A 288,358-nucleotide genomic window follows, 5' to 3' on the forward strand; every position below is an offset into this window, starting at 1 on the left:
AAACAAAAAAAAACCAACAAAAAAAAAACCCAAAAATAAAACAAACCAAAAAAAACCCCAGGTATTTTCTCCCCTGCCTCTAAGCAGTGTAAATGACCCAAAGATAGTAAGTGATACTTATACACAGCAAGTGATGCTTTTTCAGCTGGAACTCATGAACTGAGGAAGAACATCACCCCAGTAATCTATCTAAAATTGATGTGAATCTAAAACATGTTCTTGCTAGGACGGCTGTCACAAACAATGCTTGGAGAAAAGATAGCTGTACATTCCCAGAACTGGAAAACATTCAAATTAGTTAAAAAATTTATAGCATTTGCTAGGGGAATTTTTATTTTGCATACTAGCTAAATAGCTTAACTTGAAGAGGAATTTTGTACATGAATGCACAAAAAATACCTCTAAATATTTAGAAGAAAATGTGGTCACCACAATCAGGAGTTTCACAGAGACTGAGTGTAATGTTAAGTTAATGGTGATGACACTTGGTATATTGTAGTGTTCCACTTTATTTCCTCTCCATTGCTTTTCAATGGTTCAGTATGCTTTTATCATCACACAGTGCAGGGCTTCACTGCACCTCGCTGCCCTTCCCAACAGTTTGCTATTACTTGCAACAGAAACTTAAAACCAAAAAAACAGCTGATTCTTTTAAGCATCTATTGATAAATATCAACAATGAGGCAAAATTAACTCCTAAGAGAAGGAGGTTTCTAAATGGAGCAGTCTGTTCCTTCCCCTTTTAATATATGGAAATAGGAATAGGAAAACAGAATAAATGAAACAATGAACTTAGAAATTCACACTTCCTTTTGAATGCAGCTTCAGACAGCAGCATTGAGTACTTCTGTCTCTTAATTCCTTTTGCTTAAAGACCAGTTGTTTTCCTAAAAATGTCACCAGAGCAAACCCATGGTAACAATATAAAGGTACTTCAGAAAATGCCTTCAAAGAATACAGAAGCTGCACCTTTCAAACAATCCATAAGATGTCATTGAGAAAGCTCAATTTCTAAACAAAATGTTGCAGTGAGGCTTGGGCAACCTTGCTTGTCACACTGCTGCCTTCTGGGTCTAAGAAGTCCAAGCAATTTTCTAGTTAAGGAAGGATCTGCATCATGTGTCTTTGTTTCTTTTTGTGTCTCTTTTACTGTCACTCAATGGAAATACTACAAATATTTAGCATTTTCCAGAGGTGAAGACCAACAATTCTATAGGCAGGTAGTTTTATGTAATGTACCATGCAGGTTTTAGAAAGTGCAGAGAAGGATTATTTCCCTTATTCTAAGAGACATTCCAACACAGAACATTTTACTGAAAAGTTTGTGGGGCTTATGTTAGTTAAGCACACACCTTACTAAATCATAAAACGTGTTAAAACCACAATGAAAATAATAGTTATCATTTTCTTAGAGGCACTTAGGTTGATTGTAGCTCCAGGAAGATGGGAACTGATGCCTTGTGAAGGCTGACCTAAAACAGAGGCTGGACAGAGTTAAAGAATAAAGCAGGGATTTATTAGAAGCCCTCAATGGATGCACCTTGGGCAGCACAAGAGCCCAGCCAGGGCTGCACCCAAGATGAACCAAAATGGTCACAAAATGGACAGCAGGTCACGGGGTCTGTCACTTTTATAAGTTCTGCTCCATTTGCATATTGGAGTTAATTGTCCAATTACAGCTTTAGGTTGTGAAGTCCTATCCTTCTTGTTTTTCTCTCTTCAGTCCGTGTTGTTTATGCTCTTGGGCTTGAGATTTGGATCATTTGTCCTTGGTCCCCAGCTAGAGCAGGAATTGTTTTGTCTCCCTGCTCTGTGAAGAGAGCTCACCATCTCCTAATATGAAGCTCAGAACTGCACACTAAAGCAGCACAGAATCTGAAAAATATAAAAGCTAAACCTGAGGTATCAGTTGACTGCCCATGAAGGACAAAATTTATTTTATTGGTTTACAAAAGAACTAGGTATGAAGTAGCTGGTTTTGAGGTTAGCTGTAGTTTTCCAAAAGAGTTCATGTTAATCCACCTGGTACCCTGTAAGAGAAGAATCATATGATTTACTTTTAATGTGAGAAAATGTCAGAGTGAGAAAAAATTCCCTTCCACTTTGATTTCCAGCTAATATCTTTAAAGGCTTCCAGCCTGACTTGTCCAATCCATTTCATAAAGGGGTGACAGGAGATGGAGGTTTAGCAGCACTTCAAGTGTCAGTAAAACTTCAAATGGATTGTTGTTGTTTTGGCTGATGGCACACAGATGAAACAGACAGGAAGTTCTTTGGGCTTTAGTGCTTTTAGGTGAGACAAGGAATTGAAGAATGTGATTTCCTTGTCTGTCTCTGTCTTTTCGGGTCAATAATAATGAACTTCCATTGAACACCATTGCATGCTTGGTAGGTTTGTCATCATCTTGAGTAGATCCAGGGGGTTTTTGTTCCAAGTGTGTAGCCTGCCTTGCCCCTTAAAGGAAAGCCAATATAAGCCACTTCTATGAAACTCTTAAAAATGCAGGTTTGGAGTTTCATTTATGGCTGAAATTCCATGCATTGGTGTGAAAACCATAAATAGTTACCCTTTTTATTGACTGGGCTCCGTATCAAATGGGAAGTTTTCTGATAGTGTTCATGGAGAAAAATGTGGCTGCTTCTGTTATGGCTTTGAGAACATACATAATACAAACCCCATAACTTCTCACTCCATCACTCAGCTGAGAAAACCTAATGTTTTGCAGAGACTGAAAATATATTAGCTTTCTTGCAGCTGTCATCATGTATACTTCTGGGCTTTGTCTTTAATCTGTGGAATAATCTGTTCTTCCTTGCAGACTGTGGAAGTGTTTTTCCTTGAAATAAGACTGAAATCTTAATGATGCTTGGTAGTAAAATTCACCTCACAGCATCAGCTCAAAAAAATTGTTCTATGCTGATTTTTGAAATTTAAAAATTAACTTCTGATACAAGCAAGAAGTAACCAGTGCTAATAAACATACTGAGGGGGAGGGGAGAAATCAGTAAGGGAAGGTGGAAAATTTAAATACTGCAGTAATTGCTCATACTTTAATTTAGATTCACTTACTCCAGAAAGGTCAAATAACTATTTTAACTTCTTCTGTCAGTAAATTGCTTTGAAAATTATAACCTGAGAAATTCATTGGATAAAGCCATACCCAGAGCAGAGAGAACCATTTTACTTGAAATGTTTTCTAGTTTAGCTGGCTCCCTACGCTAGAATTTTTGTTTGTTCTTACACTAAAGTAAATATAGATTTTTGAAGTAAAGTTGACATGTTCCACATAATGAGGACATGAGATGGAATTACTGTGATTTTATGAGAACAATGGGATTATTTGAAATAGCTGCAATTTTTCCTAAATTATACAAAACCATAAATTATCTTTGATATTCTAGTACATTTTAAAGTATACTTACACAAAAGAAAGAAAACAAACCATACTGTTGTGAGAAGGAATCTAATAACTTTTAGAAGTAACAAGATAAGACATAAACCACATAGAACTGCAATCTTTACTACCTCAAGAAAGAATTTCAAGATTAAAAGTAGTGATTAAGATCCTACAATCTATTTTTAATCTATGCAGCAATTTTGTGATTTAGCAGATCAATTAATATGAAGTCAAGCTCTCCCTAGGCTTATCCAGAGCTATTAGTCTGTTCTCTAGAGATTTTAGACTATATTTTTTAAAAGGTAAACTGTACAAAGTAGGCATTACTCAAATAATTAAAATAACAGCCCAAACACTATTTTTCCTCTTAATTTAATTACCTCACCCAGACCTCCACAATTAACAGAGACAAGAATTCATGTCAATAAAATGCAAATGTTCTGAAAGACTGAAGTGTAGCTTCTTACTCCTAGAGCATACTTTTAACATCTCTGTCTAAGAATTCCATGAGATGATCACTGGAGAAATAGATATTTTTCACTTGTGTTTAATATTTTTTTCCAATTTTTTAAGCCCTTTTCTATTGTTTCAAACTTATTTTCATCCAAAGGTGGAAAATTTAGATGCATTTAGATTTATCTTTTTATTTAGGAAAGTTTGAAAGCAATACTGGGGGAGGTACTTGGATGCTACAGAGGTTGCCCACTTGCTGTGTCATGTTGCCTGTTGGCACTTTGCTCTCCTTTAAGGAAAAAAGGGGGAAAAACTCACCACAAAAGCAGTGCAAAGCTTATAGGAGAGACTAGAAGAATTGTGCCTAACCAGTCTTTGTGATTTTGATTTATTCCGTATGAGAACAACACTTCTTCCCCCCTCCTAGAGTGTTAGAATCAGGAGGCAGACCGGAATCTATGCCAATATTTTTGTTTTCCAAGGTAAGGATTACACAATCCTTTCCTGTGTGTATGTATGGATGTGTACATATAAAAAGGAATGTATATTTGTCTGCAGGCAGTGACACGAATTTAAAGCAGTTATTTTAACATGGACAGCACAGAGACACAATGTGTGTCCCAAGCTGCTCAGCTGAAAATAGTAATACAGACCAGCTAGGGTCATTCACCCAACCAGTATTTCATATTTTAGAAGTCATAAACTTAGACTTAGTGATGGGAGAGGTAGAAATAAAGACATCCAAACTATTTTTTGTTGGCCTCATTATGCTGCTGCGCCTTTCCTCTGTGTTCTTATGTTTTTTCTTTGCTTGTTTTTATTTATTCCTAGTTATACTTCAGTGGCCTACTAAATGTGTTATTTTCAAGAATATTTATCTTTCCTTGCTGCTTAATTCATCTAAATATTTAGACATTGCTATATTCTCAGTCAGTAGGCACTTGGCTAATCTATACAAATTCATCTCATTTATAAATTATTCCTTCCAGCTCACTGCCAGCTTACACGCAACAGAATGCAAAGCAAAAGTGCTTCAAACCTTATAAATCAGCAAACCAGGAACAACAACTCTTCTTATTAAAGTGTAGCAGCTTAAGCCAAAGGAATAGAAACTTTAATTTTTCATGAGGAACCCTGAGAGAATTTGGCAAAGCAAAGCAAGTGACCGTTCCTGCACTGAGCAGCCCTTTGGTGTGCTGGAGGTCACTGCTGCTTGTTTGTCCCTTTCCATTTCTGTTCCAGACCTGACCAGCAGTTTGGACCCGGTGCACACAGATGGTGACTGGGAGAATTTGAAGTAGAAGATGCCCCTGTGCCCACAGAAGAGCAGATGAAGGGCCCAAACCCTTAGATATTAGCAAATGTATGGTAGGGAGAGACACCAAATGTCCCTTTGTATGATATTAGAGAGATGGTGGCACTTTTCTGCCTGAGGGCAACCTGGTAGTTTTTCAATTATTGAGAGCCTTCCAATTTAAACAAAAAAAAAAACCCCATTGCAACATGAACACAATTACAGCATTCAAAAGCTTTTCAGCATATTTTATTTTCACACTTAGTTTTTTTTTTGATCCCTTAGCAGCAACAGCAAAATACTACTGTGAGACATTTTTGAGCTTTATGAAGAGTTTTCTTTACTGAAAAGCTTTAACATATATGCCTGGGTTTTAAGAGTTTGGAGGATTTTCCTCATTTAACAGACTTCCTGGAGGGAAAAATAGGTAAATAAATAGAAGAAATCCCTGATTTTTGCTTGCAAATATCCACTGCAGGAGAAGATAAATAGCAGTAAGATTCATGCTTCATTATTTAGTGACTATCAAGCTTACTTCTTGAGATTATCCCTTCTTAGAGTATTTGGGCTTGGTTTGTCTCAATATCAGTTTAACTGTGCTGTAAGTAAAGAAAACTTAAGGTCCTTCTTGATATTTAAGAGCAGTGGAGTAAAGTCAATGGTGTGGAAATAATATTGGTGGGCAAAATCCCTGGAATCAACAGGAATACTCCAAAAAGCATTTGTGGCTTTGGCTCAAAAGTGACTCTGTGAGTTTTGGAGGAAATTTGCATGCACATCGATTTGCTCATGCAGATGTCTGTTCCGTATTCAGAATCAACAATTGCACACATCAGCCACTGTTTTCACTTGCAAATGGTTACTGTGCATATGGATTTTATAGGAGCTTTATGGAAACAGGCCCTGTAATAACAGCCAACAGCATCTCCTGTTTCAGTGGTGTTATTCTACAATGATCATTGCTGCATTGTTGCCTGAGAGCTGTCACATTTTATTTCTGAAATTGCAGGTTTGTGCATTACTTTAGCAGTAATACACATCACAAACAGTGGTTCAGTGATGAACACGGGGTGTGAGCTTAAAAGCCTAATGTCTGCCTAGGTTTAATAATGCTTAGGTTTAGTCATCTGAAAAACATAAGATGGAACCTCAGATGTAACCCAGGCTCTCAAGTCAGCCAAACACATCAGGTACCAGCAGCAGGACTTCGTGGCCACTGCTGTGAGACAGGTCTCTGCCCTCCCAGTGGGTCATGATTCCCTTTAGGAGCAGCCTCTCTTCATCAGTTAGAGGAGTCAAGGGACATCAACTCTATCTTTTATCTGGGGATGAGCCTAATTATATTAATTTCCTCTAATATGCTTCTTTGTATAAAATGTTTTACTAAGAGCATCAGATATTTCTATAGGATCCTGAACTTCTCCTCTGCAAGAAGGTGGGAAGTAGAAAGGGCTAGACCAAGTAAGGAGGAGCAAAAGTGAAACTTTACCCTTTGTTTTCCTTCACTGCAATTTAGGAAGCTGAGCCTTGCAAAAATGATAGTCCTTTTTTTTGGCATTGCCACCTGGAAGACAAACTTTGCCATAGTGGTAGTGGGAGTCCTACACCACTGGCAGATCACTGCAATCACAGGGGAATCCTCCTGAACCAGTCTCCCCTCAGGTCCCCCCGGTCCTTCTGGGAATTTGGTGTTTGTGACAGCCAGCTCAGCTGGGATGCCCTTGCTGCCCCTGTGGGGCTGACTCAGCTGTGCTGAGGATGGGAGGAACTGTTTCCATGCAGATTGCATCTTGTGGCACCAGCCTGCCCTGAGTGAGCAGCCTGGCTTGCAGCACGAGGTGGGAGCCAAGCCACAATGGTACCCCAGTCATTTACAACACATTTAGCTTGGGTTCAACCCCACAAACATAAAATAAAGCTATTTTTTCTGAATCAGCTCACAGTGGCTGACTCTGCCCGACCAGCAGGCAGCCATCACATTTGTCTTTGTCTGTGCAATGCCTTCTATCCCCAGATCAGAACAAAGAGGGGCTTTATATATCATTGACTCCCTCTGCTAGCTGGGAGCACCAAGCCTGGGCTGCATTTGTCACCCAGGTTGACAGGAAGCACGTGGATATAGGTGCTCCTTGGTGCAGGCAGACATGTGCTGCTGACAGAACTGGAATAAAATCTAAGGGCTGCTCTGACTCCTCATCCTCTCTGAGTGTGGCATTTAATGACACAACTGGAGCAATTTGGTTTTATTATGTAGAATAGAGGAGGTTATTTAATTTCTGATATTTGGATTGGCTGTCTGTGTCTACTTAACATCTTGGGGACAGACTGGAAATCCTTTTGTTCATCAGGTCCAGCCTTCAACTTGCAGAAAGGTGGTGGTGCAGAAGCAATTGGAGGAGCTGCTTGGTTCCTTTTCCACAAAGTGCTCTGGAATGACATGGCCTGCCCCAGAAAGGCCTTGAGGTTTGCTGCTCTGAGTTCATCCAATGCATGCAGTCTTTGGCCCCCCATGGAAAGCAGCTCAATCTCCTGTGAGAAGGAGGCAGACAAGAGAGAAGGAGATAACTTCAAATAACATTATAACTGCCACGAGACAAATGCCTATGCAGCACAGGAGAGCTGCAGACGCTCATGAGGGAAAGAAAAGCTCTTGGCTTGCAGATTCTGCCTCCACTCCATAAAAGCTGCAGTGGCAGGGCACAGCAGCAGTGCCCTGATCCCTGCAGTTTGTGCTGGGAACATGGGGAGCACAGGGCTGGTGGCCACTGTGGCTCAAAGGCCACCTGCTCTGTGCTGTTAATGAGCCTTGTGATGGGCAATGAGGGCATCTCTGCTGCCCTCCATGGTTTTACTGGAATGGCTCTCATCCTTACTTTCAGCTTTGAAAATATCTGACAGATAGAAAGGTGTTGGGTTTTTCCTTTCGATTATCCACCTGTAATTTCATGTAAAATTGAAGATGAGTAAAAAAAACACAAAGAAACTGGATGCAGAAATTGCTGCAACAGCAAGGGTGCCTGATGAGTGAACAGGTATCACTGAGAGTGACCATGCATCCTGACAGAGTGAACAGGTATCCTGGTGGTGTTATTGACTTTAATAAGTGCTGTGTTAATCTATGGTCTTTCTTTGGGAATTTTTTTTATATTTCAGCTTTATTTTTTTGCTTGCAATAGCAATTACAAGAAAACCATAAGCGCCGAGGTCAGATAACTGCCTTTAATTCCAAAAACACTCAAACTCAGATGAAATTTTCAGTCAGATTGCACACTCAGTTCAGATAAATAGAGTGTCCCCTTATCAGTGCCTTCTAATATTTTTCATTCCCTAATGCATTAACAATTGAGTGTGAAAGACCTGTCACAGTAGTCTTAGTCTGAAAATACTTTACAGGGTGTTCTCATCTCTTTCAAGTACATATTGCTAATGGAAGCACTAAGGGGTAAAATATTTAAAAGAATGGGAAAACTCCTCAGCAATTCCATTTTGCCAGTAATTCAAAATTGCCAGTGGCTTGGATTTCCAAGATGTAGTCCTCTCTAAAACTAAGGATGGCACTAGACTACTCTAGACTGATCTTAATTACATTCTCAACCCTTCCTAACAGAAGTTTGAGCAAACTCATTTTCCCATAGGGAACACTGTGATCATAGCAGCAAACACCAAAGAGGTGCAAAGAGCACTTTTCCTCCACACCCTGCACATTATCTGTCCCTTTAGTAGAACAGAACAGAACATTTCTAGCCATGAAAACTGGAAAACAAACCTCGGATATACTTATTTGTGTTAGTGGCTCCTCTTGATGTAGGAAATCACATTAAGGACTGTCAGAGAGATAATTACCATGAAAAAGAACCTCTGCTGTCCTTCTACATCTCTGTTTCATTCAGTAGTGTTTGAATGAGGTTTCTTTCTCTCCAGTTGTCTGCAATTTTCCATTGTGAAATCTCTATATGGTCTGAATAAAAGAAGAAATTAAATTGTAAGAAAGCGTTGAGGTTACGTTGAAAGCCTTGTAATGTGAAAATTTCTATCACAAAACAAACGTGATATAAAAGCCCCAAGCATCTTTATGCCCCTTCAATCTACATTGTGTTTGCAGCCATTCACCTTATTTGTCCTTCAAAAGCATTCAAGAATTAAGCTCAAATCCTGCTTTGTCTCTCTTCCTCTTTTATTCTTTCCCCTATTGAACAGTGATTTTTTGCAGTGTTTCATATATTCTGAACAGCAGATATCATTCAAGTTCTGAAAATCTAGAGGTAAATATCTTCCCTTTATTCTTTCCATTCCCTGTCTTGGATATCTTCATTATCTTTAGACAGACACTTTACAACTCAGCTTGTTATTAATTGCAGTGCCATCTATAGGGGAATAATTTGAAGAGGTTTTTCTCCTGAGTTTGAGAATATCTATGAGATTTAAATATGAATTCCCAGGATTAATTTGAATAGTGCACTGGGTTGCCATACGTATTCAGTTTGTTTCCAGTATAAAATGCTACTTATTTTAAGGTGAAGTTTTTGGATTGGTTTCATTGTCTCAAGTAGTAGATATGGCAATATTATAGGAGTGTGTCTATATAATGACATAAAATTGCAAATCTTTACCTTCTTCTGACTTCAAGAAATAGTGAAGTATCTGTTTCTAATGCTTTTACTTGATACTTGGCAAAAGAAGTAATCTTAAATCATTGTTTTTCTCACGTAGGTGCTATTTTTTGTACAACTATAAGCTTTTAAAAAGTCTTTTTTACCACAAATGTAGTAGAAAAATGTTGGAATTGTCTGTGCTTTTGACAGTGATGTTTTCATATAACTGCAGTGTGAGTTGTCAGCCAGTTTTGTCCAAAACCCAGCGAGAGACAGAAATTATATTCTGTTATATGAAAAATAATTTTACCTACATCTGTAGTGATTTGTGACAGCTCAAGTTGGTATCTAAATCTTAGACACTTTGGTTCAGTTTTTTAAAAATCTTAAAAACAGAGAGGAACTCAGGATGTAAAATTATATTTCTTAAGCTTTTAGAGATTGTTTTCCTTTGTCTTCCAGTCTGTTTCCAGCTTAGTAAAACTTATGGGTGTGGTGGTGTTTAATATAATGTAATAAGGTAGGAATATAAAGTCACCTTTTTTTTTTTTTGGAGTCTTTGCCTTACAGGTGGCCACTGAGGACGATGTTCTTGGCTTCTGAACTTACTGATTTGTCCTTAAAATAAGTAAGAAACAAAAGGTGTAGGAGACACAGATTAGGTTAGAAGCTGAAATATTCATAAATAAGGCAGAGTATCATCCAAGAAGTTTGGACAACTTGCCTTGAGCTGGAGACATATTCAGTGTGGCTGAATGAATTTGTGTGATGCCAAAGAAAAACTCTGGAAATACTTAAGGGATAATTTGTATAAGGTGTGCTTTTTGTGTCCAGTCAAGGTCATTGGCTTCTTGGGACTAAAAAGCGTGGAAGCACCGAGCAAAAGGATCACAACCCACGGCCCAAAGAGCTCACAATTTAAATTTCTCCACGGGAATGGATTGCATTGGCTGTTGTGTAACAGACTGGGAAGGTGAAGCAGTGAAGTGAAGCAAAGCAGTGGCTCAGAGAACCATGTATTTTAATAGCCCTTCTCAACGAGTGCATATCGAAATGACAAAGGTTTCCTCTCAAGGCAAAGCTCTGAAATGTTCATTTGAAGTCTGTCTGCTCAGGCTTTGTCCCCCTTATGGGTTTTGCATAGCACTCAGAAGCAGAAGTAAATTAGGGTAGGGGATATAAATAGGAGATCTGTAGTTCAGTACTTATTAAAATATTCATTAATGTGTGAGAAAATCCTCCCTGTTTTAAATTTTCAACTGATGCTACAACAGAAGTCGGGGCTGTCTCTGTATAAACAGGGAACTAAATGCCTTTCAACAGGTACAATAACAAAAACGAGATTAACTTAATTATGCAAGGAAATGTACTTTGGATTCTACTATCACAAGATGTGCTGCATAAATTCATGTCTCGGGGGACAAGAACTGCAGTTCAACATTTGGAACTTACAGAAGAAGAAAAAAAAAAAAAAGTAGAAAGGCCTGGGAGTATTTTTGGTTTACTGTGGCTGTGACCCATACATTTGTCACTGCCAAGAGAAAACCAGTGCACTTTTCATATAGCAGGCATGGAGTTTTCTGGAATAATCCAAAAAAATCCTGTAAAAGCCATTGATATGCTCTCATTTTCAGCAGTGTTAACAGTCCCCTTGAAACTATATACATCTCTTTATTGGACTGGATAACAAAATCTGCTAAGAAGGAAAGTGTCTCTGTTAAAGACATGTTCAAATAGCTTTGCTAGGCTTGTTTAGATTATCAAAATTAAGTCAAGGAACTACAAGCATATCTTTCAATTACATCAGTGAAGAAAATATCAAGATAAGGCAATAAGTATTTGGGTTGAAACATAGGTACTGAAATAAATTTGTTCAATAAATTGAACTTGATTTTGTTAAAAAGCTTCTCACTGCCCAAAGAGAAAAAGTCTTTAAAAAATACATAAAAGAGTAGCCATGAGTCCTGCACAGACTCGTGAAGCTGGTAGTGGCTTTAGACCTGTGCTGCACGGGGTGTTTGTGTTGCAGATTGTGGTTTCATTTGCTGTGGTGCATCTCAGCCCTGGCTAGATGGTGCTGAGGACAGCAGAGTGGTTTATTACATTGCTGGGAGTTCCCTGGGCATGGCTTTGTGGCATTTTGGGCACAAAGCTTGCCCTGTGCCTGTGTGTGAGGCACGTAGCCCTCCCCAGGAGCAGGCACAGGGGACACAGCAAATCTTTCTGCTAGCTTGAACTCACATTTTTCTGCCCCTCTTTCCTTTGCCTTTAGCAGAGCCAATAGCCTGGGGCACAGCAGTTTCCCAGCAGGCTCTGGCTGCATTTGAAAATTGTGTGCCAAGTCCCATTTGGGTGAAGTGAAAGAATGCAAGATTACCTGAAGTTGTCCATAGTTACTTGTATTTTATTTGTCTCTGGAGATTCTATATGAAGAAGCAAAGCACAAACAGCCTGTTTGTAAAAATCCAGCTGTTTCTCCCAAATTTGCTGCTGTATTTAATTGCTAACATCTAGCTGGTTTTTCCTTATCATCCTTGGTGTTATCCCTATCATTGACAGGCATTTATACCAATTCGACTCAAATTATATGTATTTAGCAAATGGCTTGTGTTTTAGTGAAATGGGAAGACATAAAAGAACATGAGACTCACCTGCTTATTCAAAATGCTTTGGGTGTACTTTTTTCAGGAGAGTCCCACAGGTCTGTCTGTAATGGATTGACCTTCCTTTGACAGCCATGGTGCAGCTGCAACACCCTGCAGAAGAGCTGTGGAACCACATCAGGGATGTCATGAGTTGTGTCCTTCCTGGAAGGAGGAGTGAACTGGCCCTGGTGGGTGTAGGTGTATTTGCCAAGTCAAACATCATTTACCTGCCCCACACTGACACCACAGAACAGAGCTGGGGCTGCTTGCAGGCAATTTCATTTCCACAGAGCCATTAGACAGGAGAGCCTGATTCATCACAGGGAACAGAAAGTACCACAATTACACAATTATCTGGTGATTTAAAAATTAAGCTGTTTAAATGTGAAGGCATTATACCAATGAGATGCATTTAATCACACATGGAACCAGGCTCCCCCCGAGCCTCTAGCCCATGTTAGCAGCACTCACTGGAGCGTGGGCTTTGTTTTGTGACAGGGTCACATTTCTCTCACCCTTCCATTCAGAAAATGACTGTGCTTGCCCATGAATTGTTGTAATCAGCACCACTTAGAAATGAGATGATGTGCTTAAATGGTGCAGAAAGAATGATCAGCCCCCAAAGCTGAACTTTAGACTTATTTTGCACAAACACCTTTGAATAATCAAGCAGTGCCCATGCAGAGCACACTGTGCTGATGAAGCCTGCACAGGCTTGGCTCTTCCCTGTCATACAGGGATAACTTGTCTCATATTCACACCCAGAGGGGGTGGGATTTAAATGCTCAACCTGGAACAAAAATGCACAAGATCAAAATTGGAACTGGGGTTTGTTTTCAGAATTGGAACTGGGGTTTGTGTTCTACTTGGTACAAACACCACGGGTCTGGTTGCCTGCACTAGGCTAGCATCTTATTAGCATTGCTTTTATTAATATTATACATATTTTTAGAAATGTAATGATTAAACATTGTACAATTATATCTATAGAAATGTAATGACTGTTACTATTAATCACCATCAAATTTTATAGAAATGTAATGGTTTCTGTTTGTTGCTATTAATTATTACTAATTACTGTTACATTTAAGAGAAATGTAATAATTTTTGTTTGTTACTACTATATAGTCTTAATTACTATTGTACTATCATAGTTGTTACATTTTATAGAAATGTAATTGAATTTGTTACTATTCATTACCGTTACATTTTATGGAATTGCAATTGGGTTTTGTTTGTTGCTATTAATTCGTAATAACTACTTACATATTTATTAGAAAAAATACAATTTTAATACCACAGTTGTTATACTTTATGGAAATGCAATTACTGCTGTTTGCTATTAATCAGTACTAGAACGATCTTATTGGTAATAATCTCCTATGATTTTGATGTGTGTTCATTGAGGATTTAGGCAGTGCCCTCCCATCAGTTTCCCCTGATAAATCCAGTGGTACCTTCTCAGACACCTCAGCAAAGGTGACTTTGCTCTCAAAGTCCTTCCCAGCAGTGAAAGATGTGAGTTTGGTGTTGGTGTCCTCTCCAGAGGGGATGTTCCACCCCTCTGGAGAGGAATTGGTACTGAGCTGCTGGAATTCAGAAGGGCATAGTCCACATTGTCAGCAAGGAAGAAAAGGAAGGATTCTTTTCTTGGTGTATGAACCATGGCCTTGAAAGATTTCTTGCTCTATTGTGCTCAATTTCACTAAGAAAGCAAAACCAAAAATTTTCATAATGGCCAGAAAACTGAAGCTTTTATAGCTTGCTACTCACCAGAATTTTCTGGTAGCTGCCTTATGTCTTCTCTCACACTGATTTGTTTTAATCATTAAATAGAAGTGATATTTTCTTTGGAGCTGGGCATATTTTTCTTCTCTCTGTGAGACAGGTTTGTGAAGAGAGTTAATATCTTTTATTAAAGAAACTGATAAAGTTAGAACAAAAAGAAGAATTGACCTTTCAGGCATACAAGCTGGCAGCAGTAACATTTTTATTGCATGTGCTTTTGTGAAGAAGGCCTAAAAGTGAGAGAGAGCCTCTGGAAAGCACTATAAACATGGATAAGAATGCCTAATTCAAATAACATTTCTCATATCTAGGCTGCCACTCAAGAGTCTCCTTAGACTATGGATCCTTTTACAGGAAAGAAAACTGATTATCTCTTCACAATAGTTAGAAGTTCACTGCAAGACATAGTATTACACTGGTATTTAGTACAAAATTAACTTTTTTTTAATCTACTATTATTTTATCTAAAAATGCTGTTGTTACTAATGCTTTTATGCTCACAAATATCAACTACAGAACCAGACCAGTCTGTTCTACCTGACTGTAATCTCCCTCTTCCAGGGCTCCTCCTGTTTCAAAGCCCTGTGCATTTTGGGCTGTTTGATCCATTCACAGAGTGAGAGGATGGAAGCATCAAAGATCCTTTCTCATCTGAGAAGGCAAGAGGATGAAAAGGAGGAATGGCTGAGCAATAACAGCTCCTGAAAAAGTGTGATAAAGCTGTAAATGATTTAAAAATTTTAAGGCTGCCTTAGTGTAATAAAACTTAGAGCATCACTTGCTGTGGATAACACCATCATATTAATAATGCCTTGCTAGGAGCTGTCTCATTATCAGCATTATTGGTGAGTGATGTTAGAGGTGCTAACACCAGGTGTGGATTTGTACCCACCTTAGCACAAAGAGGGTGCTGTGTGAAGGACTGCATTGCTTTTGCAAAGGAGCCTTGGCTCTTTGTTGCCATGGAAAGAAAGACAAAAAACTGTTGAAAAGAAAGGGCTTGAATAAAGTCTACAAATGGCAAAAGAAAAATGGAAAAAAATATCCAGACTGTACATTTATTTACATTAAAGACAGAGTATTATGAATAAACTGACAGAGCAGGAGAAATACACAGTTTATAAGATAGCACTTCGCATCATTTCTCTTGTGCTGTGTTTGCTTTAAGTCTCAGCCACCTTCTCCTCCAAGCCAGCTCCCTTCCTTAGCTAGAATTGTATTGTGCACTATATATTCAGCTTTCTTTTTGTCTGAAAGTCACTTTAAACTGAACATTAGAGCAGAAGGTTTGTTTTTTTTTTCCCGACCCCCTACAATCATTACATTTGTTCCAGCCCACATTAGCACAAACCATTAAAACAAAAATGGCTAAAGAGGCACAGAGCAGACCCACCAGGGTATAAGATTGTGTCTTAGACTCTATTCAGGACCTGTGCTAGCCCTCAGCTATTTTCTTATTAATACCCTTTTTGTGTTCACCATTTAATTCCAGGTAATCCCAGGCAGAGCTTTCCTCCCGGGGCTTTGCTTTCTTTCTGTGTGCAGAGGACCTTGGCTGGGTTACACGAGATCATGTGGCCAGAGGAGAAATTACTGATTGCTTCTAAGCACACCTGCCTTGAGTTACAAGTAATAAAAGCAATTACAAGCTATGGACACAGAGAATTCCTAGCATAAATCAGACACTTTTACAACTACCACACCCAGCTACCCAAGAGACAAGGGTTTTCTGCTATGGTACTATCAAATATGCTTAGCTTTATGAAACAGTTAAATGGTCTCATTTTATACTTACTTGGGGTTTGCAGTACAAGGAGCTCTAATATGGGAGCAACCCTCAGGACTTACTCATCCTCTTCCTTCCAATTTTAAAGTCTTCATGGAGCTGATATCATTTGTAGATTACAAGTTACCCAATGTAAAGGCCTGGCATTAAAACTTTCAGGATGAGGTCTGTGTGCCGACATTCCTAAGGACACACCTGAAGAGGGGTCCAGCTTTCCACTGAGCTGCAAGGAGGAGCTGCAGGCCCTCCCTGTGTAAGCTCTGGTGTGTTCCCTGCTCTTCCCAGTGTCCCTGCTGCCTTTCAGACACAAGCCTCCTCCCAGAACACTAGTCCCATTACCCACACCCCACCTAAGGCTGCTTCCAGGAAACCAGCTCCACAGGGAATTTCACTAAGAGATATTCCCATGTGTGCTTTCTGTGGTGATTTATTCTCCAAGATGGGTCAGATTTCAGCTCAGTTCCCAAGGCATGACAAATGCTTTCTGGAGTTTGGATGTGTGGTAACTTGACCTTCAAAAGGTTTCTCTTCCTGCATTGGCAGCATTACTTGTGTGCTGCCAGAGCCATGTGCTTTGTTTTTTTCCTAAATGTACTTTAGGCATCGCCAGTTTGTTAGACAGAAAGAGAAGAGAAACAAGAAAGCAATGGCCTTACTTGAGGATGCTAAAGTTCACCAAAGCCAAAAGAAACAACTTTATTAACCTTGGCAGGATGCAGATCACACCCAGACTGATTAATGGATCATATAAGGCCCCACTAGAAATGTTTTCTAAAGATAATAATTGAAATCAAAATTTTCATGCCCTAATCTGTTTTCTACAAGCCCTCTTCCAAAACTCACCTGAACTCTGACCACCCAATGTGGCTTCCCAGTTTTGTGATTTAGGAAATTACTGACTCAACAAAAGGGGCACCAGCCCAGGCCATTCAGAGTTAGAAGAAAACAGTAAAGTGGCATCAAAAGCAGGCACTGTAACAAGACCTGAATGACCTGTAAAATTTGGATGCACGGTTATAAAATAATTTGAATCTTTTTTTTATTTTTGATTGTTAAAGGATTTTGACACTCCAGTCACGGTAATCAGAAACTTTTAAGCTTATCTAGGCACTTCTCCTTTCTGCTAAATAGCATGAGAGTGATAACAATGCACAACTTCTCCTGGGCTATGGTCACAGATCAGCAGGAAAAAAAACCAAGGAATAAAAAAAAGTAAATGATTCTATACTGAAATGATTCAAAAATGATTCAATAGCACTGAAAAGGTAAATGGCACATGCTTATTTTTGTCTTAGGAAGACACTATAGATGAAAATGATAACCATTTTATCTGCAATAATGCTGAGAACAGGAGTAACACCCACAGAGATAAATGGCTGCAGCAATCTCCCCCAATTACAGGCCAGCTGTTCTCTTCAGCACAGCTCCACAGAAGATTAAAACCACTGGCTGCAAGGTAGAAGCAAGAAACCAGATTTTAAATCTCAAAATTGCATCACTGACCAGTCTCACCAGCCTGAGTTTTGAAGCAGTACCTGGCAAATCCGAGTCTCCTGCAGCACAGATGGATTTGGGATTTAATGCTTTGTTTCAAAGGGGTATGTATGAGCCCTTATGGGGGGGCTGACAGTTCATCTTTGTTTAGAAATATAAGTACATCACAAAAAAACATGAGAGAAGTTCAAGCCATAGAACAATTCCTAGGCACAGAAGCTTTTTCTTTAACACCTTGTTCTTTGCTGACCAAGCTCCCCCCATCCACAGGAGCTGGCTTTGCCTTTCAGAATTCCCACCAGGACAGCAGTACTTACAGAGCCAGTGGTTCATCTGGAGGACACTGAGTAGCTCCAGTCATGACATTGTTCCACTTGTGGCATTTTACAGGCACTGAGTAGTTCCAAGCTGTAAACCACAAGCACAGACCACCCAGTCAGTCAGAGAATTCCCATCTCCTAAATGACCACAGGAAAGGGACACGCTCCTGGACATGAGTATGAGTGATTTCTATACTCAGTAACAGGGGCAGCACAGAAAAAATTCCCTTGGCTGAGTGTTAAAGCTGGGGGGTTTGTTTGAACACCTTCCTCCAGCTCCCCACATGGGCTTCCCCTGCAGCCCAGCAGGGCCATGGGGTGGGAAGGAGGGCAGGAATGCTTTTAGAGGAAACCTATAGGTAAAATGAGAAGCAGGATAATCCCAGGCCTCATTCTCACTGTAAATCAATGCCACATTCACAGCCTCTCCTGGGAACAGCAGTGAAAATGACTTAAGAAAAATCAAGTGGCACATGATGCCTGTCCATTAATTTCAGTTTAAACAGCCTTGTTACATTTTAGCAACGGCACCAGTTTCTAAGATAGTAATATCATTCATTAACACTCCTCTGGTATGTGTTTGTACACTTCAAGAATCTCATTTTGATATCTCAAGGTTTAGCTTTTCTATTTTTCAGATTCTGTGCTGCTTTGGTGTGCAGTTCTGAGCTTCATATTAGGGGATGGTGAGCTCTCTGCACAGAGCAGGGAGACAAAACAATTCCTTCTCTAGCTGGGGACCAAGGACAACTGATCCAAATTGCAGGACCAAGAGCATAAACAATGTGGACCGAAGAGAGAAAAACAAGAAGGATGGGACTTCATGGGCTGGAGCTGTAATTGGACAATTAACTCCAATATGCAAATGGACCAGAACTTATAAAAGTGAGAGACCCCGTGACCTGCTGTCCATTTTGTGACCATTTTGGTTCATCTTGGGTGTAGCCCTGGCTGGGCTCTTGTGCTGCCCAAGGTGGATCCATGGAGGCCTTTTAATAAATCCCTGCTTTGTTCTTTAACTCTGTCCAGCCTCTGTTCTAGGTCAGCCTTCACAAGGCATCAATTTAACTTCAGTCCTGGCTAAAAGGAATGTGTTTTAGTTAGATGGAATTTTACTAGACTTCATATTTATAGCAAAAATTTATTCTACAAAAAAAAAAATATATTTTTCTACAATTTTTTTTTTTTTTTGGTGACCACAAAATCTATCCTCAATTTCATCTCCTAAGATTCATTCAAGTCTCTCAGGAAAAAAAAGATGTGTGTAGGATTATGGATCTCTGAAGGCAGCAGTGAATTCCCAGACACATGGATACTCTCCTACCATCAGCTATAGACACTGACCAGCTCCCAGTGTTTGTCACAGGGGAACTACTGTGCACTTCCAGGAATTTCTAAGGCTGGGGAAGTTCAGCAGAAAATGTATCCCCAAAATGTAAATTCTCTGCTACATGAGAATCTCAAAAGCAACTGTGACAATTCAAAGCAGCGAGTTTTAACCATGAATTTCTTTCTTTACTATGTGGATGGACATAAGAATTCCAGCCACAGCAAAAGCACCAGGTCTGATTTCAGTGGTTTTCACAGGGATGAACAAAGTTGTTTATACAAGTCCTCAAAATATTGGAGCAGAGAGAGCCATGGACCAATACCCCACAAATTGGAGACATTCATGTCAAGGTTCACAGCTCCTGGTTCCCTGCCAGTGAATCAGCAAAGGCAGAGCCCAGTAAATAAATAAACCCCAAGCAAAATGATCTTCTGACTCCCTTTCAAAATAATTTTGCCTGGCTGCAGTTCTCTCTCCGTGCTAGACTTCCACCACAGATCAGAGCTTTGTCATTTTGTCACCATTTGAAGCACTGTCATTTTAAATTATATGATAGTCACGAGGAAAGTACCTGATGTGTCCAAATGATGAACCACCATCTCCTGCCAAAAACAATAAAGTGGCAATGCTTATTTTCTGCTGGGTAAACCTCTTCATTTCTGTATTACACAAGACTTCTTTCAAAGCTGAAAAATGGCATGTTAGCAGCCCCAGAACATTTGCAATCTTGAGATCCTCCCCTTTCTGTGCTCAGCCAGGTCTAAAAATCTGATGGGAGTGGAACTGCTGAAAGTTTGAATGTCAGTATTTTTTCCAGCACTGCTTCCAAGTCATTCATGGCTATTTAGCACATACCTCACAGAACTGTGCAGGGCACCATCTGCAAACGTGCTACAGATTATACAGACTGCAAATAAACAGGTGTTTGTCTCATCATCCCACTGACCATTTGAGAGATGCCTGGAACAGCAGCAGCCCATCATCTGTGGGAGAAAATAACCCCACACTGCAAGCAGGCTTGGTCCCAGGGACTCTTCAAAGTGAGGAACGTGCTCCAAGTGTGGGCAAAAGGCGTGATTTTATCCCAGAGCATAAGATTTTAAAAGCATGCTACTGGGTCAGGCTGAAGCAAACACACAAAACCACTGAAATATTCAAGTGCTCATTAGGATAAATGCAGACTGGAGTGAAACACTTCAAAAGCTGATAGTGCCAGGGGGTTTTACAGGCCTTACTACAAGATTTTGTTTCATCCAAGCTTTTCTTTTATCATTATTATCTGAACATGCAACATGTCCTTGAGTTATTTCTCTTTTTTTGAAAAAAATGATGTTAAAATGCTTTTGCTTAACATGCACTTATAAATGCTTAGACACCAAACAACCAGAGCTTTATTCCATGTGTTGCAGGAGGTTATTTATGCCAAATTCCCCTGCAGCTTGTGTGGCTGCACGTGAGTGTGGTGGAAGCAGCCACTGGGAAGGCAGGATGCCCAGATCCTGTGCCAGGATCCACACTGAACCTGGAAAACACAAATACAAACTGCCTCTGTGACTAGTTACTCTTAGGCCATGTTGGCTCCTGGCCCCTTGTCACAGGGCAGAGTTGGGTCTTCCCTGGGGAAAATGACCACGAGCTCCCTTCTGTCCCGGAAGATGTAAATTCAGATTTTTGGGTGGGTAATTTTGTGAATGGCCCTTCCAGCTAAAACTGTTGAGCAAAAGGAATGATTATCTTTCCTTTCTCTCTTCAATCAAGTGCACGTGAATTAGTTCAGTTACAAGAGATCACTTCAGACAAAATTCTGAATTTTTCAATTAAAAAAAAAATAAAGCAAACCACTTTGCAAAATTGTAGGCATTTGTCAATTGTAGTATACAGTTTGGTTCCAAAGAAAAATCAAGGAGATCTACCCTGAAAAGATTTGCACAATTTATAATCTCTCAAGTGGTCATTTCTTGTGATTATTTGTGGGGACTTTTGGAAGGAATTTGAGATGGGCCTTTTGAGTCGATTTTTGATGAGGTAGTTTATTTTTCTTATCTTCTACATAGGTAGGAAGGGTAAGTGTGGCTCACATTGTTACAGTATGGTTCAGAAGGTCACTTAGACTCTTAGCTACAAGACTTTTTAAGGAGTTCTTGACTAATAAAACACTGCCAACAAGGATATTTATGTTTTTGACTTAATCTTTAAATATTTTATCTTATGAAGTTATGTTGCAGTGTAAGCTTTCTTAGTTAATCATATTATGACACAAACTTATAGCACTCTATTTTAATCTCTTTGTTTACTTGTGTATTTTTTTATTTTAAACTCTAAAATTTTAAACTTTCTTTTACTTAGCTGAATGTGTCTCTGCTTTAAACTATAAATCCACATTCTCGCTTCTATTACTTAAGTTTGGAAGCTTTTTTTTAAGGTTTTATGTTGAATCCTGTGTTTAATTTCAAGCTTTGGCTTACAGCCCTAAAATTCTGGGACTTATTTGCATTTAGGATTCCAACAACTTCTAAAAAATACCTTTTTTAATTCTTCCCCTCTTCCCCTCTGCAAAGGGGCTCGTTTTGGAAAGGTGAATGTAGCATTTCAGCCGTCACCAGATGAGCAAGGTGACAGACAACACTCGCAGTCCCTGACAGAGCTGCCCCTGCAGATGTTGTTCCACCACCTCACCAGCTGCAGGGATTTTCTCTTTTCAAGGCCTTCAGCATCTAAGCTGCAAAAATAAATAAATTCAAAAGTTAAGGCATCATGAAGGGGCTGGATGAAGTGGGTTGTGCCACGCTCTGGGCCATCGTGTTACAAATGGCTGCTTACAAACAATGCTGGTCTTGTCTGCCAGGCCACAGTGAAAACAAAACTGAGGCACGATCCTGACTCAATTCAAGGTTTCCAGACGTCATTTATGATCATTTCTAATTTCCCACACTAATTTCCCGAGCCATTTTGGAGTTGTTGTTTTTTGGTTGTTTCTTTATCTCAACTTGCAGAAGTAATTCCTTTAAGAGGCATTAAAGCAGGACACTGAGTTTTTTACCCAGCATTACTGTCACCATGGCTTTCACTAGAGTAAACATGAAACCTTCTGCAGTTTGGTGGAGCCTTTCAGCATTAGCAGTTAAGTAATATACATTAAAAGAAATATGGTTTAAGGTGTACAGCAGTGGTGAAGCAAGCTGTATTTTTCCTGTTTCCAGTTCATTCAGCTGAAGAACCAAAAGAAAATAAAGCCCCAAACAACATAACTTACTGGAATTGAGTCAGGAAACAGAAAATAATTTCTTCCTCCATTCCCAGCTCAGAATCAGTTTATTGGAAATTTAAAGATGCTTTAGGAACAACAACAACAAAAAATTTTTAAAAATTGAGTAACAAGTTTTGAACAAGTTTTGACTTGCATTCCCTTTAAAGTGGGTGTTTTTTTTATACCTAGTCAGGAAAGCAGAAAGTAATGACAATTTCATGACTTCACTAGAGCATCTTCAAACAGTAATTTTCCAATTGACAATTTTTTTCTCATTTTTTAAATCAAATCCTAATCCAGCTAAAAGCATGTTTCCTTGAAATGCATACAGCTCCTTTACTAAAGAAACATGCAATAATGTAATCCAAATACAGCCTGCCAGAACATCACATCACATCAAACAGTAAAACCTCCAAAGAAACAATCCTCAAACCCCTACAAACCCTTTAAAACTTGATGCTGCACTGTATTAGTCACTGGACATTTCTGAATGAGGTCACAAGCTCCCAAATCATTACAGAACCAGCCTCCAAAACACTTTCTGAAGTTTAGAACCAACTCAAAAGAACAATTTGGGTATCCTGAGGTTTATCCTTGGGGAACAGAGGGTGTTTACCGTGCTGGGAAGCACGCACTCCGTGAGCATCCTCAGAACAGCTGGGGGAAGGGTTATTGATAGAGAGCCACAAGGTTAACTTGTGGAATCAGGGGATAAGAGAGGTGAAAAGAAGAACCCCCACTTGGGTGGAATGCTCTAGTGAAACCTCAGCTTCTCCATAGGAAAAACTGTTGATATTAATACCTTTTTTAATTAGACCATAGTCCAAGCAGAGTCTAAGGGCACACACACAAAGCAGAAGGTGCAAATACAATTCTGAATAATTGTATTTGCACCTTCTTCTTGCAATGGCTTACTGATCAGAAAACTAAAAAAGCTCCTTCTAGGAAGGGAACCAGGAAAGCCATAGTATGAACTGGTTAAAGGGGGTTTTTTAATGAAATTTTAACAGTTATCAGCAATTTAATTTTGCCTCAAGCAGAATGTATAAAAAGGCTTTCCCTCTAAGAGGTTTCCATATATGTAAATAGTGACCTAAATGTAAGCATATTCATGACTTTCTAAAGTTTGAATGAATTACCAAGCTTTATCTTTACATTTTTCATTTTGAAGCTATAAAAAGATATTCTGTAGTTTTTCACACTATCTCTATGCCTGAAGATGTCTGCACAGATCTCTCTGCACAGAAGCCAAATTTGAGAGATCTGGGATGAGTTTTAGACAGTTCTCCAATACTGAGATTCTTTTGCATTCACACACAAATAGTGTGACACTTCAAATGCCACCAGAACTGACTGGAACAGAGCAAGAAGAAACAAGAAATTCAAATGCAATAACTTTGGGTTTTTAATTTTTTTTTCTTTTTACTTTGACATCATATGAAGCTTAGTACACATTTCAGATAATAAAAAAAAAAAGCACTTCTAGCCCAGAACCCCAAGCTTATGTGTTCATTTTCACTTTTTAAAAGGTAAAGAATCCCTAGTCAAATATATCAAAGAGTAATAAAGAATTTAAATAAAGAATTTAACCCTCTATTGCAAGAATTTTCACTTTCAATATCCTTCTGCATTGTTTCCAGAAGTTTGATATGATAAGATAAAGGAACATTAAACTTGCCTTTTGTCTCTTTGGACTGCTCTGCTCATTTCATCACTCTTGAAAGATTATGGATTTCAGCATGGTATGTCATTAGAATTTGTCCATAAATCAGAATATGTCATGCTCTTCCCTGAAAAATTAGAGGCCTTTTCACCATCCCTCCTTTTAGCTAACGATAAACTATTCACATAACAGCAATCAAATCCCCTCTCAGCTGTCACCTTGATAAATTAAACAACTTGACTTACTTCAGCTTATCGGTAAAAAGAGCTTTCTGTGGCTTTGAACATGTCCATGTGCTTTTTTTCTTCCTGTTCTTGGATTTTTTATTTCCAAAACGGGGATATCAAAGCAAGTCTGAGCATGTCAGCAGCAGAGTATTAAGAAACACATTGATTTTTGATTTTGCCATCCCTGTTAGATAGCACAGAGGATGAATACTGCAGCAGGTCTGGAAGCAAAATTCTCAGGCTGATAAATATTAAGAAGCACAAAATCTTGTGCAGTGTTACAAATTCAAGGACCACTGGAATTTACTGTATTTTAGTGTCCTTTACCTACCTTTCTCACTTATCACCTTAGTTTCTCTATCTGTGTATGAACCACTTGGTCTGGTTTACCAGAGAATTTATGTGAGTCACTCTTGAGAGGAAATAATAAAAAGCAAAAATGATGAGTATAGTAAAATATAAGTTTGAAATTGCAATTCAAGTCGTGCTTGCCAGATAGTCCATTAACATTTTCTAAGCTGACAAGGTACTGCTGCTTTTACAAAGCACTAGGATTGATTTAAAACTCTGCTGACTGAGCTGGTATTCACTACTCACTCAAACCCACTCTGGAGATATAACTGGCATGTCAGATTTAGGATCCTCAGATAAAAACAGAGAGCAAATGGTTTTATTGTTGGTATAACCATCACACCACTGACATTTTTCATTACAACATTACAAATTTAGCCGAGGAGAAGAATTGACGGAGAATAATGACTGAATTCTTTCTTCCAACTGAGTACCTTTGCCTTTAAAGTGTTAATTCATCTCTGTTTAAAAAGATAAAAAATTCATGGGGAAAGGTCCCCAGTTTTGGTATTTAGAATGCCTTTGGAGCCAGAATGCCAGGGATATTAAAAGGCTTGGGGTTGGACAGTCACTGCTGGAGGGTCAGCACAACAGCACAAAATGTCCTTCCACTCCCTTTTTAAACTGCAGGACAAGTCCTCTCTTGCTGTAAGTTATCTCGAGGTGTTTACCAGCCATTAACCTAAAAGTGGCTGTAATTTCCCAGCCTGTAATTAGCAGTGGTGACTAAACCTGATCAGGCACCATCCTGTCAGCTGTCTGGGATTACAGATGCAAGGCACCTCTCCCTCTCTCCAGTCATGACAATCCATTAGTTCTGCTGTTTGAGAGCAGCTGTACCACTCGCAAGGTAATTTATTCAGATTCCCTCCGAATTATTGCTGAAATGTGAGAAGATGAGGGATTTGATGAGGCTGTGTATTTACTGTCAGATAGCACAGGTTGGATCTGTGGTCAGAAGTGATGGGAGATTATGTTTCATGGGGAAAAACACACCCTTTTTAAGGCTAAAAGTTTAATAAATCCCATGAGGCAAAGGACAAAATACTTTAACATGTCAGTCTGTCTCACAATGCTATGCACAAAACACCCCTAAAATCGTACACATGAAGTTCTTTAAAATTTTCCCTTTCTGTCACAGCTTATTGAAGCATTCTTCTAAAAAGCCCCTGATTTAGTCAAAGCTGATCAAAGTATGAGAACACACAAAATGCTCTGCTTGAATAGTGAGCAGGGTGGGACAAGTAAAATTCAACAGACTCAATTGCCAAGCTAAAATGGAGGAATTCAGAATTTTGGAATCTAAGTTGTGCTCAGAGAAATGACATCAATATGTGTTTTCTGAAAAGACCTGGCAAAAACCTACAACACTTGGAAAACTCAGTGTAAGGCTTGTGTCTCTCCTCTAGCCCCAGTGATAACACCACCCCTGCACATGGCAAAGCCTGGGGAGGAACACCCTTGGGGAGGAACTTTCCTTTTATTTGCCATTAATAATACACCAGCAGGCCAGTCACACCAAGCTGGAGCCAAAGTCAATCTGTAACTTCAATAAAACATCTCACTTTTGTTTCACTGGAATAATATTTGCCATATTTCTTTCATACATACATTGGTGTAACCACGGCCCCACAACTGAATGGCACTGAGGATGCTCAGCTGCTTATGATGCCAAATTTTCCTGTGGATTTGACTTAGCCTTTCACCCAGCTTTAGAATTCAAATATATCCACACGTTGAGTACACTGATATGTTCCCAGCAATGAAATGTCAAAAACACTGACAATCTCTTCATGGTCTTAAATCCAATATCCTGTGGCCTCACTGACTTCTGGATTTTAATTTGCTATCCCAGTGCACAGTAATTTCTGGTTATCTCTGTCACAGTCTTAAGCACATCTCAAGATGAAATTTTGGCAGGTTGTCATGTTTGTTAAGAACAGGTGCTCTGACTTTTTGCAGCTGGTTTGGTTTTTTTTTTTCCCCTATCTGTTCTTTGAAACTGGGCTCTGTGTGTGTGAATCATCTCTGACCATCTGAATATGTAGATCTTTTAATCCCCACTTTCATACATACATGCACAGACATTAATTTTAATCAGGGAAAGCTAAGATGAAATACCAATAAAAGAGGAGTTGTTAGGCATGACATTTCATTTATGGATGTAGCTGGGAAGATTAATGTCTGAGCCAGCAGCCTGTCCATTACCACCTTCCACTGCTGAGGAGAAACATCATGTGTAACAACTGAGCACAAGAAATTCTCACTTGCCAGATCATTCTCTTGCCCTCAATTTGTCTGTGCAATACTATTAATTAAACCATGAAGACCAGATAATTTTCAGCGAGGAATTCTGCATGATCCCTTTTCAGGGCACATCAGTTTGTGCACATTTGTGTATTTTCTCTTGATTAATATTTTAAATTTCTTTAATGTGTGACTTACCTGAAGGAAGGTCAGCTCCCCAGGACTCTGCTCACTTGAAAGAAAAATTCAAAGCAAAGGAATGCACCTGTAAGCTGGATTCAACTGAAAGATTGAACTAATTCCCTTTGAGCACTTTATGTGGCAAGGGGTTGTTTTAAAGTATGGTCCCATTTTATAATGGAGTGTTCCCCTGATAATACAGAAAGCTATTTTTGGCTGGATACACTGAGAAAAACTATGAACTTGTTCTTACCACTAGCTCACCTGGCCCAGTAACAAGAACAGAATTGAGAAACAAATGCTAAGAGTGAAAACTAAAGTGAATTTTATGGAAAATACTGCATGGATACCTTACATAATAAATGCATTTACAAATAATTACCCATCATCTAGAAAGAATGTGGAATAACACAGCAAAAGCTTTGAATGGAATCAGTTATGGCTGAAACACCTTCCTTCAAAGCAGCTCTCCTCGTCTGAAACCTCTCTGTAAATTCCATAAGGATGGCTGTAGCCAGAGAGCCCAGCAGTTCTGATTAAAAACCAGCATGGCAATGAGGAAATGTGTTAGCAGGAGCTCCATCTCTTCTTGTAAGACCTATACAGGCCTTAACATGTGTACAGGTTGGAAAAAAACAAACCAAATCAGCAGACTGGGTAGAGAACTCTATTGCTCCCCACCCCTCCACATCCAGGCACCTAAAAACAAATCTATTTAAGTAGCAGGGGAAGAGAAAGAGAAAAATTAGAGGAATCACACAGAATCTTAGAATACTTTGATTTGAAAGGACCTTAAAGCTCATCCAATTCCAATATCCTGCCATGGGCAGAGAGACCTTCCACTAGACCAAGCTACTCAAATTTCTATTCAGGTTTGCCTTGAACACTTGCAAGAACCCACAACTTCTCTGGGCAACCTGTGCCAGTGCCTCACCACCCTCTGAATAAAGAATTTCTTCCTAATATCTAATCTGAACCTGCCTTTTCTCATTTTAAAGCCATTACTCCTTGTAGGACAAGGGAGAATATTGGTGAAAGTATAAGCAGATTTGTTTCCAGACATCATTTCCAGAATGATTATTCTACAACTGAGTTAGGAGCTGATCCTTAGTGACTTGTGACCCTTTTATTCTCCAACCTCTCTATTAACATTGCTAAATTAATTTCTTCCTTCTAATATGAAATGAGAAGACACACTTTTTAGGGGAAAAATAATTATATATCAAGTACAACACTTGGAAATGAAAAAAAAAAAACACCTCCATTTTATTTTAATGTCTTTTAAACAGGGTGATATATTTGAATTTTACCTCAGGTGAGCAATTTTTTTTTCTTTTAAATCTGTTAAAAAGCATTGCCTAAATTGCCTAGCACATAGGGATATCCCTAGGAAAAGTATTTATTTCCACATCAGATTAGAGGGAAAACAAAGGCTAAGCAGATTATGACGTGACACCTGTGGGTGTAAAAAAAGGGTCTATTAAAAGAAAATTGTATTTTTTCCCCATGAATACAAATATATTCATAGGAATAGCTTTGGTGCTGTCTTATGTTTAAAAAACTAATCCTGCTGTAAGTGCAGAGATCAAGGGTATTTTTAACTCCTCAGAGAAGGAATTCCTTGCATGTCCTAGGTGATCCCCAGAAGAGTGACCATGTACCACGCAGGAAGTGTTATCCCAGCAATCTGAGCTTCACATGTATTGTATACAACAAGATTGGCAGGAAAAACCCAACCCTTATTAACTCAAATGCATGATTTGCTTCATTTATGAAACCTCTGAAATTCAGAGGTGTGAGATATGTTCAGTCACTGTCAAGGACTTCATCCCTTGCCTGTGGATACTCTTCAAAAGACTGAGAAAATCCACTGTGCTCAAAATACAGCAGATTTGTTTGCACTACTCAGCAAGGAGTAAAAAGGCCACCCCTGCTTTCATCAAATACTGCCTTTATTTCCAGCAATGTTTTGTGTATTTGAAGCACCTAAGTACTTCACTAAACACTTTTCTGCCATCTATCATGGACCAATATCACAAAACTTCTTGACACCCTTTCCATTTTTCAGAAGGGGAAACTTCCCACTGGACTAGCTTGACTTGGGAAAGTGTTACTACAGAAAATCACTGGAGAATTATTTTGTTGGCAGTGAAAAATGGATTTCCTGAGCTTCTCTCTTCGAGGAAATGCACTGGGTGCCACCAGCAGGTATTTCAGCACACAGCTTCACCCCTCCTCACAGCCACATGCTTTCTGCAGCTCCAAAATGTCACACGCTGGGCAGACACCTTAACATCTGCCTCATTTCTTGTTACTGGAATTGTCTCTGGTAACAAAAAAGAAACTCAAAGCTAATTTTTCCACCAGGAGTATCTGTCATCACCTGGGACTTCACATGCAATGCACTTGGAAAATGCAGGGTAAGGTGTCTGACATGAGGGTTGCTTCACCATAAAAATCTCCTCTTTTTTTCTGCCATGCCTATTGTGCTGAACAGAAAATGAGGTGTTTGTGCTGAAATAGAATGTGCTTGCTTGTGGATAGGAGTCAACATGTTAAACAGCTCCCTGGAGCATTAAACAGAGAAGAAAGGGAAGACAGGGAAAACATAAAGCAACACCCGAAGAACCTTACCTCAATATTTTTTTATAAATTGATGCTCTACTAGAATTAAGGAGACTGAGGAAATCTCTGCTGCCCACCTCACACCTGCACACGAGGATGAGCTGCTCAGATGTGGGGTGACCACGCTGGGACTGTGCTGGCAGCCTTCTGACCACAAACAAAAACCATATCCAACATTAAATTTCCTACTATTCAAGTAATGTGGCAGAAGCAAAGATGCAGTGACTCTCATTAAAATCCAATTTTCATAGAAAGGGAATATTCATTACTTTTAACAAATCATGGTATAGACAGATCAGCACAATTACAGAAGTCAGACTACCAACAGCATCTGGTACTGGCTATCAGAATTGTCCTTTAAAAGAAATACCTGCAGATTAAATGCTAAAATCCAGCCCAGAAGAGTTTATGAAGTATAACCAAAACTCAGAGTGTGTGTGACTGATCCCCCTGCAAAACAAATGTACCTACATCCACCCCTGAGACAAGTTACCTTGGTGCCTTTAGAGGATTCATTCTATTAATATTTTTAAAGAAATCTAAAGTTCCAGAACTGGAATCTCACTCTTGTTTAAAAACATTGCATCAAGAGCCCTCACCACAACCAAGTCCACAGCTTTTTACAGTTTTCTGTACCTGCTGCCCCGTTGCAGAGGCCAACACACCTGCAGCTCTGAGCCACTCCTGGTGTCACCCTGCAGCCACCTCTGGGCTCTGATATCCCTTCAGGAGAAGGCTCACTCCAAGTGTTATCCCTCAGCCAAGCCAGGATGCTTTTAAAGTTACCTAATTGTCACCCTGTTCTTCTAAGTTCTTCTAAGCCTTCTGAAGTTGACATTCTTGTAACAAAGTTTCTCACGCACCTTTATGTAAATAATTATTGGTTTACACTCTTTTCTCGAGGAGGAGGAATTTGATGGACTGTTGTCTTGGCCAGTGTCATTGGAGAGGTGGCACTTCATCCTCCAATCCATTGTCGCTTTTGTAAGTCTATAAATATTGGAGTCAGAAAATAAACTTCCCTTCTTTTTCTTCTTCTGACCTCGGAGTCCAGTGTCTGCCTCGTTTTATTTTGTGTCCTATTGCGACACCTAATTATGACCATTATTATTTCTACAGCTTTTTCATGTATGAATTACAAAGTACTCCAACAAACAATTCCAGTTAATAAAAAAAAGGGAAATTTAGTAGGTTTTTTTTTTTTTGCTAATCAAGCCATCAGGTTCTCTTAAGATGCAGGTGTCATTCTCATTCCTGCTGTAGGCTTCCTAAGTGATTGTGAGGAAATTATTTGTGTTCCCTGTGCTTTAGCTCTCTATTCATTAAACTCAGATAACAGCACTTCCTTTCTCTGACCTTTTGTACGTTTTCTCTGAAGCCTATTGTAAATTTTACTGGGCATGTACTGTGTCTTATTATGTGCAAATTCAGTATCTATTAAAACCTTCATTTCAGCTGGAACCTCAAACAACAGCTAGAGAAGAAATAATAACACATAGGCATTTCAGGTGGAATAAATGCGTAACTTGTTAATGTTCTTTTAAAATACAACGTGCTTCAGCTGGGAAGATTTAAGATGAATGACAGTATAAAATAGATATTTTAATTCTGTGCTTTGTAATGCCACATCCTCTTACAGGCACCAATATTAATGTGGAAATCGCTCTCAGAATATAAGATATTACTTCTAGCAACCAAAGTAGCATTGATTACCCCATGTATCCTTTTTAAGCCCTTCATTTTATAGACTGAAAGTTATTTTTGAGACACAATCTTGAAGAAAGGGATCTTTGATACAGCAGAAACCCTCAAAACAAAGGCAGAAGACAATGAATATTTAATGGGTGAGCAACTATTGTCTCAGGACTGATCTGCTAAAACCCTCCAAAAAGTAAAAAAACCTCCAAATCTCCCAAACCACCCCTATAAATCAAAGCAAACAAAAGCAGAATCAAAACCAAAGAATCCTGACTGTGGTTAGAGATGCACAGCACCACTTCTGAGACTAAATTTTCTCAAGGAGAGGCCAGCAGAGGTTTCCTGACACCTTCCCTCTCAGGTGGCTGAATCCCAATGCCAAGTGTCAGCATTCCTGGGATCAGGTGGAATTTTCCCTTCACTGACAGGTTTTGACCACAGAACAATGTTTAATACACACCAAGAAATGGGCAAGGGTGATGGCAAGCCCCAGGCTGACCCCTGTCTTTAAGCACTTTATTTTGCTGTATTTCAGACCTAGTGGCACACAGAAGGCCACTGGAAAGCTGCACCTTCAGGATCACGAACCTGATGGATAAAATATTCTTTGGCACTGACTTGTACTACAGAAGAAATAAAAATGCTCTGAGTAAAACTAAGTCAGGAGGATGAAAAGTCATTTTTTTCTGAAAATAGTCCTGTCCTACCCTGCTAAACTTAATAAGGAAAATCTCTTTTTTTTCCCCCACCTCTCCTCTCAGAAAATAGAGTCATCATTTGCTTTTGCTTTGTTGCTCTTGTTTTCACCTTTGCCTGGAGTCAATCTTTGGATATTAAAGGCTTTTCAGATGCATCCACAGAAGTCAGCAGTGTTACACTACATAGTAGAAAACCAGCTGCAGTAAATTGATTTCAGTGTTATCCCTTATTTCTATTGTTTAATTAAAAAAATATTTGACCACTTTTCTTAAGGATAAAGGACAGGGATAAAGAGCAAGGGGATGGACAGGCTGTCTGCAATGCTGCCTTCAAGTGCTGGGCTCCAGATTCCTGGTTATTTAAAACTGAACTTTAAACTTATTTCTTCTAAAAGATGAAGTCACACTGAAAAAGGTTACCATTTCTGTTGCCAGCAGGCACAATTTTCAGAAGAAATAAAAGAGATCTGAATTCCTGAAGAACTTCTACTGCTTTGTGAGGTAGTACTTTTGCCTCTTATTTTGTGTGGAAAATTGCCTGATTATTTTTTTTTAAGATCTGTTTCAATTACAAGTTGTCTGCAATCACCTTCTAGTTTAGAAGTACATTATAAAGACATGCTAAAAAGTCATTTAATACTTTACTATAATAAATCCTAGAAGCACAGAATGGTTTGGGTGGGAAGCGACTAAAGACCTTCTAGCTCCAACCCAGTAATGTTCATTAATGCCAGTAAAGTTCATTAATGTAACAGCAGCAGGGCTAATGTAGCTTTATACCACTGGCTGGTGTCTTCAGTGAGGATCTCTTGGAGCCTGCAAACTGCACAGCACTGAAATTCATAAACTGGAAAGATCTGCAAATACTTAAGCAGAAAAATAATCAATAACGATCCGATGGGCTTGAAAATAGAGGAATAATATAAGGTTCTCTGGGCAGAAAAAGTGTCAATGATATGCAGATGGAAAAGCATTATTCAAAGACCAGACACTTGGGAAATAAATCTGTTTACATCTTTACGTGCCTGTTATTCTGCTACAAAAATAATTGCAATTTATATTGTCTCTAGGTGCCTCACAGTCAGGAAAACATAAAGATCACACTAAAATTAGAAACTACTACTAGTAATGAATCCATTGTCTTTGTCACCAAAGCTGAAGTCACAAAACCACCTCCAGCTCCACATATCCCACCCTGCCTGGCCTCCTCTCCCCTTCCTGAGGAAACACTTCATGCTTCATGTCTAACCAGCTTCTAGGAGGTAAAACCAAAAAACCACCAGGTACATCACTCATTTCCCATCACTCATTTATATTTTAACAATGAGAAATGTCCTTCAACCCAAACCAAGAAGGAGACAGCAAATACCTGAAGTCTTTTGGTTCTTCTTTTTTTTTTTTTTTTTTTTTGTTGGTTTTGTTTTGTTTTTTTGTGGGTTTTTTGTTTTGTTTTGTTTAATGTGGCTGCTGTCCTAAATAAAATCTCAGAGCTGCACAATGAGAGGTGGAAGAGGTCTCAGTCAAAAAAAGTGGAAGAACTTTCAGATACAAAACTCTTTATGTATTAGAAAAAGTGTAAAAAACACCCAAACAAGCAACTGAACAGGTAAAATAGTTAACTAATAACCAAATAAAGGAGTGAACCCCCCAGTTAGCACACTGGGAATGCCTGAGAGAGGAGATCTACTGGAAACAGTATTTTGGAAAAAGGAAAATGTTCTGGAAGTGTGCAAGACAGGGCCCAAGGCTGAGAACTGACAGCTAATTAGTTATAAACTTGTAAATGAATATGACAGCAAAGAATGTTATTGTGATTTTTACACCCTATTAATAAAGACTTTATTCTGTGGACAACGCAGCTAATTAAATGTGTTCTATTGACAACTTCCATCAAACCCAAATTTACCATATTGCACCTGATGCAACCCAGACAGACACAGAAAAACTGAAGGGAGTTCTGGGCAGAGAAAAAAAAAAAAAAGCATTGCCAACTCCATGTGAAGGAACATTTCAAAAACTTTAATTAGGGGGTTGAACAAGATGTGCCTTCAGCCTCAGTCTGTTATTCTGCAATTCTCAATTGTTCAGACAGCTCGAGAGACACAAATAACAGACAGGAAACGCAGAGCACAGACAGAAGGTACATTTCACACACTAAAACTGTACTTTGGGATAGGGAAACTGCCTGAAAAGACAAAGTTTGTGCGGGTGAATGCAACACTGAGACAGGGCACTGTCAGTCAGGAGAGTCCTGCACCCAACTGAGACTTGTGTGAGGTCTGTGTCAAAATTCAATTTATGGATGTGTTCTCATTGGAACCTCTTGGGGAAAATTCAGAAGCTTTTCTATAACTCACTCTCAGTTGGGAGAGGGTCAATATTTCTTTACCAGGATCAAGGGGCAGGAAATATACATTTTCCTCACATCTAAACTCAGTTCATAACCAACTCCTATAATCACAGTGGTCTGATCCCCATGCAAACTATTTTAAATCAGAAATATCTATTTCAAGAATTGTCACAAGCACACCACTGGGAATTCCACAGAATTGTCATGGCAAGTTTAATAATTACTTTGCCTTCCTTCCATATCCTGCCCTTGTTTCTCTACATTGGGTGGGGAAGGGAAATAATCTGATCAGGTACCACTGCATGCACTCAAGGAAATAGAAATCAATCCTGCACAGAATCCCAGTTTGTTGCTAAGCCAGCCAGGGAAAGAATATCCCCATATTTTTTTGCATAATGAAGAAAAGACAGATAAAGCAGAAAAAAAACCCAAAAACTTACTAGCTATTTAGGCATTTGTCATGTAAAATATTTGTCCTTCAGGGGATATTCCCGAATGGCTTGTCTTGGCAATAGTCTGGAATGTAAGGGGACTTAGCTACTCTGTAGTTTTCATATTTCTTTCTCAATTTTGCATTTAATTTCAGTCCTAATTTTTTCCCTGTAAAATCACAAAAACTAATCTTGCATTCTAAAAAAAAAGTAATAATAAGCTCAGTATACTTAAATATATATATGAACATATATATATATGTGTGTGTGTGTCTTGTATTTGCTGGGTTCCCAGACAAAGGAAGGAATGATGAATCTGACTCCATGTTCTTAGAAGGCTAACTTATTATTTTATGATATTATATTAAAGAATGCTATACTAAACTATACAAGAAAGAATGCTATACTAAAATATACTATAAAGAATACAGAAAGGATACGGAGAGAAGGCTAAAAGAATGCTAATGAAAAACTCGTGACTCTCTCACCAGAGCCTTGACACAGCTGGCCATAATTGTCCAATAAGTAAAAACAATTCACCTGTTGGATAAACAATCTCCAAACACATTCCAAAGCAGCAAAACACAGGAGAAGCAAATAAGATAATATTGTTTTCCTTTTTCTCTGAGGCCTCTCAGCTTCCCAGGAGAGAAATCCTGGGCAAAGGGATTTTTCCAGAAAATATGACAGTGACATGTGTGTGTACAGACCTACAAAAATTCACTTAGCAGTCAAACAAGTCCTCAACATCCTTGCATTGGCTTAAGGAAAGAAATTATAAAAGCAACAATTGCAACTTCAAATGGAGGACACACAGCCAATTTAGCTCATTACCAACAGAGTCATCTGTAGAAAGGTTTTTAGGCATCACAGGTAGCAGTAGTGCAAACATCTACTTTCCTTCAAGAAGGCCTTGTAATGAATATTAACCCATTTCATACAGATCTGTTTAGATTTTGCTGGACTGTGAGGAAATTTTCATGCTCCACTCAGACATAAGAAATCCATATGTAAAACTGAAGTGATATCAGCTGACAATCTTATTTATAATGAAGGTTGCAGTATCATGTCAATATTAAGAAACTAATTTCTCACTCTATTTCCCCCCTGCAATTTTTTGAGATTTAACTGATCATTCCTGAGCTTTAATTTTGAGCTCCGCTGAACTGTTGTTGATGTTCCATTTCAAAAAGGAACAAAAAAAAAAGAAAAAAGAACATGTGTGAACTGGAGTCTTTCTCCTGCAGCCAAGTGGTGCAACTGATTCAGACTTCCAACCTTCCAAGCAGCCCTCAAATGGTGACTTACAAGTTTTGCTGGATAAGGCAAAGAGAGCAACACTAACCCTGATTTTTCTTGACTAAAAAAGCCACCATCGTGAATGGAAAGACCAAGTCTGTGTCCATGTAAGTATTTCTTTGCACTTATATTTTACACACATTTGGAGTATATGCAAGAAATGTATTTTGGCTATTTACCCCTCAAAGCACACTCTTGGGAGAATGTGATTAAGAAGTTAGAGTTTGGAGAAGAAATAACATCCAGTTTTATCTGCTATATCTGCTTTGCAGTCTTAGAAAGATGCTTATTCTTCTGTCTGCTTTTCTTAAAAGGTGGACTAAGGCATGCTTAAGGTTTTTGATAGACTCTTCAAAGTAGGGAGCTACAAAAATCCCAGCCACATCACAAACCACTGTTGATTACTGGTTATTGTATCTCAGTAAAACTGAGTTTACATGCAGAATGAATTTTTGTGGGCAGGATGTCATCAGAATCAACTCATACAAAATTATTCATTTAAAAAATACCACTGGAGAGGGATAAGGTTATGGTTAGAAGAAATAAAATTGTTCTGCAATGGCAATCAACCTGGTTTTGTTCTAGACCCCAAATTCTCATATACCCATATAGATAAAATAATAAATCTCTTTAGCCTTATTGTAAGACTGATTGAATATTGCCTTATAAAGATCCTTATGAAGCATTTCTATGATTATCAGAATAATTTTAAAGCTGTATTTTTTATGTACTTGTAGCAGAACTTTACTAATCCCATTAAGAGCATCCCGTTTCTGCAGTGCCAGCGATTTGAGCTCTGCTAATGAAATGAGTCAGCTCTTCAGCTCTGAGGCCCTTTTCATCCCACAAGATCAAAAGTTTACTACAAGAATTAAGCAGCTGGAGAAGGAAGAGACTTCCACATTTCCCTGCTTTACGATGTAGAGGTTTGGATACCACAAAGTCTTTCCAAAGCTGCAGACAAAGCTTGTTCCTAAGCAGGAAGACCCCAAGTATGAATACATGGAATCTGTCAAGCACTGTTTCCAACAATGTGGATTTCTAGCCCAACACCACAGAATTAAAACAAAGGCAGTGTGACAGTAGAGGGTACATTAGAATAATAGAAATAGAATGGCAGGCTTGCAGAAGGGTGAGGAATATTTAACTAAGATGTAGAAAAGATTATGTTGGAGCAGCACATACTTTAGTTCCCCTGTGGAGCTGTAATAATTTCCAGTGTATAGTTTTGTTTCTTTCCCCACAAAGTTATAGGTTGTTTTTCAAGGTCGGGTATTTTTCCTCCTTAAAATGCAATCAAAATGCCTACATTGTTTATAGTTAATGGCTTCTGGAAGACTAGCAATATTTTAAGCTTACATGACATGTTCCCCTTGCTCTCAGCCAAAGGCCTATCACCTTTTCCATTCCTTCAACATTACAATTTAATTACTGTGGAAACTACATATGCAAGCTGCATTTATTAATAAATACAAATCAAAATGTCTAAAGTAAATTATTGATACGCTATATTATCTCAGCTTTTCTGTGGAAGTCCTCATAAAAATAACTTTAGTTTTGACAGTCTGACTTCCAGGATTTTATATTATAGCTCTCGGTAGGACACAATTGTTCATATATATGTTAACCTTTAAATAAATTCTCTTTAAGCAAATGTAATGTCTCCAACACCAATCCATGAACATCCATATTCTGAAGGTTATATTTTAAATTGCAATAGTTTTGTGTATTTATTTGCATTGAAAAGATTTAGATATTTAGAGATATTCTGGAAGGAAACTACAGAAGATAGATATAATTTTAAATTATATCTAAAGTATATAATTTATATATATAAATTATATATATACAATTATAATTTTATATAGTTTTAATTATTTTTATATATGACTGCTGCCAGCACACCGCAGCTGGCAATATCCTGAACTTCATATACACCCCACAGCAATGCTGTGTGCATGTGAGCTTCCACATCCCCCTCACATTCCTGCCACTTCCCTGTACAGCTTCATGCCCCTAAAGACACCAGGACCATTGCCCCGAAAATAATTAGATGCCTGACGTAAATATGCCAGTGATTTTTTTTATCTTTTTAAACAACCTTTTCAAGTAATTACAGCATCTCCCTGAACAGTCCCCATGCAGGATTAAGCCAGCTAACCATATCTGTCAAAGGAATTTATGTGTCACCAGCAGTGCCCCGTCACCACAGAGAAACGATTGCTGGAAAGAATCTAAATCACTGTTAGAGCAATCTCAAAGTACAATGTTGTAATTACAATTTGAATTTCAAATAGAGAATACAGGGAACGATACATCCTCTTTGGGACAACTTCTGCTAGCCTTGCTGCCTTCAATTTTTGTGAGCTTTTTTATTAGAAAATAGTATTTTCCATTATTTTTATAACACATTGACACGCTGCAAACGCATTTCTACAGGCAGAATACACAATACTATGAATACATTTACATTTACTCTGAATATTTAAAGAGGAAAGACCTGGATATAATCACAGAAGAGTTATTTCTAAGCTGTTATATTTTTGCATTTTATCTGTGCATTCCACTGGAGCTGAAAATCAGTGGGGAAATAAATCACCAGCACTTTCTGACTACACCTTCAGGCTCTGTCAATTTGCTTGAAATATATCATATGATCCTGACTGGTAAGAAATAATACACCTGCTCTAACAGAAGATCTAATCCTCCTGTCCCTGCTCCCACTCTCCTGACAAGGCTGGGAGCAGGAGCCTGGCTCTCCATCCTTCCCCACGTGTCCCCTCCTTCCATTTCAGCCAAGTTTAGTTTTGTCTGCACTTCTTCTAGAAGCCCAACACACAAACTTCATTCCTCATGCACTGAAGGCCACTCAGAACTGTGGATCTTTACCTTGATATAGCAGAACAAATATTAAGGACATCAGTTGCTGCCCTCTCCTGAAAATATCTGAACTTCTGTGTTGCCCAGCTGCAATGCCATTGACTCAAATGAGAGATTAGCAGCTGCCATTAATTGGAGCAAAATTAACGAGGGTTTGATGAAGTCCAGAGAAATAATTTCCTCGTGCTCTTCCCTCCAGACTGCAGTGTTTAATGTGCTGAAGGTAAAATCATCCTTCTCTGCCTGGATATGTAAGAAGTCCTGTGGAATTGTTCTTTACACAGGCTGATGGCGGATGAGCTATTTATCCTCCAGCAATCTAAGAACTAGAGCAAGTATTTCTAAAGAACAAAAGAAAGGGATTGGGGGCTTCGCTGTTCTACCATCAACCCTCGATTTTGCTGATTTTGTTAAATTAAAGAGTTTTCTATCTAGGATCTTTGCCAAGATCATGTTTCACCCTAGCTCTTAAGACTTAAACCTTAGCCAAAATGATTCTTAGCCCTTGAAAGACTGGCGGTGTTTCCTCTCAAATTGGAATTTGTTCGAAGTAGAAAGTATTTGTGGCCAGGAATATTTAATGCCCAGCCATAACAAATAATGCTTCTTTAAAGAATAAAGTGCTTTTCAGGGCACTTGATTATCTGCTTTTTCCCAGCTGTTACACAGAAGCATCAAATGCAGTGGCTACTGTGGTGACCAAAACATTCCTCTGGAATCTCACTTTTGAGCAGAAATATTTATCTAGGAAAAGTGAATGGTAATCCTCATGACAGGTTTATTATTCACATTTCAAATTCCTCATAGCAACATACCAGCCTTCCTAATTAACAAAGAAGCAATTCAGTTTCTCCAGTTAAAAACACAGATGTTACCAAGATCTGCTGGGAGATTTCCAGGCATGCTTTGTTCTGCCAGTTTTGCCAAGTCCATTCCCTAACTTTAAAGGCTTTCAGTTCTTCTCATTGTTTGGTGGTCTGGTGTTGGTTTTGCTGCTGGCTTTGTTTATTCATTTGGGGGGTTTGTGATTTTCTGTTTGTTTCTACACAGTATCAGTTGCCTGTGCTCTGTCTGTCTATACTTACTCTTCTTTCCCTTACCCAAGAAATTCAAGACAATCTGTAGTTTTTTCTCCCTGTGAATAAACAGATACTCTCTGTCATATGTCTGATTTCTCATTAATCAATCTCAGGGGACCCTCCATGGTGCTATCCTCCCATGCCTTTTCCTTACCACACCCGTGCAGTTAATACTGGACATGCTAGCAATCTCCAGAATTCATTAACCAGCTTTAGCACCTTTTAATTATAATTACAGAGTAACTAACTATACTGCTAACGCTTTTTATTATTCCAAATACCTTCTCCAAATCGAGTTCCACGTGCAAATGTGGTGAAGGGAACACAGCAGCTCCACTGTCATTAACACCCAGAGCAGCACACACGTTCCTGCACACTGCTAGTAACCCAGCCAGGGCTTCAACAGGGAGCCAGTAATTGTGTGATGTATGGATGTTAAACCCTGCGCCTGTCTGACCTTTTACAACTGCTCTGTAGTCAAACCACACCTGCAGCAGCTCTGAAGCATTTGATACAGGCTGTTCATACTTTGCACAGCCAAAATCTGTGTGTGTGAAGCCCAGGATACACAATACACAGTGCAGCAGGTGTGTGCCTTCAGAGTTGTCTGACACGCGCTGCACATCTGGTTTCCTTCTGGCATGCCCTTGTTACACCTGCAATTTACACCAGTACAGTATCAGATGTACTTATTCCAATGAATTTTGGACCAGAAAATATGGATGCAACAGGAAGGAGTGGCCTATGTTATTGAGTTTGCAGTTTTATGATAAGGAAGCACGTGCTGCATAGCTGAGATGCTAATGGGGTAACCACTCAAGGCTCACACACTCTTAAATACACACTTATGGTAGATAATGAACTAGTAACACAAAAACCCAAAACTTAAATCAGGAACTGCTTTTGATCCTGAACTAATCAATACTTGCAGCACTTACACTCAGCATCCTCCAGAACTGGTATATTCCCTAGAAAGAACTAATGGAAAACCAGTGGAAAACACTAAACCATCTACTATTTATGGCTAATCTCCAAAAGCCCAGCTACAACATGATCTCTTTTAGAACACCCTCTGTACTGGAGACAGATAAATAGATTATATAGATAGATAGCTTGATTTTTTAGCCTATCTTACAAGGTAGCTGCACATTCCTGAACATCTTGCCCTAACCCTTCAGTAGTTAAAGACACAAGCAGGGAAGTCACAAGAGGAATTTTGCAACAAAAGCTCAGCATGTGAGTAATGAACATTTTGACAGCTAGAGAATATGAAAGAAAGTAAAAAAGCCCACACAACTTGTGAGGTTGGCTTGTTCCCTTCCTTTAATTAACAAGGGTGAAAGATGTGCCACTTAATTGGGAAATTGCGTGACACATGACCCCCCCACCCCTGCACACACTGGCATGAATGGGAGCAAGACAGTCTGGGCTCACTGGACAGAGAGTCAACAAGGCAGAACATCTAACTCATTAATACCCACTGAGCACAAGCAAAGCATGGTATAAAAATTGCATTATTTCCATTTTAGCTGCACTAAAGTGGGTTTGGAATGACAACAGGGAAGCATTTGCCAGGCAGATATAACCTGTGGCTGCATTTCTCTTCACAGAGAAAAGTAAGGCACAACTTCTTAAAGATATTTTCTGGGAGTTGCAGCGAGGAGCTTTGGAAAAAGAAAAAACAGTTCTTAGCTCAACTGCTGCGCTTGTGTTTGTGCACAAGTGGAATACATTGTGGAAGATTGTTTACCTGAAGGAAATTAGTAATGGGATTCTGGTGTGAGTGGTTTTTTTTTTAAACCAATTTCTGCCAGCTGTATCTTGTTGGTCAGGAGACAGTCACGAGATCAATTGAGTGCTTGTGTAGTTTCAGTTTAGAAGTAGTGTAATATAGTATAGAATAATATAGTATAATAAATAATTAATCTTCTGATATCAATGGAGTCAGATGCATCATTCCTCCCTGTGACAGGGGTCGCCTTAAATCCTATAATAACCCTCTTTAAATTAAAGCAGTAATAAAACTTTGATGTTTGTCACAAATAAGATCACAACCACAAAAGAGGGATCAATGTTCTAAGTCTGCCAAGATACCAGCTGGGCACAATTATTTTTCTGCTTTTATTACCAACCCATTTAATATGCAGCACACCCTATTACCACCATACAATTCAAGAGCAACCTGGCCCAGAAAAACTTAGACAGTACCTTAAACCCCAAGAGCTCTGAAATATGTTTTCTCACATGGAATAGTATATCTCAATCCCAAACTTGATTCTATTCTAAATGATTCAGTAGCACATTACTTCACCTAAGGCACCAAAGTGTCTATCCCATTCTTGCACAGAAACTCTTTAAACACCAAACATCCCAGCCATATATTGAATATGTATTACATGCAAAGTTTTGTGAGGACTAAAACTATCTTGAGAAACTATCAAGAAAAAAATGCATCCAAGAAAAATATGCTTTTACATTTGCTTATAAAGATCCCTTAACAGTTATTTTGTACATCTATTATATTTATGGCACTTGAAGGTAATGTCCCAAAAAATAAATTTGTACTTTTCACTGAAAGTCATTACTTTTGCTGCAAGAAGAATTTGTTTAAAAACATCAGAAAGATACTAAATTTCTTATTTAAATATCCATTATCAGATAAAAAAACATATGGAAATAGATCCCAGATCTTTTTTATTTTTCTGCTTTTATTACCAACCCATTTAATATGCAGCACACCCTATTACCACCATACAATTCAAGAGCAACCTGGCCCAGAAAAACTTAGACAGTACCTTAAACCCCAAGAGCTCTGAAATATGTTTTCTCACATGGAATAGTATATCTCAATCCCAAACTTGATTCTATTCTAAATGATTCAGTAGCACATTACTTCACCTAAGGCACCAAAGTGTCTATCCCATTCTTGCACAGAAACTCTTTAAACACCAAACATCCCAGCCATATATTGAATATGTATTACATGCAAAGTTTTGTGAGGACTAAAACTATCTTGAGAAACTATCAAGAAAAAAATGTATCCAAGAAAAATATGCTTTTACATTTGCTTATAAAGATCCCTTAACAGTTATTTTGTACATCTATTATATTTATGGCACTTGAAGGTAATGTCCCAAAAAATAAATTTGTACTTTTCACTGAAAGTCATTACTTTTGCTGCAAGAAGAATTTGTTTAAAAACATCAGAAAGATACTAAATTTCTTATTTAAATATCCATTATCAGATAAAAAAACATATGGAAATCCCACTAGATCCCAGAATTTGTACAAGAGGGGTTTTGGAAAGTTTGAGTCACTTAAATACACACTCATGAAATCTCTCATGGAAGTGTTTCTTAATCTTGAAGAAGATACAAGACTTTCCAGATGGGTGCAATTGATGCTGGGATCTGGCCATTGTGACCTTAACTCACTCATTTCTGAACACCCCCCATTGTTCCCACGTTTCCTGTTATTTGCTCATTCCACCAATATCCCATTAAAGTAGCATAATTTTCTGAAATTATCATTTTTAGATGAAAAAGCTCTGTCACATGGGAGAAATCCCACCCAGCCCACTCGAGGTCATCTCTCAGTGTTTGTCAGCAGGTGGATAGAAAAGCGTGAGTGTGGAGCCTCAACTTGCTTAGAAAGTTCAATTGAAAACATCTTCCAGTCCAAATTGAAAATCCATCCAGTCCAAAAGGAGAATTTTGTTGTATTAGTCACAGCCTATGGAACAAGCTACTAGAGAACAACATGCCACTCTCACCCCTCCCAAATCCTACTGTCTTACAACATTTCCCTTATAGTTTTCTCCCTCTCCAGCAACAGGGGTGATTCTGGTCAGGATCCATCCATCCATCCATGTATTGAAACACCAAAAATAAAGAAATCTGGTGTAATGTCCCTTAAGTTTACAAGGCAAGGCTCTTAAACACCCCTGCAGATTTAACCAGTTTCATTGCAATTCTGGACAGAACTGTGTTGTCACAGTGGTGACAGTTTGGGGATATGTGTCCAAGTTTAAGTTTCATCTGGTGTTTACAGAACCAGATTTACAGCTAGTGTAAATATAGCTGTCACTGTGCCTTACATCATGGCATAACAGGCAGCTCAAATGTCAAAAAAAGCTACATCTCAAAAACACACCAGACTAATCAAAGGACCATCAATACAGCTCCTTGCAAGTGGATCTTTTCCACGTGGGATCTTTGTATGAACTATTTTTTTTACAGTAAACCACTGAAGTATACCAATGCAAGTCCAATGGCTGTGTAGGACAGTGGGACTTTTTTTCCTGAGGGAAAGCCAGCCTGGTTAGAAAGGAACTTTGTTCAAATCACAGGAAACTTGGGCTCTGTGAAGAGTAAATTGCCTTCAGCAGAAAGAAGTAGGCATTTACAGACAGCTCTTCTCTCACTATCAGCTAGGATCAAATTTTGGGCCTGACAAAAGAAGCCAGAAAATAACATGCAAGGATTGTCCCTAGAAACCTGCTTTCTAAACTGGTATTTTAAAGAGGTTTTTTCATATGTGTGCATCTTCTCAGAATCTCACTGCCAGCACTGAGTGCCCCTTTGCTCACAAGCAATAGCTGAGCAGGTGCAGCTGTGAGGGCTGAAATATTAACTCCCTTGTAGAGAGGGCTGTAAGGCAAAACTCCACATTGCTGCTGTCCTGCCACCTCCCAGCGCTCAGTTTCACAGCAGACACAAGTTATGATCTGGAAATATGAGCAGCAATTCAGTTTTCAAGCCAAAAGCTAGGCAGGGTGTGACAGCACAGCCTGGGAATTTAAAAAGTCTCTCTGAAGACTCTTCCCCTCCCTAGGAAAAACAGTGCATGCCCCACTCATTCAGAAGTAAGGGAATTGCAGCCTTCTGACAGTTTGCACTCATACAGCTCTCAGAAGAGCAAGCTCAGTGACTTTCCTACCAAATCTGATTCATTTAAGTAGGTGGTGAATTGAATCTGCACATGCCAGGCTTAAAACTGTTTCAGAAGAAAAAACACTGTGTACGGTACTAACTAGATCGTTTGACTTTCCCATACACAAAAAAATTATCTTGAAATGCTAAGCCATTACACCTTGCATAGTAATGTATTACTTGACCACACTTCATCTGAATCCACTACAAACCCTCAGATTATTTGTATTTCACTGAAGACTGACAGCGATGCTGTAGCACTTGCTGAAGTGCCACCAACCAACTGTTACCTGTAAGCCTGCTAAATTCCAGGCAGAGGTTTAAAATCTAAGCACTCTGAAAGAGGCAATATGCATTTGTCCTGCCCTGTGTTTCAGAAAATCAGTTTATATTAAGCCACTCCATTGCTCTGTACTTAAAACTAAAGGCACTGACCTCACAGGTGGGGCTCCTGATCCAGGATGATGGCAGCAACAAAACCCATCCAGTGATCCTCAGCCAAGTCAGTCCAGGAAATCCAAACAAAAACTCAGCAAAGGACAGGGAACAGATATTCTTAAACCAGTTCTACCCAAACCTGAGCCTTCAGCTTAAAAAACCTTCTGGATTCTGGGGCTGATGGGCTGCAGCTCTAGGGGGAAGGCCAGCTGAAGCTAGTAAGGTTAATTCCAGCCTGCTCTCACCCAGATCTGCCTGAGAAAACCCAACAACCTTCTGACCTTGATGATCCTGTCCCAATTAAGCACCTGTTTGTGGCCAGCAACAGGGGCCCTTACGAGGCAGGACAGGCTGCTGTGGTGTGTGGCTCTTCCCCAGGGCAGTGATTTTCTTTTTGTAGCCCTGTTTGCATTTTCCCTGCTTCCATTCAGGCAGAGAAAGGCACACCTGCCCAGGTGGGATTGATGCCCCACATTTATGACTTCAGCTTTCCTGGTGGTGCCCTTGAAAGCACAACTTGAGCAAAAGTATTAGAGCCAATGTCCTTCAACTCAGAATCCAGAGAGAAACCTGAACTTCACAGTCACTCCCTGGCACAGCTGGGCAAACTGATGTTCCACAGCAAAATTCAAAATTCACTTACTGAAGCTCAATTATATCTCTTCTGTAGCATCTAGTAAAAAGAAGTGCAGTACCAGATTCAGCTCTTGAAACCAGAAGGATAAAATGCAATTATATTGCATGTAATGAAACAAATAACTTGGATATTTTGACTGACACAGATTGTTTTTCTGCCACACACCTGGGAATTATTAATAAAGGTTTTCATATACACATGTTCACTCTCCTGCAGAAAAGCAAAAATTACCATACAAATAATTAAGCCATTATATTCCTTCTACTCCACCTCAAATTAGTCTAAACAGGAAAAAATTAATTTGTTCCTTTTTCTTTAAAAAAAAAAAATAGAGAAAGAAACTCCATACCTCAAAAAGAAAATAAGCTTTTTACAAGGGTTTCTTTCCAGTGTTCATTTTAAAAGTCTCATTTTAAGCAGACGGTATTTCAGAGGAGAGAAGATGTATCATCATTTCCTTTTGTTGTTATACATGAATATATTCTCCAGCCTGTCAAACATCTAAAGGGTAAGCTGAGATTCCCAAAACCCTACAAGGCTTACTTATTTGAAAATTTCTTACAGATTTTTTTTTTCCTGAAGATATGAAGATGGTGAAAACAGACATCAGAGAAGAGGGATCAGTCAGTTTTCCAAATTAAATAGTGACAAACCATGGGAGCAAAGGGATGAAATAGTATCAAATTTCACTATGGCAATGTTGAGATTCCCATGTCCTTTAAATTTGGCAGAATTGGGGACATCTTCCAGGCCCCACACTTGAGCCTGTCACATTTGAAGAATAGAAAATAATTCTAGGAAAAATAGATAAATAACAACAGTGTTGCTACTAGCATTTTAAATTTAGGATGTGTGTTTTTCAGCATGTTTTTATTTCCAGAATTGCTTCATTCAAATATTCAGCTTTAATAACATGCCTGCACTTGTTCTAGGGAACTGAAGATCAGGTTCTTTACTTACCAGAAAAGTCCAACACAAATGGAATGGAGGTGCTCTGCTCATCTAGGGAAGGGTTTCCCATGGGTGCCTGAATGACAGGCAAAAAAAACCCCAACAAACCATTAAAATAAACCATCATTTAAAACAGATACAATCCTTGCCAAGAACATTACCTACAAAACTGACTTCACTTCCCTTAAAATTATTTAAAGGATGTAATCCCAATATTTTAGTGAGTTATTTCATCTCCCATGAAGAAAATAGCACATTTTTTTCAGAAAGGCCCCTTTATACCAGCAACCTACACCTTCTAAGGGGCTTTAGGTGCTGCTGCATATCCTGTGAGCACTGCTAACATTTCTAAAAGCTGCATGTGCTGTAGATCAAGCTACAGCCAAGTCTACTCGGATACTGCTTTATGAAGCACCCCACATATATGAATTAATTTTATTTTCTTAAATTGAAGTAAGAGCTGCCAGATCAAATGCTGGTATAGCCACGTGTTTTTCTGTCCATCCTTTGTAGCTGTGGATACAGAAAACATGTCTGGAAATATGGTCTGTGTTGGGCTTCCCCCCGGCACAGCACAATGGGAACCATGCTGGGTACTTCAGAAGCAACATTTGTTTATATCATGGAATCATAGAGAGATCTGGGCTAGAAAGGACCTCAAAACTCATCTCATTCCACCTCCTTGCCATGGGCAAGGACATCCTCCCCTATCTCAGGTTGCTCCAAGCCCTGTCCAACCTAGCCTTGGATATTTTCAGGGGTGGGACAGCCACAGCTGCTTTGGGCAGCCTGTGCCAGGGCCTCAGCACCCTCACAGAGAAGAAGAATATATCATTTCTTTGCATTTTCCAAAGAAATATGCCATAGAAATATTCATATAATTAATCAGCGTTACCCAGACATCCCCAGAGGCAGTGACACAGCCCTCAAATCCTGCCTTGCTGTGCAGCACCCTTAAAACATTGGACTCGGACTAAAGCTCTTACCTTGTGTGGGTTCTGAACCAGCTCTCAAGTTTGGGATGGTATTTCCCTCATCTGTTCATCAGCTGAGACAAACTAGATGATTTCTTGAGTGCTCCTGCTCTATTTCCATAGAAACAGAAAACAGTAAGTTTGATTCATTGCTGAAATTTTCAAGGGAGTGCCAGGGTAAATCATGACTTGGGAAGTCTGATAAGTTTTCGGAAGCCACTCCAACAGTGGTTTGGGCTATGCTTGGTGTGATATGTTATCACTAAACTGTGTAAGGAAGGCTTTTTGTTTGCCTCAATGACTGAATTAAAAATGGAGCTGTCTGAAAGGAGAGAGAGTTGAACTGCTGTGGCTTTCTCTTCTCTGAGGAAATAATAAAAATTTTGTTCACTTCCTGCAGTGGGATCGATAGCAAAGTTCTTGGTTCTCAGGCTTATGGAAGAAAATTATCCAAGGGCAGCAAGTGGATTGTAACCTCACCTTGAGCTCTACTTCCCTGCTACATTAAACTGGATATCCCACTTTGTACATGTTGCATAAAAAGTCATGGAGGACAAGGAGACCACCTGTGCAGTACAGAATCTAGCACAAGCTTCTTGGATGGGTCACTCTGAAACTTCCAGAGAGACTGAGGTGAGGCTGACTGGCTGGGAGTTTTCCAGATCCTCTTTCCTTCCCTTTTTAAACGTCTGGGTGTTTTAGTTGATGCCTCTGGGTTTAGCTTTTATATTTTTCAGATTCTGTGCTGCTTTAGTGTGCAGTTCTGAGCTTCATATTAGGGCATGGTGAGCCCTCTGCACAGAGTAGGGAGACAAAACAATTCCTTCTCTAGCTGGGGACCAAGGACAAATGATCCAAATTGAAGGACCAAGAGCATAAACAATGTGGACTGAAGAGAGAAAAACAAGAAGGATGGGACTTCAGAACATAAAGCTATAATTGGGCAATTAGCTCCAATATGCAAATGGAGCAGAACTTACCAAAGTGAGAGACCCCGTGACCTGCTGTCCATTTTGTGACCATTTTGGTTCATCTTGGGTGCAGCCCTGGCTGGGCTCTTGTGCTGTCCAAGGTGGATCAATTGAGGATATCCTTTTAATAAATCCCTGCTTTATTCTTTAACCCTGCCTCGTCTCTGTTCTGGGTCAGCCTTGACAAGGCACCACAGCCACTGGGGAGCACCTGCAGCAGCTGAGACCCTTCCAATGCTGGGGAGCAGCTTTGAGGTCTCTGTCCAGTTTTAAATTATGGAGGGCCACATTAGGCAATAGGAATGCTTTCTCAGAGCCTCATGGAACATGTTGGGCATTATGGATTCCAAGCTTTACCCTTTCCCACACAGATATTAACACCCACTGCGGTAATTTCTGAGTATGGAGTCTCATGTCTGAGGTTCTGAATCATCAGGTAAGGATGAGTCAGAGAAATATTGCTGCTTTAATAGACACAATCAACAAGGGGGTGAGGGGCTGAAGAGGAAACCTCTTATTGCTAAAAGTAACAACATCTTTCTTCATAACTACTGAGATTTAATTGGGGGGAAAAAAATCAGCAATTTATGGGTAGCTATGGTAACTTTCACGAGTATGAAAAGGAAAAATGGATCGAGCAGAAAAATAGATTTGCAGGGAGATTTGGAATAAATAAAATTGAAATTTTCCAAAATCAAGTGCACTTCCATTTAAAAAATGATCCTTTCAAGAGGAAATTAAAGCTCTCCCAAGAACCAGTTTTTTTAAGCGTACAATCAATTTTTATAACTGAAAACCTGTCAAGGGAAAATGAGCCCCTTTTCCACAGCAAAGGAGAGAAAGAAGAGCTTCAACAAGAGATTTTTAACTGCTTACAAAACCAGGCTTTTGCTTCAGATTTAATCCTATAATCACACACAGTATTTACTTGTAGTTGAATTGACTGAGGAAAGTGTTACTGTTAGGCACTTGCCTTATCTAAAGAAGCATTAAATCTGCTGGATGTGATGAAATCTGTTCCGAAGCATTTATCAAACACTGTGAAAATCGGCAAGATTAGTGACACGGCAATGTCATCGTTTGTCTAGCCAAGGGTAAAGGGTTCTTGGAAATGGGAGAAGTACAGAGTGTTTGCTTCAACAAGTAACCTCAGAAAATTTTGACAGTTCACGCTGGAAAAGGCCGAAATAATATATGCAATAATTCTTTGGAATGCACAATCAAACCCTTTGCAGGGCCTCCAGGGCACTCTGGCCACTGTCCCAACGGAGCAGCCATTCCCAGGGCTTGGGCACTGCTGCCCTGGATACAGGCTGTCCCTCACCATGGCAAATGCCAGCTAAGGGGAGAGAGAGCACCTTCTCACCTGAACCCCTGCTGACAGGGAGAGCAGGGATGGAGCATTCTCCTCCAGCCCCGCGTGCAGGAAGAGCCGAAAGCCACCTTGCCACCACCAGCAGACAGTGGCACACGGCACTTTGTCACCATGGAGAAGCTGGGCAGGCTCTTCACCTGCATCCTTGTATGTCACAGCTGAGCCAGAGAAACCTGGAGGTCCAACCTCTCCATTAGCACCACTCAGGCAAACCCTGCTGTCCCCCAGCATGGCTGGGTTTGCTGCACAGAGCCTGCTCTGCAGCTCAGTCTCGTGTCCAGGTAGAGGCAGATCACTTGGGAGTTGGTCCTAGAAACCTGCTCTGTGTTTTATAACTCCAAAGCAATTTTATCAAAGCAGAAATTAAAAAATCAGCTTTTTCTTACTTCTTTGGGAGATGGTGGTGGCATTATTCAGTCACCAGCATGCTTGTTTTAAAAATCAGGGATATAGGAGATTAAGTAAATTATTAAAAAAGAAAAAATTGACAGGTAGACACGTTTAAAAAAAATACAGGAGTAAAGACAGTTACATGCCAGAAGAAACTGGGCTTCTCAGGGAAAAAAGACAGATAACAACAGATCTTTGACAGAAAGACTGAATGTAATACTTTAAAACAAGGAAGGATGGAGCAGCGTGTACAATTTTCTCTAGTTAAAAGGAAAAAAAAGATAGTCTTTTTTTTTCACAGTTTAAAACACAGTCTTTTGGCCAAGGGTTGGATCTGTATCCAAAATCACCTAAAATGTCTCCTCCTGGGGGCCTTGTAAAAGCATGTTACATCTGTTCTTACAAAGGCAGCAAGATGGGTCTCCAGAAATCTGTGGGGTTAGACATTAACCTTAAAACCTTCTAATACTATACACAATCATTCCCCAACAACACAAATAAGAACAGCTGTCATACAATGACTGCACTTCTGGTGTATCTGCACTGTTTCTTCATTTAGGTACAAAATTACTGCATTTCTTTTCTGAAAAACTTTTTAGGAAAAATAAAAAAAAAATGTTAAGCAAAGTAAGAATCAGAATTAATATATTGAAGACCTAGTGAAATAATCAGCACTGGCTGCTTTTTTCCTAAAGTGAAGTAATTTTGTTGTTAAGTGTCCAGCAAAACTGTAAGTAAGCCGTACAGCACACAAATAAAATTCCTTACAGCTGCACTGCCTCCCAGCTATGCAAATTTCTCCACTTCTGTGGCACAGTTACATTTTATTTTATTTTTTTAAAAAGAGTGCTCTGTCCATATTCAATAACCATGTAATTAGGTATTCTGACTGACTTCTCCCATTCTGGAATTGATTGAGCAATTTTATGCCATAAATTCCAGCTGATTCAGTGGGTGGTGAAAAGGCAGTGATTTTTCCTATTCATCTAGAAATCTCAGGAGATGGCTCTCCTAAGGACATTTGGATTGTCCCACACTATTTTAAGTTTGAGGTGCCCATTGCCCTGCATTTTGGCAGGTTCAAAGTCCCTCAAAATCCGTTTTATTTGTCTCTGCTCCTCTGCTTTGACACACGAGTATCACCACATGCCAGCAAACCAAGGACGCCTGCGATGCTGCTGCAGTCATGCAGAATGAGGGCTCCTAATAAAATCTGCAGTGTGTGTTGAGATACACAGCCTGCTCTTTTCAAGCTACTGCTGCTTGGCACCCATGAAGTCCTAGTGAACCACTCCAACCAACCCCAGAGCAGGAATTCACCATCCAAACAGATGGCTGCAACTGCAGGCAGCCAAGAGACCACGTTTCTTTTTCTCATGACGTGTGGGTGTTGACAGCATTTCCAGACATAATTCCAAATGGCTGTCAGTTCTGAGCTTCTTGTCTAAAGGGGATGTGTCAGTGCTAATCTACCTCTGAGACAGATTACCCTTCACAATGGAAAAGCTTCCCCTTATTATAATTGCTTTACTCTTAACACTTGCAGATCTTGCCTTTCCCGAGCTGTTGGCTGCCTTTAACTGCACTTCCCCTCCTGAAGTAGACAGATCTCAGGAATCAAAGATTAATTTGTGCACAGTTTGGGGGTTTGATGTTTAGTCCCATATGTAGGGCTAACTACAAGCTAGCAGAGGTAAGGGTATTAATTTTTTTTTGCCTTTATGTTTGTTTATACAACAAATAAAACACGGGCACATGCTTGTCTTGTGTTTACAGACATGATTTCACCTTTGGTGCACCATTGTCACACACTCTCAAAGCTGTGTAAGGTGTGACCAGGAGGATTCCTCACTCCCAACCATCTCACAGTCGAATTGCTACACTGGCTTTTCAAGGACAATGCTGATGTAAGTTATATGAGCACATGACCTGCCACGATTTAGTGACAATCTCTTAAAATCAGCTACATAAGGCTTAAGGCATAGCTAGTCTACACAGAGCAGGTGGAAGCTTTCCAATAACCCTTAATTAAATAGAGTGGTGAACCACGTTTTAAAAAAAGCTGATTTCAGCTAAATCCACATACTGATACCTGCCCTGGCATTGCTCAATGCAAATAGAAGCATTAAGAAAATTAAAAAACGCTTGCAGAGAACAGTAGAGGATTACCCCCAGTCTGCCTCATACACTTAGATGGTGCTTGCAATAAATCAGGGACAGAATGTTTCCATAAGGTTTAGTTTGCACGTACTCCTTTATTAGCTCACATCAGCCCTGAAACAGCCATTGTTTATGCATTACATCCTGCAGCACAGCAAATTGTCACAGCCTGCTGTATCTCAGACCTCAAACTCCCAACAAGGCAGGGTCATGCCAGAGGAACAGTATCACTTCAGCGCTAATGAGAGAAATGCGCATGGAAACCCTCAGTGCAGTTGGCTTCATCAGAAATGAGCTTTCTTTGACCCACAAACCAACAGCACCCACAACAAAGCATGTAATATAAGGTTATATATCCTCACCTCTAAGATCAATTAGAGATGGGGATAAAAATCTATACATTGCATTCTAATATCCTTTCCAACAAAGGGAATTGATCTGAGAAGGCCGAAAGTGCTTTCATCCCTTTTGTCCATGTCCCTTTCCAGATCCACGTGCCACTGTAGCATATGATGTTCCAAGGAGACGGGCAGATAAAAAGCTTTCTAAAAATCCACATTGTTTTTCTTCCTTGGCTCCATGCCCTGTTACTGAAGCTTTTCACACCTCCTGGGGATGACAAAAGACTGAGATACTTTAGCTTGAGGCACCAGTGAAGCATGGGGAGGGTGCTTTGGTATGTTCATTCCCAGGTGAGCTCATGAACACAAATAATTCCCATATTTTCCTCTGGAGTTATCACTGTTTATTTGCCATGTTATCAGAATACTTAGAAAGCTTTATGAGTGTATTTACTGAGAAGACAACCATTAATAAGGGGCCTCCAGGGCTCTCCCTTGGAAAACAAGTCACCAAGAACTCAGCAAATGTTTCTGCCTGTCAGAGGGACAAGGATTTTATGGACTCAGTTCATCATCTCCAGGAGCCCACCCAAGAGCCAGGCTCGTGGCAAACAAATCCCTAACCTGCCTAGAGACACCACAGCTTGAAGTGCCATATTGCTCTCATAAACTTGCCATGGACAAGTGTATTTCTGCCTGTGGATCCTGAAAGCAATGTCTGTGGGCTGAGAATTCAGCGTGAAGACAGGAGTGTCTCACACAGATCATCAGCAGCTGCACAGGAGGCACTCTCTTGAAATTTCCCCATAATTGTAAAAGGCCCCATGAGAAGAACAAATAAGCCCTGCCATGTTTCCTAATCTTGCTACAGTAGTTATACAGAGAAATTTTCACTCCTAATGATGACACACAAGCTGCTGTAAAGCTTTTCTGCAGCAACGCCGCTGCTTGTATCAGCTATTATCCAGTTATTCCATCCTAACAGCAAAGAATCATTTTTGTGCTTTTCATTCTTCCTCCCAGAGGGCAACAGATGTAATAACTTATTCCCTGTCTGGCACATTAGGGCTTGAAAAATTAATGCAGCGCTGCTGAGATTTCCACTTTCTGCTTTACTTAGAGTGCCAAAGCTTTGAATTTTGGTGAAAAAAATATTAAGTAATAAAAAGCTTACTTTAAGTTTGTTAATGTACTTGTCTGCTTTAATGCCTTTCCAAAGTTGCCACAAAATAAGTATTCCACTGACTAAACTTCCCAAATTTGTTTTGCCCCTAAGCTATTACCACACAGAACTACTTAGATTGGAAATGACCTCCAACATCATCAAGTCCAGCCTTTGACCATCACCACCTTGTCAACCAGACCATGGCACTAAGTGGATGTCCAGACATTTCTAGAACATGTAATTATGCTACCATATAATTGAGACCTCTCCTGTTTCACAATTATGACACAGCAACTAAAATTTAAACACCATTATCAAGTGTACTGAGTTAAACCCCAATCCATTAAGAACACCAATCAGTCAAGTGTTGCTCTGTACATCTAGTGTATGCTTTATGCCTATCCACTCCTTCAAAAATATTCTCCTGTTACAGGAATTCTGTAAAAGAGAGTAGCAGTTCAAACCAAATTGCACTTGTTTGTTATTGCTTCTGCTCAAACTGTTCCTTCAGAAGCAGAATGAGTGCTAGAATCTGAAATGCAGGCAGCTCTCAGAACTTTGGGGCTGTAAGCCAAAGCTTAGAATTAAATACAGGATTTGATCTGAGACCTTGGAAAAGGCTTCCAAACTTAGGTGCCAGAAGTGAGAATGTGGATTTATAGTTTGAAGCAGAGACACATTAAGTAGAAGAAAGTTTAGAGTTTTGGAGTACTGTAGGTTTGTGTGCCATAACATGATTGGCTAAGAAAGCTTACACTATAACACGGGTCCATAAGACAAAATATTTAAGGATTGGGCCAAAAACATAAATATCCTTGTTGGCAGTGTTTTATTGGCCAATAAATCCTTAAAAGGTCTTGTAACTAGGAGTCCTGTGACCTTCTGAACCACGCGGTGTACCAAACTCACCCTTCATGTCTACGTAGAAGATAAGAAAAATAAATTGCATCATCTAAAAAATCAGAGGTCCCATCTCTAACTTATTCAAAGTTCCTTCACAATTCCTCACTCATGAGCAGTGAACACTGCAGTTACTGTGCAAAGCTTGCCTGGGGTTTGGATAACTGCACCACAAGCTTGCAGCTCTAAACCAGAGCCCATCCAGTTGAAGATTTCACCACAGAAGATCCAGATAAACTCACTGAGATAAATGTACCATACTCCTCTGTAGAAGTATGGGTTTATGCATGTAAATGTGTTTCCCTGTAAATTAGCAGCATCTAATCATTTAGGTCACACACCTTCAGCAGGCACACCTACAAACTAGCTACCTCTGTAAGCATTAACCAGATCAGAGTCAGGCTATTATAGTGAAAGAAAAAAGGCAAAGACAACCAGGATGTGAGCTGAAGAACAAAATCAGAGCTGGGAACTACTCCTCCAAAAATAATGCAGTGTTTTTTCTGCCCTCTCACAGATTTTCACAGTAAGATATTTAAGAGATTAAACAATCCCGTGACTTGAACTTCATCTGTGCAGAAGACAGTTCTTAGTGTCAGAATTCTTACCCAAAAGAACAGGTGGAAAGTCAAACTAAATATACAGGTTCAACATGCATTAGGAGTTAAAGAAAGTCCCAGGCAATTTTTCCTATCACTGTAGAGCATTTGCTAATGCTGCTGCTTTGTGTATTCCAAGCCTGCAAGCATGGGAACAGGCATTAACCACACATCATATCAGGCTGTCCTTGCACTCCTACACACAGTCACTTAGGGCTCTTTTCCTCCTTGGATGGAAATCCTCAAGTAATTTCTCCTCTGTCCTCCAGGCTGCTGGCTGGGCCCCAGAGAGTGCTGAGCTTTAAAGAGCACAGACTTCATATTGCCAGTCTCTGGCAGCACTTGTTTCTTTATTCCACAGAGGAATCTCTGTTTCCTTAAAAGCTGGCTTTGCTGATTCAGGCTTCCTCATCTCAGCAGATTTCAGTGCAGAGTTTGATCTATCAGCATCAAAGACATCCCTCTGCTCAGAGCATGCCTCAGTGCTCAGACAATAAGCAGCAGAATAGCTTCAAACGGGGCTAGTGGTTCCCCTGGAGACCAAAGGCAATTAATAACATGTTTTTCTGCAAGGAGCAGAGCTAATGAAGCCTGATTTCCTGCACATCTGAGACATCCATCTTCTACGCTGTCTGTAAACTGTTAACCCAGTTGTTACTGCAAATCGAGCTCCTTTGCCTCCAATCTCACCTGCTGATCCCACTTTTCCCAGCACCTCCTCTATCATGACAAACATCCACTTCCCTCTTTTTCCTAGCAGGACCCCCAGATGGTCCTCAGCTTCTTCTGCGCACCTTTACTTGTTCCCTCACTTGCCAGACAAACACAATGTGCCCGGAGCAGTGTGGCTACTCAGACTGCTGGCAGGCAGAACAAGGAATGTTTCCACCTTCACCAAAGGCATGCACTGCTGGCAGGCAGAACAAGGAATGTTCAGCAAAGACACATTACAGCACATGCCAAAACAGTGATTTTAATGAAAACCATTGGCACTTTACAGCTATGGGACCCCAGCTCAGACAGAGCTGCCAACTTTGCTTGAAACAGGCCAATAAATACAGAAGTTATCAAGAAATGTTAGATGAGTGGGACAGGAGAAAGAAGAAAAAGTGTGAGTGCAAAAATTTTTCTCTGAAAATCAGGCAACCAAAAGAACAAAGAAGGCTTTCAACAACTCAGCTGTGACCCTGACTCAGGATGTGATATGTACTATTGCAGTTGTGCAAATGACCATCTCTATATTTTCAGATAAAGAAGTAAATACTAATTTTATTGTATGTAGATCACAGTGGTTGAGTCCCACTTAAATAAACAATGTTAAGCTACACGATGAACCTAAGTTGATCAGACTAACAACAAAGAGACTCTAATTGAAGTAATTTCCTCTCCCTCAAGCATATGATTAAACTGGATTATTCCCTACCAAATGATCTAGAAGTGCACTTAGTCCAAGGAAGGCTCGGGCACAGCAGTGCAGCTGCCCAAGGGACGTGTCCTCTGGGCTCCTCGGGTGTTATGTCTGAACATACCACTCAGCCCTAGTGGCAGGAATGTAAATGGGAAGTTATTTTCACTTAGAGCTGCAAACCAAAACTTTTAAACCAAATTCTGACCCAAACTACAAACCACTGTTAGCTGGGATTTAGAACAAGCCATACAGACTGAAGTGCCCCGTGCCCATGGGAGTGCTTAATGACATTCCTAACCTCTATCCACAGGACTAACAGGACTGCACCCTGCCTTCAGTTGTGAGCTCCTGTGAGCAGTTTCGAGTGGGAGCTGAGGAGACCTTGCAAAACAAGCCTTCAACAAAAGAGTTTTCATTTAGCAAGTGGCAACTCAAATGATGAGATGCTGCCTACCTTCCAGACAGCAGCTTTCCTACAGGTCAGGGCACACCGGGATTGCTGCTGCTTGCAGTCATGACTGCATGAACTCCTTGCAGTTTTCTTTCTTTTTGTTTTGAAATCCAACTCCATAGCTAAAAAAATATCAAAGGAGCATAACATCACTAAGAGCATGGTGGGAGTAACTTAGACTTGAGATTCAGAGGAGTTCAACACTGGTTCTTCTTCCCTCACCCCTCAGTAGATAGAAATTGTCATAAGGATTTAAAACAGCTGTACCAATTCTATGTGGAAACAAACAGAATGAATGCCCTTGTTTTCTGCAACACTTTCAGACACACAGCATTTATATAAACAGGACAGAGACTACCCTGTCAAATGCTGCTTTATGTGATCAATTGAAATTATGGAAATAGATGTTGCCATTCTGATCAGATCACTTACACTTTTGTATTTTACGCTCTAAGCACAAGGGATTTCTGAATTTTCTGAGGGGGGAAAACTTCTGGATTTTTAGTTTACTTTGGTCATGTTCTAGGTTGACCTCTATCTAGTGCAAAATTGTGCTACCTTATACTCATTGGCTAGCAGCTCTTGTATTTGTAGAAAATAAATGTTTATAAGAGGAAAGAGATTATTTCATTTTCAAGACAGAGAGTTCCTGCAAAGGAATTTGTTAATACACCTGCAAAGCCAAGGAGAAATATGTCACAGCGGCACTGATGGAAAAGCTCTGACTGAGGATTTACAAACCAAGTGTGAAACTATTTCAGACAGTTCTTAATCACTAGCTTAAAAATCAGCAAGTTCTCTGAATGTCACTGGTATCAAGGTGAATGTCACATACTGCAGAGGATTTTTTTTTTTAATTGGCAATGCTTGAAACGGGTAGGACAGGTTTTTTAGGCTATCAGAAAGGCGCAGAAAATACAGAACTGATAGAGTGTCATGCTGCACTCACTGCAGAGGTACCCTGTCACAAAACATTTATTGAAACCTCAGAAAATGTGCAGAAAGTTTTGCTTTGACTTGGAGAAGGAGGGATATAAATGTCTCTTTGGATCACCCTGGGACTACGTGTTGTGCCTTCACTGCCATCCACACGGGAGAGCAGAAAAAGCTGAAAGAAGAGGGGGAAACTGCTGTTGCCTTACCCTTTATTTTCCTTCCTTCTCCTTACAAAATTTAACTCAATACAGAAACCCCATCATCTTTGATGATGTCCCTGTTATTACAAAGCAAGACATGAAAATGTTCCCTTGAACACCAAAATGGGCACGATTCCTACTAAATTGTTTCAGAGGATACCAGATCAGTCTTTGGAAAGAGTAACTAGCTGTGCACACAATCATCTGCAGCACGCAGAGAATTAGGATATAATTTATGTTTATTAGTCTTTGTGGGGTGCAATAAATCATTGTTTTCATTTGTAGTGCATTATTACAGGAGTGATTTAACTGAGGAGATTCTTGCTCGTGGCCTACAGGAGTGAAAGGTTAATGGCATAATGAATTCCTATAAAACAAATAGTAGACTTTGGCCATCCTTCAGCCAGCGGGTGGTAAATTAGCAGGTAATAAAGTGTGTTTGCAATCTGCATTCGCAGGCCAATAAATAATATGCAGGGGCTGGTTCTACCTGCTTTAGTTGACAGTGCATTACTGGGACTATATAGCTTTAGAGCATCTGAAGGAAGGTACAGAGAGCAAGAGGGAGCTGATTTTGCAGTATCCTGACTTTTAGCACTGATATATATCAGATATTACCAGAGAGGCATATCTAGAATATTATAGCAATGCTCATAAATTCCACATTGCGCTGTAATAAAGCACAGCTTCTACATGTGGCAAATACACATTCCTGTGGTCCCTTCAGCTTGTGACATTTACTCTGCCATCCTATTAACTGGTGGCATTTCATTCTGGTAATGGAATAGCTGAGGGAAATAAAACCTCAATATACAGCACCACTCTGAAGGCCAAAAAAACCCCCCATCCTAAAATAATATGCTGGCTCTCACTATGCAAGCTAAACATATTATCAATATATTTCTATGAATGGGCATTAATTGCCATTCAGTCAGCAAGGCTAATGCAGTGTGTTGGTGCTCTCCTGCTACCATAAACACTGATACATTGCAATGCATTTAAATCAAAGTATTATTAAAACAGGAGAGGGTTTTTTTAGCTGGAATTGTATTCTTTGCCCTAACTGGTCTCAGCTTTCCCTTTTCTTGCCAGTATTAGAGGAAAACAGATCCCCAGTCAGTTCCTTGCTGTTGTTATTGATGGTTCAGTACTACACAAGATGCAGGACCTGTGTAAAGGGTATTGCAGTGAATCCCAAAGCTGAAAGTAAATGCAGCAGCTTTGTTAAAGTTTGGTTTTGTTCTGTATTTCCCAAGGAAAGTATTTTCTGACAGGTAACCAGAGGTTTGGGATAATATTTGAAATCCCTTTGCCCTGAAGAGAAAAAAAAAAAAAAGCCAAGTGTCTGAGGGTATTAGGATGTTGATCTCTGCTGCCTGAACAGATCATATGGGGATTTTTGAAAACCTCATTCCAAGCCCTGTGTACCTGCAATGCAATCCACCCCGGAGTCTTGCCTACAGTGCAAAACGAAACTGCTGAATTAAGCCAAGTGACACCAACCAAACAGGATCCAAGGTTCCTCAGGGCCCCACTGATCCCAAATTACAATTACTGTTTGCATTTGATGTTTTTTTCCTGAAAACTACCTACAGGGACCTGCACATATTGCTTTTCTAGCATATGGAAGAGACAGAGGCGGCAGGGACAGTGCTGGGGACACACATGCCACATGCCCACACATGGGACACCCCAAATTGCTCCCCAGAGTTTTCAGCACAGACTGACACCAGGTCAACAGTACGTTATAAAAATTGCAAAGCCTCCTCTTAAGCCTATATATTTATACTTAATTTTACTAATTTTAATAACTAACTTTATTACTGTCAGGGCAGTTACTTCTGCGTTATATAACTTTATGGATGTAAAGTCTCCTGTCTCCTGCTGAGAGAGAAAAAATTCATATTTAATCTCTTTGCATCATCCCAAATGACACTGTCGTTTGGGAGCTGATTAAAATAAACAAAACACCAAACAAAACAGATAAAAAAACTGCACCAGTCAGGCCCCAAGTATTTCTATCCTTCAAGAAAACTTCGTAGAGCAAAACTTGGAAAAAAAACAATGGTTATCCTACCTACTTTGGTACTTGAGTGAGGGTATGAAAAATGACCTCTCTTGAAGTGACAAAGGATCACAAAACAAATGATGCCACCACAGTGATATTAATGCTGTTAAATTGTTTTGATGAGAATAACAACTGCCCTGTGTGGCAACTACAGACAGATCAAGGAATATCATGAGTCACTCTATACCTTGTTTGCTTTTATTTGATTTTAATTTGCTGTTCCTGTCACTCCAGCCTCGATGTTAAGTTTATTCTTACAGCAGTTCAAGAAGATAAAATGGCTTTATCCAGGACATGCAATACCTCTAGGATGACTGTGCTTTTTGTAAAGCAATATCTACCCAACGAAGTTTGGAAGAATTCTTCTCTTGCACTCACTGGTCTCATTGTTGAAGGGGTGTCTCATTGCTTGCATACCCACATCAGTGGAATCAATAGTGGTGTTTTATTCCTAGTGTATTCATCACTTTTAAATAGACAATATGTGACTCAGAATTTGGACAAAAGGGGGACACTCAGGAGCCCTGCTGGATCACAGGTGTAGCAACCAGCTCCACAAAATGCTCTACTGCTGTTCTGCCCCAAAAACATACCACTGTAGTGACTGGGGTAAAAAAAAAAGAAAAAAAAAACCAAAAAAACCAACAAAAAACAACAACAACAACAACAAAAAAAAAACCCCAGGTAATTATAGATTGCAACATTGTTTTAATTTTGAATATTGCCTTTTACACCAGTGCCACAAACAAACTCAGGTGAACGTATTTGTTTCTATTTTGAAATGGTTGTAACAACCCTTGCATTTAGCCTGTAATTTTTTTGCCACCTGTGCGAGGCAGTTTCTAACTTTCTTTAGGTAACCTGCTGTGGAGAATATGCTACAAAATATTAACCACAGCATACTGCTTATGGTATCACACAAGTATTAAGATCATTATCCTGTGAGTCTGTTGGTTACAATTCTCAGGCCATGCTGCCTAAGTTCACCATTCAGGCCGAAATAATTTTGTCAAGAGCAATAGAACCAACAGCACATTTTGAAACTGGGACTGACATCTTAAAATCTATCACCGAGCCATTCAAACTGGAGCTGGGAGCCGAGGACAGGGAGCCATTCTGAGGCTGCTGGCTGGAAACCCTGCCCTCAGACACACGCACATCGTGGTTGGACAAGGTTTCCCGAGTGCTCCCCTCCCTCAGCCCCATCTGCTGCCGTGGCACGGCGCCTGCTCGCCCAGGATGGAGCCAGCGTGCCCAGTGCCAAGCAAAATGAGTTTAGATGGGCAGTTTGCGAGCTGTGCCTCTTCCACACGAAGTCCCTCCTCTTAAGGGCACTGGTACACGGGTGCCAAATGGCACTTTGCACTTGATGGCATCTGCTGGTGCCCACATGCCAAGAGCATAGCACCTAAATGGAGACGGTAACAAAGAGGGGAATCTACGCTTAGGGCTGCCAGAGGCTGCCTGTGCTCAAACAAGAAGCCATCAGGACAACACAGGGTATCAAAAAATGGTAAACTCAATCATAGCCTCAGAACAGCCGGCTAAAGGATAAATCACAACTGAGGATGAGATCAGGAAACAAGAAACCCGTGCAGGGGAAAAGGTCCAAAACATGGTTTTGCACCTACCAAAAGGACAATAAAGCACCTGAAACTTCCTTACCCTTGTGTACATGCTCTCCAGTACATTTACAGAGGGAGAAGTAAAAGTGTTCTGCTAAAACCCATTCAAATGCAAAGGCACAAATAAAAGCAAACACCAACCAACCAAAGTCTCACTAGAAATGCCTTAGCTTCTCTTCCATTTGCCTGCATAGAGGTTTATGCTCTGCTTACCCTCTTAATGGCCCAACATGTTCAATAGGTGTATATTCCAGACCTCATAAGCAGAAACAGATCACTTTGCTTTCCTTCTGAGGCAGAAGATTACAAATTTTGAGGAGACTCTCCTCAAAAGACAATAAGAGATAACTGATAGCTTTTCCTGCAGCTTCCTTCCCTTACCAATAAGCTTCTGGCACTCTTTTTTCCCCCCCTCAGAGGCTATAAATCATAATGGGATATAATTAAATGTTATTTCTTTGTATGGCTTCTGCATCAAAAAGATGTTTCTGTTACATTAGGAACTGTACACACACAGATGCTGAAAAACAGTTTCTCCCATAAAAAGCAAACAGTCCTGTCTAGACAGAGGTGTCCCAGGTGCTGCTCATCAGCTCCTTCCTCCTAAGAGGGGAAAGAAGACTAAATGAGAAAAAGCTGTTGCCTGTAGCTTGCCACTTACTAAAGAGGTCGTGAATCCCGGGAATTCTCATGCTTGCACAAAGAGCAACACACAGAACTTTAATTATTACTCTCTAGACCAGCTAATGTTATTCTAGTGCTTGGACTGGAATAAGCAAACTCTCCCCTGTTCTTCTCCCTCCCTGTCCCCTTTTTGTCAATTTGTCCATACCATATGATGCAGACAATGAGGATGGCCACGCTGAGCCATGACAAAGGCTCACCCAGCCCCTGCCTGTCTGCTCTGGCAATGACACACAAGGTCGGGTTGAGTAAAAACAGATCAAGGGGTTTCCTGCAGGGATTTTAAATATAAAACTTTGTAAAGGAAACTTCCCAGTCTGACCACTCAGGAGGCACTCTGGCAGTCACACTCTCAACAACAGAGCCCCTTCACAGCAGTGGCCCAGGGACCCAACAGGGGCCCCACTCAACTTGCTGCACACCCCACTCACAAGCCAGACCAGGTGTCCTTTAGCACAGTCCCAGACACCCCAATCTTTAAAATAACTAAATCTTAGTGCAATAACTACATAACTAAATAACAGCCTGAGCTGCAGCCTCTGAGGAGGGACCCAGAGCAAAGCACCCACTGGGCTTTTATTCCCTCACAGTCCAGGCAGGCACAAGTCTTGCTCTTCCCCCCAGGCTCCTGCTGTGTCCCTCACCTGGCTGAGCTACAGGTGTCTGTGCCCCTTTTTTTTGGGCAGAGGGTGAGAAGTTCTCAGCCTCTTGCCTCAGGGTCCCACATGGAGCTTGACCTGCAGCTGCACCCCAAGCCCCCTGCACCCAATGTACGCCCCAACAACATCCAGAGCTTCAGCTCTTATGCTTCTTTCTGTTGTTGCTGTTAGGCTTTTCACTCTAATTTGTCTTTAGCTGAGGTTTTCACAAGTGCTTTTTCTCAGCAACGTTTCTTTTTTAATAGAAGTGCGCTATTTTGGTAACACCTTGTATTTCAAAACGAAATCTTAATGAAATCTCCTCTACTCTAGCTGTCTGCAATATATTTAAAGTGTTTGCACCTTGTCTGAACGAAGTGTTACCCCATTCATAGAGCACACAGAGCCAGCCAAAGCACATTACTCACCACTTTCCCACCTAAGCTGTCCATGAAAGCAGCACCTCAAGCAAGAGGAATCCATCTCGTGGTGTCACTGCCAGGACACAGCAGGAGCACCCTGGGCTGAACTCAAACAGCCTCCCTGGCAGGGGTGGGGGATCCCAGGTGGGGCTTGTCAGGGTCATTTGGGTGCAGCAGTGCCCCTCCTGCCCTGCTGCTACTCACCTGCACTAGTCATGCATTCGGCTGAAATGTTTGTGTCACTCACCCAGACTTCTCTAACTTCACTGCCCTGGGCAAGAATTGTCCCAGGTGTTTTCCTTGTGCTGCAAATGATTCAATGGATAAACACCTTTTGCATATTCAAGTCATATCCTCTGGCTCCCCACACAGCTCTCTTTCCACTCTGTAATTAGAGGATTTTTATCCTCCTAACCTCACATACCCTACGCTATATCTCCAAACCAGCTTTGATTAAGCCAGTTTTAGACTTCCACAACCACACCTCAGCTGAGGCAGCCGCTATTCAATTCAATGGGAATATTAAGCAAGGCCTGAGTGGTTTTACCAAGACCTGGATCAAAAGTATGATCTCGTAACTGCTGAAACTCCTGCTGCAACTAGCAAATGTGTCACCTCATGGCAGCCCAGCCATATTTAAAGAACACTTAAATATCAGTATTATTTACTTCTAAGCAAGGTGTAGCGATCCTATTGCTTTCAGAACGACTTTAGCACACACTGAAATTTAAGGACAAGATGAAATATTTTCCTGAGGCAGTAATATATATTTTAACTGCCTTTAATTGCAAGAATTGGCAAATCTTTCACACTCTACTCTCTGTCACGTATGTTGGACTGCCAATAGCTACTAGCATTTTTCCACTTTCAGTATGCTGCCATTTCAGCAGCACAGACCGTGCTGTTGTTTTTATTCTCCAAAACAGCCTGACTTTATGATTCTGTTCATTTCACACCTGGCAACACAGAAAATGCAGAGGTAATAGAGGGGAAATCCTTTAGCAATCAGGAAAATGACTAGAACTGCAGAGGAGATGTGTGTTATTTTCTCAAGCAGCAATAAAACGCGTGTGAATTTTCAAGGGAGCTACAAGTCATTGTTTGCTACAGTGACATGCCAGCAAATGCTCATGTTATCCTTTAATAATATGGAAGATAGCGCTCATCATAGCCCTCCCAGAGCAAAATACCAGGGAGGCAGGTGTTGCAATACAAAGCAGCTCAATGTGAAATATGTGTAACGCACTGTTGATGCTAGAAACAGATTTTCTGTAGCTGAATATAAACACAAAAGCTCACAAACATACACAGGCACACAAATGCATGCTCCCCTATTGCTTAGAACAGTGAAAAGGAATGGAATGCTCTTTTACTTGAAGCATGATGGAAAGCTTAGGTTCTGAAAAACAAGTCCAATTTCCTGTCTGTGGTTTCAGGATGTTTTTTGATCACAGTGTCTTCTAGCTTAGTCTGCTCTGGGGCTGGCAGGTTTCTTGCTGAGGCTGGAAAGATCACCTGCATGATTTCCAATAGGTATCGGTAGGAAAGAGCCTACTGAACATTCAACATAGTCTTAATCTAAAGAGTGGTTTACGCAGTCATTTTAAATTAGCAACAGTAAAACAATCTACAGAGGGAATCACTTAGTTGTTATCATGAATCCAGACACAACCCATGATCCCCACGTGTGGATGGCAAAGGTGAGGAAACAGAGCTTGGGTCAAATTCAAGTTCCCTGGGCTGAATTTCTGCAAGTTATCCAGAAAACACATCTAAAAAATGCAGTGAGAGAGAGGCCAGGTCTAGGTAAACCCAGAAGTCCTTGTTTTAGTCAGCTAGGCAAAGGAAAGAAGGAAAAAATTCCCCAAGATGGAAGATACAGAATAAAAGAACAGAACCTCAACAGGGATTAGATCCAAGTCCCATGATGGACAAAGCAAAGGAAACTTTCCTTAACAACTATTTCACATATTCCTAACTTACCTCAAACTCATTTTCTGAATTCTTTCCAAATAAATTCCTCTGCATGTTGCACCACAAAAATATATTTTAAAAAATCCCTAGTGATTTTATGTAATTTGTAGATGTTTTTCATTTTAGTTATGCAAGCTAACTTTCTCTCCCAGTGTTTCATTTAATGCTCCAATAAATATTGAGATTGCAATGAACTAGCTCTTCCAGCCCACTATATGCTGAAAAACTGTTTCACAGTACAGAAAGCGTCCCTGTAAAACATATAAAGGGATTCAAATGTAGATTAATTGCTTAGTAAAGCATAAAATAATGAGCAAAAAAGATTAATAAAATTAAGCAGTAAACTGATTATACTTACATGAATATTTAATTTCTTTAATACACATTTATCATATAAATTTGGTGACATTGAAGAAATGCATTCCTAAAAGCTCCAAAATGGCCACATAATTGACATATGAAAGAATGTAAAACTTCTGAGAGAAAAACTATTATTTTGGTATTATTTTAGAAGAATGCATTATTTATTTTGTAGGGAATTATTATCCCATTGTTTCTAGTAAAGGCTTTTGCTTTAATAACATACCCTTCCAAAAATATAATGTGAAAAAAAAAAAAGAGGCACGTATTCTAATGACTTTTTGCCTTATTTTTTCAGTGAAGGGCAAAGCCTGTAGGGGCCTTAGGGAAGGCAGGCAACAAATGTCATCTTTCTTTTCATATAATTGTATACCCATGTGCTTTATGTAATCAAAATGAATACTTCAATTTGTTACATATTTCGCTGCAGGAACAGAAGGCATATGGAAAAAAAAAGCCCCAGGGGCAAATGATCTCACTCACCTGGAAAACAATGTGCGTGTTAATAGAGTAATCTGTTAATTAAAGATTCTAAGACGTCCACCAAAGCCATTCATTTCTGAATTACCGCTTCCCAGAGTTAAACAAGATCCCCGGTAAAACGTAATTAGGAGCTCTATTTTTCCCGTGCCACGGCCGTGGCTGAGTGCAATCAATCTGACAAGTGTCCCGAGCGCTCCCTCGGCGGCGGCAGACGGTCCGCGCGCCAGCCCGGAGAGCGCCGCGCACCGCCAGCCGGAGAGATAAAACAATTTCACGCCTGCCGCGGCAGCTCCGACACACGGCGCTCTGTTGAATTATCCTCAAGTTAAGCTCCTTACTGGCAGAGGAACACAAAACAGGGATGACTGCAGAAGACAAATAAATACTCGTTTGTAAGACTTAGAGCGCGGTCAATGGTTTTTGGGTTTTTTTTCAGGGTTGCTCGAAACGTGAGTAGTGGTGCTTCAGCTCACAGTAGCAATAGAACTTGGCTGTGGCATTTGCACTCTCTGGAAAAATCCCTTCGCCCAGGATTTTTCTCCTGGGAAGCTGAGAAGGCTCAGAGAAAAGGAAAACAACAATTATCTCATTTGTTTCTCCTGTGTTTTGCTCCTTTGGAATGTGGTTGGAGATTGTTTACCCACAGGTGATTGTTTCACTGGATTCTGGTGTGAGTTGTTTTGACTCAATGGCCGATCAGTGCCAAGCTGTGTCAAGACTTTGGAAAGAGTAATGAGTTTTCATTATTATCTTTTTAGCTTTGAGTAAGTATCTTTCCTGTATTCTTTTGTGTAGTATAGTATAGTATTCTTCAATATAATATAGTATCATAAAATAATAAATTAGCCTTCTGAGAACTTTGAGTCAGATTCATCACTCCTCCCTGCCATGGGGACCCCTGCAAATACAATACTTGGCCCATAAAGATACCTGGGAATACCTTCAATTTCAACTTTGCAGCATCACCTTACAAAACCTAACTAGGCTTTTTTTTTAATTGGTTGGGATTTTGAAAACTTAAGAGTTGGGGTTTTAGAATATAGCAATATATATGAATCAAGATGGAAGTTTTAGGGCGGAGGCAGGTTGTTCTTCTTTACCTTCTTCCTTCTTCTCCATGGGTTTGGGTGGTATTTTGTAACATAGATAAGAAAATATAAACATCTAAGCCTGAACACAAACTATCATCTCAAGTGCCTTCAATCCCAACCTCGACAGAGGTAGAAAAAAGAAGCCAAAACCAGCACCCAAATAACTCCAGTTTTGTTTTAAAAAGAAACAAACAGAAGTGACTACCTTGCATTTACAATATCAAACACAAGGTAAATAACCCACAGGTGTGTGTCATTAAGGAAAGCCCTGATTCCAAGGCTTTCCAGGGGGCTTTTTAGGCTCCTGTGGCAGGAAGAGAGAAGAATTGTTCCGGTTGGAATCGCAGTGTTTGGCTGTCATTCCTGCTCCTGCTGTTGGCTGTGCTCCCAGATTTTTCCCCATGTGTGAAACTGGGTTCTCCATCCTTCCTGAGGCAGGAAACCAAAAGGATGAAAGAAACTTTTATTGAGGAATGGCATTGGAACTAAGGGTTATTTTTAAAAGTGCACTTCCAGGTGTGAAATGTAGTGGGAAGGCAGAGCTAATAGCTCAATGAGACACTGGGGAACTGCAAGGTACAGTTGCTTCTGTTTTTAATGGAGGAATTTGGCCAAAGCCGTGGGCAGATCATATTTGAATTACAAGTAATCACAGCAGAGCTTCGTCTTGGCAAGTTGAAAAGAAACACTTAAGATTCCAAAAGCTCCATTGTCTGGTTCCCCAGAAAAACTGGGAAATTCTGTACCAAAGACAACTCATAGTTTGTATTGCAATGAATCTTGGGGGTTTCTCAAACAAAAGCATCAATGCAGAGCTATTCTTATTTATGGCTCATCTTAGGTATAAGCATGGCTTATCACATGTGCACCCTCTTAGAGTATGGGCTGGCCTGTGCTTCTTCACCAAACTGTTTATAAAGGATTGTCCCTTTAAGTAAGCTTATAAATTTACTGTTATAAAATATACAGTTGATATTAAGAGCAAGTTGTTCTTTTTGCATTAATATAAGATTTCCCACATATAAAGTTATAATTATAAAAGCATATCTGTCTTTAGTGATTAAATCATAAAATACTCATTTCTAGACATAAAAGCCCTAAATCTGGCATTTTAAATGTTTGAATCAAATGCATGTTATGCACCAGTCAGAGAATGTACTGTGAATATGGATACTCCTAAACACTAATCCACTGCAAAGTCATTTTGCTGTAGTAAGCATTTAAAAGCAGAGTAATTAAAGTTGACATGACAGTAACATAGCAGGAAGGCTGGTACACTAAACCCAGCAAGGAAGAGAAGATAGCCCATGGCATATAGAATATGAATATAGAATACCATTATTGATATTCTATATGCCAGATGGCATATAGAATGGTATTCTATATGCCAGATAATCAGTGCTTCTGGAAAAAGTGACAAAAGGCCCAGCACTGCAGTAGCAAAATGCCTGATAAGAGGAGTTGATAGTTTATATCCTGGCTATTACCAGTAGAGAGGTTTTATCCTTCTCTGTCTGCCACGTGTCTTGAGAGCTCAGTGATTCTGATATTTCTCCTCTCTTTCTGCACTTGCATGTACTTTTGGCACTTGCCTTGATTTCAGCCATTGGGAACTTTCAATATTGGCTCACTTTGCAGCTCTGAGAAGTGTGTTTCCTTACAGTGAAGAGGTTTCTTTTCCCTAAGCTTCCTGGGTGCTTTGTCATATCTTGCTTGACTTTAAAGAAAAAACCCAATACTCTGTGAACACAACCACAACTCATTTTTCTACTCCAACAGTCAGATGTGGAAGTGAGCCTGGAGTCCCCCAAACCCACCACCTTCTCAATATGAAAACTGACAGATATATTTTCCTTTCTTCTCTGCATCCTGCCTCAGCAGCTTCCCTTATGTCCATTTTGCTTCAGGCTGTGGCTGAGCACAAACCCTTCACCTGTCCATCTCACAATCTCTTTCAACTTGGACAGTTTTCCTTAAGTCTGCAATGGCCAGAGAGAATGTATTTAGAGCATAACTGACACATAAAAATAACATGCTGAAGGCTTCCAAGTTTCATTCCACAAGGCAGATCAACACGCAAGGAGGAAATTCCTTATTTTAACACCTTTTCCTGAATCATGAAATCACTGAGGTTGGAAAGGACCTCTAAGATGATTTTGTGCTCAGCACAAAACTATGTCCACACCCTGGTTTTGGGCACTTGCAAGTGAAGTGGGGAGAGTGGAAGCCTGGAGATGCTGCCCCATGTTCACACAGACACTCTGTCACTTCACTAGGAGAGGAACAAAGGGAAAGCTGCTCTAGGAAACAGAGGGGAGACAGAGTTAATGGATTATCCAGTAACCTGCTCATTTCCCTGATGAGGAACTGTGGGGCCTCTTGCTGCAGAGAATCCCACTGCAAACTGCCCGCTCAGCAATTCTGTCTCACACATCTGTGCTGCACAGAAATATTTGCAACTTCAGGCAAAAGTCTAAGCATGTTAGTTTTGCAGTAAAATGAAAAGCCTGCATACAATTACCTCTTCTAGAAATCTGATGAAAAAAAAAAAAAAAAAAAAAAAACAAACCAAAAAACCAAACCGAAACAAAAACACCAAAACACATTACTGGGCTAAGACGAATCTGTTAATTCCAATTTCTTTGCCTAAGCTGTTCATCAGTGGGAAATGCAACTAACATTAAGTACATTTTTTTTGTTTCTACATAGAAACACTTTTAAAGAGAAATCTGACTGAAAGCCATGAAGCCTACTCCTCAACTTAATCTGTGAGCAGTGTTTGGGAATATTTTTTGAAGGCTACAAACAAACTGTGTTCTTATGGCTGCTGGTAGAGCAGCCAGTAAATCAATGCCTGGCAAATCAATAAGATGATCTAATGGGACCAGGAGAACAACTTGAAATTTGAGATGTTGAACCAAAGTGAGAACAATTCTGCCACTGTAACTGAACTGCATCTTAAATTACTTGGATGAATAAAAGGGTTTTGAAAACCTTTGACCATTTGATTTGATAGAATAAAATTTAACTGTAAAATAATCAATAAAACTAATAATTCCCCAAACATCTCAAAGTGAAAAGGTTTCACTTGATGTAGTGAATAAATATATAGCATAATTGTGTTTTTTTTAAAAAACAAATCAACCCTTGATGAAATCCAGTAAGATTAGAAAATGTCAGTTGTCAAAAATGAATTTAAACTATTAAAAGCAAAGCATAAATAAAAATATGTTCTACCCCAACAGCGCACCCAAGGAAAACAGGATTAATTTACTGGTAATTACCCAAAGAATGAAAATTCTCACATTTTATGCCTTGCCATGTGTCTTTAGACACAGCCACCTGTCCTTCCCCCATTTCAGAATTTCACAAGTGATTTTTGTACCAGTGACAAAAAAGTGAAGGAAAATACACACAGAGTTGGTTAAAACCTTTCTTAATTTGGAAAATAATCTGGGATTTGAATGCCATTGACCAAACCTGGATTTTAATTATGATTTTTTTGTCAGTTGGCAGGCACAGGGCTTAATGGAGACGCTGATTTATCCCTGCTCCACGGAGAAGATTCAGCTGTCCCTTGTGATCCCACTTCTGTTTGGGTTGATTTTTAGCAGTGTACCTCTAATGAAATCACCAGGATCAATGGTCTTCCATGCAACTTGGCAGGTCAGCCATGGCTCTGTCCACCTGAATCCTGAAAACCTCTAAGGATGGATATTCTAGCACCACTCTGAGTAATCTTCCTCATTACCACATGAATGAAAAAAAAGCCCCACACACCCATCCCCCTGCCATAAAACCCCTAAGGCAAACCAAAACCAAAACCCAAAAAATCCCTCCCATGCTTCTATGTAGAGCTTTAAGCTTCAGCAGAAATTTTCATTTAAATTCTATCAATATATTTTTATCACTAAGATTAAAATTAATAGCAAATGTACTAAATAAAATATATATTTTAAATGACATAACATTTCAAAAATGGATTTAATCTTCCCTCATGCATGTTTAATTAAGGCTTTAAATTATGCCACCCTGCACTGTTGAGCAATGTTTCTTTACATCACTGAGAAATGGTTTCACATCACACCAAAGGCAAAAGCAACACCAGGGCAGTGTGGCTTTTCTCACAAGTTTTGGAATGTTTGTGTTGATTCATTGATATCCATATCATTCTTAATTATTTCATATATATATATAAATATAATGTGATAAATATTTACCAATGTTTCTAACATTGGCAATTCCTAACAGTGGCAATTTTCTAACACTCCCAAACTCACCAGAACTATTTCATCAACGACAAACAGTTTATACTGAACCAATATTAGCCACAGTACATCACAATTCACATCACCATGTATTTTATGATCTGGCTTTTCAACCATCAAAAAAAGGTTTTGTCTAAATTGTTAATGGCAAGACTCTCTTGTCAAAAAATGTAGGATAAGGTGGGACATAAGAATAAGTGCCTGAAATCAGTCATCCTGGTTAATTCTGTTATTCTTCATAATTGGAAAATACAGCATTATACCACCTGGATGCTGTTATAGTAAGAAACAAGTCAGGCATGCGTGTGCAATTTGCTTTATAGAATTTTTTTAATATATGTATATATAAACACACACACACATATATATATAGTACATATTATATATATACATATATATACAATATACAGGCATATATATAGTGTGTGTGTATATATATAGGCATATATATAGTGCTGATTTTAGGTCTAAGTATTTGCAAATTGGTTTTTTTTAAAGATGATTCACTGACTGAAAGCGATGTGAAAATGTGTATCTAAATACAAACCCACACATGTATTTTATCCTCTTTAACATTCCATTATCACGACAAAATTCAAAGAGTAGATAGAGCCCTGTCATACAGGTGACCAGATATGTAGACAGAAGTGTCAGTGTAATGTGATATACACACAATAAGCCATTTACTACAGACACCCATCACTGGCTGCACTGACAGTGAACAGCACCAAAATTCAAAAGCAGCTTCGTTAAATTCATGAGACAATTTAAAGTAAGCAGCTACTTTGATAAGGCAGAATATTTACAACATAAACCCAAATACCTAGGAGGAAACACAAGAAAAATTACACAAAATGTTCTTTACTCATATGTAAAGTGCACTTACCTGAGCTAGCTCAGTGAAGAGCTTTGTTAGACTGCAGCCATCCACAGGTCTTTGGCACTGAGTGAATGCAATTTCTGGGCATTATTTCAGCTGGGAGTTTTCATCTTTTTTCTACTGCTGGTATTGTCTCTGTACTCTGAATTTCACAATGAGAAGGTGAATTTAAGTGAAGTTGTTTTAATGAAGTTATGCTCCTGGCTATGTGTTCTTTCAAGGGATGGGATTTCTCCTCATACGTTGCCATAATCAGCAGCTGCTTCCCTGGAGGTTCCCTCATGCCATTGCCAGGATGTAGGCACAAAAGAATTGCACCCTACTGTAAAGTTGAGGGTGGAAGAACAGAAATAAACATCAACAGTTCAAACAACAACAAAGAGCAGCAAATTACTGTAGAAATAAACCTCTGTGGTACACAAAACTTGAACATAGGGAAGAAGAAAGGAGGACAGAAATGAGACTGTCTACTCCATTCATAGCCCAAATGCCACTTCATGGCAAGGCACTAAAGAGAATGTGGCCACCTAAGCTGCTTTTTTAAATCTGTACTCATCAATTAGTTAAAGATATTCACAAATAGAATGCTTTTTTGTAGATATCACATCCTTTATTTCCAGAGCTCACAATTTCAACCGTGAATGCCTGAAAAATAGGCAGTGTGAGTGACTAATAGGGGCAGGATCTACCCTGTGGTAAGGAACGTTTCCAACTACTGTGTTCTCCATTTGTAATTGAAAACCATTGATTTAAGCGTCCGAAATGAAAACGTTTGCTTACAGCGCAGTCTCCTTGCAGATCGGAATTAAATTCATAACAGCTGCCATTATGATCACTCTTCTAACCCTCAAAAAACAATTAAGGTTGCTGCAAGGGAGCACATTCATCACGACAGAGCAGAACTGATGAGGAGTAGAAGGCAACGGGCACGAAAAGCCTTGCTCAGATCCCATCAACTCCGTAGCACGCACTCGCTGACAGGAATTGTATCTACCTTGTAAGAGCAGGTTCCAGCAAAGAGATAAAAACACTCATCCCCCCTGAGCTGCACATTTACACACAGCTGGAAACACACTTGCCTTTCCTCCAGGTGTTTTCTCAGGGTTTTGTAACTTTGCTGGGCAAAGCGTATTTCCAAATATCTGCCTTTTAAATGTTCTAGGTGAAAGGAATGAGGCAGTGACCAAAAGATGTTTAGTTAGATAAACTGCTTTCTATTTAGAAAGCATTTATTGCATTCCTATGGCAACCAGGCATACTCCATCCTGTCACACAACACCCACCTGGGACAGAAGGAGAAAGGGAAATCATATATTGCATAATTGAACAGACTTTCACTTTTTTTTTTTCAATGTGACCTGGTCCAAATGCATTTACAGTTTTGGTTGTCATTTTTCAGTCTGGAAGAAATCTGTACACAGAAGTGACCTATGGTACACATGAAGAAAATAACTGGTCATCATGGTCACTATAACAAGAAATATTTCTTCCAAAATCTGCAATTTATTCAATTACTATCTTTTTTTTGCACTGAACAACAATTTGAGAAAGTTGTGGGACGTATCAAAATTGAGCAAATGATCCTTTATAAGATCCAAAATATTGTCTGTTTGTCGGCAAAATCCAACATAGTATCTCTGAAAATCTGTTGTCAGCCTGTCCTTCCCTACACAGCACCTACAAAAACACACACTGAAAATGAGCTGTGGGTTAGACTTCAAGCAGCCACAACCTTACCCAAAAAGTAATTAATTCATTATATCCCAGAGAAAGAAACCACTCTGCCTATGAATTCTGCCAGTAACAGTAAGGGTCTCTCTTGTTTTGTTTTTTTTTTTTTAATTGTCTTGCTAATTGGTATTTGGCATGAATGGAAAAATTGGCATATTTTGTAATTTCAACAAAACAAGCACAGAGGCAAATTAAGATCTGGATTTTAAATGTTTAACTTTTCATTAAAATATGCCTTTCCATCATATGTGAATAGGGATCTACTGTTGTTTGATTTCACTGTTTTTTCCAGGTTGTTTTCCCACATCAGGATTTTTTGCTCTATGTAAAAAAAACTGACCTGACTGCAAGATGTGGTGATATATCCATATCCAGAAAAGTGAGTTATTTATGGTCATTGAGAGTAGAACAGGCTCTTACTTTAAGAAACTGTAAAAGAATGGTCTTAAAAGTCTTCAGAATGTATTAGATCAAAATCAAGCACCTTTCATAATAAGTGCAGGGCCAAAATGATGGCTGAATCATTTAAACACTAACTGAAACACTAGAGAAATATATAGTCCTGGATTGTTCTTCAAGTCCTGTGAAATGAGCAGCACTTTCTCATGTGCATCATCTCCCCTGAATGCACTTTATTACTCAGACTGAGAGGAGAATAGGACCCGGGTTCTGAAAAATTGATTTAAAGCTGGATTAGTGGCACTGGTGAACAAAATCACTTCAAACCTCTGCAGTGTTTATGGGCCTTGGCCAGCCTTGATGGTCTCATCAGAACCTGGGACCAAAGGGAGCTGCTGCAGAATGCTTCCCTGTTGCTTGAACTCAAGAGTTTTTCTTTCAGAAATTATTTCAATTCATTTAAAAAACGTATTGAGGATTTGCACAGCAATTTCTTCTGAAATGATTCCTGAAAAAATTCCGAGTGAATTCGTTAGTATTAAAAACATTGTCTGTCTTTTCCTAGCTGAAAATTTCATGAAAAAAAAGTTAATATATGTCATCTACTTATTAACTGTATAAGGTAAGTGTCTCCACTACATCAGAAAGCAAATGGAACAGCTCCAGTCTCCTGAAGGAAGCAGAGAGAAATTATTTCTGTCCTGAGTCACACTCCCTGTTTGTGTCTGAGATAAAAATCAAACCCATGACCCTTCATTTCTGTACATTCTGTTCCTCACAAAATAAAAACCATTTCAGGATCTTGAATCTGTTCTAGTGTGAATATCCAGGGCTGACAGCACCCAAAATTGCTTCCTAACCCCAAAACACAACCAGAATGGCACACGCAGCTGGCCTCAGATGTATGCCAGCAGTAAGCAGGAAAGGTTTCCTTTCTCTTCCGCTGCATTTTGCAATGCAAAATGAATCCCTCAAATGAAAGGTGTGGTTTTAATCTTCCTTTTTGACAGCTCAGGTACCAATTGACAACTTTAAAACACATTAATCTGACAAGGAGCATCACAAGACAGAGAGTTGAGAGGAGACTAGAATTCATGTTTAAACTCTCAAAGAAGCAAAGAGGCTTTTCTTTTTCCCCGAAAAAATATCCATTGGGATAAACAGTCATTTTCTTATTGTATAACAGAGCAAGTACATTAAAATTTCTGGATGATTTGAAAGAAAAAAAGTATTATTGAATAAAATATCAGTTCCCTTTGACAAGCATCAAGAAAAAGCCAGTTCTCAAAATCTCTCCTGCTTGTGAAAGGAGAATGAATGTGCAAATCACTGCACAGACTTTAAAAGAAAAATAACATAGCCAGCATTTTTTAAATTACCAAATTCAATTACTCCAGGATGGTATGGTGAGATCTTCTGGGAAAACAATTGGCTGAGATCCCATTTACGGATTGGGATATGATATGCTTGGGACGTTAAACCTTCGGAGTCTGTGAGGCTGATGATCACTGTGCAGGGTTGTGGTGAGAGAACATTCAAAACTGTTCTTAGCAGTCTCAGAAAGAGTCTTCAGAGCCATTTAACGGCTCCAGAATTCCAATCAGACCCCAAAAGCTGTCAAATCTAGGCCTACTTGAATATCCTGAATTCAAAATCCAGACTGGCTTGAGATTTCTTAGCTAAACCTTCATAGCATCAAAAATTTACTGAGAGAGAAGAGTTATAAATACATATTCAGAGCAGCTGGATCAGATACAGATGTTGCAGATGAGGATATGCAGGTTTCAAGTTAAACCAACGCAAATTTATTACTATTTTAATAGAACATTGACCAGGAAAGGGCCCCTCTCCCAGGATGACACTGTTGTTGTCACAGCATAAGGGGACACACATCACCTAGAGGAACACCTAATTCAGCCCCAGGGAAAGATGCATGTGACCATTCTGTGAAACAGAGCAACCATTTAATAGATCAAGCAAAAAATTATTTGAAGCTGAACTATCACAGAGCGAACACAAATATTTATAACAGAATCACCACGAAAAATTCCCAGTCTGACACAAAACCCAACTGAAATGGTCCACATGGATTGTAGATCCATGAAACTGCAGGGAAGATGGAAGATATATAAAACATGAGCACTTTGGGTCACCTGGTATGTTTGTTTCTGATGGCCAGGAGCAATCCACTGCAGAGGAGCACTCCCAGGGAAAACACCAGCAGGACAGGACAGAACCCAGCTGAGTGAGCTCTCACCATCATAAGGAATATTTCAGTTGCTGGGATTAGAAAAACAAAAAGTCAGACACTACTGAATCTCCTGTTAGTACCCATTTCTGAGCAAGAAATAGATCCCACTTTTTGTTTTGTTTTAAAACACATGAAAACACGGTGTTTAAATTAGCCAACAATCAAAGGGTGCAGACAATTGGAAAATTTCTCTGCAAGACTGCTGCAATTTGAGCCTATAAGGTCCTGTTCCCCCTCCTCACCTTCCTTCCCACCTCTGCAGTGCACCACTGGCATCTCCAAACCCTGCTTTTCCTCAGTGAGGTTCTGCAGATCCTGTCCTTTGCTCTCAAATCCCAGAAGCCACTACCCTGCATCACGCCTCCTAAACCTACAGAGTGACCCAGCACCAAACTGAGCATTCCCAGACTCTTTTCCATCTAACACCCAGGCTTAGCCAACTACCACCACAAAACTGAATTTTGCCTCCCTGTAAATTTAGGCCACGATGATAATATTAAAATTCCAGCTTATTGTTTAGCTGCACTTAAGGCCAGCCCTGAAGGCTTTCAAGAATTCCTGAGAATGTGAGTACTTGGTATTATGGCTTTAGGATAAAATACGGCTCTATTTCACATATTATTTAAATTACCTTACTTTTTTATTTCCACTGTTATTAAACTGTAATGAATTTATTTGTTTATGGAAGTGTGCACTGCATGTCTAGTACTGCTCCATAATGGCTGGATTTAGAGCCAGCCTCTGATTTCTATCCTAGACATCATTAAACAATTTATTTTCTGTGATAGGGGAATGTGCTCTTGGGCAAGAGCTCTCCATTAATATGAATTATTAACAATATGTATATACATGCATTATGGATTTAAAAGATGAAAAGAAAGCTTGCCAGTTATTCTATGGAGCTTTCTCCATCTACACAAGGCCACTGAATTTCAGACAGCTGTCTGCTGAATGGTCACAGACAGGGAATCCCTGGTGACCACTAGGGTTTTGCTTTCCTGTTGCTAGAATTCTAGCAGTATTCTAGCAATTCTAGCACTGTTCTGCAGTGCTTCAGAACAAAACTCTCTGGCTGGCAATATCTGCTCCGCCCTGCACTGCTCCTCCCCATTGCAAGGTGGAGATATAAAGCAGCCAACAGCTCCCCAGACATCCACAGTCCCTGGAAAGGGCTCTCAGCACTGCCATCAAAAGGCATGTAGCTTTATTAAAAAACATCTTGCAAAGAGGGATGTTTGGGCAACTGCAGCATTTGAAGAAAACAGTGTCACATTTAGCTGCTCCTGCATCTCTCAGCCCCGCTAAGCCTCAAAAGCCTGCGTGACAATGAACAACCAAGGGGAGAGGCAGCTTTGCTGTGGCAGCGTGACACAGCAGCACACAGAGCCTGACACACTCCCACCTCGAGTCAAACCTCTCAGCCACGCACTGCACTGGCCTCCACTCGTGTTTCCCTGCAACTGAAAAACACTCTAAGTATCTGTTTGTGTCTTTAACCTCTCCAGGTAATTAGTCCCCGAGATACTGCAGGATTCCTGTCTGCCACAGAGCTGTGGCAGGAAAACCCAGCCCTCACCATCCTGGGGTTAAAAGTGGAAGTACCCCCCCAGGATAATTGAATAAAAAGGAGGCAGGGGGGTTCTAGAGATTAATTATCACTAATTTCTGCAGGCTTCAGTAGAGTTTATGGAAACTATCTTTAAGAACTCTTGCAGCAGTGCCTCCCCTCCACCCAGCCTCATTTTTATCTCTTTGCTCCACCATCCAGCTCCTGAATATTGGCAGGTCTGACTCCCCTCATCCTGCCTTTCCTTTCCCTCCAAAAGTAAAACCACTTTCTATTGTCCTTCAAGAGTTCTTCAGAGTAGCAATTCCTGCTCCCCCTGTGCATACTGTCCCATACAACCCTGCTGCCTTCAACAACCTGCTGCCCAAAATTCAGCTCCCAGTACTTGACTGGCGACTCCAGACTGCTTTTTTTTGCACAGATGTTGTCTGTGTAAGGGCATTTTCCATTTTATGTAAAATATTATTACTATTGCTCTTTTTCTTCATTATCAATTTCTTACCTTTGACAACTCCCTCATGAAACCTTCTGTGATCAACACCATGTATCTCACCCCAACACTTAGCTTCTATTTAATCTGCTTTTTACAACCTTAATAGCATTTTACCTTTTATATTAACCAGTAACACACTCAATGGCCCACATCACTTTATGGAAAATAAACCACAGAACACCCCCCATCCCAGACTGGGTTTCCTCTTATGGCTTCAAGAACAGAGTCCTGACTGACCTCTGCCATGAGCAGGCAACTGCACCGACATCCAACAGAGCTGAGGAAACCCAGCTGGAGGCCTGAGTCTTCTTCAGCCGGTGGCACTGCAAGAAAATAACTTCCTTTTCATTTCTTCTGCTCCTGGAGAATGACAAGTTGAAAAAAGGTGAGCAAACACGCAGCTGTAGGCAGTGGCAGGGAGAGCAACGGGCTTATTTTGCACACTGAGGGTTCGTTCCATGAATAATTTTTCCAGAGAGTAAAGGGACTTTACTAAGAGCAAATTGTATGCAGATTTTCTCCTGCTAACCTGACTTTTTTTTTTTTTTTTGACACTGATGGATTGACAGACCAGCTGAGGCAAACAGCACTGCTAATTTCAGTGGTAAAAAGATACAAAGCAGAAACACCCAATAAAAAGCAAGTGAAATAACTTTATGCAACTTCCCTCCACCCTCAAGAGGAAAAGATGGGTTCATTATATTATACCCGCTTTTTTCCTTATTATTCTGTGTCAATATTCCTCCCTTCAACGATTTCTTCCCTTCTGCTATGCACATTTCAAATAAGATATTCATACCACTACTTAAATATGCCTAGAAAAAAAAAGAATCCTAAACCAGTAAGCTGGTACACGTGCACAAACACACGCACACCTGGAGATGCATAAACACCAAAAAATGCAAGTAAGGTTCCATTTTCACTAACAATCCCACAAGGAAAAAGTATGATTCAGGCATTGTCCAACTCAGGTTTCCTCCTTCCAGCATCTCCTACAGTGATTGCTTCAGCAGGCATTATTGACACGGGAGGAGAGATTGCACTGGATTGCACTGTCATTCTTTGCAGCACTCCAGTGACAAAAAGCCATTTATAGAAGAGTCTGTCACATGCAAGAATGTTTGGGGTCAAATTACTTAGGCTGTTAAATCTGAGCTGCATTGCAACAACAAATTTGGACCTGAACTGGGCTTCAATTTCTCTGTATTCACAGTAGTGCAAAGATATTCATTTAAATGAATCTCCTATTTCTTCCTGCAGGTTTCATTGGATTAAATCAAGGTAAGACTGCACTAGAAGTGTAAAATTGTTCCTTTTGTAAATGTAAAATTTTTCCTTATGTCATGTAGGATTTTGAATGTCCAATACTTACTTGCTGTTTCGCATCCATGAGAAAGGTACACAGGTTTTATCCAGCTGATTTAAAAAAAAAGTATTTTCAAAATTATTTCCCTGTTTGCTGCTTCTTTTGAGGAAAAAAAATTTCTCTTTTAAATTGTAATTCATAGCAAACAAACACCACTTCTGATTTAAGAGCAACCATCTTTAATTCTCATAAATAATACTGTATTCATCGTGGATTCACATTTGAAGCTTACTAATGCTTTTCTCTACATGGATTTGCACATTTTGATCTTATCCCAGCAAAAATAAAGACTACCAATGCAGTATATTACCTGCCTATTGTATTAATGTAGCCCTACTTATTAAAATTTCAAAGTGAGCCTGTACAGGTAGAGAAATCAATTTTCTAATAAACAATTTTTCTCTTTGGTATTAGACTAGAAGGTGCATGTACATGTTTCAAAACACTGATGATACAGAACAGAAATTTTAAAGATATAACTTTATGGTCATTAATTATATAAACAACTTGACAACAAAGGAGGTGGAAGACTGATTAAAAATGGATTCATTTTCCTTCACTGGACTGGGCTCCTCATCACACCTTATGACATTATTATTGAACTGAAAGCAGAAAGTATTAGGCAGTTTTAATAAATAAAGAGTCCTAATGCTCCAGGTCAAAATAAATCCCCAGTAACACTAATGGCAAAGCTTCCATGGACTCCACTGGCTTCAGAAATCCACAAACAGGTCAACATTTAGACTCAGGGTAGAAATTCTCCCAACCTTTTACAATATCCATAAAATAAAACAGAAGCTTGAAGCAAAAATAAGATATCTTATAATCTGTAAAGTTGGTACACTAATTATTGCAGATGAAAGTAATAAAATAGCCTGGTTCATTTTCATAAATAGGCAAATTCCCATAAACTCTGATAATCTTAGTCACTGAGAAAACCAGAAAACTTTATAATGTTCCATAAGTAAAGAGGAGAAGGGAGGACATAATGTACAAAACCATGCCTGCTGCAAATACTAAATCAAAGTGATCTATGAAATAACATACACATTTAGATAGTCAGTCATGTTAATTTAAAAATATCCAATGATCTTTATACAGTAAAAATGTCTTTACTTTCAATAAAGAGAGTTAATATAGAGCTGTAATATTTTACAACTGGTAGGCACATTGCATAAATGTGTGCACTGCTACACATACACAAGCCTCTAGGCAATGTACAGTAATTGGAGAGCAGAAAATGAATGTATGGAGTTTAGAACATGAAGACTCTGAGCACCACAGCAAAACACCATCAGATTAAGATTTACCACCTTACTTACAAACAAGGAACTGTCATCAAAATACATTCACGTGGTCATAATGTATTGCCTTAATCTGGGGGAGTTAACAAAACCCTTGGCATTGCAGCATGAGTGATTTTTGGTGGTTGCAAACCAAAGCCAGAAGCTGTACATAAATTTACACCAAGGAAGAATCTGAACAAATATATTTAAAGCTGTATTTTAACTGCAGCATATCAAGTAAATATTATCATAATGGAAAACAGTTGAGGGAAAAGCACAGTTGCAGAAAATAAACTTGTCAGAAAAATTATAGCCATATGACCTGTTGTATTAGCAGCACATCATCATGTACAACAGTAAAGAGAATTGGATGTTCCCTTTGCCTTTTAAAGCTTTAATTCAATACCATACCCAAAAGACCCTCTTACAAGGGCAAAAAGTTGACAGGCTAATAAAAAGTTAACATGTCAGGTAAAGAAGACATTGCTTCATGACCATTTGATTGCTGTTTGATTAAACTGAAAGGTAAAAACAGTCTCACTCAATGATCCTCCACACAAAGTGTTTCTTTTACCAGTGCCTGTGACCTGCAGTTTCTCCGTGGGCCACAACCCATCATTCACTCGTGCAGAATCTGAAACTTGGTGATTTCTCCCCAGCAAATAACAGCTCGTGCAGCTTCTAGATTGTGAAGGAAATCAAATTAACAACCCCATTCACTGCATATATTGGCAACATTTTAAAAATTCTGCGTACTTACAGACACAAGAGACACAAAACAAGAGCCCAGTTACTCCAAAGTGTCCCTCACAGCATTCCTTAATGCCCAAGAGCTCCTCTGGACCATTATTTCATGGCTCACGTTACCTGAGAAATGGGACGTCCTCAGGAAGGTCAGTCTGGGCAGGCTGCAATTTTCTAAGGATCAAAATAAAGATTTTCTTCTCATCTCAAAGGAACAGAGTGCCTTTTCAGGTACCTCTCTGCAGAGCTGGTCTGGGAAATCACAAATTCTCTAACCTCACACAGGGCTCGATCCCAAGGTCTAATTCTTGCCCTTTGGGAGCAACACTTTTAGTGCTTGCACTAGGAAGAAATCCCAGTAAATTCTAATTTGGAAAAGTGGCCAGGAGCATAAACACACTAGATCTGTGCAAATTTGTAAATTCAGAAGTAAATTACTTAGATTTAAGGAATTGGGTAGAATTTATTTAGAATTATAAAAATTCAATTATTTAGCACTTGCAATAGGTTTTGTTTATAAGTTAGACTACCAATTTATGGAATAAAAATACACATTTAATCTAAAATACCAGATAAAAGATACAAAGGAAGAACTACCCTTACATAACTTACTAGGAATTATGTATTTAATAATAAACCAGAAACTCAAAAGAATATTTCATTAGGTAATTTAATTTAGTGTGTTCAATTTGAAACTTAACTTATGATTTATTTTTATACTGCTTTTGCTTTTACATATGAAGTCACATATACAAACAGTTCTAGCATTAAAGGCAATACCATCTTAGAAAATTATTACATTTTATGGTTATTAGTCTTATATTTTAAATAGTTTATACACTATTCAACAGCAATTACAGGAGATAATAAAGAATTGTGCAATGTCTTAAAACTGTTTAACAACCTAAAATAATTTAAATTGTAAGGAAAAAGAAGAATTCAAAGGCGTTGGAGCATTTTGGTGAAAAAATGTGGACTTCCAAGTTCATAGATGGGATTTTTCAATGAACATTGCAACTGAAAATTTTAAATTGGCTACTTTTACTCTGCCAGAACGTGCAACCGTATTAGTCCTATGTGGATTTCTTTTTTCTTTTTTTCTTAATGTACTGCTGTACGATGAGATGGATTTTGTCTTTGATGGGAGATCAGAACGCAGGGCACTGTGTGTGCTGCCTCCCACAGAGGAGGGCAGAAGGGCAAAGCCAGGACACGTCACCCAAGGGACCCGAGTCACCCAGGACAACCCTCCCGCTTCCAACGGAGATTCCCGTGCTCGGCCACGGGAGGTGGTGGAGACAAACACCTTATGCAGGCAGACTCTTGAAATAAAGCAGTATAAAGTCACTCAGTCCTGTATTTTTCAGGTACCACATGAATAGAAATGGGCATCCACCTGATGTCAGAGCTAGAGAAAATATGCCTTCCCTCTGGCATTGCAGGGGTGGGTGCACCCCACTCCCTCTCCCTGCTGCAGCCTCACGTGGGGGATCCGGGCACTCTCCAGAACCTGGCTGCTCATCTGCTCTTCCTTATCAACTTTTTGCTTTTTAACACAGATTAGCCCTTTGCGACCACACACCGTGGGAGGCTCCCGCCCCTGGAGCAGATGACTCTGTAATCACAGTGGCAAGATATTGTTTGCCACAGTTTTGATGTGATATTATACTAAAACTTGCAATATCTATACAGGTAAGTATGCTAATGCTATCAATGCAGAAAATAAGATCCAGATATATATGTTCTAGGATATAGCATTACTTTGCAAATGGTTAATGCTTGTAGCTATTAGTATGCAGTGTATATTCATAATACTTAAAATTCACTATTCTTCTTCAGTTCAACTTTATATGATTTTATTATAGTATATAAAAAGATGAAAAGAAGTAATCAATTGGGAGAGCTTACCTACCTTTCCTTATGGAGGGCCTACTTCTAGCACTAACCTTCATGCTGCAAACCCTTGGCTTCACTCACATGACAACACTTCATTTTAACTCAAAGGGATGGCTCTTTCTCAGAATGACTTCTGCTTTTATTCTGGATGGTCACAGGCATGGCTCTGATATACCTCATGCTAGAGCAAATGAGGAGATTTCACCAGCTAAAGCTGGGTGAGGTCTGACAGCAATGAAAAGGCTGCAGAGGTAGGGAGAAGTCTCTGAAAAACACTTAGAAACAATGGCAGTATATTATTACTTCAATTAATCTCTACTCTGTGTTATTCTATTTATTTAATGAAATGCTGGAGGAAGTAGGGGGGTGAATGAGGTAAGAATTTTTATCAAACCCTGGTGGGCTTCCTGACGTCCCCTTCACGCTGCTGTGTTCTTGCTGCCTCCACACACTGCCCAGCAGCAAGGACCTCTCTCCGACAGACCCGTGGGCCATCCGAGAAACTGCTCGGTGGAACCAAGGCTCTACCCTTCCGCTACAAGCAGTACTCCCTCGAAGCCAAACTGCTGTCAATATTGGCCTTTCTTCCCTTTCCATCACCAGCATTACATTTGTTGCATTGCCTTTCTGTGGTTTAGAATGAAAGGGATCAGGTCCACCAGTCAGCAGCGTGTGCACATAGTACGAGTGGGCAAAATTTGTCAGGGTGACATCAAGCTGCTAACACAAACACATCCATTACCCTTTCTCTCTGGCTTGGTGAGACAGCTGCCCTCGAGGTACTGGCCTCTGAGCCTCCCTGATAAATCACTGACGTGTAGGAAACCTGGTTATCCCAACACAGCGGGGGCAGAGGATGCTATTCAGCTGCAGAAGGACATGGAAGAACAACATCCATGAGGCTTATAATGAAAGATTTTTGATATACTTAAGTAGTTAACAAAAATTTATTGCAAGAGATAGTTTGTCACTAGATTTACAGTTTCAGAGAACATAGTACAAAACATAGTGCATCAGCTTTGTCTAAACATTAAATAGGTGCAAATACACAAAGATAAAAAAACAAAAAGTGAATACTTTACAACATAAGTTATAGAACTATAAATATATTTTATATACATTATACATATTCTAAGACATGATTTTCACATATATATATATATAGTTCATAATTAGTATCAGACTATTCAGTGCTTTAGTAATAGTATAGGTCTGAACGTTTGTTGCATCATTATACTTACAGTAAATGCTTCCCGTGGGAACAAGGAATTTTAACCACTTTAGTTCTGGGGGCTTTGCAAAGCTTGGTCCGGGGGGTGGGGGACTGTAGAAACAGCAGTTTAGCTGAAGGCTTTTTCTTCCCCCGTTCGAGTCCTAGAAGAGCGGCTGCAGGGGGATGACAGCCGGGTGCGGGGCCAGCAGGGACGGGAAGACGGAGTGCGGCAGCGGGGGGAAGGCCAGCGGCGCGGGCGGCAGCACCGACGGCGGCAGCAGCGGCAGCGGCGGCGGCGGCGCCACGAAGGCGGCGTGTCCCGCCGGGCAGAGCCGCGGGCCCACGGCCAGCTGAGGTAAAGGCGCTCTGGAAAGAGCCGGCACCTGCGACAGGAACTGCTGGTGGGGCTGCAGGACCTTGATGGCGCCGGCGTGCTGCTGCAGGATGGTGTGGTGGATGGTGGTCACCGAGGTAGAGCACAGCGGCGGCGGCGGCAGCGGCGGCCCCGGGGCCTGCAGGGCCGGCGGGGCCAAGGCGAACTTCACTTTGCCGGACAGCACGTTCTGCGGCACCAGCTGCTGATAGGCCTCCGAGGGGAGCTCCTTGAACTTCTCGGCGCTGTCGGGGGGGAACAGCAGGGCCTGCTCGGGCAGGGGGAAGGGGGCTATTAGCTGCTCGGCTGTTAGGAAGGTGTGGCTGTTTACGTGTGCTTGTTTGAAGGGCAAGGGCGGGGGGCTGCTGAATATGCCGGGATTGCACTGCACCCATTCACCGGCCACCTCGCCCATCTTCTCGTGCGGTAGAGACTCGGCCAACTCGTAATGGCAAAGATAGGATTTGGGAGGAGTTTGTTCCAAGTGTCTGTTGGGGACGGGGACTTTGTAACGAGCTTGATTTTCACGACAGTTGACATTTTCCTTTTTCTTTCCCTCTTGGGGAACACCCTGTTTGGCAGCAGCTGCTGGAGCGCCGTGCTCGGGGGCAGCAGGAGCAGCAGAACTCGGGATGATGCCGTCAGGAAGCATGGCCGGTGCGCTCTCCATCGCTGCGCACGCCGTGGGTTTATCCTCTCCCAGCACCTGCGGGCCACCGCTTTCCAGAGGTGACTTGCTCTCCTCCAGCTCCATTGTTTCATCCCTGTCTTTTGCGTCGTCATCTCTGGCAGCTGCATTAGTTTCCTCTAGATTGTCTTGAGTCACTAAGTCCCCCAGAATATTTAACGCGGAATTGGCGGAATTTTCTTTGGAAGATTCAGAGGTCTCGCTTTTTGCGTTCCTGTCAACAAAAACATGATGGATCCTTGTCTTCCTTTTCCTGCGTTTCCCTTTTGCCTTGTGATAGGCACCTAAAGCATGTCCTTGCCTTAGATATTCCTCTGCTGATAATGCCTGTCCACATGAGCTTTCATCCGAGGAAGAGGAATAGGTGTGCTGCCTCCGCTTGCGGTGGGGTTTCTCGGGCTCTTCTGTCACAACGCTGTAACCTCTCTTTGCGGGCTGGCTTTGGCTCGGCCCCTTCTCCTCGCTGCATTGCCCTAAACATTTATGCTCTGGACTACAGCTTGACCTCCTGATTTTCCAGCTACAGCGCGTTTTAGAGTGCCTTAGGCTGTGCCTCCTGGAGCTCAGCTGCTTCGCCTGCCTCCGGGAGCTGGCTTTGCTCTTTCTGTGAGGTCCCTTACAGCCATGGTGATGGCCACTGTTTTTGGCGCTCCAAAAGTCACACCAGCCTCTGTCCCAGTGTATGTGATCTGATGCAGACATGACTCTCTTAGGACCATTCTCAATGCCGAATTTTGGCTGCAGCTGCTGCACCTCACCTGCAGTTAACCAGATATTTCCTGCATCATGCCTGCACTTCTCTGCGTTATTTTGGAGGTGCTGATATTTATTTTCATCTCTGTAAGTAACTTCTTTTTCAGTTACCGGAGACATCTCCATTTCTGCTACTGTTGTGTCTCCACAGTGATGATAATGACAATGACATAGTTTTCTTCTCCTTTTCCGTTTTCTGCTTTTGTGAAGCCATTTTTCATGGCCTTCTTTGATCCAGACTTTGTTGTATTTCTCATCTATCACAGTGTTTTGTCGTAAGGGGTTATGAGATATGTGATACTTTTCTATTTTTCTAATCCTGAATGACTCATCCAAGGACACTTTGTTTTGATTTTTTGCAAGCTTACAATTTCTGAAGAGGGAAACATCACTTAACAGGGGTATTGTATAGTTGCACACATTTTTATTCACTTCTACTTCATAATCACCACACTCTGAAGTAGGTATTTTTGTAAAATCTGAGACTAAGATATGATCAGGTTCAGTTTTGTGGTGCAAATGAGGTATGTTTGGTTGATGCTTGGGCTTTTCTTGGCTTTCACTTGCTCTTGATGACTTAAAATCAAAATATAAAGGATTACAGCTATAAGAAATTGATGGGTCTGTACTTGTATAAATCAACATTTCTGATGGCCACTGAAGAATATTTGATCCATATTTGCTAAGAACAGGAACAAAGGGCTGACAGGGTCTCTTGTATGCATCTGGTTTGCTTTTTGGGCCTCCACTACCTTCTTCAGATGGTGATGGAGTTGCTGCATCAGCCCCCAGATTTTTTATTTCCGTTTCAGTTGCAGGTGGATCCCTGCTCCCATCATTACAGTTTTCCTCCGCAGCATCCTGCAGAGAGGAACAGTCCTCCACAAGTTCCTGCACAGGAGCTCTGTTTGCCTGCAGCTCGTGCCCGCTGCCGTCCAGGGGCAGGACCTGGGCACTGTCTGCCACCAGGGCTGGCCTTTGGTCCCCTAATTCTGCCACGCTCACATCCACACCGTGGCCATCCGTGTCCGAGGACAGCGGCTGCTTCGAGTGGGACATGGCAGGAGGCAAAGCTGGGCTCTCCAGCACCCTGCTCCCTTCACTGGACAGCTCCTTTGACTCCTGAGCTTCAGGAGCTTCTGCTGTGTCTATGCATTTTTCCACCAGTGGGTGAGAACAGTTGTGTTTCTCCTCAGGGCACACAACTATTTCTGCTGCTGAAGGAGACTGAAGGTTACACGTTCCCGGAACAAACCTACTCCTTCTGCTAAATCCATGCTCCATGGAAGTTTCCTCATTAAACTCATAGAAAACAGCAGCTGAAGACTCCAGTTTGACTGCTGCTTTCTTAGGAAAAGCAAAGGAGAACCCAACTCTGTGTCCTTGAGTTCCTTGAAGCTGATCTCCGCATTTGTTAGGGTCGGATTGGCGACTACCTGCATCTCCAGGAGTGGAAGAAATAACAGAAGCAATGTCTTTGCAGTTCTGTGCATCGTGCATTGGTGTACAGCTGAAATCCTGGCTCTTGGCAGAATCTACGGCAGCACTTTTGGGGATATCATTGCAATCATCTCGCACAGTCACTGTAGTGGATTTGAACATAGGGCCGCTTCCAGGAGCACTAGGAAGGAAAATAAAACTTTGAGTCAAAACCATTCAGAGAACTGCTGACAGAAACACAGTATTACTTTGGTATTTAAGGGAGCTTTTTAAGGAAAGAGGAAGACTCTGTGGATATGCACATTGAGACTATGAAAAAATGCCATCTTTTATAAGAAAGACCAGTTGACTAGTTCTAAAAAATAGGATGAGTATATATTATGCTCCCAGCTCCTTCATGTGAAGTTATCAGCTGAAAGACTAATATTCCTACAAAGTAGTTAACTTTTCCTAGACAAACTGTCTGTCTCCACAAAAATCTTGCTTCTCCCTGCAGACCACCATGGTTACAACACTATTACTACAGATTGCAGTTTTACATTCCTTCATGCTACAAAATAAAACAGAGGGTGCTTCATAGAGCACTTCCCACGTAGTCGTCATTCCAGTGACTGCTGCTCTGCCCACAGGCAATCCCCCAGCAGCTCCCATCCTATTTGCGTGCACAGACCAAACCATGGCCATCTCAGCAATTTCTTTCATGGAGAAATAAAACTGGGGAGAGGATTTCAGCTGGCAGAAGTAAAGTAAGTGATTCATCCCTCTTGAGAAAAAATTTATCACTGTCTGCTTCTGTTCTTCATTTCATGTCCTCTTCCCATCTGTTCTATTCGACTTAATAGGAAGCAGAGAGAAGAGGAAAAAGTGTTTAAGCTGACAATTTTCCAGGATCCACAGAAGCTGCTCAGCACTAGGAGTAATGGACCTATGTTAAAACCATTTGTTTGTTTGTTTTAGCCAAATCACTCTGTGTTACACTGCAGAGCAATACTCACTGATGAGTCACTGGTATAACTTTCAAGAGTCATTTAGGACCCCGAGAAGTGCTGAGATGAAGAATAATGTCTTTACCCTATCAGGTCTAGAAATTAAGGTAGAGGTTTTATGAGAAAAGAATTCCTCATGAGAATTCCTGCCTTGCCCAGTTCTTTATAAATTTGAAATATATATTAAACCCACACACAAATCCTTTCTTTCACAGAATAAAATGGTGACTTCTACAAAACCAGCCTAGAAAATGCCAATTTAAAAAAATCCTATGTTTCTGTCTATGTCACACCTCTAAGGATGCAAAGTGGTAGTAAATAGCAATTATGAGACAGATAAATTAGGCTCAGATAGAAATTCTCCTTCAGGAACTAGCAAAAGGATATTTTTAAAAACCTCAAATTCCAGAAACAACAAAGGCTTGCAAAATCTGTGCTTCACCAGCATGGAAAAAGGAAAACACTAAGCTCCTCTTTCCTCTTTCTCATGCATTATGCAAAATTCAGGTTTTGGAGCATGTTTAGGGAAAATGATATCTAATGTACTCAAGTATAAAATATGAAGAGTTAAAACATTCATGGAAGAGAAAGAGTCTCCACATGAGTTATCATAGGAAGATTAAAAAGTGAGGTGTTGTGTCTCTCCTGTCAAACAGACCCCACAACATTCATGTCCCATCCACCTGCTCATTCAGACTTTGTTTCAGGGCACTGCCCACCATCCAAACTAGGGACAAAGAGACTATTTCTGAGCAGGAGCTGCAGCTTGGTTGGACTTCTCTGTTAATTCATCTTGGGGCGGTGAAGGCTGAATAAAGAGAAAACATTTGTACATGAGCATCTACATTTTTTCTTTCTTTTTTTTTCTCCAGAGATTACACTGTGACAAGTACATATATTTTCAGTGGCTTATCAGTGTCAGAACTGTGTCATATTTTGAGAATTCAGTCACAACAAGCAAGCTCAATATTAATTTCAACAGCTTGCCTAGATACAATACTAAAAACGTACAAGTAGCAAGGTGTCATTTTTGCAGAGGGAGGTAAACACTCTGCTGAGCAGGGGAAAAGAAGCATTTACCTTTTTATATTAAAAAATCTGGCTATTGAGATCTAAAGCTAGGTTTCTGGATGCTTTCCCAGGCGAGCATTTTGAAAACTAAATCGCAGAGATCTGTTACATCCTAGAGAGACAGACTGTGTTCCTCACCTCATCAATGAAGTAGTGTCAGCCTGCAAATGCATGACCTAGTTCACTCAGCTTTCAACCAAAGTGCCTGGTTTTATGAAATATATATGAAACACATCTTTTTTTAAACTAAAAATATGTGTCATTTTAGCTCAGCTGAAAAAGCAGTGTTAAGCATTCATTCCTGCACACAGTGTGAATCAAATACTGTGCACAGAATGCTTCCAAAACGCCCTAAAAACACGTGTGTGGCTACAGCCAAGGGTCTCCTGTGTCCCACAGCATCAGCAAACAGTGGAGGGCTTATTTAAAAGTATTTTTGCTATTTGAGCAGCTACGGACTTACCAGGTTCTCTCTTTCCTTAGCTCAGCTAGCTTGTGCAAACGTTGAAGGGCTTTCTCCTGTTTTCTTTCATCTTTTCGTGACTTAGATGCTACATTTCGAGCAAACTCCCTCTGTTTCAGTTCCTTCAGCCTCTGCAAGAAACAGCCACATAATGCACATAAAAACCCCTGGGATGAGAAACATTTTAATGACTCTTACTTGCTGGTAAGTGCCCACAGCACGAATTATTCTGAACCTAACCATTCAACAAATTTTAGGATTTCAAGGGAATAACCAAGATACCTAGAGATAGGTTAGCCAGGATAGAGACAACCTAGCAAATTGTACTCTAGCTTTTGTGATGACATAGACCAGCCTCAGTAGGATAAGGCAAAGTTCACCCAGAATTTTGTTCATGATTTCTCCCCAAAACATTCCCCACAGCATAACTGCTTTTTAGGGTATCAATAAAAAATGAGACCAGCCCAGGTATTTTTCTGCAAAGCCTCTCAAAAGCCTATTAACCCCCAGATGATATTAAATCTGGAATTTTTCTGTCCAAGATGCTGGGTATGGCACTTGTCACTGCTGCTCTGTGGAAGGTCCCTGTCTTCAGGGACCTTCAAGCTCTTCCATTCTTCAGGAACCTTCAAGCTCTTCAGCTCACCTTCACTGTCCCTCTGGGACTGCCTGCCATGTTATCAGCGTGTCAACATCTGCAAAGCTCCTGAGAGCTCCTGTCCTGCCATCCCAGGCATTATTAGAGCTGTTAAAGGCTCCTGACCCAGCAGGGATCTCCAGGGGATGTAATGGACAGAGAAGTGTTGTGTTCTGAAATGGGGAGATGGTCCCTTTGAAGGAGCCTGTGTTTCTTGCTCTCACTGGTGTCTGACCCAGCAGTTACACAGATTCCAAGGTGCAACCCAGGATCTCATGGGATTTTATCTCCAGCCTGCTTCTTTGGAGGAAAATGGAAGTGCTCAGCTCTGATTCTCCATAGAAAAAAGGGAATCTCATTTTCTTTACATCACAGAAGAACAATATGCAGGGGCCTCCCTGTTCTTCATGTCAGCAAAATGTACTCCAGGAGTTCCCAAACCCCACTGGCCCTCAGTGTGCCCTGATTATGGCTCACAGTCTGATGACATCTTACAAAACCATCACCTCACAATTCTGGGAAGAATCCAGTAACCTGCCACCCCCTTTTAGTGTCCAGAGCTAATGACTGCCTGTGAACAGTGGCCACAGTGATTTGTAGAAGCAAAAACTCTAACTTCAAATTGTTTGAGGGGCATTAAGAGCTTTTGTTACCACTGCTGGCACACATAATAGATGCACAGAATAGAGTTTGCAAAACACTTTCAGCAGTGTCCTCCTGCTCCTTCTCAATTCTTTTCACCCCTTTTGTGAATTTTTATTTCTTCTATTCACAGGAAAATACCTCACAGATACCAGCTGGCTCTTGGTGACACATGGCTTAGTTTTAGGTGGTCCTGCAAGAGGCAGGCAGTTGGACTCCATCATCCTTATGGGTCCAACCCAGCTTCAGATATTCCAAGAGTCAGTCACACACTGAATTATACTTTGCCATTTTGGGTGATGGTAACACTACTTGGGCAGTCCATTCAGTGCCAAGAAATAAATATGGTGAAACATGCAGAGAAAACAAACTTGAAGGAAAATGAGTGCCACTATATTTCCAAGTTTTGCATTCCTTTTCAAATGCCTGGACATCGTTGATAGAGAAAAATTATCTGAAATGTAATCACATCTTCCACCATTTATATTTGATAAATGTCAAAATTTTCTACTGATAAGAAATTTGTTTTATTGAGCTAATACAGTGTAAGGTTATAAGTACACTCAAAACTAGATATATGATATCTGTTTTTCCCAGAAAAAGGATACTTGAAGCATGGAGCATCTTTGTTGAATATATCTTACCCTTGTGCACCCCTGTTTTCCTAGACAGCATGATAATAACCCTGCCTCCCACCAGCCACTCATGAAACCTCAAGTACTTCATTTCATAGGCAACTTCTGAGTACTCAAAACACAAGAGAAGAGATGAAATTTGCTCCTTCCCCTCCTCACTTCCAGCCCTTGGCACTTAAAGAGAGGATTTAATTGCATTTTTTGGAGCTCAATATTTTTTCAGGGGTTTTTTTCCTCTCCAACGCTAAGGAAAGAAGTAAGTGAGAAGAAAGGGAACAAAAGGAAGATAACAGGGTGCTGTCTCACACGGTTAAAAATGAGTAGCTGAGGTGTATACAAATCCATAATCACCTCCCAGCTGCAGCACTTTTCTGCAATTACTGGGATGATTATAATTACTGATTTGAGTCTGACCAGATTCTGAACTCTTCAGTCTTACTGCTAAGTTAGCAGCACTCCATGCCTCCTCTCAGTTTTTAAGTAATTAAATTGTTCTCCTTGGATGGCTACAAGTAGGTGTAGCACAAGTTTTGTGTGCTCAGCCTTTGCCTGCTCTTCTCTTCTGGAGAACCCAGAGCTCCCCTTCTGCCAGACCTCCTGGTAGGTACACCCTCCCTTTCCTGGACAGAAAACTGGTCTTTGGGCTTTGTTTCTTTTTTTCTACAACTGCTATCTCAGTCTTTCATGGAGTGCTTTAACAATCTGCAAAGATTATACCATGGCAACTCCTGAGGTCTTGATTCTGCAAATTCATGTTGAAGTGGAATTCCTCCTAGTTCTAAACCACAAGACATGCACCTGGTGTTTCAAAAAGAAATGCTATTTTCTTTAAATAAAAGATCACCTAAATGAGTAACTGTGTTCCCTCCTTTTTTTTTTTTTTTTTTTTTTTTTTTTGATACTGTAGCTATTTTCTACTTTGGTTTTTTTAGCCATGTGATGAACTATCATCACCTGCATTCCCTTACTGCACTCAGTCATGCTCAGGATTGCTGGCACTGCATTTAGGCTGCCCTTAGTTGGGCAAAATCGTTGGTTTCACTTGAATTATGCAAATGAAAATGAGATATTACCCAATCACACCATTAGTCCATGGATTCTTATCATCAGAAGGACCTCCCTAAAGATGTTACAAGTAAATAGCAGCAATAGAAAAACAAGTGTGACTTGTTCCTATAAACCATCTTTTCCTTATCATTTTTCTGCCTTTGCATGTGGCAGAGCTGTTCACTCATGCTAACTTCAATAGCTAGTTTAATGCCTGGTATGTTTGGTTTTTTCCATGGATCAGTAGGCCAATAATTAACAGGCAGGGATACTGTATTGAATTCCCTCCTGCATTTTCCTCTGCTTACAAAGCAGCTCAAAAACGTGTGTGCCCCAGCCAGCAGAGTTCAACCAGCAGTTCACAATGAATAATTAAATGACATTTCTCCAAGAGACCTAAATGCCTTCATCATTATCCTGATACTCTGTATTGCCACGTTGGAGGTGCAGAGCACGGAGCCCTGGGTTTGCAAATGACTTTGCCCAGCCTGAAGGGATGGGAAGCCTGACCTTGATTCTCCAGCCTTGTAATGTGATCCTGCAGCTGGGCTGCTTCCCCTGGGGCAGCAGCTGGATTATTTTAACAAATCTAACTGTAACACAGGGCCTGAAGCAGGAATATTCCCGCTATTTCTAAAAAGCTCATTCAGGTATCTTAGTGCACACCCGGTACGTTGTGCTGAGCTGAGGCTCGTCAGTCCAGATGAAAAGCAAGAATTTTACAAAATCCTGTGTACCTGTGCATGGATGGAACTATGCATGAGATGGCCAGAGGAGCTCCAAACTCAGATGTGGCTGCACTTCTCTCACAGACACAGAGCTTTGGTGTTCCCAGACTTGCTGAGGAAGACAAGTGTAAGAAAAATCAAGGGAATCCTAAGAGGATTTCCAAGTGATCAGGACCCCATTCCTGGTTTCTTCACTTCACCCTTGTCTTCCCCTTTTACCAGACCAGACAGTTCATTTCAGCACGCTGCTTTTCAAAAAGTTTCCTAATTATGAGCTATGGATTTCCTAATTCTGAGTTTCCTAATTCTCCCCTGAATTTTATAATAGAGAAGCCACAAGCCAAGATTCTGCTGCCAAAGCCAGGTGCCTGAAATCCCCCCACTAGATCAAATCCTCTAAAAACCCAAGATGCATTATGACATTAAATGCACTTCTTACATCATTATTACAAGCCTTTTGCCACCCTGAAAAGTGGCTGTTGGCTTTTTTTTAACTCAAGATTTAAACACTTGTAGCAGTAGCCCCTTAAACGAATGAACCTTCAAAACATATTAATTAATAAATAGACTCAGGACAACAAAAGCAGGCAAAGGCTGAATAGTGAAACCCAATGAATACTAGGGCATTAAGGTGATAAAATGAAGGGGGGGGGGGGGGGGGAAAAACCCTGACTTAAATAATTTTATAACTTTGAACACATATCTTAATGTTGTCAGAACCAACTCTGAAGAAAAACAGTGAGATTTTTAACAAAGTTTATGAGACTGAAGGAGAAGTCATAACAAGCATCAGATTGATACAAACTCTCTCTGTGGTGCTAATATCTCACAGAAAAAACAGTCATCCCAGCAGCACAAAGGCATCATCTAAGGACTGCTTATTCAAACAGGCTCTCATAAACTACCCTTGCAAAGCTTATCTAGGAACAACTTTAACAGGGTTAAGAACCAATGGGAACAGTTTTTATAACAGCAGGAGTCAGAAAGATGTCTGTCAGGGGATTTTAGGGCAGTGCAGTTCAGATATTATTATGCTAATTCACTTTTGACCTTAGATTAACAATTAAATTATGTGGACTTTTACAATGCTGAAAATACATAGCCATAAATTCATTTTCTGATCAATGGAAGTATAAAATTACAGAATTTAACAGCCATGACATCAAATTTTGATGCTTTACTGCCTTCTCATTTTATCAGGAAAAATGACTGTATTCCCAGTAGTCACTAAATCATTAATTTATGTGGTTTTAGCTTTTAAAAATAACTCATCAAAATAAAAGGCCAAGCTCACTCCTTCTCCACCTGCTCAACCAGCGACAGGCTGGGATCATGAAGACAGGGGATATTCAGTGCTGCATGTGCATCCTAAGTCCAGCAGGAGCTTCCCCAGGTCGTGTCCTTCCTATAACTCCATCTGCACCCTGACAGGAGCTGGAACTCCACTGCAGCTCCTTCCTGCCCTTCAAGCATTTCCTAGTTACCTAAACATGGGCAACATGGGTTGGTAGATCAGCAGTGGTGGAAGTGAGACAAAACTGGCATTTGGATTTATTTAAAAAAAATCTCTTCCCTCTCAATCTGTACATGATACAAAACATTTTTTTAATAAAGCTGTCTTTTTGCTTGTGTTCAATTTGTTTTTTTTTTTTAACTCTATGATATATAATGAGTATTAATATGAATGTTGCTTAGCTTCCAATGATGATTCTAGAAGCTGTGCATATTCCCCTGTCTCTGAGTGCTGCAGTAACTCCCTGTTAGCTGAGATGGGATACTGCTGATTTATGTGAATTATGGTGTGGCAAACAGAGTGATAAGAACTCATCAGATGAACACTTGTCACACCAAACCAGATTAGTGTCTTTCACAAAGAGGATCGAGCTTAATCAATTATAAATAATAACTGACTAGAACACAGCTCCTGTAACACCTGTAAACGCTCAAATGGGGAATGAAATATGCCATTTAAAGCAGAAAACATTGCTTACTAAGATGTAAAATGCACATCTTTTTCTTCTGTCTTCAGTGGGTTGTGAGAGCATATAGATAGATAGGTAGATAGGTAGATAGATAGACAGATAGATAGGTAGATAGATATTTTACTTTTATTGTTCTGCTGATGGAGACTCCTTCACATAGCACATCTCCTCCCTTGTGCTCTGGTCTTCAATTCTACATACTTTTCATAACAATATTATTATTAATTCTCCTGTTGTAAAGATTAGAGGAAACAATTAAAGCTCCAAGAAAACAACATATAATACCCAAAGAATTTAACCTGTTAGTGCTGCAGGCCTTCCCTACACAAGGCACATTATTTCCACAGAAAGGAGAAATTAAAAATAAGAAGTAAGCTAAGAAAGAAATAGATTTTTTTTCCTTCTTTTTTATGCTGCCGCCATGGAATTTATTGCTCTGACTGGTTTCTGAAAGAGACCAGCAACAAGGGGGTATTTTTAACAGCACTCCATGGGGAGCTGCTGACAAGAGTAAGGGAAAGCTTCCTGCCAGGGATGTGGCACCAGGACCTGTCACCACGAGGGGCTGGGGCATCTCCAGCCCTGCAGAAATTCCAGAATTTAATGTGAAAAGCATCATTTACCTGATCTTGTCTCAACTGCTTCCCAAACACCATGTGTAGGATTTGCAGGAGTCACCTCCTCAGTCACATCATCAGCTTATGGACCACACTGGCCACTCACTTTGCTTCTAAGAGGCCTTTAAAAAATAACATGAATCTATCACTGGCTTAGCAACAACTTTCAGTTTGTTCCAAGTTAGGAGCTGCTTCTGCCTGCCTCTGTCTCTGCCTGTTTGCATCCCATGTTGAGCAGCAAAATTTAAACCTTTTCTTAAGTACCAAGAACTCCACAACTTGGCAACAGAGCCATATTGTAAATTATGAGATAATAAGCCCTCCAGATGACAACAAATAACACACAGGCTGTGAATAATCCTTTACCCCTCATATTTCTACCACAGATTGCAGCCATTCCCTCCTGATGGTCTTTTAATATTAGACGAAATCTAACACACCCTTCTGGTGCCTGTGCATTTAAACATAGGAGGTCCTTGGAGCCCATAATATTCCTGAAAAGGTTGATTCAGTAGATGTGAAACTGCTCTTTTTCTAGCCCTGTCATGAGGATCATCCCAGACTGGGAAGGAAGTGGGGATGAATTAGGAGGAAAGGAAGGTTGGTATTGCTTTGCTCATCCATCATGGGCCTGATGAGAAAATGAGATTCTTCATGACTCAGAAGATTTTTCACTAACTTCAAATGAACTGATGTGATGCAAATTTTCTCAAACTACTCTAAGCTTCTCATGAGCACACTTGTACAATACACAGTAGTACACTTTGTTGGGTAGTCTGCAAAAGAGAACTGTTGAGACAGCTCTTACATTTATAGCCTACCAATATATATATAAAATACATGTGTTATGTTATACAACTGAAAATGCATATTGGTTCTTTCTATTTTTCTAATATAAAGACTGAAATAAATTTTTCATGAAACATAGTTTTTGAGACTACATACTTGGGTTGAAGCATCTTGTAGAGTGTCTCAAGTTAGATTTTCCTACCTAACTTTATGGAGAAAAAAATAAATTACTCTTGAGCTTAAAATGAAAAGCAAAACCTAATGAAAACATTACTGCTTCAGAACCATGAAGAAAATCAGAACATTAAATATTTTTCACACTTGCACCTGTAAGATACATGAAAGCCAGTTATCCTTGATGAATATCTCACTAATTACCCTTGATTATGTAACTGCAAAAGATGTACAAGGGAGCAATAGAAGGGAAAAGAATTTTCTTAGCTCTTATTCTTTTCTTTCTCAAATTATCTGCCAGAAACAAACACATACTTCATTATGGGATGATGAATGCTCTTCCCAGCACAAGAAGCCTCACTTGATTTGACACCCTTCTGGTGCCTGTGCGTTTCTGCTCCTCTCCAGCATCCCCTGCTGCAGGACACAGATAGCTGAACAAGGCTCCAGGACTCTGACAAATAACAGGTTATGAAGCATAAATTAACACTTCTGTTGCTTTTGTTTTAAGATAACTGTGCTTTCTGAAGTCGACTTAATGGCTGCAATGTTGCCATTGTGCAAAAACATTGTTTTAAGCCTGCAGAACTGCTGAGCGTTGCACACTGAATATTTCACTGTGATAGCTACTAACCACGTGTGTAACAACAGCCCGGGCTTATTGCAAGCTGCAGGGTATTTTTTGTTAGCTTCAGCAGAAATCAGCTGAATATTCCATAAATATTAAGGACACACAAAGGAAACAGCACAGAAGTACAGAATTAGCATCTCACCTATCAAAATAATTCTACCAGATAATGAAAGGAGCATGAAGCTGACACAGGCTTCTACATCTGGAAAGTGGTTACAGAGTCTGTGGTTTTAATAATTCTAGGCTTGATAATACTTCTCTTGAAGTCAATGGGAAAATTCCTGCTGAGCTCATGGGGAGACGAGGTTTCAAATTCATCATGAAAGTTTTCAGCAACAATTAAAAAAGCTTCCTTAGTCACAAAGATTAAAGACAAGATTGGTACACATCATTTCTTTAAGGGTCACTTCCCAGTTACCTCCCCCTCTCCTGCCATTTAGGATTCTAATGAAAAAAAAACCCAAAAAACAAGCCAAAACCACGTGCAATGTTGTAAATCCTGACAAGAAACATTTATTCCTAGCACTGTTAGAGAAAAGGGCTTAACTCCACTCCTCCCCAGGTGTCTGCAAGTGTGGGGTGCCCTGAACAGCCACAGCTCCTCTTCCCAGCTCTGGAGAGGATCATTCCAGACACCAGGTGCCATTCCCTGGTCCCACAGCATGATCCACCACTATTCCTTTCACTCCAGCAGTGAAGTTTATGCATCCAGAATAATCTTTCTGAGCATTGCATATTCAATATTTTCTAATTTGACTTTACTGCAACCAAAATATTGATTCAAGGAGACACTGCTTCCTGTTATTTTCAGGTGGGCACCAGTCACTGAATGAGAAATAATGATTTGTGCTTTATTTTCTGGCCAGTTACAATTTTCTATGCATAAATACTGACAGCTCCACAACATTTCTTCTCAAGTCTATCCAGAGAGCTCTAAACTAATAGAAAAACCCTTGTCTGATCAGTATTCATATTCCATAAACCATTTCACAGGAGCAACCACTTCTTCACCAAGAAGTCCTCTCAGAGGAAGGTCACCTCTACACCTCTTTGGAGAGGGAAAATTGGATTTCCCCTTAGAATGGCTCTGCAGTGGGATTAGGTTACAAAATAGATACACCCATCATCACACGAGATTGGATGGCTCAGCTGTTGAAGCTGCTTTTTGCTCATTTTGGAGACCACTTTGCTGTTTTCTACATGAATACTGCACTTGGCACCTCGGAGTTCTTTGAGACTCCATCCAACAGCTCTTCACTGCAGTGCCCTCCAGCACCTAGCAGTGTCCACTGGCATTTATCAGCTTTCCACCGTGGTCACAGTGCCTGCAGCACTGAAATCCTCTGTAGGATCCTGCTGCTGTTCTGACTCTTACTCCATCCTGGCTGCAGGAGAACACAATACCCTTTCTACAAGCAAATTAAAAATTGATAGCAGACATTTTTAGTCTGTGTTGTCTAGTTTCAGCCTCTTTGGTCACTGACATTTTAGGAAAGTCTGCCACAGAGACTGAAATGAACCCACCAAAATCTTAAATCTTTCTAATCTCTACAATGTGCACAGTGACCAAAAATGAGGAATTAATATTTACAGTTAGGTCTTCTAAAGGTTATTTCTCATAACCCTTGAAGGATACACTAATAACTGATGGGCTGAAGGAGACATATGAATTCCCCCAAAGTGAGCTCTTTATTTTAGTTCTTTATGTCAGAGCTAAATCACAATCCCTTTCTCATACCAGTTTTATGTTGGATCACTGAGCCGTTCAAAGCCTCTGCTCACAAATTGCTTCTCAGCAGCAGGATCTGGTCCTTGCCACCATTATCCCAGGACCATGACAAGCTTCTTCAAAGAACGTAAATTTGACCAATGAAAACGGAGACAAGAATGGGCCTTTGCAAATTTTGACACATCTCAGCCACAGTAAAGTGGCACAGACAAAATCTTTGTTATCCTTAAGCCAACCTACAATACTACACACACAAAGGCCTTGGAGGGAAACACCAGATTACAGAAAAAAATCTTAAATATAAAAGCTGTATCTTGCAAGGCAAGATCAGTTAATGTCAGGACTTGATATATGTTTTCAGTTTCAGTGATGCAGATGAAGCGTGTTGGAGAGTAACTCTGGAAAAACACCACTGACATTAGCATGAAAAAAAAAAAGAATAAAAAAAAGATGTTGGGCCAGCAAGTCACTATTTATGTGTATCTTTTACTGCCCCACTGCTTCTGCAGAGTGAAATGTTAGCAACTGCAGAGCAGGGATGTGTGTACCACCATGCTACGTTAATAAAGTGTTCCTTTAATTATCAGTAAACCACAGCTTGGAGGCTGCTGTGGGAAACCAGGACTGCAACAGACTGTGACAGAGACTCCCAAAAGGACAAGCACAAGTTCACAGCAGGGGCCTTGAATGTGGGAGGAATGGGACGGCAGCAGGGTCCCAGAGCTGTAAACAACTCACTAATGCTACATTACTGCTTGCTAGAGGAATGCAACTTTAAAATATGGATAAAAGTGAGTTCAGGGATAAAAAAGAAATGAAGCCATGGTGAGGCTACATGCAGAGTGCTCTGTCCATTTCTGGGCTCCTCAGACAAGACAGACATGGAGCTCTTGGAGCAGGTCCAGTGGAGGGTGACAAAGATGATGAAGGGACTGGAGCATCTCTTTTGAGGTGAGGCTGAGGGAGATGGGGCTGCTCAGCCTTTAGAGGAGATGAGGAGCAGCCTCATCCCTGTCTGTCGGTGTCTGCAGGGATGTGTGAGAGGACGGACCAGGCTCTGCTCCGTGGTGCCCAGCAACAGGACACGAGGAGTGGGCACAAAGTGATGCACAGAGAGTTCCACATGAACGTGAGGAGAACTTCTGTCCTGTGCAGTGACCAAGCACTGAGCAGATTTCCCAGAGAGGCTGTGGAGTCTCCCTCACTGTAGATATTCCAGACCTGTGCCACATGGTCTGGGATGACCCTGCATGAGCAGGGAGGTTGGACCAGATGACCCACTGTGGTCCTTTCCAACCTGACCCAATCTGGGATTCTGTGAGAAAGCCTCCAACATAAGTAAAAATTATTATATATAGCAAATTTGAATTTTTGACAATTATCATGAAGCACGGGATAAATAGCAACTAAGTGAAGCATGTATTTATGCTGGTAAACACATAAAAATGTCCCCAAATAGACCTGAGTGAGGAGAAAGAAACCACCAACATTAGCTTGACCTTCTTCCTGGCACAGAGGAGACCAGCATCATACTCCCGCACATGAAGAACTCGCATTGCTGACAGCTTGTAATGACACCTCGCTTTTCTTCTTCAGGAGGACCATTAACACCAGAAAAGAATCAGACACTAGAAAGCTGATTATATCTGTATCATTATCAGGAACGAGCTCTTATAATTAGATGATCTGGGCTGTAAGTGCCTGTATGATCATAATTGCCCTAATAATAATTCTTTCTGTTAGGCTGTTAGGACTTTTGTTCAAGCTAAACTAACAAATTCCTGGCTTTGCATGCTGGGTGTGTTTCTTTCACCCCCATAAGTGCAGGTATTTGGCTGGGCACCCCAGCCTTAAGGAACACACGACAGAGCTGATGATGGCTACAGCAGGACCAGCTTTCTGTTTCAATACAACCCAGAAGGAATTCACTGCAATATTTCTTTACCTCAGTCAGCTATGAACCTATCAGGAGATAATTTGCCCTTGATTAAGAATCACCAGGAAATTAAGAAAAACAATAATTAACTAATAACGTAAAGCTCATTACCGAATCGGAAACGTGCCCAAATCTCAGTCCTAAAGGCAGAAAGCAATTCCTAAGGAAAACTGACATTAATCTGTTGTACCTTTTCTTTGCAATATTGACAGCAAGGATAGAAATCCCTCCACTTGCATGATACAGGGTCCCATTTGCAAGGAAGATAGCACAGAGCACCACCTACAGCACTGAACTCTGAAATCTGAACTGCCATCAGCTCAAGGTTTAATGAAAAGAGAAAAAAACAGCCCATAAAAAGCCATCTATCTGGCACATAAATAACAGGGGCAATTAACTAGGTGGACCTCCTGTATATCACAGCAGAAGACAGATTTAAAATGTCTATACTCCACGTGAAGGTATTTCTGGATAAAGCATTGCCACAGAAAATGGAAAATAAGAGCAGAAACTTTATCATCTCAAGGTCAACGTAACTGTATGTCTACAAAAGTTTAAAAAGTGCCTCCCTCTCTTTCCCTGCAGCAAACTCGAAGAAACAAGGTACTCAGCAACTAAGAGCCTTCGATGAGAGCTGTGAAACCCTTGCCTGCTCTTCCCACTAAGACAAGGAAAGAAAAAGAAAGAATGTTATTGTAAGAACTCCCAGCCCTGCAAACAAACCTCTCACCATCCTCAAGCACCACACAAGCACTGCTAGAGCACTCCACAATTAATAAGTATTTACAGAACAAGATTCTCTGCTTTTGCACAAGATTTACACTATTGAATTGAAACTATTGGTGTCTTTGCTGGTCTTTAATTTAGCAGGAGCACCCTGTGAGTGAGCTCCTTATTTTCCTGGCTGATTCACCAAAGTAGCTGCATTTTTATTTTTATCAACTGCACAATCTTTTTCTTTCTTGAAAGCCTTATGGGCCTTTTTAGTGAAGAGCAGAGGAAAATCTTTTCACAAATTTGGGTTAAAATTTCTCTATGTACTTCATTTCCTATGAATGGCTGTAGAAATACAGAGGCAAATCATGACATTTCCTTCTATCCTACCAAACCTTTTGCTTTTTTCTCCACAGGTTAGCTATCTCCCATGGAAATGTACGTGTTTTAGATACCTGTTCCCAGTCTTCAAAACACCCCTTAAAGTAGGCTGGGTGCAAATTGTTACTTCTACTTTAACATTCCCACATTCCTGCTTCAAGATTTTTTATCAAAATGCTGCAGTGCCTCTGGGCTGGGATAGGGGAAAAAAAAAAAAAAACAACTACTAACAAAAAAGCAGGAAGACACTTTTTTTTCTTCCACATATTCTCCTTTTTTTTTTTTTTTTTTTTTTTTTTTGCAAAATTGCCACAAAAGATGCTTAGGAAAGGTTTACAAAGGCAGCACTTTTTTCTCTCCACACACTTTGGATTTATTGTTGGACTTCTCTCTCTCTCTCAATGCCATCAAAGTGACTCATCCTTTATGAAAGTCTTGAATCCATTCATCAAAATGTCATCCCCCAAAACTGTGTCTTGCCTGCTTGTGCAGGATGCAACTGCATAGTCACAGAGAGACTCAAAAAGGCTCAGGGAATTCATCAAGTTCCAAAGCTTAGACAGCTCCTGAACAGAACTTATAGACTACCTCTAACACAAATATACACACTCATTAAAATGTCTTCCAGTTACAGTAAAAAGCACAATTCAGCAGAATTTAAACTGAAAGACTGACCATCCCTTACCAGAGTGACACAAAACCTCAGCACAGTACAGGGAGTGGTGAGAATTTTCTGTAATTAAAGGAAGGCATGAACAAAGAAAGAAAAGCAGGAGACCCATCACCATTTCTGGCCCTCACTCAGATTTATTGTACTGCCCAAGTTGCCAAACAAAACAGCTTCAAATTCTGCCTGAAAATCGAGCCAGTGGAAAGCAGCTGCCATGGAAAACCTTGCACAGGGCTGACACTGCATCTCATTTCTGATTTGAGATGACTTAGAATGGGCTGCAACCCCCATGGCCCCTTTCATGTTGTCCTGCCTTAACACAGGCACAGAGATCAGCAAAGTCATAGATCACTCCCAGAATAAGGCAGGAGAACAGTTCACTTTCATCACTCCAAATATTTCTTCTTTCAGGGTCATTTCCCATCTCACCACTCCGCAAAAGCAGCACCAGAGCCTGGTTTGTGCAGCAAAACCTGCACCTGGACTTGGTAGGAGGTTCCGAAATTTTGAGAAAGCAGGTGCCCAGGTGAGCTGCTGGCAGACAACTAAAGCTCATTCTTGATCCCACTGCCCAAATTTGTATTATAGGAAATAACTTGCAGGAAAATCACTGCAGATGGAACTAAAGTAATAGCTACTTAGTTTTAATAAGTTGGTTAAAGTTCTGTAGTGTTTTCTTTTATCACAAAGTCTTATTAATGTATAACACTTTGCTGCATAAATTGGAGTTATGCCTTGAACCTACACCTTCCACTAAGGTTTCAGCACTTTTTTCCCCTCTCAAATTTAAGAAGGATAATCAGATACTGGGTAAAAATTTCATTTGTGAAGAAAAAAATATCTTTTATATCCACACAAAATATAAGGACTGCTTAAGTCATTTTTGCATAATTTAAAATACCTCTTGCATTAAAATATCAGTATTTTGCAGTGTTAAATCCTCAAGCTTTCATTCAATCAGTAAAGAAGGTGAAGTGCGAGAACAAATTCCCTGAAAAGCTAAATTTGGATCTCTGCCTCCCCACCAGAGATTCAGAGCCTTCCCTGAGACACCACATACACTCAGCTGCACCTGACAGAAGCACAAGGTGAGTCCATTCATCAGCCTCATCATGCACATTTAAGCAGTCAAAGTCCCCAGCAGCTCTCCCTCCTGAAACCAGCAGAGCTGGTGCTTTCCAGCAGGCAACCATGAGTCTGATGCAATCACAGGAAGTAGCCCCACACCCTTACCAGCAGATGCATTAGCAGAGCTGTGACTTGCTGTCTTCTTTTAAAATACGTCGTGGAACAAATCTCATGTGCCTGCAAGGGGCGCGCATCGCTGCGAACTCTCGCTTCTGCCTGGGGCAGTATCACTAACAATAAATCATCCTGCCTGAAATTCCTGCTGACCTTCAAGACACCAGCTGGTGCCCTGTGCACAGCACATCTGCAATCTGTGTCCACGTTCCTGCTTAGTGCCAGTGCCTCTCCCACTTCCACCCTGGAAGAATTCTGCAGCCAGTGACAAATTACAGAAGAGCCTAATGACTGTCTGCCACCAGCAAATGGCCAATAGGATGGGTTTTTTCTGAACATTCAGAAAAGACTCAGTCATGATACTTTTTATATCCGTTCACATTAAAAAAAAAAAAAAAATAGTTGATCCTTCCTCTCCTGTGCAGCTCCTCAGCTTTTTCTGATCTGTCATAATGACCCCCTGAACTGGGTATGTGATGGGAAAGTCTTTCATTTCTCAATCTGAATCCTGATAGTAATGGGAGAGCCTGGGGCGACAGTCATATTTTCTAAGAATTGCTGTTTCTGGTCCTGGAAATTTGGGAAGCCAGAGTTGGCAGCTTGGTTTTGCAGGCTCAGCCCAATGAGAATATAGAAAGTAAACTCTAATTACTACTGATTTTCATAGTTCTGCCTTTCACTCTTGAGGATCCTAAACATAGTTAAACTATTAATTATACCCTCTTAACACAGTCAAGGTACTGAAGAACAATAGTTCATTGGCCTCTCTTAATTACTGTGTCATCCCCACATTATTGTAACTTCATCATTTTCCAGGGTACAGGGAGAAATATTTCGATTCTAGAGCTTGTTAGTGAAGTCATCAGAAGAACAAAACCCTCCATCAAAACACATCAGACTCTCCCAAATAATATTCTGCTACTACACTTTTAGCAGGTGGAAGGAGAAGCACTGCCTTTAACTTGTGCTCTCGTCAGTGTGATCTGATTAGTGCTGTTCATCTGCTGACATGTAACCCACATGCAGAAACCAGTGATTTCTGGTGGCTCAAGGACTCAAACACAGACAGTAGCATTTTTCCTTACCCAAAACCTGTAATTCCAATAACAATCAATTCTACACTGTTACAGTGGGGGGTTTCACTCTTGTCCAGGCACCAGGGCTGTACTATCAATGGAACACGACTGCTCTGGGCTCAGACAGTGCGCACCAATTACACCAAACACTGAGGATGGGAAGAGGAAAAAGCCACTGTCACCAGCTGAAGCTGCAGGGGGGATTCATGTAAGGTAATCTAAATACCTGCCTGGATTTTGGCCAGTGCACAGCTGGAGCTCCAGCCCTCTCTCCTCAGCAAGCAGCCTGGGAACTGCAATTACCGTGGTGTCAAGGTCTTGGGTTTATATCTCTAAGGCAGCAACTCCATCAGCGCAATTATATTGCTCCAGTGCCAGCTCCAAGGAAAATGTGCCACCAGTCTCAGCACCACCATGTCCTGGAGCACATAAATGTTAATTATCAGCCTTTTTTTAGAAATTATGAAATGCTCTAGTCCTGCACAGTGTGAGATTTGATGAGATTAGAGCACTGGGTGGTACAGCTAATAAATCAGTTTACTGTACAACCTCATTTCTTTAATGAAGAGCAAATACCTGAGCCTTAGTAAAGCAAGAGTCCCAGGTGTACATTTGCTAACAAAAGTGCTGGATTGAATTTTTTTTTTTTTTGCATTCCTCCAGAACAGGGAGCACTGACCTACTGCTCGTCATTAGAGAACACTCTCCTGTCAGGGGGTCAGCGCTAAGCGCAAACTTTGATGTCAGAATTAAAAAACATTGAAGAGATGAGTGGCAAGGCCATTATGGGAGAATAACTAGTATAGTTTTCATTAGGGAATAACTTTTAAAAGCTGACAAGAGCTGTCAAGGTGTCAGGCCTGGAGAAGAGCCAGCACAATTAACATACCCTAGGTTTCAATCTACTAGACGGGGAGAAAGCAGGATTTATTTTGGACAATTATAAGTTAATAAATGGAAGCGTCTCTGTAATAAATGGAAGTTCCTCTGTAGAGCACCCATTAAAGCCTACTAAAGGTCAAAACCTCTTATAGTGCCTGTCGTGGTAGGCAACACACTACTATTATTTTATATTTCAAGCAATTTTACTGTCAATGACAGCAGTTACAAATGCGCAAGAAAATATTTTCCTTAGCAGTACACCAGGCACTTTACTCCACAGAAATCATCTGTGCTCCCAGAAGTGACTAATATTTCAAGCTTTTTTATTGTGAGCTTGGTGGGGTTTATTTATTTATTTATTTATTATTTTTCCAAACTGCACACGCGTGAATGAGAGCGTGTAGATCTCAGCGGGGGATGCCATGCCATTTCCTTACATCCTGCAGTCACACAAAATCCAGGGAGTGATAGGCACCTATCCAGGGCAGCTGTTTCAGGCCTGCAGCTACTCCCCTCCACAAACACGAAGGCAGGCAGGGCACTGCTCCCTCCCTCCCCAGCTGTCCTTGTTCCCCTTGCTCCAGCTCCCCATCAAATCCAGAGCTGGCACAGCATGCACAGCCAGTCACTTGTGTGAGGCTCACCCCAAGAGTCAACTGAGCTTGGAAATTGCTTCTGCTTTTCTTTACTTTCACTTGAAAAAAAAAACTAAAAAGAAAAACTTTAAAAATTTAAAAGTCAGAACAAGAACTGGCTTTGCTTCACCTGCAGAATTGCTCACCCTCCGCAGTGGACCAAGAAAAGAGGGGCACTGCTTGAACCGCTTTATTCTCTGTTGCCTTGCTAACAATAAATAACAGGCCAAGTGTCTCCAGGTGAGATGGCAGCTGGAGGGGTTTGCAAAGGAGCCCATCCTGTGTGTGCCTACCCATATGTGCCTACACAGCAGCTCCTGTGGAGCAGGGGATCCCCAGCACTCAATGAGCAGCCAGTGAAGCTGTTCTCCAACAGGGACACACACACACATGGATTTTTACACTTGTCTTACGCTGAGGCAGTAAGAACCTTTCAGACCCAGCACTTTTTTAATACACAGTATTTTCTCTACTGCTTAAGGAAAATGATACAGCACTATTTTTGCCTTGTTGATCTTCCTGTTAATGGAGGCAGAGATGAGTCATTAGCTGCTCTGGCTTCCCTTTGTTCACAGCCAGGCAAGTGGGCAGAGCCAAAGCAAGATACTCAAGCAGCGTTTGGAAAGAAAATCTGCCACCCACAGAGTCATTGGGAAAAGACTAGCTGTCATTTAAGACAATATCTAGCATTATTTAAATCAAATAAGCCCTCACATCATCATCATCATCTTAAGCCATTTTAAGGCTGCCCAGCTCCCAGCACTACAAATCCTAGTGCTCATTGTAATAAAAGCTTAGCTTGGACATTCACTCCTCCCAATTCTGATTTTGATTTTTTTTTAATTTAGTTTAGGAAAAAAGTAAAAGGATCCTAAAATAGTCTCAGGTATATAACATATTCCTTGAAGGGATTTTGGTATGGGATGGATGGACATCTGCTTCTGGCCTGGCCTACTTTTAAGCATCTGAGCACAAAAAATCTCCTTGTAAATATTCCCTGTAGAGTACTTCTTTTAGCTGTTAATCCCCCAGTGATTTCACCTGCCCCTCAGAGACTTTTTTTTTTTTTTTCTCTTTTAGCTCCCAGCTGAACTCAGTTATCCCGGGTCTGGCCACTTGCAGGTGCTGGTCACAAAGGAGTAGCTCAGAGTAGAGCTCCCACTGTGCCACGCAAGCACCAAGTGTCAGTGACAAGGTGTCAGCCTTGCAGGCAAAGCAGATGTGAGACAGGCTGGGACTCAAACATTTTCTCATTCAGTGAGCACATAAAGCTCACACCTAGGCTATAAAATTTACTTTAGATGATGTTTTTAATGTATTTCTCATTATACAATCCATAATTTTTGACCAACCCTATACATTAGGCAGATGCAAAGAAAAGTGTACTAATTGGGTATTCCTTAGAAATGCAAAGCTGTGGGCAGAAAGGAGGGAGGAAAATGAAAAAAAAGTGCACCAGCAGCATGTGTTGTATTCTCATCTAAACAAAGGGAAAAAGAAGGATTCATTAAGCAAGAAATGAGTCTTGAAATGGCACAGAAGAAAAGTCTCCTGCTGGGGCTGAGAAGTGGGACTGTAAAGAGAGATGAGAGAGAAGGAGAGGTGGCAGCAGGCTCTGTCTGACAGAACAGAAGAAAGAGAACCATTCCTGATAGCTTAAGGCTTACTTAGCAAAGACAGTGAAAACTAAGGGTGACTTTCATAAGCACCATTTTAATGCTTCATTCCCTTTTTTTACTTTTTTTCTAATTTGTCCCCTTTGTGAGTGTTAAGAAAGTCTGCAATAACGATCCCTAACCTCCAGTACTGCTGTAACCCTTCTCTGCCATCCAGTCTCTGGCAGTCTCTTGCTTTGTTTCCAGCTCTCATTACCAGCAATTTGTAAGAAGCAGATATGTTGCTCTGTAGTTATAAATCATGTAGCACAATGAGATGCTGTACCAGATGTGGCATACAGATGACAGTGCAAGCAAGCACTTAACAGCTATAAAAAAAATTAAAATAAAAAAATAGTTTAAAATGAAAATTAAAACAAATCAACATTTAAAAAGTTCGAGGTTTTTAATTAAATAATTGTTTTCAATTTTGTTGAATTTCAGTGTGGAAAAGGGAAGGTGAGGGTTTACTTGTGTCCTCCCTTGTTATCATTATGTGTATCAAGACTGCACACCAAGACAACAGCAGTAAGTGCTATCAGAGAAGCCAGGCATGTAAAAGTAGTTACATTAATCATGAATGAACTTGAATTAATGTGATTTATAATTTATATTACAGTATACCATGCGTCTCTTGCCAGTTCTAATTTAAAAAAAGATGCAACATACTGTTGGAACAGACAATTCAAGGAAAGAAGGATTTCTGCAAGAGGGAGGTGTGCAGTGCTTGTATTTATATGGTATTCTGCAGATTGAATGCCTTAATTTATTTTTTTTTTTATCATTCAACCAAAAGACACCCACACTTTCAATCCTGTGATGCTGAGCCACTCCTCTGCCACACATGGAGACTTTGGAAGAAACTGAGAAGCCCTTTACATAATCATCCAGGTTTGTCACAAGGATGTTTGTCAAGAACAAGACTGGGTGCAACAGAGAGAACCAGGATGTATGTCTGGGAAAAGTGTATGGCATCCATAAGATGAAGGAAAAGCCTCAGCCAATCCAAAACACAAACAGGACAAGGCAGGGCCACATTTCTAACTTTCCTTTTCGTTGACTCTTGAAATGTTCTCCAGCCATGGCTACTGCCTGCCTGCCAGCCGTGGACAAACAGACACACCTCATCTGTCCCTCCAAACGCTCACCTTGTTTAGGCCTGTCTCATTCCATTCCTTGGCAGCAGGAGGGCAGGGAAAGCTTAAATTCAGAAGCCATTCAGACCCTTCCTGTAGAGCTGTAGTTGCAGCACTAATTAAAAATCCAGACTGAAACAAGAGCCAAGCAGCAGAGGCTCTGCAGCCAATGACTGCATGGAGAAAAAGAGAAGGAAAACGCTAGTTCATGTTTTAGCCTCCACTGAACTATTCTAGAGTGGCTTAGAAACTTGAATTACTGTTTCTAGAGCAGCATTACTGTGCCTAGTAAAACCCCAGTGCTCCTGCCTGCCCAAGGCTCACAGCCTTTCCTGCACAGGACCACAAGGAGCTCACCCCTGGCCCCGAGAGTCCCGCTGTCCCAGCTGCAGCACCAGGCTTGCGGGAAAAATTCTCTCACTTCCATGTAGTTTGTTTGCCTTGTCACATCTCCTCACAAAAGGCAGCACTGATTGCAAGGCTAAGTTTCATCAACAGGTCAGAGCTACCACTAAAAAAAGAACAAGCTTTTTTTGAGCTGAATGGAGGGTTGATTTTGCAAGGATCAGCAAAGACTGCAGTAGTTACCCTAAGAATGACTGTGGTCTGTGCTGAAAAGGTTGATCAGCTCTTCGCAAAGAAGAATGAGCTCTCACATGGAAACCAGCATGTACAAATTGCAGAGCACGAAGTAGAATACCAGCAGAGCTCCCAGAGGGCAAAAAAATACCCTGAAATTCTTCTTTGGTGGCAAATAGGAAACTACAAGGTGGCTTTTGCAGGATCAGGCATAGAGTGGTAACCACTGACATACACCACTTAATTGTTTCAGCAAATTAGATCATCTTGTAAGAAATTGCTCACCTTGAGGGGTCAGAATTTAATATACTACTAGGAATGTATTAGCTTTGCCTTCACTTTCTTTTTGATCACTTAACAGCTCAAAACCATGGAGTAACAAAATGCTTTTCATATTATTCATTACTTACAGTTAATCTACAATCTGCTTGATTACTTTCAGGACAGCAGTGGAACTGCATGTAGAATTTCTGAAAACTGCAGAAAAGGTATTCTGCTGATTGGTTTGAATTTTGCAGCCATAACGAAGTTTAAATTAACTGTGGAAGACTGACTCTGTTGAAGCATAAAGGGAAATAAAAAGCAGTATTTTTCTTGTAGGTAATTGCTTAGCTGATATTGCCTGATACAACCGAGTGATAAGTAAAGCATCATCTGATCTCCATGCTTGTACAAGTTTTTATATAATTTATCCCCATCAAAACACTGTATGTCAAAAGATGCGTTACAATTGTAATACGCACGATGACTCAGAATAATGAACTAAAAAAATGTATTTTTTTCCTATCTTTAAGTCCTGATTATTGTGTCCATTCTTATCTTATATGATGAACAGAAAAAAAGTACTTTCTCTTGCAATAGTGCTGGCCAAACAGCAGAAACCTGACAGATCCTGATATGGTAAAGCAAAGTTTAAAGATTAGCCCCGAGTTCTGCTAACTTGCATGAAGAAATTTTCATTAACTGATTTAAAAAGACCAAGTTGGACTGAAATATATGGTTAGAGTTTTAAATAAAAGGATGAACCCCACAGCAGTACAAACACGTGCCAGGGAAAGGGACATTCAGGATGTATGGAACAAACAATGTTTCTTCCTGTCCCTTACTCCTCTCTCCCTGCTGCTTTGCATTGGTGCTGTAATTTTTTTTCCCCTCATTAAAGTGACAATCTAGATTTGAAAAATAAATGAGCAATGTGCAGTTGAAAAAAAAAAAAACCTGCAAATTTTTTGCATGGAAATTTAATGTTAGTGATTTGTCAGGTTATCAGGCTGATCTGGATATTGAGAAGGACAGAAATGAGAAGGCTGCAATAATTCAAAACCAGGAAAAAAAAAAAAAAAAGAACTGAGGATAAACACTAAGTTTCTTATCTGAGGAAGGGTTGTCACTGGGTAAGGCTCCTCCTGCAGTAAAAAACAGGCTCCTCATGGAATCAGTAGTGTCAGTGCATGGGGTTAATATTCTGTTTGCAGGCTATTAGTGGGACAGATGGGGTATCTACTCCTCTACTGTAATTGTGTTTGCTCTAAAAACACTTCTTCAGGAAAAAAAATAAGTCAATTAGTTAATCAAACATTGTTACAGAATCAAATTTCCCAAACATGAAAACAGAAAAAGTTACACAGTATCTTTTCTGTTGTAATTACTGTGGCAGGGACATTGTGATATGTCTTTTTTCTTTTTTGGTAATGAGAAAACAGAACACTCATTGGCAACAAAATTGGATTTTGCTGGATTAATACTTTACTCAAAAGTATTCTCATCTAGCCCGTCAGTACAAGTCTGGAGGTAAAGAATGCCTAACTACTCTGTTACACTGATACCCATCAAGCAGCCAAGTGCTGGGGTTAAATTGTATAGGTAAAATTAAACAAAACAAAAAGGAAGGAAAACAAGTGTTTTCTTTCATCCAGGAAAGAGTGTGTGATGTTTCTCCCTAAATATACTGAAATATTCATAAAGAACAGAACTTACCTATTTAATTTTAAAATGCATTCTGTAAAGTGGAATAAAGACCCCCACTGTGTGCTCTGGACACATCCCACATCCCAGAGGAGTGGGATCCTCAGTCTGCCTCCCTCCTTCGGGGCCCAGTGGGCTCCTGTCATGTTGGCACTTCTGCCTTTCTCTTCACAGTAACAGCAGAAGGCTTTTTGTTTGTTTTCATTATTTAAAGGAGTTGGAAAAGGAAGCATCACGTCTATCACAAAGCTCAGCTCCAGTGCTCCCAGCAGTGCTGGGCTATAATTAATAGACCTGGTGATGACCCTTATCAGCATTAATGCCAGCACAAGTGCTTAAAACTTAAAAGGAAGCTTTTCACTAAAAAATAAATTCAAATAGCCGAAGAACCACCAATCCAACCACTAAAGATCATTAAGTAATGTAATCTTAATGAAAAAAAAAACAAACCAACCTGAAATAGAGTGATAGAGCAGAGTATATTAGGGAGAGGAGGGGCTCATTTCATGGTTGCATGTGCATTACAAAAACATCTATGTATATGAATGCACAGCTGAACATTTGTTTGTGTTCCCTTAATATTTAAAAAGGCTACAAAGATGAGTGTGTTTTCCTGAGGGGAAAAAAAAGAAATATAGGGAGACATGCCAAGTTACATTCTGGGAAAGCAATAACAATAAGAAAGGACTACACAAGATCGATTCAAACACAAATGTTTGAATTTCTTCTATGCTTGGGTAATTGTGACTGCTTGCCCACAAGGACACAGCAAGATGCAGCTCTCTAATATGAGAAATATGATAAAGAAAGGGAAGGAATATAAAATTTCTTCATTCCAGAAAATTCAGCTGCAAAAACCCTGACTCTGTTATATTAAAAATAATAAGTCACTTAGCCTCAAAGAAAAGAAAAATAGAAACAAGAGAAATACTGAAATGCATCGCAAATAATTATATTCACTTGCAAGGAATGAGAAAAAAAAAAAAAGACCCTGCAAGTGCTTCCCTGCCAGGGTCACACTCTGCCCAGGAGGATGACGCAGCTGGCACTGCACCTGCATCCTGCTGCCCTTCCTCACTGTCCCTGCAGAAATGCAGCCACCCCCCAGACATGCAAGGCACTTCCCTGATCCAAGAGCAGCAGAGTTATTTCACAAAATCTCTTATTTGTGAACATGCCTGAAGTCTGACACACAACACATCACTTTTTTTTTTCATGAAGCAAATCTTCAGAAAATGCTTGAAACTCTTCAGTTTTTCTCCTGTACTACACCAGAGCTCTGGACATACTGCTCTAGAAGACAACAGTGGTTTTTTGAGAATCGTTATTTCCACATTTCAAAAATTGCATACAACACGTTGCCTCTGGCTCAGTCCAATTCCCAAAGCCTCAGGGGAAACCAACCTGCAAAAAGCAGGCCTGGAAAAAGACAGCATAAAATACTGCTGGCTGTCAGTGAAGAGTTCATTTCCATCACTGTATCACTCTCCCAGTACTTGGCCATTCCCCTGCAAACAGACACAAACTCTTGGGCTGTGCCAGAAGCTGCAGATGCGCTGCAGTGCACCCTCTGCAGGTGCCAGCCAAGCAGAAGAGATGGGGATTTTCTTTTTCAGAGGGAGTAACTCTGCAATGAAAGCTTTTAAAAAGAGCTGTAATGATGACTACAAGGATTCGTTTCTTTGTTTTCAAATTGCAGGCTCAAACGACTGCTAACATCCAATTATCTTTGCTGGGAATAGTGGCATCCCAAATGTGCTATACTGCTTTTAATTTATACCTTACATGCCTCGTAACTCATTGGAGACACAGATTTACTAAAAGGATGGGGGTTATATTATTGCTATGTCTAATCACACCTTTCCACTTCCAAAGTTCTTGTTCTCCACCCATATTCCACAAAATATTTATTTGAACACATGAAAATTATTCAAGTTTGGACTTTTGACTGACTAGAGTTTAAAATTCTCTACTGTGAATAGAGATTATCTCCAGCTTATTTGGCACTGATGTCAAAAAATGTGCAAAGAAAACGATGTAAGGAGAGGAGAAAAATGTGGATAGGAGAAATCTGTGTCTGGAACAGGGAAAGGGGACAACTACTAATTTAGTCTTCCTGCATAATTTGTGCATTATTCCCTGCATACAATTTTAAATACATTTGTAGAGCACAGAGATCATTTTCACCCAGAGAGAAACAGTTTGAAAAATGACCTAAGGTTCTGTGGGGAAAAATTCCTGCTTATAATTTACTTAATTGATTGTATTTTCATCTGTAGATGCAAACACATTAGTGCTATTTATTTCTCATCACAGCTTTTGCTGTTATTGTTGTTGTTTGCTATTTGCAAGAGTCCTCCTGGGAGGGCAAAGAACACCAAGCTCGAGCGTGCTGCCGTGGTATTGGGTGATCAATCTGAAGTTCTGGGATGGAGACTTTCAAACCCTCTTTATGCCTGTAGTGACAAAAGGCTCTGGAGGAATGGCTGGCACAGGGGACTGAGCTGTGTGGTCCAGATTTCTTCCCCAGGACAGCACAGGTCACCAAGCCCGAGCAGCTATGACAGGAAGGTCACTCGGAGCCTCGGAGTTTAACGCTCAGCTGCATTTATCAAACCCTCAGCGTCTCAAGGAGTGCAGGCAGGGGCTTTCAGCACTTCAGAGCTCCTTCCAGAGATGGAGGAGATGCTGCATAGAGTCATACATACATTTTAAAGCCCTGGCATGGGTCTCAAATCCCACATTCTGTGGGTTTAGACCATCAAATAGCAATTCCCTCATTACTATATTGAATAATAGCAGTTCTGCCTTAGTTACTCATCTTTCTGTACTGAGCTCAGAACGTTGCTGCTTTTAAAGACATCACCATTTTATTTTGTTAGGGGTGTCTTTTTCTTTGTCTGAGCCTTCAAAGCAAAGCAGAGAGTTCATTTTTCTCTATTACCACTGACTGCTTGCAAGTTGCTGTTCCTGGAGTATTTCATAAAGGCTGCAGATACGCTCTGCAAACAATACTGTAAAAGCTAAGAACAGGAAAGCACTAACAGAGGCAGTGGGGCTCTAGAGACACTAAACTCCTTCAGGTCCTAGGAAATAAAATTGGCTTTACCCTAGTCCTGTGCTTTCTTTCTGGGCTGCTCAGAAGGTGCTCATACTGTCTCAAAGTGGGTGTTCAGAAGCTGTTAAGACACAACAAATCAAAACACAACCGACACTGGCAGCACAGGGCCTCCCAGCCAATGGAGGAAACCCACATAACAAATCTTCTGGTTTAAATCCTGTAAATTTTGTGTGCTAGCAACATTTGACTGGATGGAAAGAAAATCTTCTACAACAGAATTGAGGTACAGGAGCTGTTAGGAACATTTTCTCTGCCAAACCCTCCCATGCTTAGATGGTGTGATAACAGACTGGAAAATTAGGATTAAATATGGCTTTTCAGAAAAGCTGGGGTGAACTCAGGTTTAGGCAGAGCTTTCATCCATTTGATCATACAGAAACCACTCTTGGGTGCTGGGATCACTGAAATCAAAGAGGCTGCACATGCTTACAACTCTCCTTGGATAGTGGGAAACTCTTTGTACTAAGTACTTTCCCTTACCTGTCCATTATTGTAAAAAGGTGTGATAGAAGAAAAAAAAATAGAAAATGAAAAATATGAAGCAGAATCCAAAGGCAGATTACTAGTTCCTCTCACCTCTACTGAACTGCTGGAAAGTTTCTGCCATTGACATAGGAAGTCTCAGGACAAAATCAGAGCATTCAACAGTAGTACCTGCATATGTCTCCAGCAAGCTCATTAAAACTCCCCAAAAAAGCAATTGGTGTGAAGTTCTTGAAAACAGAGCAAATCAGAGTGAGCCTGTGCTGCAGCATATGCTTTTACACCCAGAAGATGGGAAGAGGAATGTTTTTTCTTCATAGCACTAATAGAAGCCACCACAAAAAACATATTCCAGGAGAATTAAACTCAATGTTTATCTCGGGAATCAAGAGTTTTATTTGCCAGTAACGTCTGTGAAAATTTGTACTTTGGCCAAGCAAGTATCCATACAATTTTTTCTACTTGAAAACTGCATTGTTTTGTTTTTTTTTTAATTTCCTAGCAGGGAGATTAGACTTGTGAACGTTGAACAGAGGAAGGAGATGGCTTCCTGTGTTTCACCAAAATCATCCACAGAGCCACATGCAGACACAGACACAAAAACCCCCTGCAGAAAAGATGGAGAGGCAGGATCTGCCATGCTCCATCAGAGGCTGGTGCAGTGCCCACCCTCTCCTGCCCAAAGCCATGAGAAAACAAGAATTGCCATGTGAAACACTGGAAAAAAAGTTCCTGTTCGATCTCACGCCTGACCTCAGGTTCAAAATCAATTTTTCATCAATACTGAATAGAGGAACAAGGACTGCAGCCTTCAGGTTCTCATTATTTCAAAGTGCTTCACAGCACTAAAAAATTAAAAAAATATAAATCCTAAGTGAGGTCAAGTGGAGAAGACTCTGTCCATAACTTCTCTTTTCCTGCCATCCATCAATGACGTGCTACTGTGTGAGTATAACACCTGAAGAATCAGTTCAGCTGTACTTTAACTAAAACTCATAATAAACAGCTGCAGGATGCAATGAAGCTACCTGCTAATTTCTTATCTAATATATGTATCTTTCCCTCCAGCTTCTCACAGATTGCTGTTGCTGCTGAGGTCCACATGTTCCCAGTTCTCCAAACTAAATCTAACACTCACACTGACAGTGTAAATTATGGGCTAAATAAAAACACCAGTGAGAGAGAGAGAAAAAAGTTTCAAGGACTAGTGCTAAAGAAAAGCAAATCATCATTCTATATAATACAGATATAAAACATGTAGTAGCTTATCTATGCTCACCCTGAGCAGAATAACAGGAAAAAGGGAGATTCAATTAGAATAAGAGCAATCAATCCAGATACACAACCACATGATTTCACCAGATTTAAAAAAAAAAAAAAAAAAAAAAAAAACAAAACCAAACAAACCAACAAAAAACAAAACACACACACACCAAAAAACCAAACAGAAAAGGCACAGAATAATTACCAGCTGAGTGGCCTATGTAGGAATTTTCTGTACAGTTATTACATATCTTTACACTATCATTACATATCACTTCAGGGGAGTCAAGATGCATTGTCTTTCCTTTTGAATTAAATAGATTTAACCCCTGTACAGATCAGAATGTTGCCCTGGGATGCATTGCCTCTCCCATTCTGTGGAAGCACTGCTTTATCTCACCAAAGTAAGACACACAGCTTGGAGGTAAAGTGATACAGTGTGGTGATAGAAACCTAAATACTGATGCTTTAAAATTAACACACAGAAACCTTTCATTGACACACTTTCTTTTGATACAGTGCACTGAAATAAAATCATAGCTCATTTCAGAACTGCACCTGCACTAATTTAAGTAGTCATAGCCCATTTCACAACTGTATCTGCACTAAAAAAAAGTTTACCCAAAGAGTATGTCAAGTTTCTTTTGCACATCTGTTGCAATAAATGTTTCCCAGTAAATCACATCTGAAATATACCACAGCATTCATGTGAAAAATTAAACTGATAAGAAGGAAATTATACATTTACAATTTTAATCATATTATTCATTATTATTCACCATTCCCTTCTCCTCTTCAATATCAAACTGTTCAAATTTCTCTTTCTTCCCACTTCAGAATTTTCTGACAGTAAAATCTCCATGGTAAGGTTTGTTTGTAAGAAAACAGTGCATTTTGCTTTCCAGAATCTGCAACTGAGGACAACTCAACTGTGATTTCTTAAGGACATCTCATTTCATTATTCCATCTGAAACCAAGTTGAAGTAGTGAGCAGATTTCTCTTACCTGTTTGTGAGCATGATCATAAGAGTTAATGTGATTGTCAAACTCCTGATGTTTATAGTACTGCTTGTCACAGAGTTCACAGTAGAAGTTGGCTTTAAGGTCTTCCAGAGCTTTTGCTATCGTGTTTTTCTTTTCAGCGTAATCCTGGAGGGGGGCAGGAAAAAGTAATTTTAGTTTTGCCTTTGATGCCGTGAATGGATTTTGTGCTCTGCAGTTAATCATATTTGTAAACATTTACACACCTCTGTAACTAAAAGCCTTCCCATATTTGCTGTGTCACACTGCACATATTTACTGGATCTGCTGTGAGGATGAAGATTTGCACACTTCAGTTTGCTATACAGTTGCCAGCTCCCCTTCAGGGCTCTGTCAGAGGCTAGAAGGATTTCCCTGGGTTCTATTTAAATGCAAATATTTATCATGCTGAAGGCTGTTTTCAAGTTCATTTTGATCCAAGCCTTGCTCCTCAGTAATATACCCAAGCACAATAAGCATGAAGACACAAATGGCAATAATTTAGTTACAAGGCTTTTACAAGAAAGTGTGCTTACTAAAACAAAAATTAAAAAAAAAACAAAAAACCAACAAAATTAAAGAAACTACTAGGTCCTTCTTGAATGCCGGTACATATGAAACACGAGAAACACTTTCACAGCTGAGATGTAATTAATGTCTTCATCCCTTTGTGTTTGTCATCCCATGTCAGGACACACACCCCCTGTTTACCATCCATCAGCCAATGCATCACATACAACTCTGCTTATCATTGATGAGAAAATTGCATACAAGGCTTTTTAATTCCCTAAATACATTGGTGGTAATGCTGTGAAAGAGCATGGAAATGGTCTGTCATGTCAGATTAGTGTAATACCAGTTAAACACTGAGCATGTATAACCTCAGTGCCATGGCTCCTGCTTTTGACAAGTCTGTCTGGGATAGAAGCTCAGGTCGAAATCCCAAACATGTCAAATACGGTTTAACAAAATAACCCCCTTGGATTTGTTTCTCAGAGTTTCTTCACTGTGAATTCTTTGGTTCAGGTAGATGAAGATAAAAGATAATATTGTAATCAGAACATCCAAAACTGAGTTAATTTGGGGAAAAAAGACTGGTTGCAGTTTTCACAGCTGGTGACACATATACTTCCAATATAATTTGGGGACTTTAAAATGGAAAATTTATGTTTATCAGATTAGAATATTTTCATAACAATGCTGTTTATTCTCAAGAGAGAGGAACAGTAGTCATAAAATTAAAATTATATCCAGAAAGTACTTATTATTTAAAGTAGCACTTTAACTATAATTCAGCATGATTGGACTGCTAGCAAACACTGTTGATTCATACCCAAACTGAAGTACTCCCTCACCAAAATTTTGTCCATTAATAGAATTGCACAAGTCACTTCAGAGTGGTGTTTTGAATATTGGCTGACACATGACAAATTCACACATTCCTAACACTTTTCTACAGTGATGTTTCACAAAATCTCTTCCATTTAAGTCCAAGCTGAGTTAGCATTTTATTTCAAGAAATAGCAGTACTTTACTCACTTGAAAATACATTTATGCACTATGGAAATTTCACCTGGAAACTCTGTACTTAGCTCTTGGTATCAACTAGTAAAAACTACAGGTTTTAAACCACTTCAAGTATTACCGGGATGCTATGCAAGAAAAGCAGTGGAAATAGCATGAAAACCCTCAGGGGATACAGGGGATAAAGTAATTCTTTTAAAGAATTACTTTAAAAGTAATTCTTGCTGTCTACAAAGAGAGGACACCTAATTTGGGTTTATTAAAACACAAAAAAGAAAAATCTGAATTCGGGGGAATTATCAGAACTCTGGAATACTACAAAACATCATATATAGATATGTATATATATATGTGTGTGTATATATATATGTATGAGGAGAGTCAATGTGATGGATCCTAAGACAAGAACAGCGAATTGAATAATAATTTTTCATCAAGATCTTACACCATGATGTTGATTAACCCCCAAGCAAGCTTTTTTAAGACTTACTAATGTTGTGAAATACCTTGAATAAAGTTATGTAACTTCACTGATGGTGTCCTTGACTTAAAGCACCATTTTTGAAACAATATACTTTTTTCATAGCAAAACATAACCTGAATGCAATTACATTTGGCATGCCAATGCATATTAATGAGACAGGGACACTGGAACTCCATGGAAAACTTTACTACAAAGGATCTTGGAGTTTCTATCACTAAATTCCTTCAGCTAGTTTTTTTTTTTTTGGGCACAGGGTTGAATTTACATCACAATAGTACATCAAAGTTTCAAAGGCAAGTGAAGAGTGGCAACACATCTAAATTAAATGTAAGTAGATGGGGTAGAACACAATAATGGGGTTCAATCATGCGTGGAGAAGGGACATTTAAATGACAAGAACCAGAAGTGCTTGACCTTGGGAATATGGAGTGGCTGTATTGGTTCAACCTTTTAAACCTGTGCAAGATTTTGGTCTGTACAACTAAGGAAAGTGACTCTTAAGTCAGCATCACTCCTTTGCTTTGCACCTGCATTCTGCTGGTTTCAGCTGCTGCATATTGGAACAGGTCATCAACACTGACCTTTTATTCCCTTCCACTGGGTCACTGGTAAGTACATGTACCCCACCACACCCTCTCTCAGGTTGTGCTCCCTGAATGACACAGGTCTGGTTTATTCATCAATTCCTTACACTTCATCAGCTCTGCTGATTCTTTCCATAGTCTCCACAAGATCTAAGAACATGCTACACCACTGTGCTGTGCACAAATCCACTCTTAGCCTCTGTTTTCTACCCTCTACCTTTCAGAATTTTTTAAAATCATGACACAGCACTAAACACTTTTATACAACTCCTTTATCATCCACATCCTTTGCTGCTGTATAATATTTTGCTGGCAGATGCTCCTATGCAGCTACTAGACTTCACCCAACTTGAAAAATTTCCCATTTCTCCAGGGGCAGCAAGACAAAGCTCAAGACTTCAGCCTGTTGTATTTCACATGCACACATACAAAAATCCCATCAAGAACACCCTTAAAGGACGGTGTTCAGGAGATTCTCTGCCGCTGTGGGATCCCCTGGGCTAGGTTGGGACCGAGTCAACTGCTCCTGCTGCTGGGAGTGAGCAAAATCCAGAGTCACTGGGAATGGGGAAAGTCTGTTTCAAGGGTGGGCATGATGCCTCATCAAGGCTGACCTAGAACAGAGACTAGGCAGAGTTAAAGAATAAAGTAGGGATTTACCAAAGGCCTCAACGGATCCACCTTGGGCAGCACAAGAGCTCAGCCAGGGCTACAGCCAAGATGAACCAAAATGGTCACAAAATGGACAGCAGGTCACGGGGTCTGTCACTTTGATAAGTTCTGCTCCATTTGCATATTGGAGTTAATTGTCCAGTTACAGCTTTAGCCCATGAAGTCCCATCCTTCTTGTTTTTCTCTCTTCAGTTCACATTGTTTATGCTCTTGTGCCTGAGATTTGGATCATTTGTCCTTGGTCCCCAGCTAGAGAAGGAATTGTTTTGTCTCCCTACTCTGTGCACAGAGCTCACCATGCCCTAATATGAAGCTCAGAACTACACACTAAAGCAGCACAGAATCTGAAAAATATAAAAGCTAAACCTGAGACATCAAACAGACACTGGAAACAGGAGGACAGAGGCTGCTGGTTTTTTGCCTGCCAGGCTGTTACTGTTGATTTTGCAAGGAGAGCTGCCTTGGCAGAGGAGGCATTCCCCAGCCCTGTCCATATTGATGAGGGATAAGTGCCCAAAAACTGACAGTAACAAATTACAGACCCTGGACCTTGAGAGCAGCACGCAATGGACTGCAGACAGAAATAACCTGGAAATTTACTGGAGAGGAATATTCCTGGAGTAAAGTAGCAGCCAAAAAACTCACTTAAACTGGTTAAATATGATCAAGCTTAGTTTCATTTTCATCAAGATTTGCACACCATCTTGGAAGTTTTAAAAGAACTTTGAATTATGTTTCGGCCTGGTAATAAAACCCAGAACTGAGTGTCACTTAGTTTCATTATTTTTTTCTGAAAGGCTTATTATCTGAAAGCCTACAGCTATAATTCACTGTAGCTATTTTTCATAATTTATATGAAAGATCTCTAATAAGTGATCCCATCTATCAGCTAGCTTTATTTCTCTAAATCCATCTTCTCCATCCTCCAAAACCTTAAGCCTATGGAAATGCTACTGCAAACATCTGATAAATTGGATTAAAAGCAGGCTTTATTCACAGAGGGGCTGTCACAAACCAGACTGGACTTTGTGCTCCCATTACAGGAGAGAGAGAGAAAGAAATAATACTACAGGAGTGTTGAACTCTTTCCACGGATAACTTTGGAGAGCTCACTGGATGCCTCAGCCATGGGGATATTTTTATGGAGTGCACTTCAGGCTCACACTTTACTATCTGCAGAAAGGTCAGCTAGACATAAAAAAAAAAAAAAAAGGAATAATGAATAATGTGAAATTATAATACATTATCTATTCCATGGTGATTACTAGTGTGAATATTCTTACTTTACAATAAATGTGAGCTCCTTTTATTGCAGTAAGCTATTCTGCATTTACTGTAGACTTAAAAGGGTCAGGCCTGCAGTCACTGCAAAGCAAAACGTATTACAGAAATAAAGCCCTTCTTCAGGATAATTTACTGGTATAGTCATCCCAGAGAGGATTAGGCTGCTCTGGTCTGATCCTCTGGATTAGAGCCCATTAGACCTGACAGATGTTCCAGTGTAACCTTGTTTCACAAAAAATATTTAAAGCATTTTTTCCTGTTGCACTAACTAAAATGAAAAAAAGCAAAATTTTATTTTAGACATTTCAAAAAAAAATCAACCTAATACTCTTGATTTGGCAAAACGCTGCATTAGCTATATTTATGTGAAAAAAAAGCCTAAAAATATATTGTTACCAAAAAAAAAAAAAAATCAACCACAACTTAAGAGCACACTTTTCTATAGTTGATTAACTGTGGCATCCATGAGCACAATTAACATCAGATTCCTTAATTTCTGGTATATTTACTTGGTATCATAAAGACAGGAGATTTTGTGGAATAAAAGGTGCAACTTCCTAACATCTCCTCTGCTATCAATCTTGGTATTATTTGGTATGTAGAATTTTTTTAATATCTTTGCATAGCATTTTTTCCTCATGTAAGCAGTCTATACATCACCCACTGATGCACTTGAAGGAATAAATAAAAAATAGAATACATTAATAATATTAGTACAGACTAGTAACAAATCTAATTATTTGTAAGGTTCCTGTCCTTACCAAGACGGGGAGACCAAAGCAAAAGGCAGTTAGATGCATGGATCCAATTACTCATTGATCCTGACAAATTCATTTCCAAGCAGTGCAGGGGGAGTTTCAGGAAGGAGACTGACAACTGACTGGGAAAATAATGACCACAACAATTTTCAGTTCTTTTTGATTACTTTACCTGAAACTTTCCCATCAGTTGTAGGAGGTGATAGCAAACTACAGCTCACAAGGCCACAAACACGATTTCCTTGATCCCTTCTGACATTCTCCTTTTGGGCAAAGGTGTTTCCAGCAGTGACCCCACTGTTCCACTGCACTGGACGGGGACGGGCCCAAGGAAGGAGTGGTACTTTATATTAATGGAACATCAGAGGCTGAAAAAACCCCACACTACCTTTATTTTTTCTTCAAGACTACCTGCAGACACCCAGTTCCAAACAAAACTCTTATTACACAGAGGAGAGGTAATCAGTATTCTGCTGAAAATGCACACTTGAAAATGCTATTGAAGATGTGCAAATTATTATAAAACTGGTTTCTCAGCTTCCCAATAAACTCACAGACAGTACTTGGTGTTTGGGTAAACACCCTAGCATTAGGATAAATAACACAGTGAAATTAGAATGAAATAGCAAAATTTATTCCCATTAGTGCTGTTTGCTTCCTAAAGTCATCCTAATTTTGCAACACCACATTTGCCAGCCATACACCTACTAATGCAAACAGCTGAATCCCACACCCCCTGCACCAAATGAGGCGAGACAGATGAGAACAGGGCCAGGGCTGGACTCAGTGGAGAGCAAAGCACTGCAGAACAGTGTCCTGCCATGGTGAGACTGAATTTACTGGAAAGGAAGCTCATATTGAGGCAGCAATTTGTTATCAGATTTGTCTGTCTCATTTACTTACTTAAACCACTTATAGTGTATAATTACTTTTAACTGGGACTCATAAAATCACTTGATTGGTTTTTTCTGCCATTAAAACTAACTGTTGGGCACAGGCCTGTAGAATTATTTATTTATTCTAGTGCTTTATAAAAGCTACTTTCAGGCAGAGCAGGCACTTGTGAAGTGAGAGTGCTGGCCACACATTTTTGCCTGGGAGGCTGTACTAAGAAGGAGCTCTTTATCAGTGCTTATGGAAAAACACAGGTCTAGTTATGTCGAAGAAAAATTTATCAACCACATCTCTACCACTAATCTTTTGACAGAGTGGAACTGAAGGAGGCTTTGCTGTAGAAAGGGAAGAGATGGTTTAGCTCCAGATATCATCTTCACTGAATGTTCATCACTGCTTAATGATAAGCATGGGAAGAAGCAGCCTGGGATTCATCTCCTTTACTCCTCTACATTAAATAGTCCAGTCACTTACTTAATTAGAGCAGAATTTTGATTTTAAAACATCCTGGGATTTAAAACATTTTGGCTTTTAATTTCCTTATAGGAGGCATGTAGACGTCTGAAGATTTTCATAGCTACTTGACTTAATTCAATTGACAGGTGAGTGTGTAACATAATTAGACTCCTTGGGAAAATCAAGTTCTTCTGATTCTTCCATTGACACACTGAACTAAATGAAGTGCCTTTGAACCCTGCAGAACTCACAGCCCTGGAGATGGACTGAAAGCACCTCTTGAGCACAAACACCAAGTGTTTGATCAGATGTCAGTGTTTGTGCCTGGCACCCCTCAACCCAAGGGCTATGAGCACATTTTTCATAAGTGTTTCAGGACCTGAGGAAAGGCAAAGGACAGGGTTAGGGCAAGTTATTTATTTATTTTACCACAGGTTAACTGACTGCCAATTGACTGGCTGCTACTAATTTGCATTAAAAAGTTGCTCTAGAGCTCTTCAAGCTTTAATGAGTAGGTGAAGTTATTTTTTGGTCTAGGAAAAATTGCCAGATGGGCAAGGCATCAGGGAAACAGAAAATTTGACCCTATGTTAAAGAGATTTAATTTGGAGCATGTGATTGACCTAGGGTACAGCTCACACCTGAAATTTTGCATACTTATATTTTCAGGATGAGAGTTCTTGGTGATTATTGTGTTCAGCTTTCCTCGATTTGGCTTGTCATGCTTGACTGTAATAATTTTCTTTTCTACAAGATTTTTAGCATGATCCTCTGTAGTGATTTTTTTTTTCTCTTATTAAGCTTTCAAAACAGTTTTTCTTGTTATTTTCTACTTTTGCTTATATTTTTTTAAGAATTTTTTTAAAGAAAGCCAAAATTAATATAATACATAAATTGAAATAAAGATGTTTCTGTCTCATTTCATTCCCTTGAAGAATACAATTTCTCCATGACTGGTTAAAACTGCAATCTGTTCTACTTTTAAAAAAATCTGACATATCGTTATTGAAATACAAAACAACTTCTCAAAAATGCAAGCATTACATTTCTCCTATTGAGGGCATTTCAAGTCATATTTTAAATTTAATCAATGATGTTTTCAGAGCCAAAAGAAAATAGTTGGGAGCTACTGAGGAGCACATGGCGCCACACTGCACTCAGCACTCCTGGAAATCCCCGCTGCAGGCTCAGTGATTTTTCTTTACACACCCTTTTTGTGGTTCTATTTTATTATGGCTTTCCAGACCATTAAGTTTTCCATGCAAATTTACTGTCTTTTTCCAGCTTTGGGGATCCATCAGGACTGGCCCTACGTTATGTGCCACGAGCACTTACCTGCCCAGCCACTGAGACACAGAATTCAGCCCTGGGCCAGGTCTGAAACACCCCTGGACAGTTCTGCCTGACCACTCCTGGATAGGGCCAGGAAAAAATTCCAGCTGCAAACCAGGACAACCTGCTCTAGCACGCAGCTGATGGTCTGTATGGGTTTATCCCACTGGGAAGAACCATGTCCTACACAGACAAGTTCTGTTTTTAAACACAACACATGGTACAGGGTTGGAACTTGTGGTTAAAATAAAGCCCCACAACCACAACATCAAACCCCAAAACCCACTAGGAATTACTCCCCTGAGCACCTTCAGTTGTCTAATTGCAAATATGTATGAGCTTAAGATTTGTGTTATGATGCAATAAATATTTATTTTCCTAAAATTAATCCTCAGTGTTATCACAGTCAGAAGAACACATCATCTAAAGAAAAGAAAAAAAGAAAGGAGAAGAGAAAAAAGAGAGCATCACTCCTTTTGTCATCATTAAATAATGCAAATAAATCTTTTTACTCAGAAGCCCAGTGAAAAAGTTTGGCCTAATGGGAAATGGGATTAAGTTTAAATTTGCCATAGAGAGCAGTCCTTGAAAAAAATCCTTCTAAAGATTTAGTCTACTCTTGAGTTGATTCAAAATCCTTTTCACAATCAGTATTTGAGCATGATGAGGACGTTTGGTCTAAGTGAAAAGGCAGCAACACTACCTAGGCAAAGAGAAATGAGACTGTAAGAACAGTGCTTTGCAAATACACAAAGAGATTTTGAAGATCCTGTTCTTTCATTTCTGAGACTGTTTTTTAAGCTGCCAAACAATGAGAAGAGCCCTGCAGGGTTCCTGATTTACCCTGGCAGATCTATGCTAGCTAAATTAGGAGTGACCTTGTGGCATTCTGGGACACAGCATCTTTGAGATGAGATGGAGCTGCTCTTTCTTCCCTCTGAAAACATCATAAAAAATATTGCAAATGTCTGAATGATCTCAGGTTGAAAAAAAAAAAGAAGAAATGAAAGGATATTGGAGTAAGTGCAGCTGCTGCTGAAGCAGCTGCCTATATGCTAAATAGAGTAGCTAACAACCCATGGCAAATATCTTTTTCCGATGAGTTTTAATGAGTTTGTCTGACTCTGTGTGTGAGAAACAAATGGCAAACGGAGCATTTATCATTGTTGTGACCCTCACCTGTATGAGAAGTTGTTTGAATAGATGCAACTCAAGAGAATAGCTACTTTATGACAATGCTAATACTTCAGTTTGAAGACTTTAGGCCATACAGCCAGACAGCTGATAGTCAATAATTTCAATAAAAGAGAAAGACAATGGAAGCTTAGGAGAAAATACTACCTAAGGTTCATACAGGCCTAAAAGCAAGAAGTTCACTCCACCTCCTGGCCACGGGGAAGAAGAAAAAATTTTAGTTGATTTGATACTTTTCACTTTTGTGTTAGAAAACTAGGAGAAAATAAACTGTGGTATAGCCATGTGTCGAGATATATGGTTAGGCAAACCTTTCTGAAGCTGACAGTGTGAGAAACAGAAAAGGCATGATAAAGTATTTTTATTGACCTATTTGCTGTCTACTACCCAGGCAAGCATTCAATAGCAGCCAACCCTGCCACGAGGGTAGCCAAACAGCAGTGCCTGACAGCCCGTAGGCATACACATGCTGATGGAAAATACCTAAAAATGATTGGCCTCTACCACCAATGGCATTTCCAAGGAGACCCTTAAAAAAGCACCAGGACTGTGGCCATGCTGGGAATGGCTTTGATGCCAGCAGTAGGAGACAATGCATGGAGATGAAGCAGTGCCCATGATCATCAGCTCCTCATCGAGCACTGATCATTACCTACATTCTGAGAGGTGCAAGGAAAATGAGCCACATCCACAAAACAGCCAAAGCTTCCTCAAAAATATCCCACTGAAGCTCACATGTTAGCATAAATGATACATTTAGACTCACCCTGAGTCACACTGTTCCGTTTCCTGTCCTGTTTTTCCGCACTGAACACTGTCAAAAGTCCCTGAAGTTGAGCAAAAATGCAGGGAATGACATCCTGTCATGCTGTCAGCCAATGAAATTGGGTTTTAAATACATTTTCAATATACACTGACAAAAGCTCAGGACTGGACTAGAGCCTGAGATCTAAGTGAAGTCTGAGGGACTATTTCTGCCAATCTGTCACACACTGCAGGGCTCAGACCAGCTATCAAAGAAGGAGATGCTAAACCACAAACCCTCTGTGAGCAGAGCTAATCCACTCGCGTCAGCTTTTCCCAGAAACCGGGACATTGCAAAACCTATCAGGTCTGGTTTGAAACTCCAAATATTCCATGTACCTCACTGATCATTTCTATTAGAGAAGTGCCTATAGATTCCTTTTGCTTTAGAGTAAAAAAGACAGTTTTACAGTCCCCAGAAGCTGAAGTGGAACTCTACAGGTACCTCCTCCTCTTCTTTGTGTCTGGCTACTCCTGCTCAGTGCCAGCACACTTGCTTGCAGGAGCACACGTTCCTCTAAATAAACCAGCAAGCTGATCTAGGTTAAAAATAGGGGAAAAAATATGTTTACTTAAAATCTGAATCAATTCACATAAACATTTAAACTCCATGCCACCATGCTCGAGCAAACAACAGGGAGGTTGTATGAGATGTGGAACAGCTGAGAGAGATGGCCAAGAGCAACCAACCTTTTTACAGGGGAAATTACACAACAACAGAAGCATAAGGTCCAAAAGAATTTAATGCAATGATCAAAAAACTAAAATCAAGGGATCCTAATCTCATGTGCTCTTAGGAAAAAAAACAACTAATGCACTTTTAGGTTTCCATAAAACTACAGATCCCAAGATCTTTATTTTCCAGCCTTCACAAAGAACTTGTTAAATGGCTGTGAACTGCCCAGCAGTTACAGCAGCACAACTTCCAGCCTCAAGGATCCTCTGACAGAACTAGAAAAATAGACTGGAAGGGAAAAAGGGTGGCTCAACACACCAGACACAAATGTATTCTGAGGAGATGCCAGCAGTGGTGGTGAGCTCAAGGCATTTAGTAACAGAAAACAATTTATTGCACACAAATACTTCATATCCTTGCATTATTCAGTTCTTCCTTGGCCCTAAGCCACACCTGCCACTCCAAAAGTTGTCTCTTTTTAGTCAAAATGAACTGCAGCTGCCTTGAAGAAACAAACAGCAGACAAATGCTCCACACCATGGAAACTGGTTGGATGCACACCAGGCCTCCCAGCAGGACTCATCAGTGGAATGTATGCAAAATTAGCATTTCTAAACCTGATAACCATTTTTGTTACAAAGCAAGGGTATCTGCACGGAGGCTGATACAGGAGTCACATGAACAGCACTCCGGCTTAGCCACAGTTAGTAGTAAACCAACAAAATTTTCTATAAACACAACATGGCTATTTATAAAAGAAACAACCTGACAGTCTGGATACAGATGTTAGCACAGCCTACTGAAAACAGTGAGTGGACAAAAATATATGTATGCACAAAGCTTAAAGGTCTTTGGATCTTAGACTTTGCTCTCCAGCAGAGCAGAGCCAAGGAAGTGCAGCACAGGCTGACATCCTCTGGGCTTGAGACCCAGCTGTGGATCCTACAATATTAATGAGCAGTATCCTCACAGTGTAGCCTGTTTTTCTTTTCCATTAGACCCTGCATTATTGAAATATACATAAACTCTTGAGCTCTTTGCCTCTGTGTTAATTGAGGCTGACATGGGTTTGCCATTTCATGTATACATTAGGATGCACACACACAGGGCATGATGAACTGCAGAAGCCACACTTCTGCAATAGCTGACTCCAACAGCTGATTACCATGTGGTCTTTTCATGGGTTTTAGTATAAAAGCATCAAAGAGAATACAAATAACCACTTTAATTTTATTTTAAAAAGAAACACTCAGCACAGAGAGCTCTTCCAGATAAATATTCCTGCGCCATTTTAAAATACATTCGTCTAGCACACAGTTTATCAAACAAAAAACTGCATGCTAACATGTTGGTCCTTAAAATTGTCCTAACAATTAAAAGGAATTCACCTATTGATTATATTTCTATTTTGGGTATTCAGTGAAAAAAATAACTATTTCCACAAACTGAATTCCATCATATAGCAAAATACTTCATGAATATTAAATGAGATTAAAGCATTTGAACTACTCCAGACAAGCAATCTATTTGCTACAAACAAGGTGGAAGGGTACTCAGCAGAGGATGCTCACATTGAAGTTTTGTGTCAAGTTACTGCTAGAAGGTGTTAAAGACAAAGCACTTAGGGTTTTTGCTCCATTTTCATCCTCAACAATGCAAATTAAGCTTTTATAGATGCATACTTAAACCACTGTTTTATCTGAGTTTTTGATGTATATTGAGATCACTTTTCATGTCAAATTTCACATGTAGAAGTTTAAAACAGTATGTTTAAATACACACATGCATGTGTGTGAGAATAAAGTAGGTGGCAACTTCATTTATCATCATCAACCGTGTTTTCATAAGCAGCTTTTCAAACAACTTGATCCACAAGAGCACATTAAATCAAGTAATGACCATGGCCCTGCACTGCTGGCAGCAGAGCTCAGCCAGCTTCCACAATATGAGTCAGCAATTGTTCTGTGATATCTTTAATTTGGTACAAGCTAAATCCTCTTAAGAGCGCCCGCTGCAATCCAAAAGGTCAAACAGGAAAGTGGCAGAAAATCAATACTGACAGCTTCTGTCACCCTCCACAATCTATAGAGTTCTTTCTAAGCCAAATTGCTTCTTTCTAATCTTTCTAATATTTGGCTGCTCGAGTCTTTCTCATGTCACATCAAAAAAAAAAAAAAGAAAAAAAAGAGGAAAGGGGGGATAAAAAGAAATAATTACTTTCCCGAAGAGAAACTTGTAGTTTTAGCATCAAAAATTACAACAAAGCTGGTTCTTGGCTGGGGTTTGTGCAGATACTGCTGTGATCAAAGTTGCATTTTCATACAGAGACTGTCCAAAGTCCCAGCAAAATGGCTGATTGCACTCCTGTATCAGCCACAACATTTTTGAGGTGGTTAGCTCAAAATTTTGAAAACCAGTTGAGCCTATTTAATAATTTTCCTACAGCTCTTTAGAAAGTACACTCCCTCTATTTACAGGCTTTTAATAAGGTTTATTATGAAAAGAGAATGAAATAAAAACACCAGAAGGCTTTAAATCAAGCTTTAAAAAATGACTTTCTTGCCTACTGTACTTCTAATTATGAATAAATACCAGCAGTAGTAATCAATACAAGCAACCTGGAGAAAACCACTAATTTTTCAGGGAAGAGATTTTAATACAAAGAAAAGAAAAGGTCACTCTAATCTAAACAAGATTAATAAATTAGTCATTCCTTTAATGTTGATATGAAAATTTAACAGGTGCTGCAGCTGTTAGCAATCTCGTCTTTTAAAAAATGCCTTAACAACAATGGTAGAAAAACAGGGATTTTAGCAGACAGCGAATGACAATTTGTGTCCTCAAAAAGAAGCTGAAAACACATAGAAAAGAATCAATGCTCAGCAGTATCCTGCTTTTATTTGGACTCTTTCCTTGAGAATGAGACACAGCTGTTGATTATAATAATTTTTTCTGCATCCTGAATTTGTAGGATTTTTGAAATATTTTTTCACTACTGTGTCCCCAGCACTTTAAAACTGGGCATTGCAGCTCAATAATCACAAGAGAGCAAGTGATGCAAACAGAGAAGCTGTGATGGTGGTCACCACTTTGGGTTTTTAAAATAATTCTGTTCCATCTTTTCAAGAAAGCTGTTGAAGTATTGATTTTTGCTGTTATTAAAAGAAGACCTTTCTTTGGCCAGCTCAATCTTTCTGACAGGAAAGGAAGGAAGGAAGGTGGGATTTCTACCTGGTGTAAGGCAGGCAAAGCCCTGTGCCACAGCATGACATGGATGAGTTACGTATTTTCCTTAGCTGCCTTCCTTTAGGAATTATCAAGTACTAACCACAGGAGACTCACCTTTAAAGATTCTGTTGATGGTATGTATACATTCCCTACACAGAGACTGCTTCCTTTCTGGAAATACCTTGCCAAGGGAGGTGTACATGAAATTACTGCTGTGGAAAATAGCTCCTGAAAAAGTGGCAGGAAGAAGCAAAAAGTTTTCAGTCTTTTCTCTTTCTGGGGCCAACGTTTGACTTCTGCTTTAAATGGCAATTCAGCCACTGAACATACAGTATTTAATCTTCACTTTGCACACTTAATTTTAAAGGCAATGAGAACAGAACGATTTCGTAGAAATCCACTGACCTTTTAAAAAGCTTTCCTGCACCATTTTCTCTCATAAATAGGGAAGATATTTACTAGCAGCTTTTACTTTTTCCATTAAAAAATACTTTTCCCTCCCCCTACCTGATTCTAATAATAGTATTCGTTATTTCATATAAATAATTGTTAAAGCATTTTTAAATAGCATTTAAAAGTAATAGAGTCACAAAGAGAAGTAGTAGACAAAAAACAGTTCAATGGTAAAAAGACAAATTCTTAATATGAAATGCTTGCTTGCATAATATCAGAGCTCCCTGGTACAAGTATTAGTTGATTCAGTCTTTATTTTGGGCAGCTGGCCACATCAGAAGGACAGGCAGTAATGTTCTTGAAAAAAAACCTTAAATAACACTTCTGTCCTACAAAACACAGCATTTCATTCCTCACTTCAGTTATCTTATATTGAGAAGGTTCTGTTGCAGGTCTTTTATTATTTTGATTTCAGTAATATTTACTATTATTTATTACTATATTATGGTTTGGATTCCTACCCCTGGAATATTAAAATAATGTTTAAAAAAATTCTCTGATTATATAATGATGACAAAAGTTTAGACCTTCAAGTCTTGTTCCTTCTCCAAAAGCGACACATGTACAAGATTTTATATATGTAGATACACATTTATACTTCTAATTTTACATTTTAGTGTTCCAACACTAGGTTGAGTTTGGGGGAAGAATTTTTGAACAGAGGATCATGGCGTGCATGTTGGCATTTATTAATGTCAGAAGAAAGCTGACAACGTTTCTGCAGCCCTCGCACACATTAACGAGCATCCCACCAGCTCTGCTGCTGGCACAGGAGCACCAGAAGGCAAAGCCATGCTGTTGTACTTATTTTTTTTTCCAGCCAGAGGGGAGTAGCTCTTAATCTACTGCTGAAGGTATTGACTTATACACGAGCAGAAAGGTGACACCAGTATCATCCGTGGGCAAGATCAATGGAAAGGTGAAGAAGTCAAACAATCCCACCTAAATACAAGAGAGCCACATTAGTGCCACTGTAAAATCAGATAACATGGATTTGACTGAACAGCACAGGGGAGAAAACGTGACGTGCTGGGCTAGCACTTCACCAACCAATTTAAACCCGTGCTCTCCAGATTTGATCATCCACAGAACTGTTTGGAAGCACAATGCCATTACAGAAAAAGGTGTACAGGATCTCTCCAGTGCTACGTAATTAAAAGCAAACATTTGACTGTATTAGGCAGAACCTCTGTGAAATAGGACTTCATTGAACAATAAATTCAACTGCAAATTTAGTAATTATTTTAAGATTAAAGCATGTTGCATTACACACACAGAGCTACGTACTCTGACCGCTAGCAGAAAGTATTCATTACAAAAGCAGTCATGCTTCAGTGACAGCAATTATCATCTCACACTTGTTAAATGCCACACAAAATGAAACTTGCTTCAGATGGTTTCATTTCAGACCTGAATCCAGCTAGAGATGTACTGCAAAAGCCACACTTATGCAATAGCTGATTCCAACAGTTGATTACCTTGTGCTCTTTTCATGGATTTTAGTAAGAAAACAGAGTGAATACAAATTACAACCTTAATTTTATCTTTATTTTAAAAAGAAATCATCCATGCCTGCATTCATCATGGAAAAGCAATTTCACAGATTTCATTTCAACAGATGTAGGTTAACATCATTTTAAAGACTGCACTTCAGATTGGACTTACTCCAGGTTATATGAATTACATATATTAGCAACAGTTGATTATAAGTGATATATTTAGGATGAACAGATTTCCTTATTTAACATATGTAAATACCAACTGTAAAAACAGCTAGAAAAATGGTTTGAACCCGCAAACATTCAAGGGCACTTGGTACAACAGTAATGAAGCCTCCTGTATTCAGGCTGTAGCAATGGCTCCCAGCAGATCCCTGCCATTTGATTCAGCTATTTAAGGTACAGGTGGCAAAAAGCCTTTTCCTACAGCACGGCTGGAGGCTCGGAGGATTGCCATGCTTGGGACATCATTTACTTTTTCTGTCAAGGTTCTAAAAGAGCCCCAAGCACGCTGCAGCTCTATTACAGAATGACAACTGAAAACAAGTGTGAATGAAAGGCTGAGGATTTGCCAAAACCTACCTAGAAAGCAGTGTTTACCTTTCCACTAATTAAAGCACAAAGAGGAGCTGCCTTCCCAGAGCCTGTACAGGGGTGGGCTCTCGGGCAGCTTTCCTGAAACACAAACCAACTGAATGAAGGAGGTCTCCTGGAAATCTTTCTTCTCTCATTTCACACCTTTCTAAAGCGCATTGAAGCTGATTTTTCCTTGCCATTTATATCCAGGTAACAGGGGAGAACTAAGGGCTGTTCTCTCAGCCGCCTCTTGTTCCAATTGTATGGCAGAGCACAGATTCAGTCCATTTTTAATGGCAAAGAAAAGCTTCTCATTAAAAGAGAACAGACTGACTTAGGGAAAGAAAAGTGCTGATGAACTACAGATACTAACTTTCTTTAGCATATAAATCACAGATTTGATCGGGATTGATAAAATCAGTAATACATCAAAGCAAAAAAAAAATCCCTCTAAACTCTCCATCAACAGGATGTGTTGAATTACCAAACTTACAATGTTTGCATTTTCTTCTCAGCTCTGTATGTATGAAATTCTGTTTAGAGGTTTGCATAGCTTTTATGTTAGGAAGCAATTTTTTCCTAAATTATAGAATCTGAAACCTATTAGAACCAGATCTCTCATGGAAAGCTGAGACCTTGAAGTTAGCTAGTGAAGATGTGAAAGCTCAGTCTCAGGGAACAAGAGACGATATCCCCATTTACAAGAACAATTTTTTGCTCATTTCTTTGTCTAGATATGAAGGAAATATCTGCAGCAAAACGTTTGATTTCTTTAAGACTGCCCAACCCTAACACACAAACAGCCTTTTGGTTAATAATAGTCTCCTGCAATGTGATGCTCACAAAAACAGTAAGCAAGACAAGATTCAAGTGAGTTTATCCCTTTCTGAGGACAGCCTTAAGACCCAAAATGCAGTCCCTTTTACTGTTTAAAATGTGATATTACATATTTGGGGCAAGAGATGCGGTTTTGGGAGCTTTAACATTATACAGAAATGTAGCACCAGGCTATAGTCAGAAAAAAGTTGTAACAGCTGATATTGTTCAGCAGATTTCTGTGTGCACAGCTCCCACAGGATCATGGAACTGGCTCAACAGTCTATTTTAAATGATGCAACTGTCTTGAAATGCTGGTATTTTTCTGAAGAGGTATTTTGTGTTTCCACAGACATACTGAATGCTTGTATTACTGCATCACCAACATTTCTTTCAAAAAAACTTGTTAAAATAACTGTATTCTAAACCAGTGAATTCAGTCAAGAAATGGCAGAGCTCTGAAATCCATGCCCACACAGCTCTCCCTGGTCTGAAAGTTCAGATCAGTAATCAGCTGGCTGAAAACTCCTCACCATTTTTTCCCCTCTGCTCCCCCGACACCATGTGTCTTTTACACCTGCAAGGAAACCAGGAGATTTGATATTAAACTACAACACAGCTAGAAATTGGTGCAGCAAGCAATTTAGATCTGATCATGCTGATGTCCCACTCCATTTGACGTGTTTGACCTCAGCAAGAAACAAGCTGACAGGCCACTGCCTTTAACTACGGCACTGATGAAATAAGGAGGACCTGCCTGCTCCAAAATGTGTCGGGGTCAAGTGCACTGGAAGAAAGTGATGCACATAATCAGCTTGGGCTATTTGCCTCAGACAGCCACACTCCCTCTTCAGAAACTACTGCTCACCTTGGACATTTATTCAGCATTTGTATTTCTAACCAAAGCTCAAGAGAGGCTGAGGAAGCATCTTGAAAGCTCAATCTAAAGGAATAGTTGACTATAAAAACCCCATTTTGTTACCCCAAAGCAAACAGGTTTTGACATGCTGCATGACTATCAAATTACAGCTGATGGAGCCAAACTTGAGAAGATAAAATTAACTGGCAAAAGGAAATGGATAATTTGTTGTCCCTATTCTTTTTCCCTTATCCCTACACTTCTAAGGAGCACCACCCCAAGGAGTAAAGGCAGAAAATAGTGCAAGAGATGCTACATTCAATTACATCTGCCTGAGAATCAGAATGGCACGGCAAGTCAACAGGCCTCAACATATAACAGGATTCCTACAAATGAGCCTTCAAAAGGCACTGAGGAACCCAGAGACAGAGCAGCCTCAGAGCACCAACACAACAGCCACTCTTCTCTGAACCACCAAGTTGGAAGTGGATTTGAACTTTTTCTCAATAAATTTATACATCCATGTAACCAAACAGGCCATACCAACAAAGCCCTATCTTTTACTGCCACTGCAGCACTGCCTGTTGCTTCCCAAGCAACTTCCACCCCCTCCCTCAGTTCAGCCATGCCCTTCTACTCTGCCATTTATTTCACAGGAACGGAAAGGTAACCCTGCTGGCTTTAACAGTTTATGTGATTTCCTAGGTGCAATCTGAACAACTAAAATTAATGAAGATTGAAACTAATGAAAACAACACAAACACGGCACAATTTAGAATGAGAAAATGGTTTGGGTTGGAAAGGACCTTAAAGATCATCTCGTTCCAACTCCCTGCCATGAGCACAGACACCTCTTCCTCTAGACCAGTTTCTCAAAACCTGGAATTTCTTTTTCCTTCCTTCCAAAGAAGATGGGCAAGTTTTTTTCAGTTATTTGCTTCTGTATAATTATAATCTTCCCATGGTTTTTGTATTGGAATGAAGCTTCCTATCAGCTGAGAGATACAGGGCCAGTTTTATCTCTGACAGCTACTCACAGAAGCTGCAAATCAGCTTTCTTAAATGGATGTCATATGGCAAATGCTGAAATTCATTGTGAGCTGACTCTGAGATTTCATAAGAAAAGTCTGCTACTTCAGTCACTTCCTTAAAGACAATAATTTACATCTATATTGAGGTAACAATGGAATGCCAGTAAGGTCCATCTGCCGGGACTGGGATTGCACAAACACATAGAAAAGGACAGTTTGCCTTCAAGAGAGAGATGCCAAGAAACCACAGAATTTCCAGGGGAAAAAAGTTTATGTTTATGTTACAAATATCTTATTAGCTTCCAATAAGAAGATGAGTTTTCTGAAAATGTGCTTGAATTAATTATGGGGGCATATCACAGTAGGGAGAGTATCCAGAATGATTTGTTTGGATGAGTGGGTGTATTAATAAACTTTTATACACATGTGCTAACTAGTTCTAAACTGAGACAACTCAAAATCAAATAATACATTCATAGGAGGGCAAAAATCTTCTGCACAAAAAGGAGTATGTGTTAGTACATCTAATTTCCTTGTAGGCAATGCACAACTAATAACTACAACAACTCTACTAGAAAGTCTCACAGAAAAATAAATGCCTGTAGTGAAAAGAATCAACTCACATCTTTTACCAAAGAGTACATGCTTGTTTTAATGAATCATATTGTGACATAGCCTGAATTGCCAGTCACAAGGAAAAAAAAAAGTGGATGCTGACCTCCAGTCACAATTTTCAATGCTCTAATCTCCATAAAATGATATTTGAGGAAAAGGAGATCAAGTTTATTTTTTGTTCTCAGATTTTTTTATACACAGGAGAAATTGCGATGGATGACATCCACACACTGCAGAAATATGCTTAATAAATTGTGTTTGCAGATGAATTTTTCTGCATTTTTTTTTAATCTGGAAACATAACAGGTAAGCAAGAAAGACTGACTGCCCTCCAGTTCTTACCCAAAACTGAAACTGAATGGCACCTTGTAGATTCAGTGATTATGCAAGTTCAATGAATGCAGTGCCGTCAGGTGCTGTGTGTGATGAAGCTGCCACATCCCAACTGAGCCTTGGTGGGTTCTGCATCATCAGCCTCATGTCATGCTTGGCGCAAGACAAGGGAAAAAAATCCCAGTTTTAAAGAAATGGAGACAAATAACAGAAAGAAATAAAGTAAATACACTTTACGGTATTTGGAGAAATTACTTTTCTTTCCTCATTCTTCACTTTTATGGAGACAACACACCTTTTGGAGTAAATGTGCTCTTCAAAACTAATTGGTGAAGGTTTGGGTTTTTGTCTATTTCTTCCACTCCCCAAATTTATATTTTCATTGCCTGCTTTATGTAGTTACTGTAGCAATGTTGTCATTTACTGTTTTATCCTAAAATCACATTTCAGCCTTTTTACAGCCAAGTCTCTAGCAGTATGATAATCAAGAACCAAGTTGTTCCTTATACAAATATAAACTTGAAGTAACTTCAGCTGAGTTTCTCCAGCTTTACTCCCATGGGAAATTAGACTTTGACACCTGACCCTAAGTATTCTAGACACTGGTTTTGGCAATATCAGTTCATTTTAATCTGATTTCCCAAGAGAAGAGCAGTGTCAATAATATCATTAGAACTGCCAAGTCATGTCAATATGCATTGTGCTGCACTGTTGGAAGATCTTAATAAAACAATTTCTAAGTTATGTAGATGGGAAGGCAGCTACATTTCTAATAAAATATTTTATATTCAAAGACTAAAGTCTTTTTGAACAACAAATGCATCATTTACTCCACAGGAAAAATGGCCTTTTAGGGTACCTTGAAAACACACCGTTCTCTCCACTCCTACCTCCCTTTCTTTCACTCACTGCAAAATACTGAGCAATTAAGCAGGTTGCTATATTTGGTGTGCCCAAACTTCACAGGTTGATAGCATAATGATTTTAATAACCACTTTAAATGTAACATAGTGACAAGTTGACACCCGAGGTTTGCATCCTGCAATTTGATTTTTCCAGAATTCTGTTATGCCTCAGGAATAGCAATATGATTAGGAATAATTTCTTGTTAGTGCTTCTTACTTTTAACTTTTCCCCCCTTCTTTTTTCTCCCATTATAAACATTGAAAATGTACTAAGTACAGGTTCCCTGGTAGGTTCCAAAAGCTGACTCTTCTACAAAGCTCCTGGTTCTACCTTTATCAAAAGGAATGAACTAATATTCATTCAAAAGCATTCAAATCAAAGGCACTTACACCCTTTGTGAAAATAGGAACATTAACACATGTTCATACCAGCAGTATTATAATATTTCAGCACTATGTAATACCAATAAGCATGTAAAAAAGCTTGCAGAGCACCAGAGTTTGCCTCCATTGATAACAGCCAAGACCAACAGCTCAGGAAGAATTACCATGTCCCTTTGCCCTCACCAAGAACATGCAGCAAAATATTCTTGAGTGCTTTAGCCAGTGTGAAAGTTTCAGCATCCAGCAGCCCAGAGAGAGAAACTGGACTCACTCAAATTGTGGCCTCATTTCTTGGTCAGGAAAAAGGTAATGTGGCAGGAGAGATGTGAAATGGTGCTTATCTGTCTGGGATGTAGAGAAATACCAATAATTCAGAGAAATACCAGTCTCATCTCAGATGCTGTGTATGGCCACAGCTCTCAGAGACATGTGTGATGTATTATTTTTCATTTTCATATTTTATACAGCACTTTTCCCAGGTTTCTTTGAATTTCCCAGGCATTTTGACCCATCCTTGTGTTTTCACACTGGCTCTCCAAGTTCTGTAGGTGTACTGAAAATAACTTTAATTGGAAGTTCAGTACACAGAGTTAGTGGTTAGCACAGTTCCACAATCTGCAGCAAAGTTTACAAAGTGTTTCACTCCTGCCTTTTAGATGAAAATGTGTATTAAATCCCACATTTTAAGAATGCACATGGAAACCACAGAGTCACTAAAAAACAATACATATCCATCTTTGACATATCCCTGCCTCTGTACAATATTTTAAGAGTTCTTAAAGCCCACACTCTTTATATTGTCAGTGTGAACACATGTAATTTTGTTTGCTTGAGTCAAGTCAAAGGGAGCACTTTGGAGTCACCAAGCATCATTTCATGAAATGTCTGGTTTGCTATGATTATATATAACACATTTATGATGAAGAATACTCATCCACTCATCTATTTTTCAAGGCAGGTAAATGTTCATTGAATTTACAATGTCAGATTTCCCTACATACAAGATCACTATAATTTCAAGACTGCATCATAAATAATGTAGCAAATTCAGAAGGAATACAAATGATACAACTTAGAAAGCATCTTTCCATCACCCAGATTTCATCACATTTAAAGAAATTTAAAATGTAGCTGAGCAATTCTCAGTAATGCACAAGAAGCAGCTTATGGAAAACATTTTAAGGTCTTTAACTACAGAATATCTACCCCTGTTTTTCTGCATCTAATCTTGAATTACACCTCTGCTTATGCCAAAAGTTTCCTGGAAGTTGCAGAAAAGTAATGAAAAGTACTTAGAAAGTACTTTAATGCCATTTTCATGCTCTAATAATGATTAACCAAGGCTGTTTTATATGCAGCATATACTTTGAGAAATCAGTAAAACTCATATTCATTCCAAGTACATTGGGCAAACAGCAGTCTGCAAAAAGTAGCATTTGCTAGTTGCATATGATGAAACAGCCATCCAGTTTAAACAGTCTGCTTCCTCATTCATGTTTTACATTTTCCAACACCCTTCTTGGCATTTTATTGCTGTCTCAGAAATAATAAGGCGTAATACTTATGGTCAGGCATTAATCATTGCCTTCAAACTGTGTGTGATGAACAGCTTTCCTCTCTGCCTTAAAGACAAATTTGCTATTTTTTTAAGACATAATGGGATTCAGTTGCCTTAGCAAGCCTAGGGATGAGGCAGTATTTTTGATTCTCTAGAGTGTCTGTAACTTGACAGGACCTACAGTACATCCACGCATTTCTGTAGCAGTAGCTGCTGGCCAGACAAAATATTTTAGAGCACTGAACACGTTAGATTTTCTATTTATAGACAGTTAAGTCCACCCACCTTGTTAACTTTCATTTTGGAAGTCCGTTAAAAATATTTCTGGCAACCCACAAAATTTCTGCTTGACCTACCAACACTAAAAAAATCTGGAAGACAACACTTGTCTCAAAATAAGGATTGTAGAACCATGTCCTGATACCCCTTGCAACTGGGGTTATTTTATTTTAACAGCCTGCTGAGCACAGATGAATTTTTCCTGAGATTAGTAAGGCCTCTCACTAGTAAATGCCTGGTCCTGCCTTGGGAAAATGCTTAATATCTCACTTCAAAATGCTTGAATACAATATCTACTTACATTTTGCAATAAATATATTAATGCCCATATACAGCAAAAACTTGCAGGTGATCCTTACCAAGGTCTTCTGTCATTTATTTTGTATAATATTTATCCTGGACTATGAATGCAATAACAACCACCTCCAACAGCACATTTCTACCTGGTAATATCTCAAGTATAAACTCACATCTGTGTTTTTAACTCAGAACTGCAAATGTTGGTAGCTAAATGAATTTAAATTTTTTGCAGTAGTATTGTAAAAGCATATTACTTTGTGTTTTAAATATGATTTATGCAATGCTTACCCTGCTGAATGATGCTGCTCTGCAAAGACTCGAGTGACTGACCCAAACTTCCCTCTCAGGCCCACGCCCTGTTCCTCGGGCAGAAGGCAGGTGCTCATCCCAGCTCCATGGAACAACACCCTCTCCACCTATTCCCTCTGTGTTTCAGGACATCAGGGTCAGGTGTCCACATTCAAATTCCCATTTTTTAGCTCAATGGTAATTTTTAACTCTTTCCTATTCAACGAGATACAGGCTAAAATTATCAGCTCAAATAACATTTTCTGTTTGTGTAAGTAATTCAGCTAAATGCCTGACATTGATTTCTCACCTACTGTTTAAGTGCCATGGGGAAAAACCACAGAGCACTGAAATGCTAAATCCAATCTATATCCAGTTCAATGATACTGACTCTGTTATCTATAGAGTCAGTAAAATCCAACTGTTTTCCCCATTGTTTCAAATGCTTTGAGCACCCTCCTCCACCCCCACAATAATCCTGCAGGTGTACTACCAAATACAGGTGTGTATAAAAAAAGAGCCTGGGGCTTGGAGGACAAGTATGAATGGCAGCTCAGTCAGGAGAGTGGCATTTCTGTGCTTTGTGCATGGAAACTAAATAGGAGACAATTATGTACCCTGTAATCTCAGAAATCACTGAGATTCTACTGTTTGTCTTGTAAAAAGAACAATATATAAAACCTTTTCATTTCAGACAGCAGTAGAGTCATAGAATCACAGAATGCCCTGAGCTGGAAGGGACAAAGTTGATCACATTCCCATCTCTGCCATGGTCAGGGACACCTTCCACTATCCCAGATTGCTCCAAGCCCTGTCCAGTGTGGCCTTGGACACTCCCAGGGATGGGGCTGCTTTGGGCAACCTGTGCCAGAGCCTCACCACCCTCACAGGGAAAAATTTTTTCCCAATATCCCACCTAAGCCTGACCTCTTTCAGTTTGAATCCATTCCCTCTTTTCCTACCACAGGCTCTTGTAAACAGTCTTTCTCTGTATCTCATAGCCCCTTCAGACCCTGGAAGGCTACAATTCATCCCAAAGCTCCCCTTTCCCAGCCTGAGCAAGAGGTATTTAAAGGCACAACTGAAAACCAGAAACCTTTATTTCTGTCCTCAAGCAGGAACACACTGATGCATCTGCTGATGTTCAAAAGGCACCTGCAACTGCATTAAAATCTAATCATAAGTCTGATACAGATGATGAAGTAGCCTTTCACTCTAACTCTCTAAACATAAGCAGAGGAGATGATATATATATACATATATACAGACATATATATAGATAGATAGATAGAGGTATAGATATATATATAGTGGAGCACTCAGAGCACATGGTGAAAAGCAGGTTTTGGCAGTGAAAAGAAGATGCAAAGCCTTGCAATCAAAGTAAAATGTTGCAGGGATACAGAGTATAAATTAGAGCTCAGAAACAATAACGATGGCTGAATTTCATCTTGGCGATCTGGCTCCAGCACTCTGAATTAATTGCAACCTATTCAGACTCACATAATTCTATTTAATAGCAAGAGATTGTGGCTGAGGTGTAGATCCAGCTGCTAAGGATCCCTGGGACTGATCCTGGCACTGCTGGGCACCCATCTTACTGACATTACTCATGGGGGTTACCTGATTGCAAGATCAGATCTACAGGGGATGTATGTGGGGGTCTTTGCTCAAAAAGAAATATGGTAACAACACAATTTAGAATAGTCCAGGCTGCGGGCATAATTATTACTTCAAAAGGTTACAAAAAGAAATATATTTTGCCTTGCTTAGCATGCTATTCATCTTCTTGCAGCTATGGACAAACACATTCAGCATATCTGGTCGCCACTGTCTTATCAAAAAATGTCTCTGTGTCAGTAAAAGAAATTACCATACAGAGGAAAGAAAACATTACAAGTAATAGATTCACCAATTAATTTCTTCCTTGGATACAACCTTGCTTATCTGAGTGTGGCACAGGATATGTCTCTGAGTCACGGAAGCTTTAGCTTCAGCTGCTTGGGGAAGACAGAGCTAAAGGAATTATCTATACAAAAACAATCAATGAGAAGCAAAGGTTACACACTTCTCACAAGAATTTATTTTCACCTGTGAGGTGATAAATCTCCAAACCATACCCCAAATGTACAACTCCAGAGCAGCACAGCAGAAAGCCTCTTGTTTGTACTACCTTATCAGACTAATAAAGGAGGGAGGAAAACACTGTGCATTGCAACGTTTCTTTTTCTGCTCCTCACCTTAATTTCCAGGATTTAGAATTAGGCAGAAATTAAAAGAAGCCACCATCCCCAAAGACAGGCCCTTCCCCCAAACCTGGATTACTTAAAATATGCACAGGAGGAAATTGTGTTTGCTTTGCTGTGGAAAGCTGATTAATTTGTTAAGACTTCAGGCCTTAAAACTCAGCCTCACAAAGAAACTGTATGGATAAAAAGACACATACTTAAACAGTTTATTAAATACTTTAATTACAATGCAATACCAAACAACTAATCATATTAGGCATTTTTAAACACAGATACAGAATCTAGATGACAATTTCAGATTCTAACTTTTAAGGTGAGAGTTGCATCAAGGGCTTAACTATACTTTGAAGTAAAATTCAAAGGATTTTATGAATCCTAGATTACACTGTGTTTATTCTTTGCAGAAAAAAACCCTTTTTTTTTTTTTACCAAATCCTGCCTTCTAGCCTGCAACATGCTTTCATTAGATGCTTTCTTTTAACAAAACCTCAATATCTTCATAGCAAATATAAAAGAGTTTTTCAATGTCCAAACATTGCTCAGCATTATATTTCACTGAATCACACCCATATTTATTGCTAGGTTTTAGTGTTACTTGCAGACCCCATAAAGTATGCAACTGAAACTAGCTAAACCAGAATGTGACTGAGAGTCTACATTAATAAATGGATTTAAGTTCTGATGCCTGAGAATATAATTTCCTGCCTTCAAAAAAACTGTGTTTGAGATAGCACAAGCAGATGATATTTTAGGGAAAAAAAATAAATAGAAGTCTCTTGCATTGATGAGGAGTTAAAGTTGATGTTCCCTTCCTCTTACTGACTGCAATGATCTGCTTCACCTACTCTTCATACACTGTTTGTGCCAGCACAAATCATACCTGTTTGGCTCCTAGGCACTAGGACAACATGGATAGAGGCAAGTAGCATCAGCCAAATAAATCTAAATGCCAGAAAGCAGTAGAGAGGAAACACATAATTTTTCATATGTCACTTTTCTTAAATGTTTGAACAGGCTCAACTATAACGTGTGTTTTTATACAGAGTCATGTTTGAGCTGTTTGACATGAGACACTAGCAGACAAGGTAGGCCTAGACCAACAACAATGCTTTCGGTGTTCCAGCACTCTGCAGGAGGAAAAGCCCATCCACAGAACAAATGCAGCCCTGTATTTCATTACATCTTTAAAACTGCATGTAGCAGGCCCAGGGCCTGCAGGGCCTCCTTGGCGGTCAGGAGCCTGAGCTAGGAAATGCTGAGTCATGACGACTCGGGCCTTAGAAGCCCCTCTCTTCTGCCTTTCCGACCCTGCTTATCTCTCTGTAAGCCTATAGGTCACTTTCCCTGACCCTTGGACAATTTCCAAAACCCCTGTAGGGTATAAAAACCCCTAATTCTGCCTGGTTGGGCAGAAGAAGCTGTCACTGAGAACCTTCGTGGGACACCCTAATAAAGAATCCTGCGGAACCTTACACAGCGCTTCTCCTCTCACTCCCAGTGTCTGCTGCCACGGCCACAAGCAAGCTAAAGAGCTGATAATCACACAGAGCTGATAATCACTAAAGAGCTGAAATCGCTTGAGCTTGCTTGGCTGCCTGCAGCTGGGAACGGCTTGGGAGGTCGGACCTGGTCTGAGCCTCCACTGAGACTATCCTGGCCGCGGCTCCCCACCGGGCTCAGCCCGGCTGGAACCTGCTGTGATAACTGCAGTTATCTCACAAGAAAAAAGATCCTTCAGAAAATCAGCACTGCTGTGGTGGGCTCCTTTAGGCAGGTGCCTTTGAGGTGGGCACTGCAGAGCCTCTACTGTAAACACTACAGACCACAGAAGAAAATTAACACTGCTCAGGCAGACCCTATTTCATCCATTTATAGGGTAGAAAACTCAAAGCAACACTCCCAGAAACTCTCTGGAAAGCCCTTTCTTTCCTCTAGTTGTGTGAGAGTAGAGGGGGGGAAAAACCAGACCAGCCAAAAACCAAAGCAATCCACACAGCAATAAAATGAGTGATACCAAGATGGGAAGCACACATTTAGTTTCCAAATGCTCAGTGAAATAAAAGAGAGAATTGGGAAACAGGAATAGGCAATCAAAAAGAAGTGCAACAGCTGGGAGCAGGAGAATGATAAGAGAGAGGATGTAATTGTTCAAAAGGAAGAGGAGACAGCATGCTAATCCCTGCTCAGCAAAAGGATCCTTGGGATAAGGATCCTTGGGATAAGGACTGCTAACCATTCATTGTACCTGCAGCCACCACAATGCAATACCCTCTGCTCAGCACTGGGGTTCTCATGTTCTGTTTCTGGAAAGTTCTCTTCCTTCCCTCATGCAGAAGTTGAAAGAACAGAGGCCTGCAATCCCCCACCAACAGAAAATGAAGGTGTCTCTTCCCTCTCTTCGTTCTGTCCCGACTGGCCTCCCAAACTCACCTGGCTTCCCTGCCTTTCCTCTGAACAGTGTTAGTGCAGAGAAACCAAGAAAACTTCCCTGAGCTGAGCAAATGCCTGGGGAATCAGTATATTTAATATGAGCAGTTCAGTGAGTTTAGCAAGGCTCTAGATAATTGCCTTCAGCAACGCTTCTAACTCCTCTCTCCGTGTCTCTAACATTGAGAGCATAATTCTGTATTTGGATTTCTAAAACAGTATGATCCTTTATTCCCACAGTTTCCAGACACACACACATCATCACTACACTCTACTGAAACAGATCCCCAAATTATAATGCCAGGTTTGTCTCTTCCCAAAAAAAATCCAGACAGCTATTAAAAATATACTAAAATAAAAGAGAGAGAAGAAATTACACTTCAAACTTTCAGCAGTGCATTTTTAATCTATCAGAGTACTTTATTCACTTTACAAACACCTGCACTATCTTTTGCTCTGTGTTGCACTTACACAGACTAAACCTGATCATTTAGCGTGATTATAATTTACTGCTGATTATAACCATTGCTAAATCAACTTAGAACATTACATTGTTTTGACAAAAGCTGATGCCTTTCTTTGCACGAACATCCCAATACCTATGATATATTTATTTCTGGAAACAATTTTTGGAAAAACTATACGCTATTTTTATTCACACTGTCTTGTAAAATTATCTCCCTATTGGGCTGCCAAATTTTCTATACATGAAACCCAGAAAAATATATATTACATTCAGGATTGCCCCTGCATTTGACCAGATTAACCTGGTACTACAGTTACATAAAACTTGGATTTTTTTTTTTAAACTGTATTTATTTGGAGATGCATTCACAGATTATTTTTTTGCATGACCAATGTTTTAGTAGCAGACTAAAAGCTGCACATATATTTTATCTACTTTACAAGTCAATAATCTACATTGGCATGACAAGTTTATTACCATAAACTGCAAAGTTAAATGCAAATTCTTCTTGCTTGTAATTGCAAATTCTGTGTGTTTTATACATTTTCTGAAAATTCCCTACTTATCTCCCAAATAAATTAAGGGAGAGAAGGACAAACACATCAGGACAGACCAATGATACCTCTGATTTAACATCTTGTCACCAATACTAAAAGATCTTTTCCAGGTCTTTAAAACCATTTCATGAAAGATGCTGGAAAAATAACCATTTTCTAAGAAAATTTCTTTTCCCTCCTATCTACATTTTTTGGTTTTAAATTTCTTTAAAGAAATTGGGGGTGGGGGTGTTAGCCCCTTCCATTTTCACATTTCATCTCCTGTAATTGCAGATGTAAAGGCAGAGACACTGATTTTTTCTTTAATCATGCTCTTGGCCTCAGTGGTATTCTGATATTCTGTCATACTGAATTAGCCACGACTTCAAGCTCTTCTCCCAGTGTCATGTCCTTCGGTTTCAATGACTGCTCATTCATTGCTGCATCTGAACAATTTCACAAAAGCCCTAATTGCTGTAACTTGGTGGGGAGAGTAGGAGCCCTCATTATTTGTGGACAAGGGAACAGACTCCTCTGTACCTCCTGCCTTTAATAAAAAAAAAAAATCACACAAAAATCTTTTAACATCCAAAATTACTTCCAGACTTGTCTCGCCTTGCACACCTTTTTAAAATGGATTCAAAACCTGTTAGCAAAAGTCTTTTAGAGAAATAAGGACTAAAAATGTAATTAATATGTCTACATAAATGAGCAATGGTATCAAGCTACACATTTAAAGTTGGCACTGGAGTTTTCACAGTAATTCCTGCAGTACCTAAATGTTAAAATTTGCAGAAATTTAAAATCTAATGTATTTCTGTTCATCTTATCTAGAGAATTACCATGTTTTTAAAAGAAGTGCATGACCTACCTTTTTGTACTTCTGTCACTCATTTGTTCTGAAAAAAATTCAGGAAGTAATAATAAAAAAAGTTTTAAATATCATGAATCTTCACAGGGATACCCAGATCTTTTCCACACACAACTTTTTTACAAGTATATGTGCCCACAGGATATTGTCTGGGGATAAAATATTGACTTCAGGATAAATGATTTCCCCTAGATGAATTCTACTACATAATGTTTATTTAGACTTAAGAATTTGCATGTCAATAGATTATAAATGAAAAAAAAAGAAAAAATAATCTAAAAGAAACATGAAGTGAAGTCAATTATTCCAAATTCATTATTCAAGCAACTACAGGGTGTTTAGATAAGCCCTATTTACAGCTCATTAAGAGCTGACCCAACTTCAAAAATTCCTGTGTTCTCCACTTCTGCATGAAGCATTAATAAAACCCAATTGACATCACGATGAGAAATGAGCTGTCTAAAGTGGCCTTTAGGTGATTTGTCTAATGGAGAGCCTCTCCTCACTCCTGTGAAAGCTCTCCAGGATTACAGTTGGACTTCCCATAAAACCTGTGGGCAAGACAAATGTATGGAAATTTCTTGCAGCTTTGCTCAGCAACTCTTCATCGATCACAGCTGATAGAAATCTGGAATGTCTCCTTCTACTCTCTGCTCTATCTTCAAGATCTGAATTCTCATAAGAACAGAAATTAATGTTTCCAGGAAGCTCTAACAAACAACAAATATAAAAGAAAATTCTCTGATCTACTTTCAATGAACCAACTCTCAGGAAGCAAAGCCAGTGATTTATCTAGGAAGAGATTGAAAAAATTGTAGTGGAACTCAGTAAAAACTATTGTTAAAGTTTGTCTTCATGTAAGCTAACTACAAATAGTTCTCTTTCAGCCTTTCTGTATTTTTTTTTTTCCTGACAGTAGAAGCTGTGAGAAGAGATTTCTTCATCACAGCTCCCATTTCTGGGAAGTACCACAGAGCACTGGACCATGCTGGGTGCTGTACTCATACATTAACTGCCAGCCTCAAAGAGATCAACAAAAGGACCCAGCTGGTCAATCAAAGAAAAGAATAAATTGAGAAAAGAATAAAAAGATGATTTTGTTGTCACCTACCCTCCTTACACCCCTTCAGTCTCCACCTATGCTTCCAACTCTTCTTCCTGCCTGCAATCTTGCTATCAGACAGCATCCAAACACACTGCTCCCAGCTCACCATCTGATCCAGAATGGCTTTTACCAGGAATTGATTGTGCTCATGACTTTCAGAAGAATAGTGGGATCCATCATGCTCCAGGGAGACAGAGCTGCGTGCTAAGCACAGGCTCCGGCCCAAGAGAAAATAAACCCGTGCCTGTTTCCAAGTTACATCACCCTTCACTGTAAGAAACAAAAACGCAATTCCTATGCTGTTAACCAGAAAGCTCTGAATTTACCCATTTTCCTCCTACACTGCTAAATAAGCACATGGTTTTTGCAGTTTTTCATCAATACCCAGTCAGTGCCCTACAGAACTTCATTTCATCAGCCAAATTTGTAATACCACAAAAATGATACCAAGCTAATTTGACATGGTCTGTTTTCCATAAACCCAGGCTGATTAGCAATAACTATATTTCCCTTGTTTAATTCTTTATTAATTGAGCTCTTTAGAAACCATTCCATTATTTTGCCTGAGATCAATGTCAGGCTGACAGACTTATAATTATCTGAGTCTTCCCATTTAGCCTTTTATTGGCACAACATTAGATTTCTTCCCATCATCTGGAACTTCCCCAACGCTTCACCAAACAAAAAACAAACCAGCAGGGACTCAAGAGAATGATTCAAACAGATTTTTTTCTAACTCTCAGAAACTCTCAGTTCAAACCTGTTGATTGCAAAATGCCCAGCATTACTACCCATTATTAAGAATCCTTAGTTATAATTGTGATGAGACCTTGTCATGATCTTCTGCTGCTTTTTCCAAATACAAAACATCAATAATTATCCAGAATTTCTGACATTTCTGCATTATCTTTTCAAACTGTTCTGTTTTTAATTTCTATGGTATCATTCAAACACTTTCCATTTTCATTAGTAATTATGTAATTATACTTTAAAGTTACAATTAAATAGTTTTGTCTATATACATATTTATACATTATTTCATGTAAAATTCCAGTATAAATGAAAAGAGAATAGTTTGCAATATTGATCCTACCTCACCATAGATTTATTTAGAGGCATATTATATGCATATACCATGTATTTGATACATGGAATGCGTGTGTAAACTATCATTCACATACATATGAACTCAGTAGCTTTCTTCAATTCCTAGATTCTGATTCATACTTATTAGCATCATTTAACCCTTGGTTTTCTGTGTGGGTTTATTGTTTTTATTCCTTGCTTTCTCTTTTTCAACAACAGTGTTCCAATTATTCTCAAAGCCAGCCCCTTCAGTGCCCTGAGCATGCAGACAGCTCTATGCACATCACACACAGATTTTCTAAAGCCATTCTTGCAGCTCACCATTCAGCTAACTCGTGTTCCTTTGTACTTTGGTTAATTACTCCCTTTGGTAATTCAACCACCACTAATTTTGTCTTTATCTGGGAAAATGAGGCTTAACATAGAACCCTCTAAAAATCCAATCTCGTAGAAGGAGATTAATCAGTTACATTTATGTACATATATCTATACATCTATATATAAGTAATTTTTAAAAAGAAACACAAACAATACTGTTAGAAGGCAGAGTGATTCCAGTAATATCACACAAATTGAAGTCTCCCATAACAGTGATTTTTCTTCCTACACATTACAGGAGGAACTGGCCCTGTTGCTCTCTGCTGGTGCATATGGTGGGTTAGATCCCCATTTTGCACATTACCTATCAGAAAGTGGAGCTGTGAATCATTTCAAAGAGTTACTTCATAAAGGTATCACATATTTAAGCCACCATTTCTCCTCTTCTTCCCTCCCAGTGCTATTTAAATACGTTTTCAGCCTTTCAATCATTTGAATTTTCCCATTAGGCTAGATTATTAGCAACCTGCTCAAATGTATTATAAATTAGGGATTTCATTACTTTTTATTTATTGCAGGCACTTAACATTTGCACAAAGACAAAGCATTCCTTCTTTTCATCTTTGATGTATTGATTCATGTTGTTTTCCAGGATCTTGATTTTGTGCTAAATTAATGCTAAATTTTTTTTCTCCCTTTGCATGTCTTCTTTTCCCTGCTTCCTTGGCTAAATACGCCCTTCCAAAAGATCAGCTCCTCCTATGCAGTAAACTTCCTTCCACCAGGGACTGGCCCTACATCCCATCTCAAATCCCATATTTCACAATCCTGTTCCGTGCAACAGTTCATGTCAAGAACATCTCCTCACCCACAGGACAGAAATCCATTTCTGGCTTTCTGGGTGCTATTTTCCTCTGCCCTTTTTCCAGTTCTACAGTGGATTTTCTGAAATGAATGATTCCTATTATGGCAGGATAAAGACAGAACAACCACAGTACATGGAGGGCCTGAGGAAGGAAGACAGAAGTTCAGGAAAGGCTCAGTTATCAATTTTGACTATGACAAACCAGGCAAGATAGATGAGGAAGAGAAATATCATGAACACATGGCTAAAAACAGGTCACTACCCAGTATTATTTATCACATTAGCAATCCCTGCTAGGATTTTGTACTTCTCACCAATTGCACCATTGCAAACACTGCACCTTTTCATGTCACCTTCATTATTTCTGATACTGCCAGACAGAATCCATCTCATGGCTTTTTTAAAAAGTGAAAGCTTTTACACCTTTCTCGTTTTCCTTGTTACAAGATTTACTTTGTTCTTTTCTGTAATTTTCTACAGCTGTCCTAGGGTGACTTTGTGATGCTTGTTTTCCTCTCAAATTTTCCTCCCAGAATTTGGCCTAAACCAGGATGACAGCTTCATTAGCAACAGTGAAAGAGCCACACAGGATTTCAGTTTGTTTTGGTTTTTTTTTAACCATGCTAAATCATGGTATTGTAGAACTTATGAAAACACCATGAAAGCAACAATTAACAATTTTTTGGCTTTTTCATACAAAACCAGCTAAACACAGTAAGCTAAGTCAGGGCAGGAAACATCACCCATGCTCAGCTGGATTAAAGGAGCAGGAAAAGGGGAGTGCAAAACCAGCTCCAAAGGCAACCTGCACTGCTAAATTCAAATGTACTCCTGGTGACTTGCAAAAAGGTCTGTGCTATGCTGTTATAGGTGGCTTTATGCCATGAATTCCAAATTCTCCCCTCAAACAAAAAGAATAATGCCTGCACAAGAATTATTATATTTTGATATTAACACATGAATTCCAGTGTGCAGTAGGAAAAAATTATTGGGACATTAGCATAAGAAAACTACTCCTCACTCTTGTTATCAGCAGAGCCCCTTCAAGCTGTCTCCAGGTATTCCAAAGTGCTGGATGTGCATTTTGACACCACAGAAGTCCACACTGAATGAAGAACACAAGGGCACACACTTGAAAAAAAACAGTGCTAATCCCATCAGGCCACAGACAACCACAGATAAACCAATTCTCATGCTTCAGAGAAAAGCTGTGACATGGTGTAAATTATCACAGATCCAATCATGATGTTACCAAACTATTCCAATTGTAGCATATAGTGAGCATAATTTATTTAGATAAAACCTAAGGCAGGAAAACTATATTATAAAAATAGCATGCCTGGGAAATTGGGGCATTTATTATTAACATATAGAGAGGCTTGGCCTTCAAGGCATTGCAAAAACTCTTTTTCTTATTATATTGCTTTTTTGAATGCTACCTAAGGGTGCATTTTCCTTTTCAATAGTCATTTCTTTGCATAATACAAGACTTACTTTACAGCTTGAGAAACTGTTTTTTAAAACAGCAAAGAAGAAAAAAATCACCCTAACTCTGGATGGCAGATCCTCCACACACCAAGTGAAAAAGAAAAAAAAAAAAAAAAACAAAAAAACTCAACTAAAAACAACCAACCAACACTAATTCATAAACAGGCAAGATTTTCATTACAGACACTGCATAAATGCACTTGTTCATCCCCTGTAAATAAAAAGGCTATGAAATCCAATCATTATTTAACTGCACAGTCTATTTGGCCTCCAGGCTATACAGATGTATTTGAAGGATTTCTTTCTGTTCTGGACTCAGTGCATTTTGCAGATACCTTAAATTCTGCTATTTTCATATGAAAGGAACGTCACCTAAAAATTATTATTTATTGCAAATGCTTGTACTTTTGCCTTTTCAACTGTAAATTATTTGTAGCTCTTTATTCCCTGCTCTTGAGAAGGTCTGTACAAGCATGAAAGCCACATGTATACCTTGTTCCTTTCCACTTTACCTGCCACTTGTGCCCATGTAAACAGTGCCTTACTCAGCAGAGGCAGAATGAAAACTACTCAGCTGAAATAAAGAAAATCCAGCCTAAAGGGTTTTCCTGGATAGAAAATGTGTATTATTATATATATTACAGAAATGGAACAAGGCTTTAAGGTACAGTGAATCCCATATATCTGTGTAGCCATTCCAATTATAATCAGGGAGCAATTGTTTTAAAAACTTGAATAATGGGGAGAGGATTAATGGCAAGGAGCACTTACTCATTATTCTAACACAGGAACCACTCACCAGTTAATGGCATTAGCGCTAGACCAGTTTAGGACTAAAAAAAAAAAAAAAAAGAGAGGGAGTTCACCCATCACCCAGGCTGCAGTTAAACCATGAACTTATGCTACAGGATGCTGCAGATGCTAAAAATGCTGGAGGGCAGATTAGAAAAATTACTATAAAAGAAAAAGGTTTCAAAATTGTCATGAAGCAGCTTGGGCAGCAAGTGAGCTGCAATGGATTAGAGGTTAGACTTCAGCAGCTTCATGTGGCCATTGCTAGGGACTGAACATTGAGAAGTCTTGACAGGTTTTTTTGTATTTATCCATTATATAAAGCACTTGAGAAAGTTTAAATCAAAACAGTTACACTCATACAAAGCACTGCTGTTATTACCCATGAGCAATGAATAGCAGCTCATGACAGATGTCTTTCATACATCATCAGGAAAAACTCTCACTCAAAATGATGAGCTGCAGCAAGCCTGGAGAGCTTTCCTTCTTTTCTCATACAAATATAGTGAGCATCACCTGGGACTCAGCAAGAAATAGGTGACAGTAATTGAGCTCCTAAGTCACACAGAATTCTTTCTCCAATCCAGAGAGACATGAGCCTTCATAAACTTCCACAAACACAGCTGATAAATTGCACTGCTGGTTAAAAAAACCCAACAGTTTCTCATTTCTTTGGACTTTTGGAACCAACTACTATTAATAATAAATTAATAAAATCTGAATTTCAGTTAAATGCCAAGCTCAGACTGATCATTCAAAGGAAGAAACCAGGAAGAAAATGGGCTAAAATTCACTTTGGCATTGACAGAACTGCAATGTACCACACATCATCTATCATAAGCTTAGCACCAAATAAAAAACATATTTTTTAAAAAATCACTTATAAATACAACTTGTCAGCAAAATTTTACCTGCTCACTCTAAAAAATTGTCATGATTCCCAAGTATTCTTAATTTTTGCCATGTTTTATTTTGAAAAATTATTTTCAATCAAGCTGTTTCTTCCATATTCATAGTGAACTTTGCCTGACATCTTCCTTTTCCACAGTGCTGCTATTTAAACCTCTCCTCCTTCACTGCTCCCATGCAAAATCTCTCACAGGATTTAGCTATTACACTTCCATGTACTTGCTATATGGTCTGATTGAATACAGTTCAGTGTGGAAATTAGGAGTGACAGGCAGCAGGAAAGATGACAAACCTTATAAGAAGCCCATTTCCAATGAAGCTAGCTTCCCCCTTTCCTGCTAGAGCCTGACAGCCTGCAAATACCAAGTTGTTGGTTTGAATCTTGCATGTGTGTTGCTTTCTAAACCAGTTTTCTATTTGGCAAAGTTGCTACTGCAAACACATTTGACTTTCACAGTTACTGAAAACTTTTCTATTCCTCTAGGTAAATGCTGTCTGATTAGAAAGTTTCTACATGAGGGTTTTCAGCCAAAACTAAACAAGGATTTTTTTATCCTTCACATTTCAGAGCCTTCCTCTGCAGTTAATGAAAAATTAGAAGGTGGCAGTGGTCTGAATTGATCCCTTTTTGCTGGAGATGGCTGAAATGGGAGGGCTGCGTTTTCCACTGAGAGCACGTGAAATGGAGCTGAAATCTTCCTCAGTTTGTAGGTGGCTGAAGCTAATTGAGACGAATCTAACACACTGCCCGTAACACAACACTTTTTTTTTTTTCTTTTAGACATGTTTCTGAGTTAATTTTGGCTAATTTTGTGTATTGTTGAGGAGCAAACAGAACTAAGTTACACTTCCAAATGAGAGGAAAATCTGATTCAAAGACTTCTAGATGATAATAATAATCATCTCAGTTCCACTCTGAACTGAAATGATTTTGGATTTATTCTGAATGGCACAAAATATTGATGTTAATGAACACAAACAATGTATTATGGTCTTACAAAATGCAGCTCTGTGGCTTCTGCAGCAGACAGAGCTGGATTTGCCTCAACACACGCTGCAGAGCTCCTCTTTTCCTAAATAATGTGGTGGATAATGCTCCAATTCCTTTTTCAATCAGACTAGGGGCTGTCTGGTATTTTGAGAGCTGATACAGCAATTTGGAAACTCTTAGAGAGACACCAAAATGGCAACTGCAATTGAAACTAAGCAGCGGATGAGGGCAATTCATGAAATGACTGTGAAATACGAAAGGGGACAAAATCAGAGCTGGCATAACATTGCAAGGAAAAGAAAATACATGTAAAAGTAGGCTTTGCAAAGTACAAAGTTTAAAAGCTTTTTGCAGGAGCTTTCTTTCACTACCTAGTGCACCTCTGCTAACTTGGGAGAAGGTACAGCAAAATTTGAAGTGGAAAATTTGATTTTCCACTGACCCACACAAATATCCCTTGTTAATTAGCAGCTGTATTTCCCAACCTTTTCCATTACACTGTTCCAATACACACTGGAATATTGTGGAGACATTCCACATCAGGTTTTCTGTCTTTGTTTTTTCACTCTCTTGGAGAGCTGTACCCCTAAGGCAGCCTGAATGTTTGCAGCTTCTTTGAGACTGAGTTTCCACAGCACTGGGCACAGGTGCTGATATCCTCTAACCAATAAAAGTTACTCAGGGTTTTCTCATGCACTGCACATGATTTTTGTCCCTGTGCACTGAAAAAACCCCAGCAGCTCAGTCTCACCAAAGACGTAAATTATCAGGCAGGATGAGGAGAGGAAGATGCTCAGTGGGGAGTGCTCTTCACAAAGTCCTTCAGCTCCTGTCACCTTCCCAAGAGGAGCTGGTGAATGTCCCACTGTCACCTTCCAGCCTTCCCTCAGACACTGCAGCAAAACAGCACAGGGGGAAGGCCACGCCAAGGGCTTCATCTCCATCATCCACAGCCAGGCAGGATTTGGCCCTGCCTTTGTAGTCACTTGGAAGAAAATTTGTTTTATATTTGACTCAGAGGAAAAAATATTACTAACCTGGACTATTTAAACTGCAAGTTCTACCCAGTCAACTGAAATAGTTTAATACTTTATTAATACTAGAGCAGTGAATACTAGTCTCCCTGCACCTACAGTTTCCTTGGGTCCATCACTTCTGCCTTCTTCCTAGTCACAGATATTTGTGTTATACAGAGTAGTACACAGAGGACAAGATATTATTAAAATTCATTAGCAGTGTATAATAAAGCCCTGTATCACGTTTTTCACACAAAATACAGCCTCTCAGGTAGAAAACCCATCTTCAGGTTTGTTTTTACATTAGATGAGTATCATTTAGAATAGCAAAGAGAAATTGAATGGTCAAGGGCATTGCTACTGACTTATATTACTGTTAAATGCAATTGTCCATTAGGAGGGATAAAATAAAAAAGTAAGCTGTTTTCTAAACGCAGGTCTGTCACATTTACAAAATTTTAGCATTAGTGAAAACTCAAGTTTCCATATATGAAAGATATGAAGATGCAGTCATACAGCCCCCATGACTTGAATAAATTTTGTGTTTAATACTTTGTATCAGGCTCTTTTATGTTCAAATTAGAGTCAGTAAGGACTAGTTAAAACCAAGAACAGAGAAATCTGGAAGTCACAAGTTATGGATCTAGAATGAAGCCTGCCCATGGCTTGCTTCACAAAACCAGATAAATTTGGGTGCCTGCTGTATGCCAGATATTGTGGGACACAAGGAGGCAGTGCAGCTATTGCTATTTATAGAAAGTGGCTATCAAGATAAACTCTTGTTTGGAAATGAGTTACTGGGCTGAAAGCAGGGCTTCTAAACTTCCATTTCCACATGCTCATCTAATTCAGGCAATATACCTCCTAAGTTGCTAAGTTCACACAATTTAGAAGCAATTTGGCAAATATAAGACTTGCAAGAAGTCTTATATTCTTACAGGAAGACTCATAAGGGTTCAGTGTCAGACCAGTCTCTTCCTCCTTATCTCCCAATATTTGTTTCTGTCCCACATGTAATGGCCAAATACATTCTCATGTACCTCTATATCTGCTGCTCTTAGACTTAAGATGAAATATATAAATATATAATGTATATTAATTTATATTATATATATAAATAAATACAATATAAACAAATATATAAAATAAATATTTAAATAAAATATAAATAAATATATAACTTAAATGAAAAAAATAGGTGGTAACATACTTCCATGCAAACTGAACTCATGAGACTGCCAGCCAGATCTCTAGATTAAAACAATACATGCACAGGAAGATCTCAATCCAGACTGCAATCACAATCAATCAGTGAGATAAGTCTACGTTATTAAAAATATATTGAATCTTTTTATTCAATTATTTCATCACAAATACACGATGTAAGAGATGAACCTGCATTTAAAAACTCAAAGTTCTGGACTATTTGAGCTTAATAAGGACAAAATAATCAGTTGCAGATGCTTTCACTTAACATTCAAAAATACCCCATGGGACAGCAAGATTTAATTTTATGGTCATCTGTCATTTTAATGATGTGCTTGTTATAATGCAGAACATCTCTGTCCTACTTGCCTGGTTATAGAAAACATACTAAACTAAATAGGGAAGCATTTAGCTGCACTTCATCTACCTTGTATCATTAACAAGGAATACATGTCCTTGGGATAAGAATTACTAATATGTCTTCTCAACTTAAAGGAAAAAAAAAAATCATAAATCTTTCCTATTCAAGTATAATTTAAGTCTGTCTTATTTGCTCTTGTTTTCCCCTTCCAGTCTTTAATTTCAAGCAAACTAACCCATCCTATATGCCTCCCATTTTTATCTGTCCAGTGCATTTCCTTCTGTTTGGGATGGGAGAGAATATAGAAATGCTGAGGGAATGTATGTTTGTTTTTTTGTTTTTTTTTTTTTTGCCAGGAACACCATAAACTATTATTTAATTTTCAGCGAGCATTTTACATTTCACATTGACAGGGAAGGGGAGCTTTTCTCCTGCTACTGCCTACAAGGCAACCTGTGGATCTTAAGTAATTCCAAAAGCAGCCATAAGGAAGGATTAAGATTAATTTGCACAGTATGTTACAGGTCAGATTCTCTACAGCCCTTAGATACCAAGCCCTGATGTCTGCTGAAGCTGGAACTGTAACCAAAGATCCCTCCTGAGGGTCAAGCTTAAATTCATGGACTGTTTCCTGCTCCCTCCCAAAACCCAGCCTAATACAAGATGAAATTTTTATTGGAAAGTGTGTAACAGAACAAGACTATGGACAAAATTACTTCTGTGGAAGAAGGGAAAATAGGTCATACAATATGTTACAGTGAGAATATACTTGGAATATAATAACACTTGAAATTAAATAGTGGCAGCTCTCTGTATCTTTGCACACAAAGAAATTAGGACAGAAAGGAAAATACAGTCTTTGGGTCAAGCACGGCCTTTTCCTTCAGGTTTCACAAGTCCAGCTGGAATCACTGCCCTGACTGGAATGCAGACACCAAATCAGCTTGCCACCAGAAACACCAACATTAATTATATATTATCCCTCTGTTTAAAATTTGTGTCCTTTAAAGCTCATTATATCATTACAAGTACATTATATTCTACTTGTTCTGCCTGTCCAGAGAGAAGCTAGTCCTACAAAGATTGAGTGCTTTTTTTAAGACAACTTGCAGCAATAAGAAAGAAATAAGCTATATTTACATAAAACTACAAGTTAATTCCTACTTTTCTGCTTCCTTCTGTGCTAGAAATCAACCTTCAAGACTCAAGAGCAGAAAGCTGTAACAGAGCAGCTAGAAAAAGATCTAGAGAAAGTAGAAGAGTGCCCATGTTCTCCAAATGGCAGCTTTTGGGAACTTGATGCCACCTACAAACACCCAACTGCATTTGGGCAGTGAAAACAGTGCCTGCAGCTGATGCTGTTACTCCTGGCACCACTGCATCCCTGCTCCACACACCAAGAAAGAGAGGTTCAGAGGGACATGCCCAGATCCATGGACAAAGCCAGAAGGGACAGCACAGAACTCAACCCTGATTTTTAGGTCCCCGTTCCAAGGGAACAATTTAAGCAATTATTTCCTCTCAAGCAAAGCCTCGCCTTCCCACTGTGATGGGGATGGCAGACCAAATAACACTTTGCATGTGTCCACGTTACTTTTATAGAGCCTCTCACCACAAACCAGGGCCTGCTGCCTTTAAAGGCCGATATAACAGTGCAAGCGGAGCATCAGCCAGATCTGAATCTGGGACAAAAAGCAAAGACAGAGAGGCAGGCACCCAATGCCAAAGCAGAGCTATCCCCACTTGCACTCTGGGGCTTCCTTCCCTCCTTATTTCCACTGAACTTGAACATTAAACTTAAATTTTTTCTACAGGAATGAAATTTTAATTTATCTGCTCCAAGGTAGCACAATATTAATATAAACCTGTCTTCCTACCTAATATTTCTTCTCCATCCATATTAAAGAATCCAGCTCAGCTTTACATCAGCAGCTTCCAACAAAAAACCTCATTCCCTATAAAAAAGTGGTAGCAAGTATTATTTACTCTACTACAACATGTTGTTGCTCCTGAGTTCTCTTTTTACTAGACCTGATGATAGGCACAACAGAGAATATTTCAACATTGCCATCTGTCTCCTTGGCACTTCATACCAAGTGAGTTGCTGCCACTTTGATGGTAAATTAGAACTTCCCACCAGATATGTTAAGCCAGAGGCTGCTGACAGGTTGTCCTGTCTCCCTCAATACCTTCTTCCCTTAAGTCTATTTTTGATACTGAAGAGTCTGAGAATCTTAAGTTTCTGCATGGTATGTATTCAATTGCAGGAATCATCAATAACATGCTCTTATAAAAGACTTTTACAGCATCCTGAAGTTTATGACACTGTCTGAGGTACTCTCACAAGAGATGGTCACAGAGAGGTTTATGACAGTGCTTGGGAGGGGGAAGACAGACATGTGGTGGGATAGACCAACTCAGAGAAGTTGGAATCTGCAAAGTGAGGATCAGCCCACGCCTGCTGCTGAAACACCAATACTGCATGTCAGCATGTTCTCTTAAATCCACCTCCCTCCCAACATAAATCACTAGAGCTATGTTAAGAAAGTTATAGTCCCAGTTTCTCACCACTGATTGCACTCTTGTCTGAGACAATCTAATTCTTTATTTCAACTTCAATTTTTGCAGTTGAAGACATATAACTCTACTTGGCAGCTGAGCTCAGAGATGTGCAGACCTTGCACTCCAGCGCTGCAGGGAGGGTATTACCAAGCAGGTACCTCGGGGGACCAGAAAATATTGAGGATACATTCTTTTGCTGTTGTTGGGAGACACAGAAGATTATTCTGAGGGTCTACTCAGTTCAATACAAAGAAAAAACAGATTGCCCAAAATCTTTGAAAACAAAACATTTTTCCAAGCACCAAAGCCAGGCTTTTCAGGTCAAATATGCTACTTAAAAAAACCCAAACCCGTTTCAGCTCCAAATAAAGTAAGGTGTAAGATAGGGCTAAAAAGATGGTAAAAGTAGTCACAGCCCCAGCCTGACAGAGCTCAAGAAGCATTTGGAGAAAGCTCCCCGGCACAGGGCCTGGAGCTGGACTCTCATGACCCATGTGGCTCCCTCCCAGCTCAGCACACTCTAGGATATCAAGTTACTTCAGGGGAATGTAAATTTCATTTAGGGAAAGTGATCAAGAAGTGATTTTAAAAAATAACCCTTTTAGAACAAGCAGACAAGTGGAGAAAACAGCACACAAGGAGAGAGTTGTGCTCTCCAGTGAGGTCCCTCAGAACAGCAGTGCCAGACCTCGCAGAGCAAAGGGACAGAAGCCACACACTGGACTTGTGTACAAACAAAGTGAACTACACAAAAACTTTTATTATCCAATACTAAACCGTGGGAAGAGAAAATAAGATGCAACACCAGTTTCTAGCCTGATACTGAGAAAAATCCAAGGGAAGGATCAAACTATTACAAGAGGCTGCTATTCCTGACCAAAAAAAAGCAAATTAATATTTCATAGTCTTTGACTGAAATACTATTTTCAGTCTTTCAATATATTTTCATGACTATCTTTTATTTCTTACATTAAAGGACTCTGGCACATAAAATGTATTATTCCATTTTTGAATGTGGAAAATGACAGGACATCTCTTAGCATCCTTTTATTTAACTAATTCTGAGTGAAGAATGCAGGGCACTTAATGATTTTCTTAGTGAATTAAAAATTTTAAAAACTACAAATTTCTCATATAATTTCCACTTTGGATAGAGGATGCTCAGACCAGGCAAAAGCACTCTGTAGATGGAGCTGCCTGATCCTGCTCTGCCAGCACAGGAAGGAAGAAGGGCATCTCTAAACCACTGTGTTAAGATTATTCCTCATGTCCTTAAGGCATGATCGCTTTCCTAGACTTCCTCATCCAAATGACATGGCATTTTTTTCTTTATGCCTTCTCCCTGAAAAACACTCTTCCCTGATTAAATAAATTTACAGGGCTCAAATTTTGAGGCTCACATTCCAAGTTCCTATCACCAAATTTGATGAACAGGCTGCCTTTGAAGATTAATTGTTTGGCATGAGGGAGGAGTTAGGAAATTAATTGTTATAAACTATTAACTCTATACCCTAAATACCAGGAGGTCTAAGTCATTAACTTACCTAATTAAACAGAGATAAACAGTGCTTGTTAAAGACAAATACAAAGTAAGTTTAACTTTACAATAGACCTATTGCATCCTTTATCAGGTCTAAGCTCTGGGCACTTCAATTCCTGCTCAGCTGTTCTGGTCTTGTTTAGCACATCCTGTAATCCACCAACACCTCTGCCAGGAGACAAATGCCTCCAGAAACATTAAACTCCTTTAGGCTAAAATCATACAAGAAAATAAAGGAAAAATACCCACAGCATCTTTTACAAGATTTGCTTCATCCCTTCTGCCTCACAGCATTCATAAACCAAAAATATTAAGTGGTCCTCAAACACATTTCATAAGACTCAAAGTTTTTTACAGTACGTTGGGTCAAATTTGCATCTGAATCTGAAGTAATGTAATTATTAGGAATCTTGGATTTGTCTTACAGCAAGTTAGGTTTCACTTAGGTGCTAATATTCACAAGAAAACAAAAAAACCTTGACAAGAAACAACAAATCTAAAAGGGAGAGAAAAATAAAGAGGATTAACTCCTCCACAATCCTTTTAAGCAACTTCAAGATAATGTGAAGACAATGTTTATTATAATTCTTCACTGAAAATGGGGGATTTTTCATCTTTCAATAAATATAAAATATTTCTGTTTATAACTGAAGTTAAATATCAGTGATGTTGGAATTAGCATGATTTGCATAATTTGGAATTACTTCAGATTGAATGAATGTGAAGATTTCCATTTTCACTGTTTTAGCATTTTGAAATGCAATCCAGTTTTCCAGAAATTTCCAGTTTTCACTGTGTTTTTATCCTCCACATCTGACAAAAGTGCTTCATTGTTCTTAAGTGCTATGTGTTTATACACAAATGAAAAAAATACAAGCTTTTAGTCATGGACAGGTAGATGAAAAGAGCCATGAAACCCCTTTTTCAGCTAAAAATCAGGGATTTGCAACAGCACGGAGCACGAGGTATCGCAGATGTTTAAAAGCAACAATTTCACTGCTGGTTCACTGCCATAAAGTGGCTTTAACTAGTATCTGAAACCTCAGTATGATCTGATGTTCTAGCAGCAAAACAGTGAATTTTTAATTTCTCAGTATTTAGTGATGAGTCAAAAAAGACCCAACCATATCCAGCACAAGCCATTGAAATCTATCAAATCCATCATTCAGTGATGAAAGCATCGCTACAGTTATATTTGAGATATTTCCATCTTACAAACGACAAAATTCAACGCCATGAATATTCATGGCCATGAATATGGATTATTAAATCTCATCTTTTCTCTCCACTTACAAATGTCCTGTGTCCAACACTGACTTTGTCTCAATCAGGAATTTTTAGAGGGCAGCAATTCACCAATACAGTGACAGCATGGATATACAAAAAAAACCCCACAGTATTTTATCGCAAAATTACTTTTCCCAGGCTGCATTCCTTATTGCAGTGCTTTCACTCTTTGGCTTTTCCCAACTACCACTTCTATGTGTACCCTCTGATATTTGTACATCTCTTGAAAAATGAAGTTTTTTTTCATGAACTCATTGTAGCAAAATCCCAAAGCTCTCTCATTCTCCCTCCTTATTTCTTAAAAAACCAAAGAAACCCCCCTATTTCCCTGCTGCCAGCCACATGCACCCTGCTCAGCAGGAAGATTCCCAGCACTCAAGGGTTTGCAACCAGCCAAGCAGAGCCTGTTCCATGAACTAGCCAGGATGTGGGGAGGGATTTCACCACCGCGGTGTGAGCCCCCCCAACAACGTTCAGAGAGCATTTACAGCTGTCTTGGCACTGCTCAATGTTTTCTAAAAATAAACTGATCTCAGAACAAAGCTGATGCTCCCCAGATTCCAAGTTTTGATTCAGACACAGCACCATGAAGTGTGTGCACAGGATAGCTGGATCATTCAACAGACTCTGCAGAGTTCTCTCAAACTGCACCGCGCCAAAACCATGACACCCATTACTGCATTTTCCCCTGGCAGCCAGGACAAAGACTGAGACAGAATGAGGGCAAAACTTCCAACCTGTCCAGACTGGGAAGCAAAAATCACACAGGGGAAAAAAATATTCTTGAAAACACCCTTAACAAACAAAAAAAATCCACTTGACTTTTCCTGCCTAACAATAATGTTAACTCATTTAATAAGGGTCTGACATTTGCTTTCAGAACCACCTGGGACTTGAAAATAAAGCTTAGTGTGCAGTCTGCAGTCACACCTATTATTACAAAATCCAGAGCCCATTTCTGTATGCCGTAGAGGAATTTTAATATTCAGAGTCTCTCAGTGATCTGCTTTCTCCAGCATCTGTGACATCCTGGCAAAATCTCTCCTCAGCTGCAGAATGTGATTGTAGATATGTCTTCAGACAAGACAGATTATATCCCACAGAAAACAGGACCAGGCAAATGTCTCTGAGCCACATAACAGCATCAAGAAACAGGACAAAAGTAGAATTAGGGGCCTGTGACCATCACTGATTAGAAACAGAAATAGTTGGGGTGCAAACATTCATAGTAAGTTGCTTTCCTGAACTTCTTTAATAGGATCATTTTGATCATGAGGTGACACAAAGGATAGGATTTTATGTCAAAAAACATAAATGTTGTGCATTATGCCAGGCTTCTTCCTGACCATAACCACTGGAATTTGGACAGAAAGTTTTAGTTCTGCTTACTGAACAAAAATTAAAATGTATTTCAGTGTAAGGATTAGATTATCATAGAATCATGGAATGGTTTGGGTTGGAAGGGACCTTAAAGATCATCCAGTTCCAACTCCCTGCCACAGGCAGGGACAGCTTTTACTAGAACAGGTTGCTCAGAGCTCCATCCAGCCTGGATTCACCTTAAGATGGACCTTATCTCAATATGACATGAATAAAGAACCAGAGTTCAGAACCATTAGCTTGTCAAAACTTGTGAACATCCATTTTAAAAATCACATTTATCCCTTATTCCTCTACTTTGCATATTGTTTCCCAAATATTTCTCAGCTGTGCTTTCAGTTTAGAATAAATCTTGCTAATTATTTTTCTCACCTAACAAACACTCTGCCTCTACTAGTCTCATTCCCCCATGTCACTAACGTTGTTTTCATCATACAGTTCCAGGAATAAAGGTTGATTGCTGGATTTTTATTCTCCAGATGTATTAGACCATTAACTGCCTGGTGAACTAAAAGCCAGTGTAGTGTTTGGAGTTTATGAATCACTTTAAGGTTATGATTAGAAGGACATGTGAAAAAATCACTGATCACCATCAGATAGTGTCATTAGCATTCGCAGCTGGCTGCCACAAATTAAAAATGCAGGAACTTTAAAAGACCTCATATAAAGAGTGAAAGACAACAACAGGGTAAATCTCCTCTGAATTTCCATCAGCAATTTCCATCTGACCTGCTGCTGCTGCCAGTCAAATCTGCTCTGAAACCTGGAGCAGCGGAGCTTGCTCCCAGTGCCTCAGCACCTGAACTCATCACCTCTGCTCGAAGGATGTGCAGCTGAAAGCAGCACGAAACTGCTGCACTGCTGCTGCTTTGGGGACCTGACCTGGGATTTCAGCACTTAAACACTTCCACCTTTAAAGCTCTGTGCAGATACAGCAGCTCCAGGTATTCCATCACTTCGGCATAAAGCTGGAACTATTCCTCACACTCAAGTCTGTATCCACACTGTGCAATATGTTTGGGGATTGAATATACTTTGACAATTTCTGGTACTTTTAAATAGCTATAAAAATACATGAAGCCCTGTGACAAATGAATACTCTGTGGTTACCAAATCCAGCACACTGCTCCTGACATTTTAGGACAAGAGTTGCCCTCAGTTAAACCTATTCCCTTGCTATTTCTGACTACTCACACATCAGAGCTATCTGTCATGATTAAGTGTTTGGTGAGAAGTTTTGCACATGAACTTTTTTTCTCCACCCCCATCACTTCCTTTAGGTGTTTGCTGGCTCTTTCAACCCAACACCAAAATCTTTACAAGACTGTGAGAAGTCAAGGGCAGCAAACACTGTCCATTATGTTCAGAGTGTTTTGGAGGTTTTCCTGAAGGCAAACCAAAGTTTCTTTAAATTACATGCTGTACCCTGAAACAATATAGACACACATGGCTGTCTTGATTGAATTTTAGTGTTCAGACAATTCTTTCATACAATATGCACAACTTATTTAATGAGTGGAATGGTGTTCCATAAAAAGTGTCTTTTGTGTAACACCTAAATGTGCTAGAAAGGTTAATACGGTGCTTTATAACACACAGGCTGATGATAGGAAGTAAAAATGCTAGTCTGAAAAGCAGAAATGTCAACACATCTCTAAAGACATTAAATGACAGAAAATTAAATGTTACCAACTGCTGAGTCTAGAAAAAGGCTTCTTGAAGTCAAGGGATGAAATAAAAAATTTTTAAAAAGGGCAAAAAATCACATTTTAAAAGCATAATAATCTACTTAATGCAACTTTATAGAATGCTTTTAACACACATAAGCTTTTAAAAACAGTGTTCATTTCCCTTATACTGCAATAATTTCAAAAAGTCCAAAAATAGAGGGTCCACAAAAGCAGACAGTTAACTTTTTGAGGCAATTAGCATCTGAACTTCTGCATCTTTTGGCAAACTACAAAACTTTCAGGAGAAGGTTATGTTTTAGAAGGGAATCGTGAATTTATATTTAATTTCAGAAATAGGGATGCACATGTGTAAATAAGCAGACACACACACACATTCATGCCTGCGCTGTCGCACCACATACGAATGCAGACGGATTTGCAAAGAAACATCAACATCACAGAGTGAGAGTGTACAGGTTTGCAAATATGTACCAGCAGGTATTTGAAAAGTAACCCCATTAAACTTGCCTCATGCAATCCTCAAAGTTTCAGGATGATATGAAAATGAAGGTGGCAAAAGCCTTACGGTTTCCTTTATGTACTAGAATGTGGGAATGACAAATACTTAAAACAAAAAAACTAAACATCAGGCTTCCAAAATCTAAAGATGACCTACAAGAAAGCTGGTGAGGGACTTGTTACAAGGGCTAGTAGTGACAGGACAAGATGGAATGGCTCCAAACTGAAAGACAGTAGGTTTAGATGAGGTGTGAAGAAGAAATTCTTCCCTGTGAGGGTGGCGAGTCCCTGGCACAGATTGCCCAGAGCAGCTGTGGCTGCCCCATCCCTGGAAGTGTTCAAGGCCAGGCTGGACTAGGTTGGAGCAACCTGGGATAGTGGAAAGTGTCCCTGCCCACGGCAGAGGGTGGAACAAGTTTATCTTTGAGGTCCCTTCCAATCCAAACCATTCCACAATTCTATGAACCTCTAAATTAGCCCAAGCAAGAACAGGAGTTAAGTATAAAATTGTGAGGCTTGTTAACATCCTAGATTCCCCCAGTCCAGGTTTCAACTCTAATCCATTAGGAAGGTTTTGCAAAACTTAGAAGTCCCTAGGAAAACTCAGCATGTGTACTTTATCAGCCTCAGGAACCTGCAGCTGCAATAACACAGCTCTCCTCACCACCCTACTGATTCCTGAATTATCAGCACTAAATCCTGAGCTCCTCAGGTTTTTCACTTGATGTTTTTAATCTAACATGTCCAAGGGCTAACATCTGTAGACAACAGCATAGCTCAAGGTATAAGCCTGCAAGGAAATGTAGAACACCAGCTGATACTCCCAAATATTTCAGATATGATCCCACTGGGAGCAGAAGCACAGCAATCAGCGTTCAGTGAAAGCTGCAGAACACATTTATTACAGCTCAGCACTGAAACCTAAAGTTGGCAAATTTGTCCTGAGAAAAAGGTCAGGAGTGGATCTCGTATGTGTACCTGAGAGGCAGGAATGCAGTAACCAGCAGATTGGATTTACAGAGGGAATTTTAACACTGCAGAGTCTTGTAACCCTGGGCCACATTTTGATGCCAAATTTGAACCACACTTGGCCAAGAAAAGTTATCCCCTGGTTAATTTTATTCATAATACTGACAGTTGTTTCTTCAAATTGCATGCATCTCTGCAGTCAGTAGCACTGATCAAGACAGCCTTGTGATATGTTTGCTTGTTGGTTTTTTTTTTTTTTTGAGACAATGTGAGTGATATGAGCATAAACAGGACAAGAAGAGCACAGTCCTGATTCTGTCAATGCAGGTTCATATAGAAAGTACAAAATATCTTCTTCTGCAGGGTAATTATGATGCTATAATGACTGCACTCCCATCAGACATCCAGGAAATGTAGAGGGCAATTTGGCCTTCTTCCTTTATGACTAAGTTAATCAACCCAAAATCTCAGCCAAAGGGAAATTTATACTCACTTGCTCATATCAGAGCTCCCATAATAAGCATGGATATGTTTATCATAGCACCATAGAAATGGAAGCAGAATAGAAGGGAGAGACATGGAAGTGGAAAGGAGGGAGGAAAGAGAGACAAACAATGAAGGTGATGTCTCTGCCTCATGTTACAAGTCATTATAATCGAAAACGATAGCAAACATTTGAAAGACAAATCCATCCTAAGATATTTAATCAAATTTTTCATGATGTTGGACATTAGAGAAAATTTCATTTCTGCAAGACAAATAAAGTACGTGGCAGTATTTTTAGAGGCAGACAGAAACAATTTGAAGGGACATGAGCGTGCACAAACATAGATGTCTGTGCAGATTCCAGACTAAGGATGGTATTTTAACCTCCCCTACTTCCCATCAAAAACCACAATGCTGAACATCTCCAGAGAGTAATAATTTACTTTCTCCTTCTAGAAAAGCACTATGAGAAAGCCCACTAAAGCACTAATAGACTTTTGAAGAACATAATAAAATGATTTTTTGCTTCTGTATGTTTCTTCCATCGAAAGCGTCTGGTTCAGATCCCGGGAGAGGGATGCTAGCAAGATTCCAGTCTAATTGTTATTTTCATGGACAAAGCTCACATCTACTTAATAGTTTTAAATTCGATTTTTCAAGACAACAGGTTATCCACTCTGTAAAAGCAACTTCTAAGTGTTCATCTCACACAGCCCATGAGGAAATTGTAAAGGATTACAAAGGAAGAGCAGCAGCCATTCAATACTGGCGGTCAAGGCCCTTCCCATAACATGAAGCCAGGAGGGATTGTATGTACACAGCTACTTATCTAGGGAGAACATAATGAAACTTACTTCAAAATGCTCTAATTAAATAATCAGAGTTACCACCCACAAATGGAAATATGTTTTGTTAAAATTACTAGCTTCTCATTTTCCTACTTATATTCAGACAATTATTAGCTTTAACAAGCATTTGTCATTCAAGAGAGTAAATTTAGGGAAAAGAAACCAGAAACATATTACTAATGATACAGAAAGCTTCAAGTAAAATACTTTCAAAAAAGCTGGCATAGGAGAAATTAGAAAGAAAAAATAGAAGAAAAGCAAACATTCAAAACAAACCAGCCAAGCAAAAAGAAAAACAAAAAACCAAAACAAGCCCATATCATAAATGTGAAGCATATACAGAGCACAGTCCTCAGGTCACAGATGCACTTTGCAGAAGGCTCGGTGGATAAATGGATTTAGTTTACTAAAAATGTCCACTGTGAATGCACATATTTCTGTCATTGCTCAGGATTAACAACCTGCTACTCCTACACTGGCATCATACTAAGTCTCCCTGAGTTATGTGCGTAGATTCCTCCTAAAATCTCTGAGCTGTTCACAGGGACATGAACAGGTTTACAAAACAAACTTGGAGATTCTGCATTGGCCACCACTATTTTCCATAAATGAAGCCTACTCCTTCACAGTCTTTTGGCCCAGGGAAATTTAAATAGGCCACAGGAACTGACCCAAGGAATCATGTCCTGGGCTGCATCAAGAGTGACCAGCAGATTGAGGGAGCTGATTCTGCCCCTCTGCTCTGGTGAGACCCCACTTTCACTGCTCCATCCAGCTTTGGGATCCCAGCAGAGGAAGGACATGGACCTGTTGGAGCCAGCCCAGAGGAGGCCACAAAGGCGTTTAGAGGGATGGAGCACTTCTGCTACACAGAAAGGCTGGGAAAGTCAGGGCTGTTCAGGCTGGAGAAGTGAAAGCTCCAGGGTGACCACATACTGCAGCTTCCCAGTGCCTAAAGGGGCTACAAGAGAGCTGGGAAGTGACCTTTTACAGGGGCATGTAGTGGCAGGACAAGGGGGAATGGCTTGACAATGACAGAGTGTTGGTTTAGATCAGGTATTAGGAAGAAATTCTTGTTGCCATCTTATTACAAAGGTTTCATACCTTCTTGGTGATTTCTCATGGGCAGCTCCTCACAGCACTGACTCCTTCTTCTCAGCATGGCCAACAAACTCCATCCAACTGCTCGACCAGCCAACCTACTCTTTTACAATACCCCTCCTAATTGGATCCAGCTGTGGCCTATTAAGGGCAGGCCTGTTCCTAATTCTTGATAATTAGCACAGCTGTAACTCCTTAGGGGTGAGATTACCTTCACCACTATCTCTGGTTTCCTACATTCCACCCATCCACAAATTCTCCCCTGTGAGGGTGATGAGGCCCCAGCACAGGCTGCCCAGAGAAGTTGTGGCTGCCCCATCCCTGGAAGTGTCCAAGGTCAGGTTGCATGGGGCTTGGAGCAGCCTGGGATAATGGGAGTTGTCCCTGACCATGGCAGAGGAATTGGATCAAGATGTTTTAAAGTCCCTCCAACCAAGACCACTCATGATTCTATGACACTTTTGAAAGACAGCTTCAGTGTCTGAATCTGTGGAACAACAAGAACCTTTGTGACCTCCAGCACACTATGGTATTTAGATGTTAAGGTTACTCATATTGCTTATAAGCTGTGGAGAAATCAATGCACAAATTTATCCTTTGTGGAGATTCCAATAACCTGAAAGCAACCAGCATAATCCAAATAACTATCCCATCTTCTCCTGTATTTTGATACTGCCTTATAGTCTTCAGCACCTGCACAATCTTCCTCATTTACTGGGCACATTCCTGTTAAATTCTGATTCATTCTGCAAGGATTACACTGGCTACATGCAGCTCCAGTCCCAGGCACATCTCTGTTTGCCACATTAACACCAGGCTGGGAAATTCCATCACTACCATACCAGCTCCTAAGGATGGAGCTGTGGTTATTATCCATCCTCCATCAGGGGTGCAACAGCTGGGGAAGGCACAGGCTAATGTATTAAAGCCCAAATCAACATCTGTTTTCCAAGACCCTTGTAAGCTCTGCAATTCCTTCAGAGATCTTCTACACATACTCATACCAAAGCCGTGTAAAAACAACGGCAACAAACTTATTACTATTCTGATTAACAGAAAATAAAAGCTATACTTTCCTTCCTGCCAAAGATCTCTTGTAATGAAACAACAACGCTGTCCAACAAATTAATCTTTCATTGGTTTGTTTTTTTTGGTTTTTTTAGCTCTGTGCCACACCAGCTGGTTTGCTTAAAGCAATGAGCTGTTGAATTAGATAACATGTTTTTAATAAGTCAGTCTAGTAGAGCAGTTTTGAATAGCTTCACAATGTCTAAATTGTCTGTAGAGTAATATTAATACTAAGTGGCAAAAACATGGATTTAAAAATCTGTTGAGTCCACAAGTGACAAATACACATTTTCTCAGCATAGCTAGCAGCTTCTAATCATGTTTTAATTAGTCCTAAATAAAACCACGTATTTGGACAGCATTAGGGATTATTTTAGGCAAATTATAGGTTAACAGGAATAAAGCCTCCACCTGACATAAGAGCTACACTGAATGCATGAATAGATACGTAAAGCCTTGCTAGTGGTGAAAAAGAATTTTTGCTACAGAAGAGAAAGTCTCCTAAACTTTCTACTCAGACTTGTATTGATCCCAAGGCAAAAATCCATGAAGTTTTAACCCTGGAGCACCAGGTAAGCTCAGGAGCCCCAAATGCTGCAGGATGCCTCCATAAGAGTCCTGTCACTAAAACAGCAAGACCTAAGGAGGAGAGGCTCTCAGACAGACGCTGCAACTGATACAGGTGCTCTCCAAACACAGCTGCATATCCAAAGTATTTTTTAAATAGTCAAGAAAAGAATTTTTATATTTTCTGTATGGTTTTTCATAAAGTTTTCATCATTTTTCAGGCAGGGGGCCAGTTGCAGGGTTTTTTTCAGCCTAAACATTTATCATGGATTTACATAAAGAAGCACTTGCAGGGAACACAGGGCTACTTTTAAAGTTGGAAGTGCTTCACACAGTGTGATGTATTAGAAAAAAAAATAGGTAACTCTAAAGACATTAAAAGAATCAATGAAAACGTGATAAAGAAAAATGCTTCATTTTCAGAAGCCAAGAAAATCTGCATGACTTGGAAATCAATGAAATATTTATTCACAAAAGTGAGATTTCTTTTATAGCACAGTACTGAAAAAATACATTTAAAGCTTAACTGTCACAACACACCAAAACCTACCAAAACACAGCCAACTAAATATTTAGGTTAATCAATTATGTCTACAAAATATTTTATAGCTCAATACACTTTAACAAAAAGCAATTTGCTTTCAACAACTGGGCAGGTTAATGGTTTGCTAACCTGTACAAGCAATGTCACTTGAATGATTTAACAGAAAAGGCAAATGTCACCAAGCCATGCTAAGTTTCATACCATATGCTTTTAGATTACCTGCTGGCCCACCACATCTAACTGCAACAGGAACAACCTCCACAAATCCAATCTTCTTTGCAGCTCTCTTTGTTCTCTTACCTTTGCCAAACTGTGCAATTCCTAAAGCATCTTTGCTTAGAAGCTGAGCAAGCACTGCTCACCTCAGCTGACTCCAGAGAACTCCAAGATCTCTGCAGGCTGTGTCACTGCCCAGAGGTTCAGTGTGATGCATCCTTGTTTCCTAAACCTTATTTCCTAAACTCTCCTCCATTCGAGTATATAAGGGCTGTTCTTGCTTTCTGCTGACTACAGTGAGCAGAGCACTGGGTATGCTCTAACATGAAGTCTAGACACAGGCAATGGGAAAATCCTCATGACTTGCCAAAGGGAAAACCCCCAGGATCTGGTGGTCACCAAGCTTGTCCTCACAGCCAAGGTGGCTGCCAGTGCCCTGGGCTGAATGACAGCCAGCAGGCCAAGGGACAATAGCACCAAGTCCCTGCCAGCCTCAGCCATCCTGTGATTCACTTCCAGGGCTCATCAGCTTCCAAAAGAAACCATTTGTGGGTTTGGTTTTTTTTTTTTTTTTTTTTTTTTTGTTTTTGTTTTTGCTTTTTTTTTTAACAGTGTCATAGCTGGAAATTCCAGAATGAATCCATCTATTCTTAGCTAACAGTCAGTTAAGTATTTGCAATCAAAATGTTGTCCATGAGCTTCTCTGAGGAGAAAATTCAGTTGTGATTTACAGTCTGTGATGTGTGGATGTTAAGCGAGTGTGACAGACTGTGACAGGCTATGAAAACAGAGAAGACAAAAAATTTATACAGAAAAGGTGAGAGAAAAAACAATAGAGTATTGAATTCCTTATTAGAAGGCAAATCCTAGTCTCCCTAGATTTGATGGAAGAATTAAAACTGGGTGAGTTTGCTGGGTTTGCAACAATGCTCCTCAAGAAAATTTATTTCACAATATATAAGAAATATCCTAAGGTATACAATCCATTTGGAGCAAATTCCATGTGCACCAATACAATTTCTAAGGATTACAAAAGCCAAAGTACTGTGACCTACCGCATTCCAGAAATACTCTTCCTTCTATTGTGTCTAAGAATTTCAGTATTAAATTTGTTGTTGAAGTTTAGACCATAATACAACTCTGCCAGTAGCTTAAAATAACTCTAACTTAAATATTTAACGTATATTAAAAGTACCAAATATAATAATCAAAGTAGAAATCACCAATTTTCTTTAAAGTACGTTTCATATCAAGTAACAAAGTTAATAAACTCAGTCCTGACATTTATTTATTTCCCTCAGGCTGTGAAATCATAAGACGAGCTCCCAAGGGAGCTTGGAATTCAAGAAAGGGGAGATGAAGGAATAAACCCATGGCTGAGAGAACAATAATGGAGAGAAACAACTTATATTTCCTGTACCTAATGAAAACTCAAACAGAGAATAAATATAACTTCACAGCAAAAAAGACCTATTGATCAAACCAAAATATCATTGAGCTGGGCTAAAGGAATGTCTCAGAAATGTGTTAGAGCAGCACAGAAGCTCATAACACTTCCAAGCAAAAGACAAATAAATCTTTTTTTAAGAAAAGACAGTCTTGGGGAAATAATGACTTAGTAAATCATAATCCTTGGATCTGGCTCACACCAATGGCTCTTCGCTCCTCAGGTACCTGAAATTCAAATATCATTAGGAAGCATTTGTCCTGTGTGATCCTTTCCCCTTCTCAGATTTAGTGCACCTGACTTTGAAGATGCTCATTACTTAAATATTGTTATGAGTAATTTTATCAAGCTTTATCAACTGATCAGACCCTCCATAACTGAAAGGTCACTAAGAGTTTAAATCACCATCTTTAGCCATTACAGCTCACCTAAACCCCAGTTCCTGTTTTGTCCTAATCTGTAAAAGCATTAAGGTGTAAGCCAGATGCATTTGGATTTCAGACTTCTCACAAAAATGGAGCCAAAATCCACAGAAATAAAAATTCTATGAGCAATAGAAGAGGCAAATTTGAAATACACTGCTGACAACAGTTCACATCAATAAATGAACTCACAAAGTAATGTTGTTAAGTATGTTAGAACCAGAACTCCCATAGACATTTTCAAGCCCAGCTCCTAAATCATCCTTGTGAATTGCCATGGATACCAGCTCCAGAAATACAACATAGATGAACAGAAGGAATTCTCAAAGAATGAAACAATCTTTAGTCTGTTATCAAATTCTGCCTAATCTTTAGAAATGCAGATGTGCCGACAAGGCGACACCACAGCCATTTTTGTTCCGGCTTATCAGTTACTTTTAAAGCACACTGTCTAGCAGTTCCACTTCATAAATAATTCAAGGAACGCCAAGCTTCAAACCCCTTGTGCTCTGAGTTCAAAATAGAAGAGTTAAAAAGAAAATCTTGCTTTTTAATATTGCCAAGGCCTTACAAACAAACACATCACCCCCATATTCTCACAGTTCTCCTAGCAAAACCCAACACGCAGCATCCTTAGGTGTGCTGAGTGTATGCAGACAGTATTACAGAAGTACTAAAATCTGAATAGTTTTAATTGCACTTTCAGCTATCAAGTATTTTACAATTCCTTTTATTTCTAATTTAAGACTTTTCCACAGGTATTTTAGCACTATGGAGTGATATAAATCTATCAATACAAATATCTGTGTTAACATTCTACTGAAATTTGTTCGGCAGTAGAAATTAAAACAGAAAACACCCAGGCTTACAAAACACTGCCATCCCTAAAAGCTACCACAAGTGTTGCAATAATAGTTGTGATTTTGGTTTGAAGGATGTAGATGAGCAAGAAACACTTTGGTAGTACCTGTTTCTGGGCAGCAGAAGAACCCAGATGCTGGGGTTTTTCTGCCCTCAAATTCCAGCTACAAGCCAGAATTCAAGCTACAAAGCTATTCCTTCAAGCTACAAAGAGAACAGAAAAACTTAGACAGAAGAAATAGTTCAATTATGCTATTTGCAACGAAGAAGGCAAAACAAAACAAAAGTCCCCTGATTTTGCAGGACTTGGATGATACATTTATCACTACACAGTTTGTATTTCTACTCGCATTCAGTGCGCTACTCAAAACATGCAATTATGTACCAGAGCTGTAATTTGCAGATGTCCCTACTTCACTGAGCACAAAGGAATCAACTGCCCTTTTTCTAAAGAGGAGGAAAACTTTGGGTATAGGTCTTCGAGCAACTCTAAGAATGTTAATAACGTTACCAATAAAATACAGTATTACACAAAATTATACCAGCCGTAAATTTTTCATTTCACACTAATAATTCATCAGAAGACTGCCATTGCACTTCAGTATTTTATATATTCAGCCACAGCCAGTGTCTTTCCAAAAGAAAGTAAAACTCCCAAAACCATTCAGAATACAGAACTATGTTTTACATGGGTATTGGTTATACTCTAACTCCTCCTGCAATGTTCTGTAAACACACCCTCCAGGAACTGAATTTATGGACTGTGTGACTATGCAAAATCTGCAGGGCAGATTCTGACATCTGACACTTTACTTGAAGCCTACCCAAATTCAGGATTTTGCACAGTTTTTAAAGGATAAAAATTAAAATGGGCCTCCTGTGGCACCTCAAACCAGCTCAGCACACCTCATCCACACAACCTAAGTGCTGGGTGGGCTGAAGTCACTTCAAAGTGCAGGATCAGCATGGATCATCAGCACCTTGACTCAGGATGTGAGGTACACTGGCTCTTGGAGGAGCCAAACCTCCATCAAGCCTCCTTCCCTTCTGGTTTCTTCAGGCACTCAGCAATTGGCTCACTCTCGGGTTTGCAAGGTCAAGTGCACAGTTAGCAGCCTCTCTTTGGCTGCACTGGATCACTTGGAATGTTTCCCTGAGAAATAACAGACTCAAGGGCTTACAGCATTTCTGCACTGCCCTGGAGATTTTCTCAACATCTCTTGAGTCCTTTATAGCATTCATCTGCTTCCTGCCATGGTAGGCTCTGCAGTCTGTGTAATATCCCCTTTTCAGCCCTGTTACACAGTTCCCCTTAATTTCCCTTGCATCTGCCCCTCCACCCAGGCAAATCACATGGCAGCCCCAAACTGGGGTTTTCTGATTTCACCTCTATTTCTGAATCCCAAAGGACAAAGCATTTTACCTTTCCTAATCCTTCATGATAATTTGTCCATCATACACCAAGTCTTCAGCTATTTAATAAATAACTCTTTATTGTGGAGGAGTTTTATTAACTTATAGCTAGCTACTAAAAACTATGCCCAGGCTGTGAGACATTTAATACATATATCTACATATACAAGGAAGGCCAACATGACACAGACACACAGTGACAGGTACCAATGCCTACATCTGGATTTTTGAAATGGCCCAAGTTACAAATATATATTATTTGTCTCTTGAGGGCAAATTTGGCAGTAACTAGGGGGTTTTTTATACAATGTGTCATTCAGTTTTAGTTTCTATTGCTGTTCTGAGAAACTAATGTTGACTCTGCACAAAGAATGAGATCAAATGGGAAGCACAACCAACCACCTGCAAGTGTTAAAAACCAGTTTCCATCAATAATGCCTCTCAGGTTTGCTCTCCAGGCACAATTATTCTACCATTATTTAGTCCTGGTAGCATTGCACAACTTCTTTTGTCTACTATCCCAAAACTATTTAAGAAGTAGCAGATTTGACTCCCCTCTGCCCTTCTCACCAGGAAGACTCGTGCCAGGAGGCATTTTGGTACACAGTCACGTCTCAGGTGTCACAAACCCCAGCTGTCTCTGCTCACATGATGCAGCAGGACGTGAGAGGCTTTGGATCATCTCTGCTCTTTCTCCTGGAGGGGACCTGACCCTGAAGCTCCAGGTGTCTGTGCTTCATAAGGAATCAGTCAAGCACTCCTCTGGCTCGTCGAGATCCTGCCCTGAGAACCTCGCTCTGCCCATCTGGGACATTGCAGATGTCAGGCCCCCCTCAGGTGACAGACAAACAGAGGAGAATGCAGCCCAAAATCGGTGTCTGTGGTGCTGCTCCTGCTGCTGGCCACCTTTACCCTGGGATTTCATCTTGGTGCCTCCATTCTCCTGTGCAAGAGGCAAACCCCTGCCACGTCTCCTGTCCACACTGTGAAACTGGTGGAGCACAGCACAGCAGCACCAGGCCATGGAAAAACCTACCCAAACCCTGTTCTTTCAGACAAAATGACTCCTTATTCCAAAATATAAGTCAATATTTTTTTATGACCAGAAGCACCAAGATCTTCTGGCTAGGTTCTCAGCCTGCTAGCACAGCTCCTCTCAGGAGGAATCATTATTCATCCCAGCAGAGGACATATTGACCTAAACAGTCCTGATAATTATTTTACCACTTCATACTGTGTCAGGAAATGCTTCCAAATACAGATTTGTGGTGGCAGGAAGGTTGTTAAATGGACATTTTCCTTTTTGCCATTTTGTTGGAGTGAGCTGAGACTGCAGATGTAACATTGCAAAGAGGGGGGGAAAAAACCCCACCATTATGCAACATTTATTAGTTTGGATTGTTGCACTTTCATCCTCACTTCTTTAAAGCTTTAGCTCTTTCTCGGGGAGCAGGTTATAAATGCTGTCACTGACACTGAGCTACTGAAAAACACTGGAGATTAACCTTGCTTTATTCCAGTGACTTGCAAGTTTCCAAATAGCTTATTTCCCAGTAGCTGTGGACAGCAGCATAAACACAAGTAAGAAGAAGGATTTTTGAAAGGAGAAAAGTCTTTAGCAAAAAATAAGAGCTGAACACACTGGGGAGAAAATAAATATAGTAGAGAACGCCAACTAGAATTCTCCATTTCAATGCAGCAGAACACTTCCTCTTGGGTAAATTGTTTTCCCAAAGAATGAGTCTGAAGCAAGAAGCATTCTGTCCTTCCTGATCTATAGGCTCTCTATAGGTGAATCCAGCTGAATGCCAGGTAAGCCAACTGAAAACCAACAAACAGCTAGCAGGATAAAATAGGTGTTTGCAAACTATTATTTAGTTTATTTTGTAAACTACTATTTCATTTCCCAAACGCATTTTTTTCCTGCTAATGCTCTGGACAGAGGAAATCTTATGGAAAGCCACAGCAGAAAAGGTTCTGAGAGCTGTGCAAAACTGTTTTTGCAAGCAAAGTGAAAATAAATTTGAAGAGAACAGAAATGTATTAGATTTCTTTCAGTGGATAACTAATTATTTTGCAGTTTAGGATGGCAATTGAACCTTTACAAGGACTTTACCCTGGTGTTAAGATGAGCTTTGTGCCATCACATGAGATTAAAAAAAAAAAAAAAAATGAAAGGCACAGAAAAAAACAAACCAAAAGGCCCCCAAAAAAGCACATTTCATGTGCATCCCTCACATGCTCATTGGTATCAGCAGCTAATTCTCTGAAGATGCCTTGTACAGGGTACACGTACTAGTGGCAAGATGGAGGGGAAAAGCTTATTTTGTAAAAGAACACTGACGAGAACATAAAAATGGCAAGGAAGGCTTCAACCAACATCTTGGCCCTTAATTCCAACACTGCTGAAGAACTGACTGGAGAATGACTGACTGCAATCCCGCCTCACTGCTGTGTCTGAGCAAGGGCTGGGAAGGAGCGGTTCTGCACCAGCACCCTCCTGCATGACACACACTCCCTGAAAGCCTGAGCCAGACACACCCAGCTCTGGGGTCACTGCAGGTGTGACTGGCCTGGAAGGTGCTGTCAACAGCCAGGCTTTACTTGTCTTAGAGCTGAAAGCCACCATCTCACCCAGCAGCTGTGACTGCCGTGTACGAGGATGCCGATGAAAACAGCCCGGGTAGGTGAGAGAATCTCATCTCTGATCAGTGTGGATTTTCCTGAGCATCCAGAGCCATGGGAAGAAAAAGACTTTTGTACTTCTGGATGATAGGAAAGGCTGTGCTGCAAATCTGATTCTACTAACCTTCACTTACTGGATGACTGGGCACAGTTAATGCTCTTAGCACAAAAATGTGGAAATAAGAAATTCACCTTAATTTGAGCACATTCTTTTAATGTTCCAAGGTAAAAGACTTTATGACTAGGCTTTGTTTTTATGTCAAGCTACTGCTGTAAAATTTGCCCAGTCCCCATAATCAAGTTCCATTCACCTTCCTTTTTCCAAAAACAAAGCACTGAGATGTGGAAGACACATCCTAGCAGACAGATCTTCAATTACTACTGCAGCAGCAGAGTGCAGCAACTAAAGGTTTCCAGCCCTTAGTCAGCACTGAGCCTCTCTGCAATCCAGAGATAATACTGGCAGTGCTCTGAGAATATCTAAAGGCAATGCAGCATCTCTTCTTAGAAAAATTATATTCATCAGTTTTAGAGTGCTCTTAATTGGTCAAAGCAGAGGTGGTTGTTGGGTGGGTTCCTCACTGAACTGTGCCAAGTTAAATAGATCTCTGAGAAATTCAGTAAAACTGACATTTGGTGCCAGCAATGCAGACAAAAGTCAGAAGCTGTGAATTCCTTAAATTTACTGCAGGATATAAAGGGGAGATCAGGTAGCACTGATAAATCTTGAGCGCTGCCACAAAACCCCAGTCAGATGTCATGAGCTATAACCTTACAGAGAGGGTAACTCAGAATAATTCTTCCTGGTGTTAGTTGCACTGCCAGGAGTTATTTCTGCTGCAGTTTCACCTCCCTGCAGACACAGGAGCTCAGGTAGCAGCTGGCTTGCACCTGGGACAGAGCTTTCCAGGTACCCTGTGCAAGGCCGAGGTGCTGGTCCTCAGGATGTTACAACAGCAAAAAGAAAAATTGTTTCTCAAACAGAAATGAAGCACTGACTTGGTATCTGTAAAGTCAGGCTATCTGTCATGCACAAAATAAAATTAATTCACTGCTTTGCAGCAGTTCTCACAGGATAACAGTTATTCCTCTTCACATCCTCTCTGCCTTTTTAAACCACACTTTCTCATCTAACTTTATTTAAGAAAAAGGAGGAAATTAATTACATCTCAAGTAATTAGAAATTTAAAATCCTTTAATTCACTACTCTCAGACACACAGCTTTAGAATATATTAAGATGTTAGGTCTAATACTCTCCTCAGAAGCCTGAGAGACTAATTTATTTTGATGGAAGGCACACATGCCTCTGAAAGCAAACACAGCTATTAACTCCTTTAATCCCTCCCCATCACCAAGTGATCTATTTTGTTATTTAACTACTGAATCGTTAAGATGGGAAGACAGGTTCCAACAGAGTCAAACCCAGGGATGTGAGAGATGCAGACCAAGAGCCTGCCTTGCCCTGGCGTGGCCCCCACTCCCTGGCAGGCAGCAGTAAAACACAGCGCAGTGTTTACAGCCCTGCCTGGAAACACGGCTCTGGGCTGGCTGAGCGTGTCCCAGCAGACTGAGCTCTTCCCAGCCATAAACACTACTAGACAGCTCTAATTCAAAGCACCGCGAGAAACTTGGCTCAATGTCTCACAAACAATAGGCTTGGAACGTTTAATTGACCATGAGTTTCTTGAATTATGTCGGTTTACAGAAATATTATCTTTAAACGTATTTTCTGTACTTACTGCTGAAAAAGGCACATTAAAATATGATGAACTTATTTTTTAAAAACCCTAAGACACTTGACAAGACAAGCAGCAAATACACAGATAATCTGGTGCCATGTTGCTAAACTAAAGCGGTGTTGAAGCTGGAATTCACACAGTGAACACCCTGGACAAGCTGAACTCCTGGTGGTGTCCCAAGAAGACACTGCCAAGGCACAGTGCAGCACTCGGAGGAAGGCACTAACAGCAGCTTCTACACCACAGCATTTCACACCAGACCCACCCCTGGGCATGCTGGCTGTGTCACACGGCTGGGCCTGAGGGCTACATCAAGTCAGTGGTCACAATCTGTTCTCCTAATCTAGAGGATTAAGAACACATCCCAGTGATTACTGGAGTATAATCTTTTTTTTTTTTCTTCTTCTTTTTCTGATACTCTAAGTGCTATATGGCATGACAGCCTGCAGTAGATAATTTGAGCTTTGAAAGATTACCTATATAAATATTAAATAATATAGAAATATATATGTGTGCAGGCTGAAAAACAAACGGGAGTTGGACAGGTCAGGAAAAGTATTTTGGAGAGGAAATGTTGGTACCTCATTAAAGTTATCCGTGGAGTAAACTGTAATATTCCCATACCCAAAGACTGAATTTCAAAATAGACTCCATAGTGCACTAAAATGGAACAACCCTCAGTAAATATTTATTTCACAAGTCACCTACAAAAAGCCTATAATGATTTTTTTCTGAAGCTTTATTATGATAGATTGGCAAGAGTTTAAATTAATTTTTTTTAAGCAGACAAAGAAGCCTAAAGATGATGAAAATCTGAAGGCACAAGAGGACACTCCTTTAGAAGCCTGAAGATTAAGAGCTTGTTATGCTGCAGAGCAATTAACACACTTGAACTTAAGCAGGGGATAATTTCTTCCAGATGAGGAAGCAAGGTGGACAGAGGACTCATGGTTAATAATTATCCTAATCTACTTTCACTATTCCCACACTGAGGCTTTTAAACCAATGGGATTTAGCAGCAAAGCAGGATAATTGGAGCCTGGGTACAGAGGATGATGGTGAAGAGGTTTTTGCTGCATGTGCTCACTCAGGGCTGTCTCCCTAAAGCTCTGTGTCCCCTTTCCACATGCAGTGCCCTAAAGAGACCAGCTGGCACCCACCCATGTGGCAGAAACACACTGGGCTCTGACACCTCAAAAACACTGGCAAAACACTGAGGGTGGGGTGTAAATGTCCCATCCGATCCACAACAGCCAGCACTTGCCAGGCACTACTAGTAGGTTACCCCAAAAATGCTGCCAAACTAGAACTGTTCTTCAGCATTCAGGAAAATGGATGAGAGTCACTTACAGCAAATGTTACAAGGCAAGAAAAAAGTGACTCCCTTTTTTGGGGGAGAAGCTTGGGGAGCTCTCTCATGACTAAGTGAGAACAATGAGCAGAAGGACAGGATGCATATAGGAAATATTTAGTGTGTATTTAGAGATATTTAGTGTGCATCCTGTTTTGAGACCCTGCATTGTGGTAGTTTCAGGGTCCCCAGGATGAAGGAGGAATGATTGAATCTGACTCCATCTTCTTAGAAGGCTAATTTATCATTTTATGATATTATGTTATATTAAAGAATGCTGCTCTAAAACTATACTAAAGAATAGAGAAAGGATACAGACAGAAGGCTACAAAGAATGACAATCAAAACTCGTGACTCTCCCCAGAGTTGAACATAGCTGGATGTGATTGGTCATTAAGTTAAAACAATTCACATGAGACCAATCAAACAATGACCAGTTGGTCAACAATCTCCAGACCACATTTCAAAGCAGAAAAAAAAAAGGAACATCAAAATGAGATAATTATTGTTTTCATTTTTCTCTGAGGGCTTCTCAGCTTCCCAGGAAAAGAAATCCTGGCAAAGGGATTTTTCAGAAAATATGACAGTGACACTGCATCATTTTTCATCCTGAAGGCAGCACACTACAGAATGGGATCGGGGTACATCTTTGCACCCTGAATTTCCACATGACATTACACACCAATTTATACCATATTATGTTACCATATTTGTAATCATTCCACAGCAACATCACTGCTGCAGCACAGCACCCACCAGAGACACTGCGCTGGTAGCGGCTTCAAACAGTAACCTGGGAAATGTTTGCAGTCTGTTTTGTCAGGGTGAGTGGTAAAACAGTCACCTTGGCATTGCTTCTGATGCTGTTAAAGGCTCAAACACATCTTAAAATCATCACAGAGATCTGTATTGGCATTCAAAGGGAAAAAATAATGCCCTGAGAGATAAGTACTCGTGTATGCCATGAGCTGTGCAATCCCATGACAGATGTAGCAGCAATCCCCTCGGATACACTGACTGCAGAAAAGGTCTGCCAAAAGCCACATAGGCTGATGAAAAATGATTTGTCACAGCTGGTCATACCTGGGGGAGGGGAGTCAGATGAGAAAAGTCTTGCTGTGTTAAGAGAAAATGGGAAGAGATTAAAAATTACAAGAGTGAACAAATGGCATATTCCCAAAAGATTTTAAGTACCATTTGAAAATAATCCAAATACAAATATTTGATGGAAAAAGGAACCATTTTCAGAAAATATCAGAGTTATTTAGGTTGGAAAAGACCTCTAAGATCATTGAGTCCCATCAGCAACCTAACTCTGCCAAGTTCATCACTAACCCATGTCCCCAGGCGCCACAGCTTTGTGTCCTTTAAGGCCCTCCAGGGATGGTGACTCTACCATTTCCCTAGGCAGCCTGTTCCACTGCTGGACAATCCTTTTGGAGAAGAAGTTTTTCCTAATATCAACCCTCTCCAGGCACAACCAGAGCCCATTTGCTCTCACCCTGTCACTTTTGGCCTGGGAGAAGAGACTGGCACCCACCTGGCACTCCACCCTCCTGTTAGGGAGTCACAGAAAGCAACCAGGTCCCCCCAGAGCCTCCTGCTCCCCAGGCTGAGACCCCCCAGCTCCCTCAGCCCCTCCCCCAGCTCCATTCCCTCCCTGGACACCCTCCAGCCCCTCAGTGTCTCTCCAGGGAGGAGCCCAGACCTGAACACAGGATTTGGGATGCAGCCTCAGCGGTGCCAAGTCCAAGGGGGTAATCCCTGCCCTGCTTCTGCTGGTCACACTATTGCTGAGGATGGGTTTTTTTGAAGGTTTGGTACTTCAATGCCAACAAAAACATCCTTCCCCTTCCCACAGGGATACACAGGGACAGGGGCTGACACACACAGCTCAGGGATTTGGCCTTTGTACATCACGGACGGATAAAAAATATCCAGGGCAACTCAAACACGTCTTCCTAGTGGATTATCAACACTGTACTTTCTACTTGTATTCCTACATGTGAAAAAGCCTATAATTGCACCAGAATTCCATATGTGAAATACGAGAAACTAAAATACCCAAATGTTCAATCATATACAGATCATTAAAAACCCAGAATAATCAAACCTCTAGACAACACAGTGCACGCAATCTTCTTTCTGTGAGCTGTCTTACCATCACTCCTATCAGCATTTACATCTTGGTAGTTATCATCCACAGAGGCTTTGAAGATTCTTTGGGCTCTGCACTGTTGTCTGTCATGAAAAACAGCTTTTAAACACCTGGCATATTGGTATCTAGAAGGATCCTTAAATGTATCAAATCCAGAAAAGGTGCAGAAACACAACGGAACACCACAGGATAAGCAAACATGGAACAGGATCAAGTTCAAATGGGCTTTTTATATGAAGGCTTTCTTGTAATGCTAATCTTCCCTCAGTTGCTAAAGAGATGTTTCTAACATAACAATTGTAGAGACAGCATTATATGAAAACAAGACGGGGAGCAGTAAATGCACAGATAGGAAATTAAGGTAAAGAATGCTCTGAAAATGCAGATATTGTCCTTCTGTAAAGGAAAAGAAGCAAGAAATGGGAAATAAGGAGGTCAGGCTGTCTAGAAAAGGAGAGAAACTTGAATAGCAGATCCATATCAAAGCCTTTGAGAACTTGTCAGTTACATTTTGTTTCTCTGTGAAGTTGCACAGAAGGATGGAGGTTGCCTTTCTCCCTCTTACTAGAAATCAAATAACAGGATACATTTACAACAGTCAAAAACCTCAGCACCTGGCTGATGACTCAAGCAATGAGAATATACCTAGCTGAAAGACAAAAATCCTCCCCTGAGAGAGCACTTTGGCTTGAAATGTATACACAGACTTCTACACAGATCAGGTCCCTGCAGTAACTTAAAATATGGAAGAATGTGAAAAAATTGCCAATTTCCCTGCTGATATAAAAAAAACTTGCTGGTCACTAACATGAATACTTTTCCTGTAGTGAAGAATATTCATCAAGATATGCTTGACAACTGCAGCCTCTTAACTAAAAGGATAAGGATCCATCAAAATAAGTCTGGACTAAAAATCTTTAAAAACAGTGTCGAGTTTACACCATATGCTTCATTTTGGTCATGTACTGCACTGAAAACATACCTGAAGAAAATACTGGAGCTATCAAAAATCTGTATCTTCAGAATCTCTTCTTCCAGAGGTCTATTTTCAGACTCCAGAGCTCTATTTTCAGACTAGTTTTAATAATTTTGGTTCTCATAATAAGATTCACTCACTTTCAATTAAATTTTAGAAAACTGTAAGGAATCTTATATAGCAAAACTTCATAAGCATTCCTAATAAATATACAGAAACTTGAGTTTACTTTTACTTTGTATAATTAATTCATATTGTATAATTTACTTTGTATAATTGTTCTTAATGATTGACCCTTGGGGAGTGGGGCAAAAAGAAACTTTGCATCCCCAAGCAAATAAACTTTTCTGAAACAATAATCTTGTCACCAAAAAAGGATGTTTGGGGGTTTGATTGTCTGTTTAGGAAGCTCTTCAGTGTAATTTACAAACAATAATATAATGAAAACAGGTATTATGAAATCTTAATACATTAAATTGATTTTTAGATGCTAAATAGTACAAGAATCAGTATGAAAAATACATAGACAAGAGCTAAGTGGGACTCCACAACTCCCACATGATTAATGCAACACCACAATGTTGGGGCCTATACACTGTTTATAAAAATAAACTGGCTAAAACATCACCTAAAAAAACTGACTTGTTAAGTCAACAAAACTTTTTACAGGCAAAATCTTCATGTGCAAACAGCCTGAGACTTGTAACCCACACTCCAAGTCAGCTGCAGCAAAAAGGGAAGCAAACCAAACCTGGGACTGCACACAATGCAAATTGAGAGTTGAACAGTGTGTTATTAATTTTCTCAATAGCTTTTCTATAGTGCTTAATGCTAATACATTAACCTTCACTTCATTCCTCAGAGGTGTTCTGTTAATCCCAGTTTGCTGACAAGAAATTAAAGCACAGAAATATTAAGTCCAGCAGCATAAAAACAAAAGAAAAAATATAGACATAAAGCTCCACAAATAAATAAGCAAAACACCAAAAAAAAAAAAAAAAAAAAAAAGCCACTGCTTATTTAAGCAGACACAGATGCTTAAACATTGATTTTCATTTTTTACCTTTTGAAAGTGTAATCTTCTTATGGCAGTCATGACTACCCCATTTTTGTACATATTCCTGTAGTAAATACTACAAGCATATTCCGACACAGATGTTTGTTGACCTTCTTTTTTAATTAAAAATTCTGTTTGCTTTTATGCTTAGGCACCCATCCCACAGTCACTGAATTCTTGCTGCAGTCATTCCCTAAACCCAGGATTCTCCCTAACAAAATGTAATCCCTGGAAGGAAGAGCCAAAGGTCCTTGCTGTACACAAGGAACCTGCCAGAGGTGCACTGACCCCAGTACTGCACTTCCAATTCAACTGCAAAACTCCTGATGGAACTAAGAATTCATTTTTCAAATACAAACCAACAAACCACATTTCATTGCCAAATGTAAAGCAGAAGGTTTAGACTTTTGTTCTACTTCACAGAGACTTGGGAAGAACAGCTGCAAGAAGTTCATATATAAAGATCAAGGTGTTCAAGGCACTGTCTCTGAATTTTCAATTAAAAACTCATCTCAGCAATCCCAAATATATGTGGGTATCTTCTTTAGGATTTGCATATTATGAAATGACATAGAGAAGGTGAAAAGGAAATGAATGTTTAGTTTTCTTCCACTATTAAAAATTAGCAAGCCTGAAACCAAGTTGGAAGCCTGAGGTGGCAGCTTTGAGACCATAGGCAGGTAAGTTCTAGGACTTCTTGTCACAGAACTTTTGGGTACAGCTAGAAAATAAAGGGGCTGAGGGGAGCAGAAATAAATCACTTGGGGAAACTGAATGAAGATGAGTCATGCCCCAGGAGGAAGGGTTAAGTAGTGTTTGCCTGTCCAAAGAAGAAATTTTGGAGACTCAGCATATCTTAATGACAGACAACAAACATTAATTTCAGATGCATGCACAGAAACTGATATGATTACTAAAGACAACAGCAGTGAAGACAGCACCATCTGAACTGTTATTTTTCCCTGAGTGAATGCACTCATCCAAAAGTTAATTCAAGAAGACTCCAGCATGCTGAAAAAGCTCCCATCCCCTTTCCTGGACAATGCTCCATGCAAACAATGCTTAAACATCTGCCTGGCAAGGATAGCACCAGGCGTTAGGAGCTAAAACTGACCAGAAATGTTTGGAAATTTCACTTCTTCAGACCAAAAGCCTTCTGCTTGCAGTCTCTGTACATGCAGCTATTGACATTCCTCAGCAACTCCACTTAGGACTGATCATAACATTTAGAGCATTCAGGAGAAAAGCACAAGTGCAAAAAATTGAGCCTTGGGCCTGCTCTTATAGCACTCATTCCTTCCAGCTCTGGTGTTCTGTGGTTTTTTACATCTAGAGAGTTCACTGAGTTCACTGTTCTGTTTAGGGCAGGTTAGAAACAAACACTGAAACCTTGCTGTCCAATTCCAAGCCTCTCCATTACACACACAGCAGCATGGAGTGTAAAAAGATCCTTAGGAATTTCAGCCTTCATAAAGGCACATATCCTCTGCATACAGATAATTACAGTACTTGACACAGAACTCCCACGAAGACAACAAGGTCACCTCCCCACTGAGGGCTACTAGATGTGAACATCTGTCACTTAAACAAATGTCACCAAGTGTATCAACCTGAAGCCTTCACTTATCCAGGGAGAATAGAAAAAATAAGTTGTACTTTCAGGTTTATGGGGTGACATCTGCTTGAGTGACAGATGCCTGTGCCACAAGAGTACTGAACACAATGTTTTCGTGAGAGAGTAATCACCTCCAAAAGACTTTACCTGGAACAATAAACTGACTGTTCTTTCTCCCACGACAACCTCTTTTCATACTTTAAAAATCCTGTTTATCAGGGACTGAAGTTGCAAAATTTAGGAGCTGTATATGTTCAAGTAAGGCAGTCCAAAGCCTTTAGAGACACTGAGCTATTTGTGCCTAAGCCTAAATCCTGGTGTTTAGATCTCATTATCTCGGTTTGACCGCGAGACTGCAAACAAGCCATGCAAATTTGTAAAACACCCAGCGTCATTTGGTTTAGAATTAAACACTACTTTGGGTATGTACAGTTCTGGGATATTTATTTTTACTGCTGAATGCTACTCTAATCTGCAACTGAATTGATCATTGCATTGAATTAGCCATTATTTGATGATTATCTCAAGCAGAACAGAACAACCCCAAACCAGCAGGGAGTCTTTATCTGAAACCAAAGGCAAACAGATTAAAACTGTGAAAACACAGCTCTATAATTTATTAATTAATATTTTTGGGGTTGTTTCATTAGAACTTAAATATTTGTTAGGGAGGCTATCCATTATTGATAGGATGCTGTAAACCCTGTAAAACATTCTATCAAGGATTTTGTTCTTCAGTAAATGGGCTGATTGAACAAGGGTCTACAACCACCTGTGATAAGTAAATTTTGTATTATTTTAGCAATGCAATCATTTCACTGAAAGCCACAGCCTGAGAAGAAAGATCAGAAGATTTGGCTAAATACAAACTAAAACTGTAAAGGCAATGTGCCTGTAGGATAATTGATTCAAATCCAAATTCTCCCTTAGGAGGTCTAGCAAAGCTATCGATGGAAAGCTATCGATGGCTTCTTGAGCAGTCAAGTCTTCTGGCAGAAAATGAACAATCTAAGAGCTATCAGATAACCCAAACCATAATTTCTCATCTTCTTTTTACTAATCTGAAATGCATACAAAAAGAACTAAATAATTTCATTTTAAAATTTGACAAAATATGGCAAAGCATCTTCCTGTCACCCGAGACTGCCTAGCCCCGTCCTCCTTTGTGAGTGACTCTCTCTGGAGAAACATTGCTGCCATCAGACAATTCCAGCATCTCTCTGAGTTATCCATTAGATACATCCAATGGATTACGTGCAAAGGAGCTGCAGGTCTGGATATATTAGTGGAAAATGAGTTGGTCCAGACTGGAAGTGTGCTACTTAGTACTGAAGAGGGAAACACACCTTGGGAAGAAAGAGCAGCTCACTGTGAAGAACTGTAGCAGTTGCTTTGCAACACATTTATATTCTGAAAACATCAAAATACGTAATTCCCACACCCAACAGGCTCATCAAAGGTATGTTTTAATAAAAAATAATTCAGGAGATGGGGAAAAGTGACATTTCTCTGTCTGAGGGAGTAGAGCAGGTAAGTGGCACACAAGGATAAAGAATTCGCAGAGCAGGGTGAACGGCAGCTCTTGCCTGGAGTGCACAACCTGGCCTCCACAAAAAGGGGGCCAGGAGGTGGGAGGGGTATGGAACAGGTTGTAGAAATGGAAGCTTCTACTCAGGCTGCCCAGAAGGAACTCCTCCATGACAGTATATTCTCCACAGTAAATTTAGTGCCACACTAGGATAATAAATTTATCACAGCAGAAGCAATGACATCTGTCTATAGCACAGCTCATTTCCACTCAAAAGGGATCATTTTTCAGATGTTTATGATTCAAGCCCTGTTTTTAAGATAAATTTAGCATGTTTATTCTTAATTTCTAAATAATTTTTTTAGGCTGTGAAATAAAAATTATTAGGGAGGGGAAAAAAAACTTTTCATGCTTATCAGTACATATTTATGTGCAATCACACAGATATTTTAGTGATAGATGCTCAGAATGTGAAAACCAACAGAAGTCATATTTCAGATTAAGCCTGTCTTCTGGTTCACCAAAAGTAGCTATATAACTTTTAAATTTTTTCAATTATTTTACAGTATATCTAATATTTTTAATATGCATAACTCAACTATGCAAATATTATCACTGCACTGTTATATTTAGTATATTCAACAGGACTAGCTCCTTAAGTCAACAGGACTAGCTCCTTAAGCCAATAGACAAAAATTGTGGCCCCATTCCACTAATCAGTGTGCCACAGACAGTTTACTTTCCCAAGGATGTATACAACAAAACAAAAATATGCAAAATAAATAAATAAAAATGTTTCTTTTTTTTGTTTGTTTTTTTTTTTTGTTTGTTTTTTGTTTTTTGTTTGTTTTTTGCATCACAGATAACTGAAGCTGCAAGTAACTCAGGGGATTTGATAGTTACTAATTTTGTTCATATCTAATTTTTTTTTTTTTTTTTTTTACTTCCCTGTTCAAGGTCAAGGATAAATTCATGAAGTGCATTCACTTCTTCTGCATCCAGGTTAAATCACTGAGCCACAGAAATCAAAGCAAACATCCTCACTGAAGCACAAAGCAGCCTCACCTGGCCAAAAGCCCCAGGGGTCTCCTCAAACATTTGCATGTTCTTTCATTCTGGACTACGGCAACAGAGTCCCCACATGGATCTGTCTCCACGATTCAAAGAGTTAAATATTTTAGACCTGTGTTACTGAAAGCTACTTTAAAAATAACTTTTTCCCTTAAAATTCCTCTCCCCTTTTTATTGTTTTCAGATTATTTCAAGTTTTTCTTACTTATGCACTTATTGCATTCCTTCTCAGTATCATGACACTATAAAGGAAACTTACACTTCAAAGTGTCTTAAATTACTGGTGTATAAAACTGAATTAAGGCAATCAGCTTCCTAGTAACAAAACCTGAATTCAAGGCAACCTGAATAAAACTCAAATTGAATTAATAGGTGTATTTCATGCTAATGATTTTATTTATTCAAACTGGCCAGATGCATCTCAAACAGCACACCTCACAAAATATAGATTCAACAGATCAAAACTTCCCAAGGGGAATTCGAAGGAATTTTACTGAAGGGTGACAATATCCCCTAAAATAGTCAGCCCTGCATCCCAGGGCACACTCCAAGCACAGGGACCAAGGAGATTGTCCTGGCTGGACCCAGCATACTCAGCTTCAGGTATTTGGCATCCCCAGGTTCACACAACGACACACATTACCTGCCTCACCTTGCAAACATCTGCTGTGCTCTTTTCATTACAATTAGGGGGAAATGAGTACTTTTCCCCCTGGAAAGGTTATTTTTTATGATTTCTCTGCTTCCTCCAGACCTCCCGCATCCTTCTGCAGTGGCAATTGTGGAGTCTGAGCCCACATTGCTTCTTATCTGCTGTGTGTATAAAGCTCAGCCTGGGGAAAGTCACTGCTTTGTGCTGGGTTTAGTTTTGCACAGAACAAACTGCTGTGGTGATCTTTCTCCTAAGCCTTTTCACAAGTGCCACAAAACACCACACATGGCGGTTTTGCGTGTCCAACTCACTGGCACGCTCAGCCATCAGAGTCTGTCCCAGCCTAAAAACAGCCTGTTAGGGATTGTAAGGACAAGCTAACACTCAGCAAGATTTTCAATAAATATAAATCAAAAGCAGACCTGCTTCATCCAGGCATGGTACTGAAGCTATTTTTCTTTTATTTTTCAGCAGTGACTTTCCTTTAGGCAAAGGGATGTTAAAAACAGAAGTGGCCAATTCCAAACTTACTCAGGAGGTTTAATGTCTGTAAGGAAAAAATACATCACCAAACACTTCATCAGTAATTTGTTCTCCTTGCATAATCCTTGTAACCTTATAGCTGGTAACAGTAGAAATTGGGAGATGAATGACTTTGTGGAAAAAACACTTCTAAAGAGTTTGTTTTTATTAATTATCTGACAGATAAACTGTTACACTAATTCACTGTGAATGCAGAAGGACTAACCTAAGAATTTGAGGAGTTACCAGATTGAATCCTCTAAAACAAACTATGATTTTATGAAAATATGCTGATTTTGGCTGAGGCACTGGTCTAGCAATCAGCAATGGCATTAGGAGAAAACCACAAGTACTGCTGAACTAAACTGACAGCATACTGATGTTTGGAATATTAAAACTACTTCTGCACAAACAAAAACAGAAACAATAGTACCCAGCACATCAGTACAAATGGAAAAGCCATGGGGAGATTGCCTCTGTGACAAGTGGTAAGTACAAAAGATAAAAGAATTTTTCAATTGAAATAAGACTCTTTTTTTATCCATTCTGCCCACCACTGCTCCATCAGCTTCTGGTTATGGCTTGTAAGAGCCCACTGAAACGCCTCACAAGGTTCAGTTTGCTTTTTTTATTTGAGAAAGCTCTTATTCATTGTGAAGAAATACACAGCTACTGCTTTTCTTATTACTAAATAGTTTGGTAAAACTAAGCTGGAGTGCTACATTTTGCTGAGTATCTTGCAACATACATTCCACACCTCAGAATTTTATTTTTTTTTTGGGGGGGGGAAACATTATGCTTATTGTAGAGTTTTTATACTCATCTGTTGAGTTTACAGTTCTTAATTTTCATTTAACACAGTTGTGTACTGCATGTATCAGATTCAAGCTGTCCCATATTTAAAACCAAAAAAACAGTCTTCCAATCTGTCTATGCCAGTTTTGTGACTGAAGCACAAAACCAGGGATTTAACTTTATTTGGCTCACAGTGGGGGTACTGAGTTTATCCAGTACCCCAAAGCCACACCAAAGGAGCTGTTGCTGGTCTGTTACAAAAGACACACACACACTTACACAGCAAAAACCACCACATTTAACACACACCAGGCAGGAGAACAGAGGTGAAAACTGACTCCAACAGCTCTGAGCTCACAGTGACAATGCTGCAAAAGCCACCACGGTTTGGCCCACAACATCCAAGACGCCAGGGGAAAACACCAGAGGATTCGGGCTGGGGGGAGATGCAGACAGGGAAAGAGAACGAGCAGCTGCTCTGTAGCCATCCTCCACAGGAGTCTTGAGAGGACTGCAAGGAAATTACAGCCCAACCTACAAATGGCTCCAACCCCAGCTCCCGCTCTGACTGCCTGAGTGACCACCAGAAGGGAGAATAGATTGATGAGGTGCCTGCTGACACAGGACCTCCAGCCCCCCTGGCACTCAACGGGATGCAGAAATGGCACAAACCTCTTATTTCTGTGTCTCTTGATGCTCCATGTACATGGCCAAGGATTTGACCCTAAACAAATAAAAAAAAGTGAGTGCTGTAGTAGTACACACCAATTAAAGTCAAATCCCCCCACAAAAAAAAAAAAAAGAAAAGAAAAAAAACCACAACCAAAAACTAAAAAAAAATCCCAAAACAAAAAGCTCTTCCCACTAGTAAAATTTAAAAGAAAAAAAAAAAAAAGAGGGAACAAAAAATTGCTATTAAGGAAAAACAAAACTAACTGAAATCTGGACAATAAAGTCAGGTCAATGTAAATACAGAACAAAAAAAAATAAAAATGCTGCTGAGTTTACAAACAGCATCCAAGCTCTCTTCTATCTATTTTTTACAAATGTATTTTCAAAGGATCCATGCAGGCATAGTGAGAGCCACTTCCACAGTCCAGTAGTTACAATTTTAATCCTATCAGCAGGAGAGCATGGTTTACTACAAAAAAGACCTTAGTAAAGAAGTCGGGAATTATTTGCACTAGAACTAATTTACCAAACTAAAACTTCCCTGATTTGGCATGTGCAGTCGGGAGAAGGGTTACCAATTTTGTTCACTTGTACATCTACTAGTAATGCCAAATTCATCTGTATGACATAGAGAAAAGGCAGATTTAAGTCTGTTCCAGAAAATCTCACCTTGTGAATCCTTATCTAATTCATTCTTTCTCCTCTCCTGAGATGGGGCTGAAGGCCTGTAGTGCACCCCACACCATCGTGTGTTTTAAGGAGAGCAAACATTCATTTCACCTCTGCCATGGCCTTCCAAGCAAAGCAAGACACAATCAAGTTTCCAAGTGGTGTTTATTGGCTTCAATTACTATTATTTTTTTAAATAGATAGTGACTAGAACATAACTCCTCCAGTCACTAACCAGAGGCAATGGGAAGATACAGAGCAGCCAATGCTAAAAATGTGAGGAAGAAGAGATGGGAGGAAAAGTATCAAGAGCCTGGCCAAGCACTTGCACAAAACAACTCAGCCTAATGCACTTGGAGTCACTCTGGGGTAGAAGTGAGTGAGCAGCGCTGCTCTGAGAGCCAGGGGATGCCATTAATGAGGTCACTGCCCACCACAGAACTCCTGGCAGGAAGCAGGGCCAAGGTTCCCGGCAGCAGAACTCGGGAGCTGCCAGAAGCTGCAGGAGGCAGATGAATCAGAGCCTCACACAAATATCCAAGCCGGGGCACAAAACCAGAAAGCCAGAAAAATCCTGTAATGTGAAAGCCACCCTGCTTGTGTAACTAACTACATTAAACTAAATTTTAATAGCCACGGGACACGTTAGTTCTGGCATTTTGAAGCGGCTTTGAAGAGCAACATCTGTTTCCTAAAAATGCAGAGTCCAGCTCCTCAGCGGGGCTCTCCACCACTAGAACACAAATCACTCTGCAGAGAGGCAGCATCCATCCCTGAGACTGGGACACTGCTAACAGAAGGAGACCTAGGAGGGGATAAGACTTGCCTAATACCAAACAAAACAGCCCAGAAAGGATACAAAACAGATGCACACGGCAAGTTATTTTAAGTTTAAAAATGATCTTGGTGACAAAATTAATACAATTCCTGCCATCATGGAGTACAGTGCACTGGTCCTCTTAATTTGCTAGTCCTAGGTTTCATAACCTTATCCAGACATTCTTAATTCCAACCCTTTTTATAATGGCAAAACCTAATCAATGTGATCACATGACCAAAGAAAATACCACATCTTTGAGAAAAAAACCATGATTTTACTATTAATGAATTTGTGTCACAAAGCTTGTCTACTTCCTTGACACAGCAAAAAATTAATGTATAACAACACACAATTTCCCGGTTTACTCCTTGAAGTAGCAAAAAATTAATGCAGAGGAACACACTGCTTTATTACTCTGACTAAAAAGCAACAACTCTCCAGTCCATAAAAAAAATCAAGTATTGCATCTGTGAAGGTATCATTGGCACACACTCAGAATATGAGGCACCAACTGGCCATGTGCAATGGATGAGACTAAATTATGTCCACATAAAACTGATATTTTAGGTCTTCAGACTAAGAAAAAGAAACAACCTTACAGTAAAAGGTGCATTTCATGACACAAAATTACCATCATTAGGTCAGCTACCCTACTCTAAAATAATTTTAATATAACATGTTTAGCTCCTTGAAATTGTCTTTGTAGATTGTCCTCTAGTAATATATTTTTTTTGCAATAAAGTAATTTACCAAAAGCCAAATTGCTTTGCTCCTATTAGAGTTTCTCCTGTACCTATTTTATTTTTGCCTTGACAATGTATTTTAAAGGCAGTAAAGCAGAAAGCAGTAAAAGAAGCAATAATGAAGGAAGAGACACACAAAGTGATCCTTAATGGATTGTCAGCTCATGAAGGCAATTCACAAGCTGGAGCAAAATGAGTTCCATGCACAAAAGAAATCAATACTCATTGTAGCATCCTTCCTGCTACACTGCAATTTATCAGCTAAGCAGAATGCTGTCACATCTCATAGGTCTCTGAGAGCTCTCTGCTCTCCCAAGCAATATTTATTCCCCAGGGGTTCCACCCCAGCTGAATCAGATCCAAGAGCAGCACCCCGTCGCTGACTCAGAGAACAAGGCAGAGACTTCAGCAGCCAAGGCCCGGGATAAGCCCCAAACCAGGAGGTGGAGAACCTTACACACCTCACAGGGCACAAGACATCCCTGGAGGGCCACCTGTCCCCCTGCTGCTGCTAAAGGAGTTACCAGATCCATATTTACACAAATAGACCACCACATTTATTATTTAATTTAAAACAGGGACATGTTCAAGCTGGCTGGAACTAGCACTGCATGGTTATGTTTCAAGGACTGATGGTAAAAAAAAAAGAAGTGCTTCCTTAGAAATGAATAGATAAATATCAAGAGACAATCCATAAACTCACACTTGTGATTCCAAACATTTTGGAAGTTGTAAAGATTAATAGTTTTGCCATGAACAAGACTCATAACAATCACACCCGTCATCTTAACCTGGAAATAAGCAAGCACCTAAATTCCTAAAGTTTGTCCTCACACCCAAGCCAAATTTATTAACAAGAAAATTTTCAAATGCAATTCAGAGCGCAAAGCCCTGCAAACCTATTAACGTGGCTGGAATAAATACCAGTGGAAAACCGAGACACAAAGGTCACAAACTCACCATTTATCTCATGGACCACACTTCTGCATTTCGGATGATCTGAAGTCTTCTAATGAAACATAATAGCACCAAAGGAAATAACCCCCCATTAAAGAGCTGCTCCCGTCAGCTCACTGCTGTAAGAAGCATCCTCAGCACACCAGCCAGCCTGGAGTGGGTCTGAGGGTTTCTGGGATTTAGCAGAGACACAAACAAGGATTGAGCAGCAGAAATCTTTTCCTAGAGAGCAGTGGTGATGATGAAACACCTGCCCTTCCATGGGGCGGGCTGGAAGATGCTTGGAAATTTTGGGTTAGCGTTTTGAGATTGCCTTTGAAACACTCAGAGGTCAATTTGGGAGTTTTTAACTGAGAAATTGAAAGTCTGATGAGTAAAGCTCCATGTTTTAAAGGCTTCCAAAAAGGCATCTTCAAGGACAGATCAGCTTTTCTCCCAGTATCTTGCCTCCTCCTCTCAAAGGACATGGATATTTCTGGTCAGATGACTTCAGAAACTGCTACAATAGTCAGAGCAAATTGGGGAAAAAATAAACAATCTTGGGAAAGGGCTACCTACTAATCTGGTAATCTTGGCCATTTCTTTCTCTAGGAAATACCCAGTAATTGCAAATGGAAGGCCATAAAAATTAAATACTATGTGAGAAAATGAGAAACTGAGAGAGACATTGAGAGAGGGTACATGAAGGATATTGCCTCCTAAATTTAGGAGGAAAAATGCTTGACTAAATATTGTGAACATAGTCAAGAAAAAATTTTTTGCTCAAGAAGCTGCAGTATAACAATGCAGCACAATGACAGCTCCTCCTAAATTATCAGCATTTAGCATCACTTCAACATGCACAGAATCCTGGAGGGTTTGTTTGGCAAAACACAATCTAATACACAAAAACCTAATAATTTTTTAAAAAAGGACTAGCTGTAACAAAAGTTGCTGGTGTCTGCTGAGTTATGCTGGAGATAGCAAGCTATGAAAACACCTAGAGAGCCCCAGGCACAGAACTGCTACCCTGTCAAAAGGAAAAACTAATAATAAAATTAAATAAAAACAACAGTCGTAATAGACACCAATTTCAAAAACAGACTGTAAAGATCCTCTGACAAAGTCCTCAGAAAACCCAAAGGAACTTTACAGAGGAATTTTCTGGAGCTTTGGGTCTATTTCCAAGACATTTAGGAACAACACAATGAGGATATCCAGTAAGAATATTCTTTTATTGGTTTAAATAACAGCCTTTGCTTCAACCTCAGGACCAGCCAGAGGTCAGACTATGGGATATTTCTCTGCACAACACAAATTCTTACAGGATTTCCCACTTCCAGAGAACTCAGTGAGGGGGTGCAACGGGAGCTGGGTAGAAGGCTTTGGCCAGAGCCCTACTAGAAATAACATTATTTCAAGAGGATATGTTTTCATTATTTAGTATTTCCCACCTACGGCTGGTAAATCTCCAAACAAACAGTGAAAATGATTAATTGGCAGATTAGAGAAACAACAGACTTTCCCTTCACGACTCATCCTTACAAATACCGTTAAACCATCCCTGCACCACTTCAGCCTCTCCTCACTCTTCTCACCCACTCCCTCCTTCACTGCCATGCTGGAAAACACACATTAACCCCTCACCCTTCTGCACACAGACCTGCTTCCAATACATAAAATTAAAAAAAAAATAATTACACAGTACAATGACTGTTCTGTGCCCTGTTCATTGCCCATCAGACAGCCTGGAGGTGCCAATTAGGACTTAAAGCAGGAGAAGATTAAAGACTAAAGTGTTATATAATCTTTGCATGGCAGAAGCATTTTTCTGTCCGATTTATTCTCAGTGGGAAAAAAAAAAAAGAAAAACAAAACAAACCAAAAACAAACAAAAAAAACAAACAAAACCAAAACAAAACAAAACAAACACCAAAAACACCAAAAATGCAGGAAGCCACATCCCTGGAAGAGTTGAAGGCCATCTTGGACCAGACTCTGAGCAACCTGGTCTAGTAGAAGGTGCCCCCACCCATGGCAGGAGTGGAATGAGATGATCCTTCCCAATTCAAACCATTCCAGGATTCTACGATTTAGCAGAAAGAATAAATAGTTTGGACATTGGAATGCACCTGCAGTTTGCTGACACTTCTGGCTTTAAAGCAGTGAGGACCACTCAAAGCAGCTTCACCAAAACATAATGTTGAAGGATTTGACAGGTGCAGAACAAAGCAGGTTGATATGTTGGTAGGTTTGTAACAATAAAATATTTGTGCGAACAGTTCAGCAACACACAACCTAAACTATGGAGGTGAAGGTTAAAAGTTGAGCAGGAGACCTGTACATCCTTAAAAAGCATACACATAACACATGCACCTATGTGTATTTTACCCAGACATAAAGTATAGATGGATGATAACCAATGCCAATGTATGTAGACACTGGACCTGGATTTTGGAGAAAACATTCTCCCTGTAATTTTTTTAGGAAGATAAACCAGGAATGGATAATTCAACCCTACTTAATATAAGATTTGCAAGTCATTTAAACAATACTGTAATATTTAAATTCATTTTAATACACAGAACCAACTACCAGTAGCCAATTCTGGTACATACTTTTAGATAAAATACTAATCCTACGAACATTTATACACATATTTTATTGACTTCAATAGAAGCCTTATACCATCCTGGTATAAGGATGGTCTGGTGAAACCACTGTGCATTCTCAGTGCTGTGAAGCCAGAACCTACTCAGCATGCCAATCTAATTATAGGTTTTGTTAGACATACATACAAGCTGACAGTTCAAAAGAACTTCCATCTTGAAAAAGCTCCAAGATTTATTACAAACAAGTTGGGCCCCTTACCAAGACATCCAGAGATTAATTAATTTATCTACATTACTACATTTTTTCCATGTTTGCGCTGCATTTTTTCTCAATAATGTTGTAGCCAGATGCTTCACTTCTCCTAGGTCAGATTTTTTACTGGCTCCTTGCCACACACACAGTGTGTAAGTACAAAAATCAGGATTTTTCAATATGTTGATATTCAATTGACCATCTTATCAACATGCAGGGCCTGGTGAGTGACCGACCATTTCAGGCCAGTGACACACACTGCCACCCACATCAGGAAAACTTGCACGGGGACTAAAACCAGGAGCACATCCAGTGCTGCCTTTCCAAAACAGCAAAAAGGAGAATAAGTTACTTTCCATCTGGTTATTAATAGCTCTGATGGAATGTTGTCATTCAAAAGATACTCCAAGCATGCTTTACTGTGACTTCCAGATTCTTACTCATTTTCCCTCCCTCACCAGACTAATTTACTTTCACTGCATGATAGAATCTATGGGCTGGGAGAACATCAGGGATAATCACGACGTTTCCAAAAGGATTTATTACAGATTATAACAAACTCATCACCTTAATGGGATTTGTCACACAATAGTTTAAATCAATGCTATAGATCTACAGAGGATAACAACTGCTTTAAAATATAAGGGCCAAACCTGAAAGAGTCATTAGGTACATAATGAACTCCCTCAATTCACATGTAAATCCCAGCAGCCTCCTCAAGAGCATGGATAGGCATGATTAAGCCAGAGAGCACATGTTGCAAAATACTTCACCTAAGACTTTTGCTTTTCTCATTCACTTATTTGAGTCATTTAAATAATATTACAGAAGCCATTCCTCCATTGAGGCATCTACTGAACTGTGACAAGCTGAATTTTCTGTTGTTGGTTCTTTTTTTGGAAACAAAATTTCCTTTAGTCCATTAAAACCAGTTCAAAAAGATCAAAATAATTTATTAATCTCAAAAAAAAACCAACTCGTTATCAGTGAGGCTATCAGAATGCTAACACCATTTAAAACCAATATGAAATAATACACACAAACACTCTTGCTCATGCTCTGGCCCATTCTCAGTGAGGTTTGGGACTCAATGAAGAACAAAAGCAATGGAAGGAGCCTCTGGAGCCTGTAGTGCATTAACCATCCACCAGGTTCCTACCATGTTCTCTCAAGAGTCAACAGCACAAAACCTCACAGCTGTCACCAAGAGAGGGATTTAACATTCAATATGAACCTCGGGGGAGGGAAAATGAACCTAGTGTGATGCCAGTAACCCCCCTTCTAACCACAGGTAACAGTGAGAAAATTACCTTTTGTACATCAGCAATCCAAAGGAGGAGGAAATGGGAGAACTTACAACAAAGAGCTCCCATCGGCAGATAAGCAGACACGGCTGATTTGCCACGTGCATATCCACAAAATGCTTCTCACAACCTATATGAGAACACTGGAGACAGAGATGCCGACAGGAGCATCAGCTGGTAACAACTTCTTGATCTTTTCTCCTCTTCACACACACCAACCCGAGCAGTTAGCAACTGCTAGTTAATCCAGATCAGAAGATGAGTGTGCCTCAAAAGAAACCACACAGACAATCAAAATCAATTGCTGGTCTCCTCCAGAATGCCAAATATTCCACGCTGGAGGGAGGAGCAGGAGCTCAGACAACCTACGCTTGCTGACTGCTGCCCCGGTGTGGTGGATGTTTTAACAGACCTAAAATTACAGAGAAAAATCAAATTATCCTGCTTCATACTTTTCTCATATTCCTTCATTCTTGGGGACTTTCCTTTAAATCTCTACATTAGCAATATGGAAAGCAATAGGAAATAGTGTGGTTACTGAATATTGTGCTATGTCGGATTTCCCCCAAACTGGAAAAGAAAAAGAACTGCCCAAAGATACATTACTTCTATTTCCCAGTTGAACGGTTCAGTAATTTTTCCCTTTTGGTTCGTGAAGCCAGATACACAGCCAGCTTTACATGTCTGCCCATACCCACAAATCCAGGATTTGGGAAAAGCTGACTTACACAACAGAAGATAAAAATATTAAAAGTGGAAAGCTTAGAGGAACAGAAACACTGGATAGGAAAAGAGAACATGGGTCTAAGGCAAAGTCCAAAACGCCTTCATCAGTCAGAGGGATGAAGCAGTATTTAAAAGCTGTAAGAACAGATACCTGAGCCACGACTGATCAGGAACTACAAGCTTCTCCTTGAGCTGTGTCCTTTTCTAAATGTTGGTTTATACTGTGAGAGACTAAATCAGACACATTAAACTTTATGTAATAATCTAAATCAAACATCTGAATCTGTATTATAAAATAACCAGTTTAGGCTGCTTCAAATTATGGCATTGATAGGAACTAAAAATTGAGTACAGTGGAATTTAAATTCCTTGGGAATGAAAGCATGAGCCCATTAGGCTGCACTGGTATCAGCCAGCTGAGCTGTCAGGGCTGTTCCCAGGTGTAGTTCCCACTCCTGGGAAAGTGTCCCTCTGGATAAACCTATGAACAAACCTTTACCCTCCATCTCCCTTGAGGTGCTGTAACTCTACTTAATCCTCAGCCAGGTCACAGGCAGCTCTTTCCTGGCATCTCCACACTCTTCTCTGTAAAAATACCTGCTGTAGTTGTTTTAATTCCTCTTTAGAACAGCCCTAAAGAACACATTTCATCATACCTTTTCTATTCCAGGGCAAAAATAATAATGATTGAAAAAATATACAAATGGTTGTATGTTTTCTTCTCATTCCCCACCTTGCTGATGACAGCTAACACAGCCAATCCATTCTCACCCACCCCATTTTACCTCAGCAGCTCATACTGATTATTTCCCATCTCATTTGCCTCTAATTCAACAGTTTGACAGTACTCAAAGCCTTCTTCAGAACTCACAGATACAACCTCCAAAAGTTGTTAAAATTGAAGGCATATAAGGTACGAACATAAAGTCTTGTAATTATGGATCTCTAACACAAAAGTTCTTTCCTGGCTCCAAAAAAAACCCCACATATTTATGATTTCATCATAGTGGATAGCTGATCTCAGCATAGATGGAGATGATCTACAATTCATGAGGGCCAGAGCCTTTTAAGAACAAAGCTTGTATTTCCAGCCCTCCTCCTCTGCTTCTCAGCAATCAACCCTCTACTTTATTCCCTTACATGCTCTTAAACCAAGGATGACACTGCAGATCCCAGTCATCCAAGGAGGATGGCTAAGAAGCCTCCATCCATGTTTATGGATGCCCACCAAATCACTGCTGGAGCTCTGGGCTAGCTCAGATCTGAAGGCATAGGTGAAAGGGATTTTATGCTGGATTTGTGCCTTTGGCAGGACAGAAAACAGCAGCTCTAGTCTGAGGCTGACACAGACAGGCTGTGTGTGATTCGATACCAACTCCACTGCCCAAAGCTATCCTTTCACATTCCAGTGAAGACTGAGATCTGCGCTGCATCCAAACATGTTTCTGAGCTTGGCAGAGAACTCAAAGGATGTATGCACAAACTAGAGCAAGAGAACCATGCCATCCTCCACCCAAAATCCTGTTCCTGCTTTATTTGCCCAAAGTTGACTAATACTTGTCTTCTGAACTGAAGATGTCTGTCATCCAGCCCAGAATCCATCCCAACTGTTCCCCAAAGAAACTGCATTCAGATAGACATAAAAAATAAAAAGTCAGATAAAAAGCCTTTGTATGTAAGGCAGCCAGAATTGTCAGCGATTCTCTACAGCCCACAAAAAAAAAAAATCTTGACATGAGGTACACTGCGTCTGTGTGTTCATTATTCAGGAATAAAAGACAGGAATGTAAAACACCAGCATCTCTTTCAAAGTCCTGTGTCAGGGATGAGTGGGACTGTGCTCACACAGTGCATTTCCAGAAATATTTACTTTAAACCTGCTATGTAGCCTTCTGGGATTATCTTTCTTCCAGATTGATTTATTTGTAAATTGTCAATAAGGTGTATTAATGTAAAACAGTTATTATCTTAACAACAATTAACAATTAAACTCTTCCATCCTTATCAGACCTCCACAAAACCATTGCAATTTTCCCTTTATTTCTCTTATTAGGCTAATACCCACAGGGATATACAATGTTAAAAGTTGCAAAACCAGATTTTTGAATAGGAGCAAAGAGGTGACCTTCTTGACTAAATTACTGTGCCTGGAAAAGCTGTAGATAAAATAATCTATCCTTCTTATAATTACTGAGGGATCTGGAGGGAGGGAAAAAAAGAAGGTGCTGTAATTTTAAACTACCATATATAAATACTCTATGCCCTAAACTCCATGGGTAGGTTTGAATTAAAAGCATAAACTGATTAAATAAAACAGAAGGAAAATGAAAACCAAGCAAAAACCCAAGGCCTTGCAAGCAACCTGCAAAGAGCAGAACTGGTCAAAGCAAAAGAGATTCCCCACAGCAGGGTAGAGTAGTGCCCACTCTGAGATGAGAATCCACTCACAGGGAAAAGGGAAAATTTTCCACTTCGCCAGCCCAACAAGACAAGAATAATGAGCTCTTGTGCTTCTCACTGTGTTTCCTATCTAAAAATTCTGTTGGATTTGGGGGACTGGGGTTGTTTGGGGTTTCGGGGGTTGGGGAGGGAGTGTTGTTTCTATTCTTTACTATTATCCCTTTTTATTTTCTTACCCCTAAAAACTGAAAGCTGTGTTCCCAGGGGACTACAGATATGAGCACCAGGGCTGAAGGTGTGTCAGGAGTTTGGGAGCAGTCTGTAGGGAACATTTTCCCTGCCAACGAACATCACATGCAAAGAACAGTAATAATGACTTTATCACAGCCTTGCAGCTTTTAAATCATCATGGAAAATGGCAAATTTCTCCCCATGTTTGCTTTCCATGCTGAACAGCCTGCATGTGTACTCTGTTGGTTTCCGTGAGACCAAAAAGATACAAGTATTAAGTCTGGACAGAGGCAAGAGGGATCTGTCTCCTCTGCCAAGCATTTGGCTGCTTAAACCCCAGGCATCAGGCTGCAGAGATGCATCCAGAAATGCTCATCAGCTACTGGGAATTTCTGTTCTCCCAAAGAAACTCCCAGTATTTAGCAGATACTGGAAATTTTTAAGAGGTTGAGAGAAAAATAAAATTCAGACGGAGTCTGTTGCTTAAATGCATCTCGGGCCTTTCATATATCTGCATGCCCTAATCAGAATTTGCATTCAGAAAGATTAGAGTTCAGTCAACTGGTAGAAAAGATGAATGTTTAGAATTATCTCAAAGCATTGAAAAAATATTTTGGAATCTTCTCTCATAAAACACTTGCATCTTTGAAATTAAATAGAGGAGAGCAGGAGAGAAGAGGGCAGTAGAGAAAAGTATTTAATATACATTTTTTCCAAAGTGAGATCATAAAAAATACAAAGCAATGCATTTAATTAGTTTTTCTCTAATTATCTCCTCCAACACTTCTTCCCTCTCCCCCCATTTTTTTTCCAAACAGTATCAAACAGATGCATTCAGGATACAGACCAAAGGAGCTTCATTTCAATTACAAGACTTTTCTATTGGAATCGCGAGAAGCTGCAACACAAAAGTGCTTTTAATAAACCACTTTTTGGCAAAGAAAATGAGATCAGCTCAAGGTTTCTCCAATGTCATGCAACAAAGACGCCGCACCACCCTCCCACCCTGCCTGGGAGTCATCAGATTCCCGCTCCTGCCTGCCAGGACATGGCCAAGGGCTATTTCCAGGCTTTGGCTCCCCACTCCTGCACCCAGCTGTGCTGAACTGCTCCTGTCCTTATGCTCGCTTTGAGTCAGAGCCAACCCATCTTCCTCAGATGCACCTGGAAAAACTGAGCCCAGGCACAAGTTTTTCTCCATCAAAATCTACAGCTCGAAACAGAAAATTGAAAAAAAAACCCAAAAAAAAACAAAACAAAAAAACAACAACCAAACAGTGAAACAAACACAAAAAAAAAAAAATCCAACCAAACAACAAAAGCCACCAAACCCCAGCTTTTCAGGACACCTATGACAAGTGGCAGCAAATAGTCACAGTGGTGACATTTTTACCAAAATATTCTGAAATACACACCGTTACAGACAGCTTTTTACTAGAAGTGTGCATTTACAACCCACACAATATTAACTAAAGCCAAAGGAAATTAAGAGTTGTTTGGATTTGGTTTGGTTTTTCTTTTAAAAGAATGTCACTGGAGCTGTAATTTCAGGTCTTGCTCATTCTCATAACTCAATATTTCCCCCCTCTATCAACATTATTGGTTCCTAAATGACTGTTTCTAGCTGTTCCACTATTAAACTTCAAGTTCACATCAGAATTTGTGTATTATTCTTTCACCTTAGAAAGAATCTATTAGAAAATCAGGTTGATCCTCTTCTTTATAACTGATAAAAGCCAGTCCTTTTTTCTCCCCCAACTTTAGCTTCACAGATAACATTAGTGATCCAGTGGACAACAGGAAATGTTGCAGATAAAACAAGGAAGGTACTTGGGGAGGGATTTTCTAAAGATCACTCCAGGCTCATATATTTTACCCAATTTTTATTGAGTAATTTCTAGGCGGGCAAAAAGCCAGCTGAACAGAAGGAGCCGGCACAGGCAGGTAACAGCCACCCCATTTAGGGCTGTTATGTCCAGTTGTTAAGGGGAGCTGCCAGCCCAGGTTATACATCAGCAACAACAGGAAAATGCCTCCCGACCAACCTTGCTGCCTTGTAATTCACAATATGTACAAGTAACTTGTACTGCATTCAACAGGAAAATGCTGTCTTTTAAACTCTGTGTAAAATGCTTTCATACACAAACTATGCTTGGCCACTTACTGGTTTTCTCTGAAAAAGTCAGGAGTCTACAGATATATTTTCTTCCTTAATTTCACAAATATAAGTCTCTTAATGCACAAAATCATCAATATTCTAACAATTACTGCAGCCTTTTATACATATCTCAGTATTTTGCTGCAGCAATAGTGAGCAGTAATGTCCCAGAAGTTCATGTTGTACACATTTCATCATCTAGAGCAAACATTTGCACAGATTTTACATAATCAGGGAAAAAAGTCTCACACAAACAGTCAACATTAAGAGGAAGGAGCCCGAGCTTTAAAGTCAACAGGCATTTTGTCACCAACTTCGATGAAACACCTTTGCTGTTCAGGTTGGCTGAGCGAGGAGGAGACTCTGAAACAAGAACATGGATCAGGAGCAGTAACACTCACTGCCCTGGCCACTCAAGGAGCTCTGCAGCCAGGAGAAACCCTGGCCTTGGCCCATCTGCACAGGACAGAGTGAGAGCAGTCAGACCTTTCAGACATCCCACGGTGTCCACCAGAGCTCCTGTCTGAGACACAGAGCAGAGGCACCTGGGATTTATTTATTCATTTTTACATCCTTAAACTAAGTCCATTTTTCCCCCCATACTGTTGCAGATGCCTGGCTCCCAGGGAAGTGATTAGAGAAGGCTGGACAGAGGCACAGAGTTATTTTGACTCAGTGATGTGGGAACAACTGTTAAGGAAATGCAAGAGGGCAGCTCTGCTCTGTTGGTGCCAAGCTCCTCTCCCAGCCCTGAAGCACAGCGTGTGATTTGACTTAATTGCTGAACTTCCACAATGAATTCTGCCTAGTGTCAGATGGAACAGCATTAAGGGCTTAACTATCCTAAAATAACATTTCTAAAGATTGTGCCTTGTTTTTCTGACCTGGTTTATACAATCCTAAATGGAAAGAGATTAGGAATTAAACATATGCAGTGTGAAAATCACAAGGTTTGTTCTGTGAACCCAGCTCAATAAAGTGAAGTGGAAAGGATAAACTACTTAAAGATGCAATCACTAAGGGAGGGTCTGGAGACTGCAGGGATGGATAGTGAAGGTGTAGCTCTTCCTGTTTATGCAATTACCCCCAAATGAAGCCAGAAAGACACACTCCAAGGGGAACAAAGACAGGCAGACACGGCACTGATTCTGCTCTCAAATGCTTGGAACAGCTTGAACTTTTCTAGAAAGCTTAATTCTTGGGTGTTTACTTAAATGAGATCCCCACTGGTTTTAATGACGAGCAGACCAATTAATTTCAAAGGACACATGAATATTCTAGTGGAGAAAAAGCAAGCCCAACTGCAAATATAAATTAATAAAGCCATTACAGGCTCTCATACCATCACCTGTCCCATAACTTTCATCTCTCACCTGAAAGAAAGAAACCTGCTTCTAGTAAAGGCTGTTTGGCAGAAGTGAGCACAGGAGCAGATGTGTCTGCATTAGTGCTTTATTTTCCATCCCAACTGTTCTCATTCTCCACAGCATGCAGAGGTCCTGGAGCACAGCAGTGACACTGCAAGATGCTCTCCAGGACTTGCCTAGCACATTACAGCTGCTGCTGGCCTCTCAGCCCCCTGGAGCAGACCAGAGCAGGAAGGAAACGCGCTCAGGCCCATCACTGCTCTCACACGGGGGGTTTGCTGCTCTTGCTCTACAGTCCTCCTTCTCTTGTGCCTCCTTACTCGCTAAAACAGACACTGCCAACAACACAGGGAAGAAGTTTTGTGTGCTTCCTGTGCATCTGTGCAAAAGGGAGTGTTTGCATGCAAGGACATAATAAAAAATATTAGATGTTTTAATTGTGTCTTGCTTTTATCACCTGATACACTGCAAAGGAAACAGTATAACTATTATAGGCATAATATCTAAGTGCACTTTCATCTTACAGAGTAAAATTCTGATTCTGGAAATAGCTCAGCCTACATTATATGCAGACATATGGCCACATCTACATTATAAAGAAATTGCACAAGAGGATGGATCTCTAGCTTGGTGCAGCCCTTGTAAATAAACAAGTACCATAAGCAGATCAGGGACTTGACTGCAAATTAGGTTCATTCCAATTTCCTAGACCCAACACACATGTTCCAAAGCTATCCAAAGGGCAGCCATTGGTCTGGATCTTTGCTGGTGGCTTAATTTACACTTGGGTAGAATCACAGAGAGGAGTTTCATTCTGTCCAGTTCCCCTGAGACAGCACAGCTACACAAATCACACCGACACGTGCCAGAAGGGGAAAGGTCATTCACTTCCAAACTGCAGCCTCTCTCTGAAATAAATTATAAATGCAGGCACTGGCAAAAATAATTCTACATCATTTGAGCCACATCAGGGCAACTCCTACAGCTCAGGAGGTTACACACATGAGCTGTCCTCATGCCTGCCCTGAGCTGGAGGCAACGCAAGGCCATTCCCACCATCCTGGCTGAGGAGGAAAGCAAGCACAGCTGGATCCATCTGCACATCACTTCTCAGGCTAAAAGTGTGCTCAGAAAACACAGGGTAACACTGCTAAGCCGAGGCAGTGGGGTCATTCCTACAGCACCACAATTGACTTAAACATTCACCAATTAGTGGCAGAGGAGGCAGCAGGGTCTCTCTTTTGACTCCCAAGCACTGGCATGGATCAGGGAAGGCCTGGGTAGAAACTGGAGCAAAACTTGGGCTCTTCAATGGCTCACATACACCTAAAGTATCAAAAGGCAGATATATATATATATATATATATATATATAAAAATATACATTAAATAGTAACATCCAGATAAGGATGTGACTCACTCACCACTGCCCAGTTAGAGCAGACCGTACAAGAAATCTCATTTATGGTGCATTTTATTACTGGAAAAGCAGGATAGGACTGTATTTTAAAAGCTGTCACTTACTGACAACTTGCAATATGTGGTTACAAACACTGAAAATGAGTGAAACAGACACTTGGCTTTAGGAAGGATGAGATGGGAATGGCTGGTACATGTCTTGGTCTCAAAACATAACACTTAAGTCTGATGCTAAAGAAGTGTTTGCAAGACCAACAACAAAAGCTTGCATGTTAGAGGATTGAGTGCATGTAAGAATTTATGAGGGGATTAATTAAATTCACATGCAGGCAATGCTAAAGGAAACAGAAAAGCCACTGTATTCATTAAAAAAACCAATATATATATAATAGTGAAAATTGGCATTCAATGCAGCTTAAGCAAGAAGAATGTGCACTACATAAGCATGAATCTTTCCAAAAAACCACTTTGTTACATGAAGACAGTCAGGAGTGCTGTGCTCAAGTGCTAGAAAGGCCCATGATCCCTGCCTGTCTAGCAGTTTGGACATACTCAACTAGTAATCTAACACTTAATACAGTGTAAGGAAGCCAGTTCTCTTCTGATATCTGACACTTTTAAACAATTTATTTATTTCAGTACAAACTGTATTTATAGGTGGTAAGTGAATCTAAGTATTAAATAATGAAGAGATGTTCTTCCTATCAGCTGAGTGATTGCAACATTAAAAGACAGGAACATTACTGCACAAAAACTGCTAGATTTCCCCTTCAGAAAAGCTGTTTCCTAAATATTTCATAAAGTTGCTTTTCCAAGATGTTACTCCCTTAGTAAATGTCTCACTAAGTGGCTTTTCTGAACAAGGCAGCTGCTTTCCAGCCATTTAGCTTTTCTACACACTCCAACATCAGCTTGATGAATGGAGTACACGGGGTGCCAGACTACTCAGAGCTGACCATTCTCCATGCACAGGACAGCAACACCTGAGTGTGTGCACACCCAGAGTACAGAATTACCACACATAAATGTTTATTAGACTACTGGATGGTTACTGCCATCTGGACATCCTGCCCTTGTGGGAGACAGGCTGGAAAAAGCAAAGGGACACTGATCAAGAAAGCTTTAATGAGACTTGACAGGAAGGGTCCAAAGTTTCACAATCTTGTTTTTCCTCCGTGCCTTCCAGAAAACATGAAATTTAATCCATTTTAAATTTTCAGTATATTCTTTAAAGCAACTCCATTTTTTGACTTTTTGTAGCTTGCAAATACAACACAAGGAGCAATTCCCAACTTACTTCATCAAAGCTACATCCTGCCCCAGCTCCTTGAGATCTTTTCAAGCAATGGCCAGAGAGTCACAGACTCCTCTGAAGAGTCCAGGTTTCTCTCCAGCATGGACACTGCTCTCTTCCAGTTACCAGCCACGGGATCCACCTCAGCATTCCTGGCAGTGCAACTGAAGCAATCCATATTTTCTGTTAGGAGCCAAGTCCTGCTTTGCTTCCTCATCCCCTCTCATTTCTTCAAAACCACTTTTTCGTAACTTCTTTGCATCTTTGTGTTAGGAGCAAATCTCAGGTCTTTATCTTACAGATAAAGTGAATTCAAATCAGGTGAAGTGTTCACCATCATGAGGAAGAGCAGTTTGAAACAACAGACTTAAATTTTGCAATTATACCCTTGTCCAGGGGAAAAAAAAAATACTGCAAGAAAATTCTAGAAGAGGTATTTTCGCTACCATGCTATCACACCCTGCTTGTCCAACCTGAATATAAGAACAAATGGGGAGTATTATAAGCAGCAAAATAAGAATAGCATAAACAAGTTTTACCATTCTCTCATTTGCAACTCTTAAATACAAAAATTGCCATGTTTTTCCAATCAGCTAAATGCCAGCTGCAATGGTATCATTAAATCTGTACCAGGTCTAACAAAGTAACAAGCAAAGCAATTAAGACTGTATTAGAGACCTTATTCTTACAACATAATCAAAAACACTTCTTTACTTCTGTCAAAAAAACATAAATGTCAAAACAAAAGCTCAGAGATGGAATTATCATTTTCAGACTGAGCAAAGGCAGTTAATCTACTTCTAAAATGGCACCCAGTTTTGAAAAATAGCTTGGAAAGATCTGGGATGTGAAATGGTATGAAACTTTAAAAATTCAAAAAAAAAAAAAAAAAAAAAAACAAAAAAAGGGGAGGAATGGGCAGAAAGCAAAAATATGGAAAAGCAGACAGACATAAAGAAGTGCAGGGTCCGTAACAGAACTGCATTTAACAAATCATCTTCTCAATTACAAGTAACACAGTAATAGGCAGCCCACAGTCCTCCAAATCATGGATGTGAAAGAAATGGAACAAAAATGGGAGACAACAATTAGTCAGGACAAAATGGGCTTAATTTCAAATAACACAAAGCAAGCACAGTTGCAAATGGAAATAAAGCAGCAAGAAACATAAAATACTAAAGTTTAACTTTTATTTTCCCCTTAAAACAAGTGTTCAGTGACTTCAAGGAAAGCGATCACTAGATCTGTTTATTTTCTTCCAAGTACCTCTCAAATACAGAGCTCTGTCATAAAAACCATCGCCTACCAGGCAATCTTGGTACCCCAGGATTTTATTTCATTTTTTTTAAGTGTTCAGGTATGCATAACAACTCATCAGCACTGCCTTTTAAGGTTTTATGATGTTTCCTTTCCTTCCTTTCATGGCCAAGATTGGCACTTCAGCCAGGGTGAAAGCACCATGGCCGTGCCACCCTACAGGGACCTCACCCCCAGCACAGAGAAAGGGGGACAGAAGAAAACAGAAGGGTCACCCCAAAGCAGAGCAACACAAAATCACAGTGAATTATGTCCTGTGCTCCCCTGCAGCCATGAAGGGTGAAAGAGAACAGGCAGATGTAGGAGCTAATCCTGTTATGAAAAAGTTGACAATAATGTGTATTTCTGCAGCCTGGCAGTCTACAGCATCCCTGGGAAATGGATGTTGAAATAGCAAGATGCTTCTTCAGATTAAATAACCACATGTCTTGACTGCTCTTGTATTATTTTTAAGTAAAAATGCATTTAGGGTGACTAGCATTTGTCTGCTGTGAAGCTCAACTTCATTCAATTTCTGTCATTTTAAAAATTCAGTCTATGAAGAAATGATGGCTGCAGAAGGTAAATGATGAGAATGACAATCCAGTCAGGGTGGCAAAATTGAGAAAATTAAACTGTACAACCGCATGAGAATCAACAGTGAGATCTAAGTTCAACAAAATGCATCTATTTCTAAATATTTGCCATGAAAGTAGCAAATTTGAGTGAGCTTTTTTTCTCCCCAAAAATGAAACCTTCAGTGGATTGAGATCATCCCCAAAAAATCATGTAAGGAAAGTCAGCTAAAGTTGACTGGGAGGTCAAAGAGCTGTGCTACAAAATGAATGGAAAAAACCAAGGTGAGGTTTGCACCAGGCAGGACAACACAAAATGCTCACCAAGCCTGGGAGATTTTCCACAGACAGAGAAAAAAACACACCAGGGGAAAAGAAGACAAAGATTAAAAGACAAAGAGGTCAGAAATAAAACTTATGTCTCTGTGTAGAAGTAATTCATGTTTAATTCTCTTCTGTCACAAGAAAAAGAACAAATATATCCACATACACACAGAACTTAGAGCAATTAATAGTGCAGAAGGAAATAAATCTGTCAGCTCCTGACAAGGATCACATTATTCTTACAAAACACAAACAAGCCTATCTTACAAGTGTTTTAACCCAGAATTTATCAAAGCACCTTCTTGAGAAGTTGAAAATTCTAATGGATGCTTTAAAGGCAACAGAGAAGTCACAGCACAAGTAGAGACTCCAGGAAATTAAAAGCTCTACCCACAGCCAAACACAGCATTTGTGACAAGGAATCTGAGGAGTGGAGGAGGGACAGGGAAATGATAAGAATAGAATGAAGTGAGTGGTCCCAATGATGCTAGTGAGACTATGTATAGAACAAACACATGCCACAATAAAGGCAGACTGCACAATCCACCCCCAGGTAGGTACACATCAAGGAAGCACTAGCAACATCCGTGGAGTTCTTCTAATTTCACCTTTTAAACAGACTACTGGGAGGCATTTTGATAGATTTATGTTGAAATGCTGGAGCGAGTTCAAACAAAAGCCACGCCATCATCAAAACTAGAGGAACTGATCTATGAAGAAAGGAAAACAGCTAAGCATGCCAAGCTTGGAAAAGGTGCAAGTAATGAGGATTCTTACAGCTTACAAATATCTGAAAGATGCAGCCATCGAGGAGACAGCAATTAGTCAGGACAAAATGGGCTTCGTTTCAAATAACACAAAGGAAGCACAGTTGCGAAATAGTAATAGTTTCAGGAAATTCTTAATGGCAGAAAAGTGCAACAACAGTTATTTTAGAGCATAGAACATCTGATAGTGATGTACACATTAGATCATCTTATATGGAGTCAGTCATAGTCTATAGCTCTGTCAAAGTATAATCATGATCCTACTGGCTGTCAGACACAGGGGATACCCAACGAGCCTTTTACTCTTCTTTTTTTGGGTGAACGATGGTGACTTCCATTCCAAACCAAACAGCAGAAAGGTTTGTATGGGAATACAACTATATTGAGTACTTTCAGCTATTCACTTCAATGAAAATTCTGAAGTGATTACAGCTAATAAACACACTATTTCTAAACCTCTGAAGCGATATTATGATTCTGATAGACCATATGGTTTCAGTGTATTTATACCACACTGAGCTCCTCGGAGCCTGTTCACATGTCAGCTGTGACTGTCTTCTGGGGACACACAGCAGGTTTGGGTGGTGGGGGACTGTGGGAGGACCTTAGTGGGACTTCTGGTGGGTTGTGGCACTGCTGTGAACCACCCACCCCACCCCAAACTTCAGCACTGCCAAATTCAAGGAAACATTTCCTCGACTGGAGTCTCCTTTCCCAAGCCCAATACCCAAATCAGTAATCAAATACTGGTGCTAATTTGCAACAAATTAAATTAAGCAAAATGCCCTGTGTTCAGACTGTTTTGCCAGCAACAGGAGCAGATGCTTTCCTAGAGGCAGTATTTAATCTACTAAGACCCCATTCACTTGCTAACAGCACTGAGCTTGATCAAGACCTCCTGTGTCATTGGGAAAGTCGTAGCTGCTCTAAGAGTGCCCATAAGTAAACAAGAAATGTTGCTGAATAACACAAAATGTCACTAACTTCTTGCAACATCAACCCTGTTCTTCAGAGAGACAACAGAACCTCTAAAGAAGGGCACTAAGTATTTCTTCTTTATAGGTCACTGAGCTATTAATATTTTTTACTTTTTCTACCTCTGTTCCCATGGAGTTATGTCATGAGACAGAAGCACAGTCACATTAACCCTACTGCAATCCTGCCATTCCGTTGAAAACATGACCTATTAGTAATTAATCTCAGAACTGGAGGTAATAATAGCTCTCTCCACCTCACCAACAGCACTGCTCATCCTGCATTTACAGCTCCTACAAGGACCCTTGACAGGGCAGAGAGAACCAGGGGAATGTGTTAGCTACTGCAAAATGAGACAGGAGCTGCTGACTTTGTAACCCGTTATTAACCAAAAGCTTTTTCTTCATTTCATTTTCTGCAGTTAAACACATACTCGGAGAGACAAAAGGTCCATTTGTTTCCTCTCTCGACGCACACATGTGAGACTCATTAATGTTAATTGGATTTATGAATGCCTGCTGAAAAGAGAAGAAACTGTAAAGATTTCCCATTTGCAGAGAAACAATCAAAGGAATAATTTCTTGTGCGTCTTGCTGATGAAGAGATGAGGAAATAATGGATGAGTCACTTTACATTATGATTCAAAATTCTTAAAATAGAAGAGATGAAAACACTGATTTCTGTATAGGTCATATTCATGTAAGGGACTCTTTCTAAGAATCCAATTTGAACCTTCAAGTATAGTTCTGCTTCTAATTAGCCAGCTCCAAGAAGAAATCCTGGTCTCTGAATTGTAATGACACAGATTTGTTGCTGTAATTCAATTTGTCAGGTGTAAAATACAAATGCAATTTCCTCTGCACACCCCCCCGTAGCTTTCAAAGAGACACTGAACTCGAGCCATTTGATAATTCTTTCCATATTGTAGCTTTCACATTTACTATGCATAAGGCTTCTGACAGGTTGGGTTTTTTTTAAAAAGGTGATTATACATGGCTCTAGTTACTCTACTAACTGGTTTGAAAATAAATCCAACATTAATCTTGAGGCTACAACACAGCATTAGCCACTACCTACCTGGCCTGCAGTGACCAGGGCATTTCAAAGCAAGCTCCAAATTTCTGCTGCCTCTGATGGGGATGAGGGAGAACATCCACAATCCTCACATGCAGATTTGCTTTGTGAGAACTTCTCCAAGATTTTTGTCTATAGGAACTTCTCCTCTGCTCACCTCCAGTCAGCTGAATGGAGACTCTTGGAATCTGTAAGGTCCTTTTCTTACAGAAAAGAGAGTTTCAGCCACTAATAAAGAACTTTGGCACTTCCTTCCTTCAGGATCATGTTGCCTCTAGGACAATCAAGAGCTATAGGAAATGAGCATGATGCCACACCACTGTGTTAAACAATGGGCTTGAATATAGAGTGTGCATTAACAATATTGTTCTAGTAAAGCAAGGCAGCCCCAACAAGGGGGAGAAAGGATGCACCCAACTCCATCTCATCAGAAGGCTAATTTATTACTTTATTATACTATATTATATTAAAGAATACCATACTGTACTATACTAAAGAATACAGAAAAGGTACTTACTGGATGCTAAGAAGATAATAATGAGAACTCGTGACTCTTTCCAGAATCCCGACACAGCTTGGCCCTAATTGGCCAATGAGTCAAAACAACTCACAGCAGAATCCAATGAAACAATCACCTGTGGGTAAACAATCTCCAAACACATTCCACATGAGCACAACACAGGAGAAGCAAATCAGATAAGAATTGTTCTTCTTTTCTCTGAGGCCTCTCTCTGCCTTGCACCTTCCCAGGAGAAAAACCCCGGGCAAAGGAATCATGTTCTGAGAATGTGAATGCCACTTATTGTATATGTATGATAATAAAAAAATACATACTGAAATATAAATATGCAATGTGAACTAAGTACATAAATGTATCAAAACCATAAGCACACCACACCCACTGTATGAAAAGATGCAAAATATCTGAACAATTTCCTGGAAATACTCAAACTGTGGAAGTATACACTGCCCATCCCACAGTGCAAGAGCTCTGTGGGCTGAACAAGATAAGGTTGATGGTTTGTTTCATTTTTCCCCTCTATAGACCAATCTATAATGAAGGACTGCAGCATACAGTGCTTGGCTTGAGTTTTCCTTGCCTCTGCATAAAGCTGTTCTAATGACAACAATTCAATTTCCATGTCAGTTGTGTTCCTGAGTACCTTTTAAAAGCCTTCCCAAAATTAAGGTTATATACTCCAGTAATTTTCAATATGAAAAAGTGCAATCAATAAAATACTGCTGATAATGCACACGATTTGTGGAGAGTGAGAGCTAAATATGAATTGGTTTTGGAAAAGTTCCGAGTCTATCATCTTTCTTAATTACAAGTTGGTCATTGACTACGAATCGCATGACTCAGCTCAGGAATCCCTGCAAAGGAAGCCTAAGTAGATTTAAGAGTTGCATTTGATTTATTTGTTCCTCAGAGCTGAAACAAGCCCTGTGTCTCAGACCTCTGACGGATCAGGAGCTCCCCAGAGGACGTCAGTGCCGGCACTGCTCCTGCCAGCTGGATGTCATCTGGGATGAGGGAAGCCAGGAGCACTCAGGAGTCCCAAAAGGTGGGGAGCAGGGCACAGCAGGGACATGCCTCACTCCACAAGGAACCTCACCACAAAGGATTCCATTAAAAGCTACTCTTCTACAGATCAAATGTGAAATAGTAACCTTGACTGAGGATGGAGGGATATTTGGTCCTACACTTGGCTTAAAAGCACAGTCAATTAAATTAACGCTGCTCAGTCGAGTTTTGGGCATCTCCAAGGATGGACATGCCACAGTCTCTCCTTCCAGTGCTTGGCCACCCTCAATTTTACTTTTTTCCCTTGTATCTGATCAGGATTTTCCATCTCTTAACTTGAACTTGTTGCCTCCTATCACACACCTCCAGGACAAGCCTGACTGACCAAAAATTCTCCAAGCCTGTCTGATTTCCCAGCACAAGAACCTGAACGAACAACACAGTGCCACTGCTGTGACAAGGACAGGCAAACCTTTGTCCTGGTTCTCTCCTGTTCTACCACGATGTTTTTCACTAATGATGTGTTACCACTTGGTGACTCTGCATCTTCTCTCTGTTAAACACCTTGGCTGTTTTGGTTTCCTTCACACAGCTCGCTGCTGTTTCCTCATACTGGGAAGCTGCACTTTTCCTTCTTTAGTTCTCCATTCCTTATAAAGCAGGTCCAGTCTGGGCACACTCAGTCACCACAGGGAGCTGGCGCTGCAGCCACCAGGTTTGGCTGGACTTCTCTAATTACATTGCCATGACACTTTCATACCCACGAGCACTCCGAGGTGTTTCATAAAGAAAACCTCAAATATTTCTGACATCCTGCTGGTGGGAAGCTTTTCTCTCTGCTCAGCATTAGTAAATACAACAGGCTACAACTCCACAAACCTTTGGAAGTAATCCTTTAAAACTGCTTTCATCTCTTTCTGATCCTTAATTCCACCTGCTAGTTCATGCAAATTCACTGATTTGCCAAACAAACAGGTGTCAGATGATTTACCGGCTCATTTGCACAGCAGAAGGACAAGCAAATATTATCTTGATTTTTCTCCCTCATGAAATATTTCCATAAAACTATTAGAAAAAAATTAGCATTACTATTAGAAATATCAATGCAAAGAAGCCAGAAAACCCATTTATTCAGCAGTATATTCCACTGCCACCCTCAGTGTCCTGAAGCATTAACCATATAAGAACATCAGAATGTTTTGTAAACTAGCATCATAAAAGGTATTTTGCTTTTAAAAAAAGCTACTAACAACCTAGTTTTATTTGTAGAAACAGTTGTTTACTATTCATGTAGAAGAGCATAATGTTCTTTATGCAATTAAGTCTCCAGTCTCACTTTTAAGCAAACCTAAAAACTTTTTTGTTTTACAATAGAGTATTTTGTAAAAATAGAATACTTTAAAAAAAACCCACAAAAGTGAAGACTACACCCAAAATGTACTATGCTGCAAGTATATGAAAAGCCCAAGACTTCTGGTATAAAGACATTTACACCACTTCTTTACTTTGCCCTTTTTGTTTAAATTCAGAAACCAACCCAGATGAGGGCTCAACACTCATCTAAACAGGCTCAGAACTAAGACTGGGCAGGCAGGTTTAGTGACTGGCAAAGTTTGAGGACATCTTGTCTTTGTTAAACTCTCTCATGATAAAGTCAACTGTTTCCAAAAGAGGAAGACAAAAGATTCTATGCAATTACACATCTTTAGGCAAACTTTACTAAATAATTATACATTTCAATGATGACTAGTTAAAAAAAAATAAAAAAGCATTTTGCCTTTGCTTTATAAACTTAGGCTCAGATTGTTTAATGGACTGCTTGGGCAGAACCCCTATGCATCATAATTCTTTACAGACCCAAGTGTGCCCCAAGTTTTAACTCCAGGTATTTTATCAAAATCCATTTGATGAAGTGGTACATGATATTCTGTAATGGGTATTGTGGTTTCCTGTCAAAAAAAACAGCTGCAGCAGAAATTAAATACTTAGAAATTGCAGCTGTTTGAACAATTGTATTCTGCCATGTAAATCAAGATGTATTTATAAAAAAAAAAATAGTCCACAAACTTCATGGACACCTACACGTAGAAAATACTGCCCCAGCCCCAGTTATAGTCTCACAGGTGTCAGATCACAGAATCTGGAACAAGGTGGGCTGGAATGGACCCAAAGATCATTTGGTTCCAACCCTACTGCACGGGCAGGGACACCTACACTGACTTGTGCCATTGTGGAAGTATGCTATCAGTTAGATGGAAAGGAAGCTCCTTTCCTAACTCCAGAAACTCATTTCCATAAGGCAAAGAGGCAAATTCTAACAGATATTGTGCAGTGCAAAGTTTGAAGGAAAATCTGACCAAGCCTTGGCCATTGTAGGCAATTGAGCTGGCTGTGAGAAATCCTGCAGCATGAATATTTGAGTTCAGCTGGGTCCCAGAGGAGGTAGCCTGATCACTTGCTATTTGGGGAAAGAAGCCTCTCTAAAAATATCATTTTCACACACGTAAAAAAAATCATTTAAGAAATGCAAATCATCACAGTCAGACACAAAGCCTGACGAGTCCTAAGTCGTTGGTACAAACCAAGAATGCTGATGAGCATCTAAACATAAACAAACAAACAAATCTCTCAGTTCCTCAAACCAATTCTCAACATTCTCCAAGCCACTTGCAGAATTTTAACACAAAACCTGTTCTTTATCACATGCAATCAGGGAAGCAATGCCAGGTGGGAGATATGGAGATCACTCTCCAGGCATTATTTTAGGATTTGCTCTTACAGCTATGAAGAAAGTATCTGCATTTCCTTTCTTACACCACTATCTGTATAACTACCACCCATTTAGAATGCCATATGAAAAATATTTGGAAATTTACTCTCTGAATTAATTAAAAAAGAAAAAAAAAAAAGATCCCACAGAAATTCACGCTCACACATAACTCAGTGTTCAGAACAAACATCCTCTGCCAAGGGAGAAAAAAACCCCTCTGCCCCATCTGTACCCCTGCCTTGGCCAGTCCTCAGAGGAAAGGAACTGTAAACATATTTTAACAAAATAAATTAATTACACCATGAGTTAAAATCTCATGGTTCCTGATGCCTTCAGACAGTTTCTTATCTCCATTGAACAAACAAGGTTAAACACGATAAATATTGTGCCTCCTTGTGAGTAAATGTTGTTTTGTTTACTTTGGGGTTTTTAAACAACAGTAAGTCACAGCTCATCATATAACAGTCTCTCAAGAATGCTGGGGGAAAAGCATTTGTTCTCACTCCAAAAATGTGTGGAAAAATAGAAGGGTCTGATGAGCATTTGTTTTTAAGGGACTGGCCAGATACAGCCAAATTAGGAAGGCTCACTCCCTCTTCTCCCATGTTTACAGTTGAATCACAAGTGAGCAAACAAACAAAATCAACTCACCACTACCACCAGGCAGCATTAAAATATCTGTCTTATAAATAATTTTTAACTGCATTAAGATATTAAATCACAGAAAATGTTCTGTATTGATTCTGTTGGATTCTTTAAGCTCATCCCTACCTACATTTTAAGATGCATTTGTTCAATGGCTTTGATTTTTGCAGACAATTTTTCCTGTTGACATGCCTGAATGCCATTCAGAAAAGGAAATATTGCAATTGTCACCAGTTAGGGGCATCAGAGATCTTGCAGCTACTTAGTCAAGTCCTACAGAAAACCCCACTGTGCTCAGCTTAGAGGCCACTCACCACCCAGTGTCCTCTAGATCCACAACTCAAAGTTAACTCCTTTTTTCAGCTGTGAATCCCTGCTGGTGGGAAGACCAAGAAACCTGCATTTTCCCAGAGCCCACAGGAAAGCCAAGAATTTTAGGATTGCAATCTGCACCTTGGAAAAGTCTAATTAAAGACTTCAAAAAAAAAAAATTTAAAAAAAATCTGTGGTTTTGAAAATACAGGAGCCAGCTTGCTGTTTTCCAGTTAGCACCATGGTAAACAACATGTCAGCAACACCATTTTCCAAGTGTGAGCTACACGTTAAAATTAACGTTGTGTACCTCGGAGCTAAGAGATTGCTACGGATATTTGCATCAGAAAATACTCAAGGCAAAGGCTCTCCTCAGACTTATTCTTTAAGGCCTCCATCTGAAAAAACTAAACAAGTGTACTAATTTAACCATGGTAATAGTCTAATTACATTCAACAGAACACCGATGTGTTTGAAGCTTACCATGCATTTAATAAGCTTTTACAGTACAAAAGCCTGCTCAGTAATAGCTCTGAAGCAGAAGCTGCCCCAATTTAAATCTGCTGCATGCTGGACTCCAGCTCCTGCTATTTTTTGGACCAGATGATGGAGTCACACAGAGACTGATGGACACAGGAATGCTGTATCTCACTGCACAGGGCTTGAGGCCTCTCTGAATTGCTCTGGAAATGCACTTAAATTATGAAAGTTTCCTGTAAACTCACCAAAACATGCCTGCTGATAATGTTTTGAACCAGAACTGTTAGAGACAGCCTCACACAAATAAACCAAGTAACCTGAGTTCAAACAAATGGACTTTAGAAGTAGGACACAGTTATGATTTTATTATTCCTTAAACTTTTCCAGTTTATTCTGCTGCCTTCTGAGTGGTTGGTTTTCAATCACTAAGTAATGTTTATTAATTATTAAAATTAAATGAGGCAGAATTTATTTTATCACTTTAATATTTTAATGAGTTAGGGCTGTTCAGCTTCTCTCACAGAAAAGACATGAACGTTTTCAAGTTTCAAACTTAGGTCAAAAAAGACATTAGCAGATCCAGAGGGAACATAACCACTGAAGGAAGTAACAGGTGATTTTTCTCCCTTAACTAATACAACTCTGGCCTAGCAACTCAAGCCTACAAATTCTGCAACATTAACAATGAAAAACAATGTGTTGCAATAGTTCTATTAAATTCTGCATGTGTAAGATAGAACAGAAAAATTACCCTGCAGCTACTGGTAATATACAATGTGGCAAACAGAACTGCAGGATGTCATTTTACCAGTATTTAAAATAAACCTATGGTAACCATTGTTTATTTTATATGTGCACTAGATAGCTTGAAATCAATGGACATTTACCCTGATCATGCAGAGTTACAGCTGCTGTTGTAATTCATACGGAAATGTTTTAGTTTAATACTTTCTTCCTATAGTAGGGAATGGATATTTGTAATAGAAATTCTCATAAAATACATTTCTATGTCTGCCACAACCTATTTACTTTAGGAGATGTGGGAATACAAAAATACTCTCCGAAGTGTAAAAGAGCTGAAGACAACAGACGGCCTGAGCAACAGATGGCACTTTCAGAGGGCACAAGTGTGACAGTATTTGAACTCCATGGAGTTTTCATAAAAATAGAGGCATGCCCTAGGACTTCTAAAATGAATTATAAACAAATTAATTACATTATTAATTAATTAATTAGTATCCCTCCAAGCTGGCTGGGAGGCACAAAGCTGTACTACGTGGTAGCCACCTGAAGTTGATGAGATCATCTTCTCCACAAGGTTCATGGCATTGAGTTCAGAGTTTGATTCCAGTTTTAAACAACTTGTGACTGCCTCCCTTGGACCTGGGCACCACTGTTTCCATTCTACCCCTAGAGTGCCCTGGGGTCACACTTTTAACCAAAGTATAAACCTACAAATATAGAGGTCACTGTTAGTCACAAAAATAGTTTCTTGTGTTTGGTGTATTTGGTCCTTTAACCAACTGCTTATCAGGACCTTCTAATCTTATCTACTTTCCATCTGTATCAACAACACACCTGAAACTAGAATTACAGCAACAATTTACACCACACAGAGGTCTAAGCTTTTTCCTGACCTCCTCAGCCAAGTGACAGCACCTTGATCATTCTGATCACCACCAGAGAAAATCTATTTGTCCAATTAAAAGATGTGAAGGAGCCCTACATGTCCAGTCCTCCACTACTGTAAATCTCAAGAAAACAGAGCCCTTTACACCAGTGCAATATCTTGAGGTGAAATAGCAGATACTCAGTCACCAGCCACATACCAGCTACTCAGAAAGCCAAAGAGTCAGTCCTCTTGCTGACCAACCAAAAATTGTATATATTAACCAGGATAAATACTTTATCCTAGTTTGGGGTTTATATCCTGAAAGACACTTTAAGGATTTTAAAAAATCACCTGTGGTTCCAACTCCAAACAACTGATTTCTCTCTCCAGAAAGCTGTTTTTTCATACAAGTTCCAATACTCTTTGAGATTATAAACTGCAAGACAGCAGCCACAGCAAGGAAGATGAATTACAAAGACAGACTACTGTAATTTGGCACCAATAACAAAAGGCGTAAAAAAATAACAGAGTAAGTGCATCAAAAGTTCAGGATCATAGGCAAAACAAAGAGTTTGTAGCAAAAACTTTATAGACTGCTACAGCCAGAAAAAAAAACATCCTTCAGAAAACTTCATAGCCAACAGGTACAAACCCTGACATGAAACAGCCAAGCAATCAGGTCAATATTCATCAATTAAAACACCAAAAAGCATGAAAATGCAGAAAGAGCACTAGAAATTTGAAACATCAGTGCACAGTGCTGACCCACATGGGTTTCTTGTTTCTTGAGTTTCTTGTTCAGAAACCATCTGCCACACAAAGACCACATGGCAGTTGGTGACAGCACTCCAGCAACAACAAAAAACCTTCCAAAGAGCTGCCATGGAGTACTCCAGTGGCAGATTAGCTCTTGTTAGGAGACTGTGTATGTTTGAAGGATATTTCAGGCAATACAAGCTGCACAGGGAGAGGATAAAGCCTTATTCGACAGCACAAACACCATCAATTTCTTTTTGCTCAATTTTCTGAAGTTACTTTTTAATAAGAGCTTGGAGGCTATTCTTCCACAGGGTCCTCATTCACAATTCCTTATTCAGATTTATTTTCCTGACAAGAAGCAGCAGATTACACTTGGGTAAGGGATCCTTACCCCAAGAGCTACCCAGTGGGCCAAGGCAGACCACATGCACTGGGCAAAGCTCTCACATACCCAAACTGCACGAAGACACACATTCCTTCATTTCCCACCCTCACCTGACTAAAGGTTCATTCACAGGCAACTTTTTCTTATTTATTTAATTTTAACAGTTTTTACAGTAACCTGTTTTCTCAGTTACCTAAATCCAGCCTTCCCTTGCTCCCTCTGGTGCCTTTCCCCTCTCTCTGAGCTCAGGTTTTCCCAATGCCTTCTCTTGAGGAATAGAACTGTGGCCTTCCCCATTGTCCTTCCACTTTGTGTCTTTACCTGTCAGGTACTTCTCTCCCCCTCCCAAATAACCCCATCTCAAAGCCCACGCTCAGCAGGCATTAAAGACAGATAGAGAAAGACCAAGGCAATAGAAATACTGTCATTCCATCTTTTCTACCAAAAAGTAACTCTCTGATGCTCTCCACTGAGCGGCTTTTACAGAAGACCAAAGCTTTGTGTTCCATGTTCCCTAGCAGCTCTTTCTTCCTGCTGTATTCTGGGAGTTTTGAGTTTTGAACCAAATCTTCATAGAGTTTAAAATTACTGATTCTGTGGGAAACAGGACACAGGCAGAGGACAAACACGTAACAATCACCCACAGAGACAAACAATCAGGAGAAAAAAAATCTCTCAGTGACCTCTCTTGGAGAGCAGTGCAAAAAAAAAAAAAAAAAAAAAAAAAAAATTAGGGCAATATCAGTTCACTCCAGGATGGGACAGTAGTGAAAAGACCCAAGGAACTTTCTCCCCTAAAACTTGACCAGCTCAGGTTTGAAGATACACCACATAAAATCATCTCAAAACCACAACATCATCTGACTAGATCCAGCACCTTTCTGCTTGATGTGAAATTCTGCTGAAACATATACTCAGCTTTATTTCTAGACAGAGTGTGGTGGCAGAACTCTGAAGGAGAACCCAAAGTTAACAAATATAAGTTTTGCACAGACGAAATTCTATGCTGTACAAAGGGAGGCTGTTTTCAGGTTCTCCTTGGTTTATGAGGAAGCAGTGATTTCAGAAAGCTTGGAGCTCAGATGAAGAGACAATGAATGCTTTACAGCAAATAGGAAGATACGTCTGAGTCAGAGCAGCTTCAAAATTTCTGATTTTTAGCTTCAAAATTTCTGATTTTTAGCTTCAAAATTTCTGATTTTTAGCTTCACAGATTGCTGTTTCTCCTAGTCTTATTCTATGATGGAAGACAGCAAGAGCATACTAAAAGGCTGTGTTCTTACTGGAATTTCTAAAGACTTAGTCTAGTTTGCACTAACAAATGTTTTCATCCTTCCAAGTCTGAAAAGCTTGTTTAGAGTGAAAGGGACCAATCCTCTGAAACAATGAAACATCTGATTTTCCAGTTGAAATGGAGGTAAATGTACTTCAGCACCTCAGAACTATCCAGTCTGAGCTAGTAATGCCCTGTATCACAGCCTAATGGTATCTTTACCTCCTGTAAATTAAAAAATAGCCCAAACATAAACACGAACCTTGATGCCTGCATCTATACCATTTATTTCATAGGGAAGGATTTAATTTTGCTGTCCAGAGCCAATGCCAAGAACTCTTCCTTTTCAACCCAGCAAAAACTTTGCCAGTGCTCAGTGCCCACACAGAAGCTGTTAAGCTAAGGTCTCTCGTGGCAGTCCCACAGCCACCACTGCCTCACATCTGTCTCACTGAAGAGCAGGGTTGAGTTATAATTTCTTCCCAGAGTACATTTTTTTTCCAGAGTATGACCCCTTCAAAGCGCACACAATGATTTTTTATTTGACTTTGAAGTTAGCACCAGCCTTTCCCAACATATTTTGGTCACAAATAATTTTATCAGTAAATAAATTAATCAGGGATATTGAGAACACAGGGCTGCCTTTTTTTTTTTCTGCCAAGGGAATAAAAATATTAAAAAAAAATTGCTGTTGAAGCAGAATCCATTATGAACTGCAAGATAATACACAGTCCAAAAGTTACATCAGAGTGTTCTCAGTCCTGCCAAATGCATCTTTACTGAAATTGTTTAGTAGGAAGAAGGTGATGTATCATGCCATTATTTGAAATGTACCAAATATTTCTGCAGTAGGTCTTGGGTTTGCAACTGTAACAGTGAAATATTACACACATATTGCCATCTCATGGATACTACAAATACTTGTTTAAAATTCCAAGAGCGCAATCCCTGACAGCAAAATATGCAGAATCCACAGCAAATAAAATTGTAAAGATTTACAACGTGAAAGCAGGAACTTCACATTTGAAACAGTCCAAAAATCTGCCTCAGATTCTCTCGTAGTAGTTACTATTTTTATGACTTGGCTCAGACTTGCTTTAATCTCTTTATTTAGGGAGAAATTGCAAGCTTGCCAACTCTAGCAAATGTTAAGTACTTCAGTAAATTCCCCATCAATATAGGTCGTGCATTCGAGGGAACAAGAATGTGGTGAGTAAGTTCTGCTCCATCTCCTCCAAAGAGGATTTCAGAATAAGGCAGTGATGGGAGAGAGAGATAAACAACGTGGCTAAGCCCCTCTTTCAGCTCCATCCTCCTCTCCAGACATCTGTCCACACTGTGTTGTGCCGTGATTGAGATGTTCTGTGATGCAGCTCACCCAGCCTGCCGTTACCCTACATCCCTGTTATCTGAGCAGGCAGGAGAGCAAATGTATTGCCAAGGCTATTGCATCGTCACTCTTCCATTAAAGTTCACTAACAGCACGAGGCGAGTTCGAGCAAGTCAGCAAAACCACAGGAAACCCAACAGATGCAAAGATACCTAGGTATGGAGGATCGATTCAGAAACAGTCCGAATAGCCTCTGCAGGTTTCCCGGAGCATCCACGCCAAATTGCCCAAACCCACCGGGTCCTGTCAAACCCCGAGTCCTGCCTTCAAAAAGAACTTGGCAGCCAACAAACCAAAACGCGGATGGTTTCTCAGGCTCTGCTCGAACACACACGCATCTCTCTACCCGAACGGCTCGGACGAGCAAGCACACAAGTTTCGGCTCCCTTCCCGCACTTCCCCAGGCGGGACCCGCGGCTGTCTCCGCAATTGGGGGACAGCCCCGGCGGTCCCCGCGGAGCCCCCGCGCCGGGGGACGCGCTCAGCCCAGCGGCGGCCGCCTCTCCCCGACCTCCCTCGGGCTGCGGAGCCCCGGCCCTGCGGCTCCCCGCCCAGCAGGGTCCCCGGGCCGCCCCTCCGCCCGCAGCCGCCGCCTCTGCGGGGACACGGCAGCGCCTGCCCCGGCCGGGAGCCGAGGGCACCGCGTCCCCGCGGCGGCAAAGGAGGGGCGAGCCGCAGGAGGAGAAGGAGGAAGGGGAAGGCAAGGGAAGAAGCCATTACCAGAGTTTTGTTCCCGTTCTTGCTGAGGGGGCCGCGGAAAACTCCCTTGATGTTGCGAAAGTGCCCGTTGCTGAGATGCGCGGAGCTGATGACAATGTAGTAGCACTCCATGGGGCCGGGGCCGCCTCCTCGGGCCGGGCTCGGCGGGGCTGGGCGGGGAGGGCCGGGGCCGGGGCCGGCGGGGGCCGGGGGTGCGGCCCCTCAGGCGCGGCGCGGCCGCGGGAGGAGGATGCGCGGCGGGGCGGCCGCGGCGGAGCCGAGCGAGCTGCCGCCGCCGCTGGCAGGCATAGTGCTATTATAGCGAGCAGCCTTGCCGGTCGGCTGCACTGAGCCAATGGCAGGGAGCCACTGGGCTGGTACCGAGCGCTGTCAGAGGAGGACATCTGTCACACGCCGCCTCCACCGCCACCCACCGCCCCACGCCCCGCTGCCCCCGCCGCGGACGGGCCGGCGGCAGGTAAAGGGGGACGGGCGGGGGGAGAGGGCAGAGCCGGCGCCCCAACCGCAGCGAGCCCCGCAGGTGGGGTGTGCCCTCCTTTTTCCGGGGGTGGGGACGACGACGAGTGTGATTCCTCCGGGATTTGGNNNGGGGGGCATGGAGAGATGCCCGGGGTGCGACGCCCCCAGCCCAACGCTCCCGCCCTCCCCCTCCTCCGAGCAGCCTCCGCGCCCTCCACCGCGCCCTTTTCTTTTTTGTTAGAGATATATCTAACACCCAACTCATAGGCACCTCCACCTGCCCGGGCCGGAGCAGCCCCCCACCCCCGCTCCCCGGCCTCCATCGGCCGCCGCCCCCGGCTCCTCTGGCCCGTGACAACGTAACGGGGGGAAATCGGTCATTTCTCATCCCCGCTCGGGGTAAGCTCCATCCCGCCCTTCGCCGGGCTGCGGCCGCCGCAGCCCATCCCCGCCGCATCCCGCCCGGCAAGCTGCAGGATCAGGAGCGGGCTGGAAAAACTTCTGGGTCACGGCGTCGGGAAGCGCTTGGGACCGCATCCCCCCTTCCCGGGAAGCCCGCATCCCTCCTCCTCGGAGGGCCGCACCCCCCCGTTCCCGGGGCTCCCGCCTCTCCCCCGCGGTTACTCACGGTTCTCCGGTCCCGGGGCCGCCGGCGGAGGCGGCTCTGCCCACCCGGCCTCGCAGGGCTTGGGCGTCTGCAAGGAGAAGGACAACAACCATGGTTTCTTGCAGGCTCTGGCGCAGACTCTGCGATCCTCAGCCTCAACGCCCCTATAATGTACTCACTCGGTTCTGCAAAGCCCCCAGCAAAGTGGACTAAAAACCATTAGGTACATCAGCATGAGGCAGCTGTAGCGAACCCCTGCTCCTTCACCAGCGTAAGTGCTCCTTTCTTTTTGCAGCACACAAACCGGAGCTGGCTTCCAGGACCAGAATTTGTCACAGTCTAAGATGGGCACAAGAAAGATGCTTGAGTGTGGTTTGTTGTTTTGTTGGGGCTTTTCTCCCCCATAAGATATATGTGATTTGCAGCTTTCTCATGTGAAATACTCTTAGCTGGCTCATCATCCAACCTGCTTTACACCTTTATTCTGCTTTGTAAAAATCAAGATTGATGGGATGAATTTCCAGTGCCAAAAGAAGGAACACCTTAGAAAAGAAGCCCAGAAACATGATGTAACATCTGAACACGACTCTTAGTCAGCATTTACTGCTGGCAACATAATAGCAGTGTCCTATCATCTTGTCCTCCAAAACAGATGAGCTGCTGCCAGGAGATTGAGGATGGGGACACATACAAACACTTCCCTGGCAGAAATTACTGTCTCAGGTGTTTGCATCCTTGAAGGAAGCCCCAGGTTTTTGAGATGTGCCCCCTTCTGATAAACATCTTCTGTTGTTACCTCCAATCGTACACAGTGAATAGTAAATTTTGACAGCTGTCACTCGTTCTTTAGCATTTCCAGTACTTAGGAATGAATTACAGAAATGGCAAAAGTGGAAAGTTTTGACAGCTGAGCCACAGGTGAGAGATCAGAATTTGCTGCTTCTTGTTACAGCCAAAAAAAAAAAGAGTGTGATAATGTACACGCACAGTAATGATTTTTCTGGTTATGAGCATGTACATGTACATCTAGAAATAACCAGCAAGTTCGTTGCCATGTGAAAATCAAGTCAATATTATAAATACCTGATAAATTTAAAAACACAGCACACTTAAGGCCTGGTTCCCTTTCAGACAGAATTATGGATGTGGTTTCCTCTCAAAAATGTGAGAAGACATAAAAGTATGCAAGAAATCAAATTAGGCAACTCTTTCCTGGGAATAAATATATTCCAACTTGGACTAGAACATTTTTTTTTACCTTCTAAATAGAATGTTCCTAATATGTGAGGACCTTTCTTCCTGGGAATGAAACTCCACACATCCACCATCTCAAAGAACTGGAACCTTTTTCTCTGAAATCCTTGCACAGACACATTGCTGACACATTTACTCACAGCTGCTACAGCCATACCTGGGCCCTTCCAGGGGTTTTTAAAAGTTTTAGAGCTGTGCAGCTGCTCTCTGGCCTCGCAGAGATGTGCAGGCACTGCTTGCGCGCTCTTGTAAAGAGTCCAAGGACTTGGGAACATCTTGTAGCAACAGAGAAATAATCTACTCCCACAGCTCAGGTATCAAAGGTTCACCCTGCTTTGTACCAAACAGAAGCAAGCAACAGCATTAAAAGCTGCTATAGCTTCTGCTCATGAAATTCACTGTCCTCCTCTATTAAAGGAGGGAAAAACAAACAAAACGCAAACAATTAAAACAACAAGCAATTAAAAATCACCTGATTTCTCCAAAGCATTAAATAAACAAAGGACGACAAATAACACCTGACAAACAAAATACATATTTTCTAGTCCTGCTTATTCTGGTTGGCTTTTTTTTTTTAATTTTTTTGGCTGATCTCTGATCTATTTAAACCCTTCACCTAAGTGTTCTAGCCTCATTCTGTTTATTATGATCACATAGACTCAAGATGCTGCTTCCTCCCCAAATCTTTTATTTTTAATAAATTGCTGATTTCATCGGTCCCTAACCCTTTGGCTCCTGCCTACCATCAATCTTCCATATTTCCATCTCTGTCCTGTTCTCCTGGGTAAGTATCTGGGGTTTCAGCTGTTTATATTGCTATTTATACAAATCTCTGCTATGTAATAATAACCAGTGCTGCTTATTTACTCAGTCTCTCATTCTTCTATTTGGGAAAAATCTCCAAGTTGTTGTTCCTGTATAAAACAGCAAATACCAACTCAAGAAACTGGCTATGGATTTGAGAGACTTTCTGGAAAGCTTGTGAACTAGATGCCAGTGAACAAATGAAATTAATTCTTGTGCATTCTACTGTTTTTCTGCCTGTGAGAATACTCAATATTCTTCATTCTAGTATTTAGTAATATTCATTATTTTAGAAATAATCCTGGCATAACCCATAAAAAATATCCAAGAGTATAAACTCTTGGTTAACAGTTTTTAAAGCATGGCACAGGATATGTGTTACTAACATATCCTGAGAAATCATTCACTCTCTCTTGAAACATACCCATCAAGGATAGAAAGGAATATGTGTGCTCAAGTCACAAGAAACTCAATTAAATTCCCACAGAAATTCTTATTGAACTCAACTAAATTCACTTTATCCTAAGAATATCTCCCTGTAAGTAATCTGCTGCCTGAGACACACCTTTTTACCATCTCCTGCACTTTCAGTCTCCTCGTACTGGTCCTTTTTTTCTCCTTTTCACTGAGTCTTGTATGTGTTTCCCTATTTCAGAGGCCCACCATCCTTGCATGAAGCAGAAGGAAAGCCAGGAATACCCTGAGTACCCTTTAAAAGCCATTAAGGGGTAATGTGCATTATACACTCTATTACAACTGCATTCATTCATCAGCTGTGGGGGTGGTGCAGCAGGAAAAAGAGGAAACTGGGATACTCTGGTAGCCTAGTTCCCAGCACATCCTTCCTGGTGTGTGAGGAGCAGCAGAGTGGGCTCCCTGTTCCAGCACTTGAGCCGAGTGAAGCGCTGGAATCACAAAGCTAAGGAAGGCAGCAGTGCCTTAAAGCCCTGCAGCCCCAGAGCTGTGTCACAGGGAGAGCACTGTCAAGGCTTGAATTAGCATTTCAATCTCAAAAGCAGCAGCAAAGATTTATTAAAACATGCTCTGTTTTCTTTTCTTTGCTCTTCAGCCCTGCAAAGCACACAGTTTCATACCACCGCTTGTTCAGAACAGCTCTGCAAAAAAGGTTGTCCAGCAAGAATTATCCCCTCACTATTTTCACATATTCATATCCGTATCTAGCACCACATTCCTGTGTTCAGAAATGCAAAGACTTCTCTGCCCCTGCTCTTCCCAATCACCAATATTACCACTGTCTGCTTTAGGACACTACTGGGAAAACCTGTGTTGTTCCTGGATATAATAATAATAATTCTCCGTATCTTTCCTTCTTAATGTTTATGCTGCAGAATTTCCCTAATAGCACATGCACACTGCATCTTTTTGTTTTCTCCCCCAATCCATTCCTAACAAATAAAGCAAACCAGACAAACAAAAATTTAAAATAAAATTGCAAATGACACGCTGAACATGAGGTGACACCAACAGGTAACTGATGTACTATAACAGTATTAAACAGCAGGATATTTTTGCAAAGGCCAGAAAACACCTGATGGCTGCACAAGCCACTCTTGAACATTTCAAACACTAAAAATGCAATTCACTGTGCTATGTTAAACACTGCCTTAGAAACAAATCCTCTATCAAATAGAGTGTCTCTATGTGAAAAGAAAATGGAGCCAGCAACTGGAAAACTAATCCCCAAAACAGTCCATCATGGAATTATAGTTTCCCAATATCCACTCAAACCAAACATCCAAGTCAAACCCTAGCAGAATAAATGAAATTAAATTATCAAAAATCTTAAGAAAAAAATTTGATTTTATCTTAGGGCAATGCTTCCATCTCTAGTGGAAGGTGTACCTGCATGTGACAGGGGAGTCTTTAAGTGGTTTTGGTTTTAGATGATCTTTTTTAAATGTCTCAATCCAAACCATTCCATGACTCTTCCCAACTGATTGCTGTATAAAATCTTCAGTTTCCCTTCTCTAACAATCTAGCACAACAGTGCAAGGAACAATTGTTCAGTGACAACACAAAACAACTCATTAAAAAATAAACCCTTTCATAAATCAAAAAGCAGAAGCCAAAAGACCACAGAATGGGTGAGATTCCACCAAGCCACCTGCCAAATCTCAACAGAATCCAGCAGGCAAGGTACACAACTAGCATTACATTAAAGCAAACAACACTTGAACACCATAAACAATATCCAATGAGATTTCAAGCAGCCATTCTGCATCTGGTACTTTTCTGAAGATGGAGCTGACTACACAATAAGCACCAAGTTTTGATTTTTACCAATTAAATTTTTTAAAATTAATTTTAGTCCAGTTAAAACTTGCTTTGTTAAAAAAATACAACCTTTCCAAGGTACTTAAGAAATGAAAAGCTTTTAAAGAAAATAAATAAGGCATTAAGGGAAGACCTGATAAAAAGAAATCCACAAATAAATAGGAAAATTGTAAATTTTGAGATCTAGGATAGCAGATGATTTGTGGCCATTTGTTACAAACAGATTATTTTCCCTGCCAACAGCGACACAGTTTTTTCCAGAGTTAAAAAATCTGGACTCTAAGAATTTGATCAAAAGTATTCCACAGTCAATTAGAAACTTCACATCTGTGAGCTTGGGCTCATTTGCTGAAGCAGTAGGTATTTCCGTGGGAAGAAGTCCTGAAGTTCACTCCAGGAATTGGCATTAGCTCCAGACTTTTCCACTGGGTGGTGGTAATGAGATCAGGAAGTTCAGGAGAACTCAGAGCACCACCAGCATTCACTCATTTCTGTATTCATTCATTCAATCATTCTGTCTCTCCCTCTGTAGATATGTACCTAGCCTTTGTGTACATGTGCCACACTGGAAATCTCCTGTCACAGCAATGAAAGGATGAATAGAATGGTTCCAAATTTTTTTAAGGGCTGGACTGTAAAATTAATCTTAACCTAGTTTGCTGCTTTAGCATTCAGTTCATCGTTTTCTCAGTGTAAAAGCTAAGAGAGTTGAGGTGAGACAGATGACAGGTCAGAAAATAGCACTATTTATTGCTGAATGAGCAGGTATAAATGAGAGCCCCACTGGAGGAAAAAACACTCCAGAGATTCATATTGTAATACACTTCGAGTTCAATATGTGACGTGCTATGATGGCTTCCTTTTTCATGTGATCTGTAATTGTCACAGAAGAGAATGGAAATTAAATTTAAAATGTTGTGTTTACTTTCCCAACGTTACACATTTCAGCGAGATCCATTTTTCAAAGTGGGAATGTTTGGCATAATCTGAAAATCAAAGCCCTTTACAATATTTATGGTTACGACCTCCCAGCTTAAAGCACCATAAATCACATCAGGCATTAACTGGTTCACTTTCACAGGGCACTAGTTGTAACAATACCAAAACACAGTATAGTATGAAGCACATGCTGGGGAAGGATATTTCTAATATTACATAAAATGAGGCATTGCCATGCTTTTAAAACCATGCCTTTTTTATGAATTATGATTTAAATACTGGTAGATACCTGCAGCCCAGTAATAAATAGCCTTCAAGTCCTTATTTTGCCCCTCCTGAGTGATGCTTGACACTATCAGCTTTCTGTCTGCAAGGCCCTGTTTATTCATTAGAAAAACTTCTTTTCCCTAATAACTCATGACTTGCCAATCTGTCTGCTGTAGTGAAAGAATATAATTACAAATTGGCATGTTAAAATACTATCAAAAGAATTTAATCCAACTTGCAAAATATTAATAAGTTATGTGCTTAATTAAAGATAACCATATCAAAATAGCTCAAGTACATTATAGATTATTAGCCTGGAAAAAAACTTTGGTAAGAAACAAAGTCAGTATTGCTCTAAAAATAGGGAGGAGTTCCAAAGCCCAGTGTATCTGGTTTGGCATTTGGACAATTACAAAATATCTACATAATTCATTTAATTAAGAACTTACTCATTGCTCCAAGCTATATAAATCATGCCAAGTTTTACCAAATGCACATTTCCTTGAGTATCTCTAAGACCTGTGTGATCAGAAGACAAGGCAAAAATACTGTTAACTATACTATAGCAAGACAACTGGCATGGTTAAGCTACAAATCTGTGTCCAAACAGCAACTGGAACAGTTCTTTCTTCATCCAATTTTTGGGGTACCTTGGAGCTATGTTGCTCCTGTATTGCTGAGCCCTGAATTAACAATCTTTCTTGTCTACATGATGGGGAAATAAAGTATCATAACTATTAATGACTACACATTAATTTAATTAAAATAATGAGTACTCTGACATCATTTATTTATTATTAGAGTGGAACAGGTTAGTTCCATGATTTCTCTACTCTACAGCTGTTCACATGGCCTTTTGCATCAACAATTCCTTGTGATAGTTATATGGGAAACATCACAGAAGAAAAAGCTACTCCAGTTTTAAAAGACTATGTTCCACTTCCTTCTTTGCATAATCATGACACAATGTATGCATGCATATATATATATATATATATATATAGGAACTTAATTTTCTACTTTCTTTATTGCTATGTGACACACTCCAGTGTCACTTGACATACTTCTGTAGCTGCATATTACCTTTTCTCCACACAAACCTGAATTTACAACAAGATATCTATTATCTACACTCAAAATAAAGAATCTTTGCTTTTAGAGAATTTCAATACTGACATCTCCTAAATATATTAAATTACCCTTGAACTAACCTTAACATCAGCATTCCCACTAGAACCACTGACCCTAATGCATTCTAAATGCCTGAAGTTAAGAGGAAAAGAAAGTATAAAATGTTTTAAAAGTCAAAACACAACTGAACTATTCCCTGGGAACCCATGTGCTGCAGTCTTTACAGGAAAATGCATTTACTGTAAAAAACCAGCCAAACCAAAAATACATGCAGAAAGAAAATAAATATCTGTACTCAAATTCTCACCACTCTAGAAGAAATATTATGTTTAAACTTGCTCATCTTGAGTTAGTTTGAAAACAAGAAAAAAAACCAACCAAACAACCCAGCCCCTGAACCAACAAAAATACATCCACCCTACTGGTTTTGAAGCCCATCTGGGAATTTGTGCCTTGTTTATTAAGCCTGAGCTTGGTAGACTCAGACGCTGGCAGGACAGTCCCTCACTCTCTCATGATGCCTAAACTTGCCACTTCTAAATGTCTTTGCTTCTACCCTTTTGTCAGCTGGAGACCACCATGAATTATTCGACCTAACACTGAAATAAAATATTCTTCAAGCTTTTCTCTCCCTTTTTTTTATAAATAATCATGCTTTACTGCAAGACACTGAAGCCTCTGTAGCTTCTGCTGGTAAAGCTTTATTGTCATTACTTTAATGCTTGAACATAAATTGATTCCTTGAGCTTCCTAGTTATTTTTGTACATCTTCTCTAAATTCCCTCTGCTCGCTTTCCTGAGTGAATAATTCTCTTATAAAAGAGTATTTGTACCCAAATGACCATAAGTGTAATCTACTTGCAGGCAGATTATATTTAAAGATCAACCCTTAAAGACAGCAATTTAAGATTTGCGATTGGATATTCATCTCCATTATGCCCTCCATGTTATTTTCAGAAAGCCAAACACAGATTAGTTTCAGAATAACACCCTAAAGGTTGAAAAGCAGGAGCTGTAACAAAATTGTCTCACTGAGGGGTCTTGGAGAATAAAAATAACGTTCAGGGAGTGCCACTGCAAAATGAGGTTGGATATAAGGATGCAGGGCACACATTTACCTCTGTGCTGCTGCTCCTTCATCTCCTGGCTCTCCACTCATGGAGGGTCTCTGGTGGGGGCTGATTTTGGCACTCCAGGCTGCCCTTGCACTCTCCCCTCGTGGCTGGCAAGCGCATCCTGGATTTTTATAGGGACTCCTCACAGCCACAAATTGCCCTTTTCATTGCTTAAATTCTAGCACAGCCAATTCTTTGGCTGCAACCGATGCTTCGTTTTTCTTACCATTTCTCATCTGCAGTTTACTCGCCCTTCACATGAGGAACTAGCAAGAAAGCCAAGAGAAACCCAAATACTATTTGTATGAATTTATTAGCAGGAAGCCAATTTTTGCTCAATATTACAACCGTGTATTTTGGATTTAACAGAACATTCCTCAAACTGAAGGCCAGCAGAGAAGTAAGTGGTTTTTGGACAAAGCATTTTCTGCCCCTGTGAAAACAGCAGCAGGAAACAAACTCCAGTGGTCAAAATTGGATCATAAAGATGAAAAACCATATGTGTTTCTGGTCTTTAAATTGCTACTCTACAGAGTGATAAGAGACATCATATAGAACCTTATCAGGATTTAATTTCCTAACAGAAATGAGAAAGGAATGTGCAAAGCCCCTCTTACATGAGCTAGCATTAGATTGCAGTACATGATAAAAATATCTTAACAGGCGTATACCTAAGGAAGATTACATTCCATCTCTTCTTCCTGAAGATGCTTTCTATACACAAATTCTTTTAAAAATAGCGTATTTCTGGTTTGCTGTGCATGACTGTCTTCTTCAGGAAATGTTTTCTGGCAAAAACCTCCTCACAGTTACTGTATCTATTTAGTGCTTCTGTAATAATACCTTGTAAAATGCTCTTGATATATGAGGTTTATGAATGAAACCTGTCAAAGTATACGTACTACAAAAAAAAGATTGCTAAATTTCTTTGGAATTTAATTCTTGGCTGTAGCCTGTGTCATAAAGGTTCTATGCTAAAGCCACCATCATTAAGTGAAAAACCTGGTTTGTATGTATTTTGTATGTACGTCTTGTCCATGTCATTCTGCATCTGACTCTTGTATCCCGAATATATTTACTAAACCCCCCACATTCTATTCTATTTCTAGTCTCTACCAACTACAATGCTATTTCCAGATAAACTGAAATTTCCAAAGGGTTCACTGTGAGCAACGTTGCCCTTTTGATCAAGAAAATGTTTGCATTTTAACACAAATTTTACACTTTTCACATTGTGATGTATTTACTGCAGGGACACTAAAAAGAGCATTTACAAACAACATGTAAACATGTTCAGCATGTTACAAACATGTTCAGCATCCATGTAGGGCCAGCAAAGACAAGCAGTGCTCTGGATTTTGGGATTACTTGCTCTTCTGGGTAATGGACAGCGTTCTAGGATGAGTGGCCGCAGGAAGTGAGGGCTCCCCACCCTCAGCTACATCATTTCTTGGCTCTGGAGATTTTGCAGTTTCTCCTCCTCATGTTTCTAACCTAATCTAATTCTTAGAACCTAAAATACCTGTCACAACAGCCAGAACAGGATTATTTGCTATACCATAACACGTGCTGCTCTCATTTTACAGCACTGCAAGTGCCATTAAAGGGAATAGTTTTCCCCAGCCATCTTGGATTTTTGTTAGATAAATTTTAAAAGGTCATTATTAACAAAAGATACTAACATATGTACCCCACAGCAGACTAAGACTGTGGCTATCCTATCTTGTTTTAACAATTTCAGTGTTTTATCCCCCGTGCTTAAATATATATACCATAAACGCTTTCTGTGAGTTTGTTTTGTTTGTGGTTTTTTGGGGTTTTTTTATGACATTGCTTCCTAGAAACATCTCAGAGAAAGGTTTGGCTGTTTCCTCCCTGCTCTCCACATCCACTGGGATGATGAAGCAGCGAGGATTTCCCACACTCATCTCCGGTATGTCTCCTGCGTCAGGCTGCTCTGTGACTCTGCAAAGCACGCTGCACATCTTGGTGCTGTGCCAAGCCTGCCTGGGCAGCCAGGCTCCCAACCAGCTCCTCATGCCACAACCAAAACCACCCAACCTTACGGAAACACACTGCTGACTATACTCTGAAACACATTTTGGTGTGAAAAAGCTTCAGTTAAGTAAAAATTTCAGCAAAATCTGACCTTTCCTTGGACATACTTCAAGATTTACTGCAATGTTATGTTCCAGTTATAGAAACACCCCAAATGAATAAGCAGATATTTAAATTTTACAGATGCCACCCTAAGGAAAAAATTTAGCTAAACATAAATGGCATGATTACCTAATGGGCATAGCAAAATGTTAGGAAAGTGAAGTGTTTGGATAAAACAGCAACCATTAATTTTTCATTTAATTTTTTTCTCAAATATAACATGCTTCTGGAGATCATACTTAGTGAACATACTCGTGGTTCCAGGCCCACACAGTATTTTAATTCCATAAGGTGTGTGGGAGGTTTTTTAAATCCACATAATTTTGTGTTATTTTCTTTTTACATGTTAAGTTATTATCATCAGATGGAGGGGAAATTAAACATTCTGAATGTGTTAAAAGCCTTGGTCTTCTTGACTCCTATTACCAACTGCTAACTATTGCTAAACTCATCCATTTTTGGAACATGAACAACCTTGATAACATCAGATGAAGACAAAATAAAAATAGAGCTTTGGCAAATCCTGTGAATTGAATTCCGGTATCTTGGAACACCGTGTAAAGCTCTTGACTGGCTTTGCAAATGGAACTCACTATATTAATACTGAAGCTAACTCATTTCCTAACTTTGCCAAGAGCAGCCAGAACTATAGTCATGCTGGGATAGTGAGGAACTAAATAAAATCCAGGCTATGAATATAGCTGTGATTTGTTTTTTTCCTGGGGCAAGGTTTTGGGAAAAACCTTTCCAGAAAAGGTTTTGTGAAAATTATTCCTAAACAACTTGATATCTAGTCGCCCTTTCCTTTGGGGGCACATTATATGTTGTTTTCTCCTTTTTCTGAGAGTAGGCAGTAAAAGCCATCTTTTTCATCACCTTAAGAATTTGGCTTTTAAGATGACCAGAAGTAAAAAGCACTTCTTTCTTCACACAGTCCTTATTTTGACATACAGTCCTGTACAGAGCAGTTGGATTTCATCACTACTCAGACACACAGCAATAAAGATGCTTAATGAGCAGCAAGCCCAGTTTTTGCATGTCTGCTTTTTACATTTCATGACCATGCATCTGATGCCTTGGGAAGAGGTCCCTGGAGCACAACCCTGCACAGCAGGGGGAATTCTGGGCTCTTGGATAGTTCAGCCCTGTCCTCACCCACATGTCCCTGCAGGACGTGCTGGTACATACAAGGTGGCATCCCTAGTTTTTAGAGCAAACATGCAGTTTTCAGAGCAAACGTGCTCTGCAGAGACACTCAGGAGGATGAGATGTAGGACTCCTGTCACCGTCACATCCCAAACACGAGGTCACAAAACCCCACAGAGGCTCAGCTCGAGCACCCCCTGCTCCAGCTCCCATCCCCAATGCCTGCATTCCTCTGTGTGCAACACACTTCTGCCAGCCCACGAGCCCAAAAGGATGCTCTGATGAGGCAAGAACACGGACGTTCCATGGCATCACACCCGGGGCAATCTCATCACCAGGCAGATGATCACACGTGCAGGATGTGTACACACCCCCTTTTCCCCATTTCAGGGGTGAGGTGGCACAAACCAACTGGGAATGCTGCAGGAGCACTCGTGTTCCCACCCCTAGCTGGGTGGTGGGAGAAGCTGCATCCCTGGGAGGAGTCATGCTGGGACAGTGCCATGGATTGCAGGCAGTGACCAGCACAAGCATTTCCATCACACTGCCAAGGTGCCTGTCCTGCCCCTCAAGGCCCAGCTGAAAAGCAACACTCACGTGCCTGGGCTGCCCTTGGGTCCCAGCTGGCTCTTCCCTGGCTGCCACGGCCTGACAATGAGCACACAACTTCTCAGCCCAAAAAAGCTCCTCAGCTGCCTTCTGACATATTAACAGAAACACCAGTGACAGCACCAGGGAGAGGCAGATGTAGATTTATATGTAAAGAAGGGTAATTTGTGCTGATGTGGGGACAAAAAAAACCCAATTCAGTATGTATTATGTGAAATCCTTTACTTTCCAAAATTGTATCAGCTCTAGAAAAACACATACAGTTTAGATACTTTACTGATAGCTCTTATTTGGAGGAGAATTATACAAGTCTCTTTGCTACAAAGTGAGAAAAGATAATAGACAATTTTAGAAAGCAAGAAATGCTTTAAGAACCACCAAATACCCTGAATTAATTCAATTTCAGATAAAAAAAAAAAATAAAGCCTCCAACGTCAGGTGATCTCACTGCAGTCATAAATACCTGGAAGTTGTGTTATTATTTAATGCTGTCCTCTGTTCATAAGCCTCTTAGAACAGAAGCAAATTCTCCAGAGATCATTGGCTTACTGTGTACCTAAAGAAATTAAGCTACAGTTCAATTATGGTAAATATATTTGATTTTCCCCCAGGAATGGGCAGGTGAAAGGGCTTAAGTTCAAATGGAAATTAGATTTACAATAATAAGAAAGTTATTTAACCCCTAACTTATATAGTGTGGTCCTTGGGCAGCTTTTTGAGAGCATTCACAGCCAATGTAGAAAACAAAGCATGTAGAGCATATACCTCAATTTTTGTTATGGATTTTAAATCCATTTTCAAATCCTATCAGTGAACAGTTATCTTTCACTTGGTAGCCATGTGCTCTCTCAAGTTCTTCAAATAATATTTAAAACCTAATGTAAGCAATATGCAGCATTTACTGATGTCCATCAGTATCCTATATCACCACCCAAAGCATGATACAACTCAGCAACAGAAGATGTCTTTCCACTGGAGAACTTAGAGTGTTTTGGCTACAGCTTTTACTTTCCCTCTGCCAAATTAATTTCACCAAAATTTTGGTGAGGTTTCCAGATAGGAGTGGTTTTGCTGTTTTAGGTCATTTTATCCTATAAGGTCTGACAGAAACCAATTTTTTCCCATTTCTTTTAAAGCTCCAGAACATGTTGAATATGACACTAGGGAGAGTTTTGCTGTTGCTGGTTTTGCCTTCGACAACATGGCAATTTAGTGATCCATTAAAATGATAAAAGCATTCTTATGGAAAGGACACTCCCATCCCTAAATGCACAATACTGAGGGGCCCTATTGGAGCCAGCGAGCACCAGCCCACACCAACAGAGGAAAGCAAGTCTTAAAACCTCTACAAGGAGTTTGTTGAAACCAAGGTACATAAATGCCAATCTGTTGGCAATAAGCAGAATCAGAAACTGGAGATCTGGATGGCTTTCCTGGCTGATTTAAAATCAAAACTAAACCAGAGGTTGTTTATGAGCAAAGCTACCTGCTTCGCAGACAGAGTGTGTACATCACAAAGCAATTAAATCAGAGGTCTCAGCATTTGTTTTTGTTTGAATTGCAGTCAGTACCAGCCATCGACCAATAACAGCATTTAAACAGCAAGCAAGCAGTGTCACTGTTGGGCAAGAAAAGTGAACCAGCAAAGATTAGGAAATACACTGCAGTGGGAAGACAGCTAAGCACAGGCATCAGTTATTTAGGGATTCAGTCGTGCCTGCTGCCCACAACAACAATAACAACTCTCTCTGCTGTATTTTCAGAAATGAGCTCCCTGCCAACAGTAACGCAGCCGCTGCAAACTCCACTAAAGATTTCAGCTTGATTACTACAGGATTCCTCCAAGCCCTGCTAAGCACTGACCTTACAAGGACTGACTTGTGGCTTTGGAAAAGAGTGTGCAGCATCCTCACTTCTCTCTAACCAGAGCCTTTAGATGTAGAGAGCTTCATTCAAGCTCCTGACACACTCACAAGCACCACCCCTGCTATTCCATCTCCTTCCAGCTCAGATATTCCTGCAGGCCACACACAATGACATGATTTCTTACAGTTTGTGCTGCCATCCTACAAACCCACAAAAAGCCTCTTGCTGCAGCACACGGCAACACATTCCTCACCTCAGCCTGCTCTTGGAGTTAATCAGGACTACAGCATGTTTCCACAAGAAAGAGGCCTTCATTGTTCAGCTGAGAAACATAGATACACACATATATATTCTATCCATATATCTGTAGCTATTGCATCACTTTCACCTCCAGGGAATGCATAAAATACTAATGCTTTTATAATGTATTGCTGGATTGCAATGTATAATCTTATAAAGGATCTTATAATGATTTTATCATACTAATAAGTTACAGACAAGCGACTCTGAGGCATATAAAAAGCATAGTTAAGCTCTTATGGGTGAGCTTTTTTTTATACCCCATGACAGATCCCAGATAATACATGGACCCCTGCAAACAGAGGCAGGAAAAGAGCAAAACCTTTTGATTGGCACAGGGATCAGCTGCTGCTCAAGGAACTCCCTACTCATGCTGGTAATTTCCTCTGCCATGTTCCCTGTGATTGATTTTCACAAGTAGGAGTAAAACAGAATCATGCAAGCTGGGACACTGCCTAGAAAATGAATCTTTGAATTCACCTGACAAAATGAGTCAAACAGCAATATCATCAGGACCACGATATAGCTCAGTTCACCTTGCCAAAGAGCAGGAGAGTCTACTCAGGAACCTCACTCTTAAAGGAAAGCAGTTACTGCTGACAAAATGTGTTTTTAGTGGCAAATAGTGCCAGGCTGGGAGTGCTGGTACAGTCTAATGACATAAGTTAATGCTGTATCAACTTAAACCCTGCAAGGTTCTGGAACAATAGATCTGAGTGACAGAAAAGGCTTCTTTGTGATCTATTGAAATCAAATGAAAGGGAAAAGGAAAGGCAAATAGGTTACAAATACATCTGAAAGGAAATTTAATGGGTGAAATTCACTGTTCCTTTTCCTTTCACCACTTCCTGAAAGTTTATTTCAGTTTCCTGAAATTGGAAAGTTTATTGTTCACATCTTGCTCAGGGCTACCTATTGCTAATTCCTAAATGGCCCTAGTCCTTCTGGACAAGCTGTTTCTAGCTACCACTTCCCTGTACTTTGTTATTTTAATGAAGAGCCTTCTTAGTTATCACAAGGCTACTTTCCATCTAAAATTAAACTGGCTGGCTGGTCAATACTTAGCAGTAGCAGAACAACTGTAAAGAGAAAGTTGTTGTCCTGAATTCTGTGGTTTACTCTTAGTTTTTTCTGAATAGTGGTAACTTGCACTGCTCTCCTTCACGGTACCTAGAAACAAAGAAAACCCCTCCAAGATCATCCCCTGGTGTTCAAGTATGGAAAGTTTGCTAATAGTAAATAATTAGACTTGATGAAGAATGGATGACCAATATCCCAGTGGGCATCTAAACATGACACGTCATTAGCAGCTCAGTGTCATTGCAATAATTGCCATTACAATAAGACTGATAAATGTATTTACAAGTAAACATGCTCCAAACCATTGCAATACACAGTGCTGTTGGGGTAACACAACATATAAAGAAAGCCAAAAATCAAAGCCAATTTGCCATGTACCTAAAAAGTCATACAACACTAATGCCAAAATTAACAATGGCATTATGTTCTATTAATGTAATGCCCTTCTCTCTTCCTTTGGACATACAAACCTATTTCCCAATCTCACAGCATCTCTGTTTTCATCCATTGATGGTCCACACATTGCAAAAGAGTGCACACTTACCACTTGTGCACACTAAGTCTGCATCAGGATGCTTTTATGCAAGAGGTATTTAGGGGGAGAAAAGAGACAGCCAGAGGGGCAACAGCCTCTGCACCAATTTCATACACTCTGGGTTGGAATTACCACAGGAGAGACTGCACTATCTCTTGCTAGAGTTGGGAAATGCCATCTGATGGAAAGGATGAGAAACAGGAAGTGTGGGGAGGTGTTAAATGTTTTTTTTTATTTTGTTCCACATCCAGGTGAATATTTTAAAATATGGCAGCTTTAAAAGCCAAAGCCATACAATTTTTTCCAGACAATTCATTTTCAAATCTGCCTTCATTCTTTCCTAAAAAGAATGCAAATTTCACCAAAAAAATTCACACACATCCAGAATGAATAATCCAAAATTACAAATAGGGCAAAGAGTCAGATGATGTGCTTTTTTTTTAATGGGAATTAACACCACATAAAGGAGCTGCAGAAGCAATCCAAGCCCGAATTTCTGACTTGTAAACCTTCAACTCAAATCTTCCTCCTCCTTTCAATATAAAAAGCACTAGTGACACATGTAGCTCCTTTACTGACAGATTTGCAGCCTTTCTCTCGAGCAGGGATACCTGAACAACACCAAAATATGGTTTAAGAGGTTTGGAACACAGAGAGCTGCTATAAAGGTCCATATACATGAATCCAGTAGAGCATTCCTGGAATCAACTGGGGAATTAGATCAGTATGTGCAGTTGCTGCCCATCCTAACAAGGCAGAGGCCAGACTGGCAGGCTGAGCCTAAACTCCTAACTCATGATTCCTCAGGCCCAAAGAGAGCTAAGCTACTATGTGACTGACAGGAAAATGGGAAACATGCTTTTCTGCTTGTAGGATTATGTTTTTCAGTATAGTTACTCTCTGCCTTTTCATCTTCATTTTCTCCATCTGATCAGGGCTCTTTGCTAACACAGGCACCCTCTCTTTGACTTCCAATAGAATGACATTCAGTAATAACCTACAAAGCAAGGCTTACATAGTGATGGCTTTGACTGTACAATCTCTAACATCAGAACTTACAACAATTTCCTCTTCCCGTTCCCTTTCTTCTCACTACAGAAGCCCAAATTTACATGCTTTACAAAGAGATTCACCTGCAGAATTACCAGGGCAGAAATTCTCAGGAGAGAGTTTTTTCCAGCATCTGAGACTTACTACTGCCCAACCTCTGCGAGATCTCATTTCATGTGCTGTCACAAGAGTTATACAAGAAGCATCCCTTTATTTTTCTCACTCTTTGCTTGCCCAAAGAAAACTTCAAGTAATGCAGTAACCCAATATCTTAAATCCATGTTTATGCCATGCTGATATCACGTGGAAGCAGTGCCCTGCTGCAAAGCATTTAAAGATCCAGCCCAAATAGAGTGTGGGAGTCCTTAGTGATGACCAACAGCTTCTGTATTTTGTTTGCATCAAAAGCACATATACCATGTTTTGTGTCGAAAATAAAAGTTTTTCCTTCCACTCAGTGAATGGATCACAACAAATCGCCTGTAAACCTCTACAGCCAGCAGATGCAAATGTGCTTCCTCTCCCATTGAGCTCTGTCTGAAGGCCATGAAAGTACAACCTGTTCTCCCCCGTCTCTAACAAATCTTGAAAATAAAGTGGTACCAGCTGCTTCACTACAAACACCAACAGCATTCCTTTTCCCTTAGACAAATGTAACTTTTACACCACTTATACTGTTTTCCCACTTTTTTCACCCTACAGTCATCTCTCTGCATAAAAGACTCAAATGTGATACGGGTAATGTAGGAGGGAAGAAGTATCCATCACTTGCCAGGGATAAGGGACTGAGGAGAAGAGACTAAGGGCCTGGTAGCATCATCCATCTAGCTAGGCTTAGGTTAAAGAAAATAACCCCAACCAACCAAGAGAAATCCCTTCTCAGATCAGATTCTCTCCATCTCAAGGGATTTGTCTACCACGTACGCCCACACACACCCTCAGAAGCCAAAGTTTTCTGCTTTTCCCCTTCTGTCACTGCTGCCTGGATTGAAGTCAGCGCCATCCCAACAGCTCCCCACAGCCACTCCGGCTCCAGGGCAGGCAGCAGCCAGCACTTGGCATCACATCCTGCCGCTCTTAGCAAATCCTGACAATAAAAGGGGAAGAATGAATCGGCTCTTTAAGAGTTATAGCATATCTTGGCCATTAGCAGAAAAAAACTACAGGAGACTGTGCTGATTAATGCATTCCTCTCCTTTCTGCTTCTCAGCTAAGCTTGTAAAGGCTTGTCTGTCAACTCCTGCTCTTCCCAGCATCCACAGGGTTTCCTATGATATAATTATCAAAATAAATTCAAAAAATGTTTTCTTGCTCTTCAACATCAACTATATTTGTAGAGGACATTAGAGCTCAGGGAAAAGGGAAAACAATAGTAAACCTGCAACAGCAAGGACAGCAAATAACTGCATTCTCCTAAGCACTAAGAGTTTATTTGCTATACTAAGGATGAGATAAAGTTGTACCATAGGTATTCAAAGCAGCTTGAAATAAGGGGGAGCAAAATATTTCTTCTCTTTCTGCCAAAAAGCAAAAAGGTGCCGCCGATTTTAGGGGATTGAAGTGGATGGCAGCATGACTGCTGCTCACCCAGTCCCAAGCCTGAAATGGAAAGCACTGAAATACCCCTTTATTTCCCTTCCAGCTACATCACCTGGGAGCTGGAAGCGTGTTACACGCTGTGATCTCTCCGTGCTTTCTTCCAGGCACGGCTGAGGCTGGTGGCAGAGGGGATTAGGCTCTGAGCTCCACTGGCTCCAAGTGTGTCATTAGGATGACTCACACTGAGGAGGAACTGTGGTTTTTGGTGACTCACATGATGGCTAGTTTGGAGCTTAAGCCCTGTGCTCAATCCTTAGCCTGCAATCCCTTCAATAATCTTCTAATATGAAGTTTAGTTCATATACAGGCCAGCAGAGCTCCCTTCACTAAAATTAATTGGAAATGGATTGTGAAAAGCCACTCACATTAATCACCATGAACAGTAAAAAAAGAAGTATACTTCTTGGGGTGGGCTTTTTTTTTTTTTTTTTTTTTCATTTTATCTTCCTAAAGCATACCAGAAGGCCTGCTAACCAAAGTCAGCACAGTACAGTCAGAACCAGCAAAGGCTTTTCAGAAATCTTTGTAAGCACACAGCATCCCTGCATCACCAGAGGTAACAAACAGCCCAATTTAGGCTCAGGCAGAAAACAGCCCTTAAATGCAACATATCCACTCATCCCCCACCCCCAGCCCCACCTTTCTCTGTCCTGGAGACATAGCCAGATGGCTTAAAAAATTGTGTGGAATATGACATTTTAATTATGGATCACCTGCAGTTCGACCAGGAGAGGCCTCTCTGAAGAATAAGGGAGAACAATTAAAGAAAAAAGGATAAGCTGGTTTCTAATTTTCCATCTCCTCAGATGGCACGGGGGAAACAGGAGCAGGGAACAGACCGGATGACAGGCCAATTAAAGTTGTTCTTCTGGCCTGGGTGATGCTGGCACCAAGCCCAGTTCTCATTCTCCTGGCATTCCTTTGTGTCCTATGGCATCTTCCATCTGAGGAAAAGCATCTCCCGCAGCCCCAGTGAGCCAGCTCAGGGCTCCAGCTGGCACTTGTGTTCTAAAGTTTTGGCATTTGCTTCAGCAACTCGCAGGGCTCCACCTCATCCTCTGCCATGACCAAGGAAATGATTTTGGTGCAAAGGAAGTGGCTTGAAAAGTGCCTGCCATGGCTGATCCAGAAACTATCACCTATGCACCAGCAGAGCTGGTGAGATTTTGGAGCACCCCATGGCCACAGCTGACCTTACAAGAGCAGCTGTCCATCCCCAGGGGCTGTGAGACTACATCAGATTAAATGTCTGAGCCTTGCAATAGCTCCTTGCTGCCCACTTCTTGTTCAAGTGGAATTATCTCAGTATTCCAATCCATAGATTTTCTGGCGTTACCAGTAAATGGTTTCCTTCTTTGCCTGGCAGTTATTTCAGCTCTGAATCGCTCCCGATCACTCGGCTTCGTTCCATCAATAACAACCTAATAAACGGACTTTAATCTCGCAGTAATGGATACTAATGGCAGCTTACTCTGGAGTAGCCTTTAATTAAAGCAATTTAGGCTCGGTTCTGGTCACAGCCCAATGCTAGCCCGCACCACTGAGGTTTTCTGCTTGAGATCCTGTAGCCCAGGCTTTTGGAGCAAGCCATGCGAGCAGAAAGAAATTGTATTTGTGGACTGAAGTGGGAAAACTACTCCCAAAGGTGTCTGAAAGATTTCTTCAGCCCTCAGCAGCAAATATGCTCCACAGTTGTGGTTCTTTTAATATAAATGGCTTGTTTTAAACAAATAATTTCTTTTTTTCAGTGAGTTTGGGGATCAGAAAACAAAAGAGAACTCTCACAGTCAACAGTCCACATTTAAGAAAGAGTTCAACAAAACAAAATGCTGCTGTTCCCTGAACATATCCCAGATTTCACCTATTCCTTGAAAGAGCTGTTTTCTAACAGCTCTGATTTCAATCAGATTCAAGAATTAAATATTTCCCTTTCTTCTGTCCCTTTCTCTAGAGTTTTCCACGCAGTAATGTCACAGTTTATCACTGTGCTCTTTTAAGGCCCAAGGTTTTTTTGCTCTCTCATCTTCAAAATAATTAATTTCTCTTTTTCTATTAGACCTTTAACGAGTGTGACACAGAAAAGGAAGAGTGCAGATTGCCATGGTGGTCTGGGCAGCCTTCAGCAGCCCAAACAAGCGACTGCTCTGCAGCACCTCCAGCTCTGCCAGGACAAATGTTCCACGGACCTGGGAGGAGACAGATGCTGCCATTTCATTTCTGTCTTCTATAAATGAGCCTTGTCATTAAATCCAGGAAGAAAACAAGGACTGGTACAAGGCAAAAAGATGAAAAGGCATGGAGTATTTTGGGGAAAGCCATTTACAGCTAAAGTGGTGCTGCTGCAGGTATAAAGTCTCAGGCTAAAGTAAAACTTCAGTCAGGATAAGATGATACAGAGAAAAACCTCAATGCTTTCCTTGGAGATGCACACACCAAAATCTTCTCCGCTGATGCCATACTTAACCAATGTCAGGTCATTAAAGGATCAGACTGTATAACATTCAACCAATTAACTCCCCTGAAGCATTTCCTAGTCAGAGAAATGCAACGCTGAGCTGTAATAGCAGCAATCGCATTTTTTTAAAACTGATAATTGAATTAATTACTGCAGACATTTAAATTTCATAGCATAAGACAAGCACAGAAATGTTAACATCCAGATATTTCTATCAAAGGCAAGTGCTCATTTTTTTCAATATTCCCATGGCAACTTTGTTGCTGCCAACAAGGAATATGAGACAATGACACACATAAACTGTGTAAGATAAGAGGGAAGAGGGGAATATCCAAAAGCCTGCAACTTCTTGATTGAGAGAACACCAGAAAATAACAGTTAGGCCCTTGCAGTGGTGAAAACGCGTGCTGTGTACCCCTCTGCATCCACTGACATACTCTGGAAAGGGTTCCTCAGAGGTTATGGAATAATCCCTTCTATTATATTTCTAAATTGGAGGAGACAGCCATCTCTCAGGAATGGTCTAGGAGCAGGGTAATCTCACTTGACACCAGCATACAGGCTAGACAATGCATCTCCTCAATTTCTGGATGTGAAATTACTTGCACCTCTTGCCCTCTTGTTATTCCCTCTGACAGAGTCCTGCCTGTGCTGCTAGACTCAGAAATGGAAAAATAAAATCAGGAGTAACTTGGTGCATTACACAACCTTCTTCTTCACTTGCAAGAACATTTCAGGAAATTTCAGGAACTACGTTATTCATGGGTATTTTCATAATTTTTCTTTTCCTCTAGTATTTATCTTTCTCCCCATTTTCTACTCCAAGATATTGCTAACAGTCAGTGACTTTCTTCTATGTCAGCAGAAGTCTTCTGATCTTCTACCTGATAACCAAATTTTCCCACATTACTATAAAACCATTTACCTAGAGACTCAAACATAATTATTGCATGCTGCAAACTCAAGATATTTCACAACAAAACTGTTAAATCAATTAATTGTCTGGGGATAGATGCACATGCCTACTTTAAAAATTTTTGTACTTTAGCAAGTATATCTGTAGGAAAGATGACTGAAACTGTAGCATTTATTCTGTCTTGAGCCATTTGGTTTAGATATGTCCTTCAAGAACTTTGTTAGAAAATGAGAATTATGTCTGAAATTGTGGGAAGATTTACATATTGTATGAGGACAGCTTTCCATGAATTTTGACTAAAGAGACAAACCCATACAGGCTGCAGGAAACAAAGTGGTAGAAGCCACACAGCACGAACAGTACCCAAAAGATGACTGCTTCCTCCTCTACGACAGTAAAAGTGGAAAAATAAAATTTCCATTTGATGTGGTTCCACATGGGGAGGAGGTCCAGCCAACACAGACACCCAAGGTTACTGCACCATTACCACAAAAGTTAAATAAAATTTTGGCTTCTTCCCATCCCTGCAAATTTGCCATCAACAGAGCTACACCAACATCTGGGACCACCAGGCATCTTTCACTATCCTTTTCCACAAGGAAAAACAAGGCCAAAGAACCTGACATTTCCACATCTTATAAGGATACATTTAAGCTGGCTTTGAATATCCTTACAGTCACAAAGCAGTGAAGAAGGACTCAATTCCCAGCCTCAGCTCCCAGATTTGAGGGTGCCAGCCAAGACCTACAGGACACTTTGGAGTGAATTCTCTAAGCAGCAGTGAAAGCAGAGAAGCACGGGAGCTGAGTCAATAAAACCAAGGACAGAGAGCACAGGCACAACAGAGCCCCAGCACAACAGGCCTCCCACACAGAGCTCTGAAAATGTAACTAAATCTGAGCCCCACCTTATCGGAGTTGAGATGGCCAGGATGCACAGAGTAACGCGGTCCAATTTCAGAAGGCATCAGCCCGCACAGAGCAACTCCTCACCACTTCAGAAGGCTTCAGGCACCTGCCCTTCTTGTTCTTCAGCCCAGCCTTTTATCCCCTCCTGTTGATGCCCTGCCCCTGTGTGCCCTCTGCTCCCTTTGTTGGATGCTCAGTGCCCCGGGCACTCCATGGCTCGTTACCTTCAATGTCATTCACCTGTCCTGCACAGCTGTAGCCCATTGGGGATGAAGTTCAGTCCCAGCCCCACTCCCAATCACCACAAACTGTGTGCCTACAAGCAATGGGACATTCCATTCAATGCCTTTGGTTAAAAGCCACCCCTCTTCCCACAAACTGCATGGTCTGCATGTCCAACATTATGGTAAGGGAAATGTGCTCTGTGCAACCACTTGAACCCCACTGACAGCAAAGGTCACAGGACCTTCTGCTTTCTGGCTGATGGTTCTTTAGTTGCCTTTGGTTGTGCTCAGGAGGAGCCTCATGTTCCTTCAGACCTTGGATGTGATGCTCCACATCATCTCTCCTCATGCTGATATGTTACAGCTGAGACAACCACAATACAGAGTGTCACCACACAATTTCAGAAAGCTCCAATCCATACAGAGAAACGCCTCACCACTTCAGAAGGCTTCAGGCACCTGCCCATACACAGTAACACCACGGCACTGCAGAAGGCTGCAGGCATCTGCCCTTCTTGTTCCTCAGCCCAGCCTTTTATCCCCTCCTGCTGATGCACGGCACCTGTGTGCCCTCTGCTCCCTTTGGTGGTTGCTCAGTGCCCCTGGGCACTCCATGGCTCGTTACCTTCAATGTCATTCACCTGTCCTGCACAGCTGTAGCTCATTGGGGATGATCCCCACTCCCAATCACCCCAAACTGTGCCTACACCACCGCTGCTCCAGAGCACCTTTTTCAGCATCCATCCCTTCTGAGAAAGCCAGAGGGGTTTTTTCCAAAAGGCTTCAGTCTCTCTAGCTATGTAGTGCTGGTACTGAGAAAATAACAATTTTTACCATGTATTTCCCTATCTTCCACTTCACAAAGTGGGTTGAATGCTCAGGATAGACCACAAAGAGTTAAAACCACTGTGGCTGGAGCAGTTTTTTATCCAGTAAGACTGCTAGCTTTTGTTGCTTTGCCAGGCATCTTTAGTACAGTGCTGAGCACTTCCCAGCTTCTTCTTCTGTCAAAGTCAGGGGAGGGGAAAACCCAGCATCAAACTATACTGATGCAAATTCAATTGCACTTGTAATAATAGCTGTCATCCTTATCACTTTCCCTGAGAATGTTTTCTGGGTATCCTCCTTTTCTCCTACACTGACAAAAAAACCTATATATTTGAATTCTTTTCTCATAGTTTATTCAGTGTTTTGAATCCTGATATGAAGGGACCATTATGCACCATTTTTATGGAGATAATGGGAGTAGTTCCAGCAGTGGGCAGCTTCCCTGTTATGGTTTTATATTAATGCATTGGTCAACAAAGGAAGTAATTCCTTATTGTGAAATATTCTATTCAATAACATTATGAAATTTCACAGTCCCGATGAAAACCCAGCCAAATAATTTTTATACTAAAAAAATACACAGAAAAGTTACTAAAAATCTACAGAAGTATTTATTCCCTATTCCCCAAAACATGAAGTCCCCTTTACTTGTTCACCTTCCCCACCCCATGCAGTTAAATGTCATGGCATTTCCAGATGTGAAAGCTCTCCTTTGTAGTATCCCAGCACACTCAGAAATTAAAATTTATGCCAGGGAAAAATTCCCATTTATCTATAATATTGCAGTCCATTGAGAATCTAAGTACCTTATATTTTAAAATAGGATGCTTTATGATCCAGCTCCTCCCAAAGCTGCTGGTAGAACAGCACCCAGTATGATACTTCAGAGATTTTTGGGCATTGTGTCTGTGAGAGGCAACTTCAGGGTCTTGCTCCAGACCTTCTCTGCTAAAAAGCAGGGGAATTTTCAACAGAGAGCAGAATACACAAGGGTTGAAGAAACAAGAGATTATTAATCCCCTCTCCCTGTCACATACCAACATTCTTTTTCCTTTACATTGATGTAAAGATCTCCAACTGCTTTGTTTTATTCAATGCTTTGCTTTTTTTCCTATGGCTTGGAGACGTGTACCCAAAATGGAATACTTCATGCACGTCTCTAAGGCCCTTCATCATCAGGAATTCAAAAAGAAAATGTGAACAGAAACAGGGGAAAGCACTCTTGGAGGAAACAGTTCCAATGTTACAGAGTAGCTGGTGCTGACAGTGACAGCAGTTTACACATCATCCACCAGGACAAAATTTGCAATGTTTTTCAGAATTCTACTCTAATTTTAGTGCTTGCTCTGCTGCACCAGAAACACCCAACAGTTTCTGATACCAACAGAAGAGGGTGTCTATCCTCTGTGCTTTGCAAAAACCAACAAAACACTGAGTGATCATCTGAATTGCCATATTTCTTTATCTTATATTTTTGCTGAAAAAGGAAAGTTTAAAGACAGAAAGAAATAAGCAGATATATCTTGCCTATTTTTGCATTGTGTAACCTTTTATAATGCAAGACTTAAATAGGTCAAATTAGAATTAAAATATCGTATGTGAAGACTGATTTTGCTAATAACTTCAAGATTACTTTAATCACTTTGACATCCTCTGTAATGGATTTCAGTCTTGCATTTATATATTTATCTGGTTTGCACTTAGGCAGACCTTATTCTTAAGGAAAACCCTTCCGTTTGACTCATTTTACATTCCTACTTTAAAAAAAAACCCACACCACCTTTAACATTTAGATTATCTACACTGTAAAATAAAAATTCAAATTACCATCACAAAATTTAATGGGATCAGGTCGTTTAAATTCACTAAAAAACTAAGGTCATACTGCTCAGCCAATAAAGGTTTAAAGTGGGAACATTAAAAGAAAGAAAATGGGCAGTAAAACATTCTGAGAAACATAGATTGTGTTTCTTTTTCCTTACTTAGAAGACAGAGATGGTATAGGACACATGGGAAAGGTGCTAAGCATGGGAATAACTCCAAGAAATCCCCACTGGCTTCAGCAGAAGGAAATTATAGCAACGTGGAATGGAAAAAAAAAAAACACTTCTTCAATACTTAGGAGCTGCCTTTATCTCCAGACTTCCCTTTGGGCTAAGACTAAGAAAACAATAGTAATAGAACAGGGAAACAAAAAAAAAAAAAAAAAAAAGGGAAAAGTCTGCCTTCCCACTAAGACGACAGTCCCTTCTAAATAACTCAGTCAAGGACAACACCTCCTTAGGTATTTCTCACCTAGGAATGCTGATTTTGCACTCTGAGACACCCAGCAACGCTGCCTGCACTGAGCATTCAGGCTGTGCCCATACCTGAGGAGCATCCTCAGCACTGCACCTCTGGATCATCACTTCTGCAGCAGCCTGAGACATCACCAGCTGCTGTCCCATCACCCTTGGGCTAAGCCCAGCATCCCCAAGCCCCTCAAGGTCAGGAAATCAAGGACTGCATTTGATATTCCCGTTTTAATAACAGTGAAGAGAGCACTGAGGTCTCCCTGGGTCGGGCTTCAATTCCAAGCTGTCAGTTCTCTGCCAGCACTTACAGCAGAGCAGCATCACGTTGCTTGTAAATGATGAAAGATTGCCTAATTCTTCCCGAGTTTGTTCCCATACATCTGCAGAATGCAGTGTGGAGGTGACAAGTGACAAAGAATCAAAATGTTTTAAAGTAATAGCTCATCCTGCAGGAAACCAGAGTCTCACCTGCTCGTCTTGCTGGCTCAGGGAAGACGCTCCAGAGAACAGAAATAAATCAAAATCGTCAACATCCTTAGCAAGCAACATACCTTAGAACAACAATAATATTGTCACACCCCTCTCCCAAATAGTTGCAGTTGTTCCTTTTGGAAGACACTGAAGAGCTCATTCCATTTTTAACACGTTTTATTAATGAGTTATCCCACAGAAGAACTTGATAACATCTCCTTGCTGCCCTTTTGACGGAAGAGCCAGCAAGCTGCTCTGCAAAGCAGCCCCAGTCAATACACTTCCACGGGGTTTTTCATGTGTCATGTCAGGTGATAAATATCTCTCTCCACAAGCCAGATACTTCAAGGAGACTGCTTGATATTTACAAACTTTGAAAAATGAATGACAACACATCAGTTGTACCCAAACTGAAGAACACAACTATGCAGACAGAGCAGATTGTTTTTAAAGATACAGCACTAAAAAATTCCAAGCTTTTATTTCCTGGGGAAAAAAAATAAAGCTTTCTCAGTTTCCAATTATGTTGGGTCATTTTTGGATGGAAAGCATTTTTTTCTGATGTGGTAGACTGTAAAGAAATAAAATGAGTGGAATTTTTCAGATGACAATATCCCTTTTCTTATTCACAAAATAACCAATAAAAACATTGGCAAATCAAGAACACTAGCAAAAAAAACCAAAAAAACCCCTTAGTAGCTAGAGTACATCTGTGTTATGTAACAGTAAAAATTGATGGGGTACTTTTCACACAGTGTCCATGTTCTTGTAAAATAGTGAATGCTTTGGATACTCTGATTAATGCATGAATATAGCTGAAGAATTGACAACAATAATTTTAAAAAGGAATGGAGCGAAAGGGAAGGGAGTATTCCTTCAAATTCAAAATTAAATGTATCCTGAGCTATGTTTATTTCCCACATAATTTTTTTTGGGTCACATTACAATCAATTCTCTAAAATCATATATTAATTTTGAATGCAAGAAACTTGATTACTGTCAACTAAATGTCAGTTTAACAAAAATATGTGAACATTCTAAACTACCAAACCAGGGCAGGACAAGGCTACACCTGTTAATCAACTCCAATACAGTCCCGCTTTTACCCCTGCCAGGATTTCACATTCCCTTTTGGCTTAAGCAGGGCTTAAGAGCTCCTATTTTTTTCACTGTCATCATTGAGCTAACCTGCAAATTTAAAGCTGGACCATTATTCCTTCAGCTCTCCAATAATGACCCATATCTGCTTAGCATTACCACAACCCACAGAATGCACCATAGGTAAAACCCAGGCTGTTTATTCTGGTTTTTAATGTGACTTCGCTTGATTGTTCAATTTCATTGCTTCACTGGCTGCCTAATTGCATTACCAAGGCTGTCAATAATCACAGCATCACTAAATACAGTCAAGCATTCCTTGAAAACACTCTTCATAACTTATAACTAATTGACTTGGTGAAAATTTTAGATTTTTTTGATTTCACAAAGCTCACCTTTAGGCTACTCTTTTTCTGTAGCACCCAACACCTTGTCTGCTTTGAAACCATGTGTCTTGCAGATAAATTACAATGCTGGGAATGCCAGTAGCCTGGTCTGATTCAGACTATACCAAGAGCAGTCTGAAAAGCTGTGCACTTTTTCATTAAAAAGTTTGCGTGCTTGTTTAAGAAATTAGCAGTACTAATTAAATCAATATTTTACTGATCCTTCCCTACAGACTTCCTATTCTGATTCAAGCATTCGGGTCTCGCTGTCAAGGCTGGGTTTCTGCTACAGTTGCAGGCTGCACTGGATGGATCTGCACAGATCCCTCAGACAAATTCATGGCTGCTTCCATTTGCAGGAGTAATGAGTGTCTTTGTTAGTCAGACTTACAATAAAAATGAAACACTGACAGGAATTCAAACAGCAGCACTTTATCCTTAAATACTTCTGTTTATTAAGGGCTGGTGCAGAGACTGCCCTGAACTCCGAGACAACAAAATCCACATGTGGTCTAATCAGCCTGGGACCAGGAAAAAGACATAACCACATCATGCAGTCATCTTGTGCAAACTAATTAGATCTCCTGCGACTGATTGGATTTGGGGCACTGCAACCAAAACCAGACATGAGCTCCCAGAGTTGAGCTGCTGAGGGATGGAGCTACAGCCTGGACTGGGGCAGGAGGCAGAACCTCTTGCCTGGGACAACTAAAACTTACATTAAAAAGCTACATTAAAAGTGAAGTAGGTCTTTAGCTCGTTACCTTAGTCAACAAAAGGCAGCCAGAGCTGGGAATTCAGACTGTGCAAGAGGCAAAGATGAAGGTGGTATGTGCTGTTCCCATCTCTCACCTTCTCAAAAGAGCTTTGTTTATGGAAGGGAAAGATGTTTCAGACAGAACTGAATAACTACGTCAAGGAAGAAATGAGGGGCCAATAAGAAACAGCTAGTAATAGAAACTATTAGTCACCAGAAGTGGAATGAAGTTACATAAGTTATGTCTTGCAGAGATAACAAAGGCACAGAGTCACACTGAGATGGTGGTGTATAGAAAAGGAGGGGGGAAAGGCTCTCCAGCTGCATATTTTGGCAAGAGAAATATCAAAGGAAGAATAATTTTTTTCTCCCTATTAGACATAGGATAAATTGCATTGTGAAAATAAGACAAATAATTTCCTTCAAATATCAATAGGAACACTATGTTGATCTCAGGAGGAAAAAAAGCAGGAAATGGAAATAGAAGACAAAGGAGGAGAGGATATTTTTACAATTGAAGAATGGAAAAAAATGCAGAGCAAATTAAATCCCAGAATCTAGGCATAAAAGATCCAGTAGTGATTTGGCTGCCTTTTACTTCCTTCTAAATTATCAAAATCATGCATAGGTTCATGTGTGGAGAGTTACAAAGTAAGGATTTACATTTGGGTGGGAAGAGGGCGAGGAGAATGATCTGGACAATTTCTACATGGCTGTTCAGCTGATTGCTTCAGTATGTCACAACAGTTTTCATCCCTCAGATAAAAGCTGCAGGTTTCCATTCCAGGGAGAACTCTGATAAACACTGGACCAAGTACTCTGTTTATATTCTGTCACTGGGTTCTAACATCACAAAATAATTATACATTGCCTGTTGATATTTTTATCTTCCATAAGTCAATTACACTGAGAAATACAAAGTAAGCTGCCAAAAGTAGATGTTGAGGCCACGCTAGCAAACATTTACAGCTGTACTGAAAACTGGTTTTAGGAAAAAAGTCAGATATCATGTTGCCAAGTCAGTCTGTTCTTGTTTCCTGCAAGTAAACCTGGTGAATCCTTTATCTTGTTCCTCTTTGAGCGTTTTATCTTTTTTTTTTTTTGGTTTTTTTTAAATAAGGTGTTAAGCATTGGGCCAAAGCAAGTGTTTTTCAAATAAAAGCAGGGCATGTATTTTTATGCCGGACAACTTTCACTGTAGCAGGTCACTTCTACATAAAAGAAAAATAAATCCAAACAAAACACTGAAGAAAACCATGGAAGTATGAAGTTATCAACCAATACTGTATTTGAAGACAATATTGAGGTCTCTCTGAATTGCTTGGTTACTCAGATCTTTCTTTTCTTGTCTTCCAATTTAAGCAGAGTAAAATAGATGTGGTTGCTGGCACTCACAGAGCTGCTGCCTTCCATCACCCCCACTGAAATGCACTTAAGCAACAGCAGGAGTGTGTACTCACATGAAATTTTACTGGCATAAGCTGGTTTTGGATGGATAGATGATCCAGCAGTAGATAAACAGGGATTTTTGCAGTCACATCAATAAGGCAATTTTAGTAGCTGTTACACCTTTACCATTAAGTAAATTTTTAAAGCTCTTGCAAGAGAATACTGAGGATATGAAATTTCAATGTAGATGGATGACATAAGCAGCTATGGGCATTTTTTGGTCTTGAACATAAATTTTTACCTAAAATTCATGAAAAAATGATCTACACATTGATATTCAACTGCTGTACTTCATGTATACCTTTATTTTAATGGAGTGAAAGCACATGTTTCTTCTACTCAAACATGAGATCATGACTACTGTGTGTTTTTACTGTGAAAAATTAAACAGATTAAAGCCAAAAAGACAACTTAGGTTGTCTGAACTGCACATCTCAAGAAAGCTTTCCCTCCCCCCAGTCTGCATAAGCAGTGGTGACAGCTTTGCCACAGTGGCATTCACAACTGGCCCCAGGCACTACGGTTTCTGATCGCTGCAGTTGATGTGGTAGATTTAACCTGAGATGTGATAAGTTAAAATAAACAGGGTGTGATGGAACTGACAAAATGGGCATCTGGAAAAAAAACACTATGATCATGGTGAAAAAAAAAAAAAAAAAAATTTTTAAAAAAAAAATATATTTTCTAGTACAAATCTTCAAAGACTATGTTTTTCAAGAAACATGTATTGATAGATTTTAGCTTTACCGGCTAAATTAATTTACTGCTATTGAAACAGAGTTTCAATATTTAGAATTAGATTTAGCTCTGACTGGAACTCTCTGAAACCAGCCATTCCTACCAATGTTTCCTCTGTGCAATCTATAACTAAAAGTCAAAAGTATATTTTTTAAATAGCCACAACTGCCTGGAAACTCCCGTGACAGATAAACTCTGCTTCCTCACAGTGCAAAGTCTTTCTCATTGCAATCAGGAAAAGAAGTGGTGCCTGGCTCACTTTTTACCACTTATCTCAATGCTGCTGAGATGGCAAAACTTTCCATTGCATTGATCAGTGTCGGCAGGGGAATTACCAGAGGATCTGCTTACATGGCCCTACCAGTTAGGAAGGAGCCTGCAGCCACACAACTGTCATCTGAGTTGACAGTCCCTGGATTTTGCCCACCTTCCAACTTGTATTCCACAAAATACCTGTTAAGACAGCAGCAGCCTCAGTCAAAAGGATGGCAGGTTAGAAGTCACTCACTTCCATTTCAAAGCCTCCACACGAGGATCACTTGGGAAGTTCTTTTTACTGGGGCTGTCATTGCCACCCTTGAGTTTTGGTGGAAAATCTGCTTCTAAAAAGCATCATCTTTACAAACCCACATGTCCCAAGTGTGGGACAATGTCTGGTGCAGGATGGCCAGATTGGGACTAGCTGATGCCTTTTCACTTCATTTGCATTTTCCTAGCTCAAGGTGACGCTCTGTTACTCAAATTGATGATTCAAAGATCATGTATATTGTGAAAACTGTGAATTCAGGAGGTCAAGAGCATGAGATCTAAGCAGAAAAAAATGAGCAAATAAATCTATGAAAATAATATTCAGAGATACACAGTTACAATCACAAACACTTTTCCATTTCTTTTCTTCCAATTGGCCACGTTTTTGATTAAATAAAGCTGTGCATAAAGATCAGTTATGAAGGATGCTACAGATGAAGAGTATTAGCCCAGGAAGAGAATCTTAATAAACTGCAAATGCAATTTATTTTATATTAAAATTTAATCAGATTAATCTATTTCTAATACTGCATGCTAACAACTTGGGCACATAGTCCCTCCCCTGATATTACTGTCACTCTCATAATGCTACTTGATTTATGTGATATTAAGCAGCAGTTGCAAGACAGACACATTAGAGTTGCAACTGTCTCTAAAATTCTTATTAAGAGAACTGTATAGTTTTTCAATTGTGTTGTAAAATTTCTATCAGACATTTTACAGCCAAAGTCTTAGAGCTAAAATGCAAGCAATAGATTCTTTAGTTACGTGCTTCATCTGTTGTAATAAAGGAAGCAATAAAAATAGCAGGCACGTGGACAAAGCCACTGTCTTTCAATATTTGTCTGAATTTATTTGACATCACCTCTTTAATACCAGATTGAGTTTGGCCCTATGACCATTTAAGATAAGAGAGAAAAAGAACTTCCCATCATGCAGGCACGTGGAGCTCTCCAGAGCTGTAGCTCCAGGCTCACGAGGAAGGTCAGGGTGGAAAGGGACTGGGCTTCAGCACAGCGAGTGCTGAAAGGAGAGAAACTGCTGGAGGGGAAGTTTCTGCAAAAGGAAACACCAAGAAACCTTTTATTTCTCAGATGCTGCCACAAAAAGGTCAGCCACATCTAGTCTTTGGATCTCTCTGGAGAAAGATTCATCTTGATTTTAAGAAAGGGATGCAACAATGCTGGAATTGGTTCCCAAGCCACTGCAAACCCTCTGAGCCACATCCCACACTGCGGCAGCAGGGTTTAATGCCAGCACAAACACCCAGCAGTGACAACAGGCTCCAGAGTGGAAGGAAGAGTGTTTGTCTGTCGGAATGCATGGAACAGAAGCCTCTCTGAGTCCCTCAGAGACAGAAAGGAATGCAGGGATTGAATTAGAACCTTTAGAGACACTGAAATATATTAAGCCACACAGGCACGAAGTAAGAGTGTAAGTTTTAGTTTTAAGTAAGTAAAAATATATCTTAAGTGCCTTAAGAGACTGTGTTAGCTAGTAAAAAGCCCTAAAGCCTAGTTTAAAGTTCAGCAGTGATACCTTTCACAAAATTAAGTTAGCTCCAGACATAATGAAACCACAGAAGAACATTGCTTGCATTTCTAGATAGAACAGATAGAACTATTTGGTGAACAGATAGAACTCTATGTGTAGACTTTGTGTGAGAACTGACACTACTTTCAACATTAGAATTAAGCTCGGATAGGTTTAGGAAGAATGTTTTAGAATCGTGGTTTTAGCTGATTGGATGATTTATGAATAAAATCCCCCTGTATTGGGGTGCAAAAAAAGTAAGAAGAAAAAAAGGTGGGAGGTCCTGCTATTCCTGCTTGGAACATTGGGACTTTATGCCAGAGAGCTTCTAGCAAGGACTCCAATCCTCTGAACTCCTCACCTTCAGGACTGATGTACTCATGCAATAAACAACTTTATAGCAACCAACAACTGCTCCTGTCTCTTTGAAGACCCGAGACCCACACACAGCTCGACATTTGTCCTTCCAGCCAGATCCAAATGGAGAAAAGCCCAGCTGGCCAGCGCCACACCTGAGCATTCCCAAGGAATATGCAGTATCCACATGGGACGCTGCAACCAAAGGCAGCAGGTATAGCCCCTGAGCTGGGAGTGCTAAGGACTTTCTCCATGTTTTCCAGCTCTTTTGCCCAATCCATCTTTGTGCCACCTACCTCCCAAACAATCCCATTAACACTTCCATGGGCTCCATGACTGAGCAAGAGCAGTCCCTGGCACGAGAGGATCCAATCCCCAGAGCTCAGAGGAAAATGTTCAAGAGGAGCAGTGTCTGTATCTCTGGTAGCCATGGGTGGGTGTTCTCATCCACCTTCAGTGCAGATTCAACCATCCTTTCACACTCCATCACTGGTGAGTGCTCCAATTTGTCATGGTTTAACCCAAGTTAGGAAATCCCCACACAGCCAATCACTCACTTCCCCCATTGGGCTGGGAAGAAACTTTGGAAGGTAAAATAAAGAAAACTTGTGGGTTGAATTAAAAACAGCTTCATAACTTACATGAAATGAATAATAATAATAATGATAATCATAACTGCAATGAAAAGAAAAATAACAAAATATAAAGAAATTCCAAGAAAAACAAGTGGTGCAAATAAAAACAATTGCTTACCATGAGCTAACTGATGCCTAGTCCCTAAGCAGCAGCCCCTGGACAGCTTTCCCACTAACTTATTTGCTGAGCATGACTCAGAATGGTTTGGGATATCCCTTGGGTCAGTTGGGGTCAGCTTTCCCCAGCTTTGTCCTCTCCCAAATTCTTGTAACTCCCTCCAGCTTGGTGGGGAGGGGTGAAAAGCTGAAAATCCTTGATTTTTACCCTAAACACTTAGTGTAAGCACTGCTCAGTAACAACTAAAACATCCCTTTGTTACTAACATGGTTCTCAAGCTAAATCCAAAGCACACACTGTACTGGCTACTAGGAAAAAAGTAATTCTATCCCTGCTGAAGCCAGGACACCACTGCAGTTTGCAGATGAATTGCAAGACTGTATTCATGTCAATCACACAACTGCCAATAGAAAAGGCACTGAAAGTTTTTAAAAGTTGTAAGAAATACCACATTCTTCTTACTACTCAACAACATCTTCATCCCTAACTACCTTCTGCAGTGTAATTCATGGAAATATCCCTGCCTTGGGTGGCTTCAACAGAGATTTAGACTTTGTTTCAGCTGCAGGTAATAGTTTATTTCAGTGGTTACAAACACCCTGGCCAAGCTGGAGCCACGGGCTAGCACCACAAGTCTTTGTTGAAAAAAGGCCCTGGTTACAAATGAGAGAGGAAATACATACCAATTAATTAATTACCCAGTTAATAACCCAGAATGACTCTGACAAATGAGATCTTCCCATGCATTACAGTGCATGAGCAAAGATCCCTTCCCAGCACAGCTGGCACTGCTGTCCCTGAGCTCTCTGAGCATCTGCCAGGACAAGAGCACAGCTCCAAGCAGGGCCTCCCTTTCTTCACCTCATAACTGTCTGTCACAAGTCTCTGTAAAATAAAATAAGGTGATGCAGGAGAATGAAGCCAGCAAGGGCATTTATCCATCCTTTATACTGATAGATGAAGACAAGACATGATAAAAATGGCCCAGCAAATATTTAACCCACATCCAGCTGCTTGAATGGCACCCTCAGGCTGCTCCTGCCTGCTCTTGTCTCCAGGTGTGACTATTTGCTCATATTCAGCCCTAAATCAAAAGGTGCTAAAATAAAACCCTCAAGAGAAAAATAAAAAGGCAGAAAGGGAGAGGTTAAACACCAAGAATTACACCTGTAGTTACAACACCTCCCTTCCCTGTGGCAAGGGGACAAACTCATCTGCTCTCCTTCTCCTTTTCCTCACTCGAGGGTCAGTTGGCTGATCTCAGACCAGCTTAAATTTAACATTAATCTAAAAGCCTGCCCCCATTGGCACTACAAGCCCTCATGGTACTACCACGGGGCTGTCTCAGCTTGGGGAGAGACTTGTGTGCTCCCCAGAGTCACCATATGGCCATGGCAGTGGGAGCTCTCCCTGTCCCAGCTGTCCCCACACAAGTTCCTACCCCAGACTAAAGAGAGCACATTCAGCTTTCTAGTTAAGGGCATTTATTTCCCATGGGTGCTGGAAAAAGCCAGCATTTGTCACAGGGGAGGTTGACATACAGAAGGATGTCTTCACACATATCACCTCCAGGTCTGATTTTCACCCCTGTCACCTCCAGGTCCCATTTTCACCCCCAGATCCAAAGCATCCACAAGCAAGATCATCACTGATTTTTCCCCTGTTTCATCATCCAGAAAATCTGTCACCCAGGCAGGGAAGTGACCCATTCAACAGTTTTAAGGCTGGGTTGGATGTATGATGCTCCACCCACCCACATTTCAACAAAGAAAGGTAGCAGGGGATTCTCCAGGTGCCCTTTTCATCATGCTGCATGGATTCAGTGGGAATCTGGCAGATAAATTCAGTGAAACTGGCTCTGGCCTCACAGTGCAATCCATCACCACGGGCCCCAGTGGAGCTTCATTGGCTGCTGAGAAATCTCATGAAGGCAGCGTATTATAAAAGCATGGGTGTTATTAAAAGTAAGTAGATTTGTCTGAGAGTAAGCACATATTTCATGACAACACAGCACTATTTAAAGAACAGTTTTTTCTTTGCCCTCCTTCAGAAGAAGGGTATTATTTGTCTTATAATGTAGCTCAAAATACCTCTTTAAAATCCATAAGATACTATGGAAGTGACAAATTCACGATGAATAGCTTCTCCTCCAGATTAATTTCTGTTTTATTCCCTAAGTGAAGCACAGAGCAGCAAGGTTTATACAAAGCTGAGTCACAAGTAGATGCTTTTAAAATGAGCATTGTTGTCATGCACAGCTCTGAAGGAACTCTAAGTCTGCTTTCTAAATATGCATAAGTGAAATATTAAAAAAAACCCAAAAAAACCCCATGAACGTATCAGGAACATTTATGAAGATGTAATTAAGAATCACATTTATGAATATGTAATGAAAAACAGGTGGGTGGCACCCCTGCTTTCCAAACTAAAATTACAGAAGAAATTATGTCAGGGGTTGGACTTATATTTACACTCTCAAGTATTTTAATTTTTTTTTATGAAGGTTGGTTTCAAGTCATATTTGGCCAAACTTTTCAAAACACGATAATAAAATAACCACATTACACTTCATAAACTGTATTTTAAGACACCATTTACCCCCTCCTCCTTAAAAATAAAAATTTTAAGAATTTAAGTTAATAATTAGAAAACTGAGAAACTGTCTTTTACTCGCAGTGAATTTCAGGAGTATCATAAAATTCTGAACCACAGAGCCTAAGGAGAAATGCTGAGCTTCGTACAGCCTACACTACAGTTTTATTAACCTGAGCTGCCAAATCTTGAGGAGATGGAGCTCAGGAAAACTTTAGTTGTGCTGGTGTCCAAACTATTTTTAAATACTTCTTTATTTAATGATCAAGTGCTCCTTCTTTTATTAATCTTGTTGTTAACAAGATTATCAATCTTTATAAAGCCTTATTATTACTGCAGCAATGAGATAATCTTAATGTTTATTATTAATTTTAAAGGGATAATGAAATCTCTAATGAGCTATAGGGATGAAGAGAACCTTCCTCAAAAGTCCTTCTCTGAAAAGGTCATTCTTATCAGCAACTCTTCTATATACTTAAAACTGATTGTGGCATTCAGCAAGTTTCATTTTTCAGCTAAATTATTCAACACCTGTAGGAAGCCATTCTGAAAGCTTTTTACACAGCATGAGATGAAGCACAAGTGGTACAGGGACGAATATCTGAAATGGCAAAGTTACTAAGGCAGCTGAACATCCAGCCAAAATTAGTGCCAGAAAGAAAAACAGCTGGCTAAACTCAAGGAAAAGTCAAGAGAAGCAGGCTGTTGGAAGACAAACAGACTCCAAGCAATATGTGGTATTTTCAAGGGCACCTCTCCTCAACACTGATAAATCAATTCCTTTATAGATTTTTTTTTTCCTGTACACTGCTTATTTAATGCCTATGCACAAAAGGGTGCAGCCTTTGGGATGCTGACCCCTTTCAGCACCACTCCCCCACCTCAGCCCTGCAGGAATTATTGCTGCTGTATTCCCACTCCTCACAGAGCAAGGGCACTCATCCAAAACCTCTTTGCAGGTAACTCAGCAGCCCTTGGGCAAGCCAAGGCTTGATCCACTAGCACTATTCACTAGAGAGCAGCAATATGTTGGCAATTTTCTGCACAACTCTGGATTTAAGGGCAGCTCTGGGCTGGTGGAACATCCCAACTCCGACAGCAAGGGCCATGGAAGTGAGGGACAATGTCCAGAACACGGGGCCTTCTGCATGGAGAGGAAATACCACTGGGGAAGCAGAGCATCAGAAACAGAGAGCACTTTTGCCAAGTTCATTAATAGTCCAACTTCCTCCCCATTAGATTTTTAACTATTGCAATGCCACCAAAAGCAGACCAACAAACAAGGAAAAAAACCCTCCAAACAACAAGCAAAAAGCAGCCAAAGCCACTGCCACGATGGCCAGGTACACACAAACACAAAATCAAACTCTCTGCCAGCTTGTGTCATGTTATCTCAACAATGGGAAAAGCATTCTATGCCTAGACACATTAAATTTTCAGATCTCACTAAGCAAGCACAAGAGATTTCTGCAGCATTTTCATGTTGCTGTCATATTTGCATCAACTTCCTTTTGAAGTTCCTGTGAGAAAACGCAGAGATAAAAGATCAACTGATGTTCCTGTGCAAAACACTGAAGTGCAGATAAAGTCAGGATTACCAGACTTACATTTGGCTTTGCAGGAAAACACAGTATGTGAAACTTTTAAAAATACCTGAAAATAGGTTGTCAAAGACAGGACTATAACTGTTGTAGTCCAACTTTTAAGAGGTTATCTGATGAAAATAGGTCACAATAAAATGGAGGGCACCATAACAAAATTAATGCCAATGTATACCTGTCTTTAAAAAAAGCCAAAAAACTAACTGACTGAACCTATAGCTTAAACCAAAGAGATTTGGTCTAAAAATTTGAGCAAAAAAGTCATTTTACTCAAAAGAATAATAAACTCTCTAAGAAAATTGATGTGCTGCATTTATTTTTATCAGCTGACCTCTGTAATACCTTCCTAAACTCCATAATATAATTATGAGCTTCCACATCAGAAGTGAAAAGATCATTGAATGCTTTAACCTTCCAGAAATGAGAAAATAAAGTAGCTTTTTAATTAAAGATAGAATTTGACAACCTGAAATTATTTAATTTTTACATCAACATTTTTCATTATATTCCAGTGATATTTTCCTTGATCATTTATGCTTTAATATCCTAATGAAAAATATATTATCGGCAAATTATTTATTTAATTCTAATAATAAAATCAAAAATATGTGAACTACTGGCAAATTTGTAAGCGTCAAATTAGGATCATTTTACTTTCCTCAAATTAAAAAAATGCTCTCCAGAACTAATTCTGCATTTTATTTTTTTTTTTAAGTTACAAATAGAAGCTTTGTTTTAAAAGGCAAAATCCACATATCATTAAAGAGTTAAATATTTGAATTCTCTGTCATCCACACAGCATCTCCCCTGTCTCACTGCCAGGTCACTCCAGCTTTCCCTGAGACAGGACAACCCTTCCCAGTGTGGTGACACTGTTCTTGCCTGGTTTTTTTCCACCCAGGAGCTTTGGATTTGCTGTTCTCTTTGGTGTTCAGGCATTGAGTGTCTCCTATTAAATCTCTTCTTCCCAGCTCCACTGACCTTGTTAGATCCAGGTTTTTTAGTTGTGTTTCTGTTCAGACCACACACAGGTCCCGCAGAGCAGGCACTCAGCTGGCAGCGCTGCTGCACTGCCTTGACTCACAACAGATCTGCTAAGCCACCCTGCCTGAAAATTTACTGCCACAGAAGCTGCTTGTTCTTTACTTATTCTTTTCTACTCTCTTGCCAAAAGACTTAAGCCAGCTGTAAAACCTGCCTGCAGAGAGCATGCCCTGGGCAGTGCCTCACTCCCCTCCACTCTATTCCCCCAGGGGTCTGACTGCAAATACCGTGACAGAAAAGTTCAGCTCAACACTATTAACAGGTGCTTTCCAAGTGTCTCTGAGGAAAAAGGAAAAAAAAATTAAAAATATGGGATAAACCCAAAATCTATATACTGCTGCCATGCAGCGAGAAAGTTGATGAGCCTCACTACAAGGAAAATCAAGGAAGGGGGTGGAGCAAGCACTAAAATGGGGAAAATATTCATCAACTATCTTTGTTCTATCTTACAAAAATACATTATCATTAAAATATTTATTAGAAAACAGAGGCTTTTTGAAAACAAATGTCTTTTAAGAAAGAAACGCTCTGTCCTCTCAGGTATAACAGCAATTCCCAAAACTTTAAAGCAATTTGTGGAGAGGTAAGACTCTTTGGTGAGAGACAACTGGGGATGCTAACACACAGAGCTCCTAAAACCCATGCTTTATGGGAATTTAGGACACAATTTCACATCACAGGTTACACCTTGGCCCTGCTTGGAACTCTGGTTCCAAATGTAATGGTGTTGTCAAATGGTGCAATCAGCAGTGGGAGTGTTTGGAGGCAGACACTTCATTTGAGCACTTCTCAAAATTTCAGCAAAACACAACCACTGGAGTGAAGAACAATCCCACAGAGCACTTGAGGGGCTCTTGGGTTAGAGTGGGCAAGCAGTGACTGCAACAGCCTGGTTCATTCCTAGCAGGTAAAAAAGAAGCTGCCTTTCTAAACTATAATTTCAGCAGTATCCAAGAATCTTGTTCTGAATTTGGTGAACTCTGGATGAATGACTTCCAAAGATCATCAAAACTGAAATGATCCAGTGTGCTTAAAAGGAGCCCAAATCTACTCTATCCTCTTCACTGCTCTTGTGTCAAGCCAGGAAAATATTTCCAGTGCCAAATATTGTCTTAGGGGCTCCCACAGCAGCCCTGCAAGGCACAAGGCAGGGTTGTGCCCAACTATCAGCATCCCTTTGGGTGAACAGAGCATGAAAAGCCCGGCCTAGCACCACAGCTGTCTCTCCTAGAACACAGCCCAGCATGACAAGGTGCCACACAGACCATCCAGGAATTGCTCATTGCCTCAAACTCAGCAGGAAAGATGCAATGGAGCATGGCAGCGGTGCAAACTACTCTGTTTCCTCTTCCTTCATTAAGCTATCAAATGCAAACAACAACCTATCAGCTGCTGATGTTTCAGGATAATCTTCCTCTGACATTTCCAGTGAGAGATACAATTTTTATCTGCAGTTATTGCAGATTTTATGATTTTAAAACACCATTTTAGGTTACTCTTTCCTTTGACATGTTTATGAAAAGGTTGGGTGCTTACATTCCCTCTTTGCTCTCAATGCCACTCAAAGAATCGAGGTGGGCAAAAGTGTGAACTGCAAGTGAAATTACAGTTTTTTTCATTTAAAATAATAAAAGGTAAAGAAATTCAGAGTCTCTGAATTTCACTCGTATTTCTGCACTGAGGCAGAGCCACTCATGAGGGACATGGACAGATGTCATTTATAGGTATAATCTGCAAGTGCCACACTTAAATTTCATAGCATTTGAAACACCAAATGATAAGACTGCAGTGAAAATGCTCTTACAGATGGTTTCCTGTACATAAGAGCAATCTGTAGATTATGTTAATTGCATTACTTGATTCCTTAACAGAGAACTTCATTTCACTGCTTTAAATACCTCTGCACTTTAAATACCTGCATACAACTGCACAGAAGAACTCAAGACACCCTGAGAGTGTAATGTTGGCACCTCTAACCATTTGGAGGTCCTCCTACAACTATTAATTTATTCATTATTTCCTAATATTTCTTGAAGTAGTGATGTTGACACTTTCATATTAAGATGTTTAAATATTAAACCTCACTTTCCATCCATAATTAGAGAAAATAGACATCCACAAACTGAAGTTTTCAAGAATAAAAGATAGAGCAAACTCAGAAACATCTGACCTGTTCACTGAATGAAGCCAGATCCTCTGGGATGAGGCAGAAAGTGATAATAAATTCAGGGTCCAGAGAGGAGAACACAACAATAATATTAAGCACTCAGATCTGAAGAGACAATGGTCTTTTTCAAAGTGCTTTCTGAAATGTGTATTTTCTCTGCTTTCTTTTTCTAAAAATATTACCCATTATTCTTACAATAAGAGACTAATGACAATAAGAATAATTTTCTCAGAGGCAGAATAATGTTTCAGTTTCTAAGTTTTTTGAATCTATGCATGAATAAAAATAGATTTTTCAAACAAAGTGCTTTAATATCAAACATATCAAGATAATGAAGGAATCAAGAAAATCCGTGTCTTTCTATCAGTCTTAATTTAACCACAGAAATCAAGCACTTCTTTTATTCCTTGGGAAACTACTAAAAGGTATTAAAAGCTGCTGTTACTATTTGCTGTTGGTACACCAAGGACATTAAAGTTTATACCACATTGCCAGAGATGCATTTATTGAGGAAACCTTTACTGCCATACCCAAGAGGGAAATTCACATTACCTCAGGTGTCTCACCCCAGAAACACCCAGTGCTTAAAGCCCTGCTCTAGTAGTGACTACAGTGCCAAGTATGGCAATTGCCAAAATAAATCCAGGAATTCACCACTGGAATTCACACTCTGAGCAATTTGTGAGACAAGGCTGAAGATCACAGTGATCCACAAGATTAAAATAATGTTATTTCAGGGGAAAAAAGCCCCATAAGCCTAGAAGACGAGTGACCTGATGTCCTTAAAAGCATTACAGCTTTGGAATAAAACCATATTAACTAGAGAAATTTCCCAAAACTTCCACCTTTCTTTGAGGGGTATTTTCTACCAGCTAATTAAAAAAAAATAGAGCAAAAATGTTTGGGGTTTTTTTTCTTCGTTTCACAGATCTGGCATTCCTGAAAATACATACATTGAACAAAAAGGATGGAGGGAATTTCCCATGTTTTGCACAAGCACTGCCATCAGGCCAAGGTACCACAGGGAGCTGCTAAGCTCCTTTACTGGGCAGAGAGACTCTCAGGGGCAGAGATGGAGCAAATCCATCTTTACTTGGCACCTTCTCAATGAACCAACCACCCCACCCACAGTGGGTGCCCCAGTCAATACGTCAGCCAGGGACCCTGGTCTTTGCAGCAGATTTTCTGAGTGCAGACATCACTGACCTGCTCAGAACCATTCAAGCTTTGTGCCTTCCAGGTAGCTCCAGCAGCAGGCAAGAGTGATGCTGGCACCAAGGGACTTCTACAGCTCCTCATGTCATGGTTGAGAGTTCACACAAAAAGTCCACAGCTGTGGCACTAAACAATCCTGCAAAAAGAAGATTTTTGGTTTGTTTTTCTGTCCTTTAACCAGCTTAAAAAAAAAAAAAATAAAACCAATTCAGCAGTTTGCTGGCAGTTAATGAGCCAGCTCCTTGCATACTTCAAGCAGCAGATCACACCGACAGCGCAGCAGTCGGTGCAGCCACAGCACAAACACGAGTTGAAGATCATACCTAAGATCCAAAACAGCAACAAAAGAACTGTTTATTCCCAAGCAGCACCAAAATACTCCCTTTTCCTGTTCCCTGAATCCCAGAGCAGCCTCTGCTGCTGGCAGGGTGATGGGAACTGCTGCAAGGTGGCTCCAACCTCCACCAGACCCAGGAGGGTCAGGGGGTCTGGGCAGCCACGTGAGGCTGATTTGGGGAGATTCTCATCACAGTAAGGTTTTGAGGCTTTGAAGCATGACTGCTTGTTTGCCTCCCTAGATTTTTGATAGTTTTTATAATAAAATCAAATAAAAGCCATTCACAATTACAGGATTAATAGGGGTATTTAAAGCATGTAAGTCCATATTAGAACTGAGATGTTTTGTACAATGCTATGTGTGGTTCAGGATACTATTTACTATTTATTTTTACTATTCTGCATAAATTCAGATATTAATTTTAACCATTAAAATGATACTTTAATCCTGTTGAGAAATACACAAATATCCTGGGTTTTAGCAGATTCAGCTGATTCCATTGCCAGTATCACCCTGTTGTGATTCTCCTCCCACCCATTTTAGCTCTGCTATTTCCTTCAGGGACAAGGACAGACTGAATGTCCACTTTCAGTGAAACTACAGCCAAAGGCAGGGTAACACCAGCATTACAAAGCTGCCCTCTGGAAGCATTACCCAGTTCTTCCTCTTTCTTTATTTTACATATCAGCTTGTGTGAAGTTATTGGAAAACCAATGTAAAATTCAGAGAGGTGATTTTTTTAATGCACAGCTTTTCTGTCTCTTTATAACATATACAGCTTTCCTATGTTGTTACTCAATTGATTCAAACAGTGAAATCCAGTTCTCTCCTTCTGTGGAGAAGGAAGGCAGATGGATTTTTTGGGGCAGAAATGGGGACCACTTCAAAAACTTCTGGAAAGTTAAAACTCCTTAATAACATGCAATTTCTATTCTAAAAGATCTACTTGAGGAGGGTGTTGCATCTGGCATTTAAATGCTAATTTGGGAAAAGTATATTTAGGAAAAAAATCACAACTTGCTAGTCTTTTAATTCTAGTTAACTGTGCACCTTTTCCTTAAAAACAGACAAAAACAACAACCACAAACAACACCCAGAATATCCGCACATTTTGACACAAAGTATATAAAGCTTGTCTATGGCAAAACTGTGGTTTAACTTTTTATTAGCAATTACAGATCCTCAAGATTTACAATGTCAGTTCCTTCAGGTTCTGCTCATCATCTCAGGCAACTCAACTGTCACACTTGAGACAGCCACAATACACAGAGTATCACCACACAATTTCAGAAAGCTTCAGCCCATAGAGAGCAACACCTCACCACTTCAGAAGGCTGCAAGCATCTGTCCTTCCTGTTCCTCAGCCCAGCCTTTTATCCCCTCCTGTTGATGCCCTGCCCCTGTGTGCCCTCTGCTCCCTTTGGTGGTTGCTCAGTGCCCCTGGGCACTCCATGGCTCATTGCTGTCAGTGCTGCTCACCTGCTGCTCACAGCTGTGCCACTGGGGATGAAGCTGGGCCAGCCCCACTCCCAATCACCACAAACTGTGTAACTACAAGTTTCTGCAAAAATAGAGTAATCCAAATTCAAAATTCTTCAGCAGGTAAAAATGTATATTTGATCTGATTAAAACCTGCAAGGTTATGTTCAGGTAAGTAAGTTGGATGGGAGTTTTAGGTTTTTCACTAGTGAGTGAAAAAGGTATTTAAAAAAAAAATATGTGCTCTCACTTTTGAGGATACAAGCAACAACATACAAATGCAAATATTTCTAAAACAAAGGTGATATTTCATTTTACACAAGACATTAAAATTATATTTTTTTAGAATCATAGAATGGTTTGGGTTGGAAGGGACCTTAAAGATCACTCAGTGCCACCCCCCCTGCCATAGGCAGGAACACCTTCCACTATCCCAGGTTGCTCCAAGCCCCATCCAGCCTGGCCTTGGGCACTTCCAGGGATGGGGCAGCCACAGCTTCTCTGGGCAGCCTGTGCCAGGGCCTCAGCACCCTCACAGTCAAGAATTTCTTCCCGATATCTGACCTAATTTCTCCTCTTTCCTTTTGTACCCAGTATCACAGAAGTTCATCTGCAGTTTATGACATTATGCAAGTGTGTTTAGGATAGAAAATGTGCCAGAGGGGAATGTGTAAGTGCAATTTCTGGGTTGTATGGAAATGGGCAATACAGAACTGGAACTAATCCTGATCCCTTCAGATTTACACCTCCATTTCTGTATCTAATTAGTATTGATAAGCACCCACACTTCTGAAGCAGTAGCTTTTCTGCAACTGCTTTGCCCTCTGAAAACTTCTTCATAACTTTTTATGTATTAAATATAGTAAATCAGAACTGTATTTCTTGCCATCAGCTCTCCAGCTCAGAAGGTAAAATCAAAGGCTGCATGCAAGATGGTCAGTATTTAAAAAGCTATTAAGATCCTATCCACTCACTTTTATAAGCTCTCAGTGGAGATATAAAGGCTTCATTTTTCACAGCCTTCCCCCTGGGCCCTCTTCCCTGGGTCAACAGATTTCATCAGCACGAGGTGCCAGGGAATCATTTTGTGACTTAAAGTAAGCAAAGCAAAAGATAAACATCCAAAGATGTGGAAACATCCTAAAATACTGCAATACTTTCTAAAAAGCAGGAGTATGGGAAAGTAAAGGTAAGGAAGGGAAGATGTGGAGGGGGAGTTTGCACTATTGGGAAGGTGTTTATCATCACAGCCATGAGCACCAGGATCCACCAGAGTCAGGGAGATAGCTCCCTTTAAACACTATTAAATTTTATACAGCCACCATTAGTGCAGGAAATCTCTGATCCAGGGTGTTTCCATCACCAGTTTCCTCTGCTTATCTCCAGTTTCCATCTTTCCCTGGCATCCATTAGGGGAGAGTGCAAGAAACAGGGTATGACTGAGGGAAAAGGGTCTTTGCTCTGACATCATACAGCCCCGTTCCCAGGATGTGCAGACAAAATGCCACAAAGGGAAAGAGAACAAAAGAAAGTCAGGAGATCAGAACAGCATTTCTAATAATGATGCCCTTATTTCCTGTTTTTTAGACATTTTCTCCTAAGTGAACGTGACAGAATAGTCGCTCAGTGAGATATAAATACATTTTAATACTTGTGTAGTTCTGTGTAATTTAGGGGGAATATACGAGCAGCCTGTAAAATAAAGACTGAAAATTTCCTCCTCAATTAGTATAACAGCATCTGTCTATTGTACAACCTCAAAATGTGAAGATTTGGCTAAGGTTTCACTGAGCACAAAGAAATGAGCTCATAGCCAGCAAGAACACAATGCCCAGCCTCTGTATATGCCTCTCCTCTGTTGGAGAAAGGAGGACTCAGACACTTCACTCTAAAGTTTTTCACTCCTTTCTCTTCACTTTTACATGAGAAATGTGCATTTCAGATCATGGGCAAGGCATTCAGTTTCCCTGAAGGAGATGTCATTTCACATCTAAAAGGAACATCACAATTATAAAACACGTGCAAGGTCAATAGGGATGAGCACTGTGCAGGGAAGCACAACAAAGGCCAAAAAAGCCCCAAAATAAGGAATTTTATTCTCTAGGCATTACAGATTTTGAGTCCTAACATGAGGTCGACCTCTGAGACTTCTTGTAATTACATTCTTTCTTTTCCCTAAATAATTATCTTTTGACTAAAATGTATTTTTCTTTATTCCCCCTTTACTTATACATATATGTTCCCCAGACAGGGAAGTGTTATTGAGCTGTGAATCAACTGCAGCTAGTGGAAGCAGTGAACTAAAGAAACAGGAAAAAATTAACCCTGGTAGAGCAACATTCTAAATTTGAGGGTGTCTTCATGGCACTCTCCAATAAAAAGAAGAAATAAGTGAAAAACTTCTGCTTTAAAGAAGTTTAACTCAGCCATGACTATAAGTTTTCTTGCAAAGAAATGGAACTAATATTCATTACTGTAAATCTGCGGGACAACTGCACAGGTATGAGTATTCCACAGATTTTTTTTTCTTTTCTTAGATGCAGGAAACTGAAGACTTAACCACAAACTGCACTGCACAGTTGCAACAAGTGACCTGCTGGGCAGAACTGTGGGAATAAATTCTGTAAAAGAGATGGTGGTGCTGCTTTGCTCCAGCAGGTCATTGAAGCAAACACATTCCTGTTCTTCAGGCATTCAAGCAGTGCCTCTGAACGCTCATGCAAGCCTAAAGTTAGGAGGTGCATATATATAAACTCATCCTGAATTCATGTTACATCTGGTTTTTATTGTACCAAAGGTACCTTTAAGCTCCCTGTGCTAGAATTGGACAACAACAGAAAGACATTTAACTATTTTTATTTTTACTGTCAGCATTTAACTATTGCTATGATCATTTTGTTCCTCCTGAGTAAAATAACAATAAGCTTTAGCCATCAGGTACCAGCCACTAGAATCTCAAGTACCAGAACTCACTCCAAGAGGCATTTCTATTTTTCAGCATCCTTGTTCTGATCTTGAGCTATGAAGCAATCCAATATTCTCTAGAAAGAAAGTGATATTTTCTGTTATTATTGTACTAGCAGGTTCTGTACTCCAGGTGAAGGGATTGCATTTCACTCTAAAACTCCTTGACCTTCATTAGTGCTTCAGGGAGCTTGAAAGCCAGATGGAATAACAAAAAAATTCAATAAGATACACTAGTTCATATCTTTCCGGTTTTCAGAAACAACAGGGAAAATAATAGCCATCAGGTCTAAAGATTAATTTGAAATTAAATACTTGCAGGCAAATAGGTATGATAATTGCATTAAATCATATACTGCTTGTTTTTAAAAGGGACATGAAGTCTTATAATTAAATCAACATCTGGATCATATTTTAAGTTATATTATTTTAGTTAATCTATTTGAAAAGAACTTTGCAAATAACCAAGGCAGTCATTAGATATCGCAATTTAATCAGCACTTAATTTTGACATTTAGGAAAAAAAGTAGATGAAGGCTTATTTATGTACCAATAAAATATTCATATGTATGATGACCATGAAGGTTTTCATACCTACTTGCTGTGTTTTGTTGTACTACAGCTCAGGACTGTCATGCAGTGTATGTGTCATGCAGATTTATGAAGAATTCAGTTTTACATGCACAGGTGGAACAGTGCACCTGGAATGAGGGAGTAAAGCCCTGTATGATCATCATGGAAAGCTAAGGGTGCAAAAGATCACCAAGGTGTGTCTCTGCAAGCATTTTACTCCAGACCATGTTTTGACGTCCCTTGACTTGGCATGTTATTAAACCAGTGGCATAAAAATGACCCAGTTTTGCCCCAGTTTAGATTGAACATTAGGACAGATCTGGAAATTATGACTACAACTTAAAAATGTTCCTTGACTTGATGGGAAACAAGGGGAAGAGGACAATTTATGTCAGCAGCAGCAAATCTCTCCAAGCCCAGAAGCTGAAACACTTCCACTAGCATATTCCATAGATACACATATATATTTTATATATAATGTGTGTGGGGTTTAAGAACCTATAACCCATTTTAAACTGCTTGGCAAGATGACTTGTATTTACCAAAGTAGTACTTTCTACCTAGGAAATTTCAAGTTTTTATTAGGCAATTTTATAAACATCACCCATGCCATTTCAGATATCCACTTTTCAGCAGCACTCAAACACAAGCAACATAATTTTTTAAGGAGAGTAATTACATCTAATTGGTTTTATCTTCTCGTATTGGTGTTTCCAGGACCACAACCACCCTACAGCCTGAAAAAATTCCCATCCTCTTAGTTCTGTGGATCACCTGCCCTAAGCCCACAACACAAGGGTTTCCTGCTCTTTCTAAAGGGAATATATAAACAATCCAAACACAAACTAGACTCTTCTTTTCACCCCGAAACTGTGGGATTACAATTTGTTTTGCAGGAATCTTTTTATATCACTACAGTCTGGCTAATGTTAACCTCCCATTACAGATTCCCTGCATTTAAAGGCATGACTTTCCCTAAAAGCTCTCAGTTGCATATGAATAACAAAGATTTTGGAAGTTGCAATGTTTTTAACTTGTCTGACTTCGAGATGTCAAAACCAGCCACTCTGCTGTTATTTTGAAGCCATCTCAATAAAGATATTTGTTAAAGTTAGAGCAATTTAAAACCCTGTGTTAAAACAGCAGTTTTAAAACACGTTTTTCTTCTAGTGCATCTATTTTATACTAAGCTAGCCAAGTTTTTAATACTCAGAAATATACATTAACTGATGGCTTTTTAAATGCCCTTATCCATATTAACCTAATTCTTAGTGCTTCTACTTGGCTGCAACAGCTTTTTTAGAATTGTTGTGTGCTCAGTAGCTCCATTTTAGATATTTCTGTAGAGAACTGTGAGGAACATTTCAGAGGGTAGTGCACAGAACTCCAGGTTTTAATTTGGAATACTAAAGAACATGTTCTTTAAAGTTATTTGGACTTTTTTGATGCTATTTGGGGCTCAAACCATAGCTCTCCTTTAACAAGTAGGAAGATGTGTGTTCTGGGGCAAAATTAGAATTGAAAAATTATGTGTAAAATTCAAAATTTGTACTAAATTCACTATTTAATCTGCATTTTCACTTTGGTTTGGGCTTGGGAAAATTGCATGTAAAAAAAACAAGTTGAAAAAATGGCAAAAAAGTCCTTGATTTTTATGTTTATTGAGGGAATAATAGCATCCAATTTAAAAGCCAGGTCCATATATATGTGTATGTATAAATATGGCAAACTTGCAAAAGCAGTGATTTATAAAGACCCACATTCTATCAACTTGTACACAAAACTCCATAAAGGCAAGATCATTCCTCGTTCCTTGCTATAACTTTGACATTAATTATTTTTTATTATTGGTCTGCTTAGATATTCTAGTGTTTGCATGCAGAATAGCAGAAATTTGCATACAAATAAAAGCTGTGTAGTCATATTTTGTTCTAATTTCCCATACACGTCCCTAAACAGCCCAGGATGTATAAATTACAGTATCATTTAGCTAACAATCTATGATGGCTACGTATAATAACATAACCTGCCCAGGATTTAATTAAGCAAGTTCAAAACATGGAAATTAGAAGTAAGGAGCCACTAGAGAAGGATAAATTTAAAGAGCTGGCCTCCATTTTTAAGCTTTTATGATTTTATTGCCTTTACTAAGAATGAGGGAATATGCAAACAGAGAGGATAAATACTTACAGTTTATCTCACTTTTCTCATTCCAAGACAGAGAAAAAAAGACTTTGATCTTAGTGCCCCACCTTCTTTAGTACTTTTGGAGAGGTCTTGAATTTTCATTCCAATGGCAGGGATAAAATCTGTCTAGAAAGAGTAATGTTAAAATTCTCCTCCTCCTCTCTCAAAGCATGTAAGACTGGGTATGGAGAGACAGAGCAGAATGATGCCATGACATTCTATAGACTGTAAACACCACAAAATTGAGACTATACATGGGGAATATTCTCTTCTCACTTTTATGTAGCACAAGATGAGCAGAAAAGCACCAGAAAACCTGGTGCTTTTCAGTGCCTGCATTCCATTTAACTCTGTAAAACAGCTAAATGTGAACTAACTTTACCTTAAAAAGGAACAACCACGTATCCTTTTATTACAGTAAACCCATGTTGTCTCGGATCTGAAACTGCCCAAAGAGCAATTGTTCTGATTTCACTTGGGATGGTTTTGATGTTTATGATGTCAGGTCATGGTTGACAGCAAGATCTACCTCTGAGGTGGCCCACAGCAAGACATCCTATTTTGGAAGCTCAGAGGTAAAAATGAAAGACAACAATTTTACCTACACCACCATGTTTTTTTAAAGCTAACCATCTTTACCCCCACTGCATTTAATTAGCTTCTCTTAGCAGTTGCCATTTTATTTAAATTGCCCAATCATTTATTGGGTGGGGTTGTTTAATTACAGGTGTTTTGGGGGTTTGGTTTCGTTCCCCAGCACCACCATCACACCCACCCCATTGTATTTTAATCTTGTGGGGCAATATTCCTTTCTGTCTTGTAAAAGTGATCAGGGAGAACCTACTTTGAAATTCCTCTCACACAGCTAGAACTTTTCATCTGTGTTGTTACAGATATTTAATTCCCTTCCACTATTACATCAGAAGTCATGAGTTTGGGTACCTACTACATCCTGAGGTGAGGTAGATCAAGATTCCTCTTCATAGGATTTTGCTACATTGGAAAAAAATACTGATTTTTTTATTATTAATTCTTGCCAATCATTTTGATAGTGAACCTTTCCTTAACACACCACAACAAAATGAAACTCAGGAACCACTCCTCAAGACAGGCCATGTAATGGTGGCTTATTGGGGGTTCTACCAATTAACTAAGTAAGGTGGGTCCTGTCCTCAGGTTACTAAAAGGACAAAAGTCTTTCTTGGAGCTTATGCCAAGGAAAAGTTCTGCAGGGATTTTCATGGAATTTAACAGTATTTAACTCTTGAATAAAAAGGATTTGTCACTGTGCTTCAGACCATCGAAGTGAGAGGAAAGAGCTTGTGTGTGTAGGAAAACACATGAAACTACCACCCAGAAAGTAAATTAACCTCCAGAGCTCCTTATTAATAACCAGAGACCAAGGACTCCGTAGGTTTGCAAAGTGTGATACCTCTTCTGCTTTCTGAGTGTTGGTTTTCAACCAGTACTTTATTTCCTGATTTATTTGTCTAATCCTTATTACCAGGAGGCTGGAGAGACTTTGCAACTGGGAGGAGAGCTTTCCTCTCAGCTACTCTCAGGATCTATTCCAGAAGCTCTGGGTATCCCTTGCTACACACTGATTGCTAGGGGCAGATGAATCATCTACAATTTATAGACCTTTAAAAAGTGCAAATGCAGTGGGATTATAGATTGTATATCTGTTAATTTCTCAATACATCAGCTTCAGATTGAGCTTTTGATCTGTTATTAATTGATACAATAAGCAAAGTGGCTTTATCACATTAATCAGTCAGCCCTTTTTTACATCCAGAAAACCATGATGATGCCAAATACTCTCCATGGTGCTTAGACTGGCACTGGGGATGAAATGTTCTGTGAACTTACAAAATTATGACAGTGCAAGTGCTCCAAGAAGTTACATCAGGACTAGGATATCACTGATAAGACTGTAAAATGATGAAAATAATCCAAAACAGATACTTCTGAGAAAATAATGTGTAAAAGGGTTTACAAATCCCTTGAGGCTTATTTTACAAACTGGCTTTAAAATTTTTGTTCCATATCTTCTTTACTTCCTATCCCATGTTCTATCTGTATAGTACAATAACAGAAGACTCTTCTTCTAGGCATCGAAGGAGATAAAGCTATTTGTGGAAAGAAGAAAAAAAATCTTTCAAACTTGAAGAATCTGCATTCATTTTTCCACAAGCAAACAAAAAGTCTTGATAAAAAAAATGCAGAATAGTAAATCTCATAAAAATGTATAAAGAGATATATGGATGGCCATAAACAGCATACAAGTATTGCAGTATTTACATTAAAAGTTCTTTCCTGTGTTCTCTGCAATTCATAAATTTCCTTTGCTATAGGAAAATATCTTCATTGTCATTTATTATTTTGAAAACATCAGAAATATTGCAACTGCAGGAGCACATAAAAATGTCTGGGACTACTTTGCATTTTCATCAATTCAATTTTGCTCCACAAAGGGAAAAAAACCCCAACATTTTTTAAGCCCCTTCGCATCTGTTTATTGAGTTAGAATTTAGTATAACAACTGTCTTCTGATCCACTTGCAATTTTGATGCATATCTTAAAGAAAATACATGAATAGAACATCTGGCACTTTATAGATGCTAATTTAATTTAATTCCTTAAGTTCAGTTTTTGTCTGGATTAAAATAATCTGATATTTTCAACAGAAGTACTAAGGAGCTCAAGGAATTTTTTATTTATTTTAGATTCAAAAACATATGTTTAGTTCATAAGAATATTTCCATATTTATAGCCTTTCTTTCTGCATGTTCTTAAAAGAAAATCATCTCAATAATTCCAGAAAGGTCAAGGAAAAGAAGACATTTCTTCTACCACAGTTTAGCTTAAATAATGCTAACTCTAGGATTTATGGTGCACAGCAGAATTGCAAACTAACAAACTACATTACCCAGAATTCAGGTTTTCCCTGTTTCAAACCCCATTTTTGGGCTCTTTTTCTTTCCCTCACCACTTCTGAAAGCAGGGAGGGTACCCTTGGGGGACACAGCAAAGCAGGGACTGAACTCACTGCTCTGCATAACTCCACTCCTTTTCCAAGAACCAAATTCACCCAGGTTTCACACTCATCCCAATCGCAACAGAGATAATTATATTTGTATCATTATTTTCCATTACTTAATAATAAATGTCTCACTCCATAACTGAAGCAGGACTCCACTGATTCCCTGGTTGTTTTGTTGTTTGTGGGACATTTCACTCAAAGCGCTAAATTGCATTTACAGAGTTCACACAGCTCTATTATTTGTGTATTTGGTGACTTACATGAAATCAAATCAAAGATGTCCTCAGACAACCAGGAAACACCAGTTTGGGTAACAGCAGCTCACCAGAAAGGCAGAGGGCCAAGAGGATGTGCAGACTTCTTTCACCAACAAGATCCTCACCAATGCTCACCCCACAGCCCTTCCCTGCTTCCTTTTGTCTCTCCAATTCCTCTATAGCTGGAGTAGGTAAGTGCTCCTGAAGTTAAGGGTAAGGCAGTGCTGGGAAATACCAGGGAAGCAGCATATTCTGATATCAAAAAGCTACAGAAAGGTTGAGTGGAGCTCTGAGCAACCTGGTTTAGTGAGAGGTGTCCACGGCAGAGAGCTGGAATGAAATGAGCTTTAAAATCCTTTCATGTGGAAGAGGTTTTACAGCCACTTCTGTGAGCCAGAGAGAAGTTTGATAAGAGGTTCCATGTTTACCCCTAAAAGAATTTTCTACCAAGGTCACTGACATAGAAACCAAGAGTGAAAGAAGGATAAATTAGAGCAATCTGCAACTGCCTATTCCAATGAGCACTTTGTTTGTCTCTCCCGACCAAAGAGTAAAGTGTAAATTTATGAGCTTTGTAAGAATGTATAAAAAGCATGCATGCTATAATGAAAACAGGTCTGAAGCCTTCTGCAAATGGAGCATGTTGTTTTGTATTGCCTCTGTCTCAACTACAACACCTTCCAACCCAAACTACATGGTTCTGTAACAGAGCACTGCAGCCGCAACCTTGGGCAGGAGGAGCACAGAGCAAGCCCCACATTTACCTGACCTTGCCACCCAGTTTGGAGAGGAGCTGCAGGTTTCGAGAAATGGGTCAGAAAAGCAGGATTTGGAAGGGAGTGGTTTAAATCAGAGAGATGTTAGGGATTGTGGGTACAGGTTGTGGCTCAAATTGTGTGTCTGACAGGCAGGTGTAGACACAAGTGCTACAAGAGCACTGACCCTCACCTGGCTGACACAGGGCTGGGTTTTAGAAACTCATGACTGTTAGAAAGAAGTGATTGACCATCATTCCTTTCTGCAGCTTGTCTTGCTGGAATGTCTCAGCCCCACTGATATCTTACCTGCATGGAAACGTCCGCAGCATCCCCAAATCCAGTGTCTTGAGGACAGGGCTGTCCATCTCTCTTAGTCAGGACTTAGATATTTGCTGTTTTGCTTCATACTTTTAGTAAAAAGGGAAGGAAGTGGAGAATGTTGTTTCTAAAAGCTTATAGTGACAAGAAATGCTGCACGGTGTCCAAACTCATTTGCTTAAACTAATTCCCACATCTTCAACAGGGAATGCTGAAGAAAAGGCTGCGAGAGAAAATAGGACAAGGTCTCCTTTCTTCTTTAACACACTCACCTTTTATTCTGGCTATCAGCAGCTACAGGCTTGAACTTTATCAGTGCTGCTGTGTAGTATCTGTTTCCATACCGATGCACTTCACAGGGAATCACAACTGCTCCAATCCATTCTGTAAATCCCATGTTCCTAGGAAGGAACAGAGATTTGGTTTGGCTCAAATGACAGCAATCAGGGGGCTTTCAGCAGAAAGATCTGACCCTGTCTTTGTTAACATAAAGCAGCAGTAATCCAGTAATCTGACATGGCAAGATATATTTCATAAATCAAGAGCTAAATGTCTGCATTTCTTCTGCCTGCTGAACTCCCAGAGCCTGAACCCGAGGTGAGATCCTGCTTGTACTGAATTTAATGGCAATACTCCCTTTGACTTTGGTGGGTCCAGGTTTTCACTCCCTAAAGCCACAGGGGTTTTAAAACCCTTTTTGGCATGAAGAAAAAAGCGAAAGTAACTTACTTGGCTTTTTTTTACAGTAATACTGGGCACTGTTCTATATTTTCTTAGAATCAATTATAGTCTCCTCTACTTCCCTTGACTATTGACTGTTTTGTGATTGATGTATTATTTCAAGTAATACATAAAGCCTTATACCTATTTATTGACAATAGGCTAAGTTAGGTACCTTTTAGGCAATTCTCCAGCTTGAAAAACCAAGTGCTAACAGTGAATTCCAGACATCTCAATACCACAAGCTGTTGTCATTTTGAGCATAAATGTACATATTAATCAGCTAATCACTAATCCCTGAAACCTCTAACTGCAATATTGGCAGATCTTCTTAAAAACTATTTCCAAGCTTCATGCCTGTTGTTGCATTTGCTTAAGGAATCATCCATCACATAAATGGCTAGTTAGTGAAATGAACTAATTAACAAAGAAATTAAATGGAGAAATAAATCTCAAGCTCAAGACTACTGAATTGTTGTTGCCCTCTTCCATCCAAATGCACCAGAAAGGCTTACACTTAAGAAATACTGCTGCATTTTGAAAGCCTTTTATACATGTGAAACATGTACCCTTTAATCCCTATTCTATCACACTGAACAACCATTACCTTTATTGTATTAAAACATATGTAGTACAGTATCAAATACTGTACTACATATATTTTAATGTCCCCGTCTGAGCCCCCTTTTCCTCCTGCTTTATACTTGAAACCCTTGATTTGCTTTTTAAGATCAATTTAAGAACTATTCCTGTGCATGCTTTTGAACTAATTTATTAATTTCTTATTGATCTGCACCTTTGGGACTCACAGATCTTTAGATTTGTGTTTAATTTCTGTTAATGTTTGTTCCAATTTTTCTGTAATGTCCAGTGGGTATATACATATTTTAAACTCCATCAATATTTTGACCCATAATTTTGTATGGAAAACTTGGAATCAGATTAACATTTTAAGCTAAAGCTAGCAGTGCAATTGCTTCCATTTGTGCTTATGTTAATAAATGAGAGTATCTTGTTGAAAGCAGTAGGAAACAGATGGACACTTTGTCAAAGTGTGAAGCTCAATGGTTTGGGTGTTAACATACTCATATGCATGTATATGTATCTAGATATAACTGAATAACAACATTTTTAACCTCTAATACTCCAATTTCTTTATATAGTAGTCACTCTGTTTTTTTCTTTTCCACACATGAAAACAACATAATTATTGGAGGAAAAAAATGACTGACAGCATAACAGAGTAAGCTTATAGCAGGACCCAGAACTGAACCTTTTCCTCCCAGTTTCAGTCCAAACCACTGTGAACTGGAAACTTAGGGAAAAACATGGTGCTCCCATGGAGTACTGGAACTGAAAACAGACACACACACACAAAAATTCTGTAAAAGGATAAATGATAAATTGATGTTCTTAGACCTGAGCAGTTTATCTCTGATTTACCTCATAGTGCATCAAATGTGTTAATGGTGTTTTAAGCGACATGATGTGGGAGTTACAATAACACTGCCCAGCATTTAGCTTGCTAATGGCTTCTTAATTACAAAAAGGGTATTAAGGCTTCATGGGAAGCTGTACCCTAATGCTCATGGCCTCTTTTATCCCACTTGAGCATTTCAATATTAATGATTGTTTTAATCTCACCATTATTTTGTCCAGCCCTATCTTTGACAATTCCTCAGCTCCTTATTTTGAGTATCT

General features: G+C 39.9%; 1 protein-coding gene across 1 annotated transcript; it reads right to left on the reverse strand.

Annotated features, from left to right (window-relative positions):
• Positions 1 to 86,502: 86,502 nt before the first annotated feature.
• Positions 86,503 to 230,605, reverse strand: ZNF804A (zinc finger protein 804A). Its single transcript, XM_041487719.1, has 4 exons — positions 230,492 to 230,605; positions 120,470 to 120,613; positions 92,116 to 92,246; positions 86,503 to 89,776 (listed from the first exon to the last, which is right to left on the reverse strand). Exons 1-4 carry the CDS (start codon positions 230,600 to 230,602, stop codon positions 86,503 to 86,505), a joined length of 3,660 nt encoding a protein of 1,219 aa, XP_041343653.1. The 5' UTR covers positions 230,603 to 230,605.
• Between the last annotated feature and the right edge of the window lie 57,753 nt (positions 230,606 to 288,358).

The sequence above is a fragment of the Pyrgilauda ruficollis genome, unplaced genomic scaffold (genome assembly GCF_017590135.1).
Source record: "Pyrgilauda ruficollis isolate IOZ18807 unplaced genomic scaffold, ASM1759013v1 scaffold83, whole genome shotgun sequence".
Lineage (NCBI taxonomy): Eukaryota > Metazoa > Chordata > Aves > Passeriformes > Passeridae > Pyrgilauda > Pyrgilauda ruficollis.

Coding starts and splice junctions, on each gene's coding strand:
- ZNF804A (XM_041487719.1), bottom strand. CDS start 230,602: ATGGAGTGCTACTACATTGTCATCAGCTCCGCGCATCTCAGCAACGGG. Junction 120,614..230,491: donor AGAACGGGAACAAAACTCTG/GTAATGGCTTCT, acceptor GCCCCCCTCCAG/GATTACGCTGAAAAGAAAAA. Junction 92,247..120,469: donor ATGATCATGCTCACAAACAG/GTAAGAGAAATC, acceptor TGTTTCTTGCAG/AGGCTGAAGGAACTGAAACA.